Source organism: Centroberyx gerrardi, chromosome 13 (genome assembly GCF_048128805.1).
Source record: "Centroberyx gerrardi isolate f3 chromosome 13, fCenGer3.hap1.cur.20231027, whole genome shotgun sequence".
In the NCBI taxonomy this organism is placed as follows: Eukaryota; Metazoa; Chordata; class Actinopteri; order Beryciformes; family Berycidae; genus Centroberyx; species Centroberyx gerrardi.
In genome coordinates, this window is record NC_136009.1 from 18,391,808 (window position 1) to 18,657,557 (window position 265,750).

The following is a 265,750-nucleotide window of genomic DNA, read 5'->3' on the forward strand; positions in this document are numbered from 1 at the left end:
CTACTGAGATGTTGAGGTGCATCTCAGTTCCTTTGTTGGTCCAGTTTGAAGATTTTCATTCAGCATCATCATTATTAGCACTGAACTGTGGTAACAGGGGGGGTCAGGCACATAAAGGGACAGATTTGCAAAGCCAAGAGCAAGACAGTGGGAGTCCATTTTAAATGATAAAGAGCCCAAGGCCAGTCTGCACCTACCCTGCTTCTCCTCTGCCCGTGTGTCTTGCTGGGTCAGCCCAATAGCTCTACAGGTCAGCTGAATTTCTGGCCAACACCCCTGCCAGGAGCGGCTAAATGAAACAAAAAGTTAAATGTTTTTTATCGAATGTGGTGAATCGATGAAAATTATTAAAATGTTATTGTGCTCAAACCACAAGACAGAGCAGTTTGTGGGCTAACCTGCAGATATGACAACATGACAAATGTAACAATGGCTCTGGCAACAACGATAGGAAATCATTTGAAAAGTAGGCTAAATACTGTGAACAGACAAATTAGCTAAAATATATTAATAACAAAGATGACCTGCTTTGCTGGATTACTCTTTACTGGACCTTGAAATTAGCTTCACCCCAGGGGCTTCCCCTGACTATTCTAATCCAATAGCAGAATGTGCTGCCTTTTTACTGCCACATGTGCAATGGATGTGCAACACAAGTACAATACAAAAAGGGGGAATGTAAATGAAATGTAACATTAAGAGGGGAAAAGACGTAGTTTCAATAAAACAAATGTGGACAAATATGGATGGACTAAATAGCCTTGGGATGGTTTGAGGGCTAGGGAGTCATACTGTGTTGTTGTTTTCTCTCAAATGCAGTCAAGTTGAGCTTAGTCAGACTTACATCCTTACTTTGGTATGGAATGTAGCCAAAAAAATAACTTACATTCATGCGAAATGATCTTTCTGGCACTGGCACTGCAAACACTTTTGCTCATCGTCTTTAGCTCCCTCTATTGTATTGCTATCTACATTTACGTTTTTGCAATCCCTATCCACATCCTAGTCTTGATTTGTTGATTTTTTGGGTGATTATACTACTGCAACGCTGCCAACTCCCCACGGGGATCATTAAAGTTTCGTCTTGTGTCGGGGGCAGTGTTGCACCTCAGAGCAGAGCAGAGGAAATGTAGGCTGCACACTCCACCAATCAGCTGCGAGCTTACTCAGACGCCCTGCCAAAACAATCAGGCAGCAGGATAGCTCATTGGCGAGACGGTGCAACACAGTTTGGGTTTAGGAAAGACATATCCATCAATTTTAAAGTCTTCTGAAAATATTTACGTTATGAACGTCGTCGTGGTAGTTAACTTTAAACCTCGTTGAGTCGATGTGATGTTACTGTAACGTTAGCTAGCGCCTGTTAGCTAGCGTTAGCTCGGTGCTGGGCCCGGTGTCAGATGCTAGCTATCGCTAGGTACGTTAGCTAACGTACGTGTTGACTCGCGCTTGCTTGCTAATTAACGCTACCTGGTAGCTAACGTTAGGTTGTAAAAGTTGTACAAACCTGCCTTTCTGAAAAGCATGAAAAGCAGTTGTTAAATAGGTTCACATCAGGTCTACCAAGGCAACCAAGAACAGAAACTGCTGGGAAAGCGATCGCCACTAGCGCGTCAGATGTGTTTATCAGCAGGGACGTTGCGTGGTTGATAACCTAGCACGAGCGATTACCTGCAAAAAACATCCACCAAACTGGACAAAACATTGGATTTAGTCGGGTTTAAGTCGGGCTCGGCGGGATCGCTGACCCCTCAGAAAAAGATGAAGAAGAGGAAGGAGCTCAATGCTTTGATCGGACTTGGGGACAGTAAAAGGAAGAAGACCAAAAAGGGGTCCGGTCACCGACTCCTCCGAACCGAGCCTCCGGACTCAGAATCCGAGTCAAGTTCGGATGACGATGAGTTCAACAACATGAGCAACGCAGCTCCATTTGGAAAGTGAGTGATCGATATAACGTTAATCAATATTCCTTGTAATGGCCATGACACCCGAGACGTCTTCTGAAAATATCTGCCATCAATAATGAATGAGGGTTATGCAGTATTGATGTCTAACGTAACCGTGTTTCTTATTCTTTACAGAAGGAGTTACACACAGTGCTGCAATGTCTGCTACCCTCTGTTCTTGTTCATCATACTGGCTGCCTGTGTCATGGCTTGTGCTGGACTCATATGGATGCAGATTGCATTGAAAGAGGATCTAGACTCACTGAAAGAAAAGCTGCACACGAGTAAGACAATCACACACACGTACACACACACACAGGCAGTTTTCACATGATGGTCATAAAAACAGACTACCCTTTGGATACTTATTTTTATGGCCCAGTTATGCAATCATGCAATCCTATAATCCATTGACTGTAACAATGTTGTTGACATATTGTTATGTTGTAACAGTGGAATCCAGCCAGAAAGTGTCATCGCATGAAATACCAAAACTAAGCGAGGATCTGAAAACCAAGCAGAAAAAGCTTGACGACATTGAAAATGGAGACAAGGGGTTGAGCAAACTCTGGTCTAACCTGACTGAAATGAACAGAAAGGTAAGCTGCTAAGTCTTCTCCAGTTTTTTGAAGCCACCATAACAAACTAGAGCTCATTTTTCAGTATTTCACCATTTCAACTAACCTGAACCACACATTTAGACGCTCAATCCACATGCTGGTCATACTCTGGATACAGTCTTATTCAGGTCAAGCTGTTTACATGCATGTTTTATACACTGCATTTGTGAATCACTGTTTTCATGAATAACACAGGATTATAATACAGGGGAATGAAATGATGATCCCAACAGTAATAGTAAAATACATCTGTATTCTTTTTCATGAAGGGTTAATCAAGTTCCAAAAAACATTTTCCATTTAAACATCAAACTCTTCAAGAGCATATGCGAATAAACCTGAAATCTAAGTGGTCAAATAGATTGGTAATTGTATCTTAGAAGTGTAACTGAATCTTACAGGTGTGACTGAATGGTTTGTGACACTTTACTCCTTTAGATCAGTTTACTGGACTCTGCAGTCAACCATTTAAAGGCCAACTTGAAATCAGCCGCGGATTTAATCAACCTCCCCACTACAGTTGAAGAGCTCCAAAAGGTAAAGGCGAAGACAAAAGACAGACTTCAGACTTCAGATTTGGCCTAATTATTAACTGAAGTTGTGCATCTTGTATGTTTTTTTTAACCACCATTAAAGGGTTATGGTAAACACCCTGATGTGAATAAAACAAATCACATCAATCAAATAATTAACCAGTGTGTTCTGGTGATTAATGATATTTATGTGTGATACAAATGTGGGGCACATATCTGTTAATTATCTGTTAATATTTTATTTTCACTTAATATTACAGGTGCTGACTGACTGATCTCTCAACATTTTTTTTCTTTTCTAGAGTGTCGCTACAATTGGCAGCACACTAACGAGTGTACAACATGATGTGAAGACTATGCAGGCAGCCCTTGAAAATCAGAAGAAAGATACCGATGACTTGAAAAAGACAAAGGTAAATACAAGCCAGCATCACATTTTTCCCATTAATAATTCTTTAGTAAGTTTTTCATCTCATCAGTGGAGGAATGGCAGAATATGCATTGGCTTGATAACATGAAACGACATCAAATACGCATCTTTGTCTTGTATATTTGATGTTTTCGCACTGAGATCTTTGTGTGTGTGCCTTTGCTTGCACACGGTTTTACTTAGATCTTTTGGGTTTTTTTATTGATCTTTTTATCTGTTGACTTTGTTTTTATCTTTTTTTATTGTTTGGTCTTGTTACGTAACTGTAGCCTACTATACATATTAGCTGCAGAATACTAAATGAGAACAAAATGTTTTCCCACCTTAGGGATCTAGCACAGTTTGCCCAAATACTATACCCTACAGCACTACTCAGAACTATTTTTTGATCTGTATGTCACACTGCTAAAATATCAATACATTGTTTAGGGCAGCTCAGCTGACGAATATCACAGAAGAATTGGAAGATGTGTTCGTTTATAAAACAGATAGCGGTGCAAGCCTCATTCGAGGATTTAGGCTAACATGCACAAGGCTGATGGAGTTTTCATGGACACAAGTCAAAGCTGGAGTCTGCTTATCTCTCTGTTTTGTTTGACAGCATGTCTTTTTTTGTTTAGACCTCTACCCTCAGTCCAAATATTGCTGGAGGCTGCTTTTCCCTTCATTTATCGTTCATGTTTGAATGTGTGGAGAGGGGTGTGCTAAAAAAAACAACAACTGCCAGTGCATGGTGCTTTGAACTCTGAATCACACCCTAAATGAATACTGTAATTTCTCAATACCTGGCTATAGTGGTGCATTTACATATTTTTTTCTTGCTAAGAATTGAGACAAATCTATTCGCATAAGCCCAAGATGTTTTTGTTGATTGACTGTGGCACGGATCCAAACAAAAAGCCCCAGTGAGTTTCACCACTGCCAAATTAATCTGTTTATTTGTGCACCCACGCCTGCATGCGTGTCTGCAATTCTTGTCAAGCTTACATTTAAAGAGTCAGAGGGTTAAGGGGGTCCTGTCATGTTTTGAATCCATGTGTCGGGTTTTCATTCATATTACATGAAACAAGTGCCAATCTCTATTTTGGGAGCTCAGGCGTTTAAGTTTGCTAAGTAAAACTAGGTCAAATATCTGAGACAGCTGGAGACATTTTCCTCCACTTTATTCTTTATAAGTAATATGTGAGATTGGAACAGAGAATCAGCAGCCACAATGAGACTTCCACACATGACATCATCACACTTTTAAGTAAGTTATACAGTGAGCTTAGTAAGTATGTGGAGAGTGATAAATTGTTTGCTGGCTGGAATCCATAGTCTTATTAATTTGGATTTTAAAGTACACACTCAACTTAAATTTTGGTTATTTTCAACCATATCACGCAAACTATAAAGGAACAGCAGTTGTTTTATAGTTGGTTTATTACAGTGTAACATGAATGAGTAAAGTAATCTTTTTGTGATGTAACTATTTGTTGTCTACCAGCCTAACCAGGACACCATGTTGAAACGATCACATATATGGTCATGTATCTCTTTTATTCGCTGTTGAATTCCCCCATTTGCTCTTCTGTACGAAATTGGATGTCCATCACATAGACATCCAGTCTTACAGTTATTGCAGGCTGTATTACATGGATTTATTTTATCGTCATAGGACATAACAGACCTGAGAAAAGCTGTGAACGAGTCTAACAAGACAGAGGACCTGCATCATTCGTGGACAGACGAGCAGATCCACATTCTCCTCTCTACGGTCTCCAATCTCTCTCAGAAAGTGTCCTCGTTAGAGCGCAGTTCTGACCAAACAACAAAGCAGAGCGTGAGTAATATGAAGCTTACCACTTAATACTGCGTATAAAGAGTTGAAGCTTTGCAGCGCTGCACCCAGCCCAGACAGTAAAAGTGCACTTACAGCATTTTTACATTTCATATGCCGTCTGCTTGATGAGCACCTGCCTCTTCATGGTTAACAATCAACCTTTTAACAATTCAAGGACTACAAGGCAACTGGGCTGCAGCCCAGCAATGGAAATCCAGCAACCGAGCCAGTGAAAGAAGCTATTTCAACCAAAGTAACACCTGAGGCTGCACACGGTACGGTATAGAATGAACCAGATTATTACAGTGATGCATTCTTTCTTTAGCTCGCACTTCATTTTAGTGTTTCTTTTCCTGTGTTCCCCACAGAGACGTCGACACCGCTGACAGACCCGCACACAACGAGGCGTCCCCGGTTCTTGTCTCCAAACCGCTCCAAGAGGAACGCTCGGACAGGATGCCCAAAGACGGTGTCCCTGCCTGGTGTCAGTTCTCTGAAAGGTGCACACTACTACTCTTCAGTTTTACATCTTGACATTCATTACAAATTTACAACTCCAGTGTGAATTTTAAAATGATTTTTAATAAGTAGGGATGGGACCATATGCGTATCTCACGGTTCGATTCAATACACTATATGGGGTTCACGATTTGATACAAGTACGATACAATGTAATAATTAAAAATTGCACAGTTAAAGTATGACTATGCAGAATTATGTTTATTTCTGAGCCATGAGTCTTTCTAGCAATGGCATTGGCTTTGTAGAATGTAAAAATGTTATTACAGTGTAATGACAGTGTAGTACAAGTGTAAATAATATAATTTGGATGGAGATCTTGTGAAATTGTGATGGGCAAGCCATCTCATTTGTGATTACTACAGCAGAATAAAATGTAGATAATGTCACAATTCATTTTTCCATCTGATATGCATTGTCACATTTTTTGTATTGTAATATTGAATTTTGATACATTGTCCCATCCCTAACAATAAGTCTTTTGTTTTTTGTTTTTCCATCCAGATCTCGAGGACGTCTTCCAGCACACAGGCCTCGGACATCATTCACTCGGAATGACCTACCAAGACCTGCGGGAACTTTTTGGAACATCGATTCCCCGCGGCCGCGTCATGGAGTGCTACGACAGAGACGGGGACCAGAGGTACTCACTGACAGAGCTGAGAGCTGCTGTAGGGTTGTGAGCACATTGTGATTGACAGCAGTGAACAGTATTGAAAGCCAGCGGGGTCTGGCGTTCGGAGTGCCCGACCCCTTTCTGTGATTGCTGCACTTTTGTGAACTGAATATTTATCATACTGATTGTGGAACAGTGGCACTGGCATGCCCCCCTACTCACCTTCCTGGCCCATCTCACCTGAACCTTAGCCACAGAACGCAAGCTTAAATTTTAGAAATAATCCATATAAATGATTACTTAGTAACAGAATTTTCAGTTTTCTTATTTTAGCAAACCCCTCGGTTTATATAAAATAAATCATGGAAAAGGAGTGTTGTGAATTATTTTGAATATTTTCCATACTCGTCTAAAATACCTAGACTTGCTATTTCTTGCACTTGTGTTTTCTGTTTTTACCAATCCCTGCCTCATCTTGATGTAACATTTGAATGTGTATTTAGCTTCTGTTAAGGCTGTAAAACTGTCAGAAGTCAGTTTATCTGTGGCAGATGCTCCCACCCCCCCACCCCCACCCATCACCACACATCACCACACACTCACATGGTCCAGCTCACCTGAACCTTATTTACAGAACCCAAGTTAAACTTTTACAAATAATGTTTACAAATGACTACTAGAAACAGATTTTTTCGTGTGGTTTTGTGTTCTAGTCAGTTTCCTAACTTTACTGAAGTACATCGCGGAGCCTAAGTGTAAGGACTTCTTTTGTATGCTGTTTTCTAAGCTCATTTAAAAAAAGCTAAACCTAATGATTCTCACACTTGATTCTGTTTTTGTGTGTATTTCTTGTCTTTTCTATCTCTTCCTCAATTAGTTGCTCTATGTTAATTTTAATTTGGATTATGCATCCATCTATCCATTCATCTCTAGTGGTTGTTTTCTGTTCCGTTCTTTGTTTTTTGCAGTTTTCAAGTCTGTAAGATTTGAAGGGCTATTGAACACTTTTTGACTCATTCAGAAAGCATTTTGAAGTGGTAACTCTCATGAGGCTTATGTAGCAATAACAGAGAAATTTACTTACAGGTATAATGTAGTGCTTGTTTAAATTTGCATTAGTCATTCTAAAACAAAGTAGGAGGCAGAAGGCACACCCAGCTCACAATGTGTAACAGGTAGTATGAGAAGCACTGACCATCACTCTTTACTTGATCTTCATCTTAGTCCATTTTTTGTGGGCCTTAGAATGATGTATTTACTAAACAAGTTTTGTCATACTCAACATTGTTGTACTCTGTAAAAAATGGTATAATTTTAACGTGGAATCAACAAATAAATGATCTTGTGAAGGGTGGGTTGTTAAAAATTTGCTTTCCAGGGTCTTAATCTCAACATTGTACATTTTTAAAACAATTATTCTGTTGTGCTTTGCATGTTGCTTATAATGTAACATGAACAAATATCTAATTTATCGTTTTAACATATTTGACTGTTTGTTTTGCAGGACAATGGTTACTTGAGCTCTAAATTTAACAAGCTTTGGATATTACTAGATACATTTTGGCTCCACGCTGCTATGTTGGGGATTTTATGAATGTGGTTTTTTGCGTGAGCACCAATGAATAAACATACAGTAAAAAGCTGATTTGTTGTCTGTGTGGTATTTAAGTAACGAGACTTGTTCACAAAAAGCTCAACTATGAATACTTGTTTTCCAGTGGCACTTACCAATGCTTTACTAATGAGATACAAGTTTATATGAATCCACAGTCTGAAATATACAAAAAGTTCAAGTGTCATGAAGATTTTTTTAAACAAACTTATTTACAAATGGAGGCTTACTGACAAGCTTGTACAGAAAGAACCTTATTTCCAATGCCCTGCTTTATTAACATTCTGGAAAAAGAAATTGGAAAAAGAAACAGTCACTGATGGCTTATATTTAACAAGTGTATGGGCTCGGGGGAAATTTAAGCAAGTGCTCCTTTAGCCCTCCAGTCACGGGACAAAACATCAAGCAGTTCTTCCTCCTCCTCTTCCTCCTCCATACTTGCATCAGACCCCTCATGGTCCTGCATCATCGTCTGCAGAGGCTTGTTCTTCACCACATCCCGTTTATCCCTCAGCACTTCAACCCTCCTGTAACACTCAATCTGTTCATCAATTTCGTCAATTTGGCGTTCAAGGCGGCCCTCCTCGTCGTCCTCAGCCACGATGGCCTCTGACTTGGTGTTCACCTGCCGCATCTCCTTCTGAAACTCTTCCCACTCCTTGTCCATCAGATCTTTGGGCGCATCAACGTTGCGCACTTTGGCATCTCTCACCGGATCGTCGAAGAAGCCCTCCGGCAGCGCCTCGGCTGTGTTTTCTTTCTTCTCCACGCTTTTCTCTGGTATATCTGCCTTGAGGATGGAGCCGGAATGAGAGATGGCGGGTGCAGCCGGGATGGAGCTGTCAAAGAAATCAGCTGGTAGTCCTGCTGGTGCAGCTTCACCTTTCTGTGGAGGGACACTTGTGCTTCCTGCATGACCGGTGCCTTCCTGCTCGTCTTTATCATCATCATCATCATCCTCATCATAGACTCCGGCTAACAGACTGAGCCCTGCAGATTTCTGAGCAGGAGCGGTCTCCTTCTCGCCGGGTTTCGCAAAGAAATCCCCCGGCAGCGCTGACACAGAGTGGCCTGCACCCGACGTGGGTTTAGCCTTTTTCCCGTTAACGTTGCTGTCCTCGGGGTCCGGTGCTTTCCTCTTCGGCGGCTGAATCTGTGGTGTCTGCTTCGACCCCTTCAGCTCGGAAACCTTCTCTTTGTGCTGTTTTCCCAGAACATGAGCCTGCCACAGCAGCTCGGACTTCACCTGCACATTGCACAAAGTACAGCTGAGGTGGCCGAGGCTGTTGTATTTGGCGAACGGAGACTCGATGCGCTTCTTGTCGGTTGTTTGCCTTTGTTTCTCTCTCATTAAACGCCGAAGTTCATCTTGATTTATAACTTTCTTCCCCTTTTTAGAGGATGCCATCCTTGAAAATAAGGTATAGCTTGTTAGCTACTTGCACTGTGCCTGCGAGGAAGAGAAAAACACGTCTCAGGAAGATGACGTAACGGCATCGACGAAAGACCCTCTTCCTTGGGTGTCAAAATTATAGCCAGATAATCCTTCAAAACAAGCAGCACATTGAGATACGACTTGCTACCAAGTTTGATTTTTGTTCCTGTTTTGTTCTAATTTTGATTCTCATTCCAATGTAATTCTTTTTATGTACACTACCAGTCAAAAGTTTAGAGACACCTCACTGAATGCGCTGTTTTTCATTATCTTAAAGCCATTTTGATCTAAAGTTTATGTTTAAAGGCTTGAAATGTGTTTCTTAGACAAATATAAATAGTGAAGTTGATGCCTATGTATGAATTTCTTTTGCCTTTCCATCAAGGCAAAGGGTGGCTACTTTAAAAACTTTTAAAAAAAAACTAAAATATAAGATAGTTTTGATTTGTTTAACACTTTTGGTTACTGCATAATTCCATTTGTGTTATTTCACAGTTTTGATGTCTTTATTATTATTTTAAAATATGGAAAATAGTAAACATAAAGAAAAATGTGGTGTGTCAAAACTTTTGACTGGTAGTGTATTTGAATAGCTTCACTTATACCAAGCGGTTAATACAAAATCGTAGAAGAAACGTTTGTTTTGTTTTTACTTATCAGCTCAAGTATGCTTTTAAATAAATAATCGCATTCACTCACTGACGATAATATTTTAAGAGCACAGATAAGGATGTTTGGTTCTCTCCATGGAAAGCTCATAGGGTGTTCAAGCCCTCAATGCTGTCTTACAGGCAGATGGGTGCCGCCATGGGTGACTCGCCAACTCCTGCCCTAAAACATGAAAAGAGGCGGCGACCTGAACGTGAATTTAGCTAACATTGAGCTGCTATAAGCTCCCCCCCAGACAAATATAAATTGCGGCCCAGAGAAAAAACAAAATTAATATATCTTAACTCATATCTGTCTTCCAAAAAGTTAATCAAACACAAACCTGTTTACATCACAGACAAGAAAAGGTTCTGCAGTCTACCAAAAGCAAATAATATCCTCTAACTTTATGGTTGTCTTCCAGACAAGTTGCTCAGTTAACACACCTGCTTCTTGTTTCTTGCCACTTATCCATGTCCTCTTAATGGGGAGGAGCAGCAGATCTACCCCGCGGTCCTCTGGGGTCACTGTGCTCCTCGTCCTGTCACAGAGAGTGAGACCAGACACCCTGCGAGAAACTTTAGGTTACCTTCTCAGTAACCCCGGTTCTCTGATAACATCCCCATATTGAGACACTGCAATCAAATGTTTGAAAGGGAACCTCATTTCAGCCGCTTATAACTGTGATCACCATCTGCCCATTATCACGTTAAATGTTGTCTAAGATATGTGATTATTATAGTAAAACCCCTGGACTCCCTAAGCACTAATGCTAAGGCTTGTACATTAGAGAACCCAACCAAACTGACAACGAAGCCTGTCATCTGTGTTGAACTCTAGACCTCCAACTAACCTCTTTTCCCCCATACTGTCAACAGCCTGTTACACTGCTTGTTCTCAGCTTACACTATCAACCTCTGTGTCTAGGAAAAGCGTCATAGATCTTATTTCTGCGTATTCCTAACCCTAACTCTCTAATCAACCTATAGCTGTCCCTGTGGTTAAGCTCAATGGGATCGCAACTCAAGCATAAGCCCCTACACATATGTTGAGAACAGTCTCAGGTGATTTATGCCTCCCCTCCCTCTTGCCATTATTCTTCGCCCTGCTGTCAGTCTATCAGCCTTTGTTGCAAGGACGTTAATTTCTTCTGCAGGTGTGAAAGAGAGCAGACCTTTAGGGTCACAACCCCTGTGTATGTAGATCTTCTTCGTGTCATTAGAATAACACAGTTGACAGACAGTCTGGCCCAGTCTGCTCATTCTCCTCAGCAGATAGTTGTAATTCTTGCTCATTTTCCTCAATTTACGGCGGATAACAGGGCCTCTTTGCTGTTGTGGTAGTAGGCCTTGAGGGTCCATACCCAGACGTGATTTGTTCTCGACACCAAAAGCCTGTGACCATGGAGATTTGCCCATAAATCGAGAGCTTTGCTTTGTGGCTTAGCTCTATCTTTACCACCACAGTCCCATACAATGTCCACATTACTGCAGCTGGTGCATTCAATCTCAGGATCCCTTTTACCCTTCATTGTGAATAAGACCCCAAGATACCTGAACTCCTTCACTTGGAGCAGCTGTTCACTCCCCACCTGGATGAGAGAGGCCAACTTTTCCCTCCATCCCAACTGCGTCACGATCAGCTAATCGCGCCAGTGCACATCAGAGATCAGAGTTCAATGAAGCCAAAAGGACAACATTATCTGCAAACACAGCAATGCCACCCTAATGTCACCACCATACTGTCACTTTCCAGACCACAGCTGCGCCTTGATATCCTATCGTCCAAACAGTCTTCCGCCAGGCGTTCCCAGCACATCCTTGGCTACCATCGAAGTCCAAAAACAATGCACTAGCAGGTCCAGACAGCTGTCTCCAAGCATAGCATGTTCAAAGTTGGGTTTTGGTGTAAATATAAGGTATGTGGAATTAATACAATGGATTTGCATTAGTCTTTGCAATCATACAGAGTGTACATTTCTTCAGCAGCCTGATAGCGAAGGACACATTTGAGCGTGCTCATCTTCCGTGTTTGAGGGGAGGAGTTATCTAAGTTAACATGGCGTCGCCCCTCGTCTGTAAGACAGCGTTGAGGGTTTAAAAACCCTTTGGGCGGACTGCTACAGCAGGGGTAGTTATAGTCTCGCGAGGCTATTCGTAGCTTGCTAGCTAGGTTGTTAGCTGGCTTTTAGTAGCATTCGCCTGAATTTTGCCGCAAAGCAAACGGAATCGGTACCATTTTGAAGCCTATATTCAAGGAGCAATGGTAGAGACAACGATGTAGTCATTTACTGTTCGTTTACAATCTTAGTTGAATGTTAATTTATTGTGTGTGAGTGTGTTCTATCATTGTTTAGTCCTATTTTCTGTTTTCAACACCGCACCCACCATATTCATTTTTTATTGTTGGCTAACGTTTGCTAGCAGCTAACATTGGGTGAGGAGCTACGGAGCAGGTGTATTTGATTACCAGATAGCGACCAGCTACGAATAGGCATCAGTGATAGCTTGAAGTGTGCTAGCTAAGTAGCTTTAAAAAGTCACATCTGCGAATACTGCTAATGCTTACTAGCGCCTACGTTTATATATCATATCTTTGCCAACCTGTTTAACGTAGTTATTAGTTAGCTTGGTAGTCAGTCATGACAGGGGAGAAGATACGCACCATGCGAAAAGACCACAACAAACCAAACAAAAATGACGATATAATGGACACTTACGATGAGTCTTCAAACGGGACTATCCCTAACGGTACCAGTAACACTTTTAAATCAAACAAGGCTTTTCAAAAATCAATAAAACCTTTGGCGCTCCAGCAGCAACAGCTGTCAAACATCAATGCAAACAACATAAATGCCAATTCAATTGGCACCATTGTCGATGATAACAACAAGAACCCAATCATCCTGACCAATGAGGACTTGGAGTTCCCAGTGCATGAATGCGTGTTCAAGGGAGATGTGCGTCGGCTCTCTTCTCTCATCAGGACCCATAGCATCTCTCAGAAGGATGTACATGGTGAGTTGTCTGGTGTTTACTTACTTGACTTTTTTTTTTCCAGAACAAATTTATAAGTAGTGTAAATACATGACATGTCTTCGGAAGCTCTGACCCCATTCGTCAAATTGTTGCAAATCTGTTGTATTAATATTCTTTATTTGTATTAAGGACATTTCCTTCCTTGTTTCTCTTTTCAGGAAACACACCTCTTCATCTAGCTGTGATGCTGGGCCACAAAGGTAAAGTTGAGCTGTAATGAAATGTTTTGAACTTGTTTGAAGCAGCCTGTTAACATCACATTTGAAAGTCCTATTACCCAACAGCCTATTGTAACACATGGGATTAACTAAATGATCAAAAAGCTTTTCGGATTGGCTTCTCAGACATTTAATCTACCAATCTCTGTTTGAGCCCAGGAAATTACACTAAATCTGCTGTGCTCCCCTGCCTTGCATCTGTCTGTCATAATGTGACTTTATGAGAAGTAGTTTGTGGCATCCACATAAACTGCACAATTTACAGCTCTGTCAGTCCTTCTTCCTTGTTTGGGTATACCCTCTGTGCTGCTGCTGCTCTCGCCTTGTCCTGTCTGACCTCTGCAGTGTTGGTATCATACAAGATGTCAGCAGTTTGGCTGATGGGAGAAATCCACTGGGATTACTGATTGCTCTGGCTGAGATGCATCTCATTTATGAGGGACAGAGACACCTTACTTTGCTATACAGAATGATGTCAAGTACTAGCTGCTGATGATGTTGCTGATGCTGAGCGTAATGAATGAGGTGCACTAAGTTTATTTTATTAAGATCAGTAGTCTATTAAAACATTGACATCTTTTAGTCAGACTCTATCCAGTGACTCATAACAGGTTTCGAAATATTAACAGAAAATGTGCACTAAATAATTCTATTTTTTTCATAGTATTTTTTTTTTAATATATATATATATATATATACCTTGCTGATCAGCTGGAGAAAAAAAGCAAAATTGAACATGCAAGAAATGATTACAACCATTAATGTATACAGAAGGTAAAAACAAGGAACCCCAAAATGGGCTTGTAAGTCAGACCAACCTGGAGTGATTATACACAGTGTAGTAATATAATCATCACATATTTCTTTATGAGAAGCCATTCTAAAGTGTGTGTTTTTTGTTTCAGAATGTGCCCTCCTACTTCTGGCCCATAATGCACCTGTAAAGATAAAGAATGCACAAGGATGGAGCCCTCTTGCAGAAGCGATCAGCTATGGTGACAGGCAAATGAGTAAGTTGTTTGAACATTTATTTTTCTGCTGGGCATTGAATATCTGTCCTTTGGCTATCACTAATTGTTGTTCAGTCCCTATAATTTTTTAAATCTTTAATACCAAGTTTTCTCAGTTGGATGTGTTGACTTGTGAATACACAGGTCTATATTTTTCATTGTTGTTGGTATCATATGTTGACACCCCCTGCACTTTCAGAACAACCAAGTTTTTCCAATTTGTTTTTCAACTTCGCTTAGACTAGACTGGAGCTTGACGTTGCCTTCAGAAAGTCTTGACTTTCTTGACTTGTTCTGCATTTTGCTTTTGCAGCCTGAATCCAAAATTCCCCATAATGACAAAGTAAAAATATGATGGTTTTTTTTTTTTGTTTGTTTTTTTGCAAATTTATTAAAAATACAGAAATATCATTAAAATAAGTATTCAAGTCATTGATGAGTTAGTACTGTTTTAGAAGCACTTCTGGCAGCAATTACATATTTGACTCTTCTTGGATGCCCCTGTATTGGCTTGGCACCTCTGGACTTTGGACAGATTTTCTCCCATTTTTTCCATTTCCACTTTCCACTTTTCTGCTGTGATCTGTGGGACCTTTATATAGACATATGTGTTTGATTCTAAATCATGTCCAATTCATTGAATTGACCGCAGTTGGACTCCAATCAAGTTGTAGAGACACCTCAAGGACATGGTACAAACACCACAAAATGTGGAAAATGTCAAGGTGGTTAAATACTTTCTGAAAGCACTGTATATTTAGTCATCTCCTGCCCTTGATTGTTTGAAGGACTGGTCATGAGTCATTTTATTGTTTTTATAGTCTGCTTGTGATTGCTATCTGAAGGTTGGTCCAGCTAAAAAGCTAAAGGTGGGGATTTTCTCTGAGCTCTCGTCATCCAGATGGGCTGGAACGCAGCCTGAACGATGGCTTAGTGTTAGGAAGCCCTGAGCTTACCACTCGGTCTCTACCCTGCTTAATGATGCTACTGCTTTTAGATCTGTCAAATGACATGTGAAAGGCACCAGCTAATGCCTATGGGCTGAATTAATTATTGTGTGTTTTATTTTTAGATGTGATGTAGGTTTTATAGTTGACTGATTGCTGCTTTTATTCTCGTTCTATTCTTGACCGTAACAGACCAGGTATATTTAATGGTTTTCGCTTTTTTTCTGACTAGTTATTACTGCTATTAGCTATTCTTACTAGATAACCTAACTGTGGGAATTATTCACATCCTCCTCTTATACTTTCTATGATGTAGGCTGGGGCATGTAGCAGTTAAAGAAATGACCCTCAGCCTTGTTAGTATGCGTCTCCACTCTCCACGCCTGCTGTGGAAGGCAGGCTGGCTTGGGACTGGGACCAGGGGTTTAGCTAGGGAAGGTCACATCACAGTTAGGGGTGATGGGGAGGCAGGGAGGCGAAGAGGAGGTTGGCCACATTCACACTATTACCAAGGACACGCAAAGACAAGTCAAAACTCCAGTGGCACAGTAGCTGGAGGCTAGGAGGCTGTCAGTTAGTGAGATGGACCTACTGGCAAATAGGGAATGATGTGTACTTATATAAAATGGATGGTTTACAGGTTTTTGCAATATACTGCAGATTGTTGCCAGCGTCGTCATCACTCTCTTTTCGCACTCACACGTGTGCACAGTGCGACAGCACCACACTCACTGCTTGTCCATATCCAATGTGCAGTGCCGAGTCGCCCCTGCAGCGAGTGCTTTGTCAGCACTTCTCTCAGTCCCTTCCATTCCCAGTCCAATATTTTCTCCCTGGTCAAGATAACTGGAGTATATCTGAGATATGTGGCTCTCAATTCTCATTCATTGTGGTGATCTCTTAGCTATCCATCTCCTATCATTAAGTGATTACTTATGGATTGCATCAACTGTAATATGAAGTCTTCCTTGTGTACAGAAATTGGCTGCAGCACAGTAGCATGGATAAACACTAATTACTCTTGACGTGTTTATATAAGTAAAAATAACACTGTGGAAACCTGACTGAGCACTTTTGTAACTCACACAAACTAGATATCTAATTTGAGTTGTTTCTCCCTCATTCTCATATCCTCAGTCACAGCAATACTGCGGAAGTTAAAGCAGCAGTCCAGAGAGAGTGTGGAGGATAAGAGGCCGAAACTACTAAAAGCTCTCAGAGAGGTAAGGATCACACTGACTTCACGGATTCCTCTGCCACACTAAGCTTTAGTTCTCACCTAGTATCGTTCTGTATCACTGCTTGGATCCTCTAACTGAACCTTCTGTCCTTTGTGTAAAATCCCCTCAGGCTTTCATTTGCATAAATGACTACCGCCTACTGTATTCACTAATGTATAAAACACTACTGTAAGGTGGGCAGAATGCATAAATTTGTCCTTCTTTATGCAGAGTAATTGCTGAGCTGCACGATTTGAAAACCATGTGGTTCAGTGCAGTGCCTTTTACCCATCAGGTTACGACGCATCAGTCAAATCCTTTAATTAGAACTGTTTGTATTTTTCTCCATAGCTTGGTGACTTTTATCTGGAGCTGCATTGGGATTTTCAGAGCTGGGGTGAGTTTAGATGTTTCACACCAATAAAGAAGTGTTTTTATGTCCTTATTACAATGTTTTGTTGCTATAATCTCATCTGAAGTCACTTTGCTGAGTGCTCCAAAGTCATTTCATGGGTCTGCTGTTGTTTTGTTAAAGATAATTGACTCTTCTCTCTATTGTCAGTGCAAAACATTTTACCAATATGGTTCGTGTTATTCAACCACAGTTGAATTTATTCAGGCTCTATTCTGTTTCGTAGTGCCTTTGTTGTCCCGGATGTTGCCATCTGATGCTTGTAAGATCTACAAGCAGGGAATCAATATCAGGTAAGGCTTCAAATACTTGTCAAGCTGTTCTCCACACTGTTGCACTTGTTCAGAGAATCCATCTATTTCACCCAGCGCTTAAATCAGCAACTGTTCTATTTCCAGGTTTAGGGCCTCTTTTAGATATGCTAAAAAAAAATAGAACATGAATATCTTCACCTTCTCCTCCCTTCTCTCTCTTGATTTAGACTCGACACCACTCTCATAGACTTCACTGATATGAAGTGTCAGCGCGGAGATCTTAGCTTCATTTTCAATGGAGATGCTACACCCTCCCAGTCTTTCGTGGTCCTGGACAATGAAGCAAAAGTGTACCAAAGAATACACCATGAGGTGAGTGAGCAGAATCTCTATATCGCGTTGTGTCGTCGGGTGTTAAATATGAATCGCAAAGGCTAACTGTCAGTGTTTTTGCCCAAAGGAGTCAGAGATGGAGACTGAAGAAGAGGTGGATATTCTGATGAGCAGTGACGTCTACTCCGCCACTCTGTCTACCAAGTCTATCACTTTCTCCCGTAGTCAGATCGGATGGCTCTTCAGAGAGGACAAAACTGTAAGCCCTCCATGATATTTGTGTTGGACAGAAAAACGTGCACTCACTACACTTCATGTGATGAAAAATCGTTAACACATTACTCACAGACAGGTAGCCAAGTTCAACAGTAATAAACATGAGTAGTAAATAATAACTTGTATCTGTATAGCACTTGTCTAAAAGCAGAGTACTTTACAAAAAGGCATGAAACAAGGAGTACTAAAACATATAAAATGGAGATAAAAATTGGTAAACACATTCAAAAGAAGTGGTTAAAACAATTTAAATAAATAGTAGTAATTATAGTGGTAAAATGAAAACATTACATAAAAGCAAGTCTATAAAAGTGTGTTTTTAAGAGGTGATATAAAAGATGATACTCAATTAGCCAGCCTAAGTTCCTCAGGCAGGGGGTTATTGTCTGTCATTATGTAGTCATTCATCCCACTGAGGTTTGTACAACAGCCACAGACACAGCAGGTTAGCCCCTGCAGTTTCATCTCAGCTTCCTCCCCAGCAATTTCAGTGAACAGGGCTTTTGTTGTTTAGAGCTCCAAAAAGGCATAAAATATCCATCAAATTTCTCTAAACGGCTTGTGCAGAATAATCCAGGTGTTTTCTCGCCAAACGACTACACTGTGGGTCCAAAAGGCCTATATTTACCTAATTGCCTCACTGTGTTTGGTGGGTTAATGGCAGACTGTTCATTTTGAGGTGAACTGCTTCTTAACGTCTTGAACTTACACTGCTAGGATATCAGGCTGCGCTCCGGCACATGGGGGATTAAGAGGTTTGCAATATAGCTAGGGGCTAGACCTAGCCGTGCTTTAAACAAGATCAATAAAATCTGAAAATCAACTCTAAATTCAGCTGGTTACCAGTGTATAAATGCTTCATGTGGTGATACGGTCTCTTCATTTGACACTAGTTATAATCCTTACTGCGTTTTGAACAAGCTGGAAGGGGCTGCAGCGCTCTAAACGAGATGGGGCAAGCGGGATTAACCTTCTCTTAACATTTTGTTGTTTTCTGTACAGGAGAGGGTTGGGAACTTCCTGGCTGACTTCTATGCAGTGAACGGTCTGGTGCTGGAGTCCAGGAAACGGCGAGAGCACCTGAGTGAAGAGGACATCTTGAGGAACAAAGCCATCATGGAGAGCTTGAGTAAAGGAGGCAGCATCAGCGAACAGAACTTTGAGGTGAGATGGAGATTTGGAAGAAAGTATGATGAGGGAATTCAGTGTCTTGGCTTGCTCCATCAGTGGTAAATATTTAACGATGCTCTGATAATGATTGTGATAACGAAAATGACACAGTGGTATTTTTTTTGTCCCCAGCCTGTAAGAAGGCAGTCCCTCACAGCCCCAGCCCCCAACACAATTTCTTGGGAAGAGTACATCACTGCAGAGCACGGAAAGTAGGCATCTTCTGTTTTCTACGATTTCATCAGTCTTTGACATAATTAAAAGTTTATTTATGGTGGTTACAAGAAATGCTGAGTCCTAAATCCATGTGAACCTCCAAGGATTTAAAAAAAAAGTGATGTCTTTGTGTGTTTGTCTGCCTTTCTTCCCACCTTCAGGCCACCTCATCTTGGGAGAGAGCTTGTGTGCAAGGAAAGCAAGAAGAACTTCAAAGCTACTGTAGCCATGAGCCAGGATTTCCCTCTAGGCATCGAGTCGTATGTACATTCCTTCTTCCTTAGATCTATTTACAAAGCTTTCTGCAGAGACTGATCTTGCTTGAAGTTTGGATACACTTGGGATCTTGGAAAAGTAGTGGTGTAGAGATCAAATGTTTCTGATCAGGTAATTGGGCCAGGTGGACAGTAAGTAAGGCTGCGCTGATTCCATGTGACAGCCACGGATTAGATAATTAAAAGATCAACTGCTCCACCATGTGACAAAGTTTCAGAGTTTTGCATTACTATACATCTCTACTAGTCACATTTTTTTTCTTGTACTACCCTCCATGTCAGCTGTAGCTTTGCTGTTTGAAGTCGGTATATCCTTCCCTCCTGCTGGTTCGCCACCTGCACAAGCAATCTGACCGTCTGGTGATGGAAATGGAACTGTAATGTCAAAATATAAATGGATAAAGAGTAAATCGCAACACGGCTTGAAACTTAATAAGGCTTTCCTTGGACTGGAACAGACTTCACTGAATGTAGTCTCTTTTTTTTTTTTTTTTTTACATTGTTTGATTGATTATATTTCAGTGTCATGCACTCTAGTTGCCCAATCAGCCTGGCCTCACAAGACACATATATCACGTTGCACTTTGTGTATACAAACACATTCCTTTACCAAGTACTTTTCTGTTTTTCCCATGCTTGACAGATAGTGTTCCACATAGAATCCAGCTTTTTTGAAATGTATATCAAGTCTTTCATAATAATATAACCAACAGAAATGAGCAGAAATAAGTCATTTTGCTTTATACAATGTTTCAGTCAAGCAGTATAACTGGTCAAAGACAAATTCGAACCATGGTGATAATTCCCATGAAGCATGTTTAGTCATGCTTTATTGGTTGCTATCTCAACTCTTGGGGCAACCAGGGAATTAGTTAATGATCGCTTTTGTTTACTCCTGTTTTTTATTATTGGGCATGTATACGTCTTTGAAGAAAACTTTTCACACAGTACGTATACTGTACGCTGATAACTGTTGTAAAAAAGCCATAATACCTTTTGAGGACTCGGCTGTGTCCTGTACCTATTGTATCACAGTCATACTCATAACCATTGTAAAGAGCAACTTCTTGAGTATTATTGCTATAATAAAGTACATTTCTCAGGTCATCATATGAAGGACATTGAAACACAGCCAAGAACAATGTGTTGTTGTCTTAGAAATAAGTGAATACGATGTAACTCTCCCACACAGTATGTTTTTTTTTTTTTCTCTCATCTGAAATGTTGCTATACTGCAACTTTCAGTGTCATCTTTAAAGTCCCCCTCCAGTGACCTCACCAACAATTTGAACATTTTCATCCATGTTTTGCCTGTTTTGTAAGCACATCATGATCATGTAAGGGAGAAGTTCAAGGAAAACAAATAAGAGAAATAAGATACAAGGAAAGAGGTAAAAGGGATTTTTGTCCAAGATAAAAGCATGTTACAGTGAGTAGGAGAGGAGGTATGATTCAAGGGGAAGAGGAAGACACCAGGTACTTCTTTCTTTTAGCCTGTGATGGAGGATGTTACTGCACTATAAAATATAACTGCTATATAGATATAGCAATAAACAATAAACTAAATTACATAGTTTATTACTATATCTGTTCTGCTGGATTAGCCTTAATGAAGCCAGCAATAAAAGTATTCCCTTTATTGTCGGTGATGGTTTGTTAATGTGATTGTTTTTTGTTCCTTTTTTCTTATGTAGTGCTAAAGACATACTCTATACTTATTAATCTTAAAATGGTAAATTTAACTGAATTATATGTCAAAACATGACCAATGCTACCAATGTGGTGAAATTGTTTTGTATTGCAGCAGATCCGATTGCATGGACTCTCAACAAGATTCATTCTACTATATTGTAACCCAGTGGTTTTCAATCCTGGTCCTCAGGACCCGGCGCCCTGCTAGTTTTCATTTTAGCCGTCTAATCCGGGACTGATTTACACCTGGGATGGAAAGCCATCATTACTCTGGGTCCCAAGGTCCAGAAGTGAAAACTGCTGTTGTAACCCATGTATCACGATACAAATCAAATCAGGCTAAGCAGGCATACACACACACCCCTATCTGGGGATCGCTTTCTTCACTCAAGATCTCATATTGCAGTTGGGATTATTTTGTTCTTGTTGAGTTTTTGTAAGCTTATTTGTGTGTGTCTGAATTTGGATGTGGGCAAAGAATGATTGTGAAAGAAAATAGTTGAGGCACTCACTGTTCTTTCCTCTGCTTTCAGATTACTAAATGTGTTGGAGGTCATAGCCCCGTTCAAGCACTTCAACAAGCTCAGAGAATTTGTCCAGATGAAACTTCCTCCTGGGTTTCCAGTCAAACTTGGTATGTGTGGAATTATATGAACCTACAAATTGTGTTTCTTGTGAGTGTGCTTGAAGGAAACAACAGCAAAATAACTGTTTTCTTCTTTGTGTTCTCCTCCTCAGACATCCCGGTCTTCCCCACCATCACAGCAACTGTCACCTTCCAGGAATTCCGCTACGATGAATTCGAAGAGTCCATTTTCTCCATCCCTGCTGAATACAAAGAAGATCCCAGTCGCTTCCCAGACCTCTGACCTAGCTAGCATATATTGTAAGCACTTACAAGTCCCAGCTGCATAGAACTGACAGAGATGTACTCTGCAAGAGGAAATGACCAGCTAATAAGTTTCAAAAAAAACAAAAATGAGGAATCCAGTGTTGTTTTATTCCTATATATGTGATCTGTTAAAAAGGGAACTGATCTCTTGACCAGTTATTGTTCATTTTGTAGTTGGATCCAAAGCAAATCAATGCAAACAGATGTTACAGTGCACCATACCATATTAAGGTGAATCATTTTATGAAATGATAGTAATGGCTTTCATTTTGCTTGCTGTTCACCAGCTGAGCAGTTCATCCACTTCTCTGTGCTGCTGTCCTCTCCTGTGAAAAGTTGTCAGAAGACGCAGCTTGGACTCTACGGCTTTGTTCGAATAAGTTAACTACATCTAGTCTACTCCCTGCTCTCTGAGGACTGATCAATGCTTTTCTCATTGCATCCGAGTTCTCTTGAAACTGCACTGACATTGTCATCTGTAAATAATTCACGATAAATGACTAAAGAAATGTCTTGAAATATAGCTATATCATTGAACTGAGCTTAATATTCATGTCTAAATGATGTACAATATACACTCAAAAGAGTTAACACTGTGTAGCAATACATTTCCTGTACTTAAGAATGTTTTTTAACCAGCTGAGAGAAAGTTTGGCATAAAACGACATTCTTACAGTTCGATAACAAAGCCTTTTTTTCCAGTGCAGGGTGCAATCTCCTGTGTTTTCAGGTTAGCTCATGTTACCTCCTGGCTGTCTCCATTTGTTTGTCGTGTTGTATGAATTCTATGTTGTGTGAGTGAATAATTGTACTGTATCAAGAGTCGTTTGTATGTTTGTGTGTGTGTAAACCCAGATGGGATATCAGGAAAACTGTTCTAGTTTAATACTGCACTGATATTAAGTATATTTAACGCATGCTATGGCTCTGTTGGCCGGTTGGCTCACCTATACATCTTTAAGCTATATTCCCCAAACATTTGTTATATACCTGCAGACGTCTTGCCATCTACACTGCTAAGGAAAAGAAAACTGAAAATTGTAACACTAACATTTTCAAACACCTTTAGTGCTTTCAAGCTCTCTCCTTGATGATAGTCTGCATATAATTTCTCATTTTACAGTTTAATTTTTTGAACCAAGGAGAGAAATTAAGCTGTGAAATTGATATTGCAGGATATCCCAAAACTGTCAAGATGGGAAGTAATTTGACACCTTGAGATGTCTCTGGCTTCAGCTAATATGTATTGCAACTTTACCTACTTGACATCCCTTTAAATAAAGCACCAGCACCACGTTTCAACCGTTTCTGTGCAAGTACAGTGATAAAAACACTATTCTAAATGACGCTTCCACATAACCTGAGGAGGTATGCATAAGATACCCGTGCAGAACCATAAATTCAAACACTAAAAAGAACCGTTTCCCCAAATAGGCTTTATTATATAAAAGAAATCACTGATAAAACATTCCAAACTTTCAAATGACAAGCATTAGATCTAGCAACTGCGCTTTGAGAAGGTGGGGAAAGAGGTTGCAGCACCGCACCACAATACTCAATATACATCAACAAATAAAGGGATACAGAGTATGTGAAAGAGCGACAGAAAAATTGACAACACAAGCTCAAAAAAAAATAAAAGCAAAACGCAAACCTATTTCCAGTTGTGATAGATTACATTTGTGGAGGAGAGGGGGGGAAATGGGTAGGTTAAAGTAATGTGAGGAACCAAGATAAATGTCAGTATCATCAGGCACACCCTATTCAAAAAGTGACAAACAATCCTGCATTGTACAATTGCCAAAGAGTAGACTAGCCTTTTGTGAGAAACATCAATACATTTCAAGCACACTTCACATTTGAGATTTACCCGAGAGGGGGGAAAAAAATGTCATTTACATAATACATGTTCACAAACAAAATGGAGGGATAATGTGGGTTGAAGCATGGTGCCTATTAGGTGAGGCACGAAGCAGGATGGCACACTCAGTCGCTGACGTCCATGTCCTCTTCATGGTGATCATCAGCACCGTTAACCTTGGCCTGTTTCATTGGTCGCACCGTGCCGTTACCTTCTACCGAACGGGGGGACAAGGCGGAGTCGTCAGAATCCTTCCTGTCCTCCCTCTCTTTCTCGCTGTCATAGCCTTGCTCTTCTTCATCATAATCCCTGGTGATCTGTTAAGGACACCCATGGCAGCTGACATATTAGAGTTTCATATTACACTTTCCCAGATATACTGTCTTGGCTTACGTCAAAACAGCAGCGCTCACAGCGCTTAAAAAAGGAAGAATGTACAGAGAATATATGGGATCTAAATTGTGTTAGCTGCCAACCTTTACATCTCCTTTCTCTCCATCAGATTTCCTCTCCCTCTCTCTTTCTTTGTCTTTACTTCTCTTCTTCTTGCTGGTGGAGCGCTCCCGTTCCTCGCGACTGCGGTCTTTGTCACCCCTGCGGTCCCTCTCCCTTTCCTTGTCCCTCTTCTTCTCCTTCTTGTGTCTAAAGAGAGTGGAGAGACCCAAAAATGGAATGTAATCAATGTTTTAACTATTTTACGCCTTCAGGGTGGCAGTATGCACATGCAGTGATAACCTGACAGTGATGTCCACATAAATATTTCATATCAAAGGACTGACCTTCGAGGAGATGGAGACCTGGAGCTTCTCCTCTTAGGGGACTTTTTAGGAGATCGGCTGCCAGTCCGACTTCTCCTGCGTCTCCTGTATGGCAGAATAGGACACAAACAAGTTAATAGCCTGATTTGAAAACAAAGAGCAGAGAAACACATGTACATACAACTGCCTTCCACCTGAGCACACTGGGACCCAAACTGTACTCACCGGCTCATGCTGCGAGACCTCCTGGCTGTGCTGTAGCTTTTCGGTGGCGTTTTGGATCTTCGTCGCCCCGAATCATCTTTCTTTCTTTCTCTGTGAATGACATTTTAAAATCTCAGAGCAGCGCTTTCAGCTGTTAATCACATAAGCTTTTATCTAGGGCTATGAAATCTGCTAATCAACCCGCGGTTTGGCCTTTGCACCGATACCCACCTGGATTTGCTTCGAGATCGTCTGGTTCGGTCTCTGGAATGGGACCTTCTCCTGCGTGGGCTTTTGGAGCGCCTCCTGCTTCTGGAGGCCGATCGTCGCCTCGATCTGCTCCTGGATCGCCTGCAACCACACAGACAGACCAGTTAACTCCGTTCCCAACACACACAAAGCTTCTCCATCTCAACTGTTCACATCATCAACAGTGGATGATCACCTGTGTCTTGAACGTGATCTGGACCTCCTCCTTCTGGACCTGGACCGGGATCGGGAGTGCTTCTTTTTGCTCTCTTTATCTGCAGCACAATAAAAATAGACATTGTTTAGTATTGTCAAGGTACACAGTATCAAGGCCCGTCTTACAAGCAAACAAGACATTGTGTTACACTTCAAAGTCAACTTATTTGACAGGAAAATCATCCAAAGCTTTGTCCACTCACTTCCAGGCTCAATGGCAGCAGAGATGAGCGACTGGGCCTCTCTGACTCTCTTCATGGCCTCTTCGATCTCTTTGTTAGACGAGTCAGCCTTCAGGCCTGGATTCAAATTCATGCCTGCAGCCATGGGATTCAGTCTGAAGAAAGGGACATTAATCAGTAAACAAAGATAGCCCAGTGCAAATAAAATTTGGTATCCTATGCACCTAACAGTGCCATGAGTGTATACATTTTAGTATATGTTGCCCTAGTGGTGGGAATAAAGCCCTTAAACATTGAGCCATACATCACCATAAATGGTTTGCAGTACAATAATTGGTACACTAGACTATGGGACAGCTCCAGACCTCGGGAAAAAAAAAATGTAACTAAAATAGCCTCAAAAGCAAAATCATTACTACAAACATAAGAAAGCAACACATGCATTTTTTCAAATATTTAAAATGGATTCAACCACTATTCTGCCCAGGTCTGGAGAGCTCCTTCACAGTGACTTACTTTGGATCTGTCATGAACTTCAACAGCTGATCAGCAGCCTGTAAGGAGATGGTGAGAATGAGGTAAAAATATAAATCACTCTCATTATCCTATCAAATATATATTCAACTGTGCAGGTTGTGGGAAAAAATACTGTTGTCATTGAAGCAAACCTCTCACCTGGGGATTCATATTGGGTCCTGGGAATCCAAACGCAGCCATTGCATCCATGTTGGGACCACCAAAAGGGTTCCCTCCCATCTGCAATAAAAATAAACACCTATCAGCATGTAAAGGACCTCTTATGCCAGGTTACAAGTGTTTACAAGTGTTTATCTGCTCATGTTAGTGATGATATCACTATTTCAACACTTTCACTTTTGTGCTGATACACCCAAGTATCACAGTTTCGGTTCTAAAACACTACCACACAAAAAATACTAAATTACCTAAAAATAACATGTGATAATTAAATAATAACATTAGTGAACTTAATTTAAGACTTTTCCCCCTATCAAACCCTATCACTGATCGCATCTCCAAAAAGGAGGATCTGAAATTACATAGTGTTTCTCTATGGGACATATTTTGGTGTTGCACAACTTCCCTGCTGTTGCGTGCCAACAGCAAATAATCGTGGACGTCAGAACAAAATGTACGATTATCTCAAGTCATCTGGAGCATGATTATCTGGTAAAATGTACAACACTTCTGTGTTTTTACATTTGTGAGGGTAAATTTTAGACAAACTGACAATAATAAATGAGACATGAAACGCCACAAAATGACATATCAGTTCAGGAAAAGTGCTCTATGGGACTGTTTCTCAAGTCAAGTACTGTGATACTTATCAGTACTGGGACACAGCTAGCTGATATGTTTTCTCACGCGCAGAGAATTTGTAACAAATAGCAAACTTGAAATCTCACTGGTGGATTGGGCATCGGATTGGGTGTTGGAAGAAGTCCTCCTCCTGGCAGAATTCCTGCAACAGCATTTGCTGGCGCCAGCAGTGACAAAGCCTTAGCCTCATCTGGAATAGAGCCTACAGGAAAACAAAACAGGCATTAGCAGAGGAAGATAATGTGCACACAAACATCAACTACAGAGTAGACATGTTGGAGAAGAAAAAAAGAAAGAGACATCACACTTCATTTCTTCAAATTAAGTTCATCTCAACATGGTTACCTTCTAGATCTGAGAAGAGTTCCCTTAATTCATTTAATCATTGCAGTGGCATAACTATTGCTGGAATACATCACACTACTCCAATGAACACTGCCAAGAATATATCACCTGAACATGTTTTTTAAGTCATGAACCAAACGTTAGCAAGCACAGCTGCTTCTCCAGTTGGGTGTGCCCTCAATTTTCATATAGACGTTTACTGAAACAAGCGACTCACGTTGGCGGCTTCGCTACTAAAAGCACACAGAGAAAAATCGAGATACACAGAACAAAGAGAATTTCAGGGATTTGGCAAGAACACTATACAGGCTATCAGTTTCTACTTATCAAAAACACAAATGTCAAGAGGATATAGTGGTATACACTTATTGACAATCACAGAATTCAGGTGTCTGCTGTACATTAATCTTCTAGTAACCTTACCTGTCACTGCATCAATTAACCTAACCAATGCAGAGGCTTATTGATTTAATTTGACAATATGTCCAATCAAAAAATAATTACCTTTATTCGCAATCTGCCTTATGATTACATAAAAATGGCCCAAAATGAAAAAAAGAACACCTCAATCTCCCAAAGCAAAATCAAAATTAATCCACCCCTAATGAAACAATTCTTTCACAAAACACACAGCCTAAATACGGACACACAACAATGACAACATTTAAAAAAGGGCACACTGGAGAGAGAATTTGCTGCAGGAGACAAAACTGTTGGGTGGTATTTTCAGCAGGGCCTGGTATACAGGACTGGCTGAGCCAGGAAAAAGAACTGTAAAACACAACAACAAAAAAGACCACTGTTAAAGAGAGAGTATTGTACTAACATTGTGTCATGTCGGGTGGGTATCTAAGACAACTGATGACAAAATGCAGTATAATTAACAAATAAGACATTCATTTGGGAGAGAGTATTTTTAGCAGGACTCAAATGAATTCTTGTTTGTGACCAGTGTTCTCCTTGTTACGTCCCAAAATGAGTTGATGCTTCTCAGCTAAGGTGAATTCTGCAAGTTAGTGTGTGCAGTGTAGACTAGCTGGGCTTGGTTTGGCCTAAGTGCTGTGTGTCTTCCTCTTACCATTTGGATTGAAACCAAGTTATATCAGCTTGTCCATAAGACAACTCATTATGAACACCCTCTCTTGCTGCATAGCCTTTTGCGTTACCATTATGCTTTTTGCCACTGGACCCCAATGGTTGATTGGCTTGCAAAGCTTTTTTATTTCTACAGTCAATTTATGCTTTCTCAGGAAACAAAACTTCAGCCATCAAATGGATGGCTGAGCAGCGTTCAAGGGTGTTGCAAAATAGTGTAGACTGAGCACTATTTTAAAGACTGCGCCTCTGATATCTGACCTATTTCATACCATCCACTAAAATACCTAGAAAAAAGAGAAAATGAGAAAGAAAGAAAGAGAGAGAGAGAGAAAGAGAAAGAAGAGAAAGAATAGAGGACACAAAAAGAGAGGGGTGGGGCTTGAATGCTTGCTGGCCTTTGCAAATGTCTACAATCCCCTGTTGGCAGGCAGAGGACCACTTTCAGCCATCAACGAGGGGGCTGCTTTTGCCTTCTCCACTACAAAAATCACACACACACAAATAACAGAGAGAAGTTTAACAGAGGATAGTCCAATATGGGGGAGAAAATAAAATGCATGGTTAAGTGTTTACACAACTTTATTTCTGAACTTTGAGGTGTCTGCAGCGCCCACAGCTTGGGAATGTTCAAATCCTAGGCCGTACAGCAGACTTTGGTATACTGTGCTTTCTGAACACACAACAAACAATTGTTCTACATTTTGATATGTACTTTCCCAATGAAGTTACATCCAATACATCAAGAGTGTTGCATTTGAGTTGTAAGAAGGATATGGATTGCACTACCACAGTATACCAAGAATCTGAGTTGAGAGGTCTGCTTTCAACACTTCTTCCATGGGAAATAGACAACGAGAGGGAGTGGCATTAATGACGACATTCACAAAATTAGCTAAATAAGCTCATATTGTGAACTGACCAATGTGAACTGACTTGCTCAATTCACAAGTGGGACAGTCAAAATCCTTTTAACTCCTTTACATGTTCACTGACACCCCCACTATTCAAGAAATACAGCATTCAATCATCAATGGCTCCCACTCATACATGGGAATGACTGTGACACCAACCTTCAGCAAACGGGACCACAATCAGCGCTCTGTCCACAAAGACGGTGTTGGTCAAGTGTTGAGATACTCCGACAGACTCTGGCTCCTGGAACTTCACAAAGCACACCCGCGATGTCACTGGCATAGGAGAGTCACTATCGGGGAAATAAGAACATTATATTATATAATATTATAACAAAGCTGAATATGCAAATGGTCATCAGAATTGTGGCACTTTGCTTTATTTTCTCCTTTGACAGTCAGGTGCAATCCACTCATGACACTTATGTGTTTTGTTCTGCTTTGCCTTGAACAGAGTTATGGATTTGAAGCATTTGCAATATATAGTGACAACGCACCAATATTCACAGTGAACGTGGACACCCTCTGGTGACACTGTCACACTGCTTGCAAATAACCATTATGGGTATTATTATGTCTCTGAATAATCCACCATTTGATTATTTGACCCAGAGCTTCCCAATTGATTTTCAGCTCATAATTGACTTTGAAAGTTGATTCGTCCTGCTCAGACTTCCTCTGATAAAACTTTAACCTGGACTGTGGAAGAAGAAATGCTAATATTTCACAATTGTAAACACCAACAAATTAGGTTTAACTAAGCGAAATCAGTCTGAACGAATAAAAGTTTAGTTTAGTTTATAATGTCGTGGACAGTCCCCATTAATTAACTGTAACAGTAAATGGGGCAGCTTTAGCCTACATGGCTAATTTCCAGCTGTTGTCCCCGGCCAGCTGACAAAAGGCAACCTAAAATAGATTAGTTAAAAGAAAAAAACAAAACAGAACAGACAAAAGAAAAAAAAAATACTAATAATAATCACAATCACAGCAAGCACAAACAGGAGGCAAGACATACAAACACATGAAGGCAGGTAAGGGTGAAATAAAGGGACAACATCAATGGAGTTCATGAGATAAAAACAATACAAAGAGGACAAAGAAAACACTGCTGCACGGCAGACTGAGTTTACTCTTGCAAACTGCATATTCTCCAAGAGTAGGAAACGATGTGTGTTCAGCAGGCTTACAGTGAATGAAGTGTAGCCATGTTCAGGATACATCAAGATGTTTTAACGGCTGTTTGTATTACGCATCAAGAATTAAGTCCATGCTTCACGATTCCGATGACGTTATTACAGTACATTAAAGTTTGCGTGCGTGTGTGTTTTGCCTAGACATAAATAATAGCTAGCTTGGGTAATGTTAACGACATCATCACAAAAACATAAATGCAAGGTCGGTTGACTGAATTTGAGTTAGCTAACGTTACAATCCTGGCTAGCATGTTAGCAGAGAAAGGCTTGTGTTTCCGTCGCATCAAAATAGTAAACGTATAACAAAGCACAGTCTGTGATTACATTAATATTATCTCGTAAATTTCTAGTTAACTTAACGTTTAACTTACTCTGGTGGAAACAACTTCAGCTCTTCGATGGTCCCAAGAAAACCGAAGAGCATTCTCATCTGCTCGGATGTTGTGCTTGGAGACACATTCGTCACTTGCACTACCTTTGTGGAGTAATTCATTTTCCCGACTAAAACAGCTAAAACAATAACACTAACGTTAACCGCTGAACTTCAATGACGCCTGAGCTGTGTCCACTAGCTCTCATGGATGCTGAATTACATCAAACAGAAAGAAAATAGTTAGGTGGCTAGCTGGTTCACTATAAAGACAGACTGTTGCATTTCGCCGCCATGTTGGGTAATTCCCGACCGAGGTACGCATGCGTATTGAGCTCTGCAGCTGTACCACAAAAGGATCTAAATAACGTTGATATAATGCAAATTATGAAACATTAACTCGAAAGGTTATTACTTTGCTATAGCATGGACTACATTACCATAATGAATACCAGGCTTACTCATGAGAGTCACACAGGCAATAAATAACCAGCAGAGGTCGCCCGCCCCCTCTTCTGCTTGGAATAAATAAGAATAGTGTGCATAGACCTACACAGCAATACGGTAATTTACTAACAATTGGTTGGTTATCTTGTTCTTTGTGTCTATATGTTACTTTGGATTGCCAGGGACGAGTTAACAACATCATCAAAGTCTACTGCAGCTATCTTAGGTGTACCATAAGTTACATAGGAAGTGTTTCTTCTGTCCAAAACTTTCCCATCACAGATATTTGGTTTTGTTTTGGATGCTGGCAAGCTTGCTTGCCCCGGGAAAATTATGGTTTGCAAGATTGGGGTCACAGATTTCAGATTCAAATGCGTCCCACCATTTATTCAGTTAATATGAGAACTGAAAAAATAGAGTGTCTGAACATGTAGGCTACAGTACTGTTCCCAAATTAGATCAAAGATGGATTACGTTAATAATTCTGAGGAAACCTGCTTTGTGTGTGTGTGTGTGTGTGTGTGTGTGTGTGTGTGTGTGTGTGTGTGTGTGTGTGTGGAAAACGTTAATCCATTTTGTTTCAGTCTTCCTCAACATGTTGTTGTTGTTGTTGTTGTTGTGGAGAGAGATACTCTGACCACAGGGTCAAACCACAAAGTTCTCAACTTTGGTCCTGCTGTAAATCTTTTCCTCTGAAGACCACTGCACTTAGAAATTGTGTACATTTTATCAGAGAAAATCATCCATTCTTGTGTGGTTATTGTGTACCCGCATCATCGGCCTACATTAGGCTTGTTTCCCAGAGTAACTGAATATTGGAGCAATACCTAAAAGTTTCTCTAAAATGCACGATTGTAGCTACTACAAGAAAAGATGGTGGCCGAAAAGTTAGAGCATCAGACTTGTTTTTTCGGACAGCAGGGTTAGGGAGGCTGTCCTTCGATCAGATGACCTGGGTTCGACTTGATCCCCTGTGACAGCAAACACTCGTCCTGCTGAGGTGTCCTTGAGCAAGGCATTGGCACTTTGGCATATGGAGGGGGGGCAAAATGAAAAGATTAATTTCTCCTGACCAATAGAGTAGGCTATATCACAGAAATGTTGTATGATATTAGTTATATACGGTCCATCACAGGTTTAACAATCCAACATTTGTTTTAGGGCCGGAGAAGCCCATCACAGCCTTGGTAGCCTACTGACACAACTGAACCCTCTACTAATGGTGCTTTTTCCCAGGAGACTGAGAAACAACAGAGCTCTTGTCTTCAACCCATGGCGAGCGTAATCCCCACACCTGGATTATGGTTGCGTTGAGACAAGCAATTTAATGAACACTGTGTTTCAGACCAAAGAACAAATTGGCACATTTCATCCAATGCATAACCGTCATCATCCTATACAATGAACTAGTGAACAGAGGGCTGACTGAAATAAACTGAATGTTGGCATGCATAGTCGAAAGCTAATGAAGGTTCACTTGATCCTGGCATTGTTACTACTTACTGTTATTTATTTCACAAATAAACAAACAAATATTGCTGCTATTGATTATTTCACAGTGCCTATTTTCACCTAAAAATAAATCTAGTAATACTTGGCTGAAATATTCTGAAAGAGGCTAGGGTTTTAAGTCAGTTCTGTAAACTTAAACTCCATGGACCTTTGTCTACCTTCAGATCCTTAAGAGTCCCAGTAGGCAATTTACATGTGGAAACCAGGCTATCAGTTTAAGTGGATGGCACACATTCTGGATTATTCATCTTGGGTCCACATTCCTTTGTGTTGTCATTAAAAATTGCCTCATGTTTTTATGTATTTTTATGCCCTACATATTGCATAAATACTATAAAATATACAGTACCTCTGTGCAAGTCACCCTAACTAGCCTATATCTTACTGGGATAAATGCAAACAATTGAAACGATTGAAAAATCACATGCACTATTGCAACACGTTTGCATCACAGAGTTCTAATTTTGTGAAATATTCCCTGCAGTAAATCCGTTCTCAGAAGGGTGGCCATTGAGTCACTTAGTAAAGGATATTGGCACAATGGGATTCTTGTTCACGGTGCAACATGATTGGCCGGGACAACGGTTTACGGCACTGAGAGCAGTGACTGTGAGGGGGACTACATGTATAAATACCCTAAATCCACTGGGACAATCAGAGACTTCCAGCTCAGAAGTGACCGCAGTTGTTTTGTGTGTTCCCACAACAAGGAGGAACCATGGTCAGCCGGTGAGTTTGTGATCAATTTCAACTATTTCTAATTTTATCTTATACTGGTTAGACTAATGTATTAACTGAGGACCACATTTTGAAAGATTGCCCGCACAGTGACAGGTTTTGCCATCATGGGAAAATGAAATTCATAATTTCTAATGCTGTTATTATGAATTACGCTGAATTAACCTGGACTAAATATCTATAATCTGGTATTTCTTGGTATTTCTTCTTTCTTCTTATTGATCTTGGTATAGAGATTTCCTTTACTTCATCCTGTGACTTACAGAGTGATTTGAATGTTGCATTTGCAGCTGAATACTTAATGCTCTTGAAGGATTTAAAAGGTCATGTCGAATTCTTAGACGCACCAGCCACGTTGAGAGAACTTGAACTGCATGACCTGTTGAAAATACAGGTTTTAAACTAGTAAACTAATAAATGAAACTCACTGGCTGTGTAACATTTCTTCAAGTTGAACACACTTGACTGGTATATCAGTAGATCTCTTTACTTTTTGGCTGTAACAGATTTGAACACCCAGCTGGCGGCTACAGGAAGATTTTTGAGACATGTGAAGAGCTTTCTGAGGCACTTCCAGCAACAGTCACAGGTTTGTTGGCATCTTTCAGCCAGAAACATGCCATACACCTCAGGCCATCACTTCTTTGGCATTCATGCTGTAGTCTACACACAGAAAAATAAAGGTGCTGAAAAATGGTTCTTCGGAGTGATGCCATAGAGCAGTGGCTCTCAACGTGGGGTCCGGGGACCACCAGGGGCCCTTGAGGGGGTTCCAGTGGGTCCCCAGCAAATTGATGAATTGTTGAACTTCAGCATTATTTCATTTACAAGAAGTTAACACACTTAGAGAATGTAGAAGAATGACTATTTCAGTCATATTTTCACTGTTATCTTGTCACAGAATTCTGGACAAAATCATATCTAACAATAAAAAATATTCTCTGATTTGGGTCAAAGAGAAAAAATCTCATCAAATGGGGGTCCGTGGCTCTAATGTTGACTAAATTAGGGGTCCTGGATATGAAAAAATTGCACCATATATACTATGGAGGGGTTTGGTTATTTTCTGCATTTATGCCATCACCCACCATCCAATAACTAAGGAATAAGAACCAGTTCGCACCTTTATTTTTCTGTATGTATGATTGTATTGTTCCCTGTCCAGGAAACTCAGCCTTAGATAGAGTCTCATACTTTCTTTGCTGTACAAGACATATTCAGCCAGAGAACACACAATGAGCATCCAAAGTAGGCTCTGATACTTAAATGCATCTTTACAAAAGTTCAAAAACATTCTCTGATTTATGTTTGTGTTGGTGCTCTACAGGCAGGATTCCTTCATTTCTGAAGGGAAGTCTTCTCCGTTTGGGTCCTGGCCTTTTTGAGGTTGGAGATGAACCCTTCTATCACCTCTTTGACGGCCAGGCCCTCATGCACAAATTCGACTTCAAGAATGGGCAGGTCACCTACTTTCGAAAGTAAGGCTAAATGCTTAATTGTTGCATTAGGAGTGAGGGAGAAATGTTAGTTACATTGTGTTAGGTATATCTCATGCAGATTGAGGGAGGTTAGATTGTGATTTCTAGAGATGAAACACTTAAGGGCCTTTCCTGGAGACACATGGCTCCTTGGCCTTGTATTCAATCCAGTATTAGTCAATTCATCTTACTTTTGCCTACAAAATAGTTTTGACGATAGAATCATGTGAGTTTTTGAAATATTGACCAATTAATTTCAAGTCAGAGACATTTTCCAAAAAAGGGTGTATAGCCTAGTGTCTTGGGATGACAGTCTTAATTTTGTCCTCTCTCCTGCATTTAGGTTTGTGAAAACAGATGCCTATGTGAGAGCCATCACAGAGAAGCGTGTGGTGATCACCGAGTTTGGCACCTTTGCTTATCCTGATCCCTGTAAAAACATTTTCTCCAGGTTGGTTACTAGTGAATGTGATGATTGGCTATCAAAGGTGCATAAAGATGGCAGTCTCAGGGCAGCACACACCCAGCATTCATGTTTTTGGTTGTCATTACCTTTGTACAACATCTTTATGTGGACGTGTGATCCTTTTCCTCGACGTGCAGGTTTTTCTCGTACTTCAAGGGTGTCGAGGTGACAGACAACTGCCTGGTGAATGTTTATCCCATCGGTGAGGATTATTATGCTGTAACAGAAACCAACTACATCACTAAAGTCAACACTGATACCTTGGAAACACTGAAAAAGGTACATCAATACAATTCCTCATTTATGCTGACACAGGCGTCATTTTAAGTATAGTATAAAAGACTAGTCTTACTTTTCCACTTTTTGTACTGTCTTCCCCCTTTTTCGATCTTTATTAAAGCTTCTTTATAATAAGATAATTTATTGCATGGATGAAAAGTGCATGGAATACAATGCCTTTCATTTCTATGCAGGTTGATATGTGCAACTATATCAACATCAATGGAGTGACAGCCCACCCCCACATTGAGAGAGATGGAACTGTGTTCAACATTGGAAACTGCATGGGGAAAGGAGCGACACTGGCCTACAACATTGTCAGGATTCCACCCACACAGAAAGGTTGGGATTGGAGCTGGTATTACTAGATGTAGCAATGAATATACACAGACACTTTAACAGTACAATGGAGCACAGAGGAAGCGGTGGCCCCTCCTTTAAATTAGGGCAAAAACGTAAGCTTTTGACCCCCCCCCAGTTGAGGAATGATAATCCACAATTGCTGACCATGTTTTGGTCATTTTGGGCTTAGAAGAACCACACTGACCCTTTTCAATGATCATGCAATTTTCTTTTTTTTTAAGCAGTTTTCTTTATAGAGGTCTTTCTGGATTCTGGATTTCTGGATTCTGGATTTCTGGATTGCTCTCTCAGTATACAGCATAATTAGGCACAATCACTTTCTTTCAAAATATATTGAAATGATTCTCCATGATTTTCCTTGCTTCTTGGGAAAAAATATTAAGTTCTAAATAAAGTTAAGATGTGTTGATTATTTAAAACTGTTCATTGCCAAATAGAAGCCATACAACTTGACACCTGTTTCAAATATCACAATATGTTTTTGTCTTCCTCCTTAGATAAGTCTGATCCCATTGAGAAGTCCAAGGTGGTGGTGCAGTTCCCCAGTGCTGAGAGGTTCAAGCCCTCCTATGTGCACAGGTGTGTGATATATAGCTTGCCGTATGTTGTGTCAGTAGTCTGAGTGGTAACTTATTGCATATAATCCATGTTTTGACGTTTTCTCCTCATCAATCTCAGCTTTGGCATGTCAGAAAACTACTTTGTGTTTGTGGAGACCCCCGTGAAAATCAACCTGCTGAAGTTCTTGAGCGCCTGGAGCATCCGAGGCTCCAACTACATGGACTGCTTTGAGTCCAACGAGAGCCTTGGGGTAAGAACTCGGAGGGGATCTCAGTTCACTGTTCATATATTTAGTGACGTTAGTGTACAAACCTCCACATTATCATCTGATATTCTCCTGCAGTCCCATGATATCTTATGTTTCAACGTACATTTTACAGACGTGGTTCCACATCGCCAAAAAGGACCCTGGAGAATACATCGATCACAAGTTCAGGGCGGCAGCCATAGGCCTGTTTCATCACATCAACACTTACGAAGACCAAGGCTTTGTTGTTGTGGACGTGTGTGCATGGAAAGGGTACGAAACTGAAGAGCTAAATATTGGAATCAAAATGCCATCATTAGATACATGACATTTATTCAAAGTTCCCTTTCGAAAAACTGCTAATTTGGTGACTGCAGGGGATAATGCTCTCGTTCATGATCTTTTCATCCTTGTAGTTTTGAGTTTGTTTACAACTACCTGTGGCTGGCCAACCTGCGAGCCAACTGGGAAGAGGTGAAGAAGGCAGCCATGATGGCGCCCCAGCCGGAGGTGCGCAGATATGTCATTCCCTTGGACATCCACAAGGTGAGTCACCTGTCTTATTCATCAGGAAGGGGGTGGAGGGACTCCAACTGCCACCCATGGATGTCATATCTCATGTTCTTTCTCCTTCTCTTGTCACTGACATCATGTAGGAGGAGCAGGGGAAGAACCTGGTCAGCCTGCCGTACACCACAGCCACAGCGGTGATGCACTCTGATGGAACAATCTGGCTGGAGCCTGAGGTGCTTTTCTCTGGACCCCGACAAGGTGCCAACACACCAGTCTGCACTCACAGACGCCACTCACTCACATATACCCTATACACTCATGCTGGACTCGCTGGTTTTTAATAGATGCTGGGAATATCTTCACTTTGCTTAACGCTGTTGTTTATTTCCTCATTTTCTTTAGCCTTTGAGTTCCCTCAGATCAACTATGAGAGGTACGCAGGGAAGAATTACACATATGCCTACGGCCTGGGTCTCAACCATTTCATCCCTGACAGGGTAAGATGATAAAATATCGTCAATGGTCAGTGATTAAATGTGGAAATAATAGACTCTTTGATTGATTGATTTTTTTGTTCACCTGTGTGTAGGTCTGCAAGCTGAATGTGAAGACCAAGGAGACCTGGGTATGGCAGGAGCCTGACTCCTACCCCTCAGAGCCGCTGTTTGTGCAGACTCCTGATGGTGTGGATGAGGATGATGGTACGTCAACATCAATAGAGATACAATATATGAATTATTTCTAAACATATAGCAATAGAGCTGGATTTAAGGTAAATTACTGGTAATTGAGGGGGGTTTTGTTAAACAAGGCTGCTTCTGTGCCCACAGGAGTGCTGCTGACCATCGTGGTTGCCCCCGGTTCCCAGAGACCAAGTTACCTCCTCATCCTCAACGCCAAGGATCTGTCGGAGATCGCCAGGGCAGAAGTGGAGTGCACCATTCCTGTCACCTTCCACGGGATGTACAAACCCTAATGGGGCACTTCTCAGGGCACAAACATGAGTCAACCGTTCCGGAGTATCGACTCTCACTCAGCATTAGAACACGAATAAAGGATGACAAAATATCACCATGTCAGGAAATATAAAGCTTGATCAGCCAATGTGATTTTATGTCCTCTTTTGTGGGCAACTTTTGATTCAGGGTGGTTAAAGAGTTGTGAAAAATTTAACATTATTGTGTGAATGGAAACTGCCGGAGTCGGGGCTTTTTGCAGACTTTCTCTACTCTATGACCCAACTTCATAAAACATCATACTGGAATTTTGTAACCCTAAATTGTCAGTACAACGTGAATGTTGTGCCAATCATAAAAATAAATGGATTTGTTTGTTCATATGCTGTGTCACTTGCATACTTCATGGTTGGAAAAATAAATTCAATATAATCAAAACATTTTTACTGAATGCTGTTTTGGGCTAAACTGGTATGTGGGCTTGAGAAAAGTACAATTATTAAACGACAAGCTCATTAGCTAAGCACTAGGTAGCAGGGTTGCATAGTGAGTAGGGACACTTTTCCTTCAACTGGAAAGCCTGGGTTCAAGCCCCCATGACGGCAAGCATTTGCCCTGCTGAAATGTTCTTGAACAAATCACTGCCAGCTCCGGGGGTGCTGCTCTGTAGCTGATCCTCTGCAGTGACCTCCCTGTTCAAGGGGGGCAAACAAAAAAAGGATTTCTCAGGGATCAACTGAGTATCACAAAAGTATTTTTTTCTGAGAACAAAACTCTGGCATGCATTCCTCTTGGTGTATCATAACTGAAGCTTTAACAAATACAAGTGCAAAGAAATATATTTTTTCCCAATCCTTCAGCTGCAACTCTTGAGTTGTTCACAGAGATTTAATGTGTCGCCATACAAAATCTGATTATGGTTACATTTGAACTAGTGACCCTTCCAGAGACGTTTACTGTGTCTGTCCTTTGTTTTGCTCAAAGTTGTCTGAATGTAATCTAAAGAGCAAAAGCATGCAGATCTTGCTGATCAGACCATTGCAGCACTGCAAAGCTGATTAACTGCGTAATGGTTAATCTCAGGAACGAATAGGCATGTTGTAACTATTTATAAAGGTGGACATGCAGCACTTATATATAATGTGGCGAAAGACCATAAAATGTCATGACCTTAATTCAGCTATATCAACTAAAAACAAAACTATATTAGTGACAGCTGTGCCAACATATTATAAATCAAAAGACATGGATGTTTGCTACCATCTACTGAAAAATATTAGTTACTGCACTATCAAACAAACTTTATAGAAGTCAAATGTTCGGCCCAAAGACATGAAAGGTATGAATTTGGTCCCAAAAACCTATCATTGTCTGGACAGAGTCGGCTGGCATTGATAGAAAAGAGAATGACATTAGTTCAAAGAAGTATTAGTTTACGTTCTCTGTACTTATAATTCAAAACTCCTATGTTTGTGCATAACAATATACAATTCTCTCACAGGCAATGGGGGTCACCTGGGTGAATTTGCTCCCCACCTGACTTAGGCAATGGAAAAATAAAAAGTATTTAACATTACTAACATGGCTTGGGCTGGCTTGTTACATCTGTCAAGTGGAGAAACCCTGATTATGTAGTCATGTTTTCAATTCCACTGCCAGATTTTGGGATTGCATTAATGAGAGGCCCAATGGAATATTTTGTAATCGTGTATTCTGTAATCGTTCAGTAATCTCTCAGTTCTCTAATCATGGTGCCATAAATCTGCACCTTGTAGCCTGTTGCCAACAGGCCTGTTTTTTTTGGGGGGGAGGGGGAAACCGTATTCTTTGATTTAATCAGACAATACCAAATGAGTGTGCTTTCTGATTTATTTTGTTTACATGAGGGCTAGTTAGCCTTCCAAAAAACAAGATTACAGGAAATACCATTAATTTTCAGAGTCCAGAATAAGTTTAAACTTAAGTTGAAAAACACTGCAAAAGAAAGCTCAACAGAAAACGTGTTATTTCAATTGTAACTATCACACAGTAAGAGAAATCTCTCACACTCTGAAATTCAGTTGGGACAGAGGTTTGCATAGTCAGGCTTAAACCAGTGTAATAGCTATATAGTTAAGATGATTAACCTCCTAAATACACAATGGAGTCTGCACAACTATAACAAAAATGTCAAGGTAGAAGGTAAAAAATAACAAAAAAAGACAGCCACAGTATCACCAAACAATGCCACAAATCAAATGGAAATCATTCACTGCAGCTATTGCTACACTGCAATAAAGCAACAAAAAAACATGAATCATACAGTGTATTAGAACAGCAATAAAAAATGTGATGTTGCGCTAAATGCAAGAGGATTCAAAAGTAGACAGACCTTTTCTAAATCTAGCCTATTTTCTCTCTCAAGCTGGAGCAAACCTCTGTCCCTTTACTTACACACAAAACACACAAGGATCAAGACAAGCAGAACAAACCAGAGGCTCACACTACTGAATCACAGATTTCATGAAATACATCTTCAGGCTTACTTCAATGTGATAAGTGACCACTGACAGCTTTGATAATACCTTTATCAATTGTAACTTAATTTTTGCATTTCAAGAAATAAAGGAAAGAAATATTGATAGTGCAAGGTTATAGGTACATATATTAATATATTGTTTCCATTATTATCCTATAAGTAAAGTGCAAATCTCTGGATCAGATGAATGCGTGTGCAAGCATTTCTAATTTTAGACTGATCCGCCTGCCCATGCACAAATGAGCCCTTTACATTGGCTGCCAGCTACTTTTCACCTCTTCCAAGTAAAACATATTAACCTCACACAATGACATTTTAAACTGTTTTTTTATTCCTTCAATTCAAAGAATTTTTTTCAAACTCTGTCCATTTGGAGCGCCACAATGGTCAAATGGAAAACATCATAATGACCTTGATTTCCATCTAACATACATTGTCTACTAGACTAAATTGAGGATGAACTTTGGGTGATTTCTGCACTGTGTGTGCATACTTTGTTGTAATCCTGACTAAGGGTAATAAGCTCAGTTTCTTCTTTATCTAGGAGTCTTTTATGCCCATGTCTCCAAAGTGCAGGGCCTTTTTAAAGTGACAGCATGTTTAGGAGATATGACCAAATATTGAGAAAATCTTCTTCTGTTGCCAGGTGAGGCCTTGGATTGAACAGATTTCTAACAACACTTCTTAATGACAAAATTTGGTCAATAATTCAATAACCTAATCCTCCACTTAAATGACTACTAACTGGGGTGAACAATGTCAGTTGGGAAGAGATGCCACTGAGACCTGCTCAAGTGGAAATGCAGAGTCATCCCAAACAGCTCCCCCCCCAATACACATACATACACACACACACACACACACACACACACACACACAAGTGCTTACCGTCAGCTGCAACATTGAACACCATTTTAGCATGACATGGACACACACAAACACAATCATGCATGGTTTTCTGATAACACAGTTGTCTTACTGACTTGTCTAATTGTTGTTTCAACATAGCCCAGCTAATTTGGTGTCAGACCTGGGGGCATGGAAGGCCAACAAGGTACGTGTGATTTTGTTGATTGAATTCACTAGTATTACAACAGTGTCTCATTTAGTAAACAGCCAACACAACTTGCTGCTCCCTTCAGTGTACAAGAGGGCAGTTGCTGGGTTTGTGTGTGTGTGTGTGTGTGTGTGTTTGGGGTTGGAGGGGCCATGTTCAATCTTAGCACAGGGGGAGAGGAAGAGTGGAAAATCAGTTGGTCTCGTAGGTGGAGAGCAGGGCGGCATCCACAGGCTCCATGCAGGAGGGGCAGGTGAAGGATCTCATTAGCCAGTCGTCTATACAGTCCATGTGGTAGATGTGCATACAGGGCAGGAACCGGATGGGGTCCCCATAAACAAAGTCCATCATACAGATCACACATCTGCAAATGGATGCACAACAGTAGTTAGATTACCATTATGGCCTGCAGGTTTTCTCAGTGTAAATACATGATGTGCAAAACTGCAAGATGCTCACTCTCTGATCTTTTTCTCCGAGCCATCTTGGCCTCCATCGTAAACGCCCTTGGGGAGGTGCTGGATGAGGCCGATGCGCTGAGCGATGCGGATCTGCTCCTCTTCTGTCAACTGGGTGGCCAGGCGGGCCTGACTAGGGGTGGGATGGTACATGGGCATGTGAGCTTGCTCCTGGAAATAGACAAAGAAAACCCAAAATAAAACCAACACAGTTCTCCTACTAAATCACCTAAGTAGAAGCACGACAAACTATTACTTAAATACATTAAATTGTTACATGTTAATTGTTATGTTATACAATGGGAGAATAGCAGCAAGCATCCATATTGACTATGTGCCTTGATTAATTAAAGGTGGGGTTCTATGGATGTTTGGTTTGAAAGGGAGTGCCTGCATGAAATAATGTAAGCTGTTGTTTATACAGAGTATAAAGTGGCCCGACAGGCCACAGTCTTTGTGGGAACAAACCAAAGCACGCCCAACAATAAAGCAGCTTTTCATCAAGAGCAGAAAAAAACTGCACTGTCTGGACATTCTTGGCAAGCCAGCGTGCAACACTGGTGAGATAGAGAGTAAAAATATTTTGGTCGCAATAAGGTATGCTAGTGCTTGTTATGTGAAACCTGCCATACATAGACACCTTGTATATAATTGTTTAAGAAAATAGGGAATAGTATATCAAATTGCATTCCTCTCAAAAAAACAGTTGGCTGACATCTTTCCTTGAACGTGACCACATTAGCCTTGAGGCTGTTTACTTTCCAAATAGCAACCTGTTCTACACTTGCAAGAAACTTTACTGAATTTGAATTATAACATGGAAACTAACTAGAAGTTAGAGTGGCAAGCCTCTCACCTGGTAAGGCGGAGGTGGCTCCAGGTCTGGATCTGTCCCGTCACCATAACTCGCCCTGTCTGACTGGGATTCATGAAGCAGAGAAATGTCGTCCGATGTCGGAGATTTGAGACAATTGCCCATATCTTTATTTTCTCAGTCCTGGCTCTACGGCTTGCTAGCAAGTCAACCGGCTAGCGTTATAGTTGCTTGTTGCTAAACTTGCTCTCGGTGGCTAATTGTTTGCGATCCGTTTTTCTTTCTTTGATATTTCAAAAACCATTACAATTCAATTACTTATTGCTAAAGATGCCCCGTGCATGTTCTTAAAATTACTAGGTAATCGTCAGATGTCTAAGCAGCTGTCCATGCTAGGTAGTAGTTATCATGTTCGCAGAAACCATCTGAAAACATCTCAAAACAAAGAACTCCCTTGCTAAGGATAGCTAGCTGTCTAGCTAGCTACTTTTCGCTAGCCAGCTGAGCGACTTCCTTGATAAGTATTGTAAATTCCTCGGTAAGAATCTAAATTTCGACAAAATATCTACGCTAACGGCATCGGTGGCTCTAACACCAAGCTATGTAAATTTTGTACTGTAGCGACATTCCCCCTTATAACTTCCTGAGTGACATAAAAACAGTTGGCTTTCTCGCTAGCTCTTTCTTCAACCGGAGGACATGTCTGTCCATTGGATATGACGTAAGGGGTTTAATTTGTTGTGCTTTGTCGTTAATTCTGCACAGTCATTGGGTGATTTTTTTGGACGTCACACCAGGAGGAGTAAAAAAAACAGTGCGTGCACGCGCGCGCGGCTCTGATATAAACAAGTGTGCAACTTTCAGATACCACCATAATTCAAAGTATAGGTACAATTTGCTGCAGTCTTTACAAATAACAAATAACCCTATGTTTGCAAAAAAAATACACAAACAAAATGACAGTTTCCAAATATGTGTTTAGCTTTGTTTAACTATAACTCCATGTATGAAGAGCTCATTCAATTACTGGGGAAAGACAAAAAAGTCATTAGCAGGATGATGGTTTCTGGTGGTGCCATAATTATCACCCAAAAACGTTCAAGGCTTCAGAAGTTGTAAAGGTTGATGATCTATCAGGCAATGTGGGCTTTGGGAAAAAAACACAACCAGTAAGAATGCAACTTGAGGACACTTTTATTTGTATATACAACTATTGTACACATAAAAACCAACAAGTATTTGCATTCCAGGAACTTATGATACAAATCTCCATGTTTTTGGTTAAGTGAGTTTCACAGAATTGGCCTTCTTCAGGCAAATAAAACAAATACAAATACCTTAAAATGAACATTCCAAAGATTCCTTTACCTTTAAAGCTCATCAGCTTACAGGGTTTATTTTTCTCTCTAAATGTTACAAACAGCATAATTTCTCTGTACATTATTAGTAAGTAATAGAGTAATGTTAATTTGTGAAGCAATGTGTCATGGCGTGTCATGTAGTCTACAGTTTTTCTACAGTTGTTGTCTGCAGTGGTTCGTACAATATTCACAAGGAAGAAAAGATAGTGAAAATAGATGAAAGATCATTTCGTTTTCATAGCATCAGCTTGCTGTTGTTTGTGTATTTAGTTAGTTGAATTGAAAGATTGCACGCTCAAAAATTTGGGAAAATGGGGAATATAACAGTTTGAAAATTCTCATTTAACGATTGCAGATCGGTAAAATTTAAAGGAGCAGACTTTATCTTGCAATATGTTTAAAAAGAAAAAAATATCAGTTTTAAAGGGAGGATTCAAGGGTTGGTGGAAGCTTGGCATGATTTAATGACGACGCAGAGGTTGAAAGTACAAATAAGCATCTTTTCTATCTTAAAGATATTCTATTACTGTATTCATATCTCACAACTTATGTTCAATACCAAAGGGGTTATCAAAAAAACAAACAAAAATAAAAAGATGGGGGAAACCAGGCAATTCTGTTCTCTCAAAGATCTCCTGCACATTCATTCATACTGTAAAAAATCCAGCATTATTGAGTGTTACTTATTAGTATCCACGTTGTCTGGTAAAGTATGAGATCCCTTCTTGATGTCCAACTGCATTGATCGGGTCTAAGAAATGGCAGCAAAATATGTGACAATGGTGTTGATAATCACAATGTATTTACAAAACGATGAATTTAAAAGAAAATGTTTCTCCTTTTGCACATAGTTACATATTCACACACCCCACAGACAAACACTGTTAAGAGCAACACTGAATCAGTTAGAAACACCTTCAGAAATGACAATACCTATTGACAAAAATGACATAATTCTATCCATTCATTTCATTTATTTTCCGTATCCCAAGATTATTTGAGATTTATTATTACTCTCATCAAATACAAGTCAGGAAATATACCTTATTTTTTTGTCAGTGTTCTGTGTGAATTGGCAACTACAGTTTCAGGAGGTATTGTTCTTAGTTTTTTTTTTTTTTTGGATTCACATTTTACCAAACATCCAGAGGCCTCGTAGCTTTGAAGCATTGATGCAAAAAGAGTCACATTATCCCTCACTCTATACACTCTAGTGTTCTCTAAAACCTTCCTGGATCCCCCCTCCTCCCCACGCTCTGCCTCCTCGTCCCTAGCACCTGTCGTCCTCCTCTGTGTCGCTGAGCGGATCGCAGCCTGAAACAGAGACTGTCTGTGCCAGGCGTTTCCGGAAGTGTCCGTTGGGGACCTGCCAGCCAGTCCGCAAGCGCGGGCGGGCCGAGCTGATGGTGTTTGAGCGTCCCAGGCTGTGGGCCACAGCAGCCTCGAAGGTCAACATCTCCATGGGACCGGAGGGGTCTGGGCTGTGGTCGTCCTCCTGCGAGGCCAGGAATGGCTCCGAGGGGTAGCGACGAGGGGGGGACGGGTGCCGGCTCGCCTCGCCTCGTCTCTCGCCTGTTACCCCCTCTTGGCCCTCCCAGGTGGGCTTGCCCCGCCTCTGGGTCTCTGGGCTACCTTGTTCGTCCTCGTCTTCGCCGACGGAGGGGTGCGTGCGACACACCAGCGGGGAGTAGGAGATGTGAGGGCGAGAGCGGGTCGGGGTCTGGGATAGAGGCCGTCGGCCGCTGGGGGTGCTGGACTCTGAGGTGGAGGGCACTGGACTTTCTGAGCTGTTGCCCTGGAGACAGGAATACAATTTTTTAAAAAAGGAATGAAAACCTATTTGGCTGATTTTTTTTCCAGAAACGCATCTGGTAGCTTATCAGATTTAACTTGCACTCAGGGTTTTATAGACAGAGAGATTGCCTATTAAAATTTGTAATTTTAGGGTTGAACTGAAATGAAAACCTCAGCCTGAGTATGTATTCTTGGCCAATGCCGCATTGCAGAGTAAGATATTAACTTTTTTTCAGGGGCAATTTTTTTGGTTTATGAAATATTAAATTCACATTGCATATTGGCAAATAAACACTCAATTTGTACTAAGATTTGTTTAATTTTAAATCATAATATACACCACATTCCACACTGTAAACTGGCAGCAAGCCCAACAGAAGAAGATGGAGCCGTTTTCCCTGCTCTCTTTCCCCAACTAGTCCATATTACACCCTTCAATTGTGGAGTTTTTTTTTACAATATTGGTTGTATTAAAGTGGTTGGTTGCATTCACACATGAATATTTGACAACCCAGTGAATACAATAGAATTGAACAGAGTGAAATGCAAAAAAGGCTACTCCTATTTATCAGGGGCATTTTGTTGCTCCTTCAACAGGCATTTTGTGAACTTTCAAGAGCATTTTTGCCCTGAGCCCCGTTCATTTCTGACCCTGCTGCGTTGTTGTCCTGAATCAGCTAGTCACTATTGCTGCATGTGTACGACCTACCTGTTTATCTTGGGGGTGTGCTCTCTCTACACTGGAGCAGCGTGAGGGCTGCAAGCTCCTTTCTTCTGAGTTACAGCGAGACGTGTCCGGAGAGAGGAGGTGACAGCGCTCCTTGGACCGGCCTCGCTCCCTGTCTCTGTCCCCCTGCTGCCAGTGCTCAGACCGAGAAACTAGAGGACAGACAGCCAAGAGAGGAGCCCACACAAAAAAGACAGATTAAGTGAAGAAGGGATGGATAACGAGACTGGTGATATTACACACAACAATATTCTGTCTTTCAAAATATGACTTTCTAGTGCTTTACAGTGAATAGCAAAGTGATAAATGGCTAAATAGAGCATAATACACGTGTGTGCACCACCTGATGTGAGAGTGAGGGGTTAATAAGACTAACCAGCAGCCTTGTAGCTCTTGTGACGAGGTCGATACACTCGCTCAGGACTTTTTTCCTCCTGCCATAGACCATTCACCCGCTGATCCGCAACAGTGGATGCGGAACGCTTCATGGAGCCACTTGCAACCTCTGTCTGCTTACATGTGAATACACACACACACACACACACACACACACACACACACACACACAGACAGACATAGAAGAGCACATTGTACATGCACAGAGAATACATTAAGCATATTCTAATTACTTTCAAAGAACTCAATTAAATTGGTGGACCGATGCAGAGGTTCTGTTTAATTCCTTCCCATGCTCTTTGGTGAATGCAAAATACATCCTAATAGATTGATGAGGTTTAGTTTCTTCTTTCCTCTATTCTGGAGAGTGAAAGTGATGAGAAAGGTCGCAGTAAGAAGATGAGATATCAGCATCCCAGGACTAACAATTCATTGAGCCAGTCAGACACCGAAAGTGGCAAAAGACAAACAGACCAAAACCCTATTCATTGGAAAGTCAAGCGTATTGCTTCGTCTTGGTCATCTTGTCCTAGACACATGTGCATATGAGGCACAAGGCACTTTGGCATAAGAGCCCATGCAGCCACTGAAGTCCTCAAGATCCAGCAGAGAGGCTTAGTCATGGAAGTTGTATGTTCAGAGGGCTGTACCTGTGACTCTACAGCCAGACGGGGCATGGAAGAGGCCCGCACACACAGGCCCCTTCCTAGCGGGAGCTCCAGTGGGGCTCCAATCACCCTACTGCACTCCCCCACCTAGGTGAGTACAGAGACAAAGAGAGGAGGGCAAGGAGAGACAGAGCACGAATCAGGCCGGTCCATACTGGACTGCCTCTATACGGAGGTCCAGTGCGGGGAAGGGGAGGGCAGAAAAGCCATTTCATCACTGGGTCATCTATCATAGCCATCACCAATGCCATCACCATCGCCATCCAATCAGAAGCCATTCCAGCCAAAAACGGACAGAGTAACAACTAGCAACAACAAAGAAACTGACTCCAAGGAGAAATAGTCAGAAACAGTGTGAGATTGCATAAGAGGAGCAAAGAGTGGGAGAGACTGAAGAGGAGCAAGACTAGACAGCAGCATAAGCAAAACAGTTTACAGGGAAAGACGGGATCAATATTTCAGTTTGGAAGTACATATAGTCATGCACGTTCAGATCTTGATGCACCAGTAGGTACACAAACAGAGCCAGACAACATAATCTAAGGGCCAAACGCATTCCCCTGCAGGAACAATTTACAAAGGAAGACAAACACTAATATGTGGGCATTTCCGACTGAACTTGTATCATTCCTCCAGAAAACACCGCAGACCAGTTAAACCAGACAGTATAGACACAGCAAAACATCAACAATTAGGTGGTCTGCCTTTGCTATTCCAACCTCCACAGGACTAAAACGTAATCAAGGACAGGAGCACAGAGAGCGAGCGATGCCGTGGTCTGCAAGGCACTGAGAACTGACACTGAAAAGTCACATCAACGTCATCAGTTAAAACATATTTATAGCTTTTGTGTGGTGCTAATGCTTAAACTACTGTTTTGCTCTTGACTGAGTAAATTTTATTGATGAAAATCCATGCTGTAAGGTGTGACTCTGTAATTAATATTTGTATGCTGTTGTTGGTCCTCCTCCTTACCAGAGACTGGTGTTGACTAGGATCAACCTCTGAGGTCATGGGCTGTAAAAATAGCTCCTGGGGCGAGATGGGACTCAAAGCCACAAAACCTCCCCTGGTCCTAAATTGGGACAGAGAAAATCAGTAAAAACACGTATAAACAGACACACACAAGCACACACACACACACACACACACACACACACACCAGCATACACTCACAGAGCTGAGCCAGCGCTGTGGGCCATCATTGGGAGTGGCTGGGTGTTGGAAAGAATGTCCTCAGGGAGCGTAGAGGCATCCAGACGCTTGAACATCAAGTTACTCTTCTGAATAAACACAATAAATAAAACAGAGGTCAGAGAGCTTCTTTCTTATTCATATTTCATTCTCAGGTTGTCCCAAGTATGATTTTAGAAAACAGATCAGAAAGGCATGCAAAGCTGACCTGAGCTTCCAGTTGTTGCCTAAGCTTCTTGGCTTTGTTCTGTTTGAAGTAATCCATGATCATCATCGAAGCATAGATCTTCCCAACTGTCATGTCAGTATCTGGGTGGGCAGACATATGTACACATACACAAATACTGCATTAACTGTTACTGCTTCCTTCTGAGCTTTACATTGACTTTTGCCTCTATAACTAGAGCCAGACCTTTGTTGATCGGCACCAGTAGGTCCAGCGTCTTCTGGGGCAGATAGGGCCAAATGACACTGATCTCCTTTTGCAGTTCAGAATCAAGGGCAATACGGTCCTCACCACCTGTAACATTACATCCCCATACACCTCATATGCTGTAACACCCAGGCAAATAGATTATACTTTACTGATGCTATAATGCATGCATAATATATGCACAACATGCTCATCAATGAACACTGACCTCTTGCTATTTTGATCTCCAAGGCTGTGCGGATGAGAGACATCAGAGTGGAGGTGAAGTGGACAGTCATGTCTTCATCCACAGGCATGTTCATCAACACCAACCTCTGAGAAAGAGAGAGGCAGAGAGAGAAGAGAAGAGAAGAGAAGAGAACACAAGAGAAGAGAAGATAGGATTTACTTGATCGTTTTCATTAACTCAAGTTTCTCCATGAATAGGAAGATATGACAGTGTCTTCTGTACCTTATAGGCGATCTTGGCAGGACATTTCTTCCCCAGGCCCAGAGGCGGCGACATGTGGGTCAACATCTCATACATGGCAGTGTAGTGGATACGGCCACTTCAGAGGCAACACGGATGATAAGTGAGGGGAAGCGCGGAAAAAGAGAAACAGAAGCAGGAGGTGGAGAGGTTAATGGAAGGTGGCATACTAACTCACATCTAATCAAATCCACCACAGCTGAAGAGAAACAGGCTAGTTATCTCTCAAAGGTTCAGTGCTTGACTAATGCCCTTTGAGAAACAATCCCTCTTGTTATCAAAAGAATCAAACCATCTTACACCATCCAATCTACTTCCCGGGGGGAAATTACGTCAAATAAATCCAGATTTTAATGAATGCTCTAATTGCTCGACGATATTGTATAGTTGATGAGGTGCCGCATTGTCTGTCTGACAGTAGCCAGCGGCCGTGCCAAAGAAAGAGAGGAGAAAGACAAATGAGAGATTGTCTAGGTGGCTGGCGAGACCAACGTAGGCTGGTGCAAAATGATGATGATGATACAGTTATTTTCAGCTTCACACTTCCCTCCTTGAACTTGATATAAGAACATGCATAGAATTTTTTTTCATCAGGCCATTAAAGCTAGGTGGATAAGATGGGCAAAAAGTGAGAGGCCTGGTCCTGGAGTGCAGGTGTAAGGCAGAGACTGAGACAGTTTGACTTGCACTTTCTATTTGGCATTTGCAGAAGAGAATTATGGGTAATAAATAAAGTCAGAATTCTGACAATGAAGTCAGAACTCAGAATTCTGACTTTAATCTCAGAATTCTGACTTTATTCTCAGAATTCTGACTTTATTCTCAGAATTCTAAGATTAAACTCAGAACTCAAATAAACGTTTCGCATATGGCCCTAATCCTCTCCCATAGGCATTTGACATATTTCATGATTTTCATTTGGTTTTTTTTTTAAATAATTTACTTTAGCACTGATTGTACAGTGTACGTTGGATGCTCCTGTTTTGGACATGATGACCAACAAAAAAAAAACTGAAAAAAAGACTCTTACAAACCCATTGCAAGCTTTGCTGACTGAATTGAACTCATTGCACTGGATCGTTAAGGCATTTTAATTTCACACACATAGGCTGCCCTCTGCTGGATAGAGTTGGAACATGAGCATTAACACTGTTGATCAGGCCTGCTGAAACTAACAAGGGAGAATGTGAATAATAACAGGCCTCACCATGCTGCACGGTCATACTCTCCCCAGATGCGGACAAACTCGTCCAGGTGATGGGGACCCAGGATTGAGGAGTCTCGTGTCAGGTACTCAAAGTTATCCATAATCACAGCCACAAACAGATTTAGCATCTAGAGAGTGACATAAAGAAGGCCACACAGTTTGAGATGAAAAGCCGTGTGCAAGACAAAGGCAAATGAGCAAAGATATGAGCTATCAAAAAGGAAAATGTATTATTTCCATAGATCCCTGACCAGAAATGAGCTGAAGAAGATGAATGAGACGAAGTAGCAGTAAGCAAAGTCCGTCCCACAGCCTCCCTCATGGTCTGGGGACATGGTGAGGGGGGCTATGGAGGGGTCGGGCTCACACTCCTGACCCCCCAGACAGGAAAGCATAATCTCCTGCCAGGACTCCCCTGTTGCACTCCTGGAGGTTTACACACGAAACACACAAACAGCTGCTTGATATGCCGATCAAATAAAGATCAACCTCACAAACAACTGCCATGGTAAGAGAGTAGGGATGGGACGATTTGCTTATCACAAGATATGATTCAATATGCGATATGGGCTTCACGATCTGATACAACCACGATACGATGTCATAAATAAAAGTTCAATGACAACAAAGTCTGACTGCGCAGAATTATGTTTATTTCTGAGCCACAAATCTTTCTAGCAATGGCATTGGCTGCTAGAACGTAAGCAACAATTTAAAAATATAATTTCGAAGTGCAAACAATATAATTTGGATGAAGAGCTTGCGAAATTGTAATGGGTAATCCATCTCATTTGTGATTACTACAGCAGAATAAAACGTAGCTAATATCCCGATTCATTTTTCTGCCCCACGATACGTATAATCATGTCATATTTTTGTATTGCGATATTTCAAATTTCAATATATCGTCCCATCCCTATAAGAGTGACAATCAATTCAAATATGTCCACATAACTTAATTTGTTGTATATTTTCCAACAGGCTTGGAACACAAATTTTTGATTTGCCCACCTGAAGAGAAGCATCAGCGCACTGAAAAAGGTCTTAAAATTGTTGTGCTGATTGATGTGACTCTCATCATTCAGCTTGATGTTTCCAAACACCTGCAGAAAGTGGGTTGCTTCAGTAGGATTCAACTAATGCCACTGACTCTGAATTCTCTCATATTAATGAAGGGAGCTTAATTATTATTAGTAGTAATAAGATACCTGCATTCCAATAATGGCATATATGAAGAAAAGCATAGCGATGAGAAGACAGACATAAGGAAGAGCCTGTTGGGGAAGAGACAGTATGCACAGTTGATTACTACTTGTTATAAAAGCAAGAGTTTGACAGAGACATCATCTATTTGTGAGGAATTGAATATGGTAAGAAGACGAAGCCGATTAGAAAATGTCTGACCTTGAATGATTGTACAAAGGTCCATAGTAGAATACGGATGGTGTAACCTTGTCTCAGCAGCTTGATCAATCTGGCTGCTCGAAAAAGCTTCAGGAAACTCATGTTGATGGTATTCACCGACTGGGACAGACACACAAATGAGAAGAGAGAGGGTGAGACAAGAGAGAGAGTGACAGACAGAAGGGAGAGACAGGATATAAAACACAGATGGAGAAATTCATCACAACATGACTGAAGCTGTGTCCGGAGGCACGGATGGTAACACATAAAAAAAACTTGGAAAGAAAGAATGTTGCAAATAAAGCTGGCTATTTTAAGTTGAGTTTTTTTTTTTTAGGTCACAAGCTTGTGAAAAAATAATAGTGTTGTAGCAAAAGAGCCTTGGCAGTATCTTACCTGTAAATCCACAATTATCTCAGTGATGCTGCCAAGTACAGTGATGAAATCAAAAATATTCCACGTATCTCGAAAGTAGTTCTGCGGGGAAGCAAATGAATGGAGTCATTATACCATCCACAAACAACTGCATCTGATCTGAATCACTCCTACATTTTAATACTCACCACAAGTCCAAAAGCCATGATCTTGAGTATGCACTCCATGGAGAAGAGGACAGTGAAGGCTGTATTAAGGTGCTTTAGGACCGTATCATAGGCTGTTGGGGCTGAGTGGTACTGAAAGTAAACAGAAAGGACGGCACAGTCAATTTGAAATGTAATCTCTAACTCTAATATTGATCAGCTCCATTTTATTGGCTGTATTTTACTAAACTAGACGAGACAACCCCCCCACAAAAGGCTACATAGGAATCTTGTCTGGTTGAAGCTACTATAAGGTATGCACTGTTCCATTACTATTTAATGAATCATGCTGTATGTACTTTACCTTCATCATGAGAACCACAGTGTTGAGGGCGATCATGACCAGCACAGTGTATTCAAAAGAGGGCGACGCAACAAAGTGCCAAAGTCTGTACTGGAAGGTTTGTCTGTTCTGGGGCATGTAGCGGGTCATAGGCTTGGCACTCATGGTAAAGTCAATGCAAGCCCGCTGATGGAGAGACGATTAACAGAAGATACAATCAGAGCTGAAATCACTTTGTCCTCATTAGTTTATATGAATATGTGTGCATGCATGCGTGTGTGTGTGTGTGTGTGTGTACGCTTCAGCTCGCCACACCTCGTTCTTCTCCAGACTGCACTCCTGAATCATCTTGTCACCCTGCTCCTGGAAGGTGATGATGATGAGAGCCACAAAGATGTTGACGAAGAAGAACGGGAAGACCACAAAGTAGACCACGTAGAAAACGGACATCTCCATCCGGTTCCCTCGGCTCGGACCCATGTTCTCCTCCGTAACATCGGTAGAGTGCTGGAGCACCCTGGCAGGAGAAAAGAGGGGAGGAAGGACAGAGAAGATGAGAGGAGGCAAGGAGTGAGAAAGACATGTTGGAGGTAATGATGCAATAAATGACTCTAATGTGTTTTTGACTGCAACATGTATGACAGCACAGGCATGGGCTACCTATGTTGTATTGGGTGACCGTATTGTTTTTACAGTGACATACACATGCATGACCATTGCACACATTCTACGTGTTCTACGAGTGTGATTTTCTTCCAGTGAGGATGGCAACATCTAGCCATTTCTTTGGTAGTTATTAAATCTTCACTGTGCAAGACTTGTGTAAAAATACACATGGGCAGATTATCAAATCCAAGAATGCCAAGTCGATACTTGATTTTGTGGAGAATGTTCTTCCCAGGTTTTCTTGGACAGACGATCTCGTGAAAGTGAGCACAGAGATGCTTCCTTACAGTTTGAGATGGACTGTGTGCTTCACGTCACGTATCTGATTAAGAGACACACAACTGATGTGTTACATTATAACGTACACCTATTTAACAATATATGATAATGTTTACAGTGTAATTTTAGTGGTTACTCCATGGTGTACCAGTAGGTGTACATAAAAATTCCAAACAATAATCCAAATAATTTTTAAATAGTCCTTCCCAGCGTTATATCTTGCCCCAACATCCCATTTAAACTAGAAATATGTCAAATTACGGCAGCAAGACACCCTCAAAATGGCATTTCCTTCTGACTTTAAGAGTGAAATACAAAACAGTAGCAAGCGAGTGCTCCTTCCAGAGAAAGTTAGACTCAACCAACAATGGCTGAGTGTGCAGACTTCTGAGTGATGAAGTCCTAATAAATGTTTGTTCTCAGTACTGCAAGTGTTGCTTGAATTTACTCTTTTCTAACGAAGTCCTCCAAACATTCAAAAATGCAAACAGTTATATCACTTTTGGCTGCCAAAGTACAAAGTTGCAATGTGCAGTTTTAAGTAAAACTCTCTGAGCTACAGTATCTGGGTTGCTGTTTGGAGTAAAAGCACACTCACTGAGGCCATCCCTCTCCAGTGGAGACGGTGAAAAGCGTGAGGAGGGCCCAGCAGACGTTGTCATAGTGGAACTCGTGTCTCTTCCACTCCCTCCTTTTCACCTCCTTTTTGTCTCTGCTGTAGTCAATGTAGTAACCTCTGTAGGGAAAAGAATAGGTGATTGTTTCATTCAATTCACAGTTTTGACCAGCAGCTTTAATGAAGTGAAATATATTAAAGGTTTACTGCCAGTAGGGTGGCTGTAAAACTATATATTAACATGCAATTTGTGCATGAGTGAGGATGAATGAGAGCATCTTCATGTATATTTTGATTATACAATTATTCTAATCATTGCATCCTGTAGGCGCTGAGAAGTATGGATTGTGCGAGCGGTTCACTCACTGGCATTCTTTCTCCGTATTCATGGAGCCGTCAGTGCAATAGAAGAACTTCCCCTTAAAGAGCTGCACCGCGATGACAGCGAATATAAACATGAAGAGCTGGTACACAATGAGGATGTTGAAGACGTTCTTCAGAGATGTGACCACACAGTCAAAAACAGCCTGCGAAAAAGGAAGAGAAGCAGAGCGGCATAGCAAGAACAATCTGTCAGAGATCTGTGAAATAACACCCAAAACCCAGACTGGAGAGAGTGCGTGGATGAATACTTGGTACCTTGAGCTTAGGAAGTCTCTTGATGGTTTTAAGAGGCCGCAGGACTCTCAAAACTCTGAGGGACTTTATTGTCTTGATGTCTCGGCCTTTGTTGTTCCTGTTGACAATGATTCACAGTATGTAGGGATATATATGCATGCTCACAAATTGATACACAAGGACACATGCATGGACAGCATTGGACGCAGTTAAAAACAGTGAAAAAACCCAGTAAAAGCAAAACACCCACATAAGTGCACATGAAAAACACACATTTCAAACTGAACAAAACAGAAAAAGGCATGGGGTGTTTGAATTTGGTAGGAGTCCCAATGAAGGATTAGCATTTAGGAGACAGACAAATCAACAAAAAGCAAAAACACATCGAATAGAACGAAAGGGAAAATGAGAAATATATACGAAAAGCAATGAAATAAAAACGAGAGCCTTATGGCAGAAGTGTGTGTGAAATGTCGGCTTTTTACCCCATCACATTCCTGGTAGCCCCAACAGTGATAAAATCCACAGGAACAACAGAGAAATTGAGGCATAAAGAGAGATACACCGTGAGCAAAGCTCAGAGGATCACAGCTATATTCACAACAGAGAAATAAACACACAATCTTCTACAGTACAAGAAAAGGCAAAGGTACAAAAGACAACAAGGGGAATCTAGAGATTTTAAAGGTTTTTAACAACAGTCATGACCAGTTCATCCATGCTTAGTACAGTTTAGTAAACCCAAATAATCTAGATAAAAATCTATCTTCTCCCCCTCTATAGGGTTGTGGTGCACAACTGAATCTGAGTTACATATCCCACAGGACCGTGCATCACTCCACATTTAGAGTCTGAACTGCCCCTTTGTCAATGAGATACTGCATTTGCTTGAAGCTGCAAAACAGTGTCTTTGAGGGAAGGTCGTTTATAACATGCTGTATGCTCAAGAGATGATTTGCTGCAGTGAGTCAGTCATTAGTCATCGCCAGGCAGCACTATATTGTGACTCACGTTAGAGCGAAGGCGATCAGAGCTCCCACCACCACAATGAAGTCCAGGATGTTCCACAGGTCTCGGAAATAGGAGCCATCGTGAAGAATGAGACCCTGGTCGATCATCTGGAGGACAAACACGCACCCACACAGACACGTAAAGTGCAGACAGGCACACGCACACATTAAATACACAATGGGACTGAAACCTGGGGCCATCTAAATGAAATTGTGAAAGTTTTAAAGGTGTTGGCACAGTGGAGAAAAGATATTTTTTTTAGTTTCCTACCTTAATGATCATTTCAAAGGTGAACACTCCAGTGAAGACATAATCAAAATAACGGAGGACCTGGGTAATGCAAAACACACAAACAATTTACAATTACATGTTATGCATCAATCTATTGATAATATAGTATAACACTACATGTAATATCTCAGATATGTCATAAGAAAAAACAAAAAAACATGGAATTTCACAGAATTAAATGAAACTTCCAATTCAATTCCAGTTCTGTTTCTGTTCCTGTAGGTTTTTTTTAAATTCCAAATTCCAATTCCTCTGTTGAATTGGAACTCATGAGTTCATTCATGAATTGACCTCAACCATATAGGTGCCTTGTTCCCATCCAGTCTGAGGAAATGACCCTGTAACCCTCTGCCTAGCACGCTTCCCAAAAAGGATAGCACTGTTTCTAAGTGCACCAGTTCCTTGCACATCCAACAGTGAAATTGCAGAAACGTCAAGAGCAATATATTTTGACCTCACCTTGTTTCTGTCTGAATTGGTACACACAGGGTCCTCAGCGGCCAGTGCAATGCTACTGGCCACGATCACGAGGAGGATGGTCATCTCAAAGTAGCGCATAGTAACCACATAGTGGCAAATCCTCCTGATACTGAGGATCAATAAAGGGAAAGATGTTAGCTGTTGGTTGATGACAGAGCGGCGGGTGGCTGCAGTGTACGCAAACGCAAAGAGCACAACAGGGTGAATCCTTTCTAAAGACACAGGATTTAAAAGTGTAAAGGTTAAGTGAACAATAATGCATTGCATCTGGTAATCGATGATCCAGTGAGTCAAGGATTTTTCACTGTCTTACGGGTTGGAGGCCTTGAAGATGAACATGCTGTCTGGAGCTACAGGTTTGGGAGGAATGGGAACTTCCTCTTCCTCTGTCTCCTCGTCTTTCTCTTTCCGCTCAGACTGGAAAACCTCCAACTCTTTGCTGTTCACTAATACCCATGCAGAGGTGTGAGAAGAAAAAAAAAAAACGTTTTAGCCCTACTTGGCTGGAAATTACAAATAAAGAACCATGTGAATCATCGCCATAATTGATTCATCAGGAAAGACTAGAAGTGTGACACTGTATCAGATGTCAGGAACACCCACACTCTGCGATACAGTGATATTGACACTGAATCACACCGTACGATGCAGCAGTAAAGGAAGCGAGAGAGGGCTGCAGTGAAAACTCCTACCTGTCATGGGGGAGAGCTCCAGCAGCGGTTGAGCGGACATTTCGATGGCCACGCTTCCCTCCGTGTTGGACTTGTCGCAGTCCGGAGAGGCCGGGTGGTTCTCCGAGTCAATCGCCCCCACACTGAACTCTGTGGCCTCCAAGGCAGGCTCCACTGGGATGTTCTGGCACAGGGGCTCATACTGGTCCGTCTGCCCGCCCTCGCCCTGCTCTGCCCAGGTACAGTCCAGCAGGGTAGACGCAGGGCGCTGGTCGCACTGCGGAGGCTCAGGAATGTCCGCACCAGGCACACTGAAATGGGAACAGGATTCAGTTCAAATCAGCACCACAATGTATTTGCGATGACATGGAAATATCTTCAGTGGAAAGAATTGTACTCAAGCAACCTAGAGGAGGAGGTGCTACCTTAAAATGAGATTGCATAGAGGGATTATGAGGTGCATTTATCTCAATATGTCCAAACATTCATAGTTACATGCATTCACCCCGATTCTCCTTAAATTTCCTCTTAAGTAGCTTCAAAGTTAGAAAAAAACACTTTTTCCAAACTGTACGACAATGTCACATACATATTCTGTATCTGCTTGTTCCAACGCTTCATTGAAGCTATAGCACGCTTATATTGAGTGAAATATTCAAACCCAAGATGCCATTTTTTTATGGCTGCACCATTACAACAAATGGAAAAAGATCTAGATGTTTGTGCACCATTTTATGTGACCCTGTAATTAAGCATGACATATTTGGTATCTTTGGAAACCTTAGGATCTTGAATTGAACAGTTGGCCGTGAACCATGTGTTTGTAATGATGGCCCCACATCTTAGGGTAGAAGTCAAGAGGGAAAGAGTTGTACAAATATCCTAAGGCTCATCAGATCATTTTTTCACTGAGCGCTGCACCTTACCTTCTGTGATCGTCTCCAACCTCTGCATATGGGTTGACGATGCACGTTCCACAATCATCTCGGACCGACCCTCCATCCACCTCTGCTTTCTCTCCTCCCTCCCTTTCTTCTTTCTCTTCCCTCTCATCCAGTATCTTCCTCTCCTGGCTGAGCGATCGTCTGGCTCTTGCCGCCTCGTGAGGCGACTGGGTGCAGTCCAGACTCTTGGCCTCAACACGAGCCTCGCGGTGACGGTGCCGCCTGTGCCGCGCCCCTTCGTCCGGTCCCGGGGTGGGCCTGAACTTCCGGGCCACCCTGTGCCTGCCCCCGCTGGCCGGCCGGTGGTTCGCCCCTCCCGCTCTCTCCTCGGTCAGGGTCAGCAGAGGTAAGGGCTCGGCCTCTGGAGGTTCAGGCATGGGGATGGCGATGGACATGGGGGGTTCAGGCAGGGGCATGCCCACCGACATGGGCGACTCGGGCAGGTGAGCCGGGCTGGCCTCGGGGGAAAGGGCGGGGACGTGGTGGGCGCTGGTGGGAGTTTCAACGGTGTCCTCTGTGGGACTGCTAAACAGCTCCTCTCGGCTCGCCATCTGACGGCGCTTGCGCAGCTGGTTGGCCCTCTGCTCCCACACGGACATGTTAACCTTTCTCCTCCTCTCGCGGCGGTTGGAGAAGGCGTTGGAGCCATTGAGCGGCTGCTCGTCTGCGGCCCCCACCGGACCCTCCGGCTCTTCTGGGAAGTTTGGTCGGCCCCGGTGGATGGCACGTTTCCTGTATAGATAGGGTCTTCTCCTTCCCCTGAGGGGCATAACATACCTGGTATCAAAATGTGGCAAGCAATGGGACCAAATTTTGAGTATTGATGACAACAAACATCAAAATTATTGTCTACGTAGCATACCAGTCATATAAAAAAATATTAAACAAATGAAAATTGCAAAAAAAAGCAATTTTCCATGAATTTATAATGCTAGTTGATTATTAAAACAAATATATTCCCATGGAAAAATATGCAAAATGCAAATGTTGAATAATTCGAGCTAAAGAATACAAACATGTCCAAAAATTCAAAAAATGAAAATACCTGAGAATTAAGGACAGAAAAAAAACCAAAAAAAAACCACAAGAACAAAAGGGGAAAGTGCAGGATTAAAGTACAGAAATTGTAAAAAACAATCTAGAATTGAATAGGGAAACGCAAGGGAGAAATTCTGTGTGACAGAAATGCATACAACTTTACTTACTGGTATTCAGATTCTTTTGTTGTCCATGTAATCAATGAGTGATTATTTGAAAACAAGACATTAGTGTTTTCCAACATACACAGAACACTTTTTGTGACACAGTCCAAAATATGTCCAAGGATAGTAGAGCTTTCATTCAAGCCAACAATCTTTTTTTTATCCATTAACCGATAATATATTTTCTTAATTGAAGTGTCTTGGTTCAGATTGATTTGAATGCTAACAGTATCTCATACACACAACATTTTGGTCAGTGCCACATAACAGGCATAGAACAACAAGACAACACGATGGAACCTGCATTACACTGTAATACACATCAGAAATGCCATCTTGATAGCTGCGACACATACAAGACTAACATTCAAATATGTAACATACAAATGATACACTTAGAGTCTTAGAGAGTCAAGGTAACAGAGTTTGGGCAGTTACCTCCCTTTGTAGAAAATCATTTGCCTTTTCTCACCCTTTGTGGAGGGAAAGCTACATAATAAAGGAGTTTAGAGCACTAATTCACTATCTTATCTTATCTCTTATCTTATCTTATCTTACTTTATCATATCTTATCTTATGCATATCACTGAGGCATGTGGACATATTTAACCAGATGGAGCGCAGGGTCAGACAGTTGTGTGTCCCTGCAGCAGCTAGGGGTCAGTGTCGCGTTCAAGCACACTTCATTATTGGCTGTTTGAGGAATCGATCCTGTGTGACCTTCCAATTATGGGACAGTGACTCTAACCACTGGGTCAATAAAGCCCCAGATGGGCACTGGTCGTCCCACAACGGGAGGACCGTCACCGTGAAAATGAATTCATAAGCAGAGAATCTTGGCCAAAATCTGACACTCTCTAAAGTATGCCTCCCAGTAGAGAGTGACACATTAAAGGCATACTATGCAGGATTTTACTTAAATATCTTTAAATGACCACACTCTATCACCACTTCGCTGGACTGGCAATCTATAAAAATACCCATGACTAGCGAGTCTCCCCCCTTCTGCCTCCTCTGCCTGTGTTTGCTGTGTTTGGGACGTTTCTGGGCGGTGACCTGTTTCTGTCAATCAGTGTGGGGACTGTGTCATGGTACGTCCAAGACAACTGGGAACAGGGAAACCTCCTAAAATGTCCAACTTCCCACCTCAGAGTGTTGAAGTGGTTGAGGTGGAAACAACATGGAAAATATAGCTAAGCAAAAAGAGCTGCAGACATGGCTCATTCAAAAACTAGAGTGAACTTAGGCTTGGCTTCTCCCTGCTGGGGGAACTAAAAGAAGGAAGGGGATAAAGAGTGATGCAGAGTTTGTCTGTTTTCTGTTGGACAGGTAAGGTAAACAAATGGCTGGTTACTGACGTAAAATATCCATCGTTGTTATTATATTGATTATTATTATGTTGGGTAACGTATTCTGCAAGACCATATGGCATGAGAAAGTCTCTGTTGCTGTTTTACCCAACTGATCCCTTCAGAGGTGTGTCCTTCGCACTGGTGGTGGGAGGGTGCGGCAATTGGAATGAACACAGAGGCAAAGCAACATGTAGTGTGGCGAAAATCCTGCTTAGTATGCCTTTAAGACTTCCCACTGTTCCCAACAACCTTTCAAGAATACCCCCCATACTCCACCTCCCCCCTTACTGCATCATTAGACCAGGTGAAAAGCCACCAGGTCATTGTAAGGAACAGGAAAGTCAGTGAGGAATTATTTGTGTCAAAGAGACAAGAGGCTACCAACACAGCTTGTCCTATAAGTCCTATAACCTACCAATCACTGGCCAATACAATTACGTAAGGAGTTGCCCTTATATTTCTAAAGCAATCTGCAGAGGGTCATGCTTTTTAATCAGGCACATACAATACACATTCATATGTTAACAATGCCTTTAACATGCCTTTCTAACTTTGCATTCACCATGCAACTGAAGGTACTGAGGAAGATATTAAGTATTTGCCAGTTACACCTACAACTGGTTCTGAGACTGTCCACAATCCGTTAGGTTCCTGCTAATATTGTGGAAATATGAGCTAATAGGCTAATCCCTATTGATTTTTATTGAGCTCCTCTCCACAAAAAAACAAAAGTAGCATGATGATCAAAGTGAGGACCACTACCTGTTTTCCCACAGCATCCATATCTTAAGTACATCTTAGTTTGATTCCAGAACTTGCACACCGCAAAAAGACAAGACTGTTTTGAACAATCACTACATGATTGTCAGTCCAATTTAAATTAGAGTTGATTTGAGAAATTACCATATATTGGAGAGACACTAAGAACTACTTAAAGATTCTGAATGCTCTGGGTATCCCATCCCAGAATGGTCATTTCATTAGCCGTTAACAGATAACTTACTCGGACATCAAGCCGTCTCTGCCTCGGGCATATCTCTGATTGAAGAACTCCTCTTCCTCCTCTTCATCCTGACAAAGACAAAATTAATACACAAAGTTAATGAATATCTAACACACAGCCAAGTGTGTTGTTTTATCAGTAAACTGCTAAAACACAGGTAGAAACAGGGCAAACCTTTGTCAGTTCCTGTGCGTTGGCCAGATTATCCACGGCGATGGCCAAGAAGACATTGAGCAGGGTGTCTGTAAGCAAAGCGGTTAAGGATGCATAGCGCAACACTGGGAACCCATCAAGATTTCTATTCCCATCTGCCTTATATGAATGCATGTTGAAGGATTTTGACTAGATTTAGCCTCTAGAAGGCCACGCCAAACTGGAAGTGCAAAGTGCAAGTGAAACACACACAGATGCACACGCAATATTGGAGTCAGTGAGTCAGTCTCAGCTTTTTCAAAGTGTAAAGTGAGGCGATCAGGATGAAAATAAACCACATGCCATCAGTTTTAACGGAGCTCGCTTGAAGAAGCAATCTTGAACATTTGATTCTGACAGCATGTTTGCTGCTTATTTATTTTCAATAAATCTATCGTGTACTGCGCATCCACCCTTAAACCACACACTTGAAATGTAGTGGTAGCACTGTATATGCTTTAGGTATACAGGTATATTGTATACAGCTCTACAGGTTATAGCAGAGCGCTCTGAGATGGCTTTCTTTGAGGTTCATGAAGGATACAGTTTCCAAACAGGGTGAGCACTATGAAGTAGATAGATGACCACATGCCATACTGCACGCCACCCTGGGAGCGAATCCCATTATACATCACTTCATTCCAGTCCTCGCCAGTCAAAATCTGCAGGCAAATGCATAGAATCATAATTAGCATGATTTGATTTGACAGGCGAATGGACAAATGACACCGTACAGGAGAAAAATGTTTCTAGTCTAGAAAAACACATCTTCAGACATACTAGCAAAAATAGTAAATGGGGTTAATAGTAAGATAAGCAATTACTATAGTGATCAAAACATCCGTTCACAGTGTAGATACGTTTTCTAGCAGATCTGATGCGGATTCGTTCATGCTTCACTTGTCTGATATTCATGTGTGCATGGATGTGTGGGATGATAGCAGAGGCAGGGGGTGGAGAGGAGTGAGCAGAGTTGTTTAATCTGCGCCTGGGGTGAGAAATATCCCAGGGTGCAATGTGTCATGGAGAGAAGGCAGAGTGAGGGGGTCTGTGGGAGCCAAACCTGAAACACTGTCATGATGGCAGCTGGAAACGTGTCAAAGTTGGTGGGAGTGTAATCTTCAAAGATGAACCTAGAGGGAAGGCAGAGGGAAAGCAGGGGTAGATATGACCCAGGAAGAGGAGGAGGAGGAAGAGGAGGAGGAGGATGCAGAGCTATTTTCATCCGGACACGCCATTTCCTCCACTCTCCATCAAAGGCACCATTGAAGAAACTGTTGTTCAGTTTCCTTTGTGTAACTACCATTTTAAAATCGCAGGACGTATTCAGATATGTGGGTTAACATATACTGTACAAATCATCACAAATCAGAGAGCAGTGCAGGTATGAAGCAGATGATAACTTTACCCTGACAAGTATCTCAGTTTTGAAATCAGTGTTTAGGCCTGACACCTTGAGGGATTTACTCACCTGCCTCCAAAAAGCTGCATACCCAGCAGGGCAAACACCACAATAAAGAGGAAGAGAAGGAACAGCAGGCTGATGATGGACTTCATGGAGCTCATGAGGGACACAACCAGGTTCCTGAGAGATGCCCAGTATCTGGCAGAGAGACATTACACACTATTTTCTAATGCATTTAATCAGAGTGTTTTTTTGACAAGCCTGTAAAAATACAACTATATAATAGGGATGGGAAGAATATATCGAAAATTCTGTATATCGCAATACAAAGATGTGACAATACGAATCATGGGGCAGAAAAATTAATCACAATATTAGCTACATTTTATTCTTCTGTAGTAATCACAAATGAGACGGCTTGCATCACAATTTCACAAGCTCTCCATTGAAATTATATTATTTACACTTTGTAATGACATTTTTAAATTGTTGTTTATGTTCTAGCAAGCCAATGCCATTGCTAGAAAGATTTGTGGCTCAGAAATAAATATAATTCTGCGCAGTCGTACTTTGTTGCCATTGAACTTTTATTTATGACATATCGTGTATCGAATCCAATCGTGAGATAAGCATATCGTCCCGTCCCCATATACTACTATATGAAAATGAAGCCCAGGCCTAATGCAGCTGAAAACTTAAGTATTGCATGAGAACAGTTTAGTTGTCCCACTTACTTGGTGATCTTGAAGATCCTCAGAAGTCTCAGCGCTCTCAGTACACTGATGCCAAATGACATTCCCGGTCGGAAGAAGCCCCACACCACCTCAAAGATGCTGCCAACAATGACCTGTACAGGACATCGGCCCCATATAACAAGCAACACCGCAAAAATGCATGCATATTAATCATTGTTAATTAGGCACACCGAGAATCTTCGCTTCTGCTTTATTCAGTGACTTCACTGTGCAATTTTCCTTCATCTTGCTTCATCAATTACCCAAATGCCTCATTTTGCATTAGAAATTCCACTTTTGGTTTTGTGATACAAAGCAGGATTCCTTTCGGTCAAATTCCACGTATCTGGTGTAACGGGGAGTCAAACTAAGAGACGAATGAACTCACCCCGCAGTCGAAGCAGTTGAAAGATGAATGGAAGTACAGCCGGAAACCCAGACCATACATTTTCAGGAACATCTCAGCCAAAAACAGCCCCAGGAAAACAAACTCTGCATAGTCTGGAGAGGAGAAAACAACAAAGACAATCAAATCAAATTAGAAAACGCAGCTATCTGCCAAAACAATACATCTGTCAGGTTATGAAATGTACAGACAGCACAACATAATTTCCCTCCAGGACAAAAAACTTTCTTTAATCAGACTGAACTGAATTACTTGATATACAATAATGTGTACAGAGTCATTCAACAAGCGTACAGACTTTCTAGGACACAGTTCAAAACTGAAACCCACAGAGGAAGATGGACAGCCAGTCGGGCTGGTTGTGGTGGACGATGGCCACGCAGATGGTGTTGAGAGCCACCAGGCTGAGCACCGTCCAGTAGAAGGTGTCCGTCTTCACCATGCGGCGGATGGAGATACGCAGCATGCGCTCCTTGCGGCGCAGGTAGGCGGCGGGGCCGCGGCGGCCGCTGCGGAAGTTCACCCTGGACCGAGACATGCCTGAGAAAGAGGGGAGAGGTTCAAACACAAGACAGGCGGAGGCTGAGGAACTGGAGATGTTGAAAGGAAAAAGGAGACAGGGAACAAGGAGATTAAATAAATATATAATATGAAATAAAGACCTAGTGGGCTGAAAGTGATAGAAAGAGTGGAGGAAGAAGTCTGCTATAAAGGCGGTGAGTAACTGAACAGACTGAAACAGTAATGCTCCTTACTGGCAGTCGACATGTCAGCGTACTTGTCTTCCCCAGGGCCTCCTCTGCGGGCACCGGTCTTCTTACTGGTGGCTCTCTTTAGCACTAAAAATATTACACATAAACTTATGTTTCTGTATTGTCAATATAATATAAAAGGCTATCAATAAACAAAACAGTCGATAATTTGTGCTGAATTGTAAGACACACAAATATGTCCCATCTAGCATGCCAAACCTGCTAAGACAACTATGACGTTCCCACTTATCGAAACAAATTAACTAGCAGTCGATTGGTATGTGCACAATGAAAACAGTTTATTTCCATTCTGACTCACAGTGCAATGATTGATTTATGCAAAATGTACAGCTACTTCATTTGTTTAAATGATTTATTGTTAAAAAGTCTGATTTCAGTCTGTGGCTTCATTTATTAATAGATTAGTCCTTGCTTTTATCAGTGACAGTCCCAAACAATGAAAAACCTTTGTGCGTGAAGTGATGAATGTACTGAGAGACAGGAGATAAACTATAACGGTCATCCCTTATACATACTGTATATATATATGTGTGTGTGTGTGTGTGTGTGTGTGTGTGTGTGTGCGTGTGGTGTTTGCACATGAGACGGTATACTGTATCGCTGTGAATAACCTGTAGCAATTACAGATAATTTATTAATCCATCGTGTGTGATCTTACCATCTAAAGGAGATCTCCCTGAATTCTTATTCTCCTCTGCAAGCATAACCTCCTCTGTAACACACATAATGAAATTTGAGGTTATACACAGACTTCTTTTTTTAATTAAAGCATGCGCCATGGAAACATGCAGTACAGCTGTGTTCCTGAGGACTTGTGCAGCCATTTCTTGGGACTGAGGCCATACTGATGTAGTTGGAGCTTTGAGGGGTCTGAATGACCTCCTTTAGAGAGAGAGAGAGAGGAAGAGAGAGCACTTATAAAGATACATGACTCACTCATTCTCTTTCTCTCTCTCCCTCTCTCTCTTGCTCTTTCTCTCTTCCCACACTCACCCACATGCACGCACATATACACATGCACAGCAGCTCTCTCTCTCACACACACACACACACACACACACATACAAACGCATACAAATGTAAACACACATTCACACACGCGCACACACACACATTATATACACGCACACAAATTTAAGTCAGTGAGTCAGTCTCACCTTTTTCTCACCCTCTGCTTGCGTGGGAGACTGGCAGTGTAGATTGCCATTACAGCACTGTGTGTGCAACTCAACAAAGCTACTCTATGTCCAAAAACTCAAAGTGTCTGCAGCACAGCGATTTCTTTTCAAAAGCAGCTGGGAAACAGACAGGCTATTTAGTACCTGCATCAATTTAATCATATTTAGATCTTTTTCGGTCTCATAAAACAACAAAATGACATAATGACTGTGAGAAAGCTGTCATTGTATTGTGCCTTGTATTGCGCTTTACTTACATACTCAACGTATACATACAGTATATATATACATATATACTGTACATAAACTGTAGAGGCAGAGCTAAGTGAAACAAAGAAACCTGAAAAATGACATAAGTGGGGTACACACTCATCCGCAGCTCTTACATTCCCCTCCAAACCACATATTTTTAGATCATTGGCGCACGATCTAAACATTTTAGCACTGCTTTTTTTGCCAGTCTGATCACTTTTACATATTTGACTGCATCTTCAAAATGCTGAAAGAATGAAAGTCTTGTAATGCTATCAGGCATAAAGAAGGACTGGTATGTTCAGTATTTCATCACGATATGATTCTACTGAAAAAACGATAAACAATAATATAGAATTATTTCCCAGCCCTAGTTCAATCCATGTAACAGTCAGTGTCTTGAGCAAGACGCCGAAGCCTACTGCCCACTCACTGTAAGAGTCTGGATAAGAGTGTCATCTAAATGCCTAAAATGTAAACGTGGCTGTACCTGCAAGTCCCAAGGTGTCCCGTGTGTGTTTACAGATGTAAAGTTGTCATGCTGTCCAGTACCTGCCCTGTCTATCCAGGCTCGGTAGCCGTTCAGCTCTCTTTCCACCTGCTGCTGGCGGCGCAACTTCATGAAGGCCCGTCTGTTCTCCACCCGCTCCCTCTCCTTGGCAAATTCACTAGAGAGAGAAGAGTGGACGGGGTGAAATGACAACCGCTTTCTTAATCCATAACACAGACACTCATATGCAAACACTGGTATACACACACAAACACACACACACACACAAAGAATCATACTCACCCAGAGAGGACTCCCAAAACCAGGTTCAGCACAAAGAATGAGCCAATAATGATGAGAGGAATGAAGTATATCCAGTTCCATGTGGGACCCAAGGCATCGTTGGCCTGAAATTATAAATATGAGCACATATTTATAATACTTTTTTTCTGCTATAGTACTAGCAGTACTATTGCAATTAAATGGGGACAAATCATTTTCCCATTGTAAACGAAACAAGCTCTCAAATAGCATGGTTATTATTAATTGCATGGTAGCGCAAAGTAGTTTCATCAGTAATAATCATGTTGTCACACAGATAGCAGCTACCGACGTGATTTTTTTTTTTGTTCATTTGTTTCATTAGGGCTCAACCATTAAAAGCCTTGCTGCTGTATATCTGTGTCGCAGGTGAACTCACATTATAGAGAACAGCCGTCCATCCCTCCATGGTAATGCACTGGAAGACGGTGAGCACAGCAAACAGGATGTTGTCGAACTGGGTAATCCCGTCGTTGGGGCCGATCCAGGTGTCATTGCAGTCGTATTTCTCTGGACACTTCCTCACTCCGCACGCAAACGCCACCTCCGACGAGTCTACCGTCTCATTATCTACCCAAGAAGAAAGCAGAACTGTTACGGTGTTCTACTGAGAGAAATATTGATGTAATATTCAGAATAATAATATTAACATTCATATATTAATCTGGGCAGCAGGGTGATTAATCAAAGGACCTGGGACCCTGCACTCTGATTTCACTGTGGACGTCAATGAAGCATCATGTTAAATTCTATTGATAGACGACCACTCTGATTCAGTTGGTGGATCAGAGGAGAATTGACAAAAGGAATTAATATTCCATCTGTATAGAATTTGGAATTATTCAGTTTTATGTCCCGATCCCATTAAAGCTGTTTACTTTGAGTCACGCTGGGCAATGATAGTGAATCCTATGGTGTGGCTTCATGTGATTACAGAGTAGTTGTTGGCTAATTAAGAGGTAGCTATATGAGCCAGCAGGGTGCAATAACTCTAATAATACCTCTGGGCTTGCTGCTACCATGATCTATGAAACCCACAGTTACTGAAACAAAGACATTCACACCCTCTGTTTGAGAAACAGAGTAAACCAGCCATTTGGTATACCTGTTGTTAAACCAGTCATAGGCAGTCATAAATAATCCATAATCGGGTACTCAAATCATAAATTTAGTGTCGTAATTTAATTTTTGGGGGATCCACTTTCCCTCAACCTGCCTCGTCTACTTCTGCTTCAGTTAGTGGTTTCCTACATTTCCCAGAATGCCTTTCAACAACCCCCAGGGAACGGGCCTGAACTTGTTGCATTCAGCTGTGGGTTACACATGGATGGAGAGAGTGATAGCGACAGCGATAGCAAAGTAACAGTTTTTCCAATTGGGAAAAAGTGACAGCTGCTCAAAACGCAACGTCTTGTGGCTGCATTGCATTCTGGTCTATTGAGGCTACTGTCGGTGTCGGTGAATTGGTATGTCTGCCTCTTCTATGATGGATTTCTCTCTGTATGATTGTTGAGCGTTGGTGCAAAATGGTGAGTCTAGAAAGAAGCCCTCGCTCTTTGATTCTGAGGGACTGACACCAAAACCTGATGTTTACCATTGATGTTTTAGATTGCTGTACATTTTTCTGCTATCAAGCTCCATTGTAGCTGTGCTGGAAATATCTCAAAATGACATCATGTCATCTACCTTTGACCAGTTATCCGCAGGAATAAGAAAAATACACCATCAAACAACAAAATGGGCCCAGAAATGCAAGATACATTGCCAGTAGCTGTTTTTAACAGTGTTTTAGGGTGGATTTTTCCTTTAAATCATCCCCCTTTGGTAATTTTCAATAATACACACATAAAATAATAATAATAATATTATTAATAATAATAATACACATAAAAAACTCATGGGGGAGTATGCCCAATTCTCATTCTTAAGTGATTGTTAATCAAATCTACGGATCCTACCGAGGATGTTAAAAGATGGCAGGCAGGTGTGGTGAAGCTTCCCGCTGTAGAACTCCAGACCGATGATGGCAAACATGAGGATGGCGAAGAACAAGAGAAGACCAATCTGAAGCAGCGGGATCATGGCCTTCATAATGGACTTCAGCACTATCTGCAAGCCTGGGGGGATTCACACACAAGGGACTCAAAATTATGGACTAAAAACACAAAGGATTGTAATGGTCAAGCTCATACAGTAGATAGAGTAAGTGTGTTACAGTAGACTCTTATCTGTTTGAATGGCTTTTTTCTCAAAAGGATAAAATGTTCAGAAGAGCGTTGGAATTTCTTGAAATCTACGTGCACACACATTCAGAAATGCCCTGATTTATGAACACGGACATGAATGAATCTGTTGTTGTTTGCGCTCTCAGCTTGGCAGACCTTGCAGTGTGGAGTTAGAGGTCAGTAATGGACTCACTGGGGATCCCAGAGACCAGTTTGAGAGGCCGCAGGACTCGCACCGCCCTCAGGGTCCGAAGGTCTACTGGGATGTTCATGTGAGCGCCTGCAGTGGCCAGGATCCTGGTGGACAACACACACACACACACACACACACACACACACACATATTTGATTCATTGACATTTTTTCGATAGGAGGAATATGTTCTTAAAAGCCATCATTATTTACATTGGCCTTAAAAGGAACAAGGAATTTGGGTTGAATTAGAGAATACAACACTCAACAGGGACATGACAAAAAGGGAATAAATGAACAACACACAGATATGGGGATGAATAATTAAGGTTTCTTCTTAAAAAAAATTAGAAACTGAAAATGTCATCTGGACAGGTGGTCAGTGCGTGAGCGAGTGAGGGAAATAATTCATTTAGTATAACAGCGCCACACTTTTATGGAGACAGACAAAGAATGCAAAGCCACATACACCTGGCAGGCATCTCTACTCACATCTGCCCACGCACATGTTGATGTCCTTCCACCTACACACAAACACTGAAAAACAGCATTCAACCAACAGGAGGAACGGGCTGCCAATCTCTTAGCGATGTGCACCCAAAATCAAATTTGAATATTTCTCTTAGTAATGGCAAAAAAATACAGCTTGGTAAACCCAGCTACAGCAGGGAGAAATATTGAGTGAGAAATATTGAGTCCCTAGCTAATATGGGGGTCTGTTTTCTGCCATTTTCAATAAATAAATCGCACAAAAGGATTACAACTACTTTGTATATTTAATAAGCATTTTAACATAACTGCAGTAACCCCACCGAATAACATGTAATGCTTTGATTTAGACTACATTTGCTTCTGAATACAATGTCGACTGATTTGATGCACAGCCCATCACCATTATCCTTCTGACATTACGCTTTCACTGATGATGGGTCAATCCCCACTGCTAATTTGCTAAGCTAATATTTTTACTGAGTTATATGAAAATTATCCTAGAAATCAGAATTATTGTCCAGAATTCTCTCTCTCTCTCTCTCTCTCTTTCCCCCCCCTCCCTCTCTCTCTCTCTCTCTCTCTCTCTCTCTCTCTCTCTCTCTCTCTCTCTCTCTCTCTCACACACACACATACATACATACATACCAACACGTAAATTCTGTGGATAGTGCCGGGAAGTGTGGGGGAGGGTATATGTGTGTGAGCAGGGGGTAGAAAGCACATGGCAGCAACTCAAGTGTGGGCCCACGCAAAATCTACCTACTGAAAGCAGTAGGAGAGAGAAAGAGAGGGAGAGAGAAAATGTGAGTGAGTGAGTGAGTGAGCGAGTGAGTGAGCGAGTGAGTGAGCGAGTGAGAGAGCGAGTGAGCGAGTGAGTGAGAGACAAAGCGATGAGGCAGGGAGAGAGACAGAGACAGACAGGCAGGGAGCAGGAGGAGAAGTGTGGGAGTCTGTAGAAATAGCCATCAAACACGCTGAACAAAGGCAGGCAGCACAGTGGCTCCTTCAAGGCTGCACTTTGAGCAACACAATTCAAGAGAAGCTCCCTCAAAATTAAAGAAGATGTATTGTCAGCTTGTGGTACCTCATGAATCACCTCTACACATCAGCTCGGTCGATTTTTTTTTGTTCAGATTTTAACAAAAAATGTTTTACAGTAACCATCAGTAACCACACAAACCAAGGATTTGTCTTGGTGACAAATTTGAAAGACAAAATGACAAAGTCTCGCAGCACATACCCGCAAAACATCAACAGCAGGACCTCACATACACAGTAAAGGCACAGTGCAAGACACAAGATAGACAGTAGCCGTTTAAATTCAACATTCAACACTCAGTAACATTCCAGCAGCGAGTTAATGTTCATACTGAGAGGCTAATCTCTTCCTAGTTGGCTCTAAGTGTAGCACTGTTGTAGAGTATTGTACCAAACTGGCTTTAGAGAGGCTGAATTCATTACATGCACAGAATGCAGCCTCTCCCACACACCTCCACCTACACTAAGCACACCACCAAAAAACACACAGTAATCAGCAGCATCACGTTGCCAACCATTTCAGCAAAGTTCTGCATATGCGTAACTCAAACAGTAGCAGCATAATGTATCAACATATTTAATGGCTTTGCCTCAAACATGGAAACATAAAACATGCCTCTAATGGCGACAGTAATGCTGCTCCGCTCTGTTAGGAATACACAAAAATAGGCATTTATTCACTATTAGTCATAGAATAAATAGCTGGGTCTATGTTTTCCCAATGAAAACCCACCCGGGACCATAAGCCACTGTTTATCCAGTTCAATTATCAGAGCAAGATTAGAGTTGAGACCACTGCCGCCCTGCTGTAACACTCCTGACACAATACGCATGATGCTGAAGAGTTCTTGCAATTTAACTCCTAATTTCTGGAACCTTGGGAGTCTTTTGCATGGGCAGAAAACACATTTCAGTGCGATTTGCAATTGCAATTTGCACAAGTTTTGAACTTGCCAGATGTGCACTGGCCTTAGCGTTTGCTGGTGGGTTTAATAGCAATACCAGTTCTGTGAGGCAATGCCAATTACAGGTAGTTCACAGACAAATATGGTACACCAATGGTACACCAACCCACCTGCAAAAACAACACACTAATACACAAACACACACACACACACAACACACAATGAGTGCTGCAGACAAAAATGCTGTGATGTGCCTTGTCTCACTCTTGGGTGTCTGTCTTTGTGCCAGATGGCTAATGAATCATTCAGAACTCCCACCCAGTTGTGTTATTCATTCTGTCTAAAGAGCAACATTTTTAGCAAAGTGTCACACTCTGTAAGAGGGACAGCAGACCAGGGCAGGAGCAGCTGATATCCTTCATCCAGGCTGACGGGACAGTGTGACACATAGGCCTACACACACACACACACGCACGCACACGCACGCATGCATGCACACACACACACACACACACACACACACACACACACACACACACACACACACACACACACACACACACACACACACGTATGCATGCACACACAGGGAGGATCAATATCATTTAACATAATTTGGGAGTTGTTACAGGTAGTTTATTTGTCCTGGAAACATGCACCTGCAGCTTGGTAACTGGACTAACAGAAACACACACATGCAGCAGTCATTTGGGAAACAGATCTATGCTAATCAAAGACATCAAATCCACCTGTGACAATCTGGTTGCCGCGGGATATAATTGACCATTTTAGGAATCCCAGTGAATTAAATTGGTTTGTGGGTAGGTTGTTCTAACTGTGGCCTTTTTTTTTTTGCTACACACTCCTCACTCAGATTAAGGATTTTAATTGAGCTCGGTGTCCCAGCAGATTAGCTTCCAGCAATTCATTAATATCAAACGGAATGAATGCCGCCAGCGCTGGCCCAGTGGCCTCGATTTGATTCCCAACTGGCCTCCATGACACATGTGTGCGTTTTCTTTTAAGTCTGACTTACTTGTGCTGTGCCACCAGAGTGAGAGAGAGAGAGAGAGAGCGAGAGGGAGCGAGAGACCAGCATATGTGCCACCAGAAAATGTGTCAGATAGGTAGCAGGAAACCAGGTCATCAATTACCAGTTCCAGCTGTGGCTGCAACGCGGACAAATGACAGGCAAGACGATCTGTGGGTTTAAGAAAGTGCCCGACTTTCTGCTTTTTAGGCTGTAAATCCACTTTAAGTCAAACAGTTGAGTCTACAGAAACCATAGAAATGCCACAGTGACTTTTTAAGGGACAGTGGGATAATAAAACTCAGCAAACTCTTTTTTTCAAGCTCTTTGTTTCTGGTCCCCAAGTAACGCCTATCCACTAATGTGCAAACTTTTGCTCCAATCATGCATTACCACTCCTTGTCTGAATCAATTTAACATTCACTACTGGGCCCAAATGAAATGCAGCACATCCAGACTGGAAAAGTGATTCAGAACGTATCCCGGCGCCTTGACTGTAGCCTGGGTTCAGGGAATAAAGTACTGAGATGAAAATGTTCTGATTCATGCAGTCCTTGACCTGATCTACAAGCCCTCCAAAAGAGACATCTTCACAACTCCCTCTCTTTCCCCCTCATCAGACCCTCCACCCTCTCTTCCCCCGTCACAGTGGGGAGACACACTTTTTCAAATTTCCACCAACGTGTGTTTTGTACTAAATGTGCAGTAAAGGAGGACTGAGAGCCTTGAGTTCACACTTTCTGCAGGAACTAGATGACCCCCCCCCCCCCCCCCCATAGAACAAGACAGCAGTCTGCACACTTTGACTCATCACCTTAACAGACAACAGATCGCTCCCGAGGAATCCCTGAACTCCCTGAACTCCATGGACTGTTTGACCTGGTAGGCAGCAGAGGTCTCACTGCTGTCTGCACATCTTACATCCTGTCTGCTGTCACTGGCCTTAACATTGTATTAAGTAAGAGTTTTACTGTGCCATAGCACAAAATAACCATAATATATTTGCAGGGGGGTTGACAGGATTGTCAATCAATACCAATGACTCAATGATTGCTTTGCTCAGTGGTGAGATATCTGACTTTCAAAAAGGCACTTTCTGGCCTGTACCCTGTATTTGCGGCTCAGTCCTTTCTCTGTGGAGTTTGCATGTTCTCCCTGTGTTTGCATGGGTTTCCTCCCACAGTCCAAAGACATGCAGGTCAGGTGAATTGGAGACTCAAAATTTCCCATAGGCATTAATGTGAGTGTGAGTTTGATGTAGTATGGTATATGATGTAAGTAAAACTTTATATACAGTATATAGCACTTTTTAAAACACCCCATTACAAAGTGCTGCACATAATAAAAAGGGAGATACGTACAAGGATAGGCTGACATACAAATTAAAAGTAAATAAGAAAAAAAAGCAAATATACAAACAATCATCAGAGAAAAACGGACAGCATGCAACTATGGACTATGTATTGGATGTAGCATGATATATAGTGATGTAGTATGGTATATGATATGGTATGTTAAACCCATTGAGACATGCTTGTGATAAAGGGCTGTATAAATTTGACTTGACTTTACTTTTGGAACCCCCCTTACATTTTCAACTGTTCAGAGCCGCAGGACGGAGCTAGGAGTCACAACACTAGATGTTTCTGTTGGATTTCTGCTCCAATTACACACACTCCCACACTTACTTACTTATTCTTTACAACTAAATTCCAAAACATCACCATAATTTTTCTTTAATTTCCTACCAAACTTTTATGACTTTATTACAATGTAAGGGTTAGCAACCTTAACAAATGCTGTGACATTGAAAATGTGTTTTGTCTTAGACTCACTGCAGCCGCTTTACAGATCAACAGCAGTTCAGCCTATTCAATTTTGTTGCATTTTTCCAAATTACTCCTGTAAATTTTATTTTCAAGTTCATGAAAATGATAAACTTAGTTTCAATATTTAAAATTTCATGACTTTTCCCAAAAGTTTAATGTTTTTTTTTCAATTTCCCAAAACAAACCTGTAATTAGCTAGCTCACTCATTCTATTGTGAAAATTTGACTTTATTATTTTTGTCATTTAGAGGCTGTGAGAGAGACCTGTTGATGTTGTTGAAAAAGGTCAATAAAAGTCATAAATTATTTAATGCCCCTTAAAGTTTTTATTGTGCCTTTTGCATTTTTATGAGTGGAGCAGTAAGTCACAACTTAGTGTCTAGAAGCCTTAGAAATGTTACTGACAAGTTGCTCCTGACAACAGGTAACAGCACATCTACATAGCATAGCTGTAAACTTTTTAGCTCTGAGTTCTTTATTTACCGCTTATTATAAATTGCTTAAAAGGAATGACTGTGATATTTTGATTATATTTCTGTTCTTTCCTTTCACCAGGCACTTAGCGGGTAAAAGGTTTTGTATTAGCACTTCACTTTACCAAACATTAGCATGGTTAAGTTTTCCTATTAAAAACAATGGTAACAACTAGCCACAGGCTTGTGGCTAATGGACTAGCCTTGTCCGTTAGCTAAAGGACTAGCCACAAGCTGGCTAGCCGTACTTGTTGGTTTCAATAAGGAATGCTAACAATGCTAACAAGCCATTTATTGATCAACTGAAAGAGAAATTAGGGTTTTTTCCAAATTGTGACAGGTGCCTGATGACCAAAAGTGAAAGACAAAACGTCAAAGTATATTGTGAACACAGGCAGGACTGGCAAGGTAACAACTATTATTCAGTACTCTTTGTTAATTACAGCTGATTCGACTGTCAGTCACTGGCACCGTCATTAATACTGGTTAACACTGTGACCTAGTGAGTTCTAAGGAAACCTGTCAAAAACACAGCTGTTCAGCTGAGGCCTGCACTAAATGGTCTGTCAACGTGATGCTGATGTCCCTTTTATGTAAGAGGATTCAGCGAAAGGGTGAGCCAGAGAGAGAGAGAGTGAGAGAGAGAGAGAGAGAGAGAGAAAGAAAGATGTGGGTGTCAGGTTGAAATGAGATGTCAACACGCCAACAGCAATCTTCCCTGAATGCTCAATACTGTACAGCATACCCATGGTAACAATGTTCAACTCCTGCGCAATGAATTCACTAACAACTAGATAAACATATGCACATTTCAACCCCGTCTTATGAGGAACAAATAGAGTCGCTCATTATGTTTTCTTGGGTCTGTCTCTCCCTCTTCCTCTTTCTCCCCTTGTTTTCTTTCTCTCTCTCTCTCTCTCTACCCATCCTCCATCCGTTCTCTGTGCTTTCGCATAAAATCCTCAGCGCTGCATTCACATTTAATTCACAGAGGTCCTGGGGGCGAACCGAAGCAGGTTTTAGACACAACTGCCAATCCACTTATCCACCCACCTAACGCTGGCTGCAGAGCCTGACTGTGCCATGGAAACACACATTTCCTCCAATGGCTGTATGTGGTGCCCAAATGTATATGTTTACAGATAAAAATCACGTCAACAGCAAAGACTTGTCTTTAACAGGGTCATCATCAACCATCACTGACCATCTGACCACAATGTCAGACTTAAGACAATTAGGGATTGGAAGCCTTTAAACCATAGCCAGTGCATGGCAAAAATGTTGATGGTGATAGAAGCTGACAGAAGCAGAGCCGCACACTCGAATGCACCAAATTAACTTTCTGGCTCACTTGCCAAGGGCTGGTGAACTAAAAAATGTATTCTGCCAAGAATCATCTGTACAGGCCATAATAATTAATATAATTTTTCAAGAAATATGCCGCCCTATCTGTTTTCAGCAGGGTTGGGATCAATTAATGAATGAAGTCATCATTTCCAATTCAACTGAGGAACTGGAATTTGAAAAAAAAAAACCTACAGGAAGCAGAATTGGAATTGAATTGCAATTTCAGGAAGTTGAATTCAGTGAATTCTGTGGAATTCAATTCTGTTTCCTGTCATTCCAATTCAATTCCGATTCTGTTTCCTTAGAGCTGGGTGCAATTCCAATTTCAACTCCAGGAATTTAATTTGAATTTACCATGCATTCGCAATTCAATTCATGAATGCCCTGTTTTCAGCTCTATTTCATGTATAAAATCAGATGCTGCAGATGTGTTAATTGAAATTTTTTTCACTCACTCATACAATCAATCGAGTTTGTACCTCATCATGAAGTGCAACAGAAATCAAAATTACAAGAGAGCATTTTAAGGCGTACCCCCCAACACACACACAAACACACACACACATTCTGTTGAAGTTGGAATGTTGCGCATTTTCTTATTAATCTCAAGTAACATTAGGCTACTTAACCATCCAGGTAGCAGAGAAACAGGAGGAAAAATCTGCAGAAGTTCAGATGCTAGCACTTTGCGTAGAGCAGCGTAACACGCAGCCAATCAAGAGCCTGTTTGATACAATGCCATTGATTTGCTCTGATTTGATTGGCTCACGGTCAGAGAGAGTGAACAGTGGTCAGAAGGGACAAAGTTTGACAACAGGCAAAAGAAGAAAAGTTACCAGCCAGTTTGGCAGGTGACTTTTGATTTGAGACACATTTTAACAGCATTTGGCGCTTGGCGAGTGCTAATTAGGGAACCTGTTGACAATGTTTCAAACACAAGAAGTTATTGGGCTGGGAGGGACACCAGCTGACGCCACTCACCCACTGAGCACGACTATGAAGTCCATGACGTTCCAGCCGTTCCTCAGGTAGGAGCCTTTATGGAAAACAAAGCCGAGGGCCACCAGCTTGATCCCCGCCTCAAAGCAGAAGATTCCAATAAAGTACGGCTCTGTCTTCTCCTGTGGAAGGTAATGAACAACAACAGGTTAACAGTGTCTGTGTGGTAAAGTTGAGTTCAGCTGATGAACAGACTAATAAGAACAAAGCCATAATGTCAAAACCATAACCTATTTACTTGTAAATATAGGGCTTTATGTGTGTACAAAGTCGCTACACACATAAAGCCCTATATTTACACACAGTCTGTGTGCTGAGGCTGTAAATCAAACAGATTTTGTCCTCACCAGTCTCTTGGCCATGGGAGTCTTATCCTCTCCAGGGAGGTGCTGCTCCAAGGCCAGGACAACACAGTTGGCAGTGATGGTGGCCAGGATCATGTACTCAAATGGTGTAAAGGCCACAAAGTTAAGGAAAGCAGTTTTGTCACGGCACAAGGACGGGACTGACACACATGACAAACACATGATGACTAGCAAACACATGACAAACATGCAGATCTAAGGAGTTAGTATTGATGATGATGGCGGCATGGATGCAGATTACAAGACGGCACTCAAACTCATCTAATTTTCTGTATTCCTGCATAACAATACATCATCGCCCACATTGTGCTACAAAGAAGTCCTATAAGCATTACGGTACTGAAAAATGTAGATGTGACCAACTACAGATGTGTTCAATGTGTAACAAAAAATATGATTTTTACATCTGCTTTATTTGAAGCCTAAATAGTAGGATGTTGTCTTTTATGCTTTTATCATTATTATTATTATTATTATTAAAATACAAACAAAAGAATCATCCTAAGCTGTTCCATTGTGAAATAATTAACTTTATTTTCAACTTCACTTCTGATATTGCGATAATGTCATACTGCAAATCAAACATTGTGTAGCAAATCATATTGTGAATCAAGCAAATCACTACACTTTTCATCTGAAAACTGTTCAATACACTAACAGTAATGTCCTTAATTCTTTTATTCCTAGATTTGTTTTGAAGAATTCCACCCTTAGCTGAATATTTTAAAGTGCGTGTGTGCATGTTTTTGTGGGAAGAGGAAAAAAAAAAATCAGATGGATGGATGATTAAGTGATGGATGAATTACGGCATGGATCATATTCTCTGGTATTGGAACCGATCTGTTAGAGAGAATGCAGTATCCATGGCAACCTGCTTTTAAAAGTGCTTTTCATGGAGAGAAAAAGACAGGGTTAGGAGGGATAGAGAGCGCTCTAAAGTCACTTTGGCCTGACTGAGCTAACTACACAAACTCCAGTGTACCTTTCTAAAAACTGCTGTCACTGCACACAGCTGCAGCCGCAGCAGAGAATATGCTTATACGTTCATATCGCTGTTGTCAGGTGAAAGCCTCACATCTCCATAATGTCACCTCTAAGGAAAACAGCCTTGTTTTTAGCTTGACGACAATGCAGTTTCGAGTTTATCTGTTTGGTTTGAGGAGGTTTAATAAACCCAAGGGTCGTAGAATTTCCTCAACACATAGAGGAGCGTTTAATCTTTCAATTGTAGTTAAAACATTGGAGTTACGAGGTTTTCACCTGACAGTGAAGATATGCACATGTGTGTGAGTGTATGTGCGTGGGCACTACGGGCATGTGCACATGTGTGAACACACATGCACTGTATGTGAATCTACAGTGTATATAAGCCCTATACACTCATGTGTATGTGTGTGCTTGTGTCTTTCCAATCACTGGAAGCCCCCATGAGGCAGCTGCTCCTTGTTATTAATTTTCTTGCCTTGAGTGAAAATGGTGTCACTAACTCACAGAGGAGCGCTGAGATGGGGGCCTTTGGGACCCACAGTGACTCACATTGACAAGTCCACACTGTCGCAACTGAAACTAGTTGAAAATAGCTATTATGGAGAATACTCAATAAATCCCCCCCCTCCTCCCCCCCATCTCTGCCTTTCTTCCCCCTACACCTAAAATAGAGTGAAAGTCATTTAACTCCACAGTGAAGAGACTTGGGCCTCCAGAGAAGTCCTAGTACTAAACTTGTGGGAATTGTTACAACACTCTGACATATTTGTGCAGTAACTTACAATGAAAGCAATACCAAAGCTACTACCGCTACTGATTCCGATGAATTCCTATAAATTTGCTTTGCATTTGCAATCTCAGAGGATGGGCGCTATGTGCGAGGATCAGGGTCTCAATCAATCAATACTCTGGCATGTGTTGCTTTACAACCCACAATCCATCACAGTACTACTGGCCAGCTCTCTCCCACATATCTCTGCCTGTGTGATGCTGACAGTCACATTACAGTGCTGTCTGTGGCCAGCTAGTCTTGACCACTAGCCCCACTCCCACACATCCACAGAGCGTGTGGTTAGGTAACAGTGGGAGACTGGCACGCTGCATTGAGGGTGGTGAAAGACAGGAGGAGCAGTGGGTAGATATGGCATCTGAGCGATGTAATTTTACTGATTATGCAATCAAAACCTGTATAACCTCTGAATATGTTAATGATTTGTCAGGTAATCGCTGTAAAACTGGATGAGGAAAATAAGAATCATTGCAATGAATTTGGCAACAATGTTGGATTCTTATGTTTGGCCTGTTATAGTGTGAATGTTGTGAATGTGACTGTGCATATTGGCTGCACTGTATGCCCACATTAGGTTAGGCTATGTGAATTTGCTGCAAAATAACTTCACTGATAATCTCCCTCAGCTGCATGGAGGTTCAGGAGAAACAAATTGATAGCCAACGCTCCAGCAGGAAACAGAGGAACAATGCCTAGTGTATTTGAACCGACACCTACTCATGGCCAGGTTCATATTCCAATGAGCACTAAGGCAGATAGATGTGCCTACATGCCACCCCCACAGTGAGCAGAGCTGTTTCTAATGATCACCACATGCTAACTTTCTGTCTTCTGCCAGCACAGGAGCACATGTAGCTCAAACCTGCTGCAAGCCCACACACAAAATCAAATAATTATGCTGTGCTTAGTTTTCGTTTAATAGAATTAGAGCATTTTACTTAATAGAATTAACAATAGTTTAAAATCAAGGTATTTAGTAAAAGGGGCTCTTTCTCAACCTGCTGATTTAACTAATGCCTAGAAATCATAGAAAAGGCTATATAGATCAGCAAAGACACTGAACAGAGAAGATGGATAGATATGTAGCTGCCTATTACAGAATTGATGCATGAATCTGAAACTGGAATGACCCTAAAAGTCATGAGAGGTCATGCAAAGCACATTACAACACAGAGAACTGCGCTTTCGTAATGCTAGACATTAAAAAAATGGCCAGGTAGGCGACTCTTATTCAGCCAAGTGACATTTAAGATTAAAAATGAGGAGAGTTTGTTGTGGATGCAGCTGTCAGGCTAGTCAGTGGGCGCTGTCCGTGGTGCTGAACTGACACACAAGCATTGCATGCAACATCTTAACAACAAACTTTCAGTGAAGCGCAAACAACTTGGAACATAACTTTTCGTGGAAGGATATGGCCATTCAATGATTCTCCTCGCGTATTTCCTAATTATGTTGTCCTCCGCGAATATGAAGAGCGACCTGTTGACGGTGAGGCAGTTCTGCCGGTGAGGGACGGGGTTGTACAGAGCCATGGTCCGGGCCCGCTGCGCTTTGGCTTGTTTCAGGGAGCCCGACAGTGCCGCCGACGCCGCGTCCTGCCCGTCCCCGCCGCGCTCCGGATCCCCATCTCCGGAATCCACCGCGCTGGGAGCGGTCTCGTCTCCAAACCGAGCCATTCTACAAAGAAACGAGGATATCGCCGGCTTTAAGTGTTTTTTTCCAAGGACGTAACCTAATTAAGAGAAACCTGAAGTTGAGCTGAGCGAAAATGATCCACCTTCAATCCGCGGACAGCCGACCTTTTCGAGCGCCAAGATTCCCCAAAAGTTGCAGTATCCTATCACTCCATATCCACCAGAAAACTACGAAATCTATCATTCAGTTATTTTTTTTGCACAAAAGGAAAGCAACAGGAGTATCCATTTACTTAATGACGATTCAGTTGCACAGGCTGCAAAAACTCTGCATCTCTGTCATCCCATCTGTTCAGACTGATAAAACGGCGCGTTGCAATCAGCTCTCAACAAGTTTTAATGCGTGCGCGTCTCTAAACTCGGGCAGCGACGGGTAAAAGATCCACCGAGTTTACCTTGCAGTTTTCTAGCAACATCCAAGCGCGATCTGAACTGGCAGCCCGGGAGCTATGTGATCAAAAACTACTTTGTGTTCGTCAAACGGAAGGATCCGAGGGAAGTCTTCACAAACTTTACACATCTTCTCGACCCAGTAAACTTGGCAAAAGGAAGATCTGGTTTGGAAAGGTAGCCCGTCTGACGAGTCTAGACTATAATTAGGGCAGCGTTAATTTATTCACCACTCAGTCGAAAAATGTGATTGTCTGTAGCAGGAGAAAACCTTGATTTGATAGAACAGGCGTATCTTTCAATCTTATCACCTGCTTGAATATTATCACGCAGCCAGGAGCGCATAAGCACTCTCGCGCAGCCCCTCCCACTAGATTTCATGATGGCAATTTTAAAATTCATCTGAATGAAAACTGGTGGAGAGGAGAGAAATATATTTTCGTTACCATGGCAATTAGTGTTTTCCAAGGATGAACGCAAACATTTTATCAGAAAAAAAAAAAAAAGTCTATATACAGGTTGTGTGGGTTTGCGATTCAAAATCAATTATATAAAGAGGTTTGTGGGTACTGTGGCCAGAGTCAGAAAGAGAAAGGGGTGTGAAAATCCATTTAACACTTATTTTAGAAACAGAAACTGCACAGACAGAGGCAACAAGTGTTTGTCTAAGACAAGCTTGCTTAAAACCCAACTCCCTGGCAGGATCAAATCCTATAGATAATGTATAGAAGTTAGAGTTTGACTCATTTCCTCCATGTAAAAACTGAGAGTATAATTTAAATTCTTTCACCATTTGATACTCTGAGAGCGTCGTCATATTTTCATTAATGAAGACAGACTTGTACTATTAAAACATTTAAAAACTAGGCCATTGTGCTAATATTGGAGTAAAAGTCAGGAGTAAAAATAGAGCATGAAATAGATCTTAGGGCTGCTCCCTTTTTGAGGGAGAAGAGAAGAAAGCAGGGTCTTTCACACTCAGAGTGAGACCTCATTAGGCAACTGGACTCTCTCGCCCCATCTGCTGCCCTCTTCCCTTCCCTATTGGGGCAAAGATGCATGTTTCCTCCTGAAGATGATCACTTCAGGCCCCACAGACTGCATCACTTCAAATTATATTATTCAACGGATGTAAATGAAACTTAACTACAGCAGTAGTCCGACCTTATTCCACATAGTGTGCAGATATACAGCGTGTGCCTCGATGTAGATTGGATGCAAATGTCACAGTCTGTAGGTCACTGAACTGATCTGTACAGCAGAATGTAGGTATCACAGTGTACAGTAAGATGGCTGAGATAGGGATTTTGATACCAGCCAAGAGAGTATGACAAATTCATGCTTGGCAAACAAGTCGAGATCTGGGGGAAAGGAAAAAAAAAAAAATCTATTTAACAGGATCTATGAATAAGTCCCTAACCGAGCTCCAAAATTCAGCAACAATTCTGTTACCTCCTCTTCCTAATCTGCATGAAGCGGGCGGGTGTGTCACTTTTATGCAAGCAGACGGAGAACAACAAAAGGCTACACTGACCTATTAAGTGGCGAATATAAATATAACAGTGGCAATCGGCGCCATCATTAGCATGGTAACTGTGCACATCGTCATGTATGTGCGGTCTGCTGATTATCGATGCACTGTAGAGCTAGAGGCCAAGGGGTCGCTGCTGTAAGTACCTGTACAGTATATAAACACTTCTCTCATAAGCTGCATGCGGGTATGATTCACTTCCTCCTGAAAAAAAAAAAATGTTTTACATAAGCCCTCATTACAAAAGACCATCATCTATGTTGCCCGACAAAAATATTTGTCCATCTCTACAAACATTGCATTTCTCTCTCTCTCTCTCTCTCTCTCTCTCTGCTTCTCTCTCCCTCTCTCTCTTTCTATCTCTCTCTATCTCTGTCTCTCTCCCTCTCTCTCGTTGCAGTTGTTTCCATAGCGACATAGCTCTCTTGAATTTCTGCTCTGTTCTTTTCATTCTGCCAACAAAAGCCACGTTGCACAATAGAGCAACCTCTTCCTACAGAAATCTGTTTCTCCTCACCTCCCCTCCCCTCCCCTCCCCTCCCTCCCTCGGGGTAATTGTACACACTGGACGTCTTCAAGGAGCAAAACTGACAGACTGTGGCACCGTCGCCACGCTGATGATCCGTGCTTCAACATACTGTACATGCAACCAGAAATGCCAAGATGTAGTCCGATTTAGAGCAAACGTGGCCATTGATTACAGGTTTTTGGTTCAGCTCTTGCTCGCAGCCTACTCAAAGCCTTCTGAAAATAGCAGTGTGACAATGTTAGCATGGTTTGCCTGTCTGCTGAGAAGCTCATCGCACCGTGCAAGGCCTGATCATTACCTTGAAAGAGATGATCTCAGCCAAAGGGGTCACACTTAACTGTTTAAGGGTCACATTAGCACATCACTTCAGTAAAAAAAAAAAAAAGGAGAGATACAATCAGAAGACGACACCTTTTCTTTCAGTGTGATACAGAGGGCACAGCAGCTTTCAGTGCATTTCTATGTGCAAAGTCCAGGAAGGCGTATCTTTAGAAAATACAGTCGCTCAGAGGGGAAGACAGACGAAGCGGGGTTACAGGTGACATGCACCGTGAGTTAAAACGTTAATGGGTGTACTTAGTGCCAGAACTCTGAAGAGCATTTATATAATTGCAGAAAGGCTTTCACCCAGCATTGATTGGAGTGGTTTTAGCATTTTATTTTTCTCTCCGTTCCCTAGCAACAGACATCCTCCAGGACTGAGTTATGTCAGTTTGATTCGACCAATAAATGGCGTTTAGGCCTATATCATTACAGGCTGGTGTGTCACCATACCAATTTACCATTAAACATATTTACATCATGATTATGTTTCACAGTAATCTTTCAACCATGAAATTAATAAAAAGAAGCTAAAAAAACAACAACCTTGAATACTGTTCTAGCCAACAATTAAGCTCACATTAGTTTGGAGATGAACTTCAAAGAAAAGTTGTGTTTGCATATGAAAATATTGTTTCTCAGAAAAAGGAAAAGTCATAATTATTCAGGATTGCAATATCATTCATATTGTTTTTACCCTTTCCTAAACCTTCAGTTTACAGCCCTTACAAAATATAATTAATATTTCAGTTGTATTAGTAAAAAACATTGGGCATCATGCAGGCAAGATCAACAAATGTCCAAACTCTAACATCCAGCTGTAAAGGCATTTACTTCCATATGCTGCTTCAGTGTTTGATTCCCCGCAGCTCTTCTACTTTGATTCCCTAGCATCCCCTAATGGACAGATAACCACAACACATGTAGAGCTCTAAAACCCAGGTATAGGTCTTTTACATGGACACACACTACTAGTATTTGTCTTCTGTTGATTCTTACAGTATATACTACTGAGTCGCACACACAAACAACCCGTAGTTATTTTTCATGTAACGTGTTGAATGTGGAAAAGAGAGAATGAATACAAAAACTGAAAACATGAAATGTATTTAGTTGTGTATGAGAGACAGAGAGAGAGAGAGAGAAAGAAAGAGAGAGAGGATGACAATACAACAGTAAAGTGGATGTGGAGTGGGTGGTGGAGGTACAGTAAAGGAAAAAGAAGAGGATGGGGGGGCGTGAGTTGGTGAGTGGGGGGGTTACACTGATGGAGTGCCACTCCACATTCGAGTGGTGGGAAGCAGATAATCAGAGCGATGTGGCTCCAGAGTTCAGAGGTCCACGAGCAAGCATGCTTAGCACCGCCATTAATAATGTTATTCAGCATCTGATTAAACCATGTTACACAGGGAAAAAAAACAAAAAAACACAGTCAAAGCTTTCAGATGAAAACAGTGAGAATTGATTCAGTGATTCATTGGTGGAACTATTAAAACTTTGGCAACTAGGGCATCTGTGTATCTACAATGCTGTGGAGTACATGAAAACCTAATGGAAGAAGCAACAATAGTCTAGTAATAAATGTTTGTGTAATACTGTAATAGTGTTAGATGGCTATATATATATATATATATATATACGTTCATTCTTTTACATTTGAACCTTGATCTTCCTCCATGGGGATTTATCATCTCTACACACACAAGCTGAAAGGAAACCGCTCCCCGCCCGATCTTTACTGGTGGAACTATTAAAACTTTGGCAACAAGGGCATCGGCACATCTACAATACTGTGGAGTACATGAAAACCCACCGGAAGAAGCAGCAACAGTCTAGTAATAAATGTGTACTGTAATAGTGTTATATGGTTATATATATATATATATGTTCATTCTATTACATTTGAACCTTGATCTTCCTCTGTGGGGATCTATCATCTCTACACACACAAGTTGAAGGAACCCTTCCCCTCCCGCTCTCGTCTGTACTTACTCCCACTCCTTCCTGCGGGCCTGTGGCGTGCTCTGGATCTTGTGCGCCTGGTGGGCCATGATGACATCCCTCTGCTCCACCAGACCGCCGCGCCGCCGCAGCATGCTGTGGGGGCTCACGGACCCCGAACCCGGGTCGGACGAGCCGTCGTCCCCGCTGTAAGGCACGTCGAAGCTGGCGGCTCGAGGGGGCAGGCCCAGGTACTCGGGGACGTTGCCCGGGACCTGCAGGGAGCAGGAACGGGACCCCGGGGCCAGGCCGGGACGGGCGGAGGGGCTCGGGGTCCGCCAGGCCTCGGGCTCGGGGAGGGACAGGGAGGACTGGATGTGCGTCTCTCTGGCTGGTGAGCGGAGGTTGGGTGTGAGGGAGCGGGACAGGGACCGGTCTGAACTGGTGAGCATCTCTGCAGAGGTTGGCAGTCGGATAGGCTGGGCAGGCTGGTGGCTGGCAGTTTCACCATAATGCTACAAAATGAAAGCAAAAGGGCAGAGAGACAGAGGAATATTGAGTGAATGGAGACCAAGACTCATTAATAAAACATTGCTAAGAAAACAGATTTGTTTGTCTCGTTGTTTAGACATCCTTTCTGCCCATTAACCTTTTATTCATGTCAGGGGCTGGCAAGAAGATATTTGTTTCCTCTTTTTTTGGTGTTGTTTACAGCAAATAAGCAGGGGTCAGATGTCTGCTGTGCCTGAGAGCCACCAACTGTATTGATATTTGAAAGCTGAGCAGCTGAAAGTACCTGGTGGTCTCAGATAGCTGGGTGAGGATTAACCTCTCTGAACGTCTCACATTATTCTCATAGTGCTGAATGCTACGGTTATTTGCGTTCCACTGCTAACTAACACACTCAACATAATCGGAGGAAAACAGAAATTGAATAGAAAATGGTATGGAATATGGGGGAGGGATGCGGAGGAGACTGATTGATGAAAAAAAACAACATGCATTTTGCTTCTAAATGGTGCAGTTTTAATTCAAAATGAGTGCCACCATTTCACTGCACTTTCTAGATGACTACCTCTGCCAGCAGGATCTTTGATACTAGGAGTGCATTTTTGGGGATGAACAAAAGAAATCACTAGCTTTGAACTTAATGCAGCCATCTGGCAGCTATATAGAATTAACACTAGAAAGGCCAGTGGATTTGGGAGGTATAAGAGAGAAGGCCAACAAGCTGCAAATAGAAAGCAGGAAATATAAGTAGAAGTACTATTCTTGCATGATTTTGAAAACCTAAGAATACTGTTTGGTACAGAAAGAGGGTCTAGGAAAAGTGGTGAAGGGACATTTTGAAAGCTGAGATTTTTCAAGTCCAAAATTGAAAACAGCACAGCTTGGTCTCTCTAGTGTTAATCCAATCCCTTCCTAATTATTGTCTGTTTCCAAATTATTGAATACAATATCCAATATGAGAGACAAGTTAAATCATTATCCTGTTTTGTTGCTATTGCTGCTGTTGTCCAGTGTGTGTGCATGTGTGCGTATGTCTGTGTGTGCATGTGCGTGTGTGCGTGTGTGTGTGTGTGTGTGTGTGCATCTGAGACAGTGAGTTATGGGGGGCCAAGCTGGCAAGGCTGGAAAACAGCAGTTTAACGCGAGCCAGTCAGAGAGCGACGAAACAAGGCTGTTTCCAGTGAGCCGCAGCTGAAAGGAAGATGACTGAGTGTGGGAGAGCTGAGGCACAGGCAGAGTGACTCACTCATCAGCGGCTCGGCTCCTCAGACATGAACTGGACACAGTCTGACTTGACTTGAGCTCTGCCCTCACCTACAGCTAACAGCCAGTCTGAAAGCTGGCAGAGGCTAAGGGGTCAGTGCACACATTTACACGGGTGGCTTGATCACAGCTTTATGCCAGTGATGGGCTGCCTCTGATTTCTGCACAGCTACACTAAGTTCAATGATATGTGATACCTTGTATTCTCAGTTTCCCAGCTTTAGAGAAATTAAATGTCAAAGCACTTGAATCAACAGGCACACCCAGAAAACAGTATGTAGCCTAGAGGATAGAGGACATGTGCAGTGGCTGGCTGATCCATGACATCTGAGTTATTAATTCCAACAAAATTACTATTAATAATGAATGACACCTTAAATTGATAAGTTTTTAATTAGCCTGCTTCATAGATATGAGCAGCGCTCGACATCAATAAGCTACCTAACTGTAGTGTGCCTATAGGCAATAATCTATGTGCCCATCACTATAACAATAGTTCATTGAAGTTAACACACATGCGTTGAGATCCTGTGTTATTTTAAATTTAAGATTCTCTCTCTGTCTGTGCTCTTGTTCGCTTTAATTAGTGCAGCCACATCGCCTATTGTAACAACAGCCGGAGTCGGACCCTCTCGTCTAAATTCGTGCGTGTCAATTGCAGGTCGGCAATCGTGATAGAAGAATATTAACTTCTAACAGGTAGTGCTAATTAGGATGCTGTTGTTTTTTTCTTCTTCTAGAGTTCAGTGTTTCCCTGACGCACAACCAAGTGGAAAGAAAGAAATAAATAACACCCCGATCAGTCAAAACAATTACGAACAGAAACCTACAAAAATGTTCTCTGGGGAAGAGAAAGACTAATGGAGCGTGCGCGACAGGAGAGAGAAAAAAACACACCAATTAACTAATGAAAGGATTAATCAATTTGACAGTTTTACCTTGAAGTGATGTGCGCTTCTTCATCGTCAGAGAGCCACGATCAGGTGGACACAAATTGAGCCTCTCGGTCCAAGTTTAGTGATTTGAGATGAATTCGCGTGGATTCCTTGAGTGATGATTACCGCTGTATGGCTAAATACGGAAGGGTGGCTGGGAGCCAAGAGTCTAGCAGAGATGAACGTAAATAGGCATGGGGACAGGAGCTAAGCATGGAAATAATCCCAATAATCTCCACTGGCTGCTGTGATATGAGTCAGTTTATGATTCACTATAGATGATCTGTATGTTTAAACTTCAAGAGTTAATTGAACTGTCAATCAATAGGTTGCAGAGCCACCCGGCAGCTCAATTAGAATGTTTCAGCGGCAGGGAGTGATTGATCAATCCAGTGATCAGAACGAGTTTTATGAAAGAGATTTACGCAACAGGTCGACATGCCATTCATTTGAAACAATGGTCTAACCGCATTTTCACTCGGACATATTTACCACTAGATGGTGGGCTAGCTATACCTGAGACACTGGAGGTCTGACCCAGTAAATTCAATTTAAATCAAAGCCAATCAGAACGCTGATAAATCTAGAGAGCAGTGTTGGTCCAGTTTTACCTTCAACACCCCCCCACCCCCATATTCCAGCTCATATTATTCCTCACTTTTATAGGTTCTCCCATACTTTGCATCAGAATCAGAATTCTTTATTATGCCAAGTATGTTTGCACATACAAGGAAAGTGACTTGGTGTGGTTGGTGCATAAGGTACATAAGGCGACACGATAAGCAAAGAAATTTACAATATAAGCAATATATTAACAAAATATAACAAAATACAAAAAATAGCAAAATATTAACAAAATATATACAAAATACAAAAAATAGCAAAATATTAACAAAATAGATATGTTGTATTGCACATGTTAATTGTAAATTGTATGGTGAGGTAGGAGATGTTGGTGTTGCAGGAACAACAGTGCATTTGTGTGTGTGTGTGTGTGTGTGTGTGTGTGTGTGTGTGTGCAATGTTGTTTGGGTTGGCTATTCTGTGGGTGAGTATGGGGGAGGAGGAGTAGGAGGAAATCCCTGACCTGGGCCTTTCACTCCTGCTTTTTTCCTTCCCCTTTGTTTTCCTTCATAATGGTGAATAATCTTTGCATATCTATTTCCCAAATGCATCTACCTGTATATAAATAACACAGAGCTGACATTTTGGAGAAAGACATAAATAGCCTCGGTGTTTCCACTGGGCATGTTTTTGGACATTGCTTACAGTTTAGAGGAACCCCAGAGGAACACAGTGAGGTGAAGTTAGTGGGTGAGAGAGTTAATCCTGTGGTCAAGGACAGCAATCAATATTTGTGATATTAATTTCTCCCCAGAGCAGAAAGACTGAGATTCAAATGTGTGAAGTCATCAGGTACAAAGTCTGGAGCTGGAGCCAAAATGATATGAATTGGGAAAGATGGTAAAGGTGACTGAGGAAGCTCCCAGGGGGTCCTGTGCTGGGGATAAAGGTGGATTTTCTGGTTCACAGCTGACAATGTAAACATGAATTGTCTTTGGAGCAGGAGCAAATGAGTGGATGTGTTTTACCCATTTCCTCGTCTTCTTCCTGAGGTTTTTGATCCAAGTTTGTACAGTTTAGGTTCCCAGTTTATGAAGCAGATGAAAGTTTGAAGGCAGACTGTTAAATAGGCTACAGATCCAACAGTGAGTGGAAAAGGCAATAGCTTCTGATCATTTTTCTATACTGCATGAGATGGTACAGTATGAATTTAGTTATAGTATTCTATTTTAATTTGCATTTCTGTACTGTAATTGTGGACGTTACTGTACTGCAGAGAGTTAAACAGCATAAACATTACAAATTACAATGTTATATTTGACTGAGGAAATAGTTTAATATATATAAATAAAACAACTTTGGCAAATGGCATGATGAAAAAAATCTTGGGATCATTTGGAGACGATTTGCTTGCTTTGCATCTACAAAAAAGAAAAAAAACATGAAAAAAAAACACAAATACAATTATTAAACAGATGATTGCTTCTGCTAAGATGTTACTATATTGTGTGAAAAGGGCTCGAAATGTTTAACTACTCCAGTAATGTTGAATTGATTGATTGTTTTACTTTCATGCCAGTAGATGTCACATTTTTATTTTCAAATTATGGACATCTCAGTTGGGAATGAAACTCTTCAAAAGTTTGTACAAATTATAATTTTGTTCTATAAGTTCACAATCACAACAATCACAATGTTGAGAGCTCGATATGGCATGTAAAAAATGTTGCTAGGCAAGAAGAGTATTGAGTGTTTTTTTGTTTTTTTTTCCAATCTGCAGTGGATTGTTTTGTTCCCTCTCACATTTGTTAATATCATATTCACAGTTTCTTTTCTCTCCCATTTTGGATGAGAACGTCTTTTCAAAGCCTCTCCAGACCAAGGAAATGTGTCATATGGCTGCACAATTACAAAAGTAAACCAAGGGCTGAACATGCTCTGTGATTAAAACAGAGCCACGATGGTTCATGTAGTTAATTAAAGGGTCAGCCATGTTAATCTTAACCAATCCTGTTACTCCCTAGTCTCAGCTGCAGAGGAAGAGGTGTTTGCTGTGGGACTGAGAGACTCCAGAAACCATCTGCCACCAACACTGAGGGGTAAATAAAGCCTTCGAATCCCCAAGTGCTCCATGCTCAGACCTACATCTTTCCGATTTCTTGCCCTGAGATGGCTGTCCACATCTACGTCTTTATTGATATATGAGATTATAGTAGCACTTTATGTTATTTTTACACTCCCAGTTTCAGTCACTGCCCAAAATCCTTCCAAGCTCAGCAGAACATGTTTCAACATGATGCAAAGCAAGGATTTCCTAATGTCCTGACATTTTAGCTAATGCTGCATTGTGATATTAGATATGGATTTATGTAATCTAGCAGGATCATCTCTGTGAGAAAATAATTGCTACCTTATCCTCCAGGCACCTGGCCAAATGGGTGCAGGTACTCATGAAGTGGAGATGCCAAGCAGAGAAACTGCTGGCACTGGAAAAAACAACTGTATGTGGAAAGGAGGGACGTCGCATGGCGTTTGGAGCATGAGCTGCTTGGTAGTAAACGGCTGGCAAATCAAATCTGGTCTGGCACAAGAGGCTGCCCTCGGGCTACACATCAGATGTGCTTTCTATGCCTATTTGCTGGTTACCGTTTTATTGACTGTAATGCTGTCTTTTTTATTTTGCCGTATTTGAAGCTGAGATTTATTCAAATTCGTAACCGTTTTAGACTCGGAGAGTAAACATGAATCTTCCTTGGTGTCGTTTCTTGGCAAAGTCAGGGCAGTGGATCTGTGAGAGGTGTCATGGCCGTCCTGGAAGGCCACCAAGTCTAACCAATCCCTCTGACTCACAGGTTCATCTGCCATTTAGGCTTCTAGATTTTGGAAACACATTTAAGTTGCGTCGTATATCCTTCTCCTTTCAAACCATTTTCTCTCGCAATTTACTATTTACCATCCTACTAGTATTAATCTGGCAACTGATTTGTTGACTGTATTCGGAGTGGAGGATCCACATCATGTTTTAAATGGAGATGAAATGGGAACAACATCATCTCATAGAGGCAGTCCAGCTAAGAGGAAGGCACTCATAGACACCAGCGCCCTTTTTACAATGAAGTGGTGGAGTTGGACTGCATCATTGACAACAAGCTCGTGTCATATTTTGTAAGCACTTTGGCATGTTTATACATTTTGTAATCTACTATTAATCTGATAATTCACTCTCAAACAAGTGCAAATCCATCCAGTGAAGAGCAGGAGGCAGAAATGGAGGAGGATATGACAAAGGTGAAGGTTGTTGATGAGGGGAAGAATTTTGAAAATGGCGAAGTGGAAGAGGGGATAGTGGACAAAAAGGAAGGAGGAAGAGAAGGAGCAGAAGGAGAAGAAAAGATTTAATACAGGAGATTATTTTCTTCTTAGTGTGTCCATGGATGATTGTAGGGAAGGAGGAGGAAGGGGAAGATGACCGACCTCAGAGGTGAGTGAGGAGGAGGAGGAACAGAGAAACAAGAGGATGAAGACAAGATGGAGGCTACACAGAGGGAAAGAATGCGAAAAAGCCAAAAGTTTTGGTTCATCTTAATGAACGCAAGCAAACACACTATTCCCACTGTTTCTTCTATTACTCTATTATTTATTATTATTATTTAATTTATTTTATTTATTTAAGTTAACTAAAAGTAAAAGTATTTCTACATACTTGTGGAGACTCCATGCCAACTTTTAACACATTTAAAAGCTTCATTTGAATGAATTCAACTTTTTAACCTTTCAAGTTGAGGCAAGAACACTGCTTTCGGCCAGCCCACGCATTTTCTCCAGGAAATGCATTTTTCAAGTAATGTTTTTAATTTAATTTCATTTTCTTAAATTATTGTTGTTGTTTTTTAATCTACAGCATTTTTCAGAATGTATTTGTTCATGTATTGATCTTTGAAGCAAATTAAACCTATTGCAAGGTCCTGCTTATGTATTCTCCATAGCAGTTAGAAAACTCTGCAAAGGGAAGTACTTCATGAGCTGTGAATACTTGACATATTTTATTTTAGAACTTCACTACAAGTGTGAATTTGTGCTTAATTAATAATAATTTAGAGGTGTAACATACAGAGATCCTGGTGTTTCTCTATAGGAGCAGCTGCATTAATAGAAGAATCAGTTGAGGAGGTTGGTGCAACATAATTCTCTTCATAATAAAAATGATTGAATAAACTGAAAAACGTGCTGTTTTTACCAAAGCGGCCTTCACCAGACTGCTCATGTCTAGTCACTGAGGGACACAGAGTCAGCTGTTTTCCTGGATGCTTGAAATGAAAGTAAAAGAAGGTATTTTAATCATCAAGAGTCAATTTATTTTCATATTCTAAAATGCAAAGGACATAACAGGATTTGAGAATAAATCCAAGGTTGAGTGCACAAAAATGTTTCACTGCAAGCGATTATGTACAAGAATGAAAATCAATAAATTTTTTACAGAATCCAACAGGTACTGCGTCAATATTTAGAGTCGCCTTATAGAACCTAATAGTGTAGACTAGACTTTCAATTCAGCTGTACTGAAGATGATTTTTTAACCACAGCACATTGATAAACATTTTAGTGAACCTTGTTTATTTAATTAAAGTTCACTATTAGTGCATTAAGGACCACAGTATGCCTTGCTTAATTCTTTTTTCATACCTGGAAGTTTAAAACCCAATCAAGGAAATGCTATGCGGCCTCACAAACAGGCCTGTTAACATTTACTTGTACAGGAGAGCAAACCAAGTTGATCTTTACACCCAAATATTTTACCCATACACTACAATGGCTAGCGATAACAGTTTGATTGTACCATCATTGTATAACCGACATCAACGCTAGTGCCGTCATATAAATATTCAGAATCAACGTTAAACCTTAAATTGTCTTGCTTGCAGCATAAAGAATAATTGCCACAAACATCTGGCAAGATTTGGCCTGTCGAGCAGATAACCTGCAAGGAACTCTCTGTCTAACAGTTTATACAGAAACATGATTTTGGCTTGGGTGTAAATGATTAGTTAAAAGTTAGGGCTGGGTGATCCGGACAGATCCTCATAAAGATCATGTCATCACGTCAATGTGTCTTTTTGTGTAGCGTGTTTTTCCTCAAACCATCTCAATTAAAGAATAATAACAACTGCGTACTGCACTTATAATAAAAAAAAAAAGTTCTTTATAAGCTTTCCTAGTTGGGACTGGTAAAATCACACAAATATTTTAGTACCTATTTTCAGAGGAAGACAGCAAAACAGTTGCATAATGATCTGACCAAGGGATACAGCAGGATAAGTGCAAAATCCTGCATGAGAAAAATTAGTAAAATTACAATGGATTGCGAGGAATATACAATTTGATCATCACTATTACTGTTAATCACCCAGCCCTAGTTCAACTTAGCCCCATTACAGTTTGGGATTGATTACTTTTTCCCCCCCAAGTGTCAATCCTTGAAACAACACTGCAGTTTGCTTGAGTTATGCCTCTACTGGTTACAAGATACAATGGATTTGAAAGCTATAATTCAGTTCAACACTATGCGTGCTATAGAAGAGAAGCCAAAAACACTTACTACCAGTTTAAACAAAAATCTCATATGAAAGTGACCATTTCTCAGAAGTTTCAACACAGATGAGTTTAAATACATGAATTAACACGAGTTTCTTTTCAAACCTTCAGTAGGGAATAACGAAAGTGCTCTGGTCAAACCTGTAAAAAAATAATTTATACACACCCCCGTCATCTGATCGGAGGGTTTGTCACAAAATTGTTGACAGTTGTTTTGCTTATTGATGGTCCTCCCCTCAATCACTTCGCCGCTCCCCGCCGCCTGTCCGTTGGGTTAGTTGTCATTTGTTAAAGGGAAGGCAGGCGGGCAGTATGACGGTGGAGCAGGCCGGGCCCGCCAAGGGCTCCGCCACCTCGCCCTCCAACTCTGTCCATGTCCCTTTCTCTGGGCTGTAGCAGATGGTGGAAGACTTGTAGGCCCCCTGGAAAAAAAATACCATTTCCAGTTGTTATCGTCTTTATCCATCTTAGTGTTGTTTTGATTTCTAACTGTTCTATCTGTGACAAGTTAGTTAAAAATGCAAAAAAGCAGAATGCACAAACAGAATGCACTCCTAAAAATGACATACATTGAAACCCATTTTAAAGCAGTAATCCATAAAACTCTTTTTTAAAATTTTGGTGACATCTTTGGCCATAAGTGGTCACTGCTGCTGTGTTTTTGCACTGCACTTCCCAGAGAGTTTCTGTAGGTGGCGCTCTTTTCTTTGTCTGTTCAGTCATGGTGGCTCTCGCTGCTCATGCTAATTACAGAGCGCTTCTTCTATTAGTTCCAAACAAACTGCTGTTACTGCTGCTGGAAATGTAAAACATATCACTTCAGAAACTTGTTCCCAGGAAAGACCTGGCTGACATCGGGTGTTCAGAACAGCAAATGTAAAACATTCATGAACTGAGCATAGATTAAATCACTCTTGTGTTATATATCAATTGGCGATGACTTTTATTCATAAGAAAATGTTGAGGATTACTTTGATGAGATAATTTCAAGTATCTCATCAAATTAAAGTATTTACCAAGTATTACCAATACGCAGGAACTGATGAAACCCTAGTGCTATTTTAGGGGGAGCGTCTATGTACTAGTGTTGTACAGGATACTGTACAGATATAGTACAGACACTATGCAATACTTAAGTGCCTACACTGCATATATTGTTCTGTATATCTGCATATATTTCCATTTGTATATATGATCTATGAATCTAGTGATGTAGAGAGCCAGCGATGCACATTTGCTCACTGTGCCTATATGCTGTGAATTTGTAGATCTGTAAACTACAAATAATCTGCAAATCCTCATGAAAATAGCGTGAATTCTTTCAAGTTGATATTACAAAACGCATCTGTCTCTTCAATATATTCTATTTGCTGTATTATCTTCAATATGTTCTTTTGTTGTTGTTGCTGTATTATCTTAAACATGTTCTATTCTTTATCTATATCCTACTCTTTGCTGCTGCGATGACCCAATTTCCCCACAGGGATCAGTAACATTTCATCTAAGCTAATCTAATCGGCTCTATAGGACTTTACCATGCTCCAGCTGTAGCCTCCCACTAGGAAGATGCTGTCATCCAAAATAGCGCAGCCGGGGCCGCTGCGCCCCTCCAGGATGGGCGTCTGCAGGATGTTCCACTGGTCCGCCTTCGGGTCGTAACACTCCACCAGCATCACGTCTAGATGGGAGAAACCTACATGACAGGGGAAGAAAAATGTGTGAAAATGTATGATGGCTGTAGTGTATCCCAAGTGACTCCACAGCTAGTGGGCCCTTCCAGTGTGGCTGCAGTTTAATATGCTACCTGTTAGCCTGTTAGCTTGATCACTAAGTCAATATATTGAGATAACAGGAGGAAAAAAAATGGTAGAACTTAGAAAGAGGATCCCAGCATTTCTTTTCCACCTGTTGGTAATATTTAAATAAACACTGGAGAATCCCTATTTTTTTTCTCTTGCTTCTCAAGGCTTGAGAGGGTTTGATTATATCTGCAAGCAACTTCTTTTCCTGAGTACGTGGATGTTGCCATAATCTGAAACCTTATCAAGAGCTGAATTTGAAACTGTGGCTTTGAACAAATTTGTAGTACATATAACAGTAATTTTGACACTGTTTTTCAATTAGGTTGAAACTGAATATTGGAAAAACTGGATTTCAAACAAGTAAACACGCCTCATTATTCAAAAAGTATGTAGATGTATTTAGTTTTGTATCTTCATATTGCAGCTACAATGCTAAAGAGTGAAAGAGAACGACCACCATACATCCCTAAGTGTAGCGAAGGTCATGGCCGCTTGCTCATAATTGCGGCATCTCTTTCACATCGCTCCAAACAAAAGTATCGATCTTGACCTGCTTTCTATTCAGTGCCTGAAACGCCCAAGTACTTACCTTTCAAATGGTTTCCCCCAATAGCATAGAGGCGGTCGTTCATTCCAGCCAGGGTATGAATGGCGCGCTTTGTGTTCATATCCTGTTTCCTGGCCCACACATCCATTATAGGATCATAGCAGTAGAGCCAGGAAACATACTCTCCATTGTGTACTCCTCCTGCAACAGGTAAAGATAGCACTGCGCCATTAATATTGTATCTCTGAATATATAGCTGGAGACATCGGCTGCTCATGTAATATAATGTGTAGGCAATCTGACACATCTGCTTAAATTGATCGGTGATAGTTCTTATTAAATAATAGGTGTGCAGGAGGTAAATGTACTGATTTATCTCTGATCGATGTCTGCAGTCACAATAATTACCAGACATCATATGTAGAGTTGGAAAAAAGTGACTCCTACTGTGACAAAATGATTGCTGGCATAAAAATATAACTCCCTTAACATATAGCGACAGAATATTATTCATATTATTAGCTATCTTGTGCCCTTTACTTACCAAATAGTGAAGTTTAAGAGGATATACTATCTTTTTTTAAATGCTGAGTAAGGAACATAGGTGCCTTTTTCCCCCCAAAATGTATATGTAGGAGAAAGAGGAAAGAACATTTTGGACATGTAGCGATGCATGCTGAGTAAGTTAAAGGGGCTTTCCATTACAAAAGAAGAAAGGGACTGTTAAGTGTGATTAAGCACCAGGAGACGAAGGTTGAGTGAAGGGGATCTGTCCTGACCTGAGATGTATATCTTCCCGTTGTGCACCGCTCCTGCATGGGCGGCCAGCGGCTGCGGCAGAGACGACACGTAGTTCCACTCATTAGTCTCCAGGTTGTAGGACTCCACGCTGGAGAGGTAGCCCGTCTCATTCCTACCGCCAATCACGTACAGGTGCTTATCCAGGCGGCAGGCAAAGAAACTGGCTCTCCTGAGGAGGAGGTGTCAACCAGACAACATCATTAAACCAACAATGACAGATTCATTGAAGGTTTATCAACAGATGTGTCTGTGTGTGTAAGGTGGAAATCATTCAGGAAAAAGATAGCAGCGAACACTCCGACATCACTGGATTAGTGTTCAGTGAAAACTAGCTTAGGGCTAGTTACATGCTTGCCAGCTGTGAGCGCCTCAGCAAATAAAACTGTAACAATGAATAAAGAAGTACAACAAACAATATCTAAGGTGCCAAGCTACATACTGCATCTCTTATTTCATTTAAGGGACAATAGAACATATTTATATGAAAATGAAATGAAGATGATATGAAAAAAAGACCCACATTTCTATCATGTATAGTTCAAAAGTTAAGAATGATTACATCTTCAATGCAGCATATTCAAGTGAAATGGTGAAATTAATTCCATTGCTGCCTGTAATCAAAAAGTGGCCTTTTCATGCTACAATGTAACATCGCAAATGCAGATATTGTATATAGAAGCATCTTCTAATAAGTATATAAACCAATAGATCATTCATTGTTTCAACCCATATTTCAATAATACATGGACAAACTAATTTTCCCTCCGAAAACTGATAAAAACTTATGATAAATAAAGCCAGACCTCAGAATCACAATAAAGCATATCAGTTGTTATGCCAACACAAAACAAATCTCCTATAACTGACATATTACTTTAAAAAAATATGTAGGCGACATAATTGGCAGTCACTAAAGAAACTCATCCACAGCTAAATCTCTTTTACTACAGCACCAGTGATGTGAGAAGGGGGATAAATTCATGTCAGCGTGGCAGAGGTTGAGGTTTTCGTGGGAGTTTTTCCTCAGCTGACGGCCTAAGGTTGGGGGGTGTCATTTTCATTTATTGTTTTCTTAATGTGGGCGTTGAGAAGCCCTTTGAGACTGTAACAGTGATTAAGGGCTATACTAATAAACTTGACAGAGAGACAATACACTTGGGATAGATCGCTTAATACGACACAATACTCAGCAGTGGCAACTTTGGAAGAAGAAAATCGACATTTTGGCCAGTTGAAATATTGTAATTGAACTTACACTATCTTATCTTCCTAGTACTATATGGACAGAATCTCAGTATGTTTCACTCTGGCCTTTACTTTCACCAGCATTGGCACACATCTTTTCTAGTTGATATCCGGGAAACACAAGACAAACCAGTGGCTAAACATATACAGTATGTGGGAAAGCAAGTTAGATTTTCTTGTAAATGTAACTCAAAGGCGATCCGGTTGCAGATCCATGTTTAATTTCATGCTTGTACCCTCTATAGATCACTTAACACAATATAGACAAGCACAGCTCCTGAAAATTAGTCTCTGGCAACCATAAACATATTTTTTGTGTAAATTTAAATATATCAATGACCAATTAGCAATCAAATAAATCTAAAAAAAAAAGATGCAAAAGGCTGTCAATTAAACAATTTTGTCTTCAAATGTAAAACTGACTTACCTCTCCTGCATAGGAGGTAGTTGTATCCAGCTGTTGAATCTGGGATCATAGCGGCTGACAAAGTTAGTGCTGTGCTTTCCTGCAAAACAGAGAGAAATCAAATGTTTTATAAGGTATAGTATTCAAAAGATTCAAAAGTTCTTTACTGTTCATTAAAAAACAGACGACGGTCCTCAGTTCTGATTGAGTCACATTCAAAGGCGTTGTAACATACCTGATAAATGCACACCTGTGACTGTATAACTGTTAATTTAAATATTACCGCACTGCCTGAAAATCACCAATCACACAGCAAATTTTCCAGCATTACTAAATGTTGATATTTCAGTGACAATTATTTGGACTTTTCAAGTGTTGACAGGAGTGTTGCTTGCCCACTCATAGCGCTGTAATGGTTCTGGGGCGAGTGTTTGAAACTATCTAAAAGTGTTAAATTACTTCTGATGGTGTGGACTGTGCACTAGTGTTGATTTTTACACTCAGAGTTAAATTAACACTGGCAATTTTGCTATGCACTGGTATAATAATTATACATAACTATTATTATTATGTAATTATTATTGCTTAAAAAGATTTACTGATCATTTACATTCCTTTTTTTCTTACAATGTTGTGTTATAAAAGCACTCTTAGCTGTTTTCCAGTGTTAATATGTGTTGTTTTTCCTGTGCCAATAATTTGGAGTTGTCAAGTGTTGACTGGAGAGTTGTTTGTCCACTCATAAAGCCGATATGGCTCTGGAGCGGCTGTTAAAAACGATCTAAAAGTGTTCGATTAACTCTGATGGTGTGGACTTCTATAAACACTGGCACAGTTCTGATTTTTACACTCTCAGAGTTGAATTAACACCGACGATTTTGCTGTGTATAAAATCACTGTAAAAATCACGGTGTTTGATCTGTGGCGTTACCGTTGGGGTTCCACTGGTCCTCTCCGCCCATCAGCAGCAGGAAGTTCTCCACCTCCACCACGCAGTGATGGGCGCTGTTGTAAGGCATTACTATAGAGGAGACACAAAAACCAACAGAGCCAATCAGCAACTATCACAAAAGCATGAAAACAAGATAGGTCTCCACTGGACAATAGATGTTAGTCACACTGAAATGAGGTTTTGATTACTATTCTTCTTGCCCACAAAAGCTGTCTGCCGTATGGCTTTTATATAGGAATATTTGTCCTAGCAGTGTTTCTTACTCACTATTTTTAATACTTGTCATGCTGAGAGCCCTTTAGTTTGACAGGAAGCGCTCACTTAAGTCAATATATATATTCATATCAGGATAAACGCGATTTAATTTGCAATGTACTCTCACAGTTGACAATTGGCCAAAGTTTATTGATAACGCCTGCTGTAATGACACAGGCAAACATGTATTTCACGCCTCAGTGTGAGTCAGTGATACATGATTTATTTCCCTCTCTCACTGCTTTTGTTTTGTAACATACCGCACTTCTATCTACTGGAGGCGATTTCTTGTGGGGAATCAAGCCTGATAACTCTCAGACTGGACCAAATGAAAGCATGAAGCAGAGTATAGGGTCTACTGTTTGTAATGGCAATTATAGCTTTTATTTATTTATTTACTTACTTATCTATCTATTTATTTATTAGCATTATGTGCCTTGGCAACTACTTTACAGAGATATATTAATCTTTAGTGTCTCTTACAGCTCATCATGGGCTCGCATGAGATAGCAAAGACAGCCAGATGCCCGCAGCTGCAACAGGACCCCATGTGGAGGATTTTCCCTTGTGTATGTTTTTGTGGTCCCCTCCTCTCCTCCATCTTCTCTTGCTAAAGTGACCCCATTGAGATGTAGAGAAATGGTCTTAGGTGACAGTCATAATGAACATGATCGTGTTCACTCAATAAATCTCAGGCCCGGCGCCTTTTGAGCACAAATCAGTGAAATGTTAAAGCCCACCTGTCTGTCTCCATCAGTCATTTCCACTGTCACCTCCCCACCGCCTGATGGATCACAGTTGCTGCAAAATTAGACAGCCTTGAATCTCATTTCTTTCCAATTGGCCTCTCCCTGCAATCTCACTCTGGCTGGCTGACATGTGGAGGTCCTCTATGGGAGGGGAGCCTCAGATAGGAACTAATACTACATACACTAAACAGAGCTTTATCTTGAACGAGGGGATTAGGTTGCCTGCCTCCAGTGCACCTCAAAGACGAGTGCCATATGACTGCCAGATTCCCTTACATGCTATTTACATTATCATTCAGTCAGCAGTATATACGACATGGATGGGCGGCTTTTTATTTGATGTCTAGTGACTTGTACTCATACTAAACATCATCTCGTACCGGCATGAAAAGAAGATTATTGCTTTACAGTGTGTCACAGGCTACAATAAGAAGACTGAGGAGGAAATTCTGCAGTTTATACTGTGGGAGGATTTGGGACATTTTCCCTACCTCTACAGGTGCCTGAGACACAGGTGAACAGCAGGATAAGTGGCAACATCTAGCTTAGACTAATAGTGCCAGGCTGTAATAATCTAGACCGCTCTAATAGTCTTGTGCATTGAAACGAAATAAAATGTATCCATTTTCTCTGCTTCTACAGTGTGTGGGACTGTACCATGAATTATCATCTTAAAAGGGCGTGTGAAATTAATTTCCCCCGCTTGTCCCCTCTCACCTAAACCTTCCACTAAAACCCCCAGGGGGGCGTACAGAGCGGCAGCCATGGGAGGACAGGACATGCTCGTCCTCTGTGAGATGGACGCCATCACTCCGCTCTACAGTGAGCTCTCAGGCTCACTAGAGGGAGTCAGAAACCTCTGCATAGAGGCACAGTCGGGGTCGGTTGAATGACTCCACAGCTAATGCACCACTGCTGCTCGAGCTCCGGCGTTCCTTTAACACCATTACCATCGCATCCCACTGAGCTGCATTCCTTTGTTCTGGGCCGTGCATAGATGAGGTCCATTTTTAAAAGTGTGAGATACTAATGTGAGGTTGGTTTAACCACACAGGAGAAGAGAACAGTCCGGCGCTGTGGCTGCGCCTGTGTCTGCCTTTGTCCTCCCTTTGCTCCACGCTGCTGTGGGTACACTAGATGGCAAACTTTACACTGGAATCACCGAGCAGTAGATATCTGACACGACAAGAGGGATCAGATTCTTCCTAAATTGTGTTGATGAATGTCTTAATCAAAGTCTGTCCCTCTCAGGTTTCGCCTCATTGAAAAGTTATGATTGAATGTTAATAATCTTCTATTCCACATCCATTGTGTGGAAGCTACATCAGATGGTCACTGATGTGTTAAGGGGATGATTTTGCAGTTTTGTCCTTCCACTTGGCCACGGACCATTTGAGTGTTAACTTTTTAGTTTTGAGTGATGGAAATCCCTATTGACCTTTTGCTTGTTGCAGTTTATACCCATGAGTGTGAGTTTAATGAGAAAATGACAATATAAATACCAGTGGGCTTCAGGCTGTTGTGTATGCATGCCTCCTTTAGTAGAGTGCACCCAGACAAATTTGGCCAAACCTGAGGTAAAATATCAGACGAGTGGCAAGAAACGTATGACTCCAGCACAGGAAGAAACCTGTCTGTGAATTTATAGATCATAAGACACAACAACGGAAACATCACGCCAGTTCCGGAAATAATCCATGCCATGAAGAGAGCATATAAAGTGCACAGTGACAGAAAACAGACCTATGGCTAATATGTACGAATGGAGAGGCATTATAGAGGTATGTCTCCAACCAAAACAAAGGACAAAAACTCAATATGACCACCAATGATGATGCAAAGGACAAATGTGGTTTCCCATTAGCTGTTGTTTGACCTTTGCGATGTGGCAACAATATAGTGGTGAGCCTCAAAAGGTCAGGGAAGACAGTGAGGAAAAGAACATAGGACACTGTCCAGAGGCATGTGCAGCAGAGATGAGATTTTTCTTTGTAAATTCACAAAGGCTTCAGATCTATTTTCTCCATGGATACTGCAAACTGTTTCCATAGAATGGATTTTTTTGTGGCATTATGATAGCTTGCCTTTGTGTCATTATGTCATGAAATCAATAACACAAACCATACTCTACTATAAACCCCTATAGGTTATAGGCCACCGAGTGAAATATATAATTTTTCAGAAGTGTTATTCCATTTAGTCAGTTAGAACCAAATGTATATTTGCTTGTATACCACTTTGTGAATGTTACCACTGCTATATTCCACTGACCTTATCTGTCTCTCTGGTATTTGCCTTATCTTAACTTAACCCAATATCAATAGTGATGACATGCCATCAGGATAACTCCATGGTGTGTATTGGTATGTATGTGGTTATTCAATCTTATGTATTGGTCAGTTGTGAGCAGACTATCAAACCACATTTAAAAGCTGTTGCGATAAGATGCCATTCATTATTGTTCCATCTACAATAGATCATTACATTGAAATAAATCTCACCGTGCATCTTGCCAGGATATTTCAGCAAAAACAAGGGAAACCGGGCATGAAGCTCCACAGTGGTGTGAAGTCACGCTCTGATTAAAAACTTATATTAAAAGTGATAGTGATACATTATTACCTCAAGGATTTAGGGAACTCCTTCCCTCATTTTCCGTGGAAATTAACCTGTGTTAAAGCCATCCATAGGAACAACTATTTCTCATCATGAAAGCCGCTAACACAAGACGCCTCAGGTGAAAAAAAGTAGAGGCTCGCTACTCACTTGTGAGGATCTTCCATGTCTTTTTCTCGTCGTCATAGTACTGGACCAAATTACTGGGGAGACGATCGGGTCCAGGAGGCAAACCACCCACCAGTAACAGCATTCTCTTATTGGAACGGATTCTGTAATGTCAAAAGTGGGGGGTGTGTGGACAAGTGTTAGGAGACATAGTACAAAACAGGTACTAAGCCATGAAATCAAACATCCAAAGGCAAAAATAAGCACAGGCTGAACTCCTTTAATTCCTCAATTTAATTACATGGGATTTATTGTGTGTATAGTGATCACTGAATATTTCAGATAGTATTAATGAATCTTTTCAAGCGTACTGTGAATACTTAGCACACAGTCAATGAATGAATGAATGAATGAATGAAAGAAAGATAGAATGAATGCATGGATGAATGAATAAATGCACATTGTCTGAATACAGCTGCTGAACTTGAGACTCCTAATCAAACAAAATATGACCAAATGCAGCACAATCAACTAAAAATGCTTAACAGCGTACTCATCCTTTTGATGCTTTATTAAATGGTTATTATACTCTAAAGGTATCTTTTCAATTAGCTGTGAAGCTAGGACGGTTCTGCAGGGTGCCATGCTGGAGGCTAAGGGCACAATTGAGTACATAAACTTGCCTATAAAATGTCTCCATTTCATTGGCTATAATGATTCATGTGACACATCTGAGCCAATTGTGGGATATTTCCTGCTGTTTGTATATGAAATACGACCTCAGAACGGCACACTTTACTGTACATTAATGACCATTATCTGGCTCCAAATGGATTTCAACATAAATCTGAATATCTACCAATTAATCACAATATGCAGTAAGAGATTAAGAGCAGTTGGCCTTTATATTCTGACTCTTTCACCATTTGTTTTTTTTTTATTTTACTTTTTTATGGTTGGCTGAATTACCACCCTCTCAATACATCCTCCCTGCTACTGGCCCACTCAGAAGTGTTTTGGGGTTATTCATATGCAAATGAGCCCCTGGACATAGATAATGGTGATTAATTGAGAGGAGAGAAACAGTGGCATGTGAAACTAATTATGAGGATTCTTGATTCCTTGCTCATTTAGATCCATATGTGGGAATAGATCTGTTATTGGGATAATGCGGGGGGATAAGTACATGTAATATATCTCTACTTTCAAATCCTCTGAGCAGAATTAGATTTTCAAGCGTGTCGATCCTCTAATGCTGCAGCTCTATTTTTCTATGGTTCACCTTTTTAATTAATAAGAGGTCCAACAAATATGTTCAGTGATATCAAAATTTGGATATTAATGCCATCACTATTCAAAAGATTTTCAGCCTTGACTGTCTAACTACAGCCAGCTTTGTAAACAACACCTGACAACAGCAGCATCAATCAATCATCTTACTGACAGCGCCTGTCTACTTACCAGTCCTTAAAGTGCTGATCATGACAAACATGGAGGCAGGCCATGCAGCTTGGCCCATATTTGTGTGAGTGAGACACATGCATCCAATTTCAATAAAGAAGCAGCACCCAATTGTCCCCTATTGACAATGAACCCTACATTTTCTCAAATGTAATGCTATTATACGTGCAGATGTACCAAATTTCCTTTTGTGCAGCATCAATAGCTGCGGCACTTTTTCACTGTACTTACACCACAATTGTTACGTAATTACCATGTAAATGTAGTAACAATTTAATTACAGCGTTTCAAATCATATTTATGAGAGTTGCTGCAAATCAAATGCATAACCTTTATCTAGTTTGCTGTTTCATGTCTACACTGATTAGAGTGCAATTACACAGATGTGTGGGAAAATAAAGAGTTGTTTTTGCTTCACAAAAACATGAGGTAACCTTGTAATTATGGATACAGCGTAGCGTAGCGTAGTTCAGACCTCTTGGCAGCTGGCACTCTCTTTTTTTGTTAAAGCCCACAACCCTCATTGACTGGGCCTCAAACCTCGCACCTCTGTCTGGCTGACCATCTACTGCTTCTGGAACTACACAGGCAGCATGTCCAATACTTGTAATGAGAATTTAACAAGGGGGATGCATTTAATCTTACTTCATCCACTCTCAAATAGCCCACTGGTGTGTGTGTGTGTGTGTGTGTGTCTGCGTGTGTGTACTAATGTCTGTGTGTGTGTGCATCTGTACCTGTTTCCCTGTGTTTGCGTATTTGTTTGTCTGTGTCTGTGTGAGTGGGTCTCACCTGCTGGCCGTGCTCTGCCTGCAGTGCTGCCTGAAGGGCATCAGGTGGTAGTTCATGGCATCCAGGAGTAGTTTCTGGCACACAGGGTCACTCCTCATGAAGTCAACAGACTGCACCCTCTCCACCAGCTCGGGGGCAGGTATGAGGGCGAAGCGCAGCCTCTTCATAAGGTCCGGGGCATAGTGCATGCGAGTCTCCCGGTCATGCTCCAGCCAGAGGACTGACATCTGGAAGAGAGCCAGCTCCGACTCCACCGGGGGTGGCAGAGCATCTAACATGGCACACATCTCCTCAAAGTTCAGCAGCAGCACGTCCTCCACCAGGTACTTGTTGGCCAGCTTCTTGGTCTCGTCCAGTCCGTGGAGAGCCGCGATCTTGCAGATCTGCTTGTAGTTCTGCACAGAGATCTGGTCATTGAGGAACTGCACGCTGAGCTTGGTGATCTGGGGGATGTTGAGGATCTTGCTGACTGACAGCACCTCTTCCACCGTGTCCAGGGAAAGAGTCACGTTGGCAGTGTACAGGTACTCCAGCACTAACCGTAGTCCAATGGAGGAGCAGCCCTGGAGTACCAGGTTATTGATGGGCCTGGTGCTGGTGGTCACCAGCTTGTCATCGGGGGAGGAAGAGGGGGTCCCGCTGCTCCCCTGGTCCCCTTTGCTACCCTCACTGTTGATTACATTGTGGGAGGAGAAGAGAGACCTGAAGTACTGGGAGCAGGATGCCAGCACCGCTTTGTGGCAGTGGAACTGCTGTCCCTGGGCAGTGAGAGTCACATCACAGAAAAGCTGTTTCCTCCATAAGAGATTGAGCCCGTGCAGCAGGGTGTCACTGTGTGTTGGGTCAAAGGTGGATGTTCTATCACCCGATCTGGACATGACTTCCTGACTGTGAACGCCACCTAGGCAACAAATAAACCATGCAAGCCATTTACCTCAGGTCATTTATTTGCACAACACACGCAGCCTAGATGTTATCACTGAACTATTACAATAGGAAAGGATTTCTCGAATAAGTTAAGAATATTGAATAGATCGCCCGTCCATCCAGCTGGGAATAACCATCATGCCACGCCAGCCGGCGAGAATCGACATCCAATACGGGTTCGGTCGGCTTCAACTTTGAGCTCTGGTCGTAAAGCAACAAACAAAAACGCAGTAGTTCCAACAGTGTGCCACTCTTATTCATTCTTACTCAAGACAAGATGATTTAAATGGAGGCTGAGGTTTGAAGCGCGCTGTCAAAACAAAACTAGGATACGGAGATGCTGCAGCGCTTTTCCCCTCGATAACGCAACTGAAGTTGTTGGATAAGGAAAAAGAGGCAACCCTACGGTGGACGGATAATATGCAGCATTCAGCTAACACTTATCGTTGTCTTATCTTGCTGCACACCCCCACAATGAGGACATTACACATTGCACAGATTTACGGAGTCATACAAAAGCAATTAGTTTGTCTCCCAGCCGTCAGCACAGTACGGGTGCGTTTCGCTTTTAGCCAGCCTGAGTTAGGCAGACGTGAGTATCGAAAATTATTCATTGAAATGCAGCTTTCGGTAAAGATAACTGTAATATGCATATGCAATGTTTCTTAGACACTATAAAAAGCGATTTCTATGTGCGTAATGTTTGCAAACTTGACACAAGCGTCCTGTAACGTTGTCGCCACATTCTCTAAAAGCGCCTGTCACAACTAAATGATGTGAGCAGCTTGCCTGAGAAGGAGCCAAACTTACCTGACTTCAGCTCTTGACAAAAAAGAAAGTAAGCTTCAGGTTCCCAATAATATCACTTGAATTTCCTTTGTTCTCCTTTTTAAGAAATGTCCTTTCCTTTAAAGTCTATGGTCGGTGGTGCCTCAAAATAATCATTGATTCCAACTCATAAAGTCACTATTTCACGTTATTTGTTGACGTTGATCATTTGTTCTTCTGAATTAACAAGAAGTGTGTGAGTGTGTGAGAGGGAGCTGTGCTTTCTGCAAGAGAAGAAGAAGAAGAAATATACGTGTGACAAATTATGCTACCAAGAAACAACACATCATTATCCTTGGGCCTGGGGCTCAGTGAGTCGTAACGAGAGTAATAGGAAATCCACGGTTGGGGAGAGAAACGGTCGTGCATGGCCGGTGGAGAGAGACCATGCAGGGGTATGGATGCTGGAGAGACTCGCAAAATTATGGCTCAAGGCTATTGTAAAAACTGTCGAGCGTAAATGACTGCGATTTCAAACATCTATGGAAGAAAGAAAAGAGAAAGGGGGAGAAAAACCGAGTCTTTCCCTCGCTGTTATAGAGAGAACCGTCAAGTTTTAGTGCGCATTGCTAATTAGTCAATTTCTCTCTGCCTTCACAGCCCGACGACTTTGCTGCTGAGCTGAAACTGCTAATTTCTGGGACCAGCCTTTTTTTGGCTGTGAACTGGATGGATGAATGGCTTGTCTCGCACAAATGACAAAAAGCCCCTGCCTTAATCTCCATCGCCAAAATAACCCCTCATCTCATTCTGCTCCTGCTAGTCCTTCAAAAGAAGGTGCTATACAAACTTAAGTTTTGCATCTATATTATATATACTATACACATCACGATGATGTATAGATAGTGTTTATCATGTTCAATTAAATCATACGAAATAATATTCTTCATTTCCAAGTGAGAAGAACACATCAGGTCACATACAGCCATAACAAAACAAAGCAGATCCCCCCCCAAAGTAATGCACAAAGTTACATAACAACATATATATTCATTCTGAAGGAGAAAATTAGATAGTCTTAGATAACATATTTACCTGTACTAGTGTCTTGTCACAACAGTTCATTGTTTCACAACCCGAGGCCTAGCTGCAGGCCTGAAAACACAAAGGGTTGAAACATAATACAAGATTTATCATACTGTAGGCTTGGACTAACAATGCACAGCAGTGTGTTGTATGTCCAGGTTGCAGGTACAAGAATGAATCCCTATATAACACAGTATTCAGATTCCTACATGTATCCAAGCCCACTTAAAGTTTTCTGAATCCCCTGATCTATATGCTGTCATCTCATTTGAGCTCCACAAACTCCCTGATTCTGTCAGACCGACCTTTCAGCACTAAACCAAGTTGATTGATGATTCACACAGTGACACTGAGGCTCCTTGTTCTCATATTTGAACGTCCACTCAATACTTTATGAAGACCACATCACTTGAATTACTACATCAAGCACCCTGTCACAACAAAAAAGCTCTGAATCACTTGGTAGTCTGAACATGATTATAATCTGAATACTGAATTATAATTATCTAGTTATAGTCATATCAATTCATGGTGAATCCATATCATACAGACTCCTTCGATTCTGTCCAGGTCTGCCTGAGGCTTGGGGTGTGGGTGCTTAACCTTGACATTTAAATATAATTCCAAAATTAAATAATTAAAATTTGAAAAAAAAAAAAAAAAGCATCAAATCTTGTAAAATGAATGCTGGCAAGAATGTGAACTAATTATGACATTGTCAATTATTAGCTATCTTAAGATCTATTCTCCCCGTGATTTTATGGAAGAAATCATCTGTATTTTTGAAATACTGATTAATATACCTTGGGGTGTCAAATTTTCTTTAAAAATAGATACATAGCACTTTGAAATGAAACCCTTCATTTATAGGGGGACACTGGATAGTTACAGGTTCACAAACGCCACACAACAAAACAAAATAACAATGTTGCAAATCCATTCAAAATCTGTTAAAAATGACTTATTAGGATAGAGTGAACTGTCAATTAAATAAAGAGCTCAATTAGAGTAAAAACTTGCATACAGGCTCCCCAGGGACCAGAAGTGACAGATACCTCACAAGTTATGAAATGACAGATAGGGATAAATGGGTTTGTTCATGTACTATGAAATAGAGCAACACCATGCTACCGTCAAGGAATAACAGGCCACATACATAGGTAGCATTTATAAAAGATAGAACTGGAATATTGTTTGATGGTTGAATATTTGACAAGCGCACTGCCTGTGTATCCCCCCACTTTGAGTTATACAGAACAAACTCATTGGACATGAACTCCGTGGATTGACTCAGATTGTGCATTCCATTTAAAATAAGATCATCACCATACACAAAATATGATAATGTTGATTAGTGGCTTAAAACGCACATTGTTGTTTGCTATTATTGTTGTGTGTTCACCCCATCTTCAAAGGACTTATCACTGCGGAGTATTACAGTACTTCATTGTATTTCAATTTGCAGTCACATACTGTTATCTTTGCCAGCACTCAGTTAGCACTACATTACCCAAGTCTCGAGCGAGCTATTCTAACGCAATGAAATGACCATTTCCAACTCTTTCAGCTCTTTGTAGCAACTCAGTCTCCTGAGGCCACTGGTCTTCAGATTGCAGGGCATTTATGGTTGTAGGTTGTTGTAGTGTGGAGAGGGAGGGGGTCATCAGATAAGAGAAGAATTTCTAGACTAATTAAACCCTTTGAGACAAAGAATCACACTACAGTGATTTACAACTCTCTGTACCAGTTAACCCAACTCATATTTATCTGTCATATTACACAGATACCATATCTACCTCTTATGGGTAAAAAGTGTTTAAATTTATCGTCCTCGGAAATATGACACGTTGCTAACAATGAATAGCGCTTAAAACAGAAAGGCGTTGCAATACAATTGAAAGGAGGGGAAAGCTATGAGAATAAATAACATGAGATCAATATAGTTCAGTCATATTGTGAGTTTTCAAAATAACAGCTAGGCTGCTAAATAAATGTACACAAAGACACAAACCATTCACCATCTATTGTATGCATTAGTCACTATAAGCTCCTTAACCACAGCCTGTTCATCCTCAGTTACTGTACAACTTACTGTTTAATACTTCCATAATGGCATGCTTTCTTATTGTTCATAATTGTAATAACAGCATAGTTATGAGCATATCAATAACAATACAGAAAATAACAAAATAACACACGCTGCACAGATTATTGTAGCATTGAATAACTGATTAAAGAATGAGCATTTAATCTAATCAATACAATGAGACAAAACAAGGAGAAGCTCCAAAGTTGTGAATAGCAAAGTCTACCAGGCATAATTCCTTTTGCTGGCTGCTGCAGAGGGTATGCTAAGATAGAAAGTATTATTTTCCTAAATGGAAGGTGTCAGATGGTCACGGAAATGTGATCGGCTGTTCAAGATCACTGCTTCCCATCTGCAATTTGTGACGTGTGAAAGATTCAGCCCAAATGTGCTCACCAAGCGGAAATCCTCAGCACTTTCTCTTATCGTGGAAAAGCAAGATAACCAGCTGTTTACAGATCAGAGAACATATCATATTAATATCATGGAGAGGGTGATATCATCTTGTTTGTAAAAATATTTTGTTAACTAAGTGTGGTGTGGTATGGCAACCTATAAAGTGGAAGTTCTAATTTATGTCTTTTTGCAAGTATTACAGTTTAAAGGTTTTTCCTGATCAGAAATTGTTAAAAGGGAAGGGAAAAGCTGAATGTGAAAATGTTGCAGGCAGCATAATAAATACAGTATATGTATATGTTAGAAAGATATGTATAAGGAATTAATTAGGCAAACTGCAGGTTACAGTAAATGTTTAATTTCCAAGCTCTCAGCAGTTATATTTAAATTGTACATCTCCCCAAGTATAATTTGAGATTACCCCTCTCCCCCCCCAAGTCTACTGTATTTCTAAACGCACGCAGCTTTCCTTTAACATCTGGTTGCCTGTATTGTATCTGATTACAGAAGAGTTAACAATTACCTGTGTGAAATGATATTGTAATGCGATATGACTGCTTTGGATATGTGGAGACTAGAAACAGTTACCATATTTTAGGGGTGCAGAAGCTTCTGATTAGGAGTTCCCGCTTCAGAGCCCAGACAACTGTTACTTTAACTGTCTCTGGCAATGGTTTTACCAGTTTATCATCCCCCAAGAGCAGCTTTATCACCAAAGGAACAAAGGAGTTTGCTTGAAGCATAGGTTCAATTTATATAGGTGAGGAGAAAGCGAGAGGGTCAGTTAAAGTGCAAAGCAAAGGCGGCATTTCTGTAGCAGCTGCTTTTCCTTCACTGTGATGCATTGGGAAGTTTGAACAGATACAGTCACATGTTTAATATTGAGGTTAACTTGATGATAATATATTTTGGGTCTGATTAGAGCGTGCTTGTCATCTCAGATCAAAGTTAGCCATAGATGATTCATAAAATGTCCACTGTGTATTAAATTGGAAGCACTTATATTTGCCATTCGGGGAGAATGGGAGGCCTGCTGTTTGAAACCCCTAGATCCCCACACATGGTGTAGCCACCACAGACACGGCTCACAGAGTCAGCCGGCAGCCGGGAGGTGAGCAGAGAGGAACAGGCGGTGTCCCCTCCAGAGTGAGCACAGGAGCGTGTGTGTGTACAGTATGTGTGTGTGTGCGTGCGTGTGCGTGTGGCATTCTCAAATGACAAAGGCTACCAATTGTGCAGTTCAGGTGGGAGGAGACATGGAGGTGGTATGGAGACTCACCTGAGGGAGAGTCCGGGCTGCTGGGACCGGGGTTGTAGTGGAGACCCAAAGTGTGGAGGGCCGCAGGGGGGCCACAGTGCGGTGGAGGAGTGTGGGGGCTGAAGGGAGAGGGGGGGGGGGGGGCTGCTGTTGCGCAGTCTCCCCAGCGTGATGCATCTACCTTCAGGGTGGCAGCAGGCGTGGAGTGGGGTGCGATGGAGCGAGCACGGGCTCAGTGGCGCGGTCACCTAGGGACGCTGAAGCTGCTGTAGCAGGACTGATAGTTATTCCTTGGGAGAATTGCAAGATGAGCCCCATTGTATTAGCAACCCCCCTCCAAACCCCCCCGACCTAAAACTGTATCAATGTTCTTGAGCCTTTAAAGTATGAGGTTGGAGCGCAAAAAAATCTGACACCCATCTGAAAAGCAAATGCAGCGTGCCTCAAGTTTCACGGTTTAATAAAAGAAATCTCTCACTAAACTGTGACTTTGATCAAATATATTCTTCTAACAACATGTATAATGTTTCTTTCCTGGGAAAAATAAAATGTAAAATGCAATAACCATGGTTTCCCTAATTTCGCATAATATCCCCAAACAGTAAGTTTCACTGTGAATCAGAAACACTGTTGTCAAATAGAGTTAAACTTCAGTAAATTCCTTTGGCAACGAGAAGCCAACACATTATTCCATATTGATTTGAAATTCTCAGACATTAAGCTTTTAATTTCCAAGCCCCTACTTTTGTGTTGCGACTGTTCGAGTCATATCTTTTAGAAATTCTCTGTGTCTAATATGGTCAGCACTCCCAATTATTCACTCCACTGACAAGTGAAACAAACGGGACCAACCAGTGCATTCTGTATTATCTACACCCCTTGGATTCCCTGACAATAATTAATACAATGGCAAGCTGCTGTTACCAGCCCCGACGACATGAGCTCAACAACATAAGCTCTCCCTTTCCAAGAGCTCTTGAGAGGAAATTACATCCAGTGGTGAGGTCACATTCGGCGTGGCCGCTGCCGACCACCAGGTCAGATCACGCCACTGTCTGGGAGCCTAGATCAGATAAAGGTCCTATTGTAGGGTCCTGTTAACATCACCAGGTTATTACTCACATCATTACACCATAAATGTGAGGCTCTGGAATATGTCAAGAATAATATGAATACAGCCCTGACCATAGATATACACACAGCTTTTTATAGCACGGACTGTCCCATATATCAGGGAAATTCATTAATATGCCACATGGTGTTACTGAAGCAGCAGTGCTGACCACCTCACTGGTGAGCTGCACACCGTTATGTAGGGTTACTAACATAATACACATAAACAGGGACACAGTATTACTAAGATACACTACAGAAGTCGTATACTAGATTTACTGTACTGTATGATATGACCTGGTACAGATAGAGAAAGCTTATTCAGGTGTATACTGTGCATTGTTTGTCATTCTAACAGATAAACTAGGATAATTTTATTGGATCTACCGGTCAACTGACCAATATGTAATTTTAAAAGAGTTGTCATGCAATCACACTAACCTCTTGTTTTAGCCTTAGAGGATATTAACAGGTTTTTTAATTATAGAGGAGCACATTCCCCCAACATCCATTAAAAGAATGCCACGCTAATTTTAAATCCTCGCAGCAGGCATTGGCATCAACAGAAGAAAAGTGGATGAGTTTCTCTTTAACAGCTGTAATTTGTGTTTTCCAATCACCATGCTGATTTCTGCTCATTATACTCTGGTTTCACACCGGTAAGTGAGCAAAGTTTGGATTGATTGACTCTAATTAACTAAAAAATGTTCCAAGCCATGGATTTATTATCATGCTAGCTAGCCACAAATGTCAGAGACTTTCACAAATTATTATCCTGTTAAGATAAATGTCTTTGAAATCAAATGAGTGTGGAAACACAAGGAACATGTATTGTTTTTTCTGATGAATTTGTTTGGCATGTTTTCTGTGGAGTTCCACATTAAAGACTCACCTGGGCAAACACACAATTACAGTATATTGTTGAGCTGTACAGTGTGATTGGATGACATTTCCCCTGACAGATGCGGTAGTTACCTAAACTTCAGCACAACACAATCTTTTATAAACTATAACTAGCCTGTAGAGAAATTACAGAATGCAATGTTTTTAATTATTTAGAGTCAACAATGAAATAAAATAAAATAAAACTACTCCATAGGAAAAAAAAAATCAATGGCATGTAACAGTTACTCTATGAAGCAGTGCAGAGCTGCCTGGTCCACTCTATGTTAACACAAGACCTATTCCCTCTTGTGTGCTCCAAAACTTGGCAGTATCTCCCTCATTGATATTTTAGACACAGTAGCACCTCTCTCAACTCACATTCTTTCCTTGACTCCATCAGCTCCATGACTCAACTCTCCACTCCGCTCATGAACAAAGAGAGGACGGTTTTGGTGGACAAATACCCCTATTTTCCCTGTTTTAACAAAATCTCAAACAGACTTTTGGTTAGGCTCAAAACACAGAATGTTGCTCTGATTCACTTGGCTTCACCTCAGTGATCAGAAGCGATCAGTGAAGTGGATCCAAGTGAAACGGGCCCATCGTCTGCATGGTGGCGCCAGGCTAAAATTGAGAATCATACTGTCTGTAAATCTGGTTTTCCCACCATGTCTTTCGCAAAATGTCCTTGACACAAAACACTAAGTCTTCTAAACCGACTTTGATGCGTCACACAGTACAACAATAAAACGCCACAGCGAAGCTTATTCTGAATGTTCTGTCCTCATCATGCAGAAACCAGCCTCTAACACGGAAGAAAATACATCACAGCTGTCAAATACCCCCATCAGTATTTCCACACAGTCTACCCTCTTCAGAGCAACTGCATTCAGGTGTGTGCACTTTGAGGCACGCCTGCAGATAAATGTGATGACATCCCGTTCGGGCTCACTTTCATTTATTTAGGGGATTGATTAGATGCAAGCAGAGTAGATAAATGTGTTGGGGAGGTGCCTTCATTTGAGATATTGCCATATAGCCAGTAAGGGATAGGACAGGCTGAGCATTTTTCATAGAATTTCTCTTCAAGGTGCTTTTGGAGAACTAGTGGCATCGCGGCTTAGCAAGCCGTTGATCTGAGACGCCCCCTTAGTGCCATTACGCTGGGCATCCTGTATGTTGGTGTCCGCAGAGCATTATATGTGGAGACATGCAAAGCTTTAGAAGAAACCCCTGGAAATGCACTTATTACGCAGATTAAAGAGACACTACAAAAGTTCTAATACTTAATTGCTAATTTTAACAATCATTTTCAGTAGCACAATGCTTATTTTGAGATGAAATGCCATGGCCGTGTTGACAGACCCAGACTGGCCCTGTGTTGCAGTCAACTATGTCTTTCTTAGGTTGTTGTTCCACACTGCCCCCCTCTGTCCCCACTAGCAGGAGAGGCATCTGGCCCATCAGCAAAACAACAGCATCTCTATCAACCAGACAGGGACAGAAGGAGAGGGCACCAAAGAGTTTTAAGGAGGGGACTAATAGCATCAACCATAAGACCACAAAAATCACAAAGAATGTCAACAGCACTTGTACTCGTTCAAGAATGATATGACCCTTTTTGATTACCTGTTCCTCCGTGATGGAAATTACAATATTTAACAATATTTGTATAATATTCAGACAGCTATTGTTTATCCAGAAACAATCTTACTTCACTTGCAGTGTGTATGGAACAGACATTAGTGTTCTGTATCATTAGTATGACAAGGTTGAAACATGATGAAACAAAAATCAATTTTCTCCAAATACTAAATGTGATTCAGTTAAGATTCCAAATTGAAAGCAGTGTTTCCCCAGGGTTCTTTAGAAAGCCAGTGGATAGTGCGCACACAACATCCTTTTGTGCACACTATTTACCCCTGGATTGCTTCAGGCTAATGTCTCAATAATTTTCACTCCTTTCTCAGGTCCTTCCCACAAAGGACTTAACTAATGATCCATGGACAAAATGAAGCATTTAAATTTATTCATTAATCATTCATCTCCAGCTCATTGAAAATGCTAAACTTCCACAAAATTAAGATTGAATATTGAAAAGTGATTGAGGGAGACAGCTCTCAGAGAGTGGAGAGGGGAAGGAGCATGGATGGAAAAACAAAAACAGGGTCTTTCTAGAGAGGAAGTGTCTTCGCATGGGCATGGTCAAGGTGGCCAAGGTGTACTAAGTGCTAGTTAAGGTCATGGGGTTTCACTAGTTGTAATTAGATCTTGGAATCTGGAGAAGCGTAGAATTTCTGTCAACACTGCCTGTAATTATTCTCTTTTCCAATTAATGGTGACATAGATTAATTATCTGATGAGGCAAAGCCAATTGCAATCATTCACCCAGCTAAAATTAGATCAGTCCTGACAGCAGCATGAAAGTCACCTGTTTCATTGTTATGGATTTGCTGCAAGTAAAGAGGGGGAATAGTGAAGCGTGCTAGGGTAAGTAAGTTGTCTGGTACAGGTGAATGTCCAATTACACTGCTATTTGAACTGTAGGCATCTACTCATTCAATCCAACGGCATCTGGACCGGCTTGTTTGTTCACCCCGGCATCATCAGTGGTAGTAGAGTCATCTGTCAAAGACTGCAGGAACGCAGAGATGCGCTGAATTGCTTCTGACAACTCCCCCTGTTTGAATAAAGGAGCGAATAGAATCAATGAATAGCAGGCTAATTAAGAAAACAGTGACATTGTTTTAGTGTAGAGGCAGCAACACTGAAGGAATACCGAAGTCCGGTGTTGCCTGGCTCTATCTGCATCCCACGTACAGCTGATGGTGTGTCTACAATTGTGAGAGTAAAGTTACCATCTTGTTCTTATTTTTGTGGAGAAGGAGAACAAGAGGCTCCTGGTGAACCACGTGCAGGTTCAGTGCTCTTCTGTTTTAAAAACCTCAGCATCCAGTTTTTCTATTAAACTGCCTGGCACTGTCAACCAGCTTGGGAATCTGAACCGGCCTAGCCATGCAGAAATTCTCTGACTAACAATTATATCAGAAACAGGATCTTGGATTACTGTCCCCTGGGATCGGGGCAGTGGGCGTCTGCTCCAATCATTACTGGCCATTCAACAAGGCTCTGCACTGCTCTCCGCTGTTAGCCATTGTCAATTATGCCATCCCTAGTGTAAACTGGCAGAACACAAAACTGAACTGCCAGTTCTGGCAGGAGTGTAACAGGATGACAGCCCCCCCTTCCTCCTCCTCCTCCTCCTCCTCCTCCCCCTCCTCCCCCTCCTCCCCCACCCGCCCACCCCAGGGTTCCCCGGCCTTCCTCCCCTCGAGCTACTTTTGAGCAAAGTACCATTTGGCTTCTGATTCAGGCACGCCTTAGCCGTGAAAGTGCTAACCTGACCTCTCTTATGTTCTGCTTGTGAGGTTAAGTGGACATGATGGATTAGTATAGGCCTCATCAGGATTCACTCTGGTTTAACTCCAGTTTGTACAATTTGTATCAGTTCTATTGATTTTTATTGCAAATTGGCAACTGATATTGATATTCTGCATATCATATAATTATGCTCTATTTGAGGTCTTTGCATTTAGCACTTGACCTACTCAAAAAGCTACTGCATGTGCAATATCTGCATATTGCCTGTGCAAGGATCTTTGGATTAGTGGATTTCTTTGAGGGTCTTAAGACTGCAGGTCTTTAGGTAATTCTGCAGATTCTGTGTTTCTGCCTACTATTATCCATAAAGGTCTTCCTACGTGTGCACTTTTTGGAGGATGGACCCGGAGCTGTGCATATGGACTGTTCACGAGGAGCCTGTTTAAAGTGAGTGCTGCCTGCTCTGATGGACCCTGTGCTGGGCTGTGACGGGTGACGGTGCGGTGCGCTTGAATACACCAGCTCTTTTGTCCTTCACACTCTGCAGCTCTCTGATAGCTCCTCCCCCTCTGTGCCCCACTCCTCCCTGCCTTGAGCTGTGATCTGCTGGGGCCTTTTCAGGCTGGGCCGCTGAGACATGGCTGCTCCCTGTAAAGTCTGGACCAGACCCATCAAAAAAACATGTCCGCAGTCAAAGGAGGAGGAACTGAGACGGAAATCACTTAATAGTATTTTTCACTAGGCACCACCCTGAAAAAAATGTCTAATCAAATTTTACTCCTTATCTTATAAAATCATAGCAGCTGAATTGGATTTTTGGTGATCATCTATATAACCACTAATACAAATATTGTTTTTTACAGAAAACTACACATTTGGAACTGACATTTGGAACATTGCTGTAATCTGGGGGTTGAGATGTCCTGCTCTTAAGGTAAAGAGGAACCATGAGAAATGAGACTGTTCCATAGGATGGTTGCATGCCACCTGCCTCCGCGGTAATGCTGGACAGGACATTTCATAAAGATTCATCACTGTCCCCTTGTCCGCTTTGACCTCATCTCACGTCACAGCACAGATTAGACACCGATTATCGCCTAATTGAAGATCCTCACTTCTCAACCTTGCAGAATATGCGCCTATTCTTTTGCAAGGCAGGCAGAAGGTTATTCTCACTCAGAGGGAAGAAGTTGTGCCACGGATATCTTCCATGTGGCGTAATTGAACTCAGTCTGAATTAGCTGTAAACTCAGTGTGCCCCCGGTAAACAGGAAGCACAATCAAATGTTAATGCGATGCGACCAAACAGAGTGAATGTGTTGCGTATATAGAGTTATCCGGAGAGGCAGAGCGAGCCTCAGACATGGGGTCACTGCATAGGCACTCTGGCAGACAGATCATCCATCACGTCAGTCTTGGATCTGATGAGTGGATGTATAGAGTAAGACTGGCGTCTTTAACTCCACCATGGCAGTGAGGCACAAAGCCCTGGTGGATGTTTTACTGTGGCATTGCCTGGTTGCCCTTGCTTGGCAAAGGAGACATAAGGCAACTGACTAGATATATATTTTTAAACTTGCTGTATGAGGCTCAAACAATGCCAAGCATAACATGGAGTTACTGTACTATGCGAGAGAATATTCTACCATACAGTAGAATACCTAGACTAGGATAAAAGTTGAATAAAGGGATTTACCATTTAACTGAATGGTGACAGTTTTGTGCAGTTTTCCATCCTATTTTATATGTACAAATACCTGGGCTGTTTTTATTTTCTGGTTGGTGTCTTGAGAAAGAGCCTGGCAGTGGTCCAGTTCAGCCTGGCTGTAGAGGCTGCGTTGTTTGAAGTATTTCACCATAGCTTTGTGCATCCTCTTCTGCAACAAAGAGAGCTAGGGGGAGAGAAGGCAGAGAAAAGGAATTGGTAAGGCAGGAGAGGAAATTAATGGCAGTGTTCAAGAAGAATGATGGAGGGGAATAGAGAAAGCAGTCAATAGCCCATTCTGCAGTACACGGGCCTGACAGGAATTTCACAGTCTCTTGGTTTCTCTGCCCACTCGTGTGCACTCATCAGAATCCAGTCACATCTGGCTGCCAGGATGGGGGGTTAATTTTCTCTAAATGCTTCAGCAGTTTTGTTCTAGCCGAGGCAAACTCTGTGACTGCAAAGCTGATGAGTAAAATATTTCTACTTCACCCAGTTTAACTTTATACCAATCCCCTCAAGACATATTTTACACATACACACAGAGTCATGAACCCCCCACTGAAACCAGAAATTATTCCTAGTCTCTTGGAAAGACATGCTGCTTGCTTTATTATTTGAACACAGTTTCAAGCAAAGAGGTTTAAATTCTGATAGATGCCATTGCTTTTCTTCCCCCTCCATCTCTCTACTCTTCCTACAAAGCTTATCATTGCTTGGCAATGTGTTCCCCAGTGCATTGAAAACTAAAGCGAATTAGCTCAGCCATCAGCTCCTGAAGGAAAGACAATAACAAGAATGCTCTTTATGGTGTACCCTGTTAAAACCCGAGAGCTGAAAGCATCCACATAAACAAAGCTATGCTTATATGTACAGTAGAATCAAGAGGACTCTTATGAGAAGCACATACTGGCAAGAGTTATCGGATGCTAAGTATTCATGCATTTGTGCTCATTTACAAAAGAACATTTTGTATGTTTATATGTTTTTGTACTTGTTGAATTTGGATGAAGTGATATATCAGTGTAGATGTATTTGATGTACCTGCCTTCCCACTCCTTCCACTAACAATTAACAATTCTACTTTTAGATGAGCCACCTGAATTATCTCTTAACTGGAGAATAAAGAAATAAGAAAAGGTGTTGGCACAATATGTAATACTTCAAGCTGTTTTAACAACATGAGTACTATGCACAGAATAAAGTTTGATGTTACAGTTTATTCTTGGGAGTTACTGTCTCCCCCTTGCTTTTGGGACTTACAATAATGTAGAATCTCTTCCCTGGACAAGCATTTAATTCCCACTGAAGCCTCTTTAGCGGTCCCAGCACATCTACTCTCTGATAAAACTATTGGCCGGATGGAACTGTTTAAGTAAAAGTATTGGCTACACTAAAGGCACAATTTTTAACCTGTATTGTAACATGTGAAAATCAACCGTGAGATGTGCTGTGAAGCCTTTTAAAAACGTTCAAGTCACATTTTTGAGCAGTTATATTTCATGGCAGAGTGTATAGATTTTGCAGTTTGCCAAATTGGCAAGGCAGGTAGTTTCATACTCATTCACTCTAAGCAGCATATGGTGCTGTGATGTCGGGGAAGGTATTCAGAACGTTAAGAATAGTTGAAATCCTACAATTTGATAGTTAACACGTCTTTTTTTTTTTTTTTCATTTCTGCACTGTGTGTCAGTATATATTTAAGGCATAATGTATAGTAGCTGTTTTGGAAGCATAGTGTAGACTCTTTTAAAATTGTCACTTGTGCTATATGTCAGTGATGCCTGCTGTCAAGATAATATTTCAAGGATACTTAAGCAAAGGCTTTCATCGGCTCCCTCTGCTAAATATCGAGCAAATCATAGGTTCTCCGAACAAATGAAGACTCCTAACATGACTGGCATGTCATATCAATGCACTAATGATCCTGACAAAGGTAAATGCTAACAGTCACCTAGGTTGCTTTCAGTTATAAACAAACCAATTAAGGGAAATTGCTTTGTGGAAGATAAGTAACTGGGATATAAAATGGCAACTTTATAAGGTGTGGGAAAATAAAAAGACAAAGAGAGTATTTGAATGGTACAAATTTGATTAAAACATGATAGGCATGCATCTAGATTTCAGACACATATTGTTAATTATAAGCTTGTTATAAAAAACTAAATTTAGGCACAAAACACTGTTGGTGAGAAGCTGCTGTTGTACAAGTGTCGAGTCGAAACAAACAAAAATGGTGAGGGCTGAATCCAGAGTAAAAGAAAATCAGGCTTTGATCATGAGCGTGGCAAATCCTGTCCACAGGATTTTATTTTTGCATGCATTTCTCACTTGATAACATTCATGCAGTTAGATGAGGAATTGCTCAAGTAAAGGTATTAGTCATTTTTGGAACAAATAATGTGTGTTTCTCGTTACAGGAGCAGTGTGGTTTCTTCCTGGAGTTATGGCTGTCATCTGTAATTCTATTCCAGTTAAATAGTGTCACAAACTATAAAGATTAAACAGTTAAATGTTGCTGAGTTGTCTCTCAACAAGTCAAGACCTCTGGTGCTATTTTAGCATTGAAGGCGTATTTACTTTCTGATCCTAACCTGTGTTTGCCATGGGAGTCTAACCAATTATTGTATTATTATAACAGAAGCCAACTTGTAACACAGTAATAATGAAACGTTTCACCTCTGACCACCTTCAAAAAACCGTAATCAAGACAATTTGAAAGTTATAGTATTATAGTTATAGTTTACATGTACCATCAACCTCTCTCCTTACTCCCCTTGGTGGAAAGACTACATAGCCACCATTACATTATGTCACATCCATCATCCTCCTCCACTCAAGTTATCTCATCATTATTAGATTGCTGCAGTAACCTCCTCATTGGTTGCCCAACTAAAACCATCCAAAAATTACTGCCCATGCAAAGCAGAGTTCTCCAGCCACTTGGCAATTGTAGAAGAATAGAACAGAACAGAATAGGAGTTGAAAGGCATAACATTAAACACAATGAAAAAAAAAACAGAGGCGAGGGGGGATTGAAGAAAGTCAAGATAACAAAGGAAGAGCCTACCTGTGTGTGGTAATGAAAAGATTCATTTGCTCGGTTCTTCTCGCTGAACACACACACCGCCTCTTGTTTGGCCTCCATGAGGCTCTTCTGGAGATCTGTGTATTCACGGGCCAGATCTGTATTCTCCTTCAGGGCAATTTTTAGTGCTTCCTATACACACATGAAAACAAAAGGTTGACTACATTGATTGAAATAATAATAACAGTCTTGTACTTTACTGACCCCCAGTATCTTGCTCATGGACACTTCAGAAAGGCAGAAGCTTGAACCTGGGTCTTCAAATTGAAATATCGTCTCCCTACTCACTACAGTACCCTGCCATCCAAATAAAGCAAGGGCTATAAGGGCTAGAGCGACGATAGCATCCACTAGTCGCTTTGTGTTAGTATGACGACTGCCATCACGCTTCCAAGAGGCCATAGCCACCCTGGCAGAGGCAAGCTGCCACGACTTGCAGCAGAAAGAATATCTGCTGAGGCAGCATGATGTACAATATGGATGTCAAATACACAATGAGTGATCAAATAGGTCGCAGTTTCCACGACTCTCATAACATGCGGTGTACAATGGGGAGATACTGAAGAATAGATTTTACATGATCTAGGGAATTGGAGAGACAACATACATACTGTATAGTAACACCACAGCTATCATTTTAAATTATTTTAGCTGTACGTTCTGACCTGTAATGTGTGCATACCAGAGAATACATGCATTTTGCTTTTGTGCTATTAACTAGGGCAAAAGAAATAACAGACAAACAACACTGGACACCATTCTGGGAAATCAAGCAAATAAATTACAATGAGTAAGTGTCTCTCTGCGTGTCCCCTTTTCATCCAAACACTGTTTCCCAAGTATTGGATGTGCGGCTGGTGAATATCTCAACTCTACCTGCAGACATAATGAAGTGTGTCTCTGCAGTAAAACAGAACAGCACTAAAGTGATGAGTTTAACCCAGCAGAAAGAGGGGCTGTAAACATGACAAATGCCTGCTATTGATTTCAGGTTTAATTACTCCATGCAGCACTGACAAAGCCCATCTGATGCTGTTGTGAAGTGTAAATGGAACAAATTACACTTCATTGCCCATAAGAAACTGATAGCGTCGGCAGTTTGCATTGTTTACTTTGTCCTCGCCAAACGACAGGCCCTGATCAAATTAACAAATAGGTGCATGTTTGAAAGCCGAGGCATTCAGAGGTGTTTGGGCTGGATTAGAGATGACCAGAGATTCCACTGGACTAGCAAATCACCTGATTTAATCTCCATGTACTCAACATTCATATTTTTCTGGGGACAACTAGAGGGAATGAATATAGAACCATGCGCATGTTGCATTAAATATAACCACACACACACTAAGCTATACCTTCACTCAAGACCTCAATCAGCCAGTACGGAAAAGAGGAGAGTTGTGACCTACAGGAGCTTATGGGAGGATAGTATGGGGTCAGCATCTTTATATGGAATCTCATATCTGAAAATGTCTAGCCATTCTGCTTCATGCACAATGACTTCCGAATGCCCAGTGTGCTTATTATGTTATGCTAATGTAGACATTATGTGTGCTTTATATTGGTCTCAATGATTAAAGTGACCAATTTCCTCAGAACTTCACACTCTCTCTCTGATCTTTTTATTTGGTGAGGAGCATTGTTGTTACCGTTTTATTTCGTCAAGTGAAAAGACTAAACCCTTTTTTGCATGACTAACTTTTATCTGGCTAATGGGAGTTGTGTCTATGAGGAAGACTTCTAATTCTTAAATTGTCTCACGCCAACAACTTCTTTAAAGTTGCTGCACTTGGATGCATGGCGGCTTAAGCTCCATTGCCTTTTCTTGTTTTGAACTAATGCATTCTTGATCACCGTTTAATGAAACTATATACCACATGGCGATTTCACATTAGATAAGCCATGTGAAACCCCCATCAGCAAAGAGGCTCTGGCTGGGGCTGATAATCCTGCAGATGAAAACCTTACAATAAATAGGGGTTTCTCTTACAAAGGAGTATTTAAATATATGCCATTTTGTGCACAGTAAACTCTGATGTTTTTTTACAAGCGCATCTCTTTCGAGGTGAATACAAAAAAACACCCAGAACATATTCCTTTTTAGATATTGTGAAGAATATATTTGCATTGGAATTCTTATTGAAAATGCGGGCCTTCAGGTACCCAAGCGGGCCGAGCATCTAACCGGGATACGCATCATCAAATTTGTCCAGGGAAAAGACTATAAGAACAGTGAGTTGTCATTTGTGGAAAAAGCACTTAAACAAGATTGACCATGGCTTGTAATTTTAATTGCTCACAGCGTTTTTCTCCTCTCAGAAAAACTGCATCTTAAGGGAAGTATTGTGACAAGTAATTCACTGACACTAATCCACAAATAAATGAACAATGAGATGTTTCTACAGCTTGTCTCTGATTTCACAGTATTTGACACAAAAAGTATGGCATAACAATATTCCCCTGTCATATATTTATAGAGAATTATACAACATTTTGGTTACCTTAGTGTCTTCCATTTTCATTTGTCTTGCTGCAAAATGAGCAGTATGTGTCGTCGTGGATTGCTGTGTTCGTTGTAGGCAGTTGTTAGTATCAGACTGTATGCTGTTCATTATGAGAGCAGCTGATTGGTGTTTGAATTCCACCACGTCAAAAACACTTCTGAAAGTAGAAAACAAATAAATAAAATGAAGAAAGCGCGTCTAAACATTGTTTTTGAATATCGCAAACATAGTTATAGGAGCAATGGAAGAGCTGTTAGTGGCTGTTTCTGCTCAAAGCACAACATGAATCAAAGAAATACTCAACCATCTAGAAAAAAAGGCCATTGCAGATGATTACAAATCTCAGATATGATTCTTGTTTTTTTACACTAATGTATTATAATGAGTTTGACTGTGGATAAAGAATCTTACTGAAGTTCCTCTATGACGTCTGGCATGGTTGCAGATATTTTTTCCATCTTATCTGATGCATCCCTGTATTCTGTGCACTTCTCTGTCAGGTCACTGATTCTCCCCAGAGTGTAGTCATATCTCTTTATAGTGGCGGTGTGTAACTCCTGGTAAACAAACAACAGCATTAATGTTGAAAAAAAAAAAATCTGCGCACCTTAGTTTGTTCAAAGTGCTTGGAGCAGGAGATTATTTCGTTCAACAAAAGAATGACATGATAGATAGCTGTGACTAGCTCTGTGCTCAGTGGAGTTTACAGAGCAAACCTGACTTAGCAACTGTTCTTTGACTCAAGAGTAATTGCTTTATGCAACCCTTAACTTTGCCTTACTTACCTTGACAGCATTCAGGTGGTCAAATTTTAGTTTTTTCTCCTTCTCAAGGCGGATTAATGTGTTCCTGTGTTCACACTGAATCTCTTCCAATTTCTCTGTCAATATCTTGATTTTCTGAATAAACCAAAGATGAATCATAAATGCAGTTGACTTAAACTTTGCATATGTCCTTTTGAAATTGTTTACTATTTATAATCATTATATTTAGAATGTGATGTAGGTTATTTTTTACCTGAAATTTATCATTGTAAAGTTTTCTCAGTTCCTCCAGTCCCGTATCAAGATCTTTTGTAGCTGATGACGCAGCTTCAAATTCCATCTGAAGTTTTTGGTTGGCTAGCTCTGAGTTCCTTTGTTCTTGATGCAATTCTTCAGTGATCTTTCCACACTGACTCTGATGTCAAAATAACAACAAAAAATGTGAACAATAATTTTCTCTGAAATTACTTTCCCCTGAAATCATAAACATATTTAGAACTATATAGTTATATACCCTTTATGCTTTCAAGGAAAATGAAAATAATAGCACTTCACAAAGGGTATATATACAATCTCACCTATACCTACCTTAACTATAGCTATACAGTCAAATTGTCCCACAGAAATTGAAAAGGTTTGTAAAAATACTGAGGGACAATTTGAAGAGGACTTAAGAACCCCATGGATAGCCCAATAAGAGAAGGATGCAACATATAATAGATACCAACTGGACTTTACTATATTTGCATCACAAGTTAGAGTCTCAAGAGTTTACCTTAAGCAGTGCCAGGGCGTTCATCTCGCCCATCAGCTCTTTCCTCAGATTTTCAGTGGCTTTCTGTAGATGAAAGACCACTGAATGAACCCAGACAAAACACACAATATCTAGCACTCTCCTTGTAATCTGGGAGTCATGCCGTACACACAGCACATGTACATATGTTTCCACTGACCCTGGCCCTCTGTTCTTCCATGAAGGTGAGCTGCTCCTGCTCCTCCAGCCTGGCCTTGGTGGCACTGTGCTGGGCTACAACTTGGGTCACTTCCTCCTTGGCCCCGTCCCTCTGCTCTTCATTCTCACTGATTTTCTGGAGCATTTGCTTCCTGTCCTTATGCATCTGCTTCACTGCTTTCTCACTAACACAAAAACATATGGTAAATAGTAAACAAACAGAAGTGGCCTACTGTACGGTGTAGTTGAGGAACAGTCCGCACACTGCAAAGGCCCCCTTCAGTTATTTTTAATGCGCCAAAGTGACATTTCGAGCACAATGGCTCTTCATGAAATGCTTGAAATCAGTCACTTTAGTGCATTCAAAAGAACTGAAGGGAGTCTTGCAGTGTGCGGATTGTTCTTCAACTCTGACTGATGTTCTGTCCAGCAGCTGCCTTAGATAAGGACAAGGGTGCGTCTGCCACCACAATGCTTATCTACTGTATGATGTAACAAATTATATCCAGCAGAAGGTGTTGCCATGCTCTTCCTCTCTCTTGGCTTTGACACTGTACCTCTCAGACGTTTTTTTCTTGTAGTCTTCCACCTCCAGTTCATACTCCAAGTTTTCCTCATGGAGCGCCACAAGAGCTTTACGTTTTGAATGGAGCAGCTCTTCCAAGTGGGACACCTCCTCTTCCCCATTACGTTTCTGGAGATAGCATAACATAACATAATATGCCACTGGGTGGATGCAGTTATCCAAAGGCCGTTATACAGTAGTGCATATGTTTTTAGCATGGATAGCCCCAGTGGAAATTGAACTCCAGTGTGAGTGCCAAGCTCTACCCACTGAACTATAAGGACAAATATCAGTAAAGTAGCAAAAGCAGCACTAATAATAAGCATTAAAGCGATGAAAGGCATTCCAGTAACTATAATGACTTTTTGTGACATTATTACTTACAGTTTTCTGAATATCTTCTTGCAATGTAGTTAATTGCTCTTTTAATTTCTTTATTTTTTGCGCTTCATCGTCAATTTCAATTTTCAATTCCAAAACCTGTAATAAAAGGCATAAAAGTGAATTTGACTACTGCTGAGTACTGTATGAAAGCTACCTTTTTAAGTGTATTCAGATATGCACAGTGTACCATATCAGTTACCCGGTCATTTGCAGTTGTCTCAAGCTTCTTCATTTCAGGAATACATTGTAATATGGCTGCACACTCTTTCTCCTTAAGAGCAACCGATTGTTCAGCATCCTTTACTTTCGCACACTGAACTTCCCAAAGTGTCTTCAACTGCTTTAACTCCTCTCTGGAGAGGAAAACAAAGTAATGTCTTTTGTTATCAAGTTGGCAAATTAAAACCAGCCCTTAAATCCAAGGCTCAATAGAGTCTGTCAATAAGATTGTCTCGAAAATATTTTTTTGTTTATTACAAAGCGCAGAGAGTGTATTATGTCCACAACCCTCAACTAAACTTACAGTCTCTTAAATCCAAGATTTAATTAAACTCAGCCAGGATTTTTTCTCTCTTTTTTCTTTTTGCTATATATGCGGCATACACTCAGTTCCCAGCTTCTGAGATTTATCACTGTAAAGCTTTGACATTGAAAGCTTTGATTGATAAATCTTAACTTAGGTACACCAAGCCTGTACCAGGTAGGATCCCCTTTTGCCTCCAGAACAGCCTGAATTCTTTGATGCATGGACTCAACGAGGTGCTGGAAGCGTTCCACAGGGATCTCGATCCATGCTGACTTGATAGCATCACGGAGTTCCTGCTGACTTTTTGCTGGAACAGTCAAGCTGCAAACATCCCGTTTCACCTGATCCCAAAGGTGCTCTACTGGGTTGAAATCTGGAGACTGTGCAGTGGAGTAAACTAAAGCCACTGTCATGTTCCTGGAACCATCTTAAGACAATGTGTGGTTGTTAACACGGAGCATTATCCTGCCGAAAGGATCCATTTGAAAAAACGTAGACTGCGGCCACGAAGAAATACACCTGGTCAGCAATAATGTGCTGTTCAAATGATGCACAGTGTACTACAGGGCCTAATGTAATGTGGGTGCAGAAAACATTCCCCACATTAAATGTTCCCCACCAGGCCAGATGGATCCATCGATTCATGATGTTTACGCCAAATTCTGTCCCTGCCATCAGCATGTTGCAACAGAAACTGGGACTTGTCAGACCAGACAACGTTTTTCCCAGTTTGGGCAATCACATGCCCACTGTGGCTTCATCTTGTTGTTTTTGATTGACAGGAGTGATACCCAGCATGGTCTTCTGCTGCTGCTGCCCATCTGCTTCAAGGTTCGACGAGTAGTGTGTTCTGGGATGCCCTTCTGCACACCACTGTTGTACCGAGCTGCGATTTACATACTTGTTGCCTTTCTCCTCTGACCTCTCTCATCAACAAGGCACTTTCACCCACATAACTGCCACTGACTGGATGTTTTTTTGTTTAGCGCCCCATTCTCTGTAAACTCACTTAGGACACAATAGTGCGCAAAAATCCTATAGGAGAGTGGCCATTCCTGAGATGCTGGATCCAGCACGTCTGGCACCTACGATCACACCGCGTTCAAAGTCACCCGCCTTGCCAATTCCAATGTTTATTCACACATTAACTGAACCTCTCGAACCCACTCTGCATGCTTTACACTTATGCTTTACTTATGCATGTCACTGTCTGGAGGTGTGAGCTGTTTATGGACGAAGTGTACCTAATAAAGTGGATACTGCGTGTATATGCATTTGTCAGGATGCAGTTTCTTACGTAACTCTCTATTGTGCTATAAACTGGTGAAAGCTTTTCGCACCTTTTACAAACAATGTCTCTAGTCTCTTGGTTTGGCTACTTTGATGTGACGGTGCTCCTCCTTTGTTTGCATTGCTAGAAAGGAAGGGGCTTAGATACTCACAATCTGTTGGCCAGCTGATTCTTTATGCCCCTCAGTACACAGTTCATTGATCCCTTTTCATTGTTGGCTTCCAGCTCCATCTCTTTCAACTCCTTCTCAACCGCTTTGAGATCATTGTGTGTCTTTGTGTATGCTTTATCGGCCTAAAGAAAAAGGGAAAAAATCAAGGTTTCCTCAGATTTCCTTCATAAACGATATTAGAACTTTATATATTGTTATTGATTTAAAAGACCGCACATAAGCCAGTAGTTGAATCATACATTGTCAAAAGAAACTATTCTGAATCCCATGGATAGTGGATGTGGCGACCGAGGCCATCCACTAAAGGGAATTGTTCATACTAATAATGTTTGGGTGTCCTGGTGGCTCACTCAGCTAGAATGCAAGCCATGAAGCTGCTATGTTCTGGGATCAAATCCGCCCTGTCGCACGTCACCCTCTTCTCTCCCACCCATCATTCCTGTCTCTGTCTACTGTCAACTCTCCAGTGAAGCAGAAATGCCATAAAAAATAACCTTTAAAAAAATTTTCTTTCCTGATCACACAAAGCGTCCCAAAACAATCCTCAGTGAGACAAGTGATGCTTTTAGGCACTCAGCTTAAAAAAAATGTAATGTTGTGTGGTGTTTTCAAATTTCAAATTCATATTGAGTGGCACAAAAATCTAAATCTAGTGCTTTAAAACAACTGTCAGAGATTCAGAATCAAATCTGTAAAATTGTCTAACTAGCACTGTTACAGAACAACAGCCAGGGCAATAGTTTACTGTGGGACTTTACCCCTAGGGCAACTGCATAGTGTTGATTGTTAACCATAATGTCACTGAGCTGGTTGAGTTTTTGTAATTCTAAGTATTGGTCAAAGAGACAGAAGTAGAAGTTTTCAGCTTTTGGAGTTTTGTTTACAAGAGAGACTGCCCTCCTTGAGCATTTTGGGCTGGTTTTCAAATAATAATATACTTTATTGATTCCCATAGGGAGATTCTCTTTCCGCTTGCCCCCCCTCCACAGAGAGATCAGAGCAGAGGGTTCGGCTACAGAGAAGCACCCCCGGAGCTGCCGGCGATTCAGTGTCTTGCTCAAGGACACTTGTCAGATGCTCCCAGACACAGGGCCTTGAACACAGGTCTTCTGGTTGAAAGGCAGTCTCTCTACTCACTACGCCACCCTGCTGTCTAATAACATGGTTAGGAAAGAAAGGAGGGAGATGTAATACCATGGTATGAGCTAGATCCAACCCCATGCAAACACAATGCACAGATGGTTTGCCAGGAAATTGCAGTAGTACACTCAACTGCTGCAGAACCTCTTGGTGAATCTTTATCCTGGTGTGAAGTCAACACAAAAAACCTAAATTCTAAATTATGGTAGCAATAATATCCATTTAAAGGCAATTTAATGTCAGATCAATTGACATTTCCTGCTGAGAAATGCTGTTGTGCCATTTTGTTTATGTGTCAAGGAATAGAATGAGTCAGTTAGGTCTAGAATTAAATCTAGAAATTTGTTTTTAGTGTTTTTTACTGGATAGCATCCTGTGCAGATTCAGTTATGAAGTAAGACGCACATTAATTGTATTTGGTTTGGCTGTAAAAATTGTAGCCTTAAGAGCTAATTTTTGTGAATTGGAAAAACTGGACTGTGTTCAGAACAAATTAGTACAGTAGCATGTTAGCTTGAAACCCTTGAAAAAATGCTAAGATACTAATTCAGTTACTGCAGGCAGGTGTTCAGCTAGCGTAAAGAGGTAACTTACACAAGAGTGCTTCATTTGTCAGTGTATAAATAAGTGCTTAATTGGCCCTTCTCAAATTAAGAATGGAAATTTGTGTTTTTATGGACGACTGTTAATATATATCATGATTTTGTGTTTGATTTTACTGTGTTGGGTGTACCAAGAACCATAAGTGAACCTTCCAAATCTGTTTTGCAAACACCAACTTGCAGATTTGATAAGTTTATGTCCTATATCAGAGATTTTAAATTATACTCATATCCCTGCAAACCCAGGTTTCCCGCTTTTCTGGGTTTCAAAACACAAGCATGGTAATAGTTGTCTAACAAGAAACAATCAAATCGGAGGCTACCTCAGCTTGTGCGGTGCTGATTTGATTCATGACGCCAGTCTCGAACTCCAGCTTTTCTTTTACGAGGGGGGCATGTTTTTCGATAAAGCCGATGTCCTCGTGTAGCCGCTGGTTCAGAACCTCCAGGTGCAACATTTTCTCTTGCACTTGGTCAAGTTTCTCTCTCTTCAGTTTTAGGTGCCATTTCAGTTCGGTGATGTCTCTAATGCAAGCCTCGTGTTCTAGACAAAGGAATATTGTTTCAAAAATCAATTATGGCAGTTTTATTATTTGCATTCAATGTAGAGCAGGGCAAAGGAGTACTGCACAGACAGGGCCATGAGGAGCCAGTGATGAGAGACCTCTCCTCCACTGACCTTTTTGGACGACGAGAGGATACTCTTGTTGCTTCCACAGCGAAAGACTGTCAACTTTGTTCTCCAGAGTCCTTTTCCTCCTCTTCTCTTTCTGAAGAGCTTCCTCTGCATCCTGCCGATCAGCCTCCAGCCGCTCAATCAGATTCACAACCTCTACAAGGACATCAGTCATTTCCTTCTGTAGCGGGGATAATGGATCGCCTTCTGGAGGATGGATTCAAAACTTTACAACTCTGGCGCACTGTATTATACTATATCACGATTATTGACTCATTATAAAACAAAAAATATATACTTTTACAAGACTATTTTAGCATTATCTGACTAACTATAATGTGAAGGTGAGCGTAAACCTAACCCGTGGAGTGGTATTTCATTAGCCGCAGAGAATATTGCATAATATTACATATAATTAGATAATAAATTCGCTAGTTATTATGCAGGCAAAATCAGATGTGTGCTGGTGAGTGGGGGCTGCCTAGTACAACACTGATGTGGCCACTGCTGCAAGGAATAACTAACCCCAAGGCTGTGCTTTGACTGCTCTTCCTATATTCATGTGCATATAGGGTGTGTGCATTTCTATGGTATATAAAAAATTAAGAGAGAAAAAATCAGAAATGAATTTATGTTAATCTACAAAAAAACATGTATTCACCTCTTGTACTAAGTCCAATGCCTTCGATGTACAACTCTGTAGATATCATTGATTCAGTATCCGAGTCACCGGGCTGAAATCTGTTCAAGAAGGAATGAAACTCATATCATATTCCTAGGTCATAGACTCTGAATATAACATAATGAAATAGGAAATAATAAAAAAAAAAAACAATATATAACTTCACCGTAAAGTTTTGCTGTATTGGTGCTTGTCCTGAGTCATCTGAGGTTGAAATTTTCCGGACTGGTACAAGACAAAAGGAGAGAAAGATAGAGAGAAAAAAAAAGAAAAACACTAAACCCAACATATTTTCCAGTGAGATTAGATTTTCTCTCCTATCAGGAAATTTGCCTTAAAATCTCTTACGGGTTTGATCACATCTGACATCAACAGTTTACCTGTTGACACCAATTCTCCACCTTCCTCTTCAGCTCTTGGATATGGTAAATAGCTTTGTTGACACATGGTGAGGGAGTGTTAACCAAGGCACAGCTGCGACGTCTACCGGGGCAGACTGCTTGAAGATCTCCTTGATCTTGAGAGACACAAAATATTGCCAACTGTAAATCAAACTTAAAATTTACTGCATCGTGTAGACACATTTGCTTTCGGAGACGTAATGAAAAGCCAAGCATACCTGCAGTGTTTCCTTTCCATAACAAAGCCCCACAAATATTTTATTGTAAATAATGCATTGTAGAGACATCTCTTGAACTCAATGGAAATATCAGAAAGGAACAGACCATATTTGAAACAAATACTCATCCTACTTCATTAATTTTATTTTCAAAAGCAATTAATGGAATTTATTTGGCTGTGAAAGATAGTCTGTGATTCTCTACTTTCCCTTTGCTTCCTGTTGCACAAAACCTTCTAGACTATATTGGAAACATCAGTGAAAGAGCAGAGGCAACAACTAATTGGAGCATCCCAAGACAAACCCAAGGGCACCGTTCTGAGTGGTGGAAGGACGCCATCTGGCTGAGAACAGGTGAAAAACACCATCGATGCAGATCCTGTCCATCCTGTCTATACTATGAGACATTTTAAAGAAATTTCAGACTTTTGCTTTGTGATGCTTTCTGGAAAGGATCAAGGGGGCATCCAGGCGGCTTAATTGGCTAGAGTGCATACTATGTAAGCGGGCCTAGGACCTTTATCACATGTAATCCCCCTCTCTCTCCCAATCTTTTCCAGTCACTCTCTCTACTGTGTCTATCAAATAACAGCCAAAAAATATACTATATAAAAAGAAAGGATCACAATGGGGGAAGTATACTATAGTTTATGTAGTGTGTTACAAGTAGGAATGTACACAGACAAATCATGTGCCAGATACTCAGTCAAATGTAACCTTTCATCACATTCCAAATTGCTAAGATAAATGAAGAGCAATTTGACAAAATTGTAAGCACTAGGGGACGAAAAGTCTTATCTTATTTGAAAATATGTGTGAATGCTACTGAAAACGTCACTTTGAAGTCAGTCTCTGAATGATGCACTACACTAGGCCTAGAATTAGTAGAATGAGTGTTAACAATATGCATGAATGGAGTTTAGCAAAATCCTCTGTGTAATACTTCCACTCAGAAATCTAATATCACTGTATGTGAATCATCTGGGAAGTTTGGGACAGAGTGAGACATTACAGTTGTACCACCTGCTCAGGGACTACAGCTGGGACTACAGGGGACTATTAGCCTTCTAGCTAATTCAGTGGCAGTTACTAACCATGTCCATTGTCCCTAGAAAAAAAACATCTAAAAAAAAACAATTGATTTCTGCATATTTGAAATAGAAGTTCTATTCTTTGTGTGTGTGTTGGGGCACTGGGGTCCTGGAAGTATCTCACGGGTAGCTTAAATTCTGCAAAAAATATATGATTTAATCAGTGATGTAGTGAGTAACTAAAAAGATAGGTAACTATGGCCTCCAGTCGGTGATCATCATCAGGTAAACAGCCACTAATATAAACAAAAACGAATTATACTTTCAGAAAAGCATGTTTTTTTCCCTTCAAAGACCCTATCTTCATATATCAGTTTGATACCACTTACAGTATTATGATATTAATTAATGGCATAATGCTTTATGTCTTTAAAAGGTGGATAAACTGAATTTAGTTTACCTTCTACTACATCCCTGGGTTTAACTAAGAATAGATTAAAAAAAGCAAGGTTAATGTTCCAGTGATCTCCAGCCATCTGACAGCTGTAGGAAAGATAATGTGTATCTTCTCACTGAGAGCAAACAAATATGTAATTGGCAGATGCCCAAGCACTGGCTGGACCCTGTCTGTGTGTGTGTGTGGTAGCTTTGTAACATGAGGACAGGTGTGGTCTCCCTTTGGTGAAACTTGTCATGTTTATGATCATATTCAGTGTTTAATAACCACTTCAATATTCAATGTTCAATAACCACTGGCCAATCAATAAACGATATTAACCTAAAAACCAGCTGCTAAAAACGAATAGTGTGAACCAGATATCGACTGTATGTGTTTGTATTCGATTACAGTACAAAGCAAACTACTATACAAACATGCGCGAGCTCGCAACACACGCACACACGCACGTACACACACGCACGTACACACACACACACACACACACACACACGCACACACACACACACACACACACACACACACACACACACACACACAAATGCACGCACATACAGTCTAACCTTGTTGATTGGGTCCTCCTTCCCTTGATGGGAATCTAAGGGGTTCAACTTCAGGCATTGCTGCAGTTTCGCTGATTTTCTAGCAAAACATCGCGGGTTCCCGAGCCAATCAATCTCCACCACCCTGCAGAGACGCAAATTTACTCACGTTAAACGTTACTTCCAGCATACAAAATCTGTAATGAGAAAATGCAACCGTTCATCAATTTAACATTAGTAGTGAATTATTGTTATATGGTTTTATTATTTGGTCTGCCGTTAATCTTTCTGACTAAAGTGGCAGCTACCCCCTCATCTAGCGCCGGATGTTGCTAACTTAGCTAACGTTAAGTTAATGTTAAATTGTTAATGACAATTTAATGAGCTGGTGGGGTCGTTGTCATGGCAGAAAGTGAAAGCAAAAAGTTGCTGGCTATCAACTTACTTGTAATATGCTTTTGTTTGGGCAGCTACATCTTGAAGCTCGTTATTGTTCTTTATGTGGCAACACAGTATCCAACGAAAGTTACTTGCGGTAAAGTTTTCTCCGAATGAGACATAAGTGGCAACTATGAAACTGAGTTAACTTGCTGTCAATCTTCGAATGCTGCGGTTGCTTAGCAACAAGGGGGCTCCGCTTGGAGAGCGAGAGCTACATTCAAGAGCAGTGAATGTTGTGCTATTGTTTAGCAGCATTGGTAAGCCTTTTATTTATCCATTCCATCTGAAGTTTGACACATTTTTCTATGGGAAGGTATAGAATAGAATAGAATAGAATAGAATAGAATACAATAGAATACAATAAAATAGAATGGATATACTTTCTCATAGAAGAGAATTGAATGCAAAGTGAATGAATGCACTGCCACTGCAGGGACTCAATTTCAATTTACACTATCTATGATTATATAGGCAATGAAAGTGCAATGTGCACTGAATGGTAACGCATGCATACTAATAGGCCATGCAAGAATCACAGGGGCAGCATGCTAGAATAGTTTTACTACAGACTGAGCTTACCTTTACCATAATAGAGAATTAAAGCCCAATTGCCACAAACTGCCATATTCCACGAAAACACCAGTCTTTAAAAATATACAGTGGGCCTACAGTGTGATATAGCCTATGTTGACGAGCTTAGCCACATTACATTGGCCAAAAACCTACCAAAAATTAGAGTCCATGTAGCCAATGTTACTTTTATGATCTTGGACAATTAAGTCTATATTTGTCGAACTGGTCTTGCCAAAACCAGGACCAAGGGACCCAAGCAGTATGTGATGTCATTAAGTGACATTGTACATTAGGGTGATTTTCCGGGAATGGTGGTATTTGCTGGTTCAGGTCTGGTACTAGAAATTAATAAAGCTCATTTGGACATTAAACCTCTAACAAACATTCAGTGAGACCACAAGTCAACTTCCAATTTATTATTGTCAGTGCATCAACCCCAGAAAATGTCACTTGAGGATTTGGTAGCTGAATTGTAGCTTCGGGACAGATGTTCAAAACTGGACTGTCCAAAAAAATATTAATAATAATCTAAGATATTTTATAGGGTGGATTTTCCTTTTAATTTGTTGTTACAAAGCCTATAGCAGCCTAATGTTTGGATGATGTGAGGCAATTCACCATTCTCTTTTGATGCAGACTGGCAGAGATATTTGGAAACACAATAAAGCGGCGTGTGAGGGTAATAATGGCTACGATTTACTGTTGTTTTCTCAAGTTACTCTGGCGTTTCTCCCTTCCAAGTTTAACATTTTGTAGCCCAAAAACACTGACGCAAGTGAAGAGATTCCGCATTACGTCATCGCGAAGGCCACATACTGGAGGCAAACGCCTGGTCTGCTCCAGTGCGCTACTCGAAAATTTCCATAACACAACCATTGCAAGAGGCGGAAAGCGGTAAGAATGGCCGCTTCGTGCAGTGATGCACAATAGACCAAAGACATCGTGATCGCGCTGAAGGATACGGCTGACTGTTGGATTCCTGGATGTAAACAGTGATGTTGCATGACATGCTTCGAAATTCTGGTAAGTCTTGTGCAAGTGCGCTGCAGCTGAACGCTGGTAGCCTTAAATAGTGGAGCGACCTTAACCTACTTTATCACTCTGGTTGAAATGAGTTACCCGGCAAGTTTCGGCGATAGAAATAAGAGGGGATTCAGGAGGATAAAAGGAAAGAAACAGAGCGTGTGTATTTCTATAACACTGAGGCATTTGTCGCTCGTGCACTGAGGTGTCTGTGCTGACAGGTGATGCTAGCTGAGCATGTACCGCTGTCTGAGCTGCCTGTTGCCTTTCCTCGCTGCCCTTTTACCTTTGGCAAGTAAATACATTTGGAAAACGATGGTGGTGGAATTTCACCAATTTCGCACTAGTCTCTCACTGGGGTCGTGTGTTATTCTGAATGTCCCGTGGGCAGCATGACTCTATCCAAATGTATCAATACCCTACCTATAAAGCGATATGATATTGTTAATTCCAAGTGTTAATTCCATTTTGGCCATTACGTCACACATAATTGGCAACATTTCCCATTATTCGAATACTTCTGCTCTTTTGGTGCTGCAGAGATTTTGCACTCTTTTCATTTGCACAAAGAACTCAACAACAATGCCATAAAATATCATTAGAGCACCAGCAGCAGCCACAGACATGTAACTGAACTCTCATTAAACATCAGGGCTCCAAAGTTTTTGCCTTTTTGGAGCTGAAACCATGGTGATCATCAGCAGGCGACAGAAAGCACAGGGCCCTCTAGCAGACATCACTGGCTGGTACCAGACAGGAAGAGAAAACTCTGCTATTTCACTTCCACCTAGGATTTACTATCAATCTAAAACATCATTTCTTTTTTTTTTTCTGGCTTTTTTTTGTAAAGAGATGAACTTTAAGTCAGTGGCACAGTTTTCTCTGCCTGTCAGGGGATGGAAATCAGATGCCAGCATGGTTTATACTCTCATGATGTAAAAATAACACTGGCCAATCAGTGGGGGTAACAGCTGCGATGTACTGTACAGCCCCAGCCAAACACACATCACACTGTAACTCAAGCAACTGCTCACATTCAGAAATGTTGCATGACAATCTGTTCCAAGCACTTCAAGGAGGATATAAATTAGCAGCACTGTCCGCTGTGTTTTCTCCAGCTGCTACAAAAATAGACACATAATATAAATAACTGACTAATAAGGTAATTTTTTTCTGCTTGCCTGAAATGCAGTTTAATATCTGGGCAACAGAGGTCTTTGCAGCATTAAATGATAGAGTGAGTCATTACTGTGAGACTCCTGGTCTGGTTTTGGCAGTGCTGAGCACGACAAGTCCTCTGCAATGTTTATGGTATACAATGATTTGCTCTTTTAAGGGCAGTTATTTTCTAATGCTGCCAGCGTGACAGTGGCACAGAGAAAGAGTAATGTTTGCTGGGCTGATGCCAAGTGCGAGGTTTGGGGTCTGCAACTGGAGAGCCAGTAAAGCTGTGCAAGAATGTGGAGCCTTCTCATTTGTAGTTAAAGATAGAGACAGCACAGGCTGTATCCTAGCTGACAGTTTCTAATTTCAGATATCTTCAGCCGGCCCCATCCATTTGGACTGCTTTTGTTGTAGTGTTTTCTTGTTAGAAAGGATTTTTCATACTGCGTACAATTGTTTTCATAAGAAGGACATGGCTTTGTAATAACAACTCAGGCAAGGAAAAGGAATACAGCTATGGTGCTTTATGAAGGGTATGTTGATCATGTTGTTCTCTCTTTCTTGCAGTTTCTATTGGCTGTGTTGGTTGTATATCTACACTGGACTGGTTACAATAGTTTGTACCAATCTCAGTTATTTCTGAGACTAAAATCAGACCACAGAAGGTCACACAGCTGGCACTCAGGATGTGTTTGCTTGTGTTATGGAAAGGATATCAATGTTAATCTATAAAACTGTATATTTCTACACTTCTACAATTACTCACTCTAAAAAAATGATGAATGGGCTTGCATATCCATTACTTTCAAGACCACATTGGACTACTGGCTGCTTGCAATAGGCTGATGTTGCTGTGTATACATTTGTAACTGCAATTTATTGTTGCAATTGCATTTATCATTGCATGAGAACTGATGAAACAAGCAGTCTTTTTTAGAGGGCCATTATTTACACTATGGCTTTATGGCTGCATATCTGTTCATCTCAAATTGAAAAGACAAAGAAAAGAAGATACATCTTAAATTGCAGATGATTTTTAATCCTGTCTGCATTTTCTATCCTGTCCTGTCAGGATAAGATGCCATTAATTGTTTATTACCATTTTTTGTTGTATCACTTGCCCCTATACTATGAGATGATCTACTTAAATATAGCATTTGATTCACTTAATTACAAATTCACTTATTAACTTCATATTTTCGCACTTAAAACTGGATATCATAGATTTTAAGCATTACCTCTTAAAAGTCAAAGATATTTACTAGGCGAAAAACTTTTTTCTCTTCAAAACTTTGGTTCTCGGTAGCGGGAGGTGGGATGGGAGGGAGGGAGGGGGTGGGTGGGATGGCAGGGTGGGGGGGGGGGCGGTGGTGACTAGCACTATGTTTTCACGAACAGAGCGGCTGGGTTCTTTGCTGCTATGGCAACAAACCACATGACTAGGTGTATTAGATTGCCTTGGACAGTGTGCAGTGAGGCATGGTGTGAGCATTCTCTCTGCTACTCTGCCCCTTTGAAAGACTTGTCCTTGTCTTACTCAAGTTTTTCTCTGCCCCCTTCACATTTCTGATAGGCTTTGTGGATTCTTGAATTCGATTTGCGAATGTACTGCCAAATTAAAAAAAAAAAACATTCAGTAATAAGGCTGTACACTGTGAATATGTGAGGTCAGTGTGTAATCACTTGCCACTGCAAAAATAACACTAATTTAACTCGTCAAGTCAGTAAATTGATTATAGTTGTAACATAGTATAATAGTAATAGTAAATAGTACTGATGTATCACCGTAAAAGGAATTGACTGACTGAATTGAGTCAAATGTCAAATGGACATCATGATGGCTCTACTATTGTTAACCAAGTGGTTGGTGCTATTGAGCTGTAGCACTTATACACATTATTAGTTGCATCAAATGCTTTCTGGTGCCTCAATATAGTAGTTCATTTGGACAGAATATAGCTGAAAACATTAGGCAGAGCATATTCAGTGATGCTTTACAATGCTTTAATTGAAACTGTTACTGATAAAAGCAGGGGTTTATAGAGTCTGACGTTACTTTCTCTCCTCCTGATCAGAATGATTGAAGACTGCGGGCGGAGTGGTGACACCATGGCAGATAGAAGGCAACTGTTTGTCGAGATGAGTAAGTGTTCAGGGCCCGGTCTGAGAGGACCACATTTCAGTGTGATCTATGCCGGACTGTTTTGCTCATTGCCCATAAAAGTGGCAAATCCTTTTCTGTAACTTTCATGTAAAGTGAATATCATGAAGATCAAGTGTCCCCACCAGTGTCATCCAGATTCATTTGAAATACGGACTTGAGCAGACCGGCTTCCAGTATGACCTCATGCTCTCTCACTATGTGAACACAGTGTGAAGGCACGCTTTCCCTCCATGGTTCCACACTGTCTATCAACTAGTGTTGCCATTTCAAGTGTTACTTAATAATTAGTAATTATTCCACAGGGGCTCAAGAGCTGGATTCCATAAGACTATCGACATACAGAACAGCTTGCAAACTCAGATTTGTGCAGAAGAAATGCAATTGTGAGTATGATGCACTTGTCTTTTTTTTTTTTACATTGCGGTGTCCAAAATCTTCCCCATCAGCATGTTTATATACGGTTTTCCTGTTTGCTTCCCAGTGCATTTGGTTGACATTTGGAATGTCATCGAGGCTTTCCGAGAGAACGGCCTCAACACCATGGACCTCAACACTGAGTTCACTGTGGCTCGCCTGGAAGCGATACTGTCTACCATCTTTTACCAGCTGAACAAGCGTATGCCCACCACCCACCAGATCAACGTGGAGCAGTCCATCAGCCTGCTGCTCAACTTCCTGCTGGCAGCCTATGACCCGTGAGTAACACGTCACGTGACAGCTGGCGACTAGCTGTGTACTTTCATCTCTGAGGTTTTGACGTGAGGCGTTGAAGTGTGAGAAGTGACTCCGCAGTGTCTGTCAAGAGTGAAAACACAAACTGTTTGCTTTAATAACGTCACAACATGCTTGTGCAGAGTGCATGTCTTTAGTGAATGTAAAAGCCAAGCTAAACGTCCTTGAAAATGATGATCACTGAAATTGAACTTTGCCTTTAAAGGTTGAACTATGCATGCCTGTTGGAAAAAAATAGTTGAGTTCATATTATTTTTGCAACCCCACAGATAGGGGTTGACAGCTACTCTTAAAAAAAATGTATCACCATAACACAAAATGTATTTGCCCTTTTTAGGGAAGGCCATGGAAAGATATCTGTCTTTGTTGTGAAGATCGCCCTAGCAACCATCTGTGGAGGGAAAATTTTGGATAAATTAAGATGTAAGCAACGCCACAAATCATTATTTTACTTTAATTGTGAAAAAATGGAACCAAAATCACTCAAATTACCCAATTTTACCTGTAATGAATCAGATAATTGCGTTTGTAGAGTTCCTACAGTTCCTAGTCTAAATGTTCTGCATTGGAATTTCTGATACAAACTCATTAGAGTCTGTATTTTTTGAGATCTCTGTCTGCTTAGGCTATTGTTCCTAGAAAAATAGCCCTGTCCTGGCTCTTCATGGCTGGGAGAAGTCATTATTCATTATCTGAAGGAAAGGTTTTATTACATAATCTACAAAATCTGTGGGAGCAGCAGCAGTGGCTCGTGAAGGAAAAAAGGAGGGCCGTGTTGCTAGTGTATTGTAATAATTGATTTGAATAACTACTTTACTTGGATTTGTTTTCACAAATAAGTGGGATGATTGTATTGTGTAATGCTGTAATTAGTCGACTGTGGTGACAACTGACAATTAGTTTGATTAATTTGTAATGCCTCCCTGCGTTGTACCAAGATATTTTTTCACAGATATCAGATTCCGCTGGAATAATGGTGTACTCGCAGTTTGACCAATTTCTGAGGGAAGTTCTCAAATTACCCATGGCTGTTTTTGAGGGACCTTCTTTTGGTTACACTGAACAAGCTGCGAGAACCTGCTTTGCACAGCAGGTGAGACTCCATTAGCCATACTGAACATGTTTATGTCGCCAAATTAAATGTGTGATTGTTTTGTCATTGAAGTTGTGGGTGATTCTTGACTGTTAAATATCTCTCTTAGTCATTTTTTGTTCTGTTTGTTTAACACTCTCCTCTGTACTGCATGTCAACAGAAAAAGGTCTCCCTCAACACATTCCTGGATACGTTGATGTCAGACCCGCCCCCTCAGTGTCTGGTGTGGTTACCACTCATGCACCGGCTTGCCAATGTGGAGAATGGTAGGTCACCGCAGCATATTTATACATGAGAAAGCTACTGGGCGGGGAGGATGTGAATTTCAGCCTTGCATCATCATTATGAGTCACTACGCAGTCACTCACTCAAGTGCATATGCAAGCATATACACACACATACATAGGGAGAAAGGTCCCTACTGGTCATCTTCACGGACGGTGTGTATGTGTTTGTGATACGCTCGTCATCACTAGCCACCTCCATGTGAGCACAATTAGACACTGTCACACACTGATGATGAGCGTACATCTTGCTTTATGTGTCTTCTGTAAATCGAAAGAAATGCTGTCATCGAGACTCACAATGTCCCAGCACAACTGCTCTTTAATGAATGAGAATCAATCCTGAAGTCAAATTGCAATATGCAAAATCTCTGTTTGGGTTTACAATCATCTGTGTGTGTGTGTGTGTGTGTGTGTATCTGTATACCCGTGTGTGTGTGTTTGACCCCCTCCTCTCCTCCCTGCAGTCTTTCACCCGGTCGAGTGCTCCTACTGCCATACTGAGAGTATGATGGGCTTCCGCTACCGCTGCCAGCAATGTCATAATTACCAGCTCTGTCAGGACTGCTTCTGGAGGGGGCATGCCAGCGGTTCCCATAGTAACCAGCACCAAATGAAGGAGTATACGTCATGGGTGAGAGAAGGAGAGGGGAGGGCAGGGGCGGGCTAGGGGGGTGTGTCTGCGCTGGGCCAGTCATTGCGGCTATTTTCGCTCCGCTTCACCATAACGCAGGGATGTTAAATGTGTGATATGTTGTAGCGCAGCCTGTGACAGCATCGGTTTAGCAACAGGGAAATTATTCAATGTGTTTTGAATTATCAGTGTCCTCATGCCCTCCGAAATCACACCTATAGCTTCTGTGTTTCTCCCAGAAATCCCCTGCTAAGAAGTTATCCCATGCACTCAGTAAGTCACTGAGCTGTGCATCCAGTAGAGAGCCTCTTCATCCCATGTTTCCCGAAATGCCAGAGAAACCTCTCAACCTAGCCCATATTGTGTAAGTTCATATTCTTCTTTTTTTAATACTAAAACATAAGAATCCAGTTCTGCAGTCCTGCAGTCAGTGTCTTCTCTCATCACATTTGCAGAGCCTCCAATTGCCATTTCAAACGTTGAAACCTAATGAATTTGATCTCATCCCATGTTTTGTAATTGTCTTGTAGCTGCCTCCAAGTCTGAAGTGATTCCAATCAGTCTTCTGGGGGGCACCTGATCAATAATGCTTAATTGTAGCCTTAGGAATGACCATAATTTTTAATGCTACTGCTGCTTTTTCCTTTATTTTGTGATATGAATAACCAAATAAACGCTTACAGAATGAGATAATTTGCAGCACTCTGGTGCTTTCTATTAAATGCCCAATCAGGGTATTGGCACACAAAGCCACCTCTGGTGCCAACATCACCCCACTGCTGGCTTTATCTATGCTTATTCCATTCGAACACATTTTTTAAACTTCAAATTGATTGACGACATTCTTCTCATATGGAGTCACAGTATTTTATAACTCCTAAACAGCCAAGATGAGTCAGATCTGTCTAGTCAATTTTATAGAACTGGATGTCAGCTTGTTTTGATGTTAATGTTATTGAAAAATCCTTTTTTTTTTTTTTTAAATGACTGAAACTGCTAGATTCAGTGTGGCCTTTGTAGTGCAAGGGTGATTGTAACAAATGCTTTTGTTCTTTCTTTGCTGCAAAATAGAGACACGTGGTGAGTGCGCTTTGATTATTTAACACATCACCCACACGGACTGTCTGCACATTTCTTAGATTGGAATCTTCTGTGCTAATCATTGTTTCTAATCAAGCCCCATTCTTCCTAGCTCACTGTTAGTTCCTATGTAAAGACTTACTGCTGTTGCTGATTGATCAGTTTATTGCATGTTACTATTACGCATCATGCTCTATAACTAATCAAGTCCTTCTGTTGTGCTACATTCTGTTACATTTTGGCCATCTAACAAAAAGGTAATTCGGAGGTAATACGGGTTTTGATGAGGAAGGAGGTAATCCACAAGAAAGACAGAAAGAAAGAAGACGATCCATTGGGATTTTCTTTCTCTCCAATATAAAAGACAAGTTGGCTTTAGAAAATAACAATGTTTGTGTCCTGTCCAGGCCACCTAGACCAGTGAACATCACCAATGAATACGCACTCTCCCACTCCATGCCTACATCAGGGAACCCTTACTCCACCAAAAAGTGAGTACAGCAACCGCAACAATGGATGTCCTGGATTTTACAAGACATTTTTAAGCATCTTTTCATTTTGCCATGTCCCCTTAAGGCCCCATGTCCTGTAGACTCTGTGCACCAAGCTGTCTTTATGTTCTTGCCAAGTTATCTTCATTTAAATGTGTGTGTGTGTGTGTGTGTGTGTGTGTGTGTGTGTGCGCGCGCGCTCCTGCGTGTGTGTCTGCATTCACACATGTACTTGTGTGTGTGCGGATATGTGTGGATCATTGTCTGTTTTGTTTTGTTTTTTTGTTTTTTATTTTTGTGGTTTCTTTTACCGAGTGTAAATAGCTTGCCATTCAGAAAGAATAATGATGTTGAGCAAAGAAAGCCCTTGACTAGGGCTGCTCCAGATCTGTTGAAAGGCAGAGGGTAAGTGAAACAGGTGTGCCTATAGGAATGGCTTTGTAGCTCAAATGCATGCGTGAACTAATCTAGATAGATAATCATCACATAGAGCATACACTGGAGTGCTTATTGCCCCAAGGAAACTATTAACTTACCTGGTTTCTTATAGAGGGGTTTACATTGTTGTACTCGAGGGGCTATTTCAAAGACGCTAGATGAAGCATGCATCATAAAGATTACTGACCATTAGTTTGGAGTGTCTATTACAGTCCGTTCATTGGCATAGACATAAGGAACACTAACTGCCAGTTTCTAATATTAGCCGCTTCGAATGTTACCCTCAATCTCCTGTATGTTTAAGTTGTAGCCGTTGAATAGGACAAATTAAATTGTCAGGTTAACTATTTCATTTGTGTAAGGATGAACATGAAACATGAAATTGGATTCATTTTTCTTTTATGTTGCTATTTATGTTGTACTTTCCAAGCTAAAGGTACATAATGCTGATGCAGAGTTGAAGCTCCTCCTTTTAGAGAAGCTGCACCTGCACTTAATGAAAGGAAAAAATGTTTCTTTAAGGAACACTACCCCCTTTCATAAGATTGGAAGTATAGAAAAACATACAGATGATGTGACGATTGACTGGCGTTTTATAAGGTTTTCTCGCGCACGTCAGAGCATCTGACATCGTGGTTCATGTTTGCACAGGCTTAGGAACCATATAGAAGGCTTTCAGGTGACATAATGCCCTCTGGAGGCCATATTGGAGGTGCTCAGCTCTTGGGCAACAATGGCTGAGAATAGCTGATTGCATTTCTAAGCTTACAACTCAACTGTCTCAACAGTATGAGATACAGTTCATTTTTTCATCATAAGTTCAGTTCAGGTTTTGACTGAGAATTGATCATTTCACAACACGTCAGATCTATCATATTTATCTATGTGTTTAAATAACATCAGCTTGTCAGTTAGCAAGCTTACCAGAGCATCTGGACAGACAAGCATCACTGTCTTGTTGTTAACACATCTGATAGTAGCTAACGTTGTGAGGTCAGTACATAGTAGTGGGATGTAAACATTGACATTAGCTTACTGGTTATTTAGCTATCAAACCTAAATGCCAACTGTTTGTTTAGGTTATCTGGCTACAACTTGTAGTGTTTTAGAGCTAGGACCAAAGACAAGACAGTTTAACCTGTAACCTGTTAACCATTTGGAAGCAAATCTACCTTATCAGTCTGTTCACTTTTACTTATAATGTTACTGAATGGACCTACACCCACACTACGACTCTCTTTTCTGAATATCTCTCTTATTCTACCCTGGTTGTTATATATTTAGACATTATTTGTGCACAGCTAATTCTCCAATGGACCTCCATGATGGCACATAGCCGCGTGGTTGCTAGGAGATTTGTGATGCAACTGCAAAGCCTCTATAAATATACCTTAAAATTACTTTTAGATTATATTATAGCCATGACGTACATGAGGGCATATTGCGCATGCTTGATGTATCTTGGAGTAGATTGTTTGACTTTAAGGCTAACAAATTTCAATAGCTTTACTGTAATAGTAGAGTACTGAGGGATTGATGCTTGTAGATCTGATGCATGTACCTTGTTGAGCCTTTATTGTTGGGCATGCTCTTTATCACACTCCTAGTCAGCAGTGGTGTAGCTCCTCGTCTGTCCCAAACATAATATGGCCTTGTTTCTCTCTAGTGACCCATGAATGGCTGCTTTTCAGTCTTTCTTCTCAAACCTGTTTTGTTCTATTTCTCTCTCTCTCTCTCTCTCTCTCTCTCTCTCTCTCTCTCTCTCACTCTCTCTCTCTCTCTCCCCTTCTCCGTTCTTCTTGTCTCTCTCATCCTCTGTCTCTCTCTCTCTATCTCTCAATGTTGTCACCTGTGTTATGTAATGTTTTATTTGTGTGAAACCCTGCACTGTTCCAGGTTAAACTACAACCTCGTGGTTGCTGATAGACTTGCTGACGAACATGTTCTGATTGGCCTCTATGTGAATCTACTACAAAACAACCCCAAAATATGGTTAGTTGGTGTCCTGTGTTTGCCAACACCAGTGGAAACTATGTGCTCTGCTGGCCTGCCGCTTAGCAATCCTCCCCCTAACCTTATCCTTAAAGCATTACAGTCCTAATGCTGCATGCTGTCAGATAATTGATGTATAGACCATTCACTTTGAATTCAAATTGACCTTTGACACATCTTTTAACAGAATATTGTCATCCACTAGCAATAATTCAACAGTGTTTCTTAACGATTGGTATCTGGAATGGAAATCAGATCTGTATCTTTAACAAGAGTACAGTATGTTTTCATTAGATTGGATCCCAAGGTGAAACTAAATTTCTCATATTTGAGTCTGGCCACGATGAAAGTGTATAAGACCCTGTGGGTTTACAGCATCTGTTACCACATTCAATTACCTCTAATAGCGAGGTCATCACTGTCTTGCTCGTGCACTTTAGTTGCTACTGAGAGAAATTTGTAATGGAAAAAGGGTCAAATGGCTCTCATATTTGTCACATTAGGATTGTAACTCCAAATGCTTATGGCAGTTTAGACTGGTTGCCTTCTCATCATTGCTTGGTTAGGTGCTACCAAATACTTTTAATGTAGCTGCTAATTTCCTTAGTGAATTTGTTTACCTCCTCATGAGGTACTTTCTCAAGCAAGTTTGTATGCTTGTAATTATGTAAGCTGACTGGGTTTTTTTGTTTATTTAATTTTTGGAATATGGAAGAACCTCTTTTAAAGGTTCAATCATATTCTCTCTCCTTTGAAGCATAGTGTTGTGTCGATGCTTATCTTCCTAACCTACAAGTCCCATGAAAATGGTATCCCCTGTAATTTATGTGTGCAAGTGTGTGTGTGTATATGTGTGTGTGTGTGTGTGTGTGTGTGTGTGTATGTTTGTGTGTGTGTTTGCGAAGGGGGGGGGGTATATCCTCTTGTTTTTTAATAGTGGTTGGCACCCATATTATGTTGCCTATCTATATTATATTGGCAGCTCTGTGGAAATCCCCCCACCTTCCCGGGTGTGATTCTGTCTGAGTGTGTCTATGTGTGTTCCTGCGCAAAAACATAATTTTTTTTGCTATATCAGTTTAAAGCTCTTCTGGCTTTCAAATAGTTTTAAAAAGCGAATACATGATAACTTCATCTCAACTTTTCTATAAATAACCCGACTCCATTCCTGCTTTTGTGCCTTTCATAAATAGCTAAGCACGGTCACAGGGGACTCTGCTGTCAAAGTAAAACTTATGACACTTTTCTGTCGAATAACTAACCTGAGTTGAACAAAATAAACTTTCTTGGATCTCTGTACTTTTCCTGCACAGTTTGTGTCTGACTGGCTGGCTGGTTTAGTTCTCTCAGGTGAGTATAACAGTGTCGTGTTGTGACTCTGTCTCCATTTTCCTCTTCATCAGTTTGCTGGAGAGCAGTAACCATCAAGATGAAGAGCACAGTCTCATTGCCCGCTATGCTGCTAGACTGGCTGCTGACGCTGCGGTGAGATATATGACATTTATTGCACACAATATCGTGGCATCTTTCATTGGCGTCCACTGCCAAAAATCTGTCTAGATCAGAAAAGGGTTTAACATGCACCACTGCTGTAGCTTAGGGGTTCCAGTCCTTTTCATTGCTGTGGTTAAGAAGGGATTTACAGGTAGTGATCATTTCTGACCAGACCTGCATGCTGGTTTATGTTCTGATCAGATCTTGATGGATGGCAGGTGACTTGACTCTGATGTTCCTCTTGTGCGATATGAGATAAGGTAGTGGGTGACATCAGCCAGAGGTGCCTCTAGTTGACGTCATGTCTCCTGCTTGGTTTCACCGACAGGCTCAGCAGCAGAGGGTCCCCACGGACCTCTGCTGCTCTCTGGACGCTAACAAGCAGCAGAGGCAGCTCATCGCCGAGCTCGAGAACAAAAACAGGTCAGGGATGACTGCCTTGGTGGTGCTGTTCACTTGTGTTTGTCACTCCCCAACCTCTTTAAATTCCAAAATAAGATATCCACCTTTGGAAAAATGTGACTCCTGCTCTGACAAAATAAAAGCTGGCCCAAAAATCACAGTGCTATTGACATTATTAGCGAAGTTATGACATTTTCTTACTAAATATTAACATTTTAGAGGAGTTAATAATGTAAATCTGAAATATTGGGCAATAAATATCAGGTAGTGTACTTTTCAAGATAGAAGTAAAACCTGGCTTAAGATATATAGGACATATGAGTTAATCATTTATGTGTTTACTCCTGTGTTCAACCTGCAGCCGCAGAGTGTAGTAGCCCTGTTTGTGTGACTGCTGCAGAATAGATGAAACTGATGTGTGCACTTGTGCATAATGTGTGCTGGTGCCTGTCACAGAGAAATCCTGCAGGAGATCCAGCGGCTGCGCCTGCAGCATGAGCAAGCCTCCCAGCCTCCACCTGACAAGGGCCAGCAGAACCCCACGCTGCTGGCTGAGCTACGACTTCTCAGGTAACCTCCGCCTCGCTTGATCCTGCGTGACACAATGAGTTTACGACAGACATTTTTGCTTAGGCTGCAACCAAACATACAGAAGTTGAACTGCCCGCCTTTTTCCCAAGCTAAATGAACAACATATGTAGAGAGACTAGAGACTGCAGATGCTGAGGATACATTTTTTTCTCTTTTTTTTTTTCTTTCCTTTGCCATTGACATGACATTATGGTGTGTATCATCATGCTGTACAACTTGTTCCTTCTGTCAGGCAACGCAAAGATGAGCTTGAACAAAGAATGTCTACTCTGCAGGAGAGTCGCAGGGAACTCATGGTGCAGCTGGAGCAACTTATGATGCTTCTCAAGGTATGGGACACATGCTTTTCAACTATTTGACTGCATTTATTTGTTTTGTCTCCATTTTTATTTGTTTGTATTTTGTTTTATGTGGTACCAAACCTCCTTGGTGGGACCCAGAAAGAGATGCTGTTGCAATTGTAACAGCTAATGGGGATACTAATAAACTTAACCTTAAACAGTAGTCAAATACAGAATACAATTAAGATTCCCTCATCATCAATTAAACACACATTATGTGTTTTCTGTAGGGAACCACAAGCTGGGGGTAATTTAGGTTCTGAGAACCCGGTTTGCTCCTGGGCCCATTTCAGGATCAGTTTGTGTAGGTGTTACAGTTTAACAATGGCTCTTTGCATATTTCTATCATAGTACATGGACAAGTGTACTGTAATTTGTATTTGTTCTTTTTTTTCCAAGGGAGTGGGTGGTAAGCAATAAGGCCAGATGATTAATTTCCATTGTATTTCCATTTTTCTATCTGTGGGGGCAGTCTCCCAGCTGTGGGGCGTCACTGCAGCTAATGTAAAACAAACAGTGCACATTGCAGATGGAGAGACATGTGAGCAAAAACAGATGACCACACATGTCCATTAGAGGGCGTACGTCTTTAACAGTCCGGCTCTGTTGAAGCAGAGAGGGTGTGGGTTGCTGGTAAATCGCCCTCTCTCGCATAATTTCTTGTAATTGCTCGTGACGTAGGCTATTGATTAGCTGTGTTAAGGCGTCTCCTGCTGTTAGTCAAGAGTCCAGACAGATGACTTGTAAGCAGACTTTTGAGCTTGGGATTACGCTCCATCACACCATACAAGGCAACGTGTCTACCCCCCTCTAAGAAGGCTAACCTTTGGGGCGAGAATATCTTCAGCAGTCAATAAGACGGAGGCTGTTCAAAGCATGCATAAACTGCTTACTGTACTGGCTTAAGTGGTGAGGATATCAATCTAATTAGCCTAAAAGGATCAATGTTAATCCATTAAACTTCCATGAGCAAGCCACATGTTTGTCATGGCCTGGAGGAAATACCAATTGGATTTTTTTAGAAATACTCACATGTAGTGTTTGTTGTTTCATGAGCCATAAAAGAATCACTGGTAAGAACTTGAATGGACGTTTTTTTTTTCCAACAGGAGGAGGAACGGAAACAGGCTGTAAGTCTGAAAAGCGTGGGACAAAAAAAACCTCTAAAACATAACCATATAGACTCGGATTCAAACTTATTGCACGTGTATTTGAAATAAACACTTGCTTTGTTTTTGTGGTTTGGATTGTGGCGGTTATTTGTTCAGCTCTCATAGAGGAAAACAGTCTGCTGATTTAATAGCATGTTGAATATTTGAAAGATATTGACATAATAGTAAAGGCAGCCTAATGACCCTACATACAGTGCATTTTGGCATGAGGGTAATGTTTGTTACTTACCTAATTGTGGTGTATTATTAGGGGAAACAAGCTTCTTAACAGGCTATTTGTAGACTTTCTAAGTATTCTGTCTGTAGTTTGTCTGCTGTTAGTTGAGGATTGACATAACAAATGATGTATAGTTGTTGCATTGCTCATGGAGAGTTTTCTGTCCAACGCAGTGACAGAAAATGACACCCACTGACACTAAAACTACCATCCCTCTTCTTGCCTGTGTGTGTGTTGCAGACTCAGGGTCCCGGCTCTCCACGGTCCTCTCCCAGCCACACGGTCAGCCGGCCGATCCCCACACCGATCCACTCAGACTCTGCTGGCACCACCCCAACTCACACACCTCAGGACTCTCTCATGGGCGTGGGAGGGGATGTACAGGAGGCCTTCGCTCAAGGTAACACAGTCAAACACAGACGCACACATGCAGTTACTGGCATATAGTGTCAGTAATGTGTGAGGTGATATGACTAAACAACATCTCTTCTCTGTTCCAAAGGCCCAAGGAGAAATTTGAGAAATGACCTACTCATCGCTGCTGATTCCATCACCAACACAATGTCATCACTGGTTAAGGAACTAAATTCAGGTGAAATGAATAATTAGAAAAACTTTGTGTTTTGCTTTCTGGATTTTTGTTGCACAACAATTGTTTTATAAAATGTCCATCTCTTTGTATTCCTCAGAGGGTGGAAGTGAGACGGAGAGCATTGTGGATTCAGACTTTGGACGCAGTGACCTGTTGGCCACAACCACTTCAGATCCCTTCTTCACCACTAAACCAAGGTACCTATCAGAGATATAAGGGTATGGTCATTTACCAGTACACGGGATATGATGTAACTATCCCTTGTACTATTTTGGGAGAGCAGCTATGTTGAAAGCTAGCTTGGATGTAAGAGGAAAAAGGTGTGTGAGAGTAAGTGTGTGATTGGGGTTACAAAGTGGGCTCCTCCCATCACAGATGACCCATTGAATTTGGTCCACAACACATTCAGAAGGCTCATCAGTAACTTCTGGCACCCCAAATCCCCCCCCCCCCCCCCCCCCTCCATATTCCAAACTCTTTCTAATCAAGCGTCTTCCTCTCTACGCTTTCCCAGTTCATCCCTTGTCCCTGCTTATTTTGAGAAACTGCTTTGGCACACCTTGCTGCTTCCTCCTGGCAATTCATTTGTTCAGCTATCACCTCCCTCTTTTTCTAACTTTCTAACCCATATATACGTATATATACTGTACTATACTATTGTATGTGTATGCCAAATGCTGGATACATTAGGTCATCTGCATTCTCATGAAACATTGATTTGAATCAAATGCAATGGTTGTTAGGAGAGGTTAGAGGGTTTAAAAGGTTGGGCCGTAGTTAGGACATGACCCATTTGGCAGTTCTCTATTCAGTCACGATAGAGTACCTCCCGATTCCTGGTACAGCTTCCATCTTTTCCCTTGTTTGGAACTGCCTGTATCTGTGATAGGACCGCTAGCGCTGCAGAGGAGGAGAGCTATGAGAACGATCTGGAACAACAGCTGGAGGACGAGCTCAAGATGGAGGAGCTAATGAAGCACAGGCAGGAGCCAGAGAAAGCCTGTATGGTGAGTTCTAGTTTGGAGGATTGGAATGAAATCAAAGAAGAAGGTTGTACATTGCGTGTTTTGTATTACAAACCGTGCTCTCTCTCAGTGCTAATTCTCACTTTTTCTGTTTTGGTGATGTTCATACTGTGGTACAGGTGACGTTGCAGCAGTGACCGTGCTAGTCCGGACTCCTGGTAGGTGACTACTGTATCAGTAATTGACAGTCTGACAGAACACCTACAGTGCACACCCCATATCCAGAAAGCTTAAAAGTTTTTTAACATTTCCCAACATTTCCACAAAACCTGATAGGTAACTAGACTTAAAATGGAATAGGACCAAATGCTCCTACTACTTACTGCTCTGTTTCAAGTTTCATTAAACTTATTTTGAAAGTTGCTTTGTATGCTTATAATGCCACAATATTACACTTCCATATTTAAGACACTGGAGGTATTATGAAAATTACCCTTAGCTGTATGAAAGGGAGTGATGGTGAAGTCAACCTACATTGGAAAAAAAATACAAAAAAACCTGCCAACAGACGCAGGGCTGAGCTTATGGTTCAGTATGTATTGAATGTAGTACTGAAATTGTCATATTCTCCATACATTTTTAAATTGTAAAGGTACTAAAGTGTATGCAGTATGGTTAGAATGCAGTGGATACAGCTTTGTGTGCTGTATTCACAGCCAATAAGTTTGGATTAAGTTTACCAACAGATGCTCACAACAGAGGAAATCCAAGTGTGAAATTACTGATCTACGAACTCTGATCACATTGCCATAGAATAATCTATATAACTTAAGACAGAAGAACTGATTCAGATCAGCACTCGTATGCACGCTGGACCTGAACACAACTCATAATTTATTTAATGACCAATTTCACTGACCTTGTCTGGACTCTTAGTATTGTTACACAATGCAGTTAAAACTGGAGAAACAGGCAGCAGTCTCAGAAAATGAAAGATTTTCAATTCAGTAGGTTTTGGCAATTATTTTTAGCCTTTTGCACCTTGTTCTGTCTTTCCTTGGCTGTTGAGTTGAGCACCTCCAGCATCTAATTACACCATGCAGTTAGTAACATACCATTTTCTTAACAGGTGAGCAATATGAAAAGCAACAATAGTAGAAGACACTGGAAGAGACAACACTGGGCCAATGACACAGAGAGTTGAGAAGATATGAAGAATTAAAGATGAAGAAATTGCTAAATCCAACCATAGAATACATTTATGTAAAGATCTATTTTTTAACCAACCACATATTTAAGATAAATACTGTGAGCTGATGTGGAGAGATTAATAACTGAGCTGTCTGTTATACCACAGGTGCCATAAAAATCAGATGACTTTGGGGAATTATTTGTTGATTTTTATCCTTTTTATATGAGTTGTCTAGCAATTGTACAAGTATACTGTAAGTAGTACAGGGTGGCAAACCTGTTTCTTTGGAGTTCTCATGTTTCTAAAACGGTAAACCAGGTCTAAGTGCGTTTGTTATCTGAGACACGACAAAAACCACAAAGTTATAGATTATAAAATTTACAATCATTTGTAAATTTATAGCTCTGGCCTGACCACTCTGACCAGATTTGCCCACTAGTCCATTGATTTCTTACTGTTGCTATTGAGTGGCTTTTGTATTGTAGTTTGACTCTCAGTCTTTCTTATCGCAGACTGACTGTGATTTGTCAGACAGTTTGTTTTATTTGATACATAAGTCATAATCATGCACACTGCCTTAGCTGATTGGATGACCTCTCCATGGAGCTCATTCAAACTGTCAATGCAGCATGTAGCTAACAACACATCACACCTGTTCAGCACAAATGATGGTTTTCTTCACTGGATGAATGAGGTTGAGCTCATATTAAATCTGATGCTGGAAAGTGATATTGTCTGCGGAGGGTTTTAGTCTGCTACTATTTATACTGTCTACATATAAAGTGTTGATTCAATATAAGGTTTAGTTTAATTGGTTCTGATAGCTGAAAGTGTTTTGAAATACAGTGGAAATTATGTAAATTAAATGGACATAGTGAGGATATGTGAGCTTTCCAAATTGCTCAAATTCAATGGTTTACACTGGCAAGGGCATTGAACAAATTGTGTTTACTATCAATGGTTTTATGAATTAAGGTTAGATCATAGATCATTTGCCATTGTTTCATTTGATAGCATTTTTATGCTCTCGCACAAATCTCTGTCCGACTTGCACACCAAGATAATACACACTCTTCATGTTCTTTCTGAGTGTGCACATAACTTTACACAGTCACTTTGGGAAAAGTGGCAAGCCAATCTAAAATCATAAATGTGTGAAATATATCTAGTTTGATTTTTGAGCAAGTTCATACCAGTGATTTTGCATGGTGGTGATGCATAATAAAGTGTTGACACAATATCACAATTTTGTCGCCTATGAACTCCTTTCTCTTTCTTTTTCCATTCCAGAACGGCACACTTCAATTGGCTTGGTTTGGCAGCGCACATTTATTATCTGTCATAAGTGCACTGTTGGCTGCCCTCAACCTATTGTCTATAATTCATCACATAGACCTACCATCTGAGGTAACATAAAAGCAGCCATCCAGTACTGGATCTCATAGTCATGTGGATATTAGGAATGAGAATTTCACTCTCAGGCTCAGGCAATATTACCAGTCTATGAATGAACCAATATTCGTTTTTCTTAATAGTATTAGTGGCAGTTTTTATTATTTTTAACCCATCAACATGAGCCTGACCTGACCACAGTCAAAAAGACAATATTCATAACACAGGACCACAGCATCCACTACTAAGTCTTTGTTATTAACACAAACTGGCTATCTATATAAAATATTCCCATGTTCATTCTTTATCTGATCATCATTATTTCTAGTCTAGCAGCATAGTTAGCAAGCAGCTATAATACTGATGAATCTCTTAAACCCTTTGTTTAAAAAAAAAAAAAGCCTCATCCAGATGTCCTTTGTCTTTTATCAAGTGTGTGAGTGCACCCTGGTGTTAAAAGAGGAGGAATGCAGTTGTGTCAGTGACTGAACAGCTGGTTCATTTCTTCAAACATGGTATCTTAAAATGCAAAACACCATTGGGAAGCAGACAAGCTCTCCTGTCTATATGCATTGCATTTTCCTCAACATGCTGATGCTGTCTCCCTACATAGACTATTTGTCTTCAGATAATAATGAAAGTAGAGAGCATTCCCTTTTCACTGTAATGCTGCTTTAAGTAGCTGGCTAGACAAGCCTCTTGAATTTCATTAAATGCAAGTATTTGCTACAGGAATGTTAGGGTTTATCCTGCGTCATACGTCAAGCACTATTGGCATTATGGTCTTATTGGGATTTGGATTGGATTAGATTAGATTGGCTATTGTTATAACAACATTGCAACGCTGCAACTTGCAACAATGTCCTCTAGTATCTTGTATTTTGATAAACCTGAAGCAGTTTTCGGGACTCCAGCTGTATTATTTTAATGAGGTTTCATCCACACATTCCTCTATTTAGGGATGGTTAATTTTATTTAATGTTATACTCTATCAAGGGGGGTCACCCTATGCTCTACGCCTATCTGCTGCACATAGATCATTTACTCAGTCAAGTAAATAATTCAAATTGATTTATTTTGCAGTAATTATAGTGGAACTGTTTCTTTTAAAATATGAATTTCTCCAATCAATAGAAAGGAAAAGTGACACGGAGTGACACGACGGAAAGCTGTCAGACGTACTCACTGATCAACGCATCGAGATATAATTGGTCGAACTCACAACAGATGTCACAACCAGGCCAATCAGCTGCAGCAGCGGTGACACATTGTCCAATGAAACGTGCGCGCGTTTTTAGCGTCATCGTCTAGCGTGAATGGGTGTTTGGAGGGTGGGGTGACTCCGGAAAATAGTAGCTTTTTAAAAAATCGCCTTGTAACCTGCGGATCTGAGTTCACTGGTGAGTCAAATTTGCTGTGTACAATGTGTGAGATTTGCCTCGAAACGTGCATCATAATATCTACACAAATTGGACCGTATCCATCTTTGTGTCGCCGGTTGAAAGCGTTAAGTTACTTAGGGTTAGTGCATATGTCGGCTGTCACTATTATGTCAAAGTGTGAGCATAAACATAATTAGCTTAGCTTGTGGTTATTGCGGTATTGTACTGTATGCTGCTCTCTGATAACGTCCAACTCTCGGCAAATCAGTCACTCACTTGGTTTTGTCTCGGCGCTGTTGAGTTACATACTGGCGAGCTTGTTCAATCAGTTTCTTTCATTTACCAACGCTACCTAACACAAGCTAACCCGCCAGACAGCTTTGGAGCAGCCGATGAGACCAAGTTAGCATCATCTATAAGATTTGCTGAGCTACTTCGGCATGAGGTTGTTATAAAAAAAAAATTAGAAATCAGCAAAAGTGTCTTGTGTTTTCCATCCATCAGTAAGCCGATAACTCAATGTTTCAGATCATTAGGACTGGCTCTAACTGTAGAACAAATTGTAAGAACATTGTGTAACGTTAGCTAGCAACCTAGTTAACGTTTACATCATTTTGACTATTATGACCTACATCTCCACATTTTAGCTCTACCCCTGCATTTAGGCCTACTACATATAAAGGTTTTTTTTTTTAGCCAAAATTTCAACACACTATAGTCTTGAACAGCATGACACTGACAGCAGTGAGTCTAACTGTGGTCAGCTGCTTCAGATCAGACACATTCCTTTTCAATGCTGATGTTGTAAATGGTGAGAAAATACAGAAGAATTCACACGGTTGTTTTCTTTTTCCTCTATATAACCACAGATATGTCTTTGGTCTTTCATGTGTGGGCTGGGCCTTTTGTTCAGGTCTCAGAGGAGTTCCCATATGTGGGCTGCTGGTGGTTTATTCCCTTACAGTAATATGCACCAAGGAAGAGCAGCCCCCCTACACATGAGGAATGTACAGAAATTGCAGACGTAAGCAAAAAATAGGCCCATAGGGTATGCATTCAACTTATTATGGGCTATCTTACTCCATCCTCAGGTGTCACACTCTGAACATTGAGTTATAACAGGCTGTGCATGCATGCTGCACCTCTTAGTGGTGGCACTTCTGGCTTGGAGTTGAAATGTAGTGCTACATGCTTTTGGTGTTTTGCAGACATTCATCACTTTGTAGCAACCACAGTGGTGGCACTTGCGGATGACTAGATTATTAATTGATTATGCCTTTGGCTCTGCAGGAATTGATGTAATGACTGAGGACTTTTGACCTGGTGTTCACAGGCAATCCTAATTATCTGCCCTTCTATAAGAACTGTGCATTTTTTCCAACATCTTGAGCTACAGACAGATATTCAGCCTTGATTTGTTTCTAATATTTTGAAACTGAAAGAGGAGCTTAAATGCACATTTCAACATACGGGTGAGCGATTGGTGTCACAGTGAAAGGTTTGCAAAGTATAGCCTAGTGTAAATGCAATTGAAAGTTTAAATATTAACGCTGGTGGAGGCAGTTATAAGGCCAGTGGTAGGCCAAGGCATAATTCTTGCACTGTGCATGAAAGCTCGTAGCAGTAGTCCCATTTTATGTGCTGATGGTGCGGATCAATGCTCTTGTGGAACTCTGACACCAAGTCAAAGTTTCATTGTGCCTGTTAAATACTTAGCAGACCTGCTGTGGTTCACATGAAGCTTGCCATTATAGATTACTAACCATGTTCAGACAACATTGGACTGTGTTGGCCTTGCTGCCTGACGTATTTTCATACAGACATTTGGACATACAGTATGTACATCAATAAACACTGAAGTGATGATACAGTCGGAGCAGTTGAATCAGCCAACTTCTGTCTTTATGATGTTATCATAAGTGATTGCTTTATATGGTTAGTAATAAAAACAGCATTTTATTATACTACCTCACACCCAATATGTGTGTTCATCATTTTCATCAGCAACACTTAGGTCTATCTAACAAAAGATCTGCCTGCTTTTTTGACCCACATCTATAGTATGGCATGTCTTCTGTAGTGCATAGTAACTAAATGATAGATACTCATAGATTATAGATATCATTATAGATATTCATGATTTGAGGGTGAAACTGGGTGGGCTGCATTTCCCTTTAATCACACAAGTACTTTTCAATTGATTGGGAATTGTCCGAGCATTTGATTAAGAACCTGTTACAACGTTAATCTGCATCTCAAAAGCAAGAAGCAAGCTTTGCTTCATGACTTGATCTGACTGATGATGTCCTTTTAACACAGAAATGATCAATTGCATTTGGTGTATTGAAATAGCCCACTGTATGAGGGAACAGGCAGCCACCCCCATCAGTCACGTGGGCAGGGTGCAGCAACGTCATTAGGCAGAGATTTGTGAAGAATAAGCAGACAGAAGGAGCCCGAGGTGCGGCACTTTCTTAGCATTTGCATCGTCCTTTTTTTTGGCCAGAGAGAACAGAATATCTGTTCAATATTTTAGAGACCCAATGCCTGGTCCCACCCAAGCACTTTCCCCAAATGGAGAGAATAACAACGACATCGTCCCGGACAACGGATCCAACATCATTCCTTACAGAAAAAATACAGTGCGAGGAGAGCGCGCCTACAGGTAAATCGGTGTAATGCCGCATTTGATGTGGTCTCATAAGATAAGGATTGGAGATATAATAACACTGCTGCAAAACGGCATTCAGGTCCGTTTGGCAGTAAGCGCTTCTCATCGTTTGTCGGTTTGCTTGTGCGCCCATCCGCAATTTTCTATCCCTGTTGTCCCCCAGTCTGCTGTCATACTAGCTCTCTCCCTCTCTCTCTCTCCCTCTCTCTCTGTCTGTGTGACTATGGCGTAAATCGCTCAAGGCCCTTCCAAGTAACACCCGTCTGCTGGTGTAATAACGAAATCATTGGCACGGAAGGTCACCTATAATGTCCCCATTTTCCACTACAGTCGTGTTTAATGGCACGGTCAAATAGGAAGACGGGATCGAAACTCTCCGGCTGGCCAGCTTGTCAAATGTCATGCAAATACACACAGCCGCCCCTGCTACAATATTCCCATTCCCATCATGACATGACATGTTAGTTTAGCCACTTCGCAGCCGAGTGGTGTATCACGATGAATGTGTTGGAATTGCGTTGTCATATGTGAAGCAACCCAACGCTATAACGTGCTGCACATGAGGGTTTTCCCAGTGTAAATTGTCCCAGGCATCCAGCCCAGCCCTTGTCTCGGCTATCCATGGCTCGGCTAGCTAACAAAGCATGCTAACGGTACATCCGCTTTGTTGACATGGAGAGCGGCTGGCCCAGTTTCCTTCCCGGCGAGTCGGTGGAGGATCTGCTCCTGCACTGATGTGATAATAACTTTAACGCTAAAGGTTATTAACCCAAATACCGCCGTTAGGGTTGGCTAGTGGATGGTGATTACGCATGATGCAGTGGCATATTACTCGTTACCGTAATCCAATAAAAGGGGGAATGTTTTGTTTGCAGCTGTCCTGCTCCTTCTCGTTATCACTGACCTAAGCCCAGTATTGCTGAACTGATTGATATTGCATTCTTCCTTTTTATAAATACGTTTTAGGAGGAGTACGCACTTTTAAATACAGGAATGTCGGCCCCTCGATTGTTTCTTTTATTAAGAAGTAATACATGCATTTTGTAAGTTATGCATTGATTCACTATTTTGTGACCATTCTCATGAATTGCTCATGCCAGCCTAGTCCTGCTTTATTATTCATCAGTAGCCCAAGGATCAAAGCTTTGAGTTCCCTGATATATATGTTTTGCCACAGTGTATGCTTTGGATAGATAGTAAAGGTGTTATAATATTGTAAACGTTTGCGCAGTGTTGCTGTTGGGTTTCCAGTGTTTTTTTAGGGAAAGGGTCAAAGGGAAAATTAGGTTAGGGTTTTCTTATTGAAGCAATTACTAAATCTAATTTGACCTGATTTGTAAGTGGGTTTGAATGAACATCAGTACAGCTGCTCACAACAAGAAACTAGTTACAGTTGCTGGACTTGCCTAGTTTGTCTAACTGTCGTAATGATTATTAATGGGTCTTTTGAGAGGATACAGTATATGTTGCATTGATTATCTGCATTGGTTTATGTCTGACAGACAACATATCACTAATATAATTGTTTACCTTTTTTTGGAATTTGGATTTATTAGAATAGGAGACAAGATTGGTAAACTAATTGATCCATGATGTGACCAAACAGGGTCTTTAGTCTCGACATATTTGGCTCTGCTTCTTATTTCTTCATTGGTTTTAAGTGTTATACTTAATTTATCTGTGTTTAAACAGAAGCCATCGGCTCATTTTTTTCCTTCTCTATTGTAGTTGGGGGATGGCGGTCAACGTATATTCTACCTCAATAACCCAGGAGACTATGAGCAGGCATGACATCACTGCCTGGGTTAACGATATTCTCTGCCTAAACTACACTAAAGTGGAGCAGCTCTCTTCAGGTGAGAACAAAATGATCCTTCAGAAACTGCTCTTCTCTCTCTCTCTCTCTCTCCCCTTGCATGCTATATGTGTTGATGAGGCTGTTTGAGATGGGGAAGCTTGTTTTTTGTTATTGCAGCTTTGCATGTAACACAAGGGGATAAACTAATTTTGGATATAAGCTGCTAGTTAAAGCAACCTGGGGAAACATGCTCACCTATCCCTGGCAGAGAGTTGTCTATAAATAAGCCTGCCATGTCCTCCTGCTGTATCCAAGTAATCCAATCTCAATCACTCAGGGCCTACACACACACACACCCACACACCCACACACACACATAAACACACAGTCTTTTTCTTTTCTTAAGGTATAAGTTGCTTGTTTAATGTAGATCTCTAGTTGGGTATATCTGATTTGCATATTGATAGGCCCCAGTCAGCCAGCCAGCCAACAGGTCAAACTGGTTCCCTGGTTCCATTTAAATTGATAAAAATCTAACTGAACTCAAATTCATAATTGGAGCCATGTTTGTGAGAACATGCAGCCATAGTTTTTTAGGAAACATGATCAATGATCTGGATAGGGAATAGTTTCCAGAGGTTTTGTTGTTGACAGCCATAATAAATGCTAGTCTATAGCTAGAGTCAGTTTTCCTTATTTCTATTGTGGCAATCAAGTTTCCAGCAAAGGCTTATGAACTCAACTGTCATTTTATTCCTTCTTTAGGAGCAGCCTACTGCCAGTTCATGGATTTGCTCTTCCCTGGCTGCATCAGTCTTAAGAAGGTCAAGTTCCAAGCTAAATTGGAGCATGAGTACATTCACAATTTCAAAGTGTTACAGGCATCCTTCAAAAGGATGAATGTGGACAAGGTGGGTTTGCTAAACCTTATTTGTACCTTGTTCAATTTGCGAATTTTGTATCGTTGTTCCATATGTGCTTTACCATGCATCTACACGCATAGTACATTCAAATTCAGGTGCTTTAATTTAAAGGTCACCTACTTTTTGTCCTCTTTCCCTCGTCCTTGATTTAGATTATTCCTGTGGAGAAGCTGGTTAAAGGCAGATTTCAGGACAATCTTGATTTCATCCAGTGGTTCAAGAAGTTCTTTGATGCCAATTATGATGGTAAAGAGTATGACCCGGTTCAGGCCAGACAGGGTCAGGATGCCATTCCCCCACCGGACCCCGGCGAGCAGATCTTCAACCTGCCAAAGAAGTCCCACCACGCAGCCAGCTCCCCTACTGCAGGTCAGCTCGATCCCCTGTGATCTGTTGTGGGGTAACAAAATGATCTGTGTTGGATCTGGTGATTATTGTTACGAACCTTTCTCCTGATATCATATGGCCATTGTCAAGGATTATATCTATTTTCAAACTTAACTGATGTTTGCAGACGGCAGGATATTTTTTGATACTGGGATCACTGACCCTGTTTTTCTATTTGCATTTCTGGCTTAGACTAAGGGACATTTTATATTCATATCAACACCACTTGTGATTATAAGGTCTTGGTTCTATTCATTTTCAAACTTGGTAAAACACAAGAGAAATTTCGTAATTAACTGCGCGTGAGAAATTTAATTTACTTACTACTGATAACCTTTCATCTGCTGCAGGAGCCTCAAGGGCAAGCGCTACCACACCCAAGGCGTCAACGCCGTCATCCAGACCCTCATCAGCCAAAAAGATCCCTGCAACATCGGCTCCTGCCAAAGGAGAGAAAGAACTGGAAGCGCAGGTCACGCATCTTAACGAGCAGGTACGTTTACGAATAATTTCAGCAGGTATCGAGAGTTTACCTCTTTTGGAACTGTCAGTGATGTGATTGGCATACTTAGGAAGCAACTTTAAAAAAATGTTTGTACGATATTTCTTTGGATAATCCAGTCTGAATGTCAAATGAGTCGTATCACTTAGTCCTTAAACATGAAACAGTTTCTTAGGCGGCGTTCACATGGGACATTTGGCACATTCAAGGACAAGTATGTGTTGAAAGCGCCTGGGTCGCGTTGCTGTGGGCGTGTCTGGAAACCTTTTGAAGCAGTCTGGACAAATTTCATTGGCTCATGAAGTCTATTTTAGCGGATGACGTTTACCTGAGCTCCGTCAAAAGTTAATTAGCTAGTTTCAACTTTTTTGATGGACTGGGTTGTGATATTTTCATGCACTGCGGTCCGTCAATCCATGGTATCCGTCAAACATAGGACTCACTGAAATACATGGGATATTGTCAGTTTTTTGACCTATCACTAATGCTCATATGAACGCTCCCTTAGAGTGAAGCACTCTGAGATCAGTACAGTGCAAAGCCTTTGCTACTCATCTGTTCATTGTCCAGTTGAGCTTGTGACTCCTTATCTGTTGCTTTTTGACCGTAACCAAAGTCCACGCCATTGTATAGTTGAATATCGACGCTACAAATGATTTCTTTGGTTGTGTTTTTTTTTGTAGGTGAACACATTAAAGCTGGCGTTGGAAGGAGTGGAGAAGGAGAGGGACTTCTACTTCAGCAAGCTGCGGGAGGTGGAGCTGCTGTGCCAGGACCAGGGCGAAGAGAACGCCCTGTTTGTGGAGCGGCTAATGGAGGTCCTTTACTCCACAGACGAACAGGTCAGTCTGCTCTTGATTGATCCAAACAGGCTTGTCAGGGCAGCTGGAGGCAGCTCTGGTCCTGGTTAGATAGGTCGGTGCATGCAGGAGTTGAATACCAGCAGAGCGTGTGAGCGCCTGGGTTTGGTGAAATAAAGCGTAGCAGAAAAATCATGTGGAACTTAACGTGTGACTGACAGAAAGAAGAATCCAGTCTTTGTGTAGAGTCACTTCCGTTTGCCCTTGAGCAGACTTAAATTCAGTAGCACTAGTGTTAAGCTCTCTGTGCCCCTATTTTTTATTTTTATTTTTTTAGGAAGGAGCCGCAGAACTGGCTGAGGGAGACGGAGAGGAAGTGGACCAGCAAGCCCACGAAGAGGCACCAGATGATCAGCAGGAACAGGATGAATACTGACTGCCATCATCCCTCACCGCAAACTACACGCCCTTTTTATTTTGTGAGAACTGTTCTTAAGGATTTTAATTTTTCCTCATGGTTTCTTTTTTGTTCTCTTGAAGACTGAGCACATGAAGCAACCTCCTGAAAAGAAGCACCGTCATTTTTTTTTTTTTTTTTATCCCACTGTTCACTATTCTGTGTTTTTTCGTGACTGTTGGTGAAATGCTGTGGCAGGTTTGCTGTTATTGCCTCCACTAGCAGACAAGCTCAGACCATCACAGAAGTTTCCAAGGACTGTGCGAGTGAAAGGTCAATTCAAAATCCTAGATGTGATGAAATGCTGAAGTTCAGACAGGTAACTTTTACCTGTCAAGTGCAAGTGTTAATTTGCCAGCTTCTGTCCCTTCATTTTAGTTTTTTGTATTTGTTTTTTTTTAAAGTTTGCATATCAACCATATTAATCACGAGAATGCAATAAGCAAAGCCCTGAAGGGCCCATAGTAGCTCTTATCTAACCTCCTTCCATATGTTGCACTGACATTTGATCCTGTATTGGACAATCTGTCCATAGACCCTCACCATATTTATTAAGCCTTAGGAGTAGTGTAAGATTCTACATTGCATCCTCATGAAGGGAGACGATACAGTCAGCGAATTGTGAATGAACTGTAGTTGTGTAATACCAGCTATGACTGTGTGACGACTATCTTCACAAATTTCAAGATTTCTGATAATCAGTGTGCTCAACAATGTATTATTCACACCATGTAAGGTGGTCTGGTGACAGAGGTTGACTTGGTATGCCATAAACGTAGGGAAGGAAGAAACCGTTATTGTGGACTAGTCTTATTATGATGAACCATTTTTTAGTTTTTGAAACCTCAACAGCAACGTGACATTGTGGTCTGCTCAGATTTCAGATGTTTTGTTTCAGACGATTTTTGAACCACAGGTCTTAGGAAAGATGTGAGTCAGTTCACTGAGTAATTTGCCATGCTATATTCCGGTAAGTACATTGTATACCCTTTCTTAATGTCGCATTTACTATTATTGAACTCGGCAGTGCACCATAATGCTTTAGTCATATATTATTGTGTAAATGAAAAGGAATGTAAACATGTACTGTCAATAATTATGAATAGTAAATGTTTTTTTCATGTCCCACTCATTATGCATTCCCCAAAACGTGTTGCATGTTTGCATTTTATTTGTGAATAACTTGACCTGCTTTTTACATATTTAATAAAAAAACTATGTTAAGTGAGCTTTTGTATGTTTAACCTGCTGTTTGAAAGATGTTGAGATTCGGATGGATTTGCTGTAATAAAATCTTTCACGTTTGAGTCCAAGGGAGTGGTTCAATATGTTGTCATATCACTCCGACAATGACCTTTTTGACATAAGTAACTAGCCTTGGTCAAGGTCAAGAGCCTTAATATAGTATTTCTGGGAATCTAAATATCTGCTGCTAAACATAAATAACGTCTGTCTCAGAGTGGAGGTTTGATGTAGGGCTGCAGCAAACATTTCATTATTGATTAATCAATTAATCATTTAGTCTATAAAATGTCAAAAATAATGACAATGCCCATCACAAGTTACCAGAGGAGTATTCACTTTATAATGACATGAATTTGAGAAAAGCAAGCAAATCTGAGCATTTGTGAAGCTGTAACCAGCAAATGTTTGGTATTTTTACTTGATAAATGACTAAATAAATTAAACGATTATCACAATTATAATCGATTAACTTTCTGTCGATCGACTAATCATTTCAGCACTAGTTTGATGTAGGTTTTTATTCCTCTTAGGATGTCTGCTTGCCTTTGTTACAGCATGAAAGTAGGGCATTTTGTAAAATAGACTAAAGTCATTAAACTCCCCTTGCCTAGGAGACTCCTGCAGACAGCTGGTCTTTTGCACAGTGATTTGGTATACAGCTCTTGTAGAAAGAAAGTGAACAGTTGAGGATGGTTCTAAGTATTTAAGCATTGTGTAATACTTTAATATACTTATTCTAGTATATTATTATTACTTCTACTAGACAAACAATGTCGTTGTTTGCGCTACCTGGTGCGGTTCTCTTCATACAATCTGGTCATCATTTGGCACGGGAGGACTCCACCCACACGGACCAACTCCGGTGTACGCCGGTAAGGTAAAGGAGCGCACCCTCCTCGCAGAACTCACCGAGCAGGCGCGAGACGATAGTTCGCTGGATGGATAATAGTTTGCTTTGCAAATAGTGAGATAGCAAACAGTGGCAAACAGTTACTTTACAAAGATGGGTTAACATTGGTTAATTTGAATAGATAACGTTGTGTCAACACAGACAAAAACGAGCGCAGTTGCTCAAACATACTTTACTTGTCGTCATGTCTACTGTAAAGGTAAGAAGCGTGCTAGCTAACATGCTAGCCTCCGTGTTCAACCAATGCAGTGTCAGTGAACTTCACTGGCTAGCAGGCTAGCTTTGGCCATGTTCTCTTTTTTATTGACTCCGATTACAGACATTGTTTGCCCATAACACTCTATTCCCACTCTATACCCTCCCAGTTGAGTTGAGCTTAACTGTCAGTCATGTACCTGATTCAAACTTTTTCCAAGTTATTATCGGCACAGATACTCATCACATTAGTGTTTGCAGGCTACAAATTCCCCAGTAACTAACAAATCATTTGCATAATTAGTAAAGATTGATTTTGGTCTAAACCTTCTTGCCTTGTGTCCTACTGTTGCAGCGTAAAAGGTACTCCAGCGACATAAAGTGTATTTTCTTTCCGGATGATGTCAAACCTGGTGCCAAGAAAGTGGGGAGAGAGCCATCACTTTCATCCACTTCTGCCGCCAAGTGCTGGGAGAGGTGTGGGGACAGCTTTCTGGACACTCCAGTGATAAAGGTTGATGGATGTACCTCATGTATTAGTCTTTGAAATGCAGGAAGACATAAATAAGAGCTGTTTCTGCAATACATTCACAGTCCAACTCCTCCATTTTGCTCTAACTGTATTTGTTTTACTGCAGAATCTCAAGTCATCAGGAAGGAAATTGTCTGCTGTAAGAAAGTTGGCACAGACTCCTGCTTCAGGTAATTTGTTGTTCAGAATAACGAAATTGCGTAGTAGAGTGTTGAGGTTAGTGGGAGCCTTGTGTTTAAAATTGTTCCCCAACACCCCTGGTTATTACATCAAATATGGAAGACACAAGGCACAATATATATTAAAAAAACACATATTGCTGTCAGTCGCATCCCACTATCCCCATCAAACTAACTACTGTTCTATAAATTCTCACCGTAGGTGGTTATTAATCGTTTCCAGAAAGTGGATACAAATACAAATTCCCAGAGCCAGTATTGCCTTTTTTAACTCACTTATTTGGTGGTTCTTGGTGACTTGGTGTCTCATTATCTCTTGCTGGGATGTGTTGCGTACTCCATATTTCAACACAGTGAGTTTTTCATGAAATAATAAATTATATTTTTAGAAAATTAATAATTTGTGTAAAAGTTTTCAGATGGCCATACAAACTTTATTGAAAAGTCTCCAGTATGTGGGATTCACTACTATGTACTCATGTATTAACCAAAGCCTCCATCTTTTTTTTTAAGTACTTCTATTTTTTATTTAGACGGAGAGAAAATAGAGAAGGAGACAGAGTAGGGGACGCACATGAAAGAAAAGAGTTTTTAGGCCAGTTGCGGCACTTAACCACTCGACTGTCTGTGGGCATGCCTCTGTCTCTTTAGTTAAGTGTTTTGTTTTAAGGGACACCTCATCTTTACCTGATGATGACATACTAATATCTCCTTGTCTACTCTTGTGGTTGTCCAGTGCAGACCAGTGGCGTTCACTGTAATGAGGACCCAGTGCACATTGCGTGGAGCTCCAGTGACAGTGAGCTGTCTGACAGTGACATCCGGAAGCAGCAGCCACCCAGAGGTTTGACACCGCAGCAACAAGGGCCTCAGAGACCTGAGAGACCAGGGAGAGCTGCAGCTCCCCTTCAGTCCTACACCAGAGCACTGCGCATGCTCAGCACTGATAAAGGTAACTTAAGTCTGTGGTGGAGTCCTGACTCCCATGACGACAAAGAAATTAGCTAGCAAGTGGATTTATAACAGTTTTGAAACCTGAGGTTCAGCCCACGTTTCAGAGTAAACAGGCATTGCTTCAGTCACATTGATCAGTAGATGATGTAACACATTGTAAGTTGGTCTAAAGTTTGACAGACAAAAAAAATGAGGGTGTTTTTTTTGGGGGGCAGCAGCAAAAGGAGAGACATATCAGCTGTTAAGCAGCAGCCCATCCCATCTCTTTCTCATCTTATCTGCCTTGCGCCTTTTGCCTTCTCCTCATTGTTTTTTTTAACAGCATTACTGAGGGGGAAAATGTGTCCTTAATAACATTGCTGGCCTTCCAACCTGGCAGTTAATTTGTGCTAGAAAATTTAAGCAAATTGGAGTAATACTGTGACTTAACTCCTTTGCACGCTACATGCTTGTTATTTGCTGGTTGATTCATTTGTATTCTGCAAGTAGCCAAAGCTTTAGCAGGTTGAACTCTTCACCGCTTCATGTTATAGGCTAGAAGAACTTCCTCTTGGAGCACATCATTGATTTATCCATGGGAATGGGGAGGGATCTGGTGTCCTAAGGGTGGAGCGGTTTCAGAAAGGATTTCTTTTTTTTTTTTGGCAGTAATTTTATTGTAAGCATGGGGAGGACATGTGTAGAGAAAAATGAACCATGCAGGACTCTAGTCAGTGGTCACACCTTACATGTTTGTGTTACAATTCTCTAATTACTCTAACTCTGCAATTCAACTTTTTGTTACATATCAGGAGCTGACCGTAGTTTGAAGTGTCACACTAGCAAAGGTCTGTAGGAGGCTTGACTTTGTAACTTTTGTTTTTTTTTAGAGGATCTTCCTGTTATAGACACAGACAGCGATCTGAACGACTCTGAGGAGGAGGTTGACAAAGACAGTGGGAGACAAATCTCGGACTGTGAGTCAGAATCCTTTGATGAAAAGCCAAAAGAATTGCCTCTTATACCCCCAAAGGTGAGTGAATTATCCTTATACTGCTACTTTCTGTTGCTTCCATGAAACCCTTACAACAACCAGCAGCAATGCAACATTATTGTGTGTAGTATTGCATGAAACAAGTGCACTTATTTTTTACACCATATGCATGATGCACATGTCAGTATACTCTTAACAGGTACTGGTCTTTATAACACATGGCCTTTTTGTCAAGTGGTAGATATATTAATGGACACTAGGTGGAGCTCTACACCAACTTATGCCATGTCCATAGAGAGACAATGTTTATAATGAATAATATTGTTCAGTATGGATAGGTTGACAGTGCCAGTGCATACACGATCATTTAAGTGTCCATAGTGTCTTGAGTCAGTATTTTCCCTAGTGTCCCATGATAGAAAAAATAATATAAAATAAAAAATAATATTCTGTAAATTATGCATATTACACCTGATGATTTTTACCATGTCATATTTTGCTTACACAGCATGAAGACCTAAGTATGAGCATAGCGTAAAATTATAATTGGCATTATGTATTACTTAAAAATCTTCATATTACAATTGTTTTTGTTTTTTTATTTTCATTTGTTTTGATTGCATGTTTAGCTGTTATTCCACTAGATGGAGCATTACTGCTCTGATGTCCTGAAAAAGCCTGACAGGCCAAAACCAGCAGTGCAGAGTGCACTTTCTAGGTACAGGTCATGTTCCAAACAGTCAAAGTTCATAAGTTGAGGCAGCAACTTGAATAAAGCACTGTCTTAGTGGGGAGGAAAGGGCATGTTTTAAATCAGGCTGCCCCTTAACCAAAGCAGATATTAATACACTGACGATTCTATTCATGGTGATGAACATTTATACTGCTTTCCTGAAAACTGCGGTCGTTTTTTGGTTTTCTGCAGCTCCTGTATTTACCGTAAAACTTAGAATAAAGTGTGCAGTGGTGTTATTTATATTGGACAGGTCAATGTGTAATCACTCTGAAATCAGATAAAACACTTTGATTCATAATATGTACTTAGACGGAGGTTTATTGATCACAATCAGTCCTCTTGCTGTTACATTGGGCAAACATATTTATCCTATTCATTGGAGTCAGCCTTTTGTGGACGCTCCTGTAGGCTTGGATTGAGTGTTCCTTCTCGGAAGTCAGTCAGGAGCGGTGTTTGTTAAAGGCAGGGCTGGCATGGAGAGAATGTGAAAGGAGTGGTAATGGTGTTGTACTTAAGCTTAAGACCACACACAGTACTTACTCGTCACAGCACATCAGAACATGTAATTGATCAACTAATTCCAGCCATATTACTGGGGTGGCAGCAGGGTTGTCTGGCGGTTTGCAAAGGCGTCTTTCAACTGGAGGACCCAGATTGAAGCCCGTCGGAAATCATCTGCCCTTGAACAAGAAACTGAATCCCCGGGGGTGTCCTGCTGTCTCAGTAGTCTAAGGTGTAACCGTGATGTCCTGGGTTCGAATCTGGCCCCAGACCTTTGTCGCGTGTCACCCCTCTGTCTTTACTGTCTCTCTCCACTTTCAACTGTCTATAAAATGACAAAAACAGAAACTGAATCTCTACCAGCTCCAGTGGCGCTGTTCTGTAGCTGACCCTATGACAAAACAAATTTCCCTATGTGGGTCAATAGAGTGTTACATTATTATTATTATTATTTCTTTTTCTATGGCCAGCATTTCATGGGGATGAATTCAAGTAACCAGGCAGAGCATCTTGTGATCAAGGTCTGAGCTTGCAAGCTATATGATGAGAGAGGAAGCCTGAAGACTGATTAACATCACTCCCACAGACCCCGCTACTTCCTCTTGTCACAGTTGAATTTGCTGCTATCAGCTCTCTGGGGTCAAAGGAGATCTAAGATCACCTAACTGGAGGCTTGTGGTCACAGGCCTCATAGAAAAAGAGGCTACTATGGTCCTAAATTTGTTGAAATTTGTGCCGCTGAAGTTTACTCATGAGGTAACATTAGACAGTTTGATTGCATGTTATGCAGGTGCATATTAAGTAATGGGAACGGTATTGGACAGCTGACAAATGGATATATTATGTGCATGTACTTATGTATTACTATATTGATGGCAAGGGTGTGTTTTTGATCTTTGTTTTACAAGGCCTTCTCATTATACATTGATTTTGATTTAATTGGGTCAGTAGAATATAGTAACCTAGTTTGAAATGGCTCCTCTTCAGAAAGTTTGCTTACTTTCTGCCAATTGTAAATCAAACTGGATCTAACAGGATACAGTGGGGAAGATCTCAAACCAAGGCAGAGTTTATTACTCCAAGTAAAGCTGAGACAAACGCATGGCTGACTCACTTGATGTATGTCTGCCAGGCCTCTTTATTGTTGTACTAGCACTGAAAGTGGGTAGGCGGAGCTGTGAGGGCGACAATGTATTTCAAGGCCGAAGAGGATGGCCACTTCCCGGATGAAGCCGGTCCTTGATCCAAGTCCCTAACATCAGCAGCCAACGGGGTTAATAACCTCCGCCACATCGGGGCTGTGCCAGCAGAGCCGGACTATAAACGGCTATTTACTACTGTTTGTTCAGTACAAAATGCGAGTGGAGGAGGAAACAGGCAGAGAGCGCAGGGCTGTGTACTTATAATGCTTTCAGTGCCGGGTGAAAACATTTTTGAGCTTAGGCCAGGAACATAGTGTTCCTTTCTCTGTAGCTGGTTAGAGTGTGACGTCTGCTGGCACTCCGCCTAGCAGGGTCAAGTTGATTCAAATAAGAGAGCGCGTTGGCTGACAGAGCCTGGTATGCTGGTCTTGTCTGCACATGACAGGAACCGAGGTTTTCTCGTGGATTTTTCCATGAGAACTGATGCCCCGAGGTCTGCTATGCAGTGATACAGCAAAAAAGATTGTTTTGTTACTATATCTTGGGAACTTATCGGTGTACCATGTCTCCACCCACCACATGTTTCACTTCATTGAGTCCTTATAATCTTTTAATGAGTCATGACTTACTTATTGAAGGCTGAGGTCATGGAACTCACTTTACATATCTCACATGTGCATATCCGGCACGTACGGATATACAGCAGAAACTTTGTGAATTTATTTGAACTGTCAATATGTTTCAATTCATTCAAAGTGATACATGACATATTGAAAAAAATGTGTCACAGCCCTAATTATTACCTTTGTCCCTAGATGACAGACCTAGAGATCTCCGGCTATGCGTCTGATGGAGAGAATATTAATGACACAATGACCCAGAGTAGACTGGACACAGAGAGCTTTCCTCTCCAAACTGGTGAGGGCAGCAAAAGGTCAGTCAGTGACTGGGTCAGATCCGCGCAGGCAATGCTGCAGACGCCTCAGAAACAGTTTGACAGACAGTCCAAGACTCCTGAAGACTCCGCCAAAAAGAAACAGAAATTTCAAAGGTTTGTGTGATGTTTTTTCGTTTAAGTATTTGTCACCGTGTGTGCTTCATAAAACGAACAACGAAAGAAACAACACATCATACCTGCCAAACGACAGTCAGACATTGACGGCGACATTTTCACGGCGGCACTGATGATGAAAGGGACACCTGGGTATCATGATGTGGGTGCTAAATGTCATTTGTCTTCGCCAAGCCCCCTCAGAAATGAAAGATGGCTATCTGCAGTCGTAAATGACAGCTTTGTGTCTGCATGTGAAATTCATTTTTTTGTTGTTGTTTTTTTTGCAGCCTTCTTTGAAATATACTACACAGTTCTGCACATGTGTTTATTCAAAGTGTGTTCGATGTCTTGGGCGCCTCACTGAGCTTTACCTAACACCATCTATCTCCTTTGTGTGTGTGTGTGTGTGTGTGTGTGTGTGTTGCACAGTGGAGGGCTGGCAGAGAAGCTGAATCGACTCCAGTGCAGACAGCGGTCAGCAATTAGCTTCTGGAGGCACCAGTCCATCTCTGACACCTCGACAGCAACAGGTGATCCAGATCAACCGGTATCCACATTTACATCAGGATCTGGTGCGCGTATACCTGTGACCCACCATTCAAATTTAACAATGAACTTTGATCTCACACGCGCTGAGATGGATGAGGCCAGGCGTCTCGGGCGTGATTTTCAGTGCAACTGTGTGGTGGTCGTATGGATGGGGCACGTTGAGGAAATGCTGGCTGTACGTTGATCAGTGTGGCAGTGAGCTCAGGGCAGTATGTAGGTGACAGGAAACTGCTCGCTTAGTTGTGTGTTTTTTTTTTTTTTCCTTTCCGTGGTGTACCAAAGCACTTGTGTACTCTCGTTGTTAGTATTTCCTTATAATAAGACACAGCCAGTGGCTTGAAGGTGACAGTTGATTGTGGAAAAAGGAAACACCCACCTTATCCAACGTAGAATCTGGGGTCAGTCAATGGTTCGATCAGTTTAAGGCAAGAGTTTATAGCAGGGTAAAAGTGTGGAGGTTTGTATTAGGTTGACCTTGTTTTTAAAATCGAATCAATATTCAGAGTTCTTTGCAAGGATTCTCTTTTCAAAAGATACATACAGTATACTTCCTGTTTCTGCTTTCTAGATTTTTGTAAATTGATTACATTTTTCTCTGTATTTGCGCTGTTTTGAGCATCCCTGCTTCTATAGATGTATAGCTTTCAAACTGTTATCCAACTCAAAAAGCTTCTATCAGAATCCTTTTTTATATGAAAACATGTCAGTATTTTGTGCATAGCCAACAACTTTCATGACGAGATAGGCCTAACTTCAATTTGTACATTTTCATCTGCCAATCTGATTTATGACAACCTGGCAGATACTTTACAATAACAGCACTGTTACACAACTAGATCATACTGTTATAGAACACCTGTTTATCTTTGTTTTAGTAATTTTTTTTAGTGTGTGTGTGCACGTGTGGACGGGTGAGAGTCATTCCCTCACATAATGCTCTGCTCAAGATTGATCAGATCATTACAGGTCAAAAGGAGGACTATCATGTACCGCCTTAATTTTGGCCTGCTGCCCATGGATATTCTGATGTTGTTGTAATTTAGGTCTGATGCACTTAGCAGAGATTAAGCACTTAACATGCATGTTTGGACAATTCCCTGTAGATCCCTTGAGTATGATTTACTCTGTTATATCGAAATTTCCCCTCTGGCCATCTCTGGGAATTGTTACGTACGAACACAGAGCTGCATTGTCTGAGCTGGGAGTTCTGATACTGAGACTTGCATGATCCAGTGCTGTCGGCTTTACACACCAGATTTGCATACAGCCAAGTTGCACTCTTATCTCAACTTGATTTATTGCTTTGGGGCATTGTTTTGATTTGCTCGTCATAATTATCACCCTCAACTTGGTTGTTTTGACCAAAGGCACAGTCAGCTCTGTGGTAAAATTCCAAACATTGGCACACTCACACATTTACAGTGTTGTACGTCCAACTCTGCCTTGGTTAGTTACGGCTTTACACATATGCAGTGCGAATTGTTTCGATTGTAAAAATCAAATTGTCTCATAACACATAATGAGTCCCACTGAGAGCGAGAGAGTCCGTGAGACCATAACTAAACTCCACATGCGGACACACACACACACACACAGGAACGCACGCTCAAACAGACACACAGTCAACATCTGTGTTGTTGTTGCTCTGCTCTCCAGCGGACAGGCCTGGCGTGCTGGTGCTGGAGGTGCTGGAGGTTCAGGAGGAGTGCAGCATGCAACTGGCTCAGTGTGAGCACCACCCGCCTCCCAGTGTGGGCCACCAACACAGCCACCCGCTCCCCGCTGCAGGAGCTCGAGTCCTGGTGTTGTTCAACAAGGAGACTGCAGCCCAGCTGATGCCTGCACCCAGAGACATTATCCACATATACCCACCATGGTGAGACGGATGTGTTTGTGATATTTACCGCTAGGGCCGGGCAATTATTCAATATCGTTTATCGTCTTTCAGTGAAATCATATTGTGATACACAATTATGTTGCCTAAATTGACAAGTAAATCGCATTTAAAAAACTATGACAAAATGAGATATAAAACATTTTAAGGAATATTGTTTGACATCACACTTAACATTACTATGCAGTTCAATGTGATGAACATCAATTTGATTATTTAACATCTCATTTCATATAAGTAACGCATGTCGTGATATACTGTATATCGATATTGGAAAAAATCCTTATGATTATCGTGATATTGATTTCAGCCATATCGCCCAGCCCTGTAACCGCCCCCTGAATCTGAATCACATTTAGTTCATTGGGTGCACAAGGAGTTTGATTTGGTTATTTGGTGCTGACATATTACAAGGCAGTTACCAGGGCCCGAAATGAACACCCATTAAGCACCAAATTCTGGTAAATTTAATAAAATTAGTAATAGGGGTCACTTGCCACACTGGTCAGCAGTGTTTTGAAACAATAACAGTTGAATGCCTCAGTTATAATGAGTTCTATTGCACTTCATGATGAATTACGCACATTATCTATTGTACAAGAGAATGAGCAAGTTTTAAATTAAGACACAGTACCTGATTCTATACATGAAATAGCACTGAAAACAGGTAGGGTGACATAGTTCTATGAAATATATATATCAATTGCTTTGACTGGTAAAAATTATTCTTGGCAGGTATTTTTCTTTTTTTTTTTACTTTACCAGCCCTTGGCAGGTGAGCCAAAAACTCAAATGCAATTTCAGACACTGGCAGTTACACAATACAGGACTGACTAACTAGGCGCAGGACAATATGTAACCGGACCTCACATATAATGCTGAGAAGATAATACTGCATGACAGTAGACTAGACATAAACACTCTTCATATATACATGCATAGTGAGAGGGACAGTGATGCTGATGATAACAGGAAGTGTAGTAGATATTATTGCTCAGTAATGGCTGCATGTTTTTCCGTAATTGTTGTTGAAATTCCACAATCATCATGATTTAAATATAATTATTCTGGGTTTTGACTATAAACTTTTACTATCCTCAAAATCCCCATATTGGTCACAATAGCAAGCAGCAAAACCCCCAGATGTGCAGAACAGTCCTGCACATACAGGGTGGAGAGGCGGGAGGCGTGTGTGTGCTTTTTTTTTTTTTTTTCGGGATTGTTTTGCAGTACGAGGCAGCAGTTGACTCCAGCTGTTGGGAGTTTGGGTTGAGTGTGCTCTGGAATATCCAGGCTGGCGGAAGCACAGGGGCCTCCTCAGTGCTCTGACGTCACGAACAGCTCCAGGGAATGCTTCACATTCCTCTTCCTGGCAGTAGTTAGGTCATTTCCAGCAAGCTGGGGAAAAACACAGTAGGATTATTTTCTGGAGCATTTGGGAATGGAGTGTGGAGGGAGCCAGAGAGCGGGATTGAAAACACATGGCGTTCTGAGAGTATCATTGGTTTTGTGTTTTAGCAGCTCTTTTTCACTGTTGTATTCTATTCCTGAAATCACAAGTGAGTGTAGAGGAGTGCCCCCCCCCCCACCCTTTACTCTGTCAAAGCACTGTTTTTAATTTAAATACATAAATAATTTCCATTTTGTTATTGACGTGCAATATTGATTGATTTAAAACGTAGGACAAATACTGTCTTCAAGTCCCTCACTCATAAGAAAAATGAAGCTGATCACAAGCTTGATATCCTAGTTTTAAAAAATATCATTCATATAACATCCACAGCACCAGGACAGGCGCAAGTGGAAAAACCCGGAATTCGGAGCATCAGAGTGTCTGGTAAAATTCCTCTTATCAGTTTCCTGTGTGACACTCGAAGGGTTGCCTCCCCCATATTCCTGCACTGAGTGGGTTGGCTCCTCCCACCTCCCACTCCTTGTGAGTAGGCCAAGACTGCAGCGGAAATACCTGCAGGCATTATTCATTTACGAGCTGTGACGCCAGCAGCCGGGCCACTCCTTAACCCAGCTACCTGTCTGGTGATGATGACAGCTGCCCACTCACCTGTTCACAATGGGTCACGCTTCCTGTACTTTTCTTTTAACAGTACGTTCTGCTCTACTTCCGTCTTGGTTTGGCTTTCACTGGTTATTGGCTTCCGCTCAGATTTTGGACTGATAGATATTGAGCGCTCCGTAATTAAAGCTTAACTGAGGAACTTGTTACGGGCTTTTTATTGGGAGCAAAAGTCAGTGTTACGTCCGGTACAGTTCACATAGGCTTCTAAAATACAATGCCAGAGTTTCAAAAGCCATTCTGGGTGGAGGATCATTTACGGGTATCTGCACTAGCATGGTAAAGCAAATATACTGGATGTGGCCAATGCATAATCTTTGAACTCATTTTGTCATATGTACATCTTCTTAGGTGCTTGAGGTGAAGAGAAGTCTGCAAAAGTGGTGCCGCACACTATGCTCTGAAATCACTTTTATTAATTAAAAGACAACATTTCAACCCATGAGAGGGACCGGATGAAGACAATGTTTGACCCTAATGGGTTGAAACGTCTTTTAATTGATCAAAGTGATTTTCGAGCATAGTATGCAGGTTCTATGCTTTATTAATGAATAATCTATCCTTCTGCTTTACCTTGCTATTGGCGTTATACAGTCTTGTGTACTTGTACTTGTACTTGTGTACTGTACATTGTGAATATCTCTCACGTAGACTATGACCAGCATCCAACATTTTAATTACTCTGGTTCAACTGTGATACCGCAGATCTGCGACAAGCAGTGACATGTACAGTAGCTTGAGCCACAGAGACTGCACTTGGCTCTGAGTCAGTGATAAGCCATCACATTATTATCCATGTCACATGCGGAAAAAATTAAGTCGGAGCTCAGACTTGCCATAAACGATATGCCATCTAATTATCTGGCAGGTTTTCAAATTCTTCATTCTCAGGCTGAGCAGCTCTCAGGTGTGCTTTTATTGCCGTGATGAGCTAAAATCCTTGAGAGGGCCGTTAAACAAATGTTTTTCTTAGATTTTATAGATAAATTCAGTTTATTGTACTTGGCACACTTAGATGAGATGAAATCAAAGCTGGTAACACAGAAATAAAAGAATGGCAGGAGAGCACTTCATGTCACACATTGTTCTTACATTTCTTTTGGGTTTTTCATGAGTCTGATGTCTCAGAGTGTTTGAATGTGACAGGAAGTGTTAAGTGTTCCACAGTTTCCACAGATGGGGACCAGTTTGGAAAGCGTTTCTGATCAGGCTGTGTCGAGTCCCTAGGTGTGGTCTTTGCAGAACCTCAGTTACTTGGAAAATGCGTCTTTATCAGTGAAAGATGACAAATGTATCCGTTGTGTATTTTCACTTACCATGGAGAAGGTTAACCTATTTGAACTTGTATTCTGTGCTTGGCGCTACATAGTGAACAGACCTGCGGAGGTGGTACCTTATCTGTGTTTGACATTCAAACGGTCTTAAGCGGTCTACCAGCCCCCCTAAGTTTGTGCAACAACCTATTCCATTCAGTGTGAAATCTGCATTTTTGCATCTGTTACGTCAAACACGATCACACAACTATTGTTTATCATTTTCCAACAACTTAAAGTTGCTTAATTCCATGATGGCTGCAAGGTGCCAAATTCAATTCTTTTCATTGTAACATTATAATGCAGGGTTGAGGTGTGGTTGAAGGTGTGGTGTGCAGCAACAGAGCCTTAAAAGTACTGCTGTATTATAAATCTAAAATTGATCAACCTTATCTCTTTGCAGGCAAGGTCTTTCTATAGAAGGTGACAACTGTACTATTATTCTGAACACGCACTTCAGCCAGAAAGTCTACTCTGCTTCCAAACTACCCAACATGTCAATTCCAATTCCAAGAGCCCTGCTCCCAGCAGAGAGGAGCATGCCGTACTCGTTGACTAAAATATTTGGACTGCTGGAGGTGTACGGCACCACAGAAGAGGAGAAGGACAATGCCAAACAGGTGTGTCCGTTTCTACATCATTAGACTTAAGTACCTTACTTTAAAGCCCCAATCCAGAATTTGTTTGGCGCTACAAAATTCACATGTCTGTTCACATGGATTCACATGGAGTTTGCCTTGAGCATGGAAAATATTACAACTTTGACAACCCACCATAACTGAAAATAAGGCCCTGTTTTACCTCAGCATTAGCAGATTTTTAGAGTCTCACAATGCTGTCAGTCAGTCAAGAGCTCAGTCAGTCACTGAGAGTGAAAAATGTCCTCAGTCTAGCAAATCAATATATAAGCACAGTCAGTAGTGGGGTGACGGTGGCTACTTTTACATGCATAACAGTAGTCTGGCTATTGGCCATACTGGTTAAGGTCTTATTTGGGTTAAGGCATTAAGATGTGCCTTTGATTTAGAAAAATTAATGCTGCCACCAGCTATGCCCTCCCCCTTTGACTGAGCAGTAGGTTACTTATAGTAATACAAGTACTGCGCCATGTTTTTTGTTGACATAAAAATGTACGCTTAATGCTGTGCAAGTCTGAGTTTACACAGACAGCATAAAACAAAAGTGAAAGGAGTAAGATGTTTCCATGCCACGGTAACCCGTTTAATATCAGAGGAAGTCAGTCATCTTAGCCAGGTTTCTCATAGTTGCAGTTTGAGCTTAACCGGGTTATTCTGAGGCAACGTTTACATGCGTTGATGCAAAACCGCGTTACATGAATGACCAGTGTTTCAACAGCAATTGCATATGGAGTGGGGCTTTAATTTCAGGCACCCAAAGCCGAATGCATATTAAAATGTAGCCTATATGATAATGTATTAACAAATTTTCCTGACTTGCTCCCCTCCAGGTTTCTGCCTCCCATGCTCTGTGCTGCCTTGGAGCCCCACGTGTTTTGAACGGGTGCTGTCACTCCCTCCTGGAGGCCATTGAGGGACTTGGCCAGGCTGGCTCTGTGGGGCAGGATGTGGAGGCGGTGGTCCAGAGGGTTTACTCCATCCCTGTGTCTGACTGCTCTGCAGGGTCCAAACTGAAGCCCAGATTTCCCTCCAGGTCCTCCTCAGCTCCTCTTCCAGAGAAAGGCAAAACCAGGTACTATTTGACTAGATGATAATTGACTTTTCAGGAAGCCCACTGAGGCCTTTGCTCTGCACGTCAGAAGAGACCGGAAAAAATGAGCAACATTTTATCCACTATGTATGCCTCTCTACCGCATTGTAAATTGTTCTTTCTGTAGAAATTACATGCTGGTTTCCTTGGTCTCAGGGCTTGCATGCCTCTCCTTGGTGGCACAATGTGCCTCAGTAGTCAAGCTATTGTTCACGGAGCAGCAGGCCCCACAAAGTGCTCACACTGTCTCCAGCCATATGGCATTGCTTGACAAAGGACACAAACATTTCTAATTGAATCCAGCCCCTCAGTGAGTGATCCAGGCCAATTCTCAGGAAAGACAGCATGATGTTTTCTGAAACTCCTGCACCAGCAGGCTAGAATTGAATTGGTGCCCATTCATAGTCCACAGGGTGGCACAGGTTTGCAGCAGCCTTTTACCTTAATACTCCTATGAAAACTGCAAGTATCTTTTAAACAGATGTTACATTTCATGCCTCTCAGTATTACTAAAATGTGTGGCTGTGTGGAATGGGATCAAATTTGTTTTAGCGTTGGTTACCTGATCTGAGGATGAAACCTATACCTTGTATTGGCAAAAAGGTTCATGGAAAAAGAATGGGGTTGGCTTTCATTTATAATATGTCCAATTAAAACAAACAAGAAATAATGTAAAACAAGTGTAATGTTGTGGTTGATAATCAATTTAATCACCCTTTCAACAAAAAATGTAACTGAAAGTTGTCTTATTCCATGAGAGATTTGCAGTGAGCGCTATATAAAGCTCCCTGTGTTATTGAAATGACTTAGGGGTTTACTTGAGTGGTCTTGTTATAGTTAATGAATCAGTGAAGGCTGTATGTGAGGCCAAGCCAGCAAGCATGACCTTTAGTTGCCTGGCCCTCCCCAGGCGTGTTGTTTTTGTCCTGTGCTGAGTAATAAAAGAAAAGTATTGGTTTTTCGGGGTGGGATGGGATGGAGGGGCCTGAGGGGCACGTGGTGGGGAAGGGAGTCGTGAAGGGAGGAGGAGAGCCGTGGTCAGCTGACAAACCGACTGACTAAATGAGTGTTGGTTGTAATATGATGCTTGCTCCTGCCATGCTGCTCTTGCGGCTGGTAAACAAACGCCGCCCTCTGACCGGAAACACTCTTGCCCTTCCCTCCCTCCTTCCAGCCCTCACTCAACCAGATTGAGCAGGCTCAGTTGGTGGTGGTGGTGGTCGTAGTGGGGTGGAGGAGGGGTCGAGGGTGACCCTGCCTGTCATTAGTGACTGCTTGATTTGAACATTGTCCAGCATTTCAAATTTATTTGATTTTAATCTTAAGTTTTTATCACTTGTCAATCCTTTTTCTAGATTTCATTTTCATTTTTGGCCCTCATTGAGTTTTTTTTTTTTTTTTTTTCTAATGTACAATAAGGGGTTGCAACAAACATTTACTTTCATTTTTGCACTTTTTTTGGAAAGCATTGGTTTGCACAACTTTGTCATACAGTGCATATTCACATGTATAATTTAAATGACTGCTTCTAGTTTATTGTATTCCTATTCCTGATAGTACTTTTCCAGGATCTGTGCCTGGTCTGCAGAGGAGAATGTAGTTTACTTCGCAGCCCACTGGCCCCATTCAGTTTAAAGACAAGGACAGTTTGTACCTCTCATGTCTTGTCCCCAATCCCTATGACTCACTCCCCCGGTCAGCATGCTCATTTGATCCTTTTGTTGTTTAGCCTCTCTGTTAACATACACAGGGGAGAGAGGCCAGTATGATATTTATGCCTGAAGAAGATGTTTAGTTCCCGTAAATTCGGAATAGAATAAACAAGAAGATTAACTGTTTGCAGGGAGTGAGCAGAGGCTTTTTTCTTGCTGTAGAGGGAACACAATGTGCTGCAGGGATCCTGTTACAACCATGTTTATCGCTCTCCCTGCACCGATTGGTGGACAGCACATAGGAAGGAATCCCGCCTGTGCGCCCCCTGCCAATGAGGCCTCTCTGTTGTGTTCTTAATGTGTGGGTCGCTTACTTACTGTGGTGCCAAGTAATGTGCATGTGCACGGGCCTGTATGCGCACACTCGTGTGTCTGTGTGTGAAGGAGTATGTGTGTGTGTTTGGACAGGCTCAGTGGATTGCAGTTCCTGGAAGAACCCCTGAGCTGCTGAGAATTCTGTGATTGCTCACAATAACAAATTCCTGAAATCGGCCTGTGACTGAAACCGGCCAATGGCAGAAGGTTTTGGGAGTGAGGGTCGCCGTTTGAGGAAGTGGGGCTGTGAACGGGCTAAAAAAGAGCGGCTGAATGGGGAGGTAGTTAAGAGGGTGGTTGTTTATGTCAAGCTGGTATTACCATGAGTCTCCTCTCCTCACCCTTTTCTCTTGACTCTATCTGTCATGTACCCTATCAGATTTCATGTCAAGTTTTCAAGTTCAAACAGGCTCTGCTATCCCAAGGGAAAAAAGTGAAAGTTGTAGTTCTCACTGTCAGATTTGACTGTCGCAGTGACTGTTCTGTTGTGTGAACAAGAGCTAGTGTTCATATTTCAGACAATGTCAAATGGTGATTTAGCCCAATATTGGCCAGATTTCATACTGTGCGACTATAATGAATGAAAGCTCCTGTTTCCTTTTGATTTACCCAGTGTTTCACATATAAGGGTCAAACATGATTACAAAGTTAAGATGATTACATCTTAACTTGTTAATTTCTTGAAATATCATTCACTGTGCATGTACTTGTCCAACCAAGTAAAGCGTAGCCATTTCCCTTGCCAGTGTGCAGTATGACAGTTGCATAAATAACATTGACAGAGCTGTCAAAAACATTGATTATTGGTAAGCAACTGGTAATTGATTGCATTTTTCAGGACAGTGTTCATCGCATTCTAGCATTAATAAGCAGTATTGCTCATTCCAACATTAGACTAATGTTGGAATGAGCAATACTGTAATTACTATGCCTGTGTTTTGAAAGATGGTGACAATGTTTTCCTCACCACCATTCAGTTCTACCTGAGGCATTTTCTTGACTGACTTTACAAGATGGCCATCATGTAACTAAATGATTAATCTTTCTTCGCCGTGATGAATACCATCCATGCACATCGGCTGGGGCCTGTTCACTCTGTTTTAGACTTTGCACTTAAATTCTCATGTTTACAGGTCCATACGAAATAGCCTGGTACTAGTAGAAAACATTCTGCACACTTTAATTGTCTGCTCCATTTTGTCAGTGAAGCATTTCATGTTGTTTTACCAAGATGTGGCATATAGGCCTGAGTTGGGATTGTGAATTAAACAAACAACTGGGAATAATCGCTCAAACATTGACCTACCCCACCAAAGTAATGTCAAGAATGTTATTTAGGTATCTATTTCCAGGTCCCTCAAAATAAACCCAGACAGACCCCATGTTTACCAACACAAGCCGTTTATAGGTTCAATCAGGTGGTTGAAAACAGGCTCGAAGTCTTCCCAATGTCTGGGAGGTGCGCATGCACGCACATGCATGATGTGCACATGCACAGTCCCTCTCCGTCTTCCCTGTGTGTGTGTGTGTGTTGTTTTTTTTCCCCTTCCTCCCCTGGCCGTTGCTCGTCTAACCAGGGGATATGAACTCTACAGAACGGTTTAGTGTCTCACAGCTTTATAGGCCAAAGGTCTTCTCTGTCAGCAGCAGCCTGTCAAACCAGCCACCAGCCATTAACCCTTCAAAATGTCAGTTCTGGGCTTTTTTACAGTATTGACAGTGTGTAACCAGGAGTAATGGATCATGAATGTTGTCGGTTCATTTTCCCACAGTATTTTTCATCCCCATAAATGTTCAAATAAAAAAAAATAAAAAATAAAATCAATGTGTGGTGTTTTGTTTTGTTTCCCCAGACTGTGTGTGCTAGTCCAGGATGGCTACGGGACGTTCAGTGTGGTCCAGCTCCACCTCCTGCCCAGCAGGGACCACCTCCACCGCTACATCCAGACATGGCAGGGGAAGGCCTGCGTGCTGAGAGACATTAAAGTGGTGCAGCGGGTCACTCGGGAAAGGTGAGAGCCACACGCTCCTGAGCCAGCTCAGCCGCCAGCCACCCCTGGATGGCTTCTCACCTGGATTTCAATTCACATCCGTGGGTAAACTTCAACCTGGGGCTATTGCTGCTTGCCATAGTGTACTATATTTGTGATAGGGATTTCTGCGATATGTGAGGTTATCTAATCTAGCTCCTTAGCCATCTGGGACAACAGCCCTAGGTAAATGCCTGCGATAGCCAACTCCTGATATGAAATACCAGTGAAAAACAGCCGTAGGCTATGGAAGCTCTAAGCCTCAGGCTAAACTATGAAACAGGTGACGACATTAGCTTTAGTGTCTTATGTGTGGATCCCTCAAATTTCCCATTTCCATCCTCGCATGCCCTTTTCAAGCATCAACACAATGCATTTTCAATGAAATGAGAATTTAATGTTTTCAAATCATATAAGCCTGATTGTGCTGCCCCTGTCACCAGTGCCACTGTGTTTACATGTAAAGTGATACTGAGGTGCATGCTGTGAGTCCCTTGTGAGTTTCCATAGTCAGGATCCCAGATTAGCAGCAGTTAGAAGAACTGGCAGGAGGACATTTAGAGACCCGCCGGGGGTATGTTTACATCCTTGGTATTCTCCATACCAGACAGCCTATAATGTCTCTGGAGGTTTTCTGTGGTCAGATTATGATGAATGGTCCATCCTCAGGCCGAGCACATGGGCCATCTTATTAGCTCAAGTGGAAAAACACGTGGAGTTGGCATTCAATCTTTCCCAGATTTCCAGTTTCTTTAGAAATAGTACCAGTTTGATTTCTATTCATATCATAATACCACGCACCTTGGCTGTGCCAGTCTTTGGGGGAGCAATTTTCAAAATAACTGATCATAGGCCACCTAGCAGCTGTGTGGGCAGTGTGCCCTGTCTACACCAATATCTGAGTGAGCCATTTTCCAAAGAACATACCCTATTCTTGGATGTGTGCCAACTAATTAGAAAACAAAGCTGTACCTGTAAGGAGTGATCCACACCTCATCTATTAACAGTGGACTGATAAGAGTAAGAGATGAGAATTTTACTAACGGACATATGTATTAAAAGTGTCTCTAAAGAAGTATACCTTTGCACTGAACTTGCAGAGAAAGCAGACATTTATTGAAGCAAAAGGTCTTAAACTTAAAATCATGCTCTATCCCTGTCTGGGTGCATGGTGCAAAATGAGTGGCACTTAGAGCACCAGTCACCTTGTAAATTATTTTATAAATGCTTGAAGATTTTATTTTGAAAAGCCATGTATTGATTTTCTTTTTACACCACCAACAGCAGTACATTTCTACAGGCTCCTTATTGCTTACAATTGTATGGTTTTATCTTGAGTAAACTGGCCATTTTCTGTCTCCGCTCACCGCAAAGTTGTGCATTTATAGCAGTAAAACAAAGGTACATTTAACAGCAAGTGTAGAAGCTCAGTATCAAAGTTACAGTGAGATGAATGAGTCCTGTTAGTTTGTTGTTACTCTGAGCTCATCCTTGAGCTGGCCTCACTGGACCTGAATGGGCTGCAGAACCAGTTCCATACAAAGGAAGCCTGTGATTAAAGGCTGACTAACAGGTTGTTAAGCACTGACTGATTGACAGTACCCAAGAAGACGAATTAGTAACACTGACTGGCCACCCTGAACTCGACAAGCACTTCCTAGAAAAGAGACACCGACTCCATGAGTTTCATGTGTCCTGCTGGAGGAGGTGGTTGAGGATGGGTGTATCACTTTTTTTAAGCCTAGCTTCTTCTTGAATTTTACACTATCAGATGTGCTGCATGAAATGTCAAAAAGCACATAATCTAAAAAAAACTAAAACACATAATCTACCGCAATCTCAATCCATCATCACTGAGATTAAGATTGTGGTGAGAGAAGGCAAATGTCACGAATCAAGCATAGTGAGTGTGGCTTTTCAAATCACTTGTAATTTGCTTTCTGAACCTTGTTATTTTTGCACCACAGTTGATACTGATTTACGTAGGGTGTGAACTGTGTCCCACCCTTCACTATATCAAAACCTGCTTGTAAAAAAAAACTGTGTATCGGCTCTACCAGCCTGAGCATGCTCTCTGTTAATTTGAAGTAGCTCTGTCTTAACAGATTTCATTTCAATGGAAGTGAAACTGGCTGTGAAAGCTCTCCGCCTTCCCACTCAAGTTTTCTTTCCTTCTTTCCTTCTTTCTCTGTCCTTGGCTCCCTCCTTACTCTTACTTTTCTGTCTTTCTCTCTCTCTCTCTCTCTGTCTGTCTTTCTCTCTCTCTGTCTGTCTGTCTGTTTGTGTCTCTCTCTCTCTCTCTCTCTCTCTCTCTCTCTGTCTCTCTCTCAGGTGCACCAGGCTTTTCAACCTGATAGACAGTCTCTGGCCCCCAGTGATGCCTCTTAAAGTACATGGAAACACACCTAGCTCGCCCAGTGTAAGTTCTCAGTCACTGTAATTCTCAGACATTAAGCATTTCTCTGTGGCTTTCCACCAAGCCAGGCCTTGTTTTGGGGATATATTCACATTTGTCTAATTAGAATGTAACTACATCAGTTTTTAATTAAAAACAACTGCAGATGGAAACAATGTTCTCTATTCAGCCATTTCCTGCAAGAAAACTGAAATTCACCTTTCCTGCACACATCCAGAAAGTATGGGAAAGTATCAAATCAATACATTTTAGATTGTAGAAAAATAGTTACTCATTTAGCAGCACACTAACAGGCAATTTGATTCACATTTAGGAATCTAGAGCCTATATTGTCTTTATCATAGGGTGATGGTATTCACAGCTCTCCTGTATTGTAGGAGAGCAGACCTCCGGGGCCAGCGCCTAGTTTCTGCTACCTGCTGTCTGGCCAGGAGGGATCTGTGGAACCAGTAGAGGGGCAGACTGTGTCCCCCCTCTACCTTCCCCCCGCAGAACGAACCTTAAGAGATATACTCCAGGTGAATGGTCTCTCTCACACGCACACAAAATTGGAAATTTTTGCTCAAATGTCTGGAGGTTATGATACTCTGAATTTATCTCCAGGAGGCCATTCCATAAACCCTTCGGGTGACAATAATCCCAAATGTTTTTCTGTTTCAGAGTGAGCTCAAAAGCTATCGTTGCAGTTTTGTTGCCACTGTTATATACAAGAGAATGCAGGTATTCATTTTTTTTTATATATATATACCATTTTGAAATGTGATTTTGCTCATTTAAGAAAACAATTTGCCACTTTAATTTAACTTTTTTTAAAATGTGTTTCCTGGAGCTGTTCAGTCATCGTTTTGAGATCATTTGAAATGACAAACTGATAAGAGTCAGCTCTGACGTAGAGACCAGCATTCATATCACTGTGTGTATAACAACCTATGTGGGCCCAGGTGTTATTTACCATTGATCAGTGAGACCTTTGCACTTTGACCAAGATGAGATAGCAGCTAAGAACAAAGCACTGGACTTTGCCACACGCCCGCACCACTGCAACACACATGCAGTTTTTTGTCAGTATTGTAGCCATCGTATTGTATCTAATCTGTTGAATGAATGATCACCTCACATCTTTTTTGGGGATTCTTAGACAGAAATGACAATATACGTCTTGCTTTGTGCTTTGTAAGCTTTGTTTCTGTCTCTGTCTGTCTGTATGTCTGTCTGTCTGTGTCTCTCTCTCTCTCTCTCTCTCTCTCTGTGTGTGTCTCTCTCTCTCTCTCTCACACACACTTGTGCTCATTTCAGAATAGTGATGTAGGTCAAGGTGAGGTTTGGTTGGTGCTGACAGACCCCAGTCTGCAGGAGGAGCAGCTCGAGGGGCCATGCAGGCGAACGGTGGCCGTGTGCGTGAGCAGTTCCTGTGTGCTCACTTCCTCTGTCGTCAAAGCGTTAAACTCCCCCACTGCCTGTCGCGTGTCATTCAGAGATGCCATCAAAGAACATGGTATTGCTTTATTAATTACATGATGATGATGATGTTGCCATTCAATCCATTCTCTCATAATTTAGTTTGCACTAGTGGATCATGTGCAGCAGACGTCATAACTAGTTTCCTGTTGATTTAATCAGTCATAGTTAGTACACAGTGGTTTTTTAGGATCAGGGCAATCAGCCTGCAATAAAATACCACAATTTCACTTCAAATCTAGGTGTTCTCCTGTGTGCGGAGCAGTCAGTTGTGCAGACGCACCCTGTGGAACCTGAGGGCCGTCTTGACCGCACGGCCAGGCCAGAGTCACCTTCACAGTCGCTGACCGAGCCCGAGGCACAGACCGATACCCTGCCCCAACCTGTGCGACTAGATCCCCTGGGTCCTGAAACCACACCCAACTCCGTCTGCACTCTCACAGGCCAGTTTCCCCCCATCCATTGAATCCTGTGGTTTTTATGTCACTTGATTCATCTGAAGTGATTCCTCCAGAGCCTGGCCAGTGTGTCATTTTCTCAGGGAAAGAAAACCACTTGTTGTGTTTTTTTTGTATTTGTTGTTTAGCGAGAGGCCTTCATGTGGCTTTAAGGCATTGCTTTCTGCTGTTAGTTATTCACATTGCCCTCGAGCTGTCATTGTTTGGAACTGTATAAAATACAAACACGTGAAAATTTGGTGTATTCATATCAATACTTTATCATTTGACAGTGAAATTAACATGCCTGCTCCCCCTGTTTTACATTTCATATGAGGGTTGCATAATGTTCTTGTGAAAAAAAAACTCAAAAGTAAAAACTTAAAAGTAACTAGAGTAGGAATTTCTTTAAAAATATTCATACTACCATACGAGTTGTCAACACGACCATCAACACTACGCCTCTACTGTATAACTAGCCAGTGTAGCAGAGTTTCTTTAAGTTCATGACAGTCACTTTATGTTTGTTTAATATTTAACAATGTAGATTAGACAGCTGCTTTGCTTTGCTGCTAATCCCAACCCTATTGATTTCATGATTGTGAGGCAAATAACAGTCAAATCTCCTTGTCTTCAGGTTGTGAGGTATGGCCCTGCTTTCTTCAAGCTTTTGCAATTATGCAAACTAGTGCAGTGCCCGTTCGCGCCGCTGCTGCACAGAGCGCTGTTCACCCGCTCCGCTGCTGCACAGAGCGCTGTTCGCCACGCCCCGCCCCGCTGCTGCACAGAGTGCTGTTCGCCACGCCCCGCCCCGCTGCTGCACAGAGCGCTGTTCGCTTGTTTATTCAAAGTTTATTAATATTGAACGTGTCGCATGTCCAAATTGCACCAAATCCGACCCTGCACTTCCTTGGGTCCCCAGCAATACACCCGCCAAGTGTGAAGTCGATCGGACGAACGGTTCTCGAGATATGCAACAGACAGACAGACAGACAGACAGAGATTCCTTGCTTTATAGTATGATGATGATGTGGGGGGAGAAAAGAGCAGGCTAAATCGGATAATAATCTGCATCTGTTGGCTTCATGTCACAGCAGAGGGCAAAGATCACACTGTGAACCCACTGGTTCTGGCCCCACTGGCCATACATGTTTGGTCAGGTGGCTGAAAAATAAAACAAACCCATTATCTTTTGCACTCATAAGCGAATTTCTGGAAACTACCAGAGGAAAAAAGGCTCAGACTAGAATGTACAAGATCTTTTTTATCAGTGTTAAATTCTGTACGTTATATAAGGTCCTGTGTTTATGTTTGTTGAGCGCCTTCTCTGGTTGTCAAGTGAGATGGTGTTTGGGGAGGGAGTCAATTTCTGCTGTGTTTATCACTAAAATCTCAGATAAAAATGCAAGGGGTTTTTATCTCTCTCACTTGCTGTCTCTCACACACACAAACATACACCTATTTTGAATGTTGGATAGATTTTTATTTTTTTTAGCATTCTTTCACTTATGTCAGGCCTTAAAATTTCTCCTTTTGCATCTACTAATTCAAAATAACCTGAAATGAATATTAGTAATAAGCAAATTGTCAATAATGAGTAAATGAAGGCCTTGCAATGTGCATATGTTTCCCCAAATGCTCACTTTGTCTGTTCATATTGAATTTTAATGGTTTTTATTGCTGCATGCAGGTGTAATAATTGGTGTGGATGAGAACACAGCTTATTCCTGGCCGGCCTGCAGCTTCTGTGGAAGCGACAACTTGGAGATGTCAGTGGAAAGACCGTAAGTTCTCACGACTTGATTACTGATAACTCTAATGTTAATCATCATGATGACAAAGCATAATAATTTAAGTCTGCCTTGACTCTTGTCTTGTCACAGTGAAAGCTTCCGCTGCATTTCCTGTAAGTCAGTGGTGGAAAAGCCAACCATGAAGATGCAACTTGAAGTGTTCCTGAGTTGTTCTTCATTAAGTAATTGCACTGTGAAAGTTAAGGTGAGAAGAAGAAACAAAATCCTTCACTGCAGTGCATCAGCAGTTTTATGTTGCATATAGTGTGATTGTAATCAGGAAAGCAAGGAAGCAAATTTGCAAGAGATTCTTGTAGTATTTCTACATAAAGCCTTTAGCTAATGCAGTCCTCAGTTACTGTTAATGTTAACTCTACAGCAAGCATTTTAGTGCATTATTTCTTTTTTTATTTACAAAACTAAGGTGATTCATAAAAGTGTCGCTAACAGCTGCACACCTTTTTTGTTTTTTTAACAGTTGCAGCAAAATACAATCATGTCCCTCCTAAACATTGCAACATTGGAGAGCAGTGGGGTAGGTTTGCCTTCACCTGTTATATAATACCTGACTGTTCCTGCCTCTCATTGAGCTGCACTGTGTGTTCATCCCGTCAATAGTCCTCTGGCATCTGTTCATGTCATACTTGACAGCGATAAAGCCTGACTGTACAGAACAAAGGCCTGTGTCATGCAGGTCATTAATACAATTGAAGGAATTTACAACCAGAAACACTGACATGTTATCTATCAGCATTGAATGGTTACTGATTAGATGAGTTTGCCTGCAGTTACTACACTGGCATATTATAATTCACTTCCAAAATAACCTGTAAATAATCAAGCTGATGATAATAATAATGCAAATACGTTGTCATTTACACTTAAGGCATTTAGATGGCGCTCTTTCCCAGGGAAAATAATGAGTGCAACAGCAGAATAATCTTAAATTTCTAAATGACCAGAATTACTAGCAACCAATAGTAAGGGGGTGCAAAGGTCAAAATTCCTGTGACCACAGAAGCATGATGTAAGAGTGAAGAGCTTGGATAAGAAATTGAATGGAAAGAGTTTTTTGTGTGCAATTAGAGGCGAGTAGACAAGAGGGGACATCATTCAGAGGAGAGAAGATGAGGAGAGGTACTTCTTAAAAAGATCAGTTTCAGCCTAACATAGAGCTAAAGTGTATGTAGTAAATGAATTGTAAAATTGAGTGTGGTTGTAATGTGCAGTAGGTTCAGCCGTGAGGTTTTTGACGGACCATCTGTTGCAGTTCCCAGGTTACGAGGTAGAGAATGTCCTGGGGAAGGAGGTGGGCCCCCTCGCAGTTTACATCCGAGTCGTCACCAGGAAACCTGCCCTCTGGATCGGCCTGGAAGAAATCTGCCTCTGAGGCCGTCAGAGAGAGGGGCTAATGACATCAATCCTCAGGCCTCAGCTGGCTCCAAGGATCTGCGCACTAGGCCTTGGTCCGAGCCAGTTTGGCCCCCCCCCCACCGCCCCTGTGAAGGCCTCTTGTCAGGATCCAAGAGGCTGTGCTGAAGCGAATGGGCTGGAAGAACACAAGGTCTTGTTTGTGTGTTAATGATATGTGATCCTGTGGACCAGGAGTTGACAGCCCAAGGGTAGACCAGCGGAGCACCGTCTGTCAAACCGGCCCACGTGGTTCATCAACTGAGGTGACACTACAGTTTGCCTCTTGGCTGTAAACACACTCTTGATTTTTAAGTGGTCTGAAAGCCTATCTCAAGTCGTCTACCTCTTTTGTATTTAAGGTTATTGAATGGTGCTGATAGTATGTCAATAAAACAAGTATTTATGGATCACTGTTTTGTTTTGTTTTTTGCATTTCCTCTAGTTTCAGTAGTTTCTTGATGTAAAACTGAGGTACAACTCAAGATGCCACTGTTCCCTGACAAAACATTCGTTCAAACTAATATATGTACAGGCTACTGCATCACACTCCGAGAGAACTCACACACCAGGCCATTCTACTTCTTTTCAGCAATTTTATTATTGATTCCATAGACACATGTGTCAAGGTTTCATACAAACTATATAAAAGATCATGCTCTGGCTCTTATACAAAGTTTGGAATTATAAAACATGTACCATATCAGGTATAACAACATGTAAATGCAGTGGTAAAATAATTTAATATAGAAAAAACAACACATTTTCCCACAAAAATAAAAGAGAATATGGCAGCAACGTCAAATATTTCCAGTGCCATTATGGTTAAGCTTAAAATGCATCTGTTACAGATGGTAAAAAAAAAACGAAATGTCTGTGTTGAGGTATGTCTTCCAAAAGCTCAGTTCATATTAGTGACCTATTTATTTGTCACCGACTGTCTGCACTCGCGGAGCCCACATAGGAGGAGTTGGGTAGCTGTTTGAAGAAATCTCTCAACCCAGTAAGCTCCCTGGTTAGCTGCTCAATAGTTTTGTGTAGCCTGTCGTTCTCCGCGCTCAGTTCAATCATCTTCTGCTGCATGTCCATGTTGCGCTGCTTGGCTTTATCCCTGCTTTTTCTCACAGCTATGTTATTCCTCTCTCGCCTCTGACGGTACTCTTGGCTGTACCTGTCCACCGACTTTTTCCCCTTCTCCTTCCCCATCTTCCGAGGGGAGGAGCTGGCCGAGCTGACGGCGGAGAGGGGCTCCGGGGTGGTCGGGGGTGTCGGCTGTCCCGTGGGCAGGCTGACGGAGGTCTGCGCGCACGTCTCGATCTGGGACGGCAGGGACGAGGACATGTCACTGTCGCTCCAGTCCGACTCCTGCTTGATCGGCGCGCTGAACACCCCCTTGTCAAACCCAGCCTCCGCTTTCCTCTCGTACTCTTTCTGACTCCCAGCTGCGTAGCCCGAGCTGGCTGACAGCTGTTGCATGCTGCCGCCGGACGATAGCGAGTTGGGCATGTTGTAGAAGTCCGCCTTCTCTTGCTTCACAGTATTGAACAGGTCGAGGAACAGCTCGTCGTTGCACAGCTCCAGGTTGGGCACGGCTGTCATCGACTCGATGTACTGGCTGAAGTCGATGGCGCTCTCGTCGTCGTACATCGCCGCGGCCGTGCTCAGCTCCACCATGGTGCTGCCGCTGTCCTCCGCGGCCCCATCGCTCCTGCCCGGCTTGCACACCGCCTGCAGGCCGCTCAGCTTGTTGTTCTCGTAGAAGTTAGCAGGCTCCATTGCCCAACTCATGTTGCATTGTGGAGACACGCACTGAGAGTCCAGACTGTATATGTCACACATGAACTCTGGTCGTTGCCCACGTGGTGTAGAGGGGAAATTAGTTGTTAAAATGTAACCCGCACAAGTCCTCACGCACTGTTAAACCCGCAATGACAGCACTCCCCCTTGCAGGCGCCTCTCTCTCTCTCTTTTTGTCTTATGTGGCAGGTTGCGTGGTTTTATCCCAATGTGTTGACTGTCAGGTCTCTATCCTTTTAGGAAAACAAACTTCTTGTCATGTCTTTTCACTACTCTGAGGCATCTGTATTTCGCGGAGTGTTTTGTATCTTTCCCTTGCTGACGTCACACGCCAACCTCCCCCTCCTGTGAGCCAGTAAAGTGAAGGTCTCCGTTGACTCCCATTTGAGGAGAGAAGGGCGTGTGCAAGTGCCACCCACTTTACTACGACTGTACGAACAGGCACACACGGTCTTGTGTTGTTTACATAGGCCCCGAAAGTTGGGATTGAGTTTAATTTGTCAGCCGTCATCATTCCTGTAAACGTCTGTCCCAGACCGGACGCTTTAATACTCCAACGCACAAAATAGCACGTGGGAAAGTGTTTAAACGGGGTTGGAAGGAGGGTAAAACCCACCAAAACTCAGTTTATATTGCTTTTTAGGCTGATATAAATCTTAATGACATACATTTATAGTACACTTAATAGTGAGTACTATCACACTGATGTAAGTCATGAAAATATGGCCACACATTCATTCTTTCCTGAAAATTTAATTGATTTTTGTTGATATTGATGGTTGTTTGCATTAGGATGATCACCAACTGGAAGTCATAGTTTACACACGTTTCTATTAGCACTGTATCACTGGTTGTGAACATCAGTACCATTTATTATGCATTAATATGTTATTATCACAGTTTTCATTAATAAAATCCAGCAGTGTAGGACTATAATATACATGTAATGCACACCTAATGTGGTAGGCCTTAAATCATCATGCCTGAAATGCACTGCATAATGTTTACAGTGCAAACTTATGAGACAAGATCTATGAAATAAAGGAAGCTGATAAGCTCATGATATGTATATAGAACAAAATGCTGGAGGGATTACTTTTCTGGTATTTGTAACAAAAAATGCTTATAATGAGCTAGTAGTAATTTACCAGTTGAAAACAGAGATAACAAGTTCTCATAAGTGACCTTCACCTTACACATGTTTTTACACTTCTCGGAAACCCTCATTATTGTCCCCCTAGAATAAAGAAGCGCGCTGTACTTTTCCAGTCCCTCCTAGGAAAGTTTTAATGAAGTTTGCGCCACCCAGTGGTTGATGAATGTATCTACAGGAGAAATTCGCTTCAGGTTGGACGAAACCAAATCAGACAGGGTAAACTACTGTGTATGGGACCACGCGCAATACATGCAGCATTACATCTCTAATTTGATATTGAGGAAAATGTATCGTTTGTATTTTAATGTAAGTTATTAAGTGAAATCATTAAGGATTTTGCAATGTGGAAGCAAAGTCGCAACGGGGAAAATGAACACTTACACCCTTTGCAGTGAGGGAACCGGGCGGAAGGAGATAGAAGGAACTGGCTTGCCATTGGTGCAAAGTTCCCCGCGAAAATAACGTCACTCACAGTTTCGCGCCAGATCTGCTGCAGTCGGACGTACACACAAGAGACGGTAAGAATAGAGCGTGTTAAAGTTGTTTTTATAAAGTCCTTAGCGATTTTCATCTCATCAAAGCTTCATATATATTACACAGAAGATGCATTCTTGATCTTGCATGTACGTGTTGTTTTCTTTGCACTCTTATTTTTGAGTGTGAAGTCAGTTCAGACGCTCGGAGTATGGCTTATTGTTTTACCGGCAGCCACATGTCATCATTGCGGCAGACTTTCCAGTTGGCTTAACGTTAACTTAGATTCATTTTGTACATTTCGATCCATTTAATTTACAGAAGTGACAACGATGTCTTCCCCAACATCAACTCCTGGCGGTCGTAAACGTGGAAGGAACGACAACCCATCCACTCGTAAGTTCACGTCTCTTTGCTAGGCTTCAACCAAGCATCTCAGTGTAGCCCAGCAAGGGCCTTAAACAAATCCTCAAGGTTTCTACCGTTATGACATGAAGTCTTAAATGCAGGTTCTCACATTCTTGGAAAACCCGGAAAAGTCATGGAATTGGTCGTTTCCAGGCCTGGAGAAGTTATGAAAAATGATAAAAGGGAAAAGTCATAATTTTATCTTTAAGTTTTTTTGTTTTGTTTCTTGAATACTGTCAAATGTCACAAAAAGCTGTGGCTGGCTCTGGGACAGTCTGGAGCAAAACATTGCTGGTTGCTGACTGTTTTTTTGTTTTTTTTTGTAGACAGAGTTAAAGTAATATTAAATTAAAGTGAACAACAAACTAATGCTTAAAGTTAGTGTAGGTGATGGTTACTTTTTCATTCAGCCTCATTAATATTTGGTCATGGAATTTCATTGGTAAAAAGGTTTGGGAACCTTGTAAATGTGTTAGTTGAGACATCCAGGTGATTGTAGATGATTGTTGTTTATCATCACTCTCCAATGTAAACCCTGTATGGAAAAACAGCCTTGTTTTCAGCTTGATCACCAGGCTTTTTTAAAATTTAATTTATCCAATGGGGTTTTGAAAGTGTTTCATAAGATCAAGTTTGGTATAACTCTCTCAGCCCACAGAGGAGCATGGAATCCTTCAACTGAAATCAAAACATGAAATTCACCAAGATTGGACTTACGAGGTTTTCGCAGAGCAACAGTGATACACTGTTATTAACTTTCCCTTCCTCTCATGTGTAACCTCAGCTGGCAGCGAAGGCCCCACCTCTCCTCCCTCCCAGCGGCGCAGAGGTCAGGACTCTTCCAACGCCGACCTGCTGCCCATGCCCACCTCCCCGCCCACCGACATGCCCAGCCCCGCTGTGGCCCAGGACACCTCGCTGTTCTCCAGCCCACGACACTCAGGTAGATACAGTTTTCTTTTTTTAATCCTTTTTACACCAAAGAACCACAAGTGTGCCCTATTTGATACGTTTTTTTGTTGTTTTCTTTCTGAATCTCCTATAGAATTGTTCATATTGTGGGTGTATCAATAATATTACTGAAAGTGAGATGTATTGTCGAAATATCCTTTTACATATTCATTTAGCCTTTTACATATTCATAGCCATTCACTTTGCTGGAGACCAGCTGGTGGTTCTTGGGCCCTCTGTTATTTGTGGTATTAGTCACTGCAATGTTAATGAGATTGTAATTTTAATCTTTGTTGTGACACACTTGCGATTATTTCAGCGTATTATAAATATGAATCTGTCCGTTTTTTTTGTTTTGTTAAATAGTCCTGCCCAGTGAAGTGGACATGAGCTCCCCTCTCATGTATGGGACCCCCAGCTCCAGGGTGGAGGGGACGCCCCGCAGCGGCGTGCGTGGCACCCCAGCCAGACAGAGACCTGACCTGGGATCAGTCAGGAAGGCTCCCCAGGTGGATCTTCACTCTGAGCCGGTCAGTATATGGGCAAAGTATATTCAGAGAATCATCATACTGTGATAATCATTATTAATGGTGTGGCCTTGGATTTAACTTTATATTTGACTTTATTTCCAGAGACAGCATAACAAAATTGGCATTAAAAAAACCGTGTCAGACAAATGCAGCCACACAAAGTAAACGGTGATAACTGAAACTCAAAACAATGGTGGCTAACAGTGTTGTTGACTCTCTTTTCCCAGCCAAGTGCCGATGGTGCAGCGGCCAGTGAGCAAAATGCAGGACAGAGGCTGGTAATCTGGGGCACTGACGTCAATGTAGGAACCTGCAAGGAGAAGTTTCAGGTATGAAAGCACAAGTAATCGTACCATCCAACTAATCCAAGGTAAAAGCTATTTTCATTTCATAAGAGTTACTGTTTCAATGTTTTGTTTGGTTTGGTTTCCAGAGGTTTCTTCAGAGGTTCATCGACCCGACCTCCAATGAGGACGAGAACGCCGGTCTGGATCTGAACGAGCCGCTGTACATGCAGAAGCTGGAAGAGGTGCTGCGCTGTAATCATATCGCTGTTCTCTCTTTCACTGTGTGCTCTGTTGCTCAGAGTGTTGGGTGTTATTGATTAGGCCAATCTATACTCTGGTTTACTTCTGCAACTTTATACAACTTGAATGAAGCATAACAATAGTTCTCCTTTTGTCTTATAGATCAGTGTTGTCGGTGATCCTGTACTGAATGTGAATTGCGGGCATGTCCAGTCCTTCGATGCAGAACTTTACAGGCAGCTCATCTGCTACCCACAAGTAATGTCCCTTTATTCACATTCACCTTTTATTTTCATGTGTTATATATCCATTTGGTAGATGTTTTTAATCCAGAATGTCTTACAGTACAATGATTGCATACATTTTTCCAGTACTTAATTGTGACATTGTTAGTGTTAAACTGTCCGCCCCCCCCCCTCCCTTTTTTTCATTTAAATACTACTTTCTCAAATGGTTTCTCAAATGGTTGTTTGATATCCCCCATACCTTCATCCTTTTGTCAGGAAGTCATCCCAACCTTCGACATGGCAGTCAATGAGCTTTTCTTTGAGCGTTTCCCAGACTCCATTCTGGAGCACCAGATCCAAGTGCGCCCCTACAACGCCCTGAAAACCAGAAACATGAGGAGCCTAAACCCAGAGGGTGAGTGTACTCATTAAGCTGGATCATTTCACCAGATAGCAAACATGTCACACGTCAGTCACACTCATTATTACTACCAGTTGAAAGATATTACTGATAATTAGTGTGTGAATATTCCACCATGGTTTGATGCAACGTGAGGTGTCAGCTGCATGGTAAAGCTTCGGTGTGCCGTATGTGTCATCCCCCCCCCCCCCCCCCCCCACCACCACAGACATTGATCAGCTGATCACCATCAGCGGCATGGTGATCCGCACCTCCCAGCTCATCCCCGAGATGCAGGAGGCCTTCTTCCAGTGCCAGGTGTGCGCCTACAACACCCGTGTGGAGGTGGATCGCGGCCGCATCGCTGAGCCGGCCGTGTGTCGCAACTGCAACACCACCCACAGTCTGGCGCTCATTCACAATCGCTCCGTCTTCTCAGACAAACAGATGGTGAGCTTGGTGGGGTTGGGGGTTGTTAATAGGGCAGATTGCTTACAGTAAATGACATATAGTCTCCAAGGATGGTAAATGCTAATTAGTGCAGTGTTGCTGTTTATGAAGGCGCGGCATCTGTTCACGCAGTGCTCTTTCTTTAAAACAGATAAAAGTCCAAGAGTCTCCTGAAGACATGCCTGCTGGTCAGACCCCTCACACCACTATCGTCTACGCCCATAATGACCTGGTGGATAAAGTGCAGCCAGGAGACCGTATAAACATCACTGGTAAGCTCTTGTAGAATATAATCTCTTGAGGCATGATTTCTATAGCTTTACAAGTTCTCTACACTGGCAGAACTCGCAAGTTGTGCCACTCACCAGCAGACATTTTAATCGCCTCCCGAATGCCCCTGCAGGTATCTACAGAGCAGTCCCCATGCGCGTGAACCCCCGTCAGAGCAACGTGAAGTCGGTGTACAAGACCCACATAGACGCCATCCACTTCCGCAAGACCGACGAGAAGCGCCTGCACGGGCTGGACGAGGAGGCGGAACAGAAGCTCTTCACCGAAGACCGCGTGCAGACGCTGAAGGAGCTGGCAGCCAAACCAGATGTCTATGATCGCCTCTCCTCTGCCCTGGCACCAAGCATCTATGAACATGAGGACATCAAGAAGGTGTGAATGAAGGAATGATGTGCAGTCTTGGTCAACAATATTATCATTAGGGATAGGACGATATATTGAAATTCAATACAAAAATGTGACTATGCATATCGTGGGGCAGAAAAATTTAACGCAGTCATTATCTACATTTTATTCTGCTGTAGTAATCACAAATGAGACGGTTTGCCCATCACGGTTTCACAAGCTCTCCATCCAAATTATATTATTTGCACTTTGTAATGACATTTTTAAATTGTTTACATTCTAGCCAGCCAGTACCATCATTAGGAATTTTTGTGGCTCAGAAATTAACATAACTCTGCACAGTCATACTTTGGTTGTCACTGAACTTTTCTTTATTACATCAAATCGTGTGTATCGAATTGTATCGCTAGATAAGCATATCGTCTGACTGCAGCTTTTTGTGAGTGCTGTTTTCGGTAACTTGCAAGTACGTTTGGTCTCTTCTCGTTCCAGGGCATCTTGCTGCAGCTGTTTGGCGGCACTCGCAAGGACTTCAGCCAGACCGGCAGGGGCAACTTCCGCGCCGAGGTCAACATCCTGCTCTGCGGAGACCCTGGCACCAGTAAGTCCCAGCTGCTGCAGTACGTGTTCAACCTGGTGCCCCGCGGCCAGTACACGTCGGGAAAGGGCTCCAGCGCCGTGGGTCTCACCGCCTACGTGATGAAGGACCCGGAGACCAGGCAGCTCGTCCTGCAGACTGGCGCGCTGGTGCTGAGCGACAACGGCATCTGCTGCATTGACGAGTTTGACAAGATGAGCGACAGCACTCGCTCCGTGCTGCATGAGGTCATGGAGCAGCAGACTCTCTCCATTGCCAAGGTGAGTTTGAGAAATCTTAAAAATGTATGGGCGGACTTGGATTGGGCGGCGTAAGGGAGAGACAGTGAAAGCTTGAATGGTTCTGTAGAGTATGTTGTTACAAGCGGAAATAATTAGATGATGCCTCTAACGTTGCTGTTCTTTTTATACCTGCAGGCTGGAATCATTTGCCAGCTGAACGCTCGCACCTCCATCTTGGCAGCAGCTAACCCCATTGAATCTCAGTGGAACCCCAAGAAAACCACAATTGAGAACATTCAGCTGCCTCACACACTGCTGTCCAGGTGAATACCGCCAGTCAGCGGAATCACACTCAACCTCCATGTAGCACTGTATTAATATTGTAATGGTCATAAATGTGTCAGCAGTTTTGTTAATGATTTTAACATTCAGAGGGTAAGGATGGAATCTGCACACTGGACAGCTCCCGATGCAAAATGAATTTATTAACACTGCAGTGGTTACGTTTTGAGCACGTTGCTCTTCATCAGACCACATTTATTAATACCACTGCGGTTTTAATAAATGAATTTTGCATCAGGGGCTGTTTAGTGAGCACATTTGATTCTTTTCCTCTGCTTGTTTATTCTCTATCCGGCACCTGAGTGACAATTCTTGTTGGACGCACGTTTTATCTGTCGTCACTCATTTTAACATCGTCATTCTTGCCCCATCAGATTTGATCTCATCTTCCTGATGTTGGATCCCCAAGATGAGGCCTACGACCGCCGGCTGGCCCACCACTTGGTGTCGCTGTACTACCAGAGCGAGGAGCAGATAGAGGAAGAGTTCCTCGACATGGCTGTGTTGAAGGACTACATTGCATATGCACGGACATACATACATCCGAGACTGAATGAGGAAGCCAGCCAGGCCCTCATTGAGGTAAACCTACTTAAAATACAATTTCCATTCCAGATTAATTTCACTTTTTGAGCACTCATTGAAAATGCATGTATAATCAGACTGGCTTCAATACTAACAGACCTGGTAAACTTGACTAGTAGTACTGAACCGATTAGTTGATTGCCAGAAAATTAATTGATTATAATTTTGATGATCATTTAAGTCATTTATCAAGTAAAAATACCAAACATTTGCTGGTTACAGCTTCACAAATGCTCAGATTTGCTTGCTTTTCTCAGTTTCATATCATTATAAAATTAACATTTTGGATTTTTTGGCTGCTGGTCAGACTAAGTAAACAATTTTAAGACATCACTTTGGGCTCTGGTAACTTGTGATGGGCATTTGTTATTTTTTACATTTAATAAACTAAATGATTCATCAATGAAAATAATCGTTAGTTGCAGCCCTACTTGTGAGTGCCTAACAGTACAGTGAGGCTGAATTGACGCTGTACACGTTTGTCCTCAGGCCTATGTGGACATGAGGAAGATAGGCAGCGGCCGCGGCATGGTGTCCGCCTACCCCAGACAGCTGGAGTCCCTGATCCGCCTGGCAGAGGCCCACGCCAAGGTGCGCTTCTCTGACAAGGTGGAGACCATCGACGTGGAGGAGGCCAAGCGGCTGCACCGCGAGGCCCTCAAGCAGTCGGCCACAGACCCCAGGACAGGATTTGTTGACATCTCTATTCTCACAACAGGTGCGCAAGCCGGGGCCTCGGGAATATTAGCCATTTGTTATAGAGACATTTTGAGTGATGATGGTCTCAACTTTTGTAGAAGCAATTATGTAATGTGCTTAGTGAGATTGTTTTAGGATTAATATTAAAGCCCAGTAATCCAGCTCACTGATTTATTCTCACACTCAGAAACCTCATATGAATTCCTAATAAGTCGTTGTGTTGATGTATTGGTGACTGAACTAGGGGCTTGTTTTCTCATCACAGGTATGAGTGCCACAGCCCGCAAGCGCAAGGAGGAGGTCGCCCAGGCTCTAAAGAAACTGATCCAGTCCAAGGGAAAGACACCCGCCATGAAATACCAGCAGCTGTTTGATGACCTCCGAGGACAGTCCGAAACTGTAAATATTTCATTTTGCCTACTAGTGTACTACTATTTTTAAGCCGATGTGAAGTCAATGCAGGAAAAACTGTATTCAAAGGATTTTTCAAGACAGTGCCACTCAAAACAGTGTGCCCTCTATATCTAATTTGGCAGTGCAAGTGCAGAAATGTATACCTATATGTCGCTGATGTAAGATAATGCTGCATCATAAGAAACCAGTTAATCAACTTTCAACAGAGAAAGTGCACCTGAAAGAAAAATCACAAATGACTTGACATGGATATTTATATATGAAGTTGAACTCCTTGTGGATCCTGAGTGCAGGAAATGCAAAAAACAACGAAAAATAAGTGGCAGTTCTGTTTTTTAAATAAGGATACAATGCAGTTTTACATTCCTTAGAATAACATTGGTAATCAAAATCTAATCTCAGTCAAAGTAAAATATGAAATTATATCAAAGTGCCGAATGCCATCCGCATCAACACTTGTAAATGTTGTAAACGTCTTTCCTGTAGTGACTTCCTGCTTTGTCTCCCTGTTTTCAGGCGATCACCAAGGAGCTGTTCGAGGAGGCGCTCAGAGCCTTGGCTGATGAGGATTACTTGACAGTCACTGGAAAGACTGTTCGTCTACTCGCCTAAGGCACACCCTGCAATTATGTACAGTCTTTAAATTCAAACCTTTTCTTGTGTCGACCACATTATTGTGCTGTAAAAAATTATTGTACAATAGAACCCCTGTGTGTGTGTGTGTGTGTGTTTTTCTGAGGGATTTAGATGTTTGAATAGCCTGGGTTTTGGAGACGTGATTCAGAATTACCAGATGATTCATTCAATCTGGGATGTCATATTATTGTAGTAAAAAAAAAGCTTTGTCTGGCAATTAATATTATACAACTGTTTTTCAAAGCTAATATTTAAAAGTGCTTGTTTGATGTCTTGTTGTATGTAGCGTGTCATGGTATAAGGTTCAGTGCATCCCACATACATTCCTTTATTTGTCAGCTGCGGTTGACTTGAGACACACCTTAACTTGTGCTATGTAGTCATTTATCTTTCATCTACAACTTTCCTCATATTTTGGAAAGCCTGTTCAAGCAAGCTTAAGACACAGATTGTTTCATTTTGCATTTTCCACGTCTTCAAATAATCCTTTAAAAGCTGAGTACTTATTGCCAAACAGTTGACTTAAATTGTTCTTTGTGAATAATCATTGCAACTTGCATTGGCTACCTGTTACTGGGGAAAAATAAAATGTTTCCTACTGTCTCAAGATGCTTGGAGTGTTTTTTTTTTTTTTTTCCAATACATCAGTCAGTAGTGGTTCAAACGTGCATATAAGCTCAGTTGTGTTTACACCCTACAGAGTGGCTAGAGAGACTGTTCTGTGACATGAAGGTTGTGGGTTTGATCCCCACATCAGCTGTCCTGTCAAAGTGTCATTAAGCAAGACACTGAACCCCCAACAGCTCACTTTAAGTCAGTCTGTATTAGAGCATCAGCTAAGTAACTGATATTGGTCGGTATTGGACAGTAACCTCAGACTATACTTAAAGTGATAAATTGAAACTTTTATACTTTAATTTTAAACTATTATCAGACCGGTCAACTCCCTGCTGAGAGCCTGAGTGTATCAGCCTGTACAGCTGTTCTGGGCAGTCTTCCTGCTCCTACCTACAGGAAAGTTGCACAACTGTGACCTGCCCTGTAGTGCAGTCAGTGGCCGGTGTGATGCTGCTGTTTTAACTGATGTGATGTCACAGTTTTGTGTGCTTCTGGATTTGGCTGAAGAAGATGGCGGCCTCCTCAGGTTCGTATGCCTTCAAACTACATTTCAGGCACCTAAACCAGAGGTGAAGTGTGAGTCGCAACATGATCTCAGGGAGCAAAAGTGGCATTTTTCACTTCAGATGTTTGCAAAGACGCGTGGTCGTTATTTCTCAAAAACAACGTATCCAGTAAGCAATGCTCTTTAAGGGCACCGTCTATTTGATGGAGCTGGCAAACCTAGCTAGCTAAGCAAGGCGTTGAGAATAGCCCCGAGTTAGCTTAAATAGCTAACTGCCGAGCAATGGGAGGGCTAAGTTAAACCCTTATTGCGGTTCTGGGTCGGCTAGCAAATCTAATAACTTGTATCATATGTATCATATAAACTATCCAAATATAAAATTGAAATTGGGACTGTAAACAGTGTAACAGCCGGAGGAGCTACTAACCGTTAGCTAACCAAGCGAGCTAGAATATTCCAACACCACACGGCAATGCGTTTCGGTAGATAGGTTAGCTAACGTAAAGTCACTTGATCTGAATAACGAATTTTATGCAATTGCCTGGATTGTCCTGTTGGTAAATTCGTTATGTATGCTGTTATGGGTATACATTTCCAATGAAGAGGTAAACATAAAATCAACTAACACTACTAGTTAAAAATTTCTATAGCTTCCGTGACACACCTCACGCTACAACAACATAGCGTTAACTGAATTATTTAATTGTAGGTAGGGACAAGTCAATAGCGCTCTACTTTCAACGTTAAGTTTTGAAATGATTCCTGCCTTGTCCATACAAAGAACCTAGGTAAATATTCAGTGTTTCCAGTAATAGGAAATATGTGTCTGGTGGTGTGGGCAATACAGAAACGCACAGAATTGATCTAGCTGCACGCGTTGTTTCAGCAAATAGACGGGGCCAGACGTTAGCGCTCACCAGGAAGCGTGAGTTTCGAAGTTACAAATCAGCGACTCAAACAACGCTTTTGCAGTTGCTGTAGCGAATACGCATAATGCGTGGTGAAATCACACATATTTTATTTCTTCTGCACTAGTAAAATGTACCAAATAGCTGCCATAGTGGAAACATAAAGAATCATATGACAGAAGAGACTTGTTTAAAGTATGTGGTGTAACAGGGAAGTAAGTTAATGTCACTCATGACTGAACCTGACTTGTGACAACTTGGCGCGACCTGCAAATTCATATTTTAGGCGCACTAGTGCCATAGAGAACATGCAAAAAGAAGATCCTGCATACTGAATACAGTCTGCTGTGAAATCTTTGTTTGAATTGTAGGGAAGCTAAGGCTATTTAAAATTCAGAAAGTGCAATGAAACATCAGTTAGACCTACCTGTGCTGCTTATAGTCTACCAATTAAAACAGTTATCCTGGTCCTGGGCATATTGGTTTAGTTAGTAGGCTGGACCTACCTTGACTGGATATGTCTCTCATCAAGTAGTGTCCTCTCGGGCACATTTGGACCAACATAAACTGAAACTGCTTGGTTTGGGAGCTTGTTTCCTTGAAGTAATATTCCTGAAGTTATTCAGCCACTCTCTATAATCACTTTCATTGTACATTTCTCTACCAGTGTTTATTTGGTGTCACAGGATTGGAGGCTTGAGCAACAACTTGTGAACAAATGCCTTTTAAGGACACAGAAGAGCTCATATGCCGCTTAAAAGTCAATCCATTGTGGGCACTGCAAATCAGCTGAGAAATGTCCATTATAAGTGTTTTGTGAAGTCTGATGTGATGAATGTTGAAATTGGAGTAGGCAAAAATGAAAAATTAAGATTCAGTGACAGGGGAATTTGAAAAGGTTTCACTGTCTCTTCTGCCTGAAGCACGGGGCCTTTTTCAATGCTCTTTTCACTTCCTCTTTTGTGAATTTGTCATCCGGATCTTGATTATGAATAGCAGTTGTTTTACTTAAGAGTCATCACCCTTTCAACTCGTACCACTCCTCGAGTCATGAACTTTAAGCGATTTGTCATTTACGCACCTACTTGTCAATCTGTGTGTTTAATGCCAAAGTCTGAGAACAAAGACAAAACCCTGATTTTCCCAGTTGCTGAAGACTTTGACAAACTAGTTTTGGGTGATGATGTTATCAACTCAACTGTTATGACATTGATAATAAGATAACTGGATGTCACTCATAATCTATTGTACTGAAAGTCAGTAGTATAGACCCAAGTGTTCTAACCTCATGAACACAAGTCAGAGTGCTGACTTGTGTTGAAGCTTCAATGCTCAACAGTGTCGGATATCTTCAGTAACTGCCTTTGTGAACAAGGTATCAAATTTGGCCTAACTCCACAGTATGTAGACAGCGGTGTGCACAGCGCACTTGACACCTGATCGGACCGGTGTGTACAACATCATATCAAACTACTGAGCCAATTTGTCAATTAGTTGCTTGTCTTAACTCATCCCGTCCTGCATCTATGAATGTATTTCCCACCCTTATATTATTTGGATACATTCTACTTCCATGATTGGGAAGATGAATGCATGTTTGCACCAATTTTCAGTAAAGGATGCAAAGTTAGAGCACAGATATTGACACAGCACTTTGATATCATGTGAAATCAGTTTAATTCCTATGTTGCGTTCTTGTTATTTCAGGAGTTAAAGTTCCACGCAATTTTCGCTTGTTGGAAGAGCTTGAAGAGGGACAGAAGGGGGTCGGAGATGGCACAGTCAGCTGGGGCCTCGAGGACGACGAAGACATGACTCTCACACGGTGGACAGGCATGATCATCGGACCAGCAAGAGTAAGCAAAACACCCCTAAACAGGAAATTAAGATTATACCACGCCTCTATTCCAATACAGATAGAAAACGCTGAAAGCCACCTCATCTAGATACAATAACCAAAGCAAATGTTTTCCCTCTTTGTCTGCTTTATTTTCCAGACTAATTATGAGAACAGGATATACAGTCTGAAAGTGGAATGTGGACCTAAATACCCAGAGGCACCCCCGACTGTTAGATTTGTAACAAAAATTAGCATGAATGGGATAAATAATACCAACGGGATGGTAAGTGTTATCACAAACTTGAAAGGTTTATGTATGTATGAGTGTTGTTGAGTACAATGTAATTTAATTTGTTTGCATTGAGATATTGTTTAGAGTGGTGTGATAGTTTGTTTGATATGCAAACGTGATATGTGTGCCAAGTCATTGTCCCAGGTGCTGTCACAATGACTGATGTGGTGTTTTTCATTTTGTCTCACAGGTGGATTCACGTAGCATACCAGTATTAGCGAAATGGCAAATTTCTTATAGCATTAAAATTGTTCTTCAAGAGTTAAGGCGTCTAATGATGTCCAAAGAAAATATGAAGCTTCCACAACCACCAGAAGGACAAAACTACGGCAATTAATTGTAACGGATTGTTTTGACCCTCTGTCTTAAACCTTACTCTCTTAGAAATATTGTGTAAATCATCAAGAGGCTCACTTCGCACATCAACAATATCGTCTGCAAGAGCAAGATTGGACTTTCTTATTATGTAGCTCATTCAAGAAAAAATGTCCCTGAAGTTAAGCACTGAATAGATAGTGAAAAGACTACAAGTGCACAGTTATCCCCTTTTATTAAGATTACTTTGACTATAACCTTTATGTTTGACATGTTGCAACTTAAGTGGGCTTAAAGAGGGAAGCATGGCACCATGCAAAGGCTGTACCAGAGTCCCAACAGTTTTATGTTCAAATGACTGGTCACTGAAACAAACAGCAAGATGTGTGTATGATGGCATGTTCTGTAACTAATAAATAGTTGAAGATAAGCCACATTTTGAGTTGTTAGTCAAATTTAGCAGGTTCATTGAAATGTCATGCAGATTGCTGAATAATGAACTGTGGCTGTAGTCTAAAAGTAGTGTCACAAGGTGAGAAAGATTTTTTTTATATATATATATCTGTATTTGACACGATACCAATATGTTTCTGTTCTACAGCTCTTTGACATGTAACAGACGTTGAAGCCTGTTCTGTTCTGAAACCCTTGCATTTAACTTCTAGTGAAAATGGCAGGTGTATGAACTTGTGATTTTCTGAAATTAAAATCACTGTCTGCGAATAAATTTCCAAAGTTGAAGTGTGTTTGTCTTCTTGGCTGAGCCTACAGTAGCCACTTTTCCCACAAGAGGGCCTGCACCAAGCAATAGCTCAGCTGACAAGCCAACTCCGTTGGCAACAAGATGCACGAGTCATGCATTATGTTGTGAGCAAGCTCTTGCTGGCCCTGTTGGCCATGTAATGGAAGCCAGGTTAATGAAACTGTGCAGGGTGACACCACACTGCAGACATTGAATAAGTGACTTGCTCACATTAGAATAATATAATCTAAATGCAATTTATTATATGCTGCATTCCCCATTTGCCTGCATACTTATTAGATGAACAACACACCATTTGTTTATGATTGATAGTCCATCCATTGTGGTGGTGTGCAGTGTTTTCTCTTTCACATTCTGGACATTTTAACTGATGTGCAGTAAGGGTCCAGTGCTTTCGTGAGAAGCATAGTTACTTCTCTCTGAAAATGTGACCTTTTGTTGCTTTTTAGCTTAGTACATTTATTTTTATTCATAAGTAGGGCATAGACATGAATTAACATACGTGCATTTTAAGGGAATTTGTTGCAGATTGCACGTTTCGTCATTAGTAGGCCCACTGTTATTCTTTACTGTAGTTTTATTGCATTTTAATAAAAGCAAAATATTTCTGTATTGCTAAACACTAAGAATGACACTGTTGTCGCATTGTGGCTGAAGCATCTTGAATTTTATTTTTAAACCCTTCTCACCAGGCTAATTGACCAAGACCACATTCTTTGTTGCAGCATTGGCCTGGGTGAGAAGTTGCAAAGTGAGGCAGAGTTAACACTGTATTGAGGGCTTTTTGGCAATTCCCATCCCCATTAGCTACTGGCATCAGAGTCAACTTATCTTGGCTGGATTAGCATTTTGAGAACTATGATGGCCCAGCCACTTCCAAGGTATTGCACCAGCAGATAATTGATGAACAGATAGCTTCGCATTAATCAAATGCGCTCAGTTGGCATAAGATTTTCTGTTCCTTATTTTTCTTCATATGCAGATTTTGTGACACTGGCCTTACGTTGTGAATGTCGTAATGATGGATTTTTGAATTTTGAAAACTGCTCCTTCTTCATAAGCTAATAGAACTCTTGGTACTGGAGACATCAGCGTCCTCAAAGCATTCAAGGCTCCCAGATGGAGTGTGACATGTAAAGATGATGGACTGTGGCGGTTACACACGAGGCCTGCGTGACCTCCTGACCATATATCTCCCTCGCTGCAGAGCCTGACTGGGCAGCCTGTCTTGTCTCGGGGCTGGGATAAGCACATGTCTGTAGGCCGCCCGCATCGACCGGACACCGCAACGCTATCACTGCAGAATGGCATGGCTCATTGTCGGTGATGATGCAGAAATGCCCCCCCCTCTGCAAAAACAATGCCTTTACTGGATTCACATACTGTGTCTGTTTATAGATCTAATCTCAAGCAGACTCTCTTGCATAAACAGCAGATATATTAAATGGTTCCCCGAGATAGAAAGGACAACTAAGGCATGTCCTTTCGCAATGTTTTACTGAATAGCAAACAGAACTGGAGATGGAGATGAATTACACACTTGCATGAACACAGATGTGATGACAGAATATCAAAGTAACATAAATACACAGAGGAAACATACTTGGAATTAGAACTATGGAAATGCCTCGGCCGTTCATGCAGCATCTGCATATCAAAAGTCACTGTTTTAACTTGTTTCTTTTATTGCTTTTCCAAGATGACATTTGCATAGAAGGAGCTTTGAAGTGTGTTTTGAGTGAACTGTTACCGTCCGTCTGCTTCCACACACTCCCATGTCAAGTCAGCACGGCCCTCTGCCCCCTAGAGGGTGCTCTACACTCATGTATGTCAGTGGCCGGGCTCTCTGAAGGCCCCTCTGTCTAGAGGACATGACTGTTCTGAAAAGGCAGGGCCAGTGTGATGCTTCCAGGCTCCATTTGTGCATGGCTGTCATTATTCTTTAGAAAGCTGACATGTTTTGCAGTTTGCTGAGGGGAACTATGGCCCGGCTGTTTGTAAGCTGCTGCGCGAAGCTCTTAGCCGGTGTCCCTCTGTGTCCTCATTGGGCTTTTGAAGTTGTGCGCGATGATGAATAGCTATAATTAAGAAATCATTCATACCATTAAGCCATCGGATCCCTGAACGCAAGGAATATGTCTTATTTAAACGTGCGTGTGTGTGTGTGCGTGCATGTGGGTGTGAGATGACTCAGTGTTTGCTGCAGAGGATGACCTTGCTGTTCCTGGGTCTGCACAAGACCAGATTTGACTTTCTTGATGTGACAGTGTGTATATGAGCGGAGCTTCCGTCAGCTGTACTCTTTTATATCAGAGTCGCCAATTGTCTTTTTTGTTTTGTTTGTGTTTTCATTCCATGTGCTATGCATACCTCTGAAGTTATGAATATGAAATCAGAGCTAGCTTGTGTTGCGGCCAGTTCACTCAGCCTTGTCAACCCCAAATATAAAAGGACACACCCCCAGGTTACACAAGCTTATTTCTTTATTCACCGCATGTATTCCCCGGTAGACTTCTCTAAACCTTTGCTCATGATGACTCCACTTTAGAGAATCTCATTTGAATGTGAGCAGCAAATCCTTACTTGACTATTTAACCTCCAGCCCATCAGACTAATCTGAATTTCAAACTCGGGCACCTGCACAAAGGCAGCAATTGAAACTGAACTGGAAGCTTACTGAGCTCATTACAGTTGTACCACCAGTTCTATTCTGGCTCCTTTATAAGGTCTCAGCCTTGTAAGTGCAAGAAAAAGAGTAAATGTTGGTGTGGGTTGGATGGGACTGAAGACAGAGAGCCTGAGAGTGAACTGTTTAGTGATCTAAGTTGGGAAGGAATGTGGTGAGGAGGACATAAGGCTCGTCTGCCGGCTGGCGGCTGGAACCAGGCCTCCTCGGCGACTTCCCAGAGTTCTCACCTTTTGCCCGCGGGGCCAAGAGGTCACACCTTCCGTCTGTTGATACTGTAAAAAGCTTTGTCTTGTTTTATGGCCATGGAAAGGAGAATGTGTCTCTCTTCATGTGAAACACATTTTTAACCCCATTTGTTACCATTTCTTACCTACCTGTCATCTCCCAGTGCGAGTCCTTGTGTCAAAGACATATTTTTAGGTTTATAGAAAATAGTCGGCAATATGCAGCATGGTTTAAAATTCAAAATAGAACCAAAAATGCACAACAATAACATTAAAGTGGAGCAGAGAATGAGATATGCCTCACTGTTTTGTTTTGTTTTTCTTTTGGAGGAGTTGTTTATTATTTAAAAAAAAAAAAAAAAGTAACACAATAGCATTGTTTGCCCAAGTTAATTACCCACATGGTCAGTTTTTTGGGGGGTTTGGAAAACAGAGAGTGTCTGTTGTGTGTTTAAGTGCTGTATTTACAGTGAGATACATGAATGGCCTCCTCTCACTGTGAGAAAAGAGACAGATTGAAACCACATGTCTGTTGCACTCCTGGCTCTCTGGGCTATTGACATGCACTTCACAGAACCATCCACATTCGGATATGCTGCTGTGCGCGCTCGAGGTCATTTTTATGCTTATGGGTGTTAGACTGGAAGACTCGCAGAATGACAGTCTCAAGTTATAGGGAGGCTCCGGTTTAAATCGCATGCCAGTATTTGATGTATGAAACACACTATCTGGAACATGAATTGAAAAGTCAGCGCCTGTTACTGCAGAATCTCATCTTGGGTCGGAGTGACACAGAAGAAAGCCTCATACAGAATGTTGCAAAAGGGCAGGAAAAAAGATGACCAAATAATCTGTGTGCTTACTGCATTCCAGGTTATTTATACAGAGCAAAAAAGTCAGTAGACTTCATGTCTCTACTCAGTGGGAACTATTAAATTACCGCTGGATGTTTTTAATTACTTCACATAAATGTTGGAACACAACACTTCTCCAGTGTTGGGGGCTCTATAATGTCTCGCATGTTTAGGGAGGCACTGGCTTGCACTTAATCATGGTGGTCCCTGTGTGATTCTGGCATTGGAAATGTGGCTTTGTGAGAGAAAAGTGAGCATTCCTTCTGCTGGCGCAAGGGAGAGGAAATGGGTAATAAAACCAGAAAAAAAAAAACCTCGGCGGCGTGCTGGAGCCAGTGATTCTGGGATCCACTTAATTGCTCTTAAATGAAAAAGATTTTTGGCTTCCCATTTGCTGTGTTTAAAGAAAGTCAAGTCAAATCCCACATGTATACCAGCCAAGCGGTGACTCTCATCCAGCAGTAGGCTATAAGCACTAATCCCTCTCTTTCAGTGGTGCCATCAGTAATATTATTATTAATATTGAGAAAGCTGCTGTTCACAGTCAGCAAATGCCAGAAGGGGCAAAAATTCAGCTCCTTTGCTTGTTTTCTGAGGCCAATTCAGTCACGGGGGGAAGTGGATATCAATACTACTTTGTGTTGATTATTTTATCTCGGTGGTTGCTCAAACTTTGAATTTTGCTGTCAGTCTTGACAAATATGAAAACATATGGGTATCTTTGTCTTGATATTATCAGCAGTAATACATGGCGCTATGGTAATTCTATTTTCCTATGTTATGAAGTTTGGGAAGACATCTGGACTGAATTCATAACTCAAAGGACTATCATTGAAGTCGCAATCAATCTCCTGAGCATCCGTGATGTGTCTATGTCCACAATTCACCATGCATTGTCCTCTCATAGTGTCATTCTTCAAGGGCATGAACTCCTGCTGAATAAAACATTTTAGCAAATCTCATTGGTGTTGAACATCATATGGCTGTTTTTCTCTACAAGTGTATAGAGTCGGGTGCGAAGATGCCAGTCAGCCAGCCATTAGGCCTGAAATGTCATGCTAAGCTGTCATGTCGTGTCAGCCGTTCCTTTGTACTCATTAATTGTTGAGAGAAGTGTGTCACATCCTGTCAAGCTGACTGCTGGTGTCCCTGTGGTCACCCCTCGGTGCCCGGTGCCCGACGACGCCATTGTGGCAGTGATGGCCGCAGAGAGGAGCGCCGGGCCCTGCAGGATGTGGGACAATACTGGGAAGGAAGAGGAGGGAATCCCGGAGCTGTGTGCAGGAGCCTGGTCAGCCGAGTGTCTCTGAGAGCATTCCCCCGTGACTTCTGCTCTCCCCCGAGGCCACGCTTTGTCATCCTCCTATCTTTGCATGTGCAGGGAATGAGAATAAAGATGGCTTTGTTTTCTTTAGTTTCGATATACAATTCATTCTTTTTAAATAGAAACTCCTAAGCACTTGTGACAGGTGATATCTCCGCTGGGTCGTCTTCAGTAGAATTCACTTGTCGTTAGTTAACAGCCCAAACCTGCAGCTCTTAACGGTTTGTACACAAAACATGGCAATAAAGAGATGAAATATAATCCAAATGAGAGATTTTATGGTACCCTCATGTGCTCAAAAGAGTTTCCAGACGGTCAAAACTCTGTGTGCTCATGTAAAACCAAAAGGAATTACGTAAGAGTTTCTCATGTGTTCATAACCAATTACAGCACAGTAAACACACATAGCAGTGCTTCAGGATACTCACATTGACCTTTTTGGTATGATGAAAAACAGCCATGCTTACAGTGGTCATGCCATTGTGGAACATTGCACATGAATCAGTATTCATGCAGTGATAGACAACATGGCACGGCTGGAGCACTAATGGAGAAGAATCTGCGGCCTTGGGAAGCGGTCACAGTCTGCTCATGCTGAGTGGTTGAAATGCAGTCACACAATAAAAAACATGCGAGACCAACCTTTAAAGGTTCTGCCTCTGGCCACTTGAAAACGTGCCTCTTAACCATAAAAGATGATGCACTGGGTTACACTGCAGACAAGCAGGGGAGCGAAAAAGATGTCCAAATATTTCCATGGCTCCTGTGGCCTTCTGCTTGCATAGTCCTGGCATGAGCTCATCTGTGTGCGGCTAGTTTGTGCTCTCTCAGCACTGTTCTTTCCCAGTCTGTAAGTATCAGTGTCGTAGCTAACTAGGCACTGACATAGTCCTCCAAGCTCCCTCTCCCACCACCTTTGAGACTATGGCTCCACTCAGCATTGAGGGTTTTCATTAAGGCAGATTACATCTGTATGTCTCATCATCTAATTTTAATAAAGTGCAGCTCACAATATCAGCTTTGTCTTCATATCTGAAACAGTGGTCATCCTCAGTCAGGGGTCTGGATGATCTACATACATTATAACCAGTAGTCATTTATTTCAATAAACTTGTCTACGTTTTTTGTAGCATGTAATTATGACTTTAAGCAAGCTTATGAAACACTTATTTCTCTAATTCCCCCTCAGTAGTTATTTTTGTGAGCTCTGATCCAAATGGAAAAAGTTGTTGCTAAATGTTGACAGGACCTTCTTTTTGGTGGGATAAGCATTCTTTTCAACTGCAGTACAAATCTCCCTAAGAATGAGTCTCTGTGGTATTAACCAACCATAAATTGACATGAAATGTATTCCTGATAATGCAAACATCGGGAACAGAGGAGCCAGAAATAACTCTCTCAGGCAAGATGTGGAAGAGATTAAGACCCAACCGACGAGCAAGTGGAGGCGGGAGGTTCGGAAAATGAGATAGGGGAGGAGGAGAGGTAAGAGGAGGAGAGGAGATGGTGGTTGCAGGGGTGGTGGGGGGTGGGGGGGTAGGGGGGTGGGGGTTGAGAGGGGGGGGCGTCAGTCTGTAGAGGGTTAGAGAGTGAGTCGGGAGGCGAGAACTGAGGGGAGAGGGGGGTGGCCCTGTGAAAAGGAACTCATAAAAGTCACATTTGTTGGTGATGCATGAGGAAGTGAAGCCAGCTTTGGCACATGTGTCTGTGGTGCTAAATTAACTGTTAACACAAATAATCAAAGTGCAGGGCCCATTGAGCGCTGGCGCCAGTGAAATGAGGGGGAGAGGCTGGCTCACAGGCGCCGCCCTCTCTGAGAAGCTGCAGCAGACTAGCTAGCTAGCAGGTGGAGGTCCACCAGGGGCTTTCACAGGATGGAAGTGCTTACAAAACAGACCGGCCAGCCCACTGACAGAGGAAAGCACCGCTGCACTCCTGCTTTCCAGCTATTGTGTGGAAGTGTGCGTCTCTTTTTAGATCTTTCTTTGTAAAGCCCGACATCTCAGAGAACCTGGCACCAGCAATTACCTCCACGACTGGCTAATGCTAATTAAAATTCCACTATTGTGACCTTGAGAGCCTTTTCCCAGTGTTTTGAGGCGGTGTGTAGGTTTGCCCTAATGACTGGACTTCCACCCGGGAGCAGAGAGCCTTGTTGTGATAGCACAGTCAGGAGCATTGAGGGCAACATGAGTGAGTCTTATGGAGAGTTTGACGATGCACTGTGGCCACAGAGCCACTTCCTGAGTTCAGAATATCTCTTTACTGCTGTTAACAATGGGCTGGTACAAGAGAGTTTACAAACACATTGATTTTGCAAAGTTAAATAAAATATCCTTTCAGGTCTGCTGGATCACACCTTTGTCTGTTCAATTGTTGTCACCCAAGATACCAGACAATTTGGCAGGACTGTGATAAACAAATTGTATTAAGTGATAATCCTGTCTTAGTTGCTGAAAAAGGAAAATGGAGATGATGGATTTTCATATTTTTACATTGCATTTTTGTTTTGATTTCTTTCAACCTCATGAACTCAATTCAATTGTGTTAAAAAGTAAATAGATCAAGATAAGTAGTATTATCAGCTCAGCTGAAATTCTTCAGCGTTACATGAGACACGAGATTGCATAAATGAGTATTTGAATTTGTGATCAAGAGAGAAAGTCTTTGTCTTTACAAGACCATTTGAGTTCAATTTTCTTCTTGCCAAAAACAGTCAAGTCGTGAGGGGAAAATAAATATAACAATTTGGAAAAAGTAATACCCTGCAGCCTTGTGACATCAGCACAAAGGAAGCATGGCCCCTGATGCTCTCCACTTCCCATGCAGCCCACAACTGGGCTGTAGACTGAGGTTGCCTGGCGCCACAGTCATCATGTGTGTCAGTCACTTGCAAAACTCACTGTTTTCCTTAGAGGATGAGCTAAGCTCCTCCTTTAGCCCTAACGATTTATTTTAGACTCCAGCATCCAGAGACCCCCTTTCTTGAAATCTCAGTTTATCTTGGCCATGTTGTTTCAATATGAACCAATCAGCTTAGCCTCCAGTGGAATGTCCCCTGAGACTTGCCTTGGTTTCCCAATAGGCCCATTCATTTTGAGGACACAAGTTTAACATCTGGTTTGTATTAACGCTCCCTACAATAGCTCTCATCTAGGGCTCAGTCGCACACTGAGACAGGAGGGCAATCAGTCCCTACAGAAATATTATTTGATACTAAATCTTATCTAAGAATGATTGACTACATTCTATATAAAGTTGACCATGAGATAAAAGTGATATTTTGCTCTACTTTGTAATTACAAGCCAATTATTCTCATGTAACAGTGTATGGATTTAACCCTCCATAGTTAGTGTTTCATTGCACAGGTAGCAGGGTGTCTCATGCTTGGTTTAGTTGGCCTCCAAATGTGTTAAAATTAGCCTACGGGCCAACGCAGTGTGCAGCGAGAACAAATCTCTATGATGCCACACAATAACACTTTAATACTTTGGTAATTAGCCTTCACATTCCAAGTGTATCCAGATGTACCGTTGTAGGCGGTACATCCTCAGTGAGAACACACTGAACCGGCAGGTGCATGTCTCAGGTAATGGCTGCTGCTCCCAGTTCCTGATAACAGACTGCTTATCCTCCCCTCTTCCCCTTTACCACTCTCTCTCTCTCTCTCTCTCTCTCTCTCTCTCTCTCTCTCTCCCTCTCTCTTTATCATCTGGACCACACTAGAAAGTGCAGTGTACTGAGGTGCCTGCCAAAACCGCTTGCCAAATGAAGAACAAGAGCGAGGGCGCTTTAAGTCTCTTATCTAGGTGTTAGTGAAATTTCTTTAAGGAAATAATTCATTTGAAGTGACCTTCAATTAGGATGCGCACAGTGAAGTGCTCTCCTTTCACCGCAGCGTTAAGGCACTTTCACTTTCTGCTGATGCAATGGCTTATCGTTTAAGCATCTCAGACAGAGTGACTATTTTGCTTTTCATTGAAATTGTCCTCTCAACATCGGTCTGTCTGGTGGAGTTCCTGTTTAAGTTAATGGAGCGTTCTATTTTTAGGAAAATGAATTATTAGCTTGTTATCTATCATTTGCACTGACCCAGATGGCATTCTTGGTATTCTACTGGTAAGCTACTCAGGCATATTGTTTATGTCTGCTTCATTGGTATTTGTTCTGCTGTTTCTGTCTATTGTCATTGTAGAGACTTCACAAGAGCCAAACACTAGTTTCGACCCTGTAGTAGCTATCAGAAACAATTCTGTCAATAGTTTATAAATACTATCGGCACAGTTATTTGTTGATTTTTCCCTGAATGTAACATTATTTCTCTTTTGATCCTTGAGTATTCATGGAACCAAAGAGATTGCATTTCACTTTAACTCACTTAAAGCTAAACACAACACAGTTCACTGGGTGGCTTCACTGAGTGACGCGGCATTCTCTCTCCAGTTTGTGTGAACAGGCTGAATTCAAACACACAGCTCACATTATTGATGTGTATAATATTCAGTCACCCAACTTCACCTCTCTGACTATGCTGTTACCCATTAGAGTGAATGTATCATCAGTTGTTCCAAAGAAAACGCATTGGCATTTCTTCCTGTTGTGCAAAAAGGAAAGGTTGTACATTTCACAATCACATGACCTTATCATTATTTCCAGAGCGTGATTTAGCCTCATAATAACCTATGCTTCATGCCTGGATGAGCTACATCTGGACTTCCTCTGTAGCGTCTTCTTAAGTTAGCGCGGATCTCAAGCTGAGGTGGATTGGGGTTCCCGGGTCACTAATTCATGGGCGGTAACTGTGTGTCAGACTCCATATTAAATCCTGGCCATGCTCAACCTATGGCGTCTCTCTGAAGCCCAAACATTTCAACCTCTGACCTCCTGGGAGGCTTGGTTTACAGCCAGAGTTAACAGTGCTGATAGCATGCTGAGAACCTGCCCATTTGATCCAGGAGACAGCTTGCTGGGGACTGTTTTACAGCCAGTATCACTGTTGAAAACTGTGGCACTTTCCAACGTCCCAGTAGATTATCAAATGAAAAAAACAAAACAAAACAAAAACAATCTTCTCTGGGTAATGATGGAGTTAACCCAGTGCATACCCTTTTTTCTATTCAAGTGACTCTATGAATGAGGAAATCCAGCCTATAATAGAATTCCCATCTGTACCCAACAACAATCTACCATCTCCAAGAAATCCATTTTCAGTAATTTAGAAACACGGCTGGTTGATATTGATGCACGTGCATCTTTAATGTTTTAAAATACATTTTTAATTGGTTGGCTTAGTCCCACAATCAGGAAACCTGTTAAATGTGGGAGGTAATTTCAACTGGCAATTATAGGACACAGACTGTGTTGCTCATATGATCTTGGAAAGTGTAGAGAAGATTTATAAAACTGACAAGTCTCTTTCAGTGTTTTACACAAGACAGGAAACACTCTAATCTGTAAAGTACTCATGCAAGACTTTCTGGGAATTCACTGTGGATGAATTGGACACTTAGTTTGTGGACATGGTGTGGGTGATCATCAGGGATGGAAAGAGAACCGAAATATCCTACTAAGTACAAGTACTGTCACTTTGCTGCAATTTAGAAATACAATTACGGGTGTAAGAATCTAAAAATGTATTCAGGGTAAAAGTTACAGAGTTACAAGCTAAAACAAAAAGCAGATATGATCTTTCTCCTGCAATGCAAAAAGGACTGAGAGTTCAGTATGTGACATGTCGAACACTATTGTGTTGTGTTGTGTCTTCTAAAAATAATCTAATCAATCTAATAATCTAATCAGTGTTTTCCGTCCACAATTCTATAATTACTTGAGCCACTGATGCATCAACTGACATATAACACTGATTTATTATTGATTTATAACACCAGGAATCTGTCATATCGGAGCCCAAAATGATTTTACCCTGGATATGATGTGACAAACTTGAACAAACTGTGAATACAACAGTATGGCATATACCTTTGACAAAGTGTTGCTGAGCGAATAAGAATCCAAGTTATCAGCTTTCCAGAACAGCATGAAATATGTTTTGGGTCACGGCCAATTCTATTTCCTTGTAGGGTAAACATCCCTTTTGACCCTAAAGAGTAGTAGTTTGCCCGGCCAAAAAACACTTAACGCTTGAAAAGCTCCATCGGTTTGCTCACAGGAGCATTTTTGGCCCCTGATTTGAGATAGGAAACCATGTTGGGCCAGGCTGGAACCAATGCTGTGTAGCAGTGCTTGAGTGTCCCTTTATAGACCATCTGTCATTTTGGTGGCGCAAAAATATTTTAGCCCTCGATATGATGTCACAAACTCACAATTGAGGCCACAACAGTTTGGTATTATTTCAACATGACATATTGCCTTCAACATAGTAGTAATGGAAATGTTTCATATAGGCTATGGGACTGCTATTTCTAGGTCAACATCCCTTTTGGGCCAGACTGGAAACAATTTCTTTTGAAAATATATGAGCTTGTAGTTATAAATCAGTTGTGCCCAAAATAATTTAACGCATAGCTCTGGATTGAAAACACTGATAAGATTATGGTGACTACCTATGCCATATGTATTGATATATAGCATAAGTTAACCGAATGCTATTAAAATATGTTATTCTAAATAGCTGAAGTGAAGAATGAGTGTATTGAAATGTTTTACGGAGTTACAAACTACTTGGGAATAACAATTGTAAATCAGCAAGTAATGTCAGCCTTGTGATTCTTTCTCAGAAAAACAAGAAAAGAAAGAGATAATGTAATAATGAGAACAGATCTTGTTATTACGAGTAAATATGGTGAAAATGTTTTTTTCAAGAGGAATGCAATATGATTTCATAATTATTTGATCTGTCATGGAAAAAATCTGAAAATGCTCAATCATGAATAATTCCCATTATTCAATTACTTTATTACAATGATGTTTCTTCTGCTATTAGCTATGAGCTACACAACAAGCAGGCAAATGCAAAGCAATGACACTGTAGCTGGATGGATGGCTTTTTGGCTAATGCTAACTAAGCTACTATCATGGATAAATTTGAGCATTTAATATTAGTTAGTAAACTCAGTGTTACCTCTACATGCTTCTGCAGGATTGATGCAGATGTAGCGAAGTACAATATTCAGTCAAAATATATTTATGTAAAAGTAAAATTACTGTCTTCAAAAATACAAAAGTACACAAAAAGCTATTGAATTAGAGTAAGGAGAGTAATGGTAATTTGTTGACTAGTGGTGGTGATCACCCAGGCATATGGATATATTTCCTGCTTCAGAAGTGTTTGTAGTACCATGAATTAGAGTTAATTTGGGTGTACACGCTCAGCCAAACAGCCTGTGAGTCCATAAAGTCAGACTCTCAGCCGTTTTCAATGGAGCAGCTCCATGAAATATCTCTTGAAGACATCTCAGATAAGGATTCTGGCCGCCTGGTTTCTGGCTTTGGTAGGGAACAAGTACCTACAACTGTCCAAAATCATTACAAAAACATACTTTTGGGTGAACTGTTTGACTTGTGCTTTAATGCATGACATGAAATAGTTGCATAGATCATTGCGTTGATATACATTGCATGACTTCTTTGATGCGGACTCTTGGTGGCGCTTAACAGAACAGTCGATGCATTTTAAGGAACTCACATAAGCTAATGCAACACCATAAAGAGTAAACTGAGAACCCTTTCCGATCAAACAATGCTCTGTGAGAATGCAGCTAATAAGCTGTAAGTGGCCATTTAAAGGGTTCCACATTGACTGCCTCATCCCAGACTCTTTTACCACACATTTATTTCCCAATTAGCAGTAACCCTGTGAATGGCTGGCAGAGGATCGTGCTAGCCACTCCGAACTACAGTTAGAAGCATTGTATTGAATTAGCATTGTGGAGTCTAAAGTCCCACTCCTGTGAGGGTTAGTGTTTTATTTGTCACCTGGGAGCGAGGCTCTGAAGCCAGGTCACAGCTCCGCACAGCAGGGACCTAGTAAATCGCCTGTTGCTGCCGCCTCGGCTGACCTGCAACAGGGCTGCCATTCAACCGTCCTGTGAGGAATGTCTCCTGCACCGGTGGGGGGGTCTGGACGGAAGTTAGATCTGGTTTAAAGGGAACAGACGGATGAACCGTGTGCGGACAGTGTTTCCTTTGAAAAGCCACTCAAAGAATCCTTTGACAGCGGCTCGTGTCAGCTGATTACAAGTCTTTTGACACTTTTATCTGGTGTCTAATGCGTTTAACTGAAGCACCCAACCCCCATATTATGCAAGATAATACAGGCAAAATATTCTATAGTCAGCTTTAGTTGTGCTCTGTTGCCCTACTGGAAAATATCTGGACATTTACTTTTTAATGTCCTAAGACTGAGTGATAAAATTCACAATCCGAAAAATAATCAAGCTGTCATCCGATTCAAATGTGCTCAGGAATGATCATGTTTGCTGAAATTATTACATTTTTATTATTTTCTTTATCCATTAAAAACTAGAGAGGTTAACATTCATCTTTTTCATTTGAGACCTTATCAAGAGAAGAGGGAAACATCTACTCTTACAAATCACATACAACCATACATTTTATACACTACATCACTAAAAGTATCTGAGTTGAAGGCTAATAATTCTCTCCAAAACTTTAGTTTGCTCCTGTGTTGACCCAGAGCTTCCTTGAATACTTTATGTTACTTCTGTGCAATGCTGGTGTAATGGTAGAAGTAATGAATATAATGCTTGCAGAAACATTATGATGACATCTAATTACTACTCAGTGGGATTGCTAGTGTTATTACATAAAACAAATATTCAATAGCACCCAGGAGTCAACGGAGGTAAAATCTTGAATTGATAGAAGAGGTCAGTCCGGACTTCTGGCTAAAGATGGAAAAGTGGTGTGAAGCACTCAGACTCGCTCCTCCGCTGCCAAAAGCACCAAGATTTGTGCGTCATCAAATTACCAGAAGTGTTGCCAGTCTCAATTGTAGGGTAACATAATGACTGTGCTTTGCTGTAATAATGAATAATTGCAATTCTAACTGCATGGCATATTTGTCTTCAGCGCTGTATAATGTCATTATACCTCCAAACGTTGATTTCTCTCAGTTGATCTTAGCTTATCAGTACCATAACATTTCAGCACATTGAGACAAGATGATTATTCAAGCTTTTATGTGTTTTTATATGGGAATAACTGTCATAAAACATAGCTCTACTAGCGAATTATCATATTCAGGCTTCTACAGAACTAGCAATGACTATCATCCCTGTATTCTGAATTATTCAAAGTGCAAATGAATAGAGGAAGACTTGAGCAAGAGTTTCTCAAACAGTTGATATTAGTGCCTCCAGCTAACTGAGACAGTGAATAGCCCATGACTAGTGCACAATTAGCTGTAGCAGCAGGGGGCCAGCTGTAACAATGCTGTTGTTTTCCTCTTGCCATTGCTGTGCAGTTTTACGGCCATCCTAAATGAACCTTATTTAGGTTCCTGACAATTTACACCTCTGTTTTAGATTCTACATTTACAAGGTACATGGTCAATGGAGATGATGATGTAAAAAGTGAGGAAAGACAAACACAATAAAATATTTAGCACATTTATTATTTATTGTAGCTCAGTTGTTTCCTGATTTTTGCAAATGTTTGACAGTTGCGCATCCTTCACCATATAGTCAAGATGCGAAATATTCCATTTGTAGTTTGCAGTGCTGGGAAATCAATGTAATGAACGTTACACCTTCAAACCCAGTCAGGTGTCTTCTAACGTCAGATTTATGAATACATTGACGTTGCGACAACCTGCCAATAGCAGCTAGAAGTGCTATGAAATGGAGCGTGCTAAGGCGGCCTGTGCCAGCTTGTGGTTGGGCTTGTGAGTGTGTGTTGCCTGGTAGAATCGGCCCAGTCAGGCCCGCGAGTTGAAAGGGTGAGGGAGGTGGTGGCAGGGTGCGGCGCGGAGCAGTCAAGGATAGACCTTCAGTGTTTGTGGAGGGAGGGAGGCCGGCCAGCTCGGGTTCTGGGGGGACTAAGGGGCTCGTGGGCTGGCTGGGGGGTGTGGGGGGGTGTGGGGGGGGGGCGGCGGAGGGGAGGAGGGGTTTTCTAGCTTAGAGACTGTAACTCATTGTAGCCTGACTCCACTGGCTTGGGTGGCAAAGATCGTGAAGTCCTGGACATTCATCAACCTGCCGAGGAGGGCCGACTGACTGGAGCCAGGGCCTGTTTTCTTCCCCCTTCCTCTCCCTCTCGCCGTGTCAGTGGGATCCAATGCAACTGTGCCGCAGCAGCCGCCCCGAGGAGACAGACCCGGGTCAGTGCAAATAATCAGGCCTCTGACGCCTTGCCTCGTTACTGCGCAGGGGGGGAAAAACCCCAAGCCGAGTGTGGGGGATCCCACAGGAAACCCAGGACAGGGGTCGCGCAGTGGGTCTGTCAGCTCGGAGAGGACAAGGTTAAGAAGTGGCCATGCTCACCAAAGGATAACAACACACAAACACCACTGAGGCGATACTAACAATAATATATATATTGTTGTCATACAGCTTACAACCAGTCTACAGTGGAATCAAATCATGTCCATTGACTAAGCAGCCCACTCCTTTGTTATCTGTAGCTTTCTCATGCTTCGTATTCCTTCAATGTGACAGAAACATGGCTGACCTTTAGTGAAACGCATCAGATGGGAGGAACCCACATCTTGAGCGGAGCTAAGCCATTAGTCTGGACATGGGGGCTTCACCCTGTAAGTCATCAGTGGCTTTCCTATGACTTGGTCCCAGTGATAACCGCGCTGAGTCAGGGCCTCGGCTCCGAGCATGGGAAAATGTAAAGGGTGGAATGTGCGGGGGAAACACTGTCTGCTCTGATGACACTCCAGAGTCTGCGCTGTGTCCTTTATAAACCAGCTCTATCTTTACTATGACTCAGGCTTTTATGCGTTCACATTAACTGAGTGATGTTATCGTCATCATGCCCCTTGTTCTCTGAGTCCTCCATATTTTTATTTTGTTTTTTGCATGTTGTTTCTTGCCTCTTGTGTAAATAAAAAAGATAACCACGTCACTTACAAATAACTGCAAAGTCAAATGAAATCTCACCTTTTTGAAGCATCTGTGTCGGTTTCTGTTTCATTTTAGGGCTTGTTGGACTGTGATGTTTCTTATTTTATGCGCCTCTATCATTTTATCTTCTCGGAACTGGAAGCCAGCAGTGACTATCATGATTTGATTTAAAGCATGCTGAAATACTCCGGCAATAAGACCCGCTTCCGCACTCATGTCTCCGTTTTCAACAATGAATAGATTTCTCTGCGAAAGTCATCATTTATTCTCCCGTCGACGTAATTCTCTGGTGCTCATTCACCATCACAATACTGAGCCAACGGAGCTCATTATCCCTTTGTAAGACAATATTCAGACATTTGCTACACCTTTTGTGCATGTTAGCAGTGTCTGTCCCTCGCTACTCATCAGGTTCCTTCTCGGTTTCGGGTTCTCACATCCAAATATCCTCCCCTGCCCTCTCTTTTCTCCCCCCTTCTCCCCCTCCCCCAGGGTCTCATGGGAGCTCAGCAGTACAAATTTCCGTTTATACCAGTGGCTGGGGCTGACGACACCGCAGCGCTCTACCCCACAGATTGACGAGCCCTCAGATGCCGATTTACTGTACATGGCAGCCACTCTGGAGCCGCCGCACATCTGGAGTGGAGTACGCTTACTGAAAAACAGGGGCCAACCTTGGCCCAAGCAAGTGTAGCAGAGCAAAACCGATGAAAGGCAGCCCCCCCTCCTCCACCCCCCACCTCCTCTCCTCTCCCTCAACCCCCCCCCCCACCCCCCTTCTCCAAACCCCAGATCTCTCAAGCTATTACAAAGACCTTGGAAGGACTGGATTCTGTAAACAAAAACTTGAGAGAGGCATTAAGAGACATGCTTCAGCTAATGATGTGATTGTGGTGGGAATGTCTTCACCGGAGCTGCTGAAATTTTCACTTTGAGAGAGTATGTGTGTGTGTGTGTGTGTGTGTGTGTGTGTCATAGTGAACACAGTTGATTCTTGGAAAAGCAGTGAACTTTCAGCTCTGACAAAGTCTGCAACAGGAATATTTCCAAATGTGACAACTTGTAATACAAAAAAATTAAGGCAGGGATTCGAATCAAGCATGGATTACATACTGTATGTCATTTATTTTCTTTAATACTTACATTTCCTAGGGATCCATTTTATAAGGGTTTCAAACATGGCAAGTAAAATCAAGTAATTTTAAAAAGTATTATTAAACTTATGGAATGTAAAAAAAAAAAAATGAATGAGATGTCTTGAAGATTCAGAATGATTTCACAAGCTGATGTGACGTCCAAAGACAACAAAGGAAAGTGGTTGGTTTCCTGTAGGAACCTCATATTTTGTAATCTCTTCTTTTGCAACTGACAGCTGACATTGTTCCCCACAAGAAAAAAAAAAAGGGGTTTCATGAAGCTGGGACTCAGCCAAGCCAAGGAAGGTGCATTGTAAAATGTCAAGAATACCTCTGAATCAAAGGAGAAATCAATCTGTTCTTGTCAGTTTGACATGCAGGGGTTTTTAGCAGTATTCTTAAAGTATAGTTACAATATAAAGTTAAAATTGACTAAATCCCCATTACCCAATTTCTTCTAGATTATCCCTAGATTGTTTTTTTCAGATTCTCCTGTTTAAAACTTTTAAACAGACAGCTCTTCTGTCTTCATTCAACTTGTATTCTGCAGCTGTATTACTCTCAGTTCTGGTTGTTACTGAGCTCAAACAAGGAGACGGCGTCAGTAGTCTCTCCTGTTCACCATGTTGAAAGTGTGTGAGCGGGTGTTTGAGAGAGTGTCAGCGCGTCTGTATGTGTGTGTGTGCGCGCGAGGTAAAAAGTGTCAAGGAATTCATTGTCTGTTCTCCACCTGTTATTATTCTGGTCCCAATCAACCTGCTAGCCAGTCTGGAGCCAGTGGCCATCTGGAAACACTGCTCTGTTTATAAACTTGGCAAGGATCAGCACTCCGGGGCTCTGACCTCCCACACAAATCTGGAAACAATTAGAGCAAGACAGTCTGGCTGATTACTGCGAAAGGGCCCAGCGTGGATCCCACTGACGGCTGCGGGGACGCCAGAGCCTTGTTAGAGAAAATGCGAACTCAGTTTTACACACAAACGCTCTCGCACCGTGAACACACACACGCTTGCACTTTCCCGATTATGCAGTCTTTCTTCTTTTTCCTCTGGAGTGTCTATTTTTGTATGTATGTAACTGTTTCTTCTTATGGACAGATGGGCAGACAGAGGCAAACACACAGCCTCCCACACACACAAACAATCACAATTTATTGATCTTTTTTACATTGTTTATGAAATGACTTGCACCTCATATTTATTTAAGGAAACAGACTCCCATAACCTCCATCCACATGTTGACTCATGCTCATGCAAACTGCCAACATAAAATCCTACAGTCTAAATTTAGACACGGTGTTGGAAAAAAAAACACATTTTTTCAGATAGATCATGTTTGCTTAACCTTTCCCTTATATTTAGTTGCCATGTGGATAACCTACGCTGTACAGACCGAACAAATCTCAGATCCATCATACATCACACCCTACGCATGCCTGTATAATACCAAAAGGTTTTTACTTCCAGAGCCTGGGAGCATTTTCATGGAGAGGCCATACGCGGGTCAATTTGGTGACAGCTCAGAAAAGGGGTTTCCCTCGCAAAAGTGCAGGGAGTGACGGCGAGGTCACTTCAGATCATTTAGTTATTGATCTGTTGCCTGGATTGCCTGGATCCTTTTAGCCTTCTCTGAAAGATCGTACAGAAATGTGATTCATGTCTGGCAAACAAGTGCTTACATTTCTGTAATTATTTGATTAATAACTGATTTACATGGATTCTCTTTATTACCTTTGATGCAATGCAATGTAATTTGTGCATATGAAAGCACATTATTAAGGAATCAAGAGTTCCTGGAAAACACAGCAAAACAAAAGCTCCAAAGCTAATTTTCCAAAAAAGACAAAGTATTTCCTAGTTGCGCTGCTGTAAATTGATCTCAGTACAGTGATCCAGGGTCAGTATAATAAAACGCCCTGAAAGATTAATTAACAGCACATTGTTTCCTGTATGAAAGGTCTTATTCATTTCTCACGCAGTATTCAGACAGATCACAACCAGCCAAAACCCCCAAAAGCTTGATTGGGCAAGAATTTGATTAGAAATAACCACCACACATTCATCACTAGCAAATATCAAAGCCATACATCTTGCAATATTGGCAAAGTAATGGAAACTTACATGATTCACATTTTGTTTGTCCAACAGTCTCTATCCCACTGTTTACCAATACTGTTTTTCATTTTCCTAATTATTCATATTGTACATTCATACTCCCACAAATGAAGAATACAGTATGTAGAATATTGAGCGTAAAATATTGTTTTTCCTCTTCCTTTAGAGAACCAATAATTAAGAGGATAATGGAATACATGGTAATAATGATGGTGAATAATTGCTCTGCCTACTACTTTCTCTCTGTCTCTCTGTCTCTCTCTCTCTCTCTCTCTCTCTCTCTCTCTCTCTCTCTCCCTCCCTTTTTTTCATTCTCTCTCACATACTCACTCTCTTTTATAAGGATTTATGGTATGCTGTTGCACAGTGCATGTGAATAAACCAGGAGGGGCTGCTTTTAATAAGCAAAGATTATAGGAAATGGGCCCAAAGCCCAATAGAACATTTCCAGCTGGAAGTCCATCCTCTGTGCTAGAAGGGCTACAGCACACCAGCTATAGTTTAACAAGGAGAGAGACAGAGATTGAATGCAGATACTGCATTACATGGTACTTTCCCATTTCTGTTTCACTACTTACGTTGCTGGCTGTTTTCTCAGCACTGCTCCTGCGCTCCTGTGGTTCCTCCAAATACCTATCTAGTCCTAAATCATTAAATCGCTCCAGTTAATATTGTATGAGAAAAGCTTCATTTCTAGATCATTATAAATACTGCAACATTGTTATTGCTCTGCAGCCCTAACAATAACTACATGTGACATATCACAACCTGGTTTATGTTAAAGGTCAGAGAGAAAAGCTTGAGTTTTCATGAGCAATTTTAATAATGTCAAGTGACTTATGAATCACTGTCACTTTGATAACGTGACATGGATCCAGAAGTTTGTAATAGGTCAGTGATTCATGGCAGCGCTGCAGTAATCGCTTCCTCTTACCCCGATCCCTTCCACTGAATATCAGCAGGCCCCATGGCATGATCAGCCATCAATTATGATCATTTGATCATATGTGAACTCTAAAATTAGAAACCATGCTACTTCTTGTGAAATTCTAGCTTCTTTGACAGTGCCAGCCGCGTTTGGCAGCATGTATGGTAAATAGTTATGGTAATAGCCTCGCCCCTTCTCCTTTTTGAAAACTGCAAATGTGGAACAGAAAAAGAGTGAAAACAGGATCCTGATCGGAAAACGTTTTACGTCTGGTGCGTAGAGCTGGTGTATTTTTGAAGTACCAGAGGAAGAGCAAGGGCAGTGTCCTTCCTGGTTTTCTACAGCTTCCTGTACGCGTCCCCCGAACTGGAATTTGATTCAGAGCCACTTGTTACATTCACTCCCAATGCCATTGTTTCACTAACCATTGATCTTCTGAGATTTGCTTCCGCTGACAACCCAGCCCTGTTGACTGACCCGGAGGCCCGGTCCCCTCCTGGAATAAGCATCGCTAACCGCCATGTGAATCATTGCTTGTGGCATTCAACATGCCTTGCATCCAGACAGTCCACCTGCCTTCCAGTAACACGCTAGAACAATGTGGGGAGAGTCTGCCAGGTATCATTATGCTATGAATACACTGCCATGATGATCAATATCACACAGGCTTGGGTAGAGACAGGCTTAACAATAATATTTCATTGTCTGTGATTTCAGCATCACAGGCACATTTACGGGGAGATTGCTCTTAATAAAATAGAAAGAAATTTCCCTCAATTTCTTTGCTAATTTATTCAGAATACTGATACATTTTTCAACAATATCCCTGTATGACCGTCCAAGAGTGTGTGTATAACACATGCTCATTAGGAGGAAACCACGCACCTGTCTGTGTGAGACCAGGTGTTCCCTACAGGTGGTGCACTGCAGCTCGGCTCCAGCTGGTGGCAACAAGCCCTTATTTCATCAGGTGCAGCAACCGCTTTCCTCTCCTCCACACTGGAAGTCCTTCTCTGCTATACGGAGTCATGCTAGGAGGCAGTTTAGGTGGCTGCAGGCGATGTGATTAACATTAATGCTCACAAAGTCGATCGTCAGAGGTGAAAATATTAAATACTCCTTTGTGCATAGGCATTAGACTTTGCATTAGACACTGACTGTTTCTTAGAATAGCTTTAAAAATAGCACACCGCATGGGACAAAATCAATCAATTCATTTCTATTCATTTGTTTAACCTTTGTTTAATGAAAGTCAATTAAATGAGGTGTGTGTGTAGAGTTATTTCAGTCATCCAGGCAGTAAGATGTCCAAAAAGGAGCTGTATTGTAGAAATTCAAGTATTCTTTCTATTTAAATACATATATGATCAAAGATGTTAAATTCTACATTATTAAAATTTCATATTGTTTGAGTGGTTGAATTTAAGGTTATCGCATTTTCAAAAATCCATCCTTTTTTTGCAGGCAGTTTTCAGACTAATCCCAGTCAATGCAACATAACTGGACTTGGTCTTGATTGGCACCTCTCACTAAACAATTGCTAAAATCCTTCCAATCAGGCAAGTTTGCAGCAGTTGGTCTGACATTTCCCTGGAAAGCCTCCACTGAGTAGGTTTGCCTCATTTGAATTGGAAGAGATGGTGTTGTCTGCCAGTCAGGGTCCAGCATTGTGACTGTTCCGCCTGTGAGCACTTGGTCTTCAAATTCACTAAATAAATATCCATTCAACTAAACCAAAACATCACAAATAACATCAATTCTTATCCTGAGCTACAGTATATTTGAAATTAAATCATGAAAAATTGAGTAATACGGGAACACATTCTTATTTGTTACAGCGATGACCTGGCACAAGACAAATGACCTCTTTGTGGGGAGGGATGGATCTTAAAAAAAGAGGAAAAACATTAATCGAACAATACACATGACATGGAAGATGTGAAAACTTGACAAGTGAACGCACGTGAAGAGACAGAGTTGTATGCAACAGAGCAGGGCAAAAAACAGGGCAAAATGTCAGTGAATTACAATGACAGAAGCGGCGAAGCAGAAACGTGCTCTGTGCTCTCCCTCTCGCAGTGAAAATGGGAACATGCTCGGGAAGAGAGGGAGTCGAATATGTTTTTTATCAAGTCAAGTCAAGTCACAAAGGGGTTCAGCAGAGGATGCCGGGCTAAAGGAACAATAGCTGCAGGGCGACGCGCTCTGTTATGTCCAGTGGATTCCTGTAGGTGGAGCGGATCCTCCTCCCTGTGTGTTCCAGGCATGATCAGTCCCTGTGTCACCATCTGAGACGCTGATCTGTCCCGCTGTAATCATCAGTCTCCCAGTTTATAGCCTGTGAATATTGGATGTTACACAGTCACACCAGTGAGTCTGTGTGATTAATGTTTCAATTAAAAAAAAAAAAAAAAAAGGCAGAGGAAAAGGTTAGAGCCTGGGAGTAGGTAATATTATTGGGAACATTTTCTATTTGATTATATTGGAAGTGAGTTAAGGAAAGTTCCTCTCATAGCTCAACCAGTCCTGGACAGCTGGAATGAGGGCGGGGAAAAAAAGAGCATAGCTAATAGTGTGGGAATAAATATTAGAAAAGTGGGGAATATACAGGAGGTATGAAATATTCTTATGAACATTTATGCTATTAAATGTTTACGGTCAGATCTGGGGGACGATATTGCGCCGGCTCTGGTCTTAGTATTTTTTTTTTTTATGAATATTTTTCTGCAGTGAGCCAGCTGGCGATGGACACCCATGAGGAAGCAGGTGTTTCAGATTTGAGTGGCAGGTGGTGATCTATTTCCTGTGACGCAGCCAGAGCGAGCCTCCCGATCCATCTATAATTTCTTATTACAGTGCGATAGAATCCACAAAAGCGCTTAACTGATTAAGAGCCACTTCCCTTTTTATGGGTTCTATTTTATGGTACGCTTAGACGGAGAAGCTATCCGAGCAAAAACATTTATATTACACATATCAGATAAACATTAAAAGATGGCAAACACCTTCTTTTCATCACTAAAACTCTAAGAATATCCAGTAGAGCCATTTTCAGCAGGTGAAGCCGGTATTCCATTTCCACCCTTCAATAAAAATGGACAACTACGACACATAATCCTTGTTTGGGAAATCAATCCCACCCTTGTCCTAAAGCTATGATCCCTAAACACTAGCTCTAAAAGTATTTACTAAAACAGTGGTGGCTGCAAGCTGCATGTTTTAACTTGCAATCTGTGCTCAGATTCACAGCTACCAGCCCAGGAATGTAGGGCTTTTCTGCTTGCTTGGGGTGGTGCTGTCTCTCCCACTGTCAGTCTATCATTATGCCAGAGTTGTCGCACACACACACACACACACTCACACACACAGATGCACACGCACATAAACGTACAAATACAGCACGGTACTGCACTGTACACACACACACATCCCGGCAAGCATCTCACAGACAGCGACATGCAGGAGGTGGCTGTTTGATGTCAACCCAAACCAAAATAAACGTCAATTTCACCGTATGATGTTATGGAATGGTAAATAAAAATCATGTTAAAAAAAGCTTTGGAAACTGTTTTGAACCGATATCAGAAAGATTATTTAGGTTCCTGATTTCACAAAACGATGCAAAACGACGCAGCGATGGACGACTACAGCTTTCACTTCAACGGTGGTGCAAAGCTGTCGTATCAAGACCAGACCAGAATCCATTCAACATCAAACTGTTCTCTGGGATAGTACTGCACAGTGAAATATACACACAAGCTCAAGTGCACACACACACACACACACACACACACACACACACATACAGAGTCGATGCCTTTGGATGGATTCTCTACTTGGGATGATGAGCACATCTGTACTCACTATCTCTGAAACCCCGCTCATCAATGAGACTACTAGATGAAAAGAATAGGGTAGAGGGTTCTTGTTGTTACGGCACAGACGGTGATTCCAATCGATTTGTGGAGAGACACATGGTCCTCCACTGAAAATGTGGACTATTACATCCTCGCTTCAAATGTCAGCTGATGTTTCTTAGAAGCCCACGGAAAAGAAAAAAAAAACTTTTGTCCAACTCCTGTGAAATGTTTGGACTATTGACCCATCCTTCTTCCACACCTCAAACCAAAGTATGGAATGATGAAGAAGTCTGCACTTTCTACTTGAACAATTGATTGTGTGTGTGTCTTATATGTGTCTTATATGTTTTATGTATTCATGATGTATGCCTACATGTGCGTACTTACATCATGTTTGAGCATGAGTGCGCGGAGGTGTGTGAGTGTCTGCTGTACACATGTGCTTTCGCTGACATGATCGTTCCGACAGACGGCGAGCGCTGCTGTAGGTCTTCAGCTGACATGCTAACACCGTTTCCCCCTTCCCATGGACAGGTAATCCACCAGTCAGGTCGCCGTGCCCCGGATATCTCAGGAGACACTCCACTCTGTCTCTCTTGTCTGTGCGTTATCAATATGAGATGAGAGGACCAGCAAATAGAAGAGCCTCACATTTATTTACTGTCACAAACTGACTGGCGGAGGAACATGAACGAGGGCTTTGATGGGAACCACTGTAAGTGGTTTCTCGAATCAGTCAAATTACATTACATAAGAGTTATAGCTGTATGTCCTCACACAGCCTCGTTTTTCTAAATTCACAGAAACATGCAATGCTGAAAGTTGTCCAATTGAATCAAATATTTAAACTTGTTATTTTACAACAAGAATAATAAAGTAGTTTTGCAAGCAATGAACTCTTAACCTTTGCCTTTGGGCTCTTCACAGAGGAACTTCCTGTTGTTTTCTTAGTTACACAGATTGAAAACTCTGCATGGCCATTGAAAATAAGCCTCCTCTTATTCTTAGCCATAGGCTATGATTACAAAATACCATAGCTGGAGGCTACATGGAGATATCTTCAAGATAAGAGCTAGTTGAACCTGTCTTCTTAAAAACCGCACATATGTCTTCGTAGAGCTCATTGGATAGCAGTTAGCTAACTGTCTCTCACTTTGTGAAACAGTATTATTTGGTGGACATCATATTTTTAAGCTCATGCCTATCTGCAGTTCTACAATGACACATTCTTACATTGCATTAAGAATGACAAACTAAAAATCTTAAGAGCAGGTAAATCCCCTTTTGAGGCGAGAGTGGTCAATTGCATAAGCGATCCTGTTATATATTCTTCGGTAAATATCTTGCTGGCAGCACATTTTCAGTTTAAACTTCCTCTGTTTGTGCAGATATATTTCCCAGTTGTCAGAGTTCCTCGGTCCACCATGCAGGTACATGTCTCAGGAGATTGAGTGACATCCCCTGCTTTTAAGAGGATTTTATTTTGTGAAGCCTGGGAGATGGACCATGGCGCTAATCTATTCTGACACTGCCATGCTGGTGGATCTGCTATTCATTCAGGCAAAGCAAACAGAGAAAGGAAGGCAGATCGTTTTGCTTACTCTGCCCTCATTGTTAAAACCTCCATTCCTTCAGGAGTCCCTCTGTGATAATTGCTGCAAAACTCTGTGTTTGAAATACGTATCATTACATTTGCTCTACTGTTGAGAATAACATTTAAATCCTAATACAACGTATGTATGTCCACACAAAAAAAGTTCCTGCTGATTTAATGCTGCAGACTAGGTTATTTAGAGAGAAAAAAAGAAGGTATATTTAAATTCCTGCAACTGCATGTTGGTGGGTATAGATGTGATCTTTGAATTTCCAAACCAGCATGAGGGCTACAAATCTTTCACATCATCTCATCATCATCGACACACAGGCTGAAACAGGCTCCGGATCTTAAATTTCATGGCTTTAGATCGAACTGCAGAGCATTTCTGACGTGGGATTTTTGATAAGTGCTGGCTAAACACCGCCATGCCGAGGAAGCCCACTCTCTGCGGCGTGTCAGAAATATGTTTACATGGAACATCTGTGAACCTGAAAAATGATTGCCGGGGGCCTTCCATTACCACTCCTACAACAAGAAAACGCATCGAGCGAGCGCTCCGCACATAGTGACTCACGTATTCTTCACAAGATTCTTCTGTTCATTCTTCACACTGAGCCTTTTCATTCGTTCTTTCCCACTCAGGAGAGTCTTCTGTGCAGATGATTACTTTTAGGCTGTGATGACAGGAATCCCACCTGACTTGACCAGACACGCATGCTTGCATTGCTCTGAGGTTTACAGTACTGCATCAGCAGCTACAGGTGCCTGCACAGCATAAACACAGAAATGGCAGAGTTTTAATCAGTTTGCCCTCACACACACTGGGGCAAGGAGGCATTCAAGGCTGAATGAAGTGCAGGGCTTAATGAACAGAAAGGATCGTCCCAGTTGTCGCATGAAATACAACCAGGCACTCCACAGATATGACTGAAAATCCACTGCTGTAGAGCTGCCTAAGTGCTGCATTGGTTATTATGTGCCCGTTAAACTCCAGTTTTAAGCTTAGTCTGCTCCCATAAAACTAACATTTTGAATTTTGACTATAACTGCTGAGAATTGTATCAATGATATACGACTTCATTTTACAGTGGGTAAATGTTTTAGTGCTTTTTTTTTTTCTGAGGTGGAAGATAAAAGAGGCATTCTCTGGAATTGTAATTGCTGTTATGATATATTATTCACCGCATTAGCTTGCATGACAAGTATCAAAACAATCCTATAATTTTATGTTCAAGCCCTGGGATTTTCCAGTTCCTCTAACCAAGCTTTAGAAGTGCAAGTCATAGTATGCGGATCTGGTTAGCTTTCTGAGCAGGGTGGTGACTGAGTCTCCAACTTGTCCTGACAATTCGACAGGTTGGGTACCTCTCAATAGAAACACCTCGGCAGCGTCACGTCTGCTACCTGCACCTGCCACAGGCAAGTGCCTCTGCCTTACAAAGGCATAACTTAATGCCGGAGCAGGTCCCAGCCTGCATCCTCTCCCCCTGCATCCTCTTACTCAGCCTGGCTTCTTGTTCTCTGTGCCCTATTGTCAGACCGCTAGGAAGGGAAGAAAAAGTGGCTACTTGACCTTCTTTGGTCGCGTTCTTTGCCATGACTTTCAAATGAGAGAATATTGTGTGCCCTGGAAGAACAGTTGGATTGTTTCCAGCACTGGGGGGGCTTTGTTGCAGAATTTGAAATCCTCCTCCCAGCTGATGCTATAGCGCAAGAATTGACTAGAGCTGATAATATTGTTTACAAGCGGCTCACAGTGTGTCTGGTATATTAGCATATCCAATTCATTTTCTAAATTGGCCGTGTATGAGCCGCGATCAGGTGGAGATAGCGTAACTTTTTCAAAGGGTTCTTTCAGAGAGAGGATGCTGTTTCTCAACAATAGCACAACCGCAAGAAGAATCAAATTCAAATTTCCCTAGCTCAGACCGCTGCCAAATGAAAACACTTTAGCAACAGTGAATCTGTGAGACAAAAGTCAAAGCATGATCCCTCACTGCTCATGATAGCCCCCTGATGCATGCCCAAACAGATATTATTTTGCATTCCTTTTCCTTTATCTCCATCTTCCTCCAAGTCTGCTGCCAATTACATCATCAAAATGCTCCAATTCCTGCTTCCTCCCTCCCTTCAATGGCTGATCGCCCCGCACCGGGAGCGAAAAAGACCACTGGGGCATAAATTTAGAAGGTACATGTATGAATGTATGTAGTCTCAGTGGACAAAAAGGAGTTATTAATGCCTGGAAGATATGTATTTAGAGCATGAGAGCATTATTCTACTTCAGAGGACGCTGCTGGAATTAAATCCTTATTATTCAGGCAATGGCTGAAGTGTATTTTCCAAAGTAGTTCATATATAGTCCTACATTTACAGTCTACTGTCTACTGTAGGCAGTATTATATGGGATTGAATACAGTTACAGTGTTTGGCCCAACTGAGAGACTGAATACTGTGTACATCGAAAATTCCCTTTTATAATGAATTGCACAGCCCGCCTTTGCTTGCACAGTGTTTTGTTTTACCACTCAATGCATTATTTTATTGTATTTTTCACTCTTGAGTCTATCTTGAATGATGGACAGGAATATGGGTCATAAACATGACAAAAAAAACAAAAATTGGTTGTTCTTTTCTACCGCGCTCCGTGAAAAAGCAAAGTCATTTGTCATTGATTTCTCTCTGCCTTCCCTGAGATTACCATTGCTCCTCCATGACGCCTCGTACCTCTGGGAGAGCAGAGAAAAGAGGGCAGCTACACCTGCGGCTGCTGAACAAGTGTATCACTGTCTGGGCGCTCTGTCCTGGCTTGTCGGGCCCTCTCGCCTGGAATGTGCCGATGAGACAATCAGGTGCAATAGGCGCGTGGCGGCTTGCTGCAGGGAGAGATAACCTGCTCTGAGACACGCAGCAAAGAGCGGCAAACGACTCCAAGGCGCACTAGCCGGCCCCGGTCGACGCCTATCCAAAAACCCGGGACGTGCCAATACAGAGCCGGTGCGTGTGACACACCGCTGAGCACGGTGGCTGATTTCTAAACAGCTCTTCTCCTGGTGTAATGTCTGTAGATTCATCGTGTGGGCTTGTTTGACTATCCCAGTATGACTCACTCATGGCGAAAGGGTGGAGTACTGTGAGATTTTGTTTAGCCTGAGGGAGAGAAAATTTCATTTCTATCAAGAAAAGGTCATGAGCAATGTTCCAGCTTCACAGGAAATGCATCAACGCACATAATTGGATAACCCATCAGTTTTGGGGGCACCTTGATTGAACTGACACTATTTGCCAGTGATATTTGGTCAGTTTTATTGGAAGTGAATGAAAAATGCTGAACACCAAGTTTTTCTTTAGCTGCATAACAACATTGTTTCTGTAGCATCAAGTTTGCATTAGCATGTCATTACAAAACAGCTCATATTTGAATATGGTGTAACAAGGTTTGAGATTGAGTTGTTACAGCAGTGGAAACTGGAACAGTCCCATTTCACTTGTGGAAAAAAACAAACTGTATGTCCACACACCATATGTAAGGACAATTGCTAAGATGCCAGTATTTGATATTTTATATATACCTATTATGTGTATGTCTGTGTATGTCTTTTATGTTTTAACTTGTGAAGCACTTTGTGACACTTGTCCTGAAAGGTGCTATACAAATAAAGTTTTACTTACTTACTTACTTATATAGTATAATAATTAGCGTTATAATAATTTAACATAAAATGTGATGTGAAGGCAGTGCACAAGGTTGTTTTTCACAACTTCTATCTGATTTACAACTAAAAATAATCTTGTTAGGTTGTTATTTCTTTGGCTGGTGAATGTTAAGATTTGTGTAACTGATATAACCGATCATATGACCTCCAAAGCGTTTAATTTTCTGAGAATTATGAACTTCATGTGGTTTCCCCCCCAGCCGTAGCCGCCCCCCATAGTTAAACAACTTAAGTCTTGGGCCACGATGTGGTTATGTGGTCTTTTTTATGCAAGACATCATAACTTTTCACTACTAGTGAATTTAGATTAATGGTTTGATAACAACAGGTCTCATATTATCTTGAGACATATTTGTAAAACTCCATGATTCCTTTTTTTCTGAAGGGAATATTATTTACCACTGAAACCCAAGCGGTGCTTTTGGGGAGAAACGACCCTTCTCAAATGTTCATTTTTCCAGAATGTGTGTGTTTTTGTTGTCTAGGTTTTCCTTGGTGGCAGTGAACAAAGCGTTCTACTGTGGAGTAGTTTCAGCAATCGCAGACACAGTGTCTGTACAGGGAGTTCCTGTCCCTGGCCCAAACCCACAGACCAACAGCAAAGAAGGACAAGGTCAACTATTGCCTCTGCTTTCTCTTGGCATCAAGGCAGAGGAGATTTACCTCACTCCAAAGTTGTATTCCTTAAAGCCTCATGTCAGTGGGCTTGCTTTACAGTGAGACACGAAAAATAAATCTTAATGAAGCCCAAAAAAATGTTTTACAGCAGTGCTTTATCAAATTCGTTCCAGTCAGCAGCACTCAGAGCAACTTCGGTGACTTACAGGTAGTGTGCTGCGCTGCATTGCTTTGCTTGTTAAATATTTTATAGCCCATGTTGGTTTAACTCTTTGCTTGGGTAACCAAAGATGATGAGACAATTATCAGAGGTTGGAATTCCAGACTGTGCTGCACATGATAAGGGAAGCTCAGCAGTTGTAGAAGATAAAAGCAGAGACACTCACCAATGAAAACACCAGGAGTCTTATCAGATTGTGATAGACTTTGTAGATCCTCCCTAATCTGTGTGTACTGGCTTTGAAACAGCTTTCACTGTCACTTTAACAATCTCTGCTTTATGTGGTTCATCACCTTGGACTGTGCTGGAATTCATGTTGTCGATTTCAAAATTAAAGCTTTTTTTTTTCATTAAAGACAATTGATTAGCTTTTTTTTTCTCAAATTAGAATCACTTGTGTACTCCCATGCTGTCCAAACTAGACAAGCAATTATTCTTTCTCAAGTGAGAACATCTATTAAAATTGGATAACAGTCAAAATTCATTGTAGCTAAGCCGAGTGACAAGATAAGTATCCTAGATACACTTAGATTTTTAAATGTTCGTCTGCTTTTGCAAAATAACAAAAAAAAAAGAGTAGCAGTCTGCACATGGGACACAGGAGTTCATAATATGTCTATTATAAGTTCAAATAATGCATAACATTGAGTAATGTGTAATAGCCTCACAGGCTATTACACATGACTCAAGCTTCATTTTCCTTGGTATTACTGAAAGCTTACACATCTCTAAAAACTGGACCAGGCCTGGAGGGGGACATCTGGCCTTTTGCAATGCAGCAATCTCCAGCGTCATTTTCATTCTAGATTACAGGGTCCATGCACCAGTATCTGGGAAGCTGGCTCTCACAAGGCCTAATGGCCTGGGCAGAATTATGTGGAATCTGACCTTTGACTTCATGCTAACACTGACATCATCAACGTGTTTGAAGCCGGAGTAAGGAGATTGTACAACATGATCTATGACAGAACCGGCGTCATCTATCATGACATTTGGACCTGACATTCTTTGATTTTTCTTTTTTTTTTAATAGTCAGATGGCTGCAGCTCATTGGTATTCTCAGAGCTAAAACAAAAGCAATGTTTTGGCTACTGAGCAGGCTAGAGGGAGGGGAATCTCATTATCAGACTCTCACTAGTGTGCAATGTGTGACCAGCTTTTTTGGAGTGAAGCTGATAGAACCAAGCTTTATTTTTGAATCCTCTAAGAGAATTACAGCTGCTGAAATGTAATTAGCAATGCAAAGCCACGGACTTGCTCTCAAGTTTTTTGTGGAACAAGGACATTTTTGATGGACAGCAAAAACTCACTATGAATATATAGATACTGAATATGATTGACATCTTGCTGTCATACTATATCAAAAAATAGCTCACAGCTTAAAGGGATAATGACATCACAAAATTTCACTTCAAAATCAGTTTGTCATGAGCTTTCAAACAGCAAAAGTGACATAAAATACCTTTTATTTAAAATTTTTATATAACCTTTATTTAACCAGGTGAAGTCCCATTGAGATTCAAAATCTCATTTTCATGGGAGACCTGGCCAAAACACTGACTTCTTGTCTCAAGTCACTGGTTGTGTAGCATATTCTTAAACCCAGAATGAGTAGAAAATGTAATTGTATATTCTACTATATACCTATACAAGGACGCTATAAAGTGGGGGATACCATGAATGATTCAGGGGGCCCCCAGAAATGCAGTAGCCCTGTAACATGCCAGGGATTATAGATTTTTATTGCGTCAGTTTTAATTAATATCATTATGTTGTACTGTACATTTGTGAAACATACTTTTGTCGGGGGGCCCAAGATTCCCAGCGGCGCCTCTGTGCCTATGTATTTCCATACATTAACAAAGCAAAATGAAATGCAAATTTCAACAAACTGTCCCTCTGAATTATGCCACTCGACAAGAAAAGTGTAGTTCCAGATGTACTGCTTTGTGTCACAACTCTCTGTGAGGCAAAACAGAGAAAAAAGTAGAGAGAAAAAAGCACAACAGGCCTGTTGTACTTGATAACAATACAATTATAGGACATTATTGGCCATGGTTGTGGCTCCTTTTAACAAATCATGCCCATGCAAGCAGCCCCCCTATGGGATCTCCCTTGTCTGCACCACATCCTAGTGAGTAAGAGCAGCTCCAGACGCTGATGTGCTCCTGGCCCTGCCTGCTCCTCCACACCTACCCACCGTGTCATCACGGTCAGGGCCACTCACTCCGCTGTAATTACCTCAGGCTGACACACAACAAGGGGGATGCCTTCAAGTAAACACAGTCCAGATTCTGGCCCAGCTCACTTCAAAGCTGGAGCATGCTGATAACAAAGCAGGCCCTGGAGAGTCTCTCCTCCCCTCCTGCGGAGAGGACGGCCGGGACGCGCGGGGGGGCCGACAGCGGAGCTGGTGTGAGAGAGCGGAGGTGTGAAGTGCCTTTTGACAGCACAGCACCTGCTGCTTCTGCGCCACCAGCCAGCCCCCGCCATTTGTCTCGGCTGACCAGATAGCTTGGACCGGGGATTAGTGGAATGGGGGGGGGTTCAACCTGGAGGCATGTAGATGGGGAAGGGGAGAAGGGACGGGGTGGGGTGGGGGGGGGGTTGTGTTGCCCTCCTGTGTTCGGACACTCCCTCTGTCATCCCAGTGGAACATTCCAGCTGTCTGTGGCAAGGAACAGCGCTGTTGTGGGATGATGACGCGACTGCTCCTACCGGCCCTCGTGGATATCCCGTTCTGGACTGAGTGGCATGTCTCATATCGATGCTATCTCCAGCGATCTTAAGCCAAGGCATGTCACAGCCGCTTCAATCACAGAGGCCTAAATTAGTGTTAATCTGAATGTCGTTAGCATTATCTCCTAATACAATCCAAATGGTGCTTGTTGCCTTTAAAGTCTTGCCTTATCCCACATCAGTCAGTGTCTTCTCAATCTCTTATCAGCGGTGGTTTTCTTTGCGGCTCATGACACAGCTGGATCAGGACTCCTGTGATCAGTCCACTGGAATGAAAGCATTGGTGCAGACCAGGCAATCTCTGAAAATACTCAAAGGCTGTGGTGGAGGCAGAGGAATGCAACAATGACAGAAGATATTTATGGCAGTGAAGACTGTGACTACTAGCTGGAAAGACAAACAATCTGTTTCTCAGAGGGGGTGGATTGTGATATTGATGCACTGTTTATAAGAATCGTAATTGCAACACATTACCCCATAGAACAGAAGTATTCGGCTACTTGGCTGGTTATCTTTGAAATCTTACTCTTCTTGAAAAACAGGAAGATAGCAGACAATCCCAGAGGAGTTTTCACTTCACTCTGGACCATTTTGTTGCATACTGTGATAAACATCGCTGTATCTATTCTGTTATTCCAAATGATAACTGAGAAATCTGTTGCAAGCCAGAAATCCATTTGTTTTCACCGGTTCAACTGAAATTGTTTTCAACATGACTGATGACTTTATGCCATTTCGGTTAAGTATGCAGATGGTATTTCATGGTGCATATCCTACTGAAATGTGCCAACATACTGGATTCATTTTTTTGTGCTACATGCACAGAAGAGTGGGAAGAGTACCAAACATATCACACCCACATGGAAATAGTGTTACTTTACTGAAAGTTTACTTAAGTAGAAGTAACATTACTTTTACTTAAGTAAAAATAAAAAGTAGCTCAAAAAGCTTTAAAATGTACGCAGAGTAAAAGTTAATTAGTTAAAAAAACACCGTAACATTTTATCACATATAATCACATTGTCACATATAATCTTGTAATGCAAAAAATGAGAGGACAGAGTTCAAACTAGGTTCTTTTAATAAAACAACTATAAAATAACTTGCATTAACATTCCATCAGTGTGGTGGAAAATCAGGATGTGGACATACATGCATCTTTAAATTGGTTTTGTTAAAAAAGACAGCACAGAAAGACTGTATTGGTAACATGGCCCTGGGACACTAACCAGGTAACAACATAATAAAACATACCTTACAAAATCTGAAATGATTTAGACTATTTTGCATTTTTGCCTATAAGAAATCATTGAAATTGTTATTTCAAAAATAAGTTTTCTATCAAAATACATATATATATACAAGATATGTATATAATGACAATGGCTCTACTCATGCCTTGATTTACATATTCATCATCTTGCAGGAGGTTGCGTATCCAGGGTTGGAACTGGCAGAATTGGATGCACACATAGACTTAAGCTCAGTGGTGCTTGAGGTCTGAACTGTTAGTGATCTGTGATAAAAAGAAAAAAAATGAAAATGCCCATCCCCATTGATGCCACCACATTGTTTTCCTTCCCTTTAGCTATCCAGCTAGCTCGCAAAGGCTAGCAAACTATAGCTACACAAGAACCAGGCAAAGACAAACCAGTAACACTGTGGCTGGATAGACAAATTTTGGGGAATGTTTACTATCATGGATCATGGATCATTGAGCATTGGATGTTGTAGTTTAGCCTAACATCAACTCGAAAATGATTGCGCAGATTTGATGCAGATTAAACCAACAAATTTGCATTCTGTAATGAATGTAATTTAAAAGTACTCGAGTCAAAACAAGTAAAAGTTAAATTAGTGACCTCAGAAAATACTCAAAAATGTAGAAGCACACAATACTCATTAGCATAAACAAGAAAAGTTGTGATTTGTTACTTCCTCCCTTGGGCATGCAGCACTATGCAGCAGTAAAGACACGGATTTCTACATTCCCATGAGATCCTTGTTGAGCACAGGAGTCCTACCAATCCCCAGAGAAGCTCCTCCGGAGGTTCACGTCCTGTTGGGGCTTGTCGGCTGAGTACAATACCCAGAGTCTGAATAATGTGGCCGGGAGCTAGTTTATTCAAGCACCTTTTGTTTGCGCTCCATACTCACCTTTTCCCTCCACTGATGTTCAGATAACCACAAGACAGAAGGGGAAAAATCCAAAGCATCTCCAGAGATAGCCTGCCGCAGGTCCTGTGCAGAATGTCTCTGGATGGATTTCAGACGGTGTGTTGGTGATGTCATACTGTGTCAAGGTTTTGGGCAAAGAAGTCCATTCAAAAAAATAAAAAAATCGGCATATTCAAAGCCCTAATGTGATGTGGATGGCACCTAATACCATTCAGAGGCCCCCGTGTCATGCCGCACTATAGGGCGGGCCATTCTCAAGCCCCCGGAGTATTCTGTTTCACTATTTACCCATAAGTTAAGAGAGGTCATGCAGTAATATGTGTGTCCCTGAACAGCTGCTCTTTGATGTCGGTACCTGGGACTTGCCAGGCATCGGCATAATTCCTACGAGACGCTCACACAGTTTTGATCCAGTTCCTTTTTCAGACTAAAAAAGCCTTGAAGCCTGGAGCCATGAAGGCATTCTATCATTCAAAATTTCACTTCACGAGTAAACAATCACTCAAAATCTAAAACGCTGCATTTTAAAACCTCCAAATAGTCCTTTCACTTTATTTTTTTAGCTCATACAGTGTAGTAGACAGTGTTATAGGTGGCTCACAGAGGTGCTGGGTGCATCGCTGATATGTTTTGCTGTTTTGTTGAGGCTGTTCATGCTGTTGCTGTGGAGTGTAAAACCACTTAGGAACGGCTGGTGGCCAGACAGCTCTTCCCAGCCCTGATTCATCATAATTAGGTCACTGGCTCGGTCTGCTGGCCTCCCAGGGATAGCCTCACACTCTCATATACACCACTATGCACCGCTGTCACTGGTCAGAGCGCTTTCAAAAAGATATTCTGTGATCAAAATTATACACACTGGCTGTACAAAATGTGAGGGACATGTTCCTGATATTGAGCTGCAGCCTCTTTTGGCTCAGTCCTAATCACGGATGTCTCAAAGCTTAAAAACCCTTCTCTGACTCGCCTGCTTCTCTTCTCCTCCCTTGAGATTGCTATAGATTTGGGGAAATCAATAAGGGATAATGGCTTTTACCTGGATTCACCTCATCAGTGTACTTGAAACCTGTACATGAAATGAGAAATTGTCCCTTAAATTTTGTACGTTCAGTGTCTGCTACAAGAAGTAAACACAGTGAGAATATTCATTTGAATAAATATTTTACGACACAGCTGTACAATTAGAATACAAATCCCTTTTTTCACCACATATATTAGTCTCTTTAGAGGCCTGTACATTCTCTTTTGCAATTTCTCCTCCCTCTTTGGATGCGAGTCAGTGCAGCCACAGTTGTGATCGGCCCAACAGCTGGTAAATATGCCATCGGAGTCCTGAATTGGCTTAGGTCTACTCACCGCTCCTCTGTAAAGGGTGGAATTGATTGTGAAATAGTGTGTGTTAAATGATCGGTTCCAAAACTGCAGATCCAGTATGAGGATAAAGTGCTTTTGCCTTGCCTATAGCGCACATGCTAGATGGAGTTCCCTTGAACGATCCCAGAGGACAAACACCCAAGTGTGCTGTAATTAAAGTAAATGTTTAACAACTCAGCATAATTAGAGGTTTCGCAGCTTGTCTGTATGAAGATATTGTGGGCTGTTTCACTGAATTCTTGCTATTTCTCTCCTATTTCGTAGCTTTCCCCTCATAACTCAGTCATGGATTGGTAAGCTTTTAACAATTTGTCATAACAGAAGAAATGCATATAATTAGGTCACGGAAAATGACAAGTATTGAGCAATTGTTTGAGCAAGACAGTACGTGGGCAACTCCAGTGGGATCAATTCACTTGTAACTTGTGATGGCTGTCAAAAACTTTACCCAAAAGAAGCACGTCAAGTTTTGTGTTGATGTTTTAATAAATGAGGAAAATATGAACATTTAATATTTTGAAAACACCAATGCTGAAAATTACCCTCCAAAAAGTCTTCTTATCATGAATATTACATGAAATACCCCTACCGACGTTATTAAGCAAAACAGAGGAAATGGTGATATACAGAGTTTTGTTCATTCGTGGCAAAGCAAAAATGTATTGTATTGATTAATGTGTAATTTTTGGAGCCTATTTATAATTTTTGGCGCCTAAATGTCAATTTAGATGCTAATCTAATAGCAAATGAGATCGTATAGAGCAGTCCAGATTGCCAGATCCACATTTGCATGCATGTGTATATTGAAGTAGCTTATGACAGGAATTTCAATACATCTCAGTACATCTCATTGTTATTCTTGTTCTTATTCTATAGCACTTATCTAAAAACAGAGTTACAAATTGCTTCATATAAAAACATAAGAAATAGCACAAATAAAAATAAAAATGAATGATCGCTGTCAAAAACCACCCCCAAGTTTCTGGTCATTGGTTTAATGCTTGCAGACAGACCTCTTAGTTTATTCTGAATTATGCCTCTGGAGATGGAAGGCTCAAATAAAATTGTTTCAGATTTGATGTGATTAAGTTGTAAAAAGTTGTGAGACCTTCAGCACTTGTTTAGAGTGTCGAGGTTGTTTGGATCGTCGGGGTAAAACAGGAGTTATTGCTCGGTATCATTGGCGTAGCAGTGAAATTGAACATTGTGCTTACAGATTATAAGGCCAAGGGGGGAAGCATGTACAGTGAAAAAAAAGGATTGGACCAAGAATTGAGCCTTGCGGCACCCCGCATATGATGTTTGCTGAAGAGGATGATGAGTTGCCAGTGGTGACAGAGAAGTTTCTATTAGAGAGGAAGGAGATGAGCCAGTCGAGAGCAGGGCTGGTGATGCCCACGCACTGCTCGGGGCGTTCAATTAAAATTGGATGATCAACGGTGTCGAAGGCAGCACTCAGGTCTAAAAGGATTAAAATTGAGCAATCTCTCCTCCTTAAAAGAAGGCTATTATCATTATTAAAAGAAGGCGCTCCCCAAGTAGTGTAACAGTAGTGCTGGAACACCCTGTGAATTTCCAGCACCACCTTGTGAAATTGACAACCAGTCAATCGTCCCAATCAGAAATTCATTTGATAACACCGATGGCACTCCAGCACCACCTTGTCACAGAATTCAGGGAGAGATAAACCTGCGAACGCATTTTTCTCCTGAATGGTCTCCATCTCCTGTGAGATTTGACTCTAGGGAGCTGCGTGCTCGAGGAGATAAAATCCAAATGAACTGACATCTGTGTCGTCTGTAACAAACCATGCGGTCACACTGTTCACCTTGTTATAGTTTCCACACCTGCATAACACAGAGTATCTCTAATTGCAGCTGTATTTATCAGCTGTTCTGCATTTTGAGGCTGTACTAAATATTTAACTATGAAAAACTGATTGGACAGTTTTATGCTGAACTCAAACAGGGAAGGCTTAACATAATGATATAAGATGCCTGTAAGGTTCAAACTGCCCCAATGAGGTATAATTGGTCATAAGTACAAAAAGAATATGCAGATGTAGTTGATCATTAACGCAGCATCAGTTTAATATACACTTTAAATACAAAGCACGATGTTCACAGGTTAACCATAATGATTACCATCATTATAATGGAAACCATGTCTTGATGAGGACATGTCTCAAGCTTTCCAATAATCTGTGGCTACAAAAGGCCATGTTGTTTACAGAGATGATCCTTTACTGCTGCGGTCATGAGGTTTTGCGAGTTGCACATTAAGGAGGAAATACAATCAAGTAAGTATGATCACAGGATCCTTTGACAGCTGACTTTTGCTCGAGAAGAAGGCAACAAAAAAAGACCACAGAGCTATTGATTAAGACAACACAGCCTCGTCTGTCTCGGCTTGACTCTTCTCCGTAGCGTCCATAATGACGCGCCGACCAAATTATTCCTGACCCACATGGAGGGTCAGCTACCATCTCTCAGTAAATGCCTATATTCTGCCACACATCAAATTGGCCGTCATCTCCTTGTTTCCTGCTTGAACGTTGAGGCGACTTTAGCCATTAAACAACTGTTTGTGCCCCGTACATTAACCCTTTTACTTTAATGAGATAAACACATAAAAACATAACACACAGCAAAACTTCAAAAGAATTCATCCACCCAAGCGCTTAAATTATGCTTTGCTAGATGTGCATGAATTCAATTCAACAACAAACAGAGCCTCAGTGCGACGGACGCTACACAATTAGAGGCAAACAGTATTATCTGGAGAATATGCACCTCCAGCTGAAAAGCAGCACCATTCTAAATAGCTACCCAGTCACTTGAGGAGACAACGGAAATGAAAGAGAATAGTCTTTAACAAGATGCGGGAGCTCAATAAACAGGCAAACATTCCTCCAGGCGGTTGGAGTAAAGGGGAATACACAATCATCTCCTTTCTGATGCAGCGGGGTTAGAGAGGAGGGCTGCGGATCACGCTCTGGCTAGGACAATCAGGCCTCAGAGGACGCCCTTAACTTTATTTGTTCCACTTGATGGTCATAAAGGAATCATACTCCCCCATTCACCATAAAGTCAGCAGGTTTCCTGAAAGATGTGCCCTGCTTTACATCTAACCCAGTGTTCTCTGAGGCCGCTCGGAAATTTTATGTAGCCCCAGGTGCTTTATGCAGGGGCTTTATCGAGTCAGGCGTTCATTTCACATGTGATGCGCTACACATGGTATAATAAAAATTGAATGAATTCAGGATTTATTAACATCATTCAACGGGAAAAATCAACCAAACTGAACTTATTATGGTGAAATAGCTTGTTTTATTTGTACTGAATATTAGAAATGACTTAAGTTAGCCTTCAAATATTTTAATTTCAGTTGACTCTTGGGAATGAATGAAACAAATTAAACCTTATCCTCACAATATTTCAGTGCAGAGATCTTTTTTACCTGATTTGCAAAACAGCCAGTGAATACCTGCATTTGGACACTGCAGATTTGCCAAATTATGCACAACAGCGTGACTATTAACAGTTTCCACCCCTAACAAATATTTGATCTCACACATCCTATAATAGCAAATGCTTCAAAACAAATGAGCCCCTACTTCTCCTCCTCCCCCTCTCCTCCCACTCCCACCACAACTGCTAAATCAAATATTCATGTTAGAGTGAAAAGCATTTAACGTGTTGTTGTTATCTGAGAAATCAACCAGGTAGTTAATTGTTGTTGTAAAAGAAGAATCTTGCAAGATCATAAGGCTAATTAGTATTAGCCTATTAGTATTGTGCATAAATTAATTATTATTTTTAACCAGGATAATAAGGTTGTGTCTATGCAATGAAAGGTATTTTAGCTTCCCCGAAGAATGGTGAGAAAAACAACGCTGCTACCACACCAATACAGCAATTCAGAGTGCCCCCTTGATGGCACTTGCCTTTTATGAGGTAAAGGATCTGAATAATAGGACCTGCTGCTTGTAATGTTTCCACATTAAATCACGGTTGAGGTTCCTACAGTATGGACCTGTAGCTGTGGTTTGTGTCGGCGCTGGTGGCTGCACCTGCTTTTCAGCGAGGTTGAAGAGCCTGGAGCCACCTGGGCCAATCCAGAGAGCGGCGGAGAGCACCTGGAATAGCTTGACGATGACTCACAGCGAGGAGGATCTACCTACTGGGGAGTTCAGCCCCTCACGGCGAGCAAAACTAGTGTCTATTTGTCAGATCACATCTTTCAGGTCAGCAGCTTTTGGGCATTAGGGCAAACGGGGGAACACGCTCAGGGTTTGTTAGAAAGAGTTCAACTTTGACTGTATCCCTTAAGGTATTGCACTTTTCGTGTTCTTTCTATGTGCTACAAGTAGACAACATATGGTAAAAGACAACAGAATGTAGCCCGAGGAAGTCTATTTAATCCTCGGTGGCAAGCATCCCAGAATTCAAGGAGGTTGTCAAAGCAAATGCAAATTTGAGCTTTTTATGAAAACATACTAGAATCTGTGCCCTAGCAGTGATTGCTGATGGAGTAGTAAAATAAAAAAACACATTTGTTTCAAGTTAGGTTTAACTGGTTTGATAACAGTGTTAACAGCTGGGTATTTAAGAGATTGTCAATTTGCTTAGGATTGCAATAGATAACTTTCTACAAGAAATAAGTTCTTCCATTGAAAAGTTACACTTACTCGGGTAAAGAAAGGGCCATGGGTCCTCAAAGAGTATAACAAGTGAGTGCAGATCAATATAGCTAGTATGTGTTAAATTTCAAGGTTGTTTGATGTCTGGACAGGTTCACAGGGAACAGGTTCAGTCTTGATTCAGAGCTGAGTCATCTTACTCCTCATTTCTACATCTCTATAACATGAGACAGTTCTAGCTGGATTCAATATCTTTTGGTTTGGGAAAATTATTCATTGAATTATGTGACAGTAATGAATCTGTCTGAATCTGAAAGAGCTGCTCTGACATCGAACAAAGAGGCTAAAGGCTTCGCAGAGAAAGCAATTTACAAATTCCAGAATTATACAAAATGTCATGAAACTTTATTTTTCAAAGCATCATGAAAATATGAAAATATCAAAATCATTCATTCAGCATCACAGTTTTCACTGTTAATATACAATCATCTCAGTCACACTTACATTCAATATATAAAAATATAAAAGCAAACTGTTTAAAAATACATAATTGCCAAGTAAAACTGAGGCACTTGAAAAACTGTATTGCTATTTTGAGTGCTGGCAAATAGTTTCTGACTAACGACTGTGCAAAAGTTATAATAATTTCACCCTAAAAATAAGTTTGCACTTGTTCCCTAAGTAACGATGGCATCAATATCCCACGGTGATCTTTTTACTGTCGTGTGTGTGTGGTTCATATAAAAAGTTGAGAGGATTCCATTATAACCAAAGACACAGCCATTGAGAGACATTGGTACAAACATTAAAAGATAACATTGTGAATGCGTATAAAACATTTCTAAACATGCAAAAAGTGCATGAATAGCACAGGTAGGTGAGTACATGGTATGACAAAGCTCAACACTGATTGCAATCGCGGAAACACTGCTTGAAACGAGAAGCACATGGCAGAGCTATTTATACTCTGAAATGGAATAGATCGTCAGTCATAGAAAAGTCTGCATATTTGGAACAAACCCTCAATGTGATTCCCTGACAGTTCTCCTGGGCCGGTTTCTGGTGGAACAGCATCCCAGTTCAATGTGCTACACAACAACCAGATTCCTCATGCTTGTGCAGAAGAGACATTCTGGAGAAGGTTTTGGAACAGTTCTTGCATTGGTATTTTTTCACATCCGAATGGGTCTGTAGGTGAGCCCTGAGGTTGGACCTGTCCGCGAAAGCCCTATTGCAGTGGGGGCAGGAAAATGGCTTCTCTCCTGTCAAGAGAGAAAAAGACATGGTCAGTGAATCATACACAGATATACACAGACATGACAATAGTGTGCAGCATTTACTCCGAATCCAAATGATGTTACTTAAACATCTTGGCCTAATGTTGTTGGCCGGTTGCACTACACTCACTGTGGCGAGGAAAAGCACTGTGTTGAATGCCATGCATGACATTTGTAAAAAGGAAAAGAAAAAAAAAATGTTATTCTAATCTGTTATTCTATTCTTGTAACACAACACCAAAAGTTTGTCTTTGGGAAATAATAACGTTGTGTGGGTTGAAATCCTCACTTTTTTTGCTCAAGTAGGCTATATGCAGCCTCAGAGACAGAGGACTATTGCTGTAAGCAGTGCAACAGTATGCATTGTATAATTGAATAGGATAGGTGTAAAGGTTAATAAATAATGTAACAGGTTGAATAGAAGAGGCTATAATTGAAAAAGCCAACAACAACTCTACTGCCTTGCCCCTTCACTCAGGAGGCCTTTCCTTCTGGGTTCACTCACCGGTGTGCGTCCTGATGTGTCCTTGGAGCAGCCACGGTCTGGAGAAAGCTTTGCCGCATATTTTACAAACACAGGGCAAGGTGTGAGTCCTGATGTGCATTTTGAGCGCTCCAAGGCTAACATACTCCTTTTCGCAGTATTTGCAACTGAAGGATTTCCTCGTTTGGGCGTCGCAGTGCAGCTGTTTGTGCTTGAGCAGTCCAGAGTACGTGGAGTAGGACTTGCTACACAAACTACATTGGAATTTCTCAGCCTCCACTCCATGAGGGTCTGTCAGCTTGGGCAGCATCTGCTCATCTTCATCGCTCCTCGGGCTCTCGGAGCCGCTGTGGTCTTTAGAGGAGGTGTCGGAGAGCGATGAGGGGTATCCAGAGATCGGGGACAGGTCACTGGGAAGCGGAGACAGCGGCAAGTTGCTGGTAGTCCATACTGTGATGGGGCTGTACGCTGCCGGGCTCAGGATCTCCGGTTGTGGGATGACAGGCAGGGGAAGGCCCTTGTAGATATACGGTGAAATGAAGACTGAAAATAGACAAAACAACATTAAATGAGTGACATGTATTTCTCTGGATGGCAACCTGCGCCTGTATGGAAGGACTTGCATCGCTTCACTATAAAGCACAGACTTCAAAGTTGGCCGAGGTAAAAATTAAACTTCTGAAAAATCCAAACATAATGAAACACGATGTATCAACGTGACTGCATGTAAACAACAACTCGCACAAGTTTGTAAGGTTACACTGGAGCTGCAGATTCAATCAATGAACTTTGAAAACTTTACCTGTGGGGCTTTCCAGCTCACTATAATTTGGCTTCTTAGCGGAGTTTATGTGTTTCTTGACCAGAAAAGAGCGTGGCATCTTGGAAAACAAATGGGAAACTTTGGAAAACTTTTGTGTGGAAAATACAGCGGTGAGCGACAGTTTACTGTGTAAAGACGGAAATCCCTACTGCATAGTCCAGTGGAGTGTCATGGTGCAGCGCTGCGCTCTTGGAAACAGTGCAGTGGGTAGCTGTAAAGAGCTGTAAATACTCCCCTATCAGGTGCATGGGAGGGGCCAGCTGCTCTCATTTACATATACTGGGACGTCAAGCCAATTAAATCGCGCTTTTACCACAGAGCTTTTAGAATACACTTTTACAGTATACGTGCGCGTAAACCCCTAATGGGCGGGGTTATAGCCACCTTCTCTAGTAAGACAGGTGCTTTGTGGTAGACCTGTGTGTGTGTGTGTGTGTGTGTGTGTATGTGTGCATGTATGGAGGGGGCTACTTGGATTTATAGCAATGAACTAATTCATTTTAAAGATACATACATTATACATTATAAATTACATTATGCTGCTGCTCTTACCCAGAGCGCCTTACAATGAGTGCAGCCACAGCAGAATAACCCTAAATACCTAGATCACCAAAATTACAAGCAACCAATGTTGCACTCATACTCTGTTGCCCTTAAAATCTTCCTGCAACCACAGCGTGATAATGTAAGAGTGAAGTGCCAGGAAAAGAAATAGAAGAAGAGTTGAGGAGAGAGATAAGGGTTTTTCATCACCAGTGCAATCACTGGAATGTACAAGTTGTTGTTGATGATTGTTGTGTTGCAAACCTCTGGAGACTTGTGTAGCCTATGGGTGGCACATTTAACTTGGAGAACAGCAAAACAAAAACATCAGACCAGTTGACAATACTACCACCACTAATAATAAATGGCAGCGATGATGATTGGCGGAGATGAGTAAAGTTTATTTTCTATATACATATTTTAATATCCATTTATCCAAATATATTGCATAGACAAATCTGTGCCTTCACTGGTGCAATGCTCAAACCAGGAATTGGACTGAAATGCATCCTGCCATCCACATTGTTATTCTGTTGGTTTGCCAGAGAAGGGTTTTCCTAATGCAGTAGCGTATGGTGGAAACCACACGTTTCCTTGCCAATAATGCAATAAGGTATTCCTCCTTGAAATGTAAATCTAAGTGTAGTTGTCTCAAGGTCAGACTTGATAGCATAATCTCATTTACCTCTGCTGCTGAACTGAACGAGGAGAGGCAAACTTAGCAGTCTACGCCCCCTTGTGTTCAACTCACTTGAATGGGAGAGGTGTAGGTTATATATCTAAATTAACAAGGCAGAGGAAAAAAAAAACAAAGGCAAGGCTTAGCTGGGAATATTGAAAAGCAGCTCCTGGAGCAGTTGGATTGGCTAGGTCAGCAGATATGAAAAGCTCCTTATGTCTGGGGCAAGCTTTAAGTTAATTGTGAACTGCTTATCTTATCTATAAAACATAATTGCAGATCATGAATAGTTTCCCTTTGTGCCTGGTTGGATTATAAAGGGAAGGGAAGGTTATCTCTGCATAATAACTCTTGCCTACTGTCACACACACATAACGCTCCATAGAATGAGCGTGGCATAACATGGCAAATAGGTTGGGTGAGCAATAGTGGTGTTTTGTGGTGATCTAGCGGTAAGCCTTGTGCACCGAATGAGATATTACTTTGTAATCAATGTAGCGTACCCAGCAAACCATAACAAAGGCAAGCAGAGTATGCATGGCCAGGTAAAAATGGGCTTCTCTGCACTTCGTATGCCACTGAATTCAATACTGCACTCTGCATTCAGAGCACAAGGATACTGCGAGACTGACAATAATGAAGGCAAGTAATAATTTGGTGTGCTGACTCAAATCATATCACTGATTCTAAATAGCACAGGTAGCTGATTAAGACCATAATTCCTTAACAGAGAGGAGGCCTTGCATCCTTGGCCCTGTATTGTGGCACGGTAACGTATTCAGGGACTTCATTTAGCTACACAAATTCACCTGAAACCCCTCTTTTTATTATCTGGTCAAGAACAGGTAAGAGGACGCAGCATGAATTGATCAGTAGAATATCCAGCTGTCTGTATGGGGATGCCAGGTTGGAGAAGGGTGCAGTGAGGTCAAGTCCCACTTGTTCACCAGTGGGTGTGTGACTGAAGTGTGTAATAGTATTACGAAGCCTTTGCTGAGACCTGGCAACACCTCAAAGCGATATTAGATCCATTATAGGGGCGTACATTAGCCATGGTTTGATAACCACAGTTAAGCCATTATGGAACAACAGGACTGGAAAGCCTCACACCGAAAAGAAATACAGAAGGATTACTGTAGTTTAGTGATGTGTGAACTCACTGAGCATGCCCATATATTATCTCAAAATCACAGCATTCCCCTTGGCGTGGCCCATCAGACGGACCTATTACCTATCCAATGTAGGACAGCAGATTGCCCTGAAAACAGCTGTAGGCTGCTGGGACATCAGGATTCAGAGAGCAGAGGTACTGATCCTGCTGTTGGTTTTGACCCTTATTATCAAGCCTCTCACAATAACAGTGTTGATCTGGGTTGATTTCCAGACTGTGAATAAGCCGATGAGAGGAGCAAGTGCTCTGACTTATCCCAGATAGGTTTATGAATAAGCTGTGGCTCAAGGACTTTCTCTGACGTTCATCTCCGGCAGCTATCACAGAAGATCCAACAGGGGAAACGGTGGGAATCTTAGCTGGCATGATAACAGAATAGAAAATGAGCTGCACCTGCTCAACCTGCGCAGCTGCTCACGCAAGGGCCTCGGGGAAGACTCTCCATACACTGAACGCATCTGTAGCCTAATGTGTTGAGGATCTGCAAGTGTGTTGCTGTTCAGTGACTACACAAACTGAGTCATGAGAGCCTGACTGTGCAACAATGGGGAAATTAACCCGTGCTTTAATACCATTTAGCCCAGGAAAGTTAAGCCTTCGAGCAAACACGCCGTTGTCCTCTGTGCATAACTTTGAAATATCCGTTTAGGGGAAGAAAAGGTGAAACAAACTCTTCTCAGCTTTCCTTTGCAGTTAACCTTTTGTCACATTTGCTCTGCATGCTGACAAACCTGGGTAGGACTCCCGAATGAATGCATAGGACCGCAGTGCACGCAAATATAATTGGCCTCAAACCACGCTTTGTAAAATGTATCATTGTGTGTTTAGCACGGATATAATGTAGGACATAGCAGATGTCCCTAAAATGCAAAAAAAAAAAGTAAATTCATCTAATATTTATGGCTACAGAGTTGCGCGGGTGCCCTGGGTAAATGCATAACTGAGCCGATTGACGCGTGCGTTGAAACAAATCGCATGTGATTTCCAGCTTCAGTCATTTTGGCAGCACGATGCAAGAGAGATGTGAAACTGGAGCCAGTGCCGGAGATGTCGACGGAGAGGAACCGCTGAAATCGTTGCTGCCGAGGAAATATGGAAAAATCTTGTTTTCCATGTAAGTGCGGGGTGTTTGTCGGTTTCTGCACATTGCTACAGTGGTAGTGGACCAGGATGCCGTGTGGGCGATGCTGCCACAAGGGATACATTGTGATTTTGCAGAGATGTTTTAGCAACCGTTGCATAAATTAAATAAGAAACCATCTCATGAGGGATTGATGTTCCGAGTCCGAAGGGATCTAATAACACATCACCACCTGTTACTAGAAAATCAGGTAAGCTTCACAGACCTTTTCGCTCTTACATTTACAGTGCTTCATAATACAGTGCAGTTCGCACGTAGGTGGTTAATTATTATGGGCATATATAAATAAAACGAAACATTATTCCATTTACGATTTACTTTTTTGGCAATGAAATTTGCCTCCATACTGCGCATCAAGATTTACGTACCAATAACCTACAATGATCCGTTGAATAATAAAGCCTTACAACCTATAATAATCACGTTTGTGCAACGCACTGTGGGGAACAGTTCACTTATGATGGGCCTGATGATGAAAGACCGTTTCATTATTGTATGATTTGCATGAAATGTGTGCTTGCAGAAACCTCTACATTGCCTCAGTGCTGGAATAATATAGACACCCGCAGTTCCTCCAGCCAGCGCCGTGGCAGCCCTCTTTTCATCCATAGGGATATTCAGCAACGTTAAAGTAGCCTATACTGTAGCTGCACTGCCAATAATCCTTAACACACTTTATGCATGGGCTATTTTAAATCTTAGTGACCTGGCACGCACCGCTACTAGATCAGTCCAGTTCCTTGTTTCTCGATCCTCCGCAGCTTCTTGGAATAGTAACCATTAAGGCAACGTCCATCTATGGCAACCTGAGGAGTATTTCACAGCCCACTGTTCCAGTGTGTTTTATACGCCTTGCAGAAAGCTCCTGAATTCCCAAGGGCTTCACAAAATTTATGTTGGTCCTGTAACTATAAACTGGGGTTCAGTTGTGGCAGGGCTGCATGTTTCTTTTCATTGTGGGCTGAAGGTGAAATAGGCTATCAGGGCAGTATTTAAGAAATGTTCTGCCCACTGAGAAATAGGAGTCAGACTGGCAGTGCCTAATATCTCCTCATTCTTTCATCATCATTATTTCAGGTGTATTTCTTCAGCAGTGCTCCAGCATAGCAAGTAGTCTTCGTACTGTGCGAAGAATATTGAGCTGAGCTGTGCTGAGCGGGTCCATTCAATGGTCATAGGTCAGGAGCAATCTGTTTGATGTACTGGAGGTCCCACTTCCTACAGAATGAAAGACGTTGACATGTCATTGACAATTTTATGCCCCCAGCGCCCAACCCTTCCCCCATTCAGTTTATGTCCTAAATCAAAGAGCAGTTTGGCCAAGTGACAAAGGTCCTTTGTCAGAAAATCGTGCCTGAGTGAAATGTGTCAGTTGTGTCTGGTCAGTGTGTCAGGCGGGGAGGGAACCAGGCGTAACTTGTTTGACTCCAACTTCTTCTGGCACATGTACAGTATCTGGATCAGCTGATATTGGAGACAGCAGTGAAGGAAACTGTCAGGAAGTTTTACCGTATGTCGTCTTGATCGATTGAGATACATGGTGATGACAAGAAACAGTGTCTACACTATTCAACAATACACAGTTCCCCCACTCTACCTTCCCTACTTAGGTAATTACTTATCTGCTGCTTCTGCTGCAAGTGAATCCCATTGGATCGTTTAAAAATGCTGACTAGATAAATATCTTAAAATATCCAATTGGGATAGATTACCCTAAGGCATCTTTAGAAACGGTGAATGTACACATTGACATTAATTATGTATGTTAACACGTTCCAAGTGCTGTTACGCTCCCCGGTGTCACCCAGCAGCTCGATCTGTAGAGCTATCATCAATATCCAGAGATTATACTGATGTTTCAATCTCAATATTCAGCCTGAAGCATCAGTACAGTTTTTTTCAATGGCATGTGCCCTATTCAGTGACCTATTTTGGCCGTAGTTTGAAGTGCTGCGCTCAAGGCAACGCTCGCAGAACTATTCCTTAACAATGGTGGCAGAAAAGCATTGAGAAGTGGCATGAGCAGACAGAAAGTAACAGAAAAAACTGAAAGCAGGATCACACAAATATCATATTCTGAAGATGTTCTGAAGATGTGTACTGTGCACGCTTGCTGCATGCTGCATGCTGCAAGAGCTTTTCATATATTTAATGAAAACAGTTAGCACCCTGAAATAGAGCTCTGTAACATTTTCCTCCAGCTACTGTTCCATCTAAAGGGCAGCTGGGAGAGTCTATAGTATGTCACTGTAACGCTGGCCACAGACATCTTCATTACAGTCCAGCCCCAGAGCCAGGCAGCGGAGAGACAACCATATCACACCTCATATTTCAGTGGGTGTTTTTTAGAGGAATTGGTTTGGTCCATCATCCATGCAAACTGTTCCAGATGTTGAACGGAATTCATTGAGGAGGTGCCATATGTTTTCGTTGCCGTTTTAATTAAGCAACAATTGCACACGATTGCAAGCGATTGTAAACATTTCAGTCAAAGTGCAGCAAAGTATTGGTGGTTTTTGCCACAAAGTCACTGTCATGCAGAAGGAAAACCGTTAGTCGTCTGGCTTAGCGGAGGCTGATGGCTAATGAAGCGAGTACACACCAACTCTCACGGCGGGGAAGACACGACACTCATTTATATGCCCCTCATATAGCAGCCCATCTGATTTAGAGGTTCAGGACTGCAACACAGACCGAGGCAGTGAAAGCCACACGTCGGTTACTGCTGACCAGAGAAAAGCAATAAGGGGTTAAATGATACATAGTGGTTTATGTATCATTTAAGGATTAGCTTCTACCTCCACCATTGGATTTCAGTCGAGGGAAAGCAGTATTTCCTGGATGCTTTACAGTCTGTAAGCAGCCAGGCTGGACAATTTTAGGTCACATTTGATTAATGTGGATAGTCTGTTTATTCGTTAAGCACTGCTACCTTGACAGCCAACTACAGTAGCTGCCTGTTAATTTTTGCTCAACCTTGATGGCAGACAGTCTTATTCACCGTAAATTGCAATATTGTGTTTCTTTGGAACATTTGCAATTCATGCAATCTCTGTATTGTAAATAGCTCCCAGCAGTAATTAACCCAGTTCCCAATTTTGCTTATGACGGTAAAACAAACTGTATGACCATCACAGTGTTTGTTTACTTAAAAAACAGTTTCTCTTGTGAAATTGTCAACACTTGGGAAGCATTTATAAAGCGTTACGTATTCATATTTTGCAGGCGATTTTCCAATGTATAGCTGCATTTTGTCCCTGGAAACAACTGACCTCCCCATACAGATTTAACTCAAATTCAATTGAAGTGTTACTTCCTTATTCTTTAATTTAAAAAAAAAGTAGTTTTAAGCCCAAGATTTTCAGAACTTACTGTATATCCCTTTGATAGTAATTTGTTTCTTGTCAAGCAATTTGAATTCATAAATAGTTTGTCCTTATCTCAGATATTTTAAGAGTTCTATATTTCCCTACTTTATATTTAGTCAATGAACAGATTGTGTCCCCTGTGTAGCATCATTTCAATCTAGCCTACCCTTCCAGCAGTATTCTGAGGTTTTTAATCTTTTCATGTATTCCATGCACAGCATGGTGCCATTTCCAGGCCCCAAAGTCTTCCTCAATCAGGCTATTTAAGCCTAGTTGGGTGCACTGCAAAAATGACAATATTTATTTTTTTCCATGCTACTGCACCTTGTGCTATTTTCTGCTGTAAAAATCAATTAGGAGAATGAATATTGTGATTCAAGATAATGTAATGACTGTGCGTTCATTCACTGAGCCTAATTAAGACGCTCATGTAAGATAACATGCTTCGCTTGCCCAAGCCATTAGCATAAGACTTAACGCCAATATATCATATGTTAAGGAAATAAAATTAATTGGACCCAATTAAGGAACCCGTCACCAGGAAAAAAAAGCACTGTAAGGTTAGCTGACGTCTAAATGAATCTTAACAGCTTTTTAACTATAGTGTATCTCTACAATACACTGCTTACACCGATCTCTGTTCCTCGAGATCCAGTGATATAATAGGGAAACAGTTTGTGAAATGATTCTCTCAGATTTAAGCTGGCACCCACCTGATATCTGGTGGCACTCTGTTGCCAGAAAACATACATCACAATCAGGAAGGTCAGGAGCCTGCTCTATAAATGTGTCAGTCACTAATTTACTTCTGTACCTATCATTCATGAGCATCTGGCATGGAGAGCAGCACTGGCTGTCACTGGGTCTCAGGTATTGACTGAGAGGTAATAAAAGCCTTATATACGATTTTTGACAAATGCTTTAAAAGAATGCAAAACTTGAGATGATATTATTGAGTCTTGCCAGGATGATTGCTTGCTAGAATAAGTATAGAAGAAGAAGAAGCGGTTCTGGATGTACACAAATGAGGCCCTGTTGGATAGAAGATGTGCTCGGTAAATACGCTGCTGTGCAAACAGTTGCTTCCTGAGATGAGCTCATCCAATGCAGCGCGAAGATCAAGTGTTAAGTTTGTTAATCTGTCATACAAATTGCCAGGTGAAAAGGAGCGTGCATGTCACACAAGTGTAAACACTATTTTTCAAAATGAAGCCGTGTGACGAGGAGTAGGAGTAGCATAAATTGGTAACAATAGAGGAGGTTGTCAGCCCTCAACAACAGAATTTTAGAGTTCATTATGTTCTCACACATGCATTTGGCAGATCCTATGAATTTCTGTCAGCGTAATGGAGTTTATACTGAACATGAATCGTTTTGAATGCAGGGATATTTAAATACTAACATTACAATATCAACTACCATCACTTGTCAAATTAAAAGCTATACTCCAAGGCACCATGTGTTCCAGGTCACAGAACAAATGTAACATAAGTGAAACCCATCTCAATTTTAAAGTAGTAAAACTACATTTGCTGCGGCACACTCTGCAGGCAGCTGCTCCACCTGCTAGGCAAAATGGCCATCCATCATCCAGTATGGGCCACAGCTGTCCTCAGGTGTAAGAGATGGAGATGTCACCATCACAATCTACACATCATCCAGGCAATCTAACTCCGCTACTCTCTTTCACTTCCCTGCCATTGTGTCAAAGACAAGAACATTATTTGAAAAAACATCGTCAGGCGAATTGGTAGCTGTGAAAATATCTGATGGTGTAGCAGTGTTGCGCTGACTCAACTTAAAAGGTACAAAAGGTTCAGCCTAGTTAATCTTGGATTCTTGCAGAAAAGGGAGCTGCTCGCATTTGTCAGGATGTACATGAGGGCACCTGCTAGGACAAAGTGCTCATCTTAGAGCCGCAGACACATTTTTCAGCTGACCACATGTAGACATTCATTTTTAAATAGGGTCCACAAATGGTGCGAAGATTACTCTCACATCCATCAAGGAGAGGTGGCTTGTCTCAGACAGGGCTCGCCCTAAGCATAGACTGTAGGGTGGGTGGAAAAATGATTAAGATAAAATTGTCTCCATGTCAAACTGAATTTCCAAAGTCAATTCAAACTCAATTTTGAAGTCCTAAAGTCAGTTTAATGATGTTTGATATCATTGGTGTAACACAACCAGAAGACTTTTTGGACTTTTAGCATCGACTTTAACATATTGTTTCACCTAATGACTCCTAATGGTTAGGCAAAGACTTGAAACTTTTGAGTATTTTAACTATTTTAATTTTGTTTTTGCGCTTTTGAAGACGTGGTGAATCACTTGCCCTGGTTCCTTGCCCTGGTTCCAGATGGGATGCCTCCCTAGTGCTTAGACAAATACATTTGCAAATTTCATTAGGGCTACTCTTACTGTATAATCAGAAGTCAATGATTTATGCATGAAATTTTGCTTCAAATGCATATAAGTTTTTAATCCACTAGAACAATGATCATAGTGGCAACACATGCCACTGCGGCTCAACAAAAAGGTGGCGTTCAGCCAACAATGCATACTAATGAGGAGAGTTTCTCAAGGGTGTTCTGTTGGAACTTAACAAACACTTTGGAAATCATTTGTGGTTGGCTTACAAAATGCAAGAAAAAGGAAGAATATAAGTTAATTGTCTTTTGGCATTCAAACACGAGGATCCACAGGTTTTTAGAACTGAGGTATCTGAGAGGATCCTTCATCATGGGCTGAGCGATGAAATTCACGCTTCCTTATTCACTTTTGAATCTCTTTTTTTTGTACTAGGTTCATATTTGTGAAATCAAAGGTTTGAATTGCTTCTGATTCAACATCCCACATAGTTATGTTGACATGTTTTCTTGCACCCATAGGATACATCTTTTGAATCATAGTCAGGAGCGTTTAATCACCAATATCAGTATATTGCATGCAATACTATGCTCTGTTCTTACACTTTGTTTTTATTTTGGTAAAACAGAAATGCTGTAAATGTTGTGTTGTTTGTTTTTCAGCTCTTGCTGGATCTCAGCAGCTCCTCTCCTGCTAATGGATCCCGCCCTTAACCAAATTTAGGATTGGAATAATACCTGAGCTGCATCCTCATATTGCGGCAGCACAGCCACCGATCAGGGACTGTCAGGAGTAAAACCTCACTACAGGATAGCCTCATTCTGCTCTTCAGCGCCGGCTCCACTGGGAATAATCCTTGCCCCGTACCCCTGCAACAGCCACAGCCAGCTAGGAGAGTTGACAGCGCTGCTCTCCCCCCAATCTGACAGCCATGATCTGGGAAGGTCCTCTACTGCGGGTTGGCTCAGGGATCAACTCACTACTAGATGGCTAGACCTCTCTAAAGGAAGAGCTGGGGGCTTTTCTACTGAGGTAAGACTCTGACTCCCTCTCCATCACATGTTCTGTAATTCAAGTGTGAGCCATTTTCGTCCTACATCCTCTTTACTCTTTTTATAGAGTCAAGGGGCAGTCATGTCTGATTGCAACTGAGTGGAACTGGTTTATGTAAACTAGGTATGTGCGGCTCCTCTCACATAATATTGCTTGCGACTAGCCATCTGTGAAGAGTAAGTGAAACGATTTGAAATGTGTGTGTGTGTGGTGCTTATCATTCTAGTCTCCCCAATGTTTTACAACCATACTACCAGGCCTGTTGCACCTTCACCATGGCTTGCTCTCCACAGCTTCGCCTAGTTTGACTGAGAGTTTTAATGTGCTTCCAGACAAGGTATCAGATATGGTAACGCAGTTCATTTCTGGGAGCAATGGATTCTATATTGAAAGATTTATTAG

General features: G+C 41.5%; 16 protein-coding genes across 21 annotated transcripts; 8 read left to right on the forward strand and 8 right to left on the reverse strand.

Annotated features, from left to right (window-relative positions):
- The first annotated feature begins 1,184 nt into the window (after positions 1 to 1,184).
- LOC139932678 (EF-hand calcium-binding domain-containing protein 14) lies at positions 1,185 to 7,837 on the forward strand. Of its 2 annotated transcripts, none has more exons than XM_071926518.2 (9): positions 1,185 to 1,937; positions 2,082 to 2,230; positions 2,400 to 2,545; positions 3,005 to 3,103; positions 3,402 to 3,512; positions 5,187 to 5,351; positions 5,527 to 5,626; positions 5,720 to 5,851; positions 6,375 to 7,837. In XM_071926518.2, the coding sequence occupies exons 1-9, from the start codon at positions 1,762 to 1,764 to the stop codon at positions 6,551 to 6,553; spliced, it is 1,257 nt and encodes a 418-aa protein (XP_071782619.2). In that variant the 5' UTR covers positions 1,185 to 1,761; the 3' UTR covers positions 6,554 to 7,837. The 2 variants fall into 2 exon arrangements, with proteins under 2 accessions (XP_071782619.2, XP_071782620.2); XM_071926519.2 differs by having other exon boundaries at positions 2,085 to 2,230.
- A 134-nt stretch (positions 7,838 to 7,971) lies between these two features.
- Positions 7,972 to 9,543, reverse strand: znf830 (zinc finger protein 830). The gene has a single exon (XM_071926520.2). The coding sequence runs from the start codon at positions 9,504 to 9,506 to the stop codon at positions 8,457 to 8,459; it is 1,050 nt and encodes a 349-aa protein (XP_071782621.1). The 5' UTR covers positions 9,507 to 9,543; the 3' UTR covers positions 7,972 to 8,456.
- A 2,824-nt stretch (positions 9,544 to 12,367) lies between these two features.
- LOC139932657 (ankyrin repeat domain-containing protein 13C-like) lies at positions 12,368 to 23,436 on the forward strand. Of its 2 annotated transcripts, XM_071926492.2 has the most exons (14): positions 12,368 to 13,198; positions 13,378 to 13,419; positions 14,343 to 14,447; positions 16,532 to 16,617; positions 16,966 to 17,011; positions 17,253 to 17,319; positions 17,508 to 17,652; positions 17,741 to 17,872; positions 18,892 to 19,053; positions 19,192 to 19,271; positions 19,437 to 19,535; positions 21,776 to 21,876; positions 21,981 to 22,128; positions 22,422 to 23,436. In XM_071926492.2, exons 1-13 carry the CDS (start codon positions 12,823 to 12,825, stop codon positions 22,109 to 22,111), a joined length of 1,572 nt encoding a protein of 523 aa, XP_071782593.1. In that variant the 5' UTR covers positions 12,368 to 12,822; the 3' UTR covers positions 22,112 to 22,128; positions 22,422 to 23,436. The 2 variants fall into 2 exon arrangements, with proteins under 2 accessions (XP_071782593.1, XP_071782592.1); XM_071926491.2 differs by having other exon boundaries at positions 21,981 to 23,436.
- A 114-nt stretch (positions 23,437 to 23,550) lies between these two features.
- Positions 23,551 to 31,150, reverse strand: LOC139932662 (uncharacterized). Of its 2 annotated transcripts, XM_071926495.2 has the most exons (12): positions 30,864 to 31,150; positions 29,456 to 29,589; positions 27,029 to 27,144; positions 26,280 to 26,360; positions 26,121 to 26,158; positions 25,626 to 25,759; positions 25,403 to 25,481; positions 25,189 to 25,308; positions 24,979 to 25,068; positions 24,775 to 24,858; positions 24,472 to 24,637; positions 23,551 to 24,312 (listed from the first exon to the last, which is right to left on the reverse strand). In XM_071926495.2, exons 1-12 carry the CDS (start codon positions 30,983 to 30,985, stop codon positions 24,121 to 24,123), a joined length of 1,356 nt encoding a protein of 451 aa, XP_071782596.1. In that variant the 5' UTR covers positions 30,986 to 31,150; the 3' UTR covers positions 23,551 to 24,120. The 2 variants fall into 2 exon arrangements, with proteins under 2 accessions (XP_071782596.1, XP_078144112.1); XM_078287986.1 differs by lacking the exons at positions 29,456 to 29,589; positions 30,864 to 31,150 and adding an exon at positions 27,396 to 29,393.
- Positions 31,151 to 33,493: 2,343 nt separating this feature from the next.
- rpe65a (retinoid isomerohydrolase RPE65 a) lies at positions 33,494 to 38,743 on the forward strand. The gene is made up of 14 exons (XM_071926505.2): positions 33,494 to 33,550; positions 34,066 to 34,148; positions 34,887 to 35,037; positions 35,381 to 35,488; positions 35,641 to 35,782; positions 35,977 to 36,124; positions 36,643 to 36,724; positions 36,824 to 36,956; positions 37,087 to 37,226; positions 37,370 to 37,499; positions 37,610 to 37,724; positions 37,869 to 37,963; positions 38,056 to 38,167; positions 38,297 to 38,743. Exons 1-14 carry the CDS (start codon positions 33,540 to 33,542, stop codon positions 38,440 to 38,442), a joined length of 1,596 nt encoding a protein of 531 aa, XP_071782606.1. The 5' UTR covers positions 33,494 to 33,539; the 3' UTR covers positions 38,443 to 38,743.
- A 1,530-nt stretch (positions 38,744 to 40,273) lies between these two features.
- LOC139932654 (RING finger protein 11-like) lies at positions 40,274 to 43,971 on the reverse strand. Its single transcript, XM_071926487.2, has 3 exons — positions 43,312 to 43,971; positions 42,457 to 42,626; positions 40,274 to 42,361 (listed from the first exon to the last, which is right to left on the reverse strand). The coding sequence occupies exons 1-3, from the start codon at positions 43,432 to 43,434 to the stop codon at positions 42,190 to 42,192; spliced, it is 465 nt and encodes a 154-aa protein (XP_071782588.1). The 5' UTR covers positions 43,435 to 43,971; the 3' UTR covers positions 40,274 to 42,189.
- Positions 43,972 to 45,900: 1,929 nt separating this feature from the next.
- Positions 45,901 to 88,200, reverse strand: cacna1eb (calcium channel, voltage-dependent, R type, alpha 1E subunit b). The gene is given in 48 exon segments (XM_071926483.2): positions 45,901 to 46,425; positions 47,134 to 47,303; positions 47,528 to 47,663; positions 48,198 to 48,302; positions 49,191 to 49,290; positions 49,392 to 49,498; positions 49,618 to 49,718; positions 49,822 to 49,929; positions 50,051 to 50,156; positions 50,294 to 50,390; positions 51,519 to 51,646; positions 51,770 to 51,944; positions 52,530 to 52,621; positions 52,727 to 52,792; positions 52,923 to 53,042; positions 53,319 to 53,399; positions 53,486 to 53,596; positions 53,808 to 53,972; positions 54,102 to 54,303; positions 55,330 to 55,467; positions 55,714 to 55,874; positions 55,987 to 56,083; positions 56,451 to 56,462; positions 56,977 to 57,083; positions 57,247 to 57,306; positions 57,727 to 57,856; positions 58,061 to 58,193; positions 58,440 to 58,729; positions 59,333 to 60,121; positions 62,920 to 62,987; positions 63,094 to 63,161; positions 63,656 to 63,773; positions 64,175 to 64,244; positions 64,583 to 64,714; positions 65,251 to 65,363; positions 65,639 to 65,751; positions 65,987 to 66,196; positions 66,412 to 66,495; positions 67,088 to 67,141; positions 68,412 to 68,527; positions 68,653 to 68,756; positions 69,050 to 69,240; positions 70,629 to 70,787; positions 71,089 to 71,192; positions 79,183 to 79,322; positions 79,548 to 79,653; positions 82,756 to 83,019; positions 87,800 to 88,200. Coding segments are annotated over 48 exon segments (7,227 nt in total).
- An 8,693-nt stretch (positions 88,201 to 96,893) lies between these two features.
- Positions 96,894 to 116,167, reverse strand: klhl14 (kelch-like family member 14). 2 transcript variants are annotated; one of them, XM_071926531.2, is made up of 9 exons: positions 116,159 to 116,167; positions 108,347 to 109,230; positions 106,136 to 106,257; positions 102,345 to 102,434; positions 101,435 to 101,513; positions 99,741 to 99,931; positions 99,004 to 99,162; positions 98,148 to 98,305; positions 96,894 to 97,034 (listed from the first exon to the last, which is right to left on the reverse strand). In XM_071926531.2, exons 2-9 carry the CDS (start codon positions 109,222 to 109,224, stop codon positions 96,894 to 96,896), a joined length of 1,818 nt encoding a protein of 605 aa, XP_071782632.1. In that variant the 5' UTR covers positions 109,225 to 109,230; positions 116,159 to 116,167. The 2 variants fall into 2 exon arrangements, with proteins under 2 accessions (XP_071782632.1, XP_078144042.1); XM_078287916.1 differs by lacking the exon at positions 116,159 to 116,167 and adding an exon at positions 110,084 to 110,123 and having other exon boundaries at positions 108,347 to 109,247.
- Positions 116,168 to 119,416: 3,249 nt separating this feature from the next.
- Positions 119,417 to 138,025, reverse strand: ccdc178 (coiled-coil domain containing 178). The gene is made up of 19 exons (XM_071926476.2): positions 137,968 to 138,025; positions 135,678 to 135,814; positions 135,464 to 135,522; positions 135,277 to 135,356; positions 134,619 to 134,822; positions 134,263 to 134,483; positions 132,177 to 132,319; positions 130,408 to 130,561; positions 130,209 to 130,304; positions 129,817 to 129,953; positions 129,261 to 129,444; positions 129,083 to 129,145; positions 128,561 to 128,722; positions 128,329 to 128,442; positions 127,955 to 128,100; positions 127,541 to 127,700; positions 125,022 to 125,171; positions 122,004 to 122,138; positions 119,417 to 119,545 (listed from the first exon to the last, which is right to left on the reverse strand). Exons 1-19 carry the CDS (start codon positions 138,023 to 138,025, stop codon positions 119,417 to 119,419), a joined length of 2,532 nt encoding a protein of 843 aa, XP_071782577.2.
- Positions 138,026 to 139,848: 1,823 nt separating this feature from the next.
- dtna (dystrobrevin, alpha) lies at positions 139,849 to 158,229 on the forward strand. Its single transcript, XM_071926447.2, has 24 exons — positions 139,849 to 139,983; positions 143,223 to 143,290; positions 143,614 to 143,694; positions 143,793 to 144,006; positions 144,381 to 144,466; positions 144,982 to 145,136; positions 145,298 to 145,403; positions 145,889 to 146,055; positions 146,295 to 146,419; positions 147,127 to 147,135; positions 147,543 to 147,626; positions 147,963 to 148,031; positions 149,961 to 150,056; positions 151,460 to 151,541; positions 151,879 to 151,973; positions 152,409 to 152,522; positions 152,776 to 152,872; positions 153,994 to 154,014; positions 154,514 to 154,673; positions 154,776 to 154,865; positions 154,963 to 155,062; positions 155,755 to 155,872; positions 156,010 to 156,048; positions 156,960 to 158,229. Exons 2-23 carry the CDS (start codon positions 143,224 to 143,226, stop codon positions 156,025 to 156,027), a joined length of 2,154 nt encoding a protein of 717 aa, XP_071782548.1. The 5' UTR covers positions 139,849 to 139,983; position 143,223; the 3' UTR covers positions 156,028 to 156,048; positions 156,960 to 158,229.
- Positions 158,230 to 159,736: 1,507 nt separating this feature from the next.
- mapre2 (microtubule-associated protein, RP/EB family, member 2) lies at positions 159,737 to 168,638 on the forward strand. 2 transcript variants are annotated; one of them, XM_071926482.2, is made up of 7 exons: positions 159,737 to 159,814; positions 164,196 to 164,323; positions 165,031 to 165,176; positions 165,341 to 165,557; positions 165,926 to 166,068; positions 166,761 to 166,919; positions 167,215 to 168,638. In XM_071926482.2, the coding sequence occupies exons 2-7, from the start codon at positions 164,203 to 164,205 to the stop codon at positions 167,311 to 167,313; spliced, it is 885 nt and encodes a 294-aa protein (XP_071782583.1). In that variant the 5' UTR covers positions 159,737 to 159,814; positions 164,196 to 164,202; the 3' UTR covers positions 167,314 to 168,638. The 2 variants fall into 2 exon arrangements, with proteins under 2 accessions (XP_071782583.1, XP_071782581.1); XM_071926480.2 differs by lacking the exon at positions 159,737 to 159,814 and adding an exon at positions 162,228 to 162,461.
- An 893-nt stretch (positions 168,639 to 169,531) lies between these two features.
- Positions 169,532 to 195,294, forward strand: spidr (scaffold protein involved in DNA repair). The gene is made up of 20 exons (XM_071926522.2): positions 169,532 to 169,688; positions 170,040 to 170,198; positions 170,323 to 170,386; positions 171,132 to 171,347; positions 172,219 to 172,361; positions 175,517 to 175,752; positions 176,185 to 176,285; positions 177,961 to 178,180; positions 181,989 to 182,205; positions 183,054 to 183,295; positions 187,194 to 187,352; positions 189,702 to 189,789; positions 190,164 to 190,304; positions 190,447 to 190,506; positions 191,083 to 191,281; positions 191,487 to 191,687; positions 193,372 to 193,465; positions 193,565 to 193,679; positions 193,953 to 194,009; positions 194,745 to 195,294. Exons 1-20 carry the CDS (start codon positions 169,674 to 169,676, stop codon positions 194,862 to 194,864), a joined length of 2,847 nt encoding a protein of 948 aa, XP_071782623.2. The 5' UTR covers positions 169,532 to 169,673; the 3' UTR covers positions 194,865 to 195,294.
- A 172-nt stretch (positions 195,295 to 195,466) lies between these two features.
- On the reverse strand, positions 195,467 to 196,968 carry cebpd (CCAAT enhancer binding protein delta). The gene has a single exon (XM_071926490.2). The coding sequence runs from the start codon at positions 196,721 to 196,723 to the stop codon at positions 195,815 to 195,817; it is 909 nt and encodes a 302-aa protein (XP_071782591.1). The 5' UTR covers positions 196,724 to 196,968; the 3' UTR covers positions 195,467 to 195,814.
- Positions 196,969 to 198,321: 1,353 nt separating this feature from the next.
- mcm4 (minichromosome maintenance complex component 4) lies at positions 198,322 to 206,545 on the forward strand. The gene is made up of 17 exons (XM_071926502.2): positions 198,322 to 198,355; positions 198,633 to 198,707; positions 199,504 to 199,662; positions 200,037 to 200,200; positions 200,428 to 200,529; positions 200,634 to 200,729; positions 200,890 to 200,985; positions 201,231 to 201,369; positions 201,584 to 201,804; positions 201,956 to 202,076; positions 202,208 to 202,467; positions 202,933 to 203,298; positions 203,455 to 203,582; positions 203,976 to 204,183; positions 204,676 to 204,904; positions 205,151 to 205,284; positions 205,816 to 206,545. Exons 2-17 carry the CDS (start codon positions 198,644 to 198,646, stop codon positions 205,909 to 205,911), a joined length of 2,583 nt encoding a protein of 860 aa, XP_071782603.1. The 5' UTR covers positions 198,322 to 198,355; positions 198,633 to 198,643; the 3' UTR covers positions 205,912 to 206,545.
- Positions 206,546 to 206,942: 397 nt separating this feature from the next.
- ube2v2 (ubiquitin-conjugating enzyme E2 variant 2) lies at positions 206,943 to 211,154 on the forward strand. Its single transcript, XM_071926500.2, has 4 exons — positions 206,943 to 207,079; positions 209,674 to 209,822; positions 209,964 to 210,089; positions 210,289 to 211,154. The coding sequence occupies exons 1-4, from the start codon at positions 207,064 to 207,066 to the stop codon at positions 210,433 to 210,435; spliced, it is 438 nt and encodes a 145-aa protein (XP_071782601.1). The 5' UTR covers positions 206,943 to 207,063; the 3' UTR covers positions 210,436 to 211,154.
- A 41,715-nt stretch (positions 211,155 to 252,869) lies between these two features.
- Positions 252,870 to 255,211, reverse strand: snai2 (snail family zinc finger 2). The gene is made up of 3 exons (XM_071926514.2): positions 255,006 to 255,211; positions 254,225 to 254,746; positions 252,870 to 253,704 (listed from the first exon to the last, which is right to left on the reverse strand). The coding sequence occupies exons 1-3, from the start codon at positions 255,082 to 255,084 to the stop codon at positions 253,523 to 253,525; spliced, it is 783 nt and encodes a 260-aa protein (XP_071782615.1). The 5' UTR covers positions 255,085 to 255,211; the 3' UTR covers positions 252,870 to 253,522.
- Between the last annotated feature and the right edge of the window lie 10,539 nt (positions 255,212 to 265,750).

Excerpts from the sequence above, each read along its gene's own strand:
- LOC139932678 (XM_071926518.2), top strand. The coding sequence starts at position 1,762 with ATGAAGAAGAGGAAGGAGCTCAATGCTTTGATCGGACTTGGGGACAGT. Across the intron at positions 2,231-2,399 it reads GAAAGAAAAGCTGCACACGA|TGGAATCCAGCCAGAAAGTG; the intron begins GTAAGACAATCA and ends ATGTTGTAACAG. Across the intron at positions 2,546-3,004 it reads TGACTGAAATGAACAGAAAG|ATCAGTTTACTGGACTCTGC; the intron begins GTAAGCTGCTAA and ends TTACTCCTTTAG.
- znf830 (XM_071926520.2), bottom strand. The coding sequence starts at position 9,506 with ATGGCATCCTCTAAAAAGGGGAAGAAAGTTATAAATCAAGATGAACTT.
- LOC139932657 (XM_071926491.2), top strand. The coding sequence starts at position 12,823 with ATGACAGGGGAGAAGATACGCACCATGCGAAAAGACCACAACAAACCA. Across the intron at positions 17,320-17,507 it reads AAGCAGGGAATCAATATCAG|ACTCGACACCACTCTCATAG; the intron begins GTAAGGCTTCAA and ends CTCTTGATTTAG. Across the intron at positions 19,536-21,775 it reads TTCCCTCTAGGCATCGAGTC|ATTACTAAATGTGTTGGAGG; the intron begins GTATGTACATTC and ends CTCTGCTTTCAG.
- LOC139932662 (XM_071926495.2), bottom strand. The coding sequence starts at position 30,985 with ATGAATTACTCCACAAAGGTAGTGCAAGTGACGAATGTGTCTCCAAGC. Across the intron at positions 25,482-25,625 it reads TGCTGCCATTGAGCCTGGAA|ATAAAGAGAGCAAAAAGAAG; the intron begins GTGAGTGGACAA and ends ATTGTGCTGCAG. Across the intron at positions 25,069-25,188 it reads CGATCTCGAAGCAAATCCAG|AGAAAGAAAGAAAGATGATT; the intron begins GTGGGTATCGGT and ends TGTCATTCACAG.
- rpe65a (XM_071926505.2), top strand. Across the intron at positions 35,038-35,380 it reads CAGGTCACCTACTTTCGAAA|GTTTGTGAAAACAGATGCCT; the intron begins GTAAGGCTAAAT and ends TCCTGCATTTAG. Across the intron at positions 37,227-37,369 it reads GACGTGTGTGCATGGAAAGG|TTTTGAGTTTGTTTACAACT; the intron begins GTACGAAACTGA and ends TCATCCTTGTAG.
- LOC139932654 (XM_071926487.2), bottom strand. The coding sequence starts at position 43,434 with ATGGGCAATTGTCTCAAATCTCCGACATCGGACGACATTTCTCTGCTT. Across the intron at positions 42,627-43,311 it reads AGCCACCTCCGCCTTACCAG|GAGCAAGCTCACATGCCCAT; the intron begins GTGAGAGGCTTG and ends GTCTATTTCCAG. Across the intron at positions 42,362-42,456 it reads TCGGAGAAAAAGATCAGAGA|ATGTGTGATCTGTATGATGG; the intron begins GTGAGCATCTTG and ends ATCCATTTGCAG.
- klhl14 (XM_071926531.2), bottom strand. The coding sequence starts at position 109,224 with ATGTCCAGATCGGGTGATAGAACATCCACCTTTGACCCAACACACAGT. Across the intron at positions 99,932-101,434 it reads CTACCTCCTATGCAGGAGAG|GAGAGCCAGTTTCTTTGCCT; the intron begins GTAAGTCAGTTT and ends CCTCCTCCTCAG. Across the intron at positions 98,306-99,003 it reads TGGGGGAAACCATTTGAAAG|GTTTCTCCCATCTAGACGTG; the intron begins GTAAGTACTTGG and ends CCTGTCATGTAG.
- ccdc178 (XM_071926476.2), bottom strand. The coding sequence starts at position 138,025 with ATGCCTGAAGTTGAACCCCTTAGATTCCCATCAAGGGAAGGAGGACCC. Across the intron at positions 134,823-135,276 it reads CATTGGACTTAGTACAAGAG|AAGGCGATCCATTATCCCCG; the intron begins GTGAATACATGT and ends TCCATCCTCCAG. Across the intron at positions 130,562-132,176 it reads AATCAGCTGGCCAACAGATT|AGAGGAGTTAAAGCAGTTGA; the intron begins GTGAGTATCTAA and ends TTTCCTCTCCAG.
- dtna (XM_071926447.2), top strand. The coding sequence starts at position 143,224 with ATGATTGAAGACTGCGGGCGGAGTGGTGACACCATGGCAGATAGAAGG. Across the intron at positions 143,291-143,613 it reads GCAACTGTTTGTCGAGATGA|GGGCTCAAGAGCTGGATTCC; the intron begins GTAAGTGTTCAG and ends ATTATTCCACAG. Across the intron at positions 145,404-145,888 it reads GCTTGCCAATGTGGAGAATG|TCTTTCACCCGGTCGAGTGC; the intron begins GTAGGTCACCGC and ends TCCTCCCTGCAG.
- mapre2 (XM_071926480.2), top strand. The coding sequence starts at position 162,340 with ATGCCTGGTCCCACCCAAGCACTTTCCCCAAATGGAGAGAATAACAAC. Across the intron at positions 162,462-164,195 it reads CGAGGAGAGCGCGCCTACAG|TTGGGGGATGGCGGTCAACG; the intron begins GTAAATCGGTGT and ends TCTCTATTGTAG. Across the intron at positions 165,558-165,925 it reads AGCCAGCTCCCCTACTGCAG|GAGCCTCAAGGGCAAGCGCT; the intron begins GTCAGCTCGATC and ends CATCTGCTGCAG.
- spidr (XM_071926522.2), top strand. Across the intron at positions 170,199-170,322 it reads TGGACACTCCAGTGATAAAG|AATCTCAAGTCATCAGGAAG; the intron begins GTTGATGGATGT and ends GTTTTACTGCAG. Across the intron at positions 193,680-193,952 it reads ATTGCACTGTGAAAGTTAAG|TTGCAGCAAAATACAATCAT; the intron begins GTGAGAAGAAGA and ends TTTTTTTAACAG.
- cebpd (XM_071926490.2), bottom strand. The coding sequence starts at position 196,723 with ATGTGTGACATATACAGTCTGGACTCTCAGTGCGTGTCTCCACAATGC.
- mcm4 (XM_071926502.2), top strand. The coding sequence starts at position 198,644 with ATGTCTTCCCCAACATCAACTCCTGGCGGTCGTAAACGTGGAAGGAAC. Across the intron at positions 200,986-201,230 it reads AGCTCATCTGCTACCCACAA|GAAGTCATCCCAACCTTCGA; the intron begins GTAATGTCCCTT and ends TCCTTTTGTCAG. Across the intron at positions 204,184-204,675 it reads CCAGCCAGGCCCTCATTGAG|GCCTATGTGGACATGAGGAA; the intron begins GTAAACCTACTT and ends GTTTGTCCTCAG.
- ube2v2 (XM_071926500.2), top strand. Across the intron at positions 209,823-209,963 it reads TGATCATCGGACCAGCAAGA|ACTAATTATGAGAACAGGAT; the intron begins GTAAGCAAAACA and ends TTTATTTTCCAG. Across the intron at positions 210,090-210,288 it reads TAAATAATACCAACGGGATG|GTGGATTCACGTAGCATACC; the intron begins GTAAGTGTTATC and ends TTTGTCTCACAG.
- snai2 (XM_071926514.2), bottom strand. The coding sequence starts at position 255,084 with ATGCCACGCTCTTTTCTGGTCAAGAAACACATAAACTCCGCTAAGAAG. Across the intron at positions 254,747-255,005 it reads TGAGCTGGAAAGCCCCACAG|TCTTCATTTCACCGTATATC; the intron begins GTAAAGTTTTCA and ends GTCTATTTTCAG. Across the intron at positions 253,705-254,224 it reads ACACATCAGGACGCACACCG|GAGAGAAGCCATTTTCCTGC; the intron begins GTGAGTGAACCC and ends CTCTCTTGACAG.